The following is a 241,728-nucleotide window of genomic DNA, read 5'->3' as shown; positions in this document are numbered from 1 at the left end:
TGAAGAGGTACAGGTAGTTAGTTTGCTTTAATGGAACAAACCTCCAAACCACCCTAGCAGATACCCAACACAGGTGTTGTGGTTTATCGGGGGCTGGGAACAGGAACTGTTGTTATTGTAACACTACTGCCAGGTAGCTGGATCATGACTGACAGTGTACTCTGAATGATGTACTCTCACATCAAGATGTACTCTGGGTAGCATGAATGAGTCAAAGGTAGCATGCCAAAAGAAAGGAAGTTACTTCTTCCCAAATATCTACTACAGAGGTATCAGATATTGACAGTGAACTTCCTGATGTGTAATTCCTAGACTTAGATAATGTCTCCTACCGTGTTTATACATACTCCAGATGTTATTCATCCTGTTTGTATCCAATGCTGGTTCCGGTATGAATTCTCGAGGAGTAATGTGGACATTTAAGATTAATGTTCTAATGGCAAGGGACATCACTTAACTCTGTTTTGTTTTGAAGGCAACAATGCCTCAGGACCTCGTGACCTTCAAAAAGGGGGGATATGTAGCGGCGAGGCTTAATAATAAGAAAGAATTAAGTGTTCTGAGCCTTCCCAAAAGAGGCCCCATCTCACCCTCCATCTCTGTGGTGCAGCCACAGAGAAAGAATTCATGCAAGCTGATTTAAGATGTTTTCTTGTGATAAGAAACCAGCTCCCAAAGGGGGATGCACTTAGCTAAGCCTGGCTATCATGATCAATGGTCACCCATTGGCGCCTATCTGTCTAGGGAGTGCCAGTTGGACATCTGGACTGCATTACTAAGTGTCAGGACTAAGTGACTCATATCTCACCCTGATCAACCAATCAGGGACTGGTAGGGCCGAGTAACCCACGTGGGACTCTGATGCCCATGGAACTTTCAGCCAATCAATGAGCTGAAGTTCCTCCAGGTAAAAACAGGCAACACAGAGAGCCTGAGAGATTCAGAAAGGGAGATTCAGACAAGATTCAGAAGGAGAATCCCAAGGGCAGGACATTCTCGCAGCGCGCCTCCTGACCATCCTGAGACTCAGCCCGGACAACCACGGAACGGCCAGTGTGTCCGAGTGCCAGAACTTTCCTTTGTTCTAAGAGTCTAGAGTGGAGGTTGCCAGAGAGTAACCAGCAGCAGGCCTCGTGAACAGGTCGGAACTGTGGACAGCTGAATCACTATTCAGAACAATCTCTTCATCAGGAACGAACCGGTCCTCTTCCTGACTTGCTGGGACCCACAGTCATCTTTTCTCCTGTGCACAAACTTTGCTAGTTAAAGCCAACACTAACTAGCCGGTCAGTGAGCATCTGCAGCGCACCGTCGCAAGCCGCACAGCACAGCCTGGCACGGAGCCAGAGAGCGCGGATTGGACAGCAACAAGCCTGCAACTGTTTCTTTGTGCCCGCAGGAGATCTGAATCCCCAGAGATTGGATGAGTATTCAACTTCAATGCATTACAGCTCGAGAATTCAATTGTTATCCCAACCAGTTGATATCAATTTAATTCCTAAGAGTTATGTACTTGTTTGAGTATCTAATGTAGAAGTTGTAACCAAGTTCACTTTACGAAACGGTCTTAATGAATGATATACTGAACGTATGTCCTCTTGATGTGTAACTCTTTGTAACTGACCGAATATACCTTTTGTATTCTGATAACCCTCTCGATAAGATCTGTTAGGTTTATATGCATATTCTATGTATTAATAAATGTATCCTCGTGTATTAGTACCTGTGGGTGTGCGTTGTTTGAGTTATATCGCATGGTTGGATTCTAAAGCCACCAAAAGAATCAACTTTGTGATTTACTGCTACAATTAATAATTGTCTCAGTAAATGCCCAAACCCTACAGAACTGGTGCCTTCAGAGAGCCACTATGATTACATATTTGGCGTCCCTGAAACGGCTATGAATCACTACAAATGAAAGTGGCCTTACAGGCTACACCACGTTTGATGTTATTCTGTCAGCAGCATCAACAATAAAGGAAAGATTTTAAAGTTTGATTTAAATACGTAAATGTTGAACACAAGGAGAACTTGTTCCCTCCAACTTCAACCACTACATCAACAGATCATCATTACTTCAACAGCCTAGAAGACCTCTAATTGAGAAATGGTATTGTTGATAAGTGCAAGTATCCTACCCTTTTTCTGTTTACATTACAATTATACACCAGGGAGCAGATCATTTATTGCATTATTATTACTGTTATTTTAGTAGGGGTAGTGGTTTACTAAATGGGATATCTTAAAATATCACACATTTTCTGGAGCAAATACAGCACAACTTTATGTTTTCGACACTTTTAAACACTGCTCTCAACACTGATGAAGTAGCAGTTCAGACCCAGCAAATACTGGAATGGATTTGATGTGTTTTTTTTTTTATTTTGTATGGTTACAGCAGATACATATAACTGTAAATAAAATGTGTGTTATATGTTAGTTCTGGTTGGAACGTGTTGAAAAAGGGTGTCTCTGTGGACATTGGGGTCTGGATCACAAGAGTTCTGATTATCACACACTGAAACAGGGTCTTTGTTTAAAATGCTGAATTGTAAAGACAACGTGAATCTAAGAAAAGCGAGACTTGTTTGTTTCTAATTTTGTGAGATGTTCCAGTAATAACACAACGTGCTCTTTGCTGGCTTACAGGGAAGCAAAGAGATTGAATTGTTGATGGATATCCATTTGATGCTACAATGCCTTGCTGTTATATAAACATGGCATAAGAAGAGCTCACATTGAGGCAATGTCATCCTTTTTATTTCCATGGTAACCAGTTTTAATGGTTTTTTTAGCTTTCAGAAAAACATGCGCTTAAGTATGGAAGCCATTACCAAATTGAACACTAATACTCAACAGATTCAGCTGACTGGAAGACAAAATTGAGTCCGACTTACCTGTAATTACGCTGAATCTAGATGTCAATATCTCATGCCATTGAAGGCGGGCTTATCTGACAGTATCTATAGGAAATGAGAGGTTAGAACAGTCTGCACAGACTCAGTCCCTAGCATGGTTCTCCATTACATACTGTAGCAAGCTAGAATTTGACTGGCCTTAACCTCTACTAAAAAAGGGCACACTCTTTTCAAAAGACAACTGTAAATTCTAAGAAAATGTAGTTACAATATTAACAGCAGACTGTTGGTACTGAAATGATGAGAATGGAAATGTTACCTTTTCTCTGCAGTATGCTTAGAAATTAGTCAATTTTAGGACATGATCCATTTTGAAACTATAAAGATAACGGGCCTTTTTTTATTTTGTTTGGATAATGATTCTTCTGTCCTGTAACTTATCCAACTTGTGTTAGATTACATCCCCTGACTGGTAAGCAGAGACACCAAATGTGACATTTAGCAAAGCTGCTAGAGGGATTGATTGGTTTAAAATGATTTTTTTTACTGCAAAACGGCACGAATTCCTTGTCGCTGTGCAACTCGGTTTCAATATACTGCCCAAGCTAAACAGAAAGCCCAGTTTTTTTTTTCTTTTGTTCTGTGTGATCTGTTTATCTTTGCAGGTTAAACTTATGGTAGCCTATAAAAATGATTTTCCTGCAGCCCAGGTGCCCCTTTGGATATTCCGTCTGCGTGGGTGCATTGCTCTCCAGTAGCAGATTTTCATGAGTATGCTTTTGGCTTCGAGCCTCAGTTTTCTTCCAGTACTTTCAGAGAGAAACTCCCATTAATGTATCGCCTGTAAATGTTAGGATGTCTGAAGGTCAAAGCAAATTCAGGAAGAGAAACAGCCTGTCACTGCTTGGAGAAGGAAAAAAATAAGGATTGAGATTTTTGCAGAACCCGTCACAATAATGAAGTTTTGCTACTTGATAAAAAATACTATAAGGTGTTTCAGGTACTAGGGTGTCATATCATTGCAGTGTGTTCTGACTGTTTTGTACAGCAAGATCAAACTGGATTCATACTGCCCCTCTTTGCTTAGACAATGTACTGTAGCTGTTTCTTGTTAAAACTAATTATAATGTAAATATTGTAGCAAAGAATGCTCAATGGAGATGAACAGAAGCTTTTTTAGACAGGTGCTGTTTATCAGAGTAATCAACTATCCATGATGCTTTGATGATTATCCTGAGTTTGTTTGGACTTGATTTGCCACACTTAAAGTCCACTTGCTTTTCATTAGCTCATCACCCTGGAAATCAAGTAGAACACAGAACCAGCAGCCACTTTGCATGGAGAAGTGTCATCTGGCGTGCGCACAGGAAGTAAAAATTGTAAATAGATCTCTTCAGTGGATTTGTAGATGTAAATCTTAGCAGAACAAATTAGCATTTATTTCAAAGTATAGCATCAGATTTGAGAATGGTAATACATGCAGATGCTTCTCTGGCTTCAAAGTACATTAAGGCAAGGCACCAAAACGTATCTCATTTTACTTGCAGCGCTGTGCTTGTTTTGGTTTTACCCTTGAGACGTCTTAATGTTTGCAGAATGACGATGATGTGGAAAATCTTTCATAAACTTTTCAAATTAAAGCCAGCCTTAGAAAGGATGACAGAATATATTGAGATGCAGTGCACGGCTGTAACAAAGCACTCCAAACAATACTTATACTTGGATTTAGGACATTTTTACTTTTTCAGATAGTATTGGCTTCGATTTTGTTTTGTCAACCAAGATTACAAAAAGACTGGTGGTACTCAATCAATACCGATATACAGCTCTGGAACAGCTAGCTAGGTAAGAAACAATTTCAGTCTGGCCTTTGCCAGTATTAGTATAAGTATTAGTATTAGTCTTGCTGTCCTGCAGAATAGAAATTCTCAAACACGTGACAACTCTCTGTGGATTTATAGGTTGGTTCTTGTACACTGAACAGCAGTGGACTAGTTTAATACTTAATGCTCAGCTGATGTTCTTTTAATAATGAAAATTGTAGTGCTTAAAAAGTGAGGAGCTTCAGTATACAGCTGAAAATATGCAATCACAATCTTTTTGGCCCAACAGTACCATCCTACCTATTTTGATTTATCTTAAAAGGTTAGGCAATGCTTCTGACATTTTATTTATATGAAGAGGAAAATGTTGGTGGTCTTAATGCCGTAGTTTACACTGAATTCTCTGCTTAGTCTGTTTGTCTGCAATTAGAGGCAAAGTAGACACATATCTCATAGTAATATGACCAGAAGCTAAATGGTAAGACGTTGCATTCAAGAGTAAATACTCAGTATGACCAATAAAATGCTTTTCTTTCTTTCTTCTGTATGAAACCAGTTGTAAAAATTATGCAATTCTTTGATGCATCATTAATTAAAAATGATAAAGCTGACAGCTCATTGTAAATAAAAAAATATTACTTTTATAGTTCAGGAATCCCCAGGAATTCACCACGATATGGTGAAAACTAGATCTAATCTATTAAACCTTAAAACATCTTTTGGAATGCTTTTAAGTAGCAGTCAAAATGCAGCTGGAGCAGAGCAATAACGGGCTGTATTTTATGGACGTACATTTCAGCTCTTTATGTTGAATTGTGTCTGTTGGATGCATTCATTTGTGTACATGTGTATGGCAACAGCAAACTTGTTTTCCTCATTTTGAAGGAAGGAAATTGATTTTTTAAGAATGATTTATGCAAGGTCAGTAGTGCAAACACTATTTTTGCAGCAAACTTAATTACATGGAACATTTACTGAGATTTACCTCAGTATTAATGGCTACCTCCCGGTTTTGGGTGTATGTTGATCTCTGTGCTCACAAGTGTGAGGCCTGAGTCATGTCACTAGCCGACTGTGACCAGGATTCCCAGAGTGGAGATGCGCAGTTGGCTGAGCTCAGCCAGAGGTGGGGTGCAATCCGTCAAGGCTCTCAGGCAACGACTGAGTTCCAGGAAAAAATCTGGTTCCCAATGTGGGCTAGAGTTCTGTGGCTTGTTGTATCACAAGGTCTTTGGTTTCCTTCCAGCAGGTGGAAGAAATTGGGAACCACAGGGAAGTGTGTGGCAAGGTCTGACTCTTGCGACCACAGAGTGATATCATGTTAAATCATAATTCTCGAGTGGATGTCCTAGATTGTGATACAGTTTGACCGTCGCCCATATATTCAAGTAAAATCCATTTACTCTGACATGTGGGGAGGAGAATAGGATAGTTTGGTCAGAACAGATGTATCTACCTGTTGGCCAACACAGAGACACACAATGGCATGTACAGCAGCACCAGCATCAGGCTATAATGTAAGGTGTGATTAGGCTAGGCTGAAGTAATAGGTTTTCAGTCTGGATTTGAATACTGAAATTGACTCGGCATCCCGAATATGGGGTGGGAGACATAAGCTAGTGGCCTTTTAACTAAAGGCTTTACCGCCAACTGTTTTTGTATTAATGCAAGACCTGAATTCTGTGATCTAAGCGAGTGACTTGGATGTATACATTAATAAGTTCCACTAGATAGACAGGTCCCTGACCTCTGAGAGCCTTATAAGGCTTATACTTAGTAGAAGAATTTTGAAGTCCGCCCTGTACCTGACAGGAAGCCAATGAAGAGAGCTAAGTATAGGGGGTTATATGGTCGTACTTTCTGCTCCTAGTAACAATTCTAACTGCTGCATTCTGAATTCGCTGTAACGTGTTGAAAGAGTGATGGGTGCTCCCTGATAGTAGGGCATTGCAGTAGTCTAACCAGCTGTATACAACAGCATGTATTAATTTCTCTGTGTGGAGAGAAAGTGCCTTAGTGTTGCAATATTAACTGTAGGAAGCATGTTTTTGATACTGTTTTAACATGAGAGTTAAACGAGAGCCTTGTGTCTAATATGATGCCTAGTTTACATGCTTTGAGGCAAATTTTTAAGTCCTCTGAGTTAAGTGCTGAAGTTATAGTAGTCCTATCAGTATTGTTGCCTCCAAACAACAGAACCTCAGTTTTATCAGAGTTGAGTAACAAAAGGTTTTCACACATCCAGATCTTTACTTCATTAATGCAATTAACTAAAGTGATAATAGATGAGTTGTCGTTTGGTGTAAACAAAATGTATATTTGAGTGTCATCAGCATATGAATGGAAGTTAATATTATGTTTTCGTATTATCCTACCTAGTGGTAGCATGTACAGAGAGAACAGTATTGGTCCCAGCACTGATCCCTGTGGTACCCCAAATTGAACTGGTGACATTGATGAAGCAGTACAATTATTAGATATTTGAACATAACAAAAACGATTAGTTAGATATGAAGTAAACCACTTAAGTATGGTACCACATAAGCCAACCTCATTTAACTTCAGATGAGTGGCGATGCAATAAAAATAGTCAAGAAAAACAATTTAGTTATGCATGTGTTTGCAATTTTCTGTGGTTTATAATGAAGACATCATAAAAGAATACCCTGTGGAGACTTTCCTTGACATCACTCAGGTTTTTTTAAAAACAAATTATTGTTTATATGCTTTTCACAAATTGGAAGGGACTTTGCATTCCTAGTGCACCAGATAAAGTATTTGATGTGAACCTGTAAGATTGCTTTCCTTTCTTTTATGCCAATCTCTTAAAATACTTAAGCCTTCCATAAACATAAAAAATCCCTGTTGTTTTTCTCTGCATTTTCTCTGTCTTTTCTATTTAGAATGTGCTGGAACATAAAAGTTTATTAATGGTCTAAGGTGCTTTTTGTCATACTATGCTCAATGTTTTCAATTACAGTAAACACTTGGCTTAATGGGCTAATAGGAGTGTCCTTTATTGCCAAATATCCATCAAATCACAAATGACTTTTTTGGGCACATATTATTTATTATATGTGAAAAAAATATGTACTAGATTTCCATATAGATATATGTGTTTCAGGGATCTTTTGAAATATTTTTGTAACAATTACAATCAACACAGACGATGAAAATTGTTGCTGTGCGTTTTTATCATACAGATACAGTACAAGCTATTTGGTTAATGTGCCTTAAACGTACCATATACATTTTTCAAATGCATATGAAACCCAAAATACACCCATCATAAGCGGTCGATCTACCCCCACAGGGTGCCATTGATATTCCTGAATTTTAAACCTATGTATTATTTATTTTTACTTTGTTTTATTATTTGTGTATTTCCCTATTATTATGGGGAGATTTCAATATTTTTTCAATTCCCCTTTAGTAGATACTCTCTGTGAAATCCAAAGTCTGGTAAATTGAAGAATTTTACACTGAAGGTCATCTTCATAGCAACAGAGCAGCCACAAACTCTACAAGCTCACGGCATCACTTTTAAATCGAAGTTAGATAGTTTGCTATAAAGAAATGCTTTGTAGTAAATGTGAATAAAATGTATTTTCAGTCTAAAAGGACTGCACTAAGAATATAAAGATTCCAAGACTGTGACAAGACCGTTATTTCTACAAGAATAAAAAAAATAACAAAGCTGTCTCATTATAAGAAAATGTTGAATTCTCCTTTTCATTTTTATTATAATTATAAATATAATTATATTAATACATTGGTATACAGCTTTGCAGCGTTTAATCCTGAAAGATTGCAAAGCACATGGCAGGGAGGAGGGAACAGACTACACCTATGAGATGGAACAGTATAGTTATTTTACACTAGGTGTGCTCAATAGATGAGAGAGAAAAGTGAATAATCTTGCTGCCATCTCAAATAAGCGTTTATTTAGAAATTTCTAGACTCTGAGGTACTTTGTTAGTTGGATGTCCAACAAAATCAGAATGATGTTTTCCAGCAGCAACATGATTTTCCTTAGATGTCTCCCATCCTGACCAGTGTCCAGTGTTGCTTAGCTACTGAGATCTGACAAAATGAAGCTTCAAGCTGTTATTGTCACAATTAGTGCAGAGTTGTTAAACGGTTCTTTATTCTTTCACATTGTCATAATATTTCACATGAAGCAGTTTGTGAGAAGTGATAAGTAATGTCAATAGAACTAATTTTAAGGTGAATTGGACTTCTAAAATTACAGAGTTCCGAAAGCAAAAATCTGTGGTTGTGTGATGAGCACACACCATGTAGCACAGCAAGTAAAGGATACAGGTTGCTCCAAGATGAGTAGGCCTCTCTCCCATGAGTCCAGCTGGTAAGACAAGAACATATGAGGATTCAAGGTTACAAGACCATCTGTGTTTGCAGCCATATAAATGTACTGGTGTGATGGAATTATGGGGGGAATATGAGAGCTGTCTACCTTAGAACCACATCAGCATCACCACTATAAAGACAGGTCTCTTGCTCTCACAGCTTCTTACATTTTCCCTATATGTTGGGTAACATGATGTATTTGAATTTAATTCCTATGACGTTCATTTTGATGTTAATTTTGTATGTTAATTTAGGGGACCCCCCTGTCATTATGTCAAAGCACTTGTTTTATACATAGCTGGTGAAAGCAGATAAACTCTTATTGTTAAGGACTTTAAACTGTGTTTCTGTATTCTTATGCAGTGTATTAACATGTTGTCTAGCTTGGAATGCCTGTTATTAAAGTTGCCCACTGCACCTAAACCATTTATACAAGCAACCTCTTCAAATTTAGCTCTGGCAGCCAGAAGCTGTGATGTCCTTCAGCTTCACAGACCCTCTATCGGGTTTCTTTTCATACGAGTGGCTTTCATTTTAGTGAGAGCTGACCCCTCGCTGCACTAGGTGGGAGGGTGTGTGTGAGGTTTCAAGTTGCACATCGGAGTAACGTGATGCCCTGTATGCATGCTGACCTCATGCATTCTGATTTTCCTGACTTGTAATCATCTGAAAATGAAAGCTCTCCTGAATAGTAAATTAAACAACAAACAAAAGGTGCATGATACTTGATAGCTCTGCAGCTCTGAGCTTGTAGGGAAAAAAAAAGGCTGCTGTTTGTTAATCATCTCGATTGGCACAGGGAACAACAAAAATTTGTTTAAAAAATGGCTCACTGTGTGCTCTATGTAAATCTTTAAAGGCCTAAGGTTACAGGCATGTGGAACTCAGATGCTTTCTGCTAGAAATGCAGTATTGTTTTGTGAATCAAGCATACATCTTATATCACTATTAACCATGTTTTTTTTGTACAGCTACTTCTTTGCAGTTCATTTACCTTTGCAGTTCATTGATAGGTCTAACTCCCTCCACCTAACCACTCTTGTTCTAACCATTTCTAAGGTTCATCAAAGCCCAGCTTGAAGCCATATTGTTATCATTCAGATATAAAATCTGAGATGGTATGATCTATAAAAGGTATATTAAACGAAATGTGCACTGCCAGTTAAAAAGGATATTGTCAGATGCTGACGCAGTGTTTTTTTAATCAAGACACTGTGAAACAGTTCTTAGAACTGGGTCTTTGAAGGTGTGAGCGGTGTGCTAGACTCACGTATTCCAGATGCTGATGATTTTTATAGCTTCTCCAAAGCCTTTTCATTATGGGTTGGAACTTTGAATCGCTGTCAGCCGCTGTATGTTTTTTCTACCAGTGACTGTGCAAGTAGGAATACATTTTGAAAGTGTGTCTTTATTCGCTAGGTTCAAGGCCACATCGGAAGAAAAAAACCCTTCAACTTTGCCTTGCTTTTTTCAACAGTAAGAAACCCGACACCGTGCTTTTACCATTATGCTGAAGGTGTTAGTGTTCCTTTTTCTCTCTCCTGCCTGGATGTCGCTTGTAAACAACAAGTTACCGATATCGAATGTTTTACTCTTTTAAATCTGGTTGCCTTGGGAACTGCCAAAACATGTCCTTTATTTTTCAGTTACCTCTTGTAAGATAATAGTCCTTGATTAGAGTAGATTGTGTATTATGCTTCTCGGAACACTACATGTGAAGCACAGAGGCTGCCCTTGTCGTGAGAACCACAAGAGAGTGATGTTTGAATTTACATTTTTTTACAGTAATAGCCCACAATTTCAAAGCCGTGTAAAAGTTTCAGAGTCATGTGGAAAGAGGGCTCTAAATTACAGTGCAATTACATCTGTAGGAGCGGAGGGAAGAGCGCAAAGCACCGGATCAATTTGTCAAACTACCGCTGCACAAATCACTAGACAGGTTTCACGACGAGCCATGCAGACGTATGGTTGTACTGGAGCCGGACGGCAGGCTGGATTGAAGGTAGTGAACTCAAAAGGGGCCCAATGTTGCTGTTACGTGTGAACCTGTTTGACTGGAATCTAGCCGAGTTTGGGGGTGGAGGGAGCATAAATGCGACTTGCTGTGTTTGTAAATAGTTCTGTGTAAAAGGTCAGGTCAATAAAGTGACGTTAAGGACCTTCAGCTATCCGCACAGACAAAATTAATCAGTTCCTCCTTTCCCATGACTCTGTTCATTATTGTAGGGGTGTTAACCCTGGTGTCATGCTTAAATTCCACTATGAGCTTGTACAAGCCACCTTTCCAAAAGTTCCCCCTTAATTCAGCTGGAGAAGCAGCGTTTCCCCTCTCCACCTGATCTGCTGTGCAGTTGGGCTGCTGGGGCACAATGGCTGCTGTCAACGAGGTGGGGCTGCACTTCATTCGTAGATGAAGTGGATCCTTCTTATTTATAAAGTGCCTTGGTATCCTTACAGATGAAAAGTGGTATACATATTAAGGCAATGATTTCTTCCCTGACTTGAACAGAAGTATCTCATTCCAAAGAGAACACTGCCAGAGTTGTGTTTTATATATAATATATAAATATAATTAAAATAATATATACTATGTATGACAATTATTTTCTGTTTAATTATTAGTGATATTGTCCCTGGCTGTGCAGTGTTACTTTGAAGGTTCTAGGCCTAGTGGATCTATACTAACAAAAATATAGTAATTTAGTGCTTTAAGTTTTCAGCTTTCAATCAAATGTGCAGAATGACTTTCACACCAGGACATCATGCAGTTGTACTTGCAGTTTAGTTGTACTTAGTCAGCTACTTTAACTAATTGATACCATAAAACAGAGAGAAGAAAAATAATTGCTTTAGACTTGACAGTTTACAAGGTTAAGTTTGTAGACAGACCATAAATGTATCTGCAGTTGCACAAATTGCTCAAGAAATTGCTAATTATTCTGCTGTTTTGAAAAACAAAAATTATGCTTTCTATTTTATAAAGCATGTTGTACCCTAAGCTTTTTTTGTGGTGATATTAAAATATATTAATATATTTGAAATATTAACATACTGAAATGAATGACTGGCTAAAATGAACATTTTTTAACAGAGAAGACTACAGGGATACCCAATTCAAGTATTCAAATTTTTTTCACATTTGGTTGTTTTTTTTTAAGTTTGGAAAGTTAAACCAATGGACAGATTCAACAGTGATCACAGGATATCAGTAGAATCTATTGACTACATACACTACATATACAGTAAAACTGAGAAAAGGGCACTTTTAATACAAAGGTGAGAACAAATTTTTCAGCCATATTGTTAAAACCATTTCTTCTTCAAGAAATGGCGGGATGAGATCTTGAGACCAATTAGCTACTCAAGAAGACACATGAGCCAGCTGGGACAAATGAACCATTTTGGCTTGTAACTGTTTTTAATGCTCCAAAGGCTCTCATTGAAAAAAAAGCAACTCTACTGTATGTCCTACAGACGTCTAATTGCTTAGGCCCACTAAGTTGTATTTACTTGACTGAGGATATATGAAAAATTAAGAACTAATTGTGGTTTGATGGTAATCACTAACCTCATCCTAGGAATTATCAACCAGTGGTCAGTTAACCTACTAGATTAATACAGCAGGTATCGGTAAATGAGGAATCTGAAGCAGCATTCAAGAATTAAATGACCTTGTGATTTCAACATTCATATTTCCTCCTTTTTAACATATTCAGCTGGTTATACCCAAGAGTTACGGCCATGAAATAGTTAAGAAATGAAACTGAATGATGACAGTAATGGGGAATATCAACAGCAGGCGCAGTGGGAAACAGCATAGGGAAGCTGTACGGGTTACAGAAGCGGTAGATGCAGAAGTTCTGCCTCAACCTGTCACTTGGTCCCATTTGATTTCCCTCAGGACCTAACTACACAATCATTTATACTCTGCCATAGTTGCCTATACCCATTTCATTAAATCTAAAGCACTTTACGCCATTAATAAACTTTTTTTTTCCTTTTTCCCGGCCAAATCATACTGAATTGTTTACCCTTTGGCGTTTGAGTAGAGTCGGGTAGGAAAGGAAAGCTTTTCTCCTGGTATCGACTACTTACCAGTAACTCCCTTTCTTCTGGGATGCACACAGGCATTGCCGAGCTGCTTCTTCAGCCAGAACACGGTTAAGCAAAGTGGAAGCATTCTTAATACATGATGGGAAAATTTCCCCTCCTGTGAAGACACTTCATCATCCTTTAATATCAAGTATAACAGCTCCAGGATAAGGGGATGAGTAAGTGGAACAGGGATTTAATTGAAAATGAGAATTGTCTTCATACCCCTACTGATCTGAAATATGTCCCAGCCACATTTCGATACTGTTGGAGCTAAAACCTCCTTTATATTTTTCAAATGAGCTGCACTTCATAAGGAAACGGGCACAGCATCTAACAAAGTCAGGATACTTCCTTTTACTTTTGTGGTGTGGTCAAGCAGGCAGTCTTGCCCTGAGTAAAGACCGTTGAAATCAAGACAGTGCTTTGGTTTTTCCACAGTACAGTCGTAACGAACACAAGGATTAACAGCCAACAGTCCTTTTTCAGCTGCAGGTTTAGAAGCTTAATGTATGGCTCCAGTGAGCCACCACAAATAATATTTTCAGTAGGAATCGGGTTATCTGTGCACAACTGATTCCCCCACGATGAGTTTAGGTGATTTGATTGTAATGCTTTTTTGCTTTTCAATCTGACTAATGCAGGTAATGCGATTTGGGCCAGCACATGGCTTTTGATAGCGGAGCATGAAGCGAGACTTGTCTTTTTAGTGCTCCATTTGCCTGAGTAGCCTGTACATGCCAGAATGTAGAGCTGTACGTTAGAAAGTAACACCGACGTGACCCCCCCCCCGCACACACACACACCAGTGGATTTAGTTTTGAAGTGTAACATCACAATATCTCACTATAATGTCAAAAGGAGTTATGAAAGAGCTGAACATTAAATGTAGTGTGTGTGTGTGTGGGCCCTGTGACAAACTGCCATCCTAACCAGGGTGTTTGTCTTGCCTTGCAACCCCTGACAGTTGAGCGTCTTTCGGGTGATGTATGTACAAATGTTATTGAAATGTTTCAATCCAAACGGGTAGGCATTCTGTAATATTTTTTCCATTTGGGACCCCCTTTGTATTCCACGGATTGTCTGGACACTCATCTAGAAAAAAAACTAGCATGAGCACCCAATTGCTGTTAATTAAAAAAAATAATTAACATAGTTTTCACATTTTTTTTTCTTCTTAATATACTTACCACAGAATGTACAAAGAAAGGTATGGATAACTTTACCCAACAAGAACTACACCCTTTGGGCACCAAAGTTAACTTCCTCCCACAGTGTTCTCTTATGGCACAGTCAGGTGAAAGGGATGTGTGTGTGCTTCTAACTAAAGCTGAAATCCAGACCTGATCTCTGAAGGATTATTTTCCTTTCACATTGTACACCAAGGACACCTCCTCAGTTACCAGTGTAAAAAAAAACAAGACAATACTGCCCCTCAGACAGTAATTCAAAACAATATGATAATCTGCAATCAGAAGTGTCAAACATAATTGAACTTCATAGAAAGAAGTCACCATATGAGACTCCAGATTTCAAAGCACTTTTGTGAAGGCTTGTTTTGTCACTGCAAAAGAAAATTGCTTCGCTCTATCATACTAGAAAGTCATACTGTGTATCCTTGCTTCTGTTAAAGACAATTTTGTGAGAAAGGCTTTCAATAGGGTGTCGTGTATAATACAAGTAAACCGCATCTGGACTTTACAAAGCCTTCCTGCTAGCAAGCTTGAGACAGTCGAGACGAATCTGCCGTGTGTTCCTGCAACAATGTGTGTGGGGGGAAAGAAAAGGAGTGCTTGTCTGCTCACCCAGGATTTTAGAATGTTACATGTAAGCTCACATATAAAGCACTGCAAGGTCTAGCTCCACATTTTCTTAAGGGTTTATTGCACAAGTACAGCCCAACATTTAATCCGAGATCTGCCTATTCAGGTCTTTCTTGCTCAGTTGAAGGCAAGGCTCCTAACAATGAAGATAAAGCTTTCTCGTTGTGCAGCACCACCTCAGTGGAACTCACGGCCCAAATCCATCCGAGAGACAGCGACTGTCGACATTCGTAAAACTCACTTAAAGGCTTATCTTTTCACTAGAGCTTTTACTGTATAATTTAGTTCTACTCTCATTTTGATTGGATGAACGCCCTCTTTTTTTTCTTTTTCATACTACACACCCTGTCATACAGTTCTTTTTTAGTTTTTTTTTGGAAAAGCGCTTAAGAATTACAAAGCATTACTACATCACAGCTGTACCTTCTGAGGCCAAAAGAGACATCAAATTTTACATTCAACATGGGGGCAAAGCCTTCTCAAGACAAGAAGGGAAAAAACACACTCCACAAACAGTTCATTTTATCTCAGTTTATTGATGAATAAACTATAAAATCTCGAGTTACTAAAATGCTTTAAAAGGAACACTTTGTAAAACTTTGTAGTATCAATAAAAAAGTTCCACATGTGAGTTTTATACATGAGCCACATAACCCCACTTTAATGTTTCTTGTTGTGGGCTTTTTCTCAAGGTCTTTTTTGTGTTCATTATTTTTACACGATTAAATGTTTATACAAAGTAAAATATTCATAGCAGATATTCCCCTCAAATAGAATCATTTACAAAATCTCGACTTTTAAATTTCCAAAATAAGCTCTTTTTTTAATTGTTTAGTATTTTGTAACACTTTTTCATACAGGACCTTTCGGATGCTGAAGGAACAACAGAGCAAAGACGAAGGAGGACCAGCCTCCCGTCTGAACCCTTTAGAAAATTCTTCCTTTTTTTTTAACTCTTTTCATCTTACAAGCAGTTGTCTGCCCACTAGCAGCTACCTCTGAGGACCCAATCAGCAGTATTGCACATCAAAAATGGAGAAAGATTGTTCTGTTTGGGTGGGAGGAGGGGACGGGTACAAACAAAGAGGAAACAGCGTACAAAAAGAACAAAAATCCAATATCTTAATACAATAGACTTGAGAATGAACATACACACAGACATACATATGTATTAAACACAGATTCCGTGCTTTACATTATGTCACAGTTCAGACTCTCCCAAGGGCAGTAACTGCACTCGCACCTTGTGAAGGGAGCAGTTACGTGTGGAGAGTCTGAGGCCCACCAGCTGTTCACACTAACCCTGGAAATATTCATCAAGCACATCCCTGGTTCATTGCTTCAGATCAGCAATGCGTTTCAATGCGCACACCCAACACTGGCAAGCAGCACAACGGCCAAATGTGTTGAATCGGCACTGTGCCAGAATGGGACCGTACCCAGACTCTGGGTTTGGTAATGGGACATCAAATTCTTCAACGTGAAGTTTCTAATCTTAGGTTATAGCGGACCCCTCTCTTTCCCCACTTACGGGAGGATAGTGTAGCCTTCCATTTGGGGAAAACAACAAAACACATTCAAAAATGTATTTTGGCCAAGCGAAACTGGCGTAACCAGCAGAACAAGGCTACTGGCAGACAAATCCACTATATGATTGTCTTTGTTTCCTTCAGTTCTTTGAAAATCAAGAGCATTTTTCCAGCTGTCTCTTGCTGTGTATCCACCCAATACAGGCAGCAGCTCATGAAGGGGCCTCAAATTCTCCGGTTCTGCCCAGAGGTTTAATTTGGGTGATACCGAGTGTGACAGTTGAAATGTATTTGCACTGTCTGACCTGTTGCCCTGCCAGGCCAGAGGAAGTGACAGTGTGACTTACAGCGTAAAACAGGAAACCGATAAGCCGTACCACAGAGCAACTGTAGCCTGCATTTCCAGACAACTGAAAATGACCTACTGGAAAAGGAAAGAAAGGTTTTGGGACTGATCTAAGTGCTTGGTGGACGACTTTTAACTCAACGTTTTCAAACAACGCTTACCAGTTTAGACAACGACCACCTCTTCTGTAGCTTGGGGGGTGGGGTAAATAAAATAAAATAGTGAGCAATTCATAACCCACTTTGCTGTGCTGCACAAATGTATGATCAAATAATTATAAGTAATGAACTATTAGCCTTGCTTGCATTAGGTTCTTGTTTGACATCTTAGCTTTTCCAGTGAAAACTATCAAAGGCTGTTACACATCCAATCTACCTGTAGTTCTGTTTTAGCAAAGCATTTTTCTTGTATAGTCTGCAGCTATGCTTTTGTAGTGAACATTAGACTATGTTTTTCAGATCTGCAGCTAAAAACCCAAACCATAAAAGTGAAGAATGAATCAGATACAAGCATGAAAACTTTTCAGTGGTAGATGAAAAGTTACCGTTTAGGTCCTGTAAGGCTTTTAGTCACATCAAGAATCCAAATCCATATTTCATACCATAAATCGACATAATTTGGCACCTTTACAAGTTTCTTTGGGTCCATTTTAAAGACTCGGGAGTCAGCAACAAAGAGTGGCTATAACTGTTAGCTTCTGTGCATGATGCCAGAGGAGAAGCAGTCATTTTTTGGGGGCCATTTTGGCATGCCGTTTTATTTTGCTTTCATTAAATAACCGTTGTGATTTCCGCATGGTCCTCCTCATTTCTGCATTGTCATTTGCCAGTGTAACTAACAGTTTCAGTCCAATAAAAGTGTTTCCGGAAAGCCTGGTCGTGAGAAACGGCCGGAAATATCAGCATTCCACACCTTGTTGTGTAACACTTCACCGTTTTCATGGTTGGGTTTGGTACGACACTAATCTGCTTCCCTCATGCCTTTCCTGGACGTTTCAAGGGGTATTTCTGCATAAACAGTTGGGAAGCACAATACTTTTACATAGCCACAAAGAAGAATAACTCAGGGCGCATTACAGCAGAATACATAATGTGATTTAAACTGAATATGGGTAAATAAAGACATTTTATTATTAACCCCGTTATCTTACCTTGATTTAACCAGGGAATTCTCACTGAGATTATGATCTTTTTTAAAAGAAAGATCTGTAGGTGAAGCAGAACCCTAGTTAAGGGTTAAACCCTAATTAAGTTTTTCAGGTACAGTTCACTGTCCGTGCTGCTAAGACAAGGGCTTGGTAAAACAGAAGAAATGTTCACATGCGAGAATGTCTCCATTAGTGTTTCTACATCTGATTACCAGCCAGAAAAGACAAAGACCTAGGGGAATGAGCTTGTGGATACATGTTAGAGATGATTAAATGTCCAAACTGGGGAGCACCCCTACAATTTCATGGAGCTGAAAATACAACTTGGTCTTACAATCCTGGACTGTCTATTTCCTTAATTAAGATTAATTGCTTCAATTAACATGCATTTTACTGGGAATACACATGGCATCAAATTTAAGGACACTGGCAATCTGAACTTCACAAGATAACCACAAACAAGTGCAAGGAAAGGCTTGTCTTCAGAGGTAAACATTTGAAGCAGTGAACAACCTTGAGATTCAACACTATGTACGTTAATGACTCTTTACCAGAAAGCTGGAGTTCAAATAATAGAGCGAGGCAAAGTTGAATTCGGTATTAAGCGAGCTGGAAAATATTTTTCGAACAAACGTGACAGATGAGCACACATTTTAGAAAACACTTCTAAAAATCTGATGTGGTGACATTGTTTAACTTGATGCAAATGACATTTACTGAAACTGATAAAGGACACGCATGCCCTGACTTGCCTTGTCATTTCAATCACAACGTCCAGTGCTAAGAACTGCCTTTCTGGTCTGAATGCCTGATTAGTGCGACTGCAGTTATAATGATTTCTCCATTGCGCTGCATGGCGGTCCTTCACCTTTTGAAATCTCCAGCTTTTTTTTTTGTCATCACAGCCTTTCTATACATTAAAATTGCTTTAGAACCAAAAGAACAGAAACCTGTATTTGAAAGCAACTGCAACAAGTCACAATCAACACATTGCTGGGTGATTGAAGGTTGGACATACATAAAGCCAAGAAGACTGTTCAGTCACTTAAGGACAAATGTGTAGTGGGTTAGGCTTAAGAGTCAAGTAGATTTGATCGTCCTGGGTAGAGCAGCAATTACAGAAACTGGTTCCCACAGTAATACGAAATGACAAGACTTTCAGAGAACAACAGCGAAGCCTTTGCTTAAAATACAGTTAACAAGGATCAACTGGTGTGAATGAAGAAACTGGTCTTACAATCATCTTTGCTTGGAATACTGTGGTAAATTTGAGACATACCTTTTTTAAGTGCTATATATAATGCGCAATTAACAAAAAAAAATCAGCAAATAGGTGGGAATTCATCCCCATTTTATAACTGTTCCATTCCATTGACTTGTGTTTCCACCACTCATTGGCTCTTTTTACTCTAAAATTATTTATGAAAAGTGCTTCCGCAATAACACAAAAAGAAAAAGAAATGGCTGGGTGCCACTGTGAAACCTTTCAGTGGAAAAACACAAGTTGCGTTTACAAAACCCTCTTGTCACTTCTATACTGCTGTGGAATGAACCATACATGGCACAGTGGTGAAAGACCGGTAGAAAAGCACAAACAGATTGAATCCCATCACACAGAGCCCTGTATCTCGTGGATACAGGTAATGGAACAGCATAACATTTCTCCTGCTCGATTGTCTAAATCATTCTCTTCTACACAAGGCAATGGGCAGTGGATAAGTGCTCTCGGTTAACAGCATTTCCTCATCATCCACCATAGCAACTAAAATGCTGTTAGGATTTTAACACCCCCCCCCCCCCGTATTCTAAATCTTTAAAACTATTAATCATGCACATCGACTTGCTGCTTAAGTAAGATCCGGCAACAAGAATAAACAATAGAACCTTGACCTTAAGTTTCCTGACTTTTTAAACATTTTATTTCACAGTTTTATAAAGCTTTTTTCTTTTTTTTTAAAAAAAATGAATTTTACTTAAAGATATAGTACATGAACGTAAAAGAATCATTTCAGATATATATATTTATATGTATATGTAATGTACACAAAATATTGGGATCCCTTAAAACTCCAGTTCAACTTGAGTCATGCAAAGGGTGTTTTTTTTTGCTCTCTGTAGCATTTAAAAAAAAATGAAATACCACTGTTTTTGCCATTAGATGTGGTTCCTTCAGCCATGTCCATGTGAATATCGAAAAGCTCTTACTTTGCTGGGAAGAAGCAAACCAAATAAAATAAAGAACAGTCCAGCTTGTCGACCAATTGTCTGCACTGGAGCTTGTGGAAAACGTCCTGGTTTCACTCCTTTTATAGTGCTTGAAGAGCTTCTCCTCCACTGCCCCAAAATCTCAAATTAGTGTTTTGACAGGCAATGGTGATGGTATATTCCAGTGGCAGAAAGACAAGTGCTAGATATGACAAGGCCAAATCTGTCACTACTCTACAGAAACCATTCTGACTTAAAGCACCATGATAGATTTTTTTTAGAGGGTTGCAGGATGATGATGTCATCTTTCCTGGTGGGCTTGTTTTCTCCGTCTTAATGTGTATTGTCATCCTTAATTAGTTGCTTTAGAAGCATGGTACTAGGAACGCCTGAGGATTATTACAAGCAAACCTTATGGCCTCTGAGTTGCACCGTTTCCCTTATGAACGGTGTCATCTTTAATTGAACTTTTGCTGGTAGTGGTGTGTGCAGCGGGTGTGGGCATATTCGATGAAATAAAAGCAAGCAGTCGGCTGAACAGAGATCACTTTGCCTCACAGACGGTTTTCGACACTTTCTCCAGCGATGTCCCCCTTTTGCCCTCACGCCACAGTTAGAGCTCTGCAGACAGCGAATGTATGACCTTGATTCTGTTCTGCCTTCCCAGCTTTTGTACGCACATGTCATGTAAGCGCAAAACTCTCTTTTCCCAAAGGTCAGGTTTGCAGCTCTGGGATCTGGTTAAAAACTTTCTTTTGTGGTCTGTCATTATTCTTTGAAAAGTCAGGCAACAGGCCTCTCAGAAGGAGAGCTTCCATATTTTAATGTCATCATGCCTCTGTGGGCTCTTACTTCAAAATAGATATGCTTTGAGCTGCCATAGGCTTGATTTTTATTCAGAGTCACACCAATTCTACATCTCGAGTTGATTGTGTTATTTTGCACTGACGGCAAGCTCTTCTTGAGGCGTCAGATCATTCCCACCAGAGCCAACGGCCATGACTCACTTTCCTGTTGAAGGATGCATGCATTCATGGTTGCAATGCTGTCCGCCGGTTGTGTTTGACAAATCAGCTCGTTAAACCGGTAAGCCTTGAAGGTCACTGAAGTTCTCAAATAGGTTAACACTGCTCGTCTTCAAAGCTCTTTTCACCAAAGGAGATGCCAATGTATTTTTCTCTCCTGAAACCATGCATACATCTTTTAGATGTTGGACATGCTGGGGGCCAAGGGGCCCTAAGACTGACAGAAGACAGTTCAGCATATAACCGGAACGCCATCGGTGTTGAAGATCATGCCAGTTGTGGGCTCATAGGTCCCTGCCAAATAGTAAAGATCCTCACTGTCCTGGTACTTCTTGGTTTTAATCATCTGTTCGTATTGCTCTAGGCTGACCACCAGACACTTGTGAGAGACGGTTTGCACATCGTTCTCATCAATGTGGGAGGACTGGTACAGAGCACGCTGAACAGGGGAGAAAAGAAAAGACAGTTTGAACTTTTCCTGCACACAGTTATGCACCAATGCCACTGATTCATGACTGGACAGCCAATCTTACCGATCCATGGACCGGAGAGGAGAACAGATTTGTTTGCTGTGAAATGCATCGCTGACACTTAGTCAACTCTGCTTTCACAGCTAAAGGGAATGTGTTTGACTAAAACATGTGAAAAATAAATATCTGGCACATGCCGAGCTTTGAAATTAACAAGTTTTCGCTTTGGTTTTACATAATTAAAGAAGCTGCAGAAAACTTTATCCTTTGCTAATGATTCCAAGAAGTCCTTGACCCTGCTTGACAACTCGAATTAAGCAAGAAAACTTCCCAGATCTTAATAAGTTACGATATGCAGAGCTGCCATTGTAAAGGACTACAACGACTCTCACCTCCATGAAGTCCTTTCTCTTATTTGATGCCTGGAGGGCTGCTGGGAGACCCCTACCAGATTTCTGATCCCAGTTCTGGCAACGAGACGGAAATAGGATTATACAGGTCTCCATTTAAACCGAGGAGATAAAATTCATAGATTTATTCACAACTGCTAATGAGAAGTCATCAGCACAAGCCCAGCAGTGAAAAAAAGAGTATATTTATTCAAGATTAAATTAACTTTTTGTGTTTCTTTATCCAATAAATTTTTTTTATCCTTTCGATTTTTCCACATACATTCCAATTGAGAATTTCTATCTGCTGGAAACTTTCAAGCTAAATTTAGAAACCGAACTGACCTTCCCATCGTGCAGTTTCTTCCCTGGGTTGGTCTCCTCTGGGTGGTAAAACCACTTCACTCGGACCACCATGTTGTTCCCCCAGGACTCCCACATGCTCTGGATCCGTCCGATGTAGGGCAGATTGGGTCGGCCCGCAGACAGGAACACGGCGCAGTCCCCGATGCGGATCATCTCCTTGCCCCGCATGATCGCCTTGTAGAACAATTTCTTAGCCTTCCCCTTCATTCCTCGTCTCTGCAAAGCAGAAAGCATCAAACGTCACCAGCAGATCTTTTTTTTTTATAAGAAGACAGGAAATGACAAGAGGCTATTGTCCTCGTTGTGAGCTGTTAATCCCAATAAACGAGGAAAACACCGTTCTGGCAATGGACAGGAATCAATGCCTTAGGAGGGAATTTAATAAGCACGTTTGAGAGAAAGTTTTTTTATGGTTTTATACTACCTGGAGGCAAAGCAATAATAAAAACCTGTCAGTCGTTAAGAAGCCTACCTGTGTGGGTTTGCCGAACCACTTCCACAGCTGTCGGGCAGGCAGGAAGGCAGCAATTTTGGGCCTGTTTTCCACCGAAGGCAGTCTCTGACGCTTGGCCAGTTCCTTGGTGGTGGGCAGGTGGATACCCTCTCGTTTCTTTGGGCGGTTCTTGCCCTGCTGCTGTTTCTGCTGCTGCTGCTTCTGGCTCCTGGCACGGGACTGGGAGGGAGCCGGGATCTGGCCAGAGAGTTTGTCGTCCGCTTGAGGGTGGGCCTGCTGGGTGGTAGAGACCGACTGGGGCGAGGCTGAAGTCTCCTCATCTGAGCTGCAAGAGGAATCTTCATCTGTGGTGGATGAGGAAGAGGACGAGCTAGAGCTGGAAGAGGAGGATGAAGATGAGGAGCTACTGGTGGAGGAACTGGAGGAGTTGGAGGATGCGGGACTGGATGCCCTGGAGCTGGAGGAGCTTGTGTCTTCTTGTGCTCCCGCCTCCTGGCGTTGTTCATCCTCCTCCCCTTCAGACTCCGAGCTGCTGCTGCTGCTGCTACTGCTGCTGCTGCTGGTGGAGGTGGTGGTGGTGGTGGTGGTGGTACTGCTGCTGCTGTCCGTTTCCTCTTCTTCATTCACTTCTGGTTCTTTCACTTTGACCAGCCCATCCCCGCTGCTCCCCAGCTTCCCAATGCTGTAGGTGGAGACTGTGCTGGGCTTTGGACTTTGCTTCTCCCCAACCTTGGGCTTGGGAGACTTCTGTTTGGTGTCAGCTGGCAGGACTGGTGAGTAGGCCATGCCCATCACTGTTTTATTGTCCTTCTTGCCCGTGAGGCCCTGATCTTCCATCATCATCAGGGCTTTTGTCTTCTTGGTTTTCGGGGACATCACCCCCTCGTGATCAAGCTTGATCAGAATTTCCGACTCGGGCTGCTTTCGTTGGCCCTTGGTGGCCACCCCCACGTCCTGATGCTCATCAGTTTTCCGACCTTTCTTGGGCTTGATTTTCCCTGAGCTGCTGTTTTCGCTGGATATGAATGAACCCAAGGAACCCGACAGGTCACTGTAGGTATCCACCGAAAGGACTTTTCCATAGGCAGGGGATGTGTACGATGTCTGCAGCTGAGTGTTGACTTTGGATGGAGCCTTCACCTTTGCGGTTTTCTTCTGGGTCTCGTTCGAGAGAGGAGCTGAGGAGCTGGCGCTGTTGCTCTGCTGGCATTTCCTCCCTGGTCTGGGCCCGGGTCTCCCGGAGGAGAAAGACCTCTCTGGGGTGCCTATGGAAGCAGACACTTCTCCCTGTTCAAGATCACTTGGAACTGCCTCGGGCTCTTCAGCAACAAGGGAAGAAAAACCAACATGAAGGTTTTAATATTTCGTGCCTATTAACTGATTTTTAGATAGAGATATTTCATTTTCCCCAATAAATATCTCAAAACGCAGAGAACAAAAGCTTTTCGTAGTCTTAATTGTGGCTTTTCTCAAAAATATTAATTACTTTGCATGTCTCATTATATGTATTATAATAACTGGGCTATTAGAAAGACACTAATGAATTAGTGAGCTCAAAAGAACAATCCCTGTTTTTTCTCACTCCAGAGTTCTCACTGTACCGTCTTTAACTTTTTTTCTGCCAAATAAAACATTTCAAAGTCGGACACTGTTTCCTTTTGTTATCATGAATAAAAAATTCATTATACAACAGAGTCCCCGAACTCCAATTTTTTTACAAAGATGAGAGATTAGACAGTGTAGCCGAGTTTCCATCTGAAAAAAGATACCATTCATTATGTATTTTTTTATTAAGTCTGGCATCGGCTCTTAACTCTTCTTGGATTTGAGTTTTAACTACAGTTATTTTAAACAGTTATTTACTAGTCCCTTGTAAATTTACGTGAAGCAAAACGAAAAAAAGCTGAGCACGTCAGCAGTGTTGATGGTATTCATAAAGCGTGGCTGATTTTAGTCGTTTTGCTTCTTCTGTTCGGAAAGACAATTACCAGGTTTGGGCTTGGGCCTCCTCCCGCGGCCTCGACTCTTTGGAGCAGCCTCCCCTGACGGTGGAGGGTTGGGCTCTTTGTTTTCCCCGACATCCTTGCTGGACTTCCTGTTGCGCCTTTTAGTACTGGGTAACAGGAGCGCAGGAGAGGGCTCTGCACCTGTTTCACAACAGCCAGTTCAGACTCTTAGAAGGATATTTTAACAGTACACGCCAGAGCTTAGCCAGGTCTGCACTTAAACAGCTGTCGTCTTATCCACATAAAGTAGTACCCCCACACAGGAAATGGCTAACCACAGCGCATTGAAGCAGCAGCTCCACAATACTTTTTATCAACATCGAAACACACAACAGAGGACACAAATGGAAAACAAGGAAACCGCATTTAGAACTGGAAGCAAGACGTACTTCTTTACACAAAGGGCTGTTGGAGTTAGGAACAAGCTGCTGAACCGTACCACTGGAGCCCACTTTGTCACTTCTTTCACAACACAGTGGGATGAGATTCTCAGATCAATTAGATGGCAAAAATCGAATAAGCCCAAATGGCCCCCACTCGTTTGAAAAATGTATGTGCTTTACTTTACACCCAGTTAAAGTGAGGGATCTTATAAGTGTGAGTACAGAACAGAAAGTACAGACAATTCTAGATTTACATGGCAGACGTGTTCCTGGACAATTTAAATTAAAGTAACACTACAAATCATTCTTTCTTTACATAGGTTTTTAATTGATTATTAACTGTTGAGCTCTTTATTTAATAGTTTGATTTTAAAAATTTTAAGGCTGATTATTTTAAACCCTGGCTTCAAATTCTTTGCATTGAATTTCCTTAAGATTTCTTTCACACAGTAGCTCATAGTTTTAGGGTTTGATTGATTTTTAGATTTTAGACATTATAACCATAGGTTACAGACTAAGACAACAACAACATAATACATGTACTTAGTAAATTGTGAGAGAATGGGAGATGAACAGTGTCTGAAAGAATACAAAGGCAAAAACTGCCCATTCATCTTGGTGAATACACCTCCAAGTTGACAGTTTCTAGCTGCACCCAAGAATGTTAAAATGAGAATAGTCCTGATGCATGTTTGTTTTAATGTTCATATTAAAAGCAGGTAAATCGAGAACAGCCTGCATTTGTTTACCTTGTTGATTCAGCTATAATGTACTTGTCTTTGCATTTCCAATTTAATCGAAATTTGCATACTTCTTTAGGTGCCTCTGTATCCTTATACTTTAAGGCACAAGTGAGCCAAAGGAATAAATTAATATTCTACGTATCTTCTAAGTATTTTCTGTGAAGACTATCAGCAGAGAACTTCTCTCCAACTGTTTTAACTTTTGTCAGAGCATTCACCCTACAGATCTAACAAGCAAAGCCACAGCAACCAACATCACTTTAGTACCAGTTTTGGAAAACAAATTACATTTGCAGCATTCATCATGACAAATCAAAAGCCAAGTAAAACAGACTAAGCACCAGGAATAAATCCTGTTTCTTAGAAACTGCGCATTGATTACCAGAATTGGGTTATAAACATTTGTCTTCAACCAACTGACGGAACACCTACACTGGATCTTGTAGTCTGGAGGCAGCAGGCGGATGTGAGAGAGGGGTATCCTCCCAGTGTCTCCATCATCAAACTCCACCGTTATCAAATCATCATCCTCGTCCACATCTGGGCTTCCTAACACCACAGGAAAGGGGAAAAGCCTTTAGGAGGTGGCAAATATACAGCCCAGCCTGTAGCATTTCTTTAGGCTTTATAAGGTTTAAACTCCTAGAGTCACTAAATACTCAACAAATCACACTCTCTAGACTAGGAGTGTAAAGCATGCGACCCATTGGCACTTTCTTGGCACATGTAGAAGCTGCGGTCAGAGTCATGGAAAGCCCACATACTGTATGAAGCAGGCACCCTTGGTGATGTCACTGTAGGCTCCCTGTGGTTCTCAACCTCTATCCAACTACAGCGTCCCCGTTTGATGATGTCACAGACCTTCCTCCAAACTCTGATGTTTATGATCTCAAAAGGAGATTTCTGGACATGGCAATGGTAGAGTAAGTAAGGGCCACATATTTATGTTACTGGTTCACAAGAAGCAGATAAATTCATGCTGTTTTTTAGAAATAATAGAATAGCTGAGATACTTGATTTGAACAGGTATCTATTGCCAAAGAGAAAAGGCAATAATTGCAGTAATGATTTTTTTCTGTTTCTATATAACTAGTATCTAGCAAAGTGTTCTGCATTTTTGGTCACGCAACGCCTCTTTAATGTTTTGCAGATTCGGTTTCCCAGCTTAAAGCTCTGCTAAATACAAAACAAGGCAAACTGCTTCTCATTTATCATCACAGTCCCTCAAGCAGAGCTTACAGGAGATTCTCATCATTAATCCCAAAACCTGTAAAACTGGCATTTTGGGCCTGCAGTTTACCAGTTGATACATATATACTGATAACTTTTCCTCACTTCATGAAAGCAACTCATCGAAGCATCTCAAAAACTATATGTGAAATTTCATACAACAAAAATTACTATTACTTTGCATGTAGGAGCTTACAACTCATTCTTGAGATTGCCTGATATTACTCAGTGTGATCTTAAGAGTACCGAACTGTCAAATTTAGAATACTATTGCATGTTTATGATAATGAGTTCATTTAACTAGTGCAGTAGTTGACGAGACCGAATATGTAAAAAAAAAAAGAGAGCTGCTGAACATATACCCAGTGCAGCTACGATTTGCATTGCCTTGAAATCTTATCAACCACTCGCCTTTTTCAAACCTCTCCATCATTTCATGTGTTCCAACCAGGGGAATACTTCCCTTTTTTTCCCTGTAACACCTCAAGCACTGGCAACATGTTTAGCAGACTGGATGTTAAAAATAAGGAGGATGATTAGCTAGATCACCAGGGAAGCACATTCGTTGTAGCAAAAACGGCTTTGTTGTCTGCAAAAAACGGGTTTTAAGATGCTTGCAAAAGTCAGAAGAATCGAGTGTTCATATAGAAAGGGACAGATGTACAGTATTTCAGTATATAGTCGCTCATTTCTTTTTGCCAGTTAATGTATGACTGTCCCTACAATATTCTTTTGAACAGGACAGAGATCTACGCAGAGTTCTACGTAGTGTACATAATCCCAGATATTATATTTTAAATAATTATGTGGTGTGCACAACCTGCTTAAACTACATTTTTTGAATTACATTACAAACATTAATAAAACCTGGCTGCCACAGCAAATGATATTAAACCCATTACCTACATCCAGTCCCTATAGCCTGAATTTAGTTCCACCCAAGACAGCAAAAGTTCCCTTTGCTGTGGGAAAACCTTAAAACAAATCATCCTAAATCAGCACTTTCTGAAGATTGGGAATACCTTCACAATTGGGAGATTACTGATCAAATACAAAAAAAAACTCTGGTCCTAGAGAGCTAACGATTCATTTCAATTGATCTCTCACAAACCTTCAAAAATTGCTGATTTTGATTCCCATAATGGTGTGGTATTGTGACTCTCGAGGAGCAGGGTTCCCGAGTCATGCCCTAAAACTGCTGGGCTACACTGACGGACTGGAACTTCAGTCAGGAACTTCAGGTAGCAGATGCAAAATAAATTAATCACCATCCAATCTGCAGTCCCTCTGAGCTTTATGAGTATACAGCTTGAATTGAGATGTATTGAAACTTGGTACATGGATGAACCTCTACAAAAGCTCTTTCACCGTCTAAAGATCCCCCCATGGGGAAAATTAGGCAAAGCTGATTTAAAAAGTCGTTTTTGCCTTCCAGCATTCCCCCTTATCCCATGCAATACATGTTCAATCAGAACCGCAGTAACAGCTCGGTATTCCCATCTCGGCCTGACTATGATGAATGGATTCTCTTTGTGGGCCGCAATTCCAGTTTCTCTCTCCCAGAAGCATGAAAAGAACATTTTGCCGAGTACGAATGAGAAATACAGAGGCCGCTGTATGAAGGGAGGCACTACACAAGTTTTATTTTTCTCTCAGGCCCATCCACCACCTGAGCTCTAAAAAGGTTTTTTGACCATTTTCCAAAACCCTTCCACCCCAGGTAAAAGAATCCGAGCAGTCTCTGCAGAGCCAGGCCCACACTGTGCACACCACACAGTCCTTAACCCCATGTCACTGTGCCTCTGGCTGGCTGGGTGTTTAATGAGGTTGTTAGCATACCTTTTCTTTTTTGAAAAAATGGTGAAAGTTTCGGGAGTCCAGCTCGGTTGGGGGGGTGGGGGGGGGTGGAAATCTTTGGCAAGAAAAAACACTTAAAAATATGGAATGTCCGTCAAGCAACCATTTCCAAGAAGTATTTTATGAAGAGGATAACTTCCCAATAAGAAAACATAGAATGTATTAAAGACAAAGATCAGAATAAAACCCTTGTACTCACCTCAAGTGTAAGCCCATATTAAAAATATATCTACATATACTCTCAACACTTGTATACATCCCATAAAGACCTGTAAAGGGCACTGGAAGACACATACTGAAAACGGACAAATAATTATAAAAATAAGAGCATGCTTTTTTTTTACGTTCAGAAACTTGCCATTACCTCTAACGACTGTTCCTGGGTACAGGCAGCGGTACTGCTGGCTCCAGTAAGCAGCAATTCTGGTCCCTTCAGGAAGGTATCTCACAGAAGGAGGCTTCACATCAATAATCTGGGGAAGGTTGTCGGAATGCATTATTTTAAATTAGCAAAGGGTCACAGGCGCACAGCTTTTGTAAACTTAATAGGCTGCAGCTCCCGCATAAATGAACTTGAGATTTTGATGAAGCCCACAGAATTATTCAAAGGCTTACAGCACAGAATACGGAATCAGACCCTAGCGAGGCTGCGATTTGTCCTTTACGTGTTATTAGGGATGACTCACTTTGAAGTTTAATAATGCTCTGATCCGATCAACAAGCTCTGAGACAGGGCATTTCCTCATAAATATGGCTAAACAGAGAAGGGTAACATAAATAAACAAAAATCATAGATGACTGAAAGAACATCTCAACATCTTGGTTTCACTATCCAATAATGTCTGTATTAAATAAGCACCTTTTGTACCTCAATTTGGCAGGGACATTTTAAATTCCCATGTGATGTATGTACAAAAGCAGCAAACTAGAATTTCTTTTCATAATACTAATATAATTAAATAGACTATATATTTACTATACTGGCATTTCAATGAACAGCTGTTCAGTTTTAGGATGGCAGGTTACCCATAAATCTCCATGTTACTAATCTTTGTCACGAACACAATATTGGGTGCCCAACAAAAAAGGCCAGTGACATTGATGAGGTAAATTGTCTAAGAAATGTAGGTTACCGAGTTGAAATTTAATGTTTTTTTTTAATTCCATAGACTGTTAGGAATCTTTTTGTTTAGATCACACCCATACTAGAAAATCACCCCCCCCCCCGCCCCGTGATGGAAAGTAGCTAAGCAGGGTTCTGAAATGGACAAATCCACCTCTCCCGCCTATGTGCTCAGAAAAGGGGGTTACTTACTGCTTCTTGCAGCAGTTGCTCCAGGCAGTAGATGTGAGGCCTGTTTCCTCGCTCCCCCTCTACTACGACCCTATAACTGAAAAAACACAAATCCCAGATTCATTTCAGACGGCGCAACGCACCGACAACACCAACGTGCCTGGCTGGGATATGAAAAACCAGACATTAATGAGTTATGAGGTGAACAAACAAAAAATCACAGCTCACGCAAAGGCCAAGATGTTTTTGGTTATGATGGTCCTTCATACAGGACTGAGAACAGAGTGCTACACTTCCAACCACTGTACCAGAAAAGCCATTCATTCCCCCTCCGTTCTGTTTTAAATTAGGGATAGGAAGAGTTAAATTTTAAACAAGGGCAGAGCTAGAAGGTTCCAGCACAGGTTTAATGCTAAGCCAGAGCTCTATAAAGGAACAAACACTCCTTTGAGCTGAAACGTTAAGGCAGAATACCCCAGAGCAGTTCACTTGTGCTGGCAACTTGTTCACGTACAGCCGTTCCCCGAGAGGGCAAGATCTTACTGGGTATTAGGGGGAGACTCGGAGATTTACTGAAACACTGAGTTGCCTGATAAGTTCATCCCCAAGACTGATGGTTATTTCTTTGTTAACCACCTTCAGAAGATTACGGATTGGGTAGGAGAAGTAAAAAAAGAAACTTAAGACAACTGTTTTCTCTCAAAAACCCCTGACACTACTTTTTTTTTAACAAATGAAAAACTGAAGAGTCATCAGAAATATTTATAAATACACATAAATCACAGGGAAAAATGTGAGAGTTGTCATCATTTTGCAGGTGAGGTTATTTTTGGTTTTATTTCAAAACTTAGAGCATAAATTTACAGGCTGAATTATCCTTGCCTAACTCTTCCCTCAGGGACCTGTTATGTTTTGGTATCACTCACTGATATTACTGTTTTCACCCGATTCATTTTCCCCCCCAGAAACATCAGATTTCTTGTACGGTAAGACGAGATTTTGTTTTAAAGACATTTTAAACATTTTAGACTTTCCTTTTAAAAGAGATATTTGCTTCCACTGACAATGCTGTGAGGAGAATTACATCCAAAACAAACATTTTCTTTTACAGGAAATCAGGCCAAGGAATACATCTGTCTCGTGAGCAAAGCTGGGGGAATATTGACTGGGCTCTGAAAGCATAACTTTCCCTCGTCTGAAGCCAATCAGTTGTCAATTTGCATTATATCGCAAGATTTTCTGGGAGACAAAGAAAAAACCTTGCTGGAAGCTAAAGGGATGAAGAACTTCATCATAAAGTCTTATTTCTGGCAGGTTTCCTAATTCTCACAGAACAAGGTACATCAGAAGGACATGGCTAGGGAGCTTCTCTGATTTGTAGATGTCAAACACCAGTCTAAGGAGACATCTGTCAGTCAGTGACAGCTCCATTACTTTGATTTAGAGTTTTATGTTGATAGTGGCTTCCTTAAGCTTATACACCACAGGCATCAGTCCACATGGCCCATGACTGTTGGCTCTTTGGATTGCAGTTCTGAAAGCTGGAGGAATTGTTAGGTACTGAGTATCAGTTATGTCTTAGGGGTTTGGGTAATTTAAGATCTTACAGCTCTGGGAGATGAACGGCTTGCCACTATCATGTTCTTTTAAGGCACTGATGCAACTCAACAGGGAGCTCTGTTATTCCGCAGTGCAGATCAGATCAACAGCACATCTTGTGGTTTTTCATTAGCAGAACCCACTGCCGAGCATGTATTCCACATTCAGAAACCCCACTTTTTACATGACAAAAATTAGAAAAAAAAAATCGAACAAGAGCTAGCGCATATTCCAAATTGGATGACATGCATCTTTAAGCTCCTGCTTGTTTTCAATGTGTTTGAAAACCAACATTTATACTGGATTGCAGTCTCCTGTTTTATTTTTACCTCTTCTATAATCATTAAAATTATTAATGATAATATTTATATTATAAATATAATGATAGATACACAAACGTCTTCATTTTACAAGAGTAGTTGTCTTCTGTCTGGCTACAGTTCTTCACAACCCTTCGTTTCCCATGAAAATGAAATGGATTGGACGTCCGATGAAACAGTCGTCTTGTACCGTCACCAAGGGAACGCTGGGCCTACAGGTTTCCAGGAGCTCACTTTGTCAGAAGGGTTTTAACTTGGATCACTTTTCCCAAAGGAAAAATGAACCTTATCAAGAAGATTGAGGCCTTGCTTACCCAGCATCTGTCTGTGTGTGAGTTAGGATTTGAATGACTAGCAGCCCATCAGTTTGGTACTGAGCCTCATAATCCCAATTTTTTTTTCAATGGCTTGTCAGACACAATTACCAAACCTTCTGAAACGTCTCTATCCAGTGATAAAACAGTCAACATTCTTTATGTCTGTTCACTTTCATGCATGTCATAGTCCTGCAGCACGTTATCGAAAACACCTTAAATTAAAATCTCCCTTAGCTTTTCCCTCAAGTGCTTAAATTTAAGACTGTTGCGCAAATTAGCTCAATGTAAGTCAATCACAAGGTTGAGGAGGAAATTATCCCCATTTAATCCACAATGCAGCCAGGCCATCCATCTGTGGGTGGTCCCATAAAGAGAAATTCTATGCCCATTAAATCTGTGCCATGTATCTCACTCTAGTTGAGGGCTGCATGCGGTTGAATCCTGGATCCAAGCCACCGTTTTAGGAACGCTTTTGAATAAAAGTCAGACTGGCTGCACTAAGAGACTAATGCTCCTGACACAGGGAACTTGAAAATCATAGTACCGATGGGAGTGTCATCAGTCTAAGGGCTTCACAATGCACAATTAGTCTCTTTTGACTTTTCTATTCAACAGCACTAGTCGACTAGATCCATGCCATGGATCCACTGTTGCTTATGTGGACACATCCCAGATCCAAACCTGCACCTTAGGAGAAATGTCTCAACTTTTTAAACTGGTAAATCCAGAATACTGCTTTCCTGACACTGGGGATCTAACAGCTCTTGAGAATTCTAGAGTTGTCCATCATCCTGGGCCATTTCACTCTGTGAGCTCAGATACACAAACACAGTCTGCTGGTTGTGTGCTTCTGATCTATGCTTACTAGGGTCTTGCTTTAGACCATCAGACTCATTTAGTTAGTGATTAGTGACCTCTGTCTCCCTTCAGTTTAGAAAGTGACTGGGCCATGACACACAGCAGATCTTTGTAAGCCAACTAAGTGTGGACAGAAAGTGTATACCACCTGGAATTAAAAATGTTTTTTCATTTCTGTTTACAAATTTAGAAAATTAATAATAAAACTGAAATAGCATGGTTGGATAAGTGCCCTCCTTGTAATAGCAATCCTGAATTAGCTCAGGTGTAACAAATTGACTTCAAAACCACACACCACGTTAATTTGCCTCCTCCAGTGTTAGACTGTACTGAATCACATGATTTAAGGATAAATTCAACCGTTCTGGTAATTTCTCTTTTCTGGGTAGTGCACTTCAAAGCAAAGACTCAAGCTGTGAGCACCAAGGAAAAAAAAACAGAAAAAAGTTGTGGAAAAGCACAGATTAGGGAATGGGTATACAAAATTTCAAAGGCCTTGATATCCCTCGGAACATGAACAAGATGATTGTTTAGAAATGAAAGGTGTTAAACACCACAAAGACCCTGCCTAGATCAGACCACCCCTCCAAACTGGATAACCGAGCAAGCAGGACACTGATCAGAATGGCTACCAAGAGGAATATGGCAACTTTGGAAGAGCTACAGGTTTTTGTGGCCTAGACTGGTCAAAGCGCATATGACAACATCCCAAGCACTCCACAAATTTAAGGCAATAAGGAAGCCATTACTGATGAAAAACACTAACCAAGCATTAACAGTAAAACTGTAAACATATGACAAAATCTACTGTGGCCTGACAAAACTAAAATGGAACTATTTGGCTTAAATACAATGAATTATGTTTAGCACAAACCCAGCACACAACATCATCCAAAGAACACCATGCCCACTGCAATGTATAATGGTAGCACCATCGTGTCATGGGGATGTTATTCACGACAGGGACCCTTGTCAGGATACAAGGGGAAATAATGGCGCAAAGTACAGCAAAATGTGAAGTATGTTTAAGACAGTATAGATAGTATAATTTCTATAATCAATGTATATTCAGGTGGTTTTTGTCTTAAAGCACGTTTTCTAAAATAGGCACAATTCCAGAGTCTAAATACCTTACTGACATGATGAATGCATGTGGCAGGTCTATCACAAGAATCTGTTATCCAGAATATTGATCTGTGACATAAACAAATGAAGTACAATGATTAACAGGATGGGCAGGGTTATGTAATATTCCAATCACACCCAGAAGCAGCAGCACTGAGCTAGCCAGGAATCCTTGTTTTAGATGTGAGCCGTAACGATCATTGAAGCAAAAAGTTAAACGTAGCTTCAGGCAAAAAAAAAACTCTCAAGACTGATTCATCTTCAGAATTTAAAGCAGCAGTAACAAAGACGTTAGATAAAATAACAACACAGCAGGTCAGCACAAATGCTAGTAACTGCGATTATTAATAATGCATTCAAATTCTCCATTCCATGGAAAAGTAGGTCATCACGACCTTCATGCACATCATGGAGAAAAGCACCAAAATCGTCAAAACATTTCCATTCCAGAAAAGGGTTTGCAAAAATTCCCATCTGCAGTAAGATGCTCAGTAAGCTGAGCAAAACTGTGCCTCTGTGCATGGAATACTGAAAGAAACTTCAATAGGAATGGGGAGTTTTCCTTTGAGAATCATTACTGAAGCTACAGTCTGAACCAGGCCAGTACATGCAGAGCTAAAGCACCAGAAAATTACCCAGATTCTCATTTAATTAAGCAAGGACTATGCATGTCACTATTAATAATGAAATTATACTCTGTTATCAACAGTGGCTATAAGTTTATTATATGAAATATTATACATTAAATGTTGATTTTGTTTTAATACATCGATTGGAGGTGCAACACTCATGGGAGTTAAAAGCAAGCTGTTTGCTTTGCAAACTATATATGTGGGAAACAAATTGGGATTTCCAGATGGTATGATTTGGAAGCAGTTGCGCGAGGTGCTTCACAATGAGAGACTAATCCACAACGAATATAAATCTCCATACGGGATCCATCCTGCTAGGATAAGGACAACGCATGCTAACTTCGTCACTTCTGTGCTAGTTCTCGAAATACTGAACTTCAAACTTTACAGATATCAATGATACAGATATCACCCGTCCTTAGGATGAGACGTAAAACCGAGGTCCTGACTCTCTGTGGTCATTAAAAATCCCAGGGTGTTTCTTGAAAAGGGTGTAACCTGGCCAAATTTCCCATTGGCCCTTACCAATCATGGCCTCCTAATAATCCCCATCTATGAACTGGCCTCATCACTCTGCTCTCCTCCCCACTGATAGCTGATGTGTGGGGAGCGTTCTGGCGCACTATGGCTGCTATCGCATCATCCAGGTGGGGCTGCACACTGGTGGTGGTGGAGGGGAGTCCCCATTACCTGTAAAGCGCTTTGAGTGGAGTGTCCAGAAAAGCGCTATATAAGTGTAAGCAATAATAATAATAATAATAATAATAATAATAATAATAATAATAATAATAATAATAATTATTATTATTATTATTATTTCTGATGTGAAGGTAACTCCTATACAGTAAAACAACTTTCTATTCTTAAAATGAGATACAAACGGAAGTTCATGAAATGGGAAGAGAAACTGAAATTAGTTTACTACTACCCAGAATTAACGGTCATCAGCAAGCACCGGATATCAGACACACAATAAAGCCCCTGGCAATGGCTCCCCTTGTGAACTTTCAATTGGGCGCTTATGATAGGATAGGCTCAGGCAGAGATAAGGGAGGGCTTTTGTTCCACGGAGTTCTGAGTTTTAATTCAGTATTGATCTTTTTAATGCCAGCTCATTAAGGACTCCAAAAAGGGAACAACAGTTTGTAGATATTTCCTTTTTGATGCCTGCAGATTTATCGATCTTCTCCCTGAGACAGGGGTCTAATGCATTCATCTACTAAGCAAGAGACAAACTAATAAAGACACTACACACATATATAAAAACACGGATTCACATGGATGTCATCTCAACTAAAAATGTACCCACTTGGTCTTTCAATGCTTTAAATTACTTTTTAATCCTTCCCACACCTAGTGTTTTTATGAATAGCAGAATGTGATATATAAATGTGCAGCAGGATTGTAGCAGAACTGTAACATTCAATATTCTTTTGAGTACAGTCTGCCTCAGTCTTCCGTAGGGATATGTAATCTTTTCAGAACCGTTTTAGCAGTCACAGAAAACATGTGAGGTGGAAAATACAAATGACATACAAACGAACTCTTTGAGGCATAAGATATTGGGTGGATTGGATAACGTGAAGATTCACAGAGTCTGACTCAAAAACACAAAATGGATGATTACCAAACAGATAAGCCCAAGAAGTGGAGGATAAACTTATCAAATATAAGAATTATATTGTAAATAAAAGAAAGCAGTAAAATCAAATTTTGGCTGCAAACACAAGGTTTTAAAGGTACAAGGAAATGACGGGGTGGAAGTCTTAGTGAAAATGCAGTTGAATATCTTTCAAAATTTTCATCTTATATTCATGCTCCAATTGCCTCTTTCAGAGAAATTTCACACCTTGTTAAATTAAACCACAGGTCACTGTCCTCATTTGATAGCATATTAAGCTATCACAGTGTGTTGCCTCAAATCACCTATGACCTTGTCAAACCTCCTTTTTAAAGTAATCCTAGTCCCTTAGCCTTCGTAGATAAAGTTAAGACTAACTTGTTCAATGATTCTGGTGGAGCACTCAATCAATGGAATATGATTTTCGTGTTCTAATAAGGTGGAATCTAGCCTCCACCATCTTCATGAGATATATAATGAAAATCCAAATATCCATTAAATGAATATTGGGACTGGGAGAAACACCATTATTAAAACAAGCTCAAAATACAAATGTGGTACAATCCCGGTTCTACTTACTCTACAGCCTAGTGGAAAAGACTAATCTAAGGACTGCTCACATGCTCCTTTTTATAATGGCCAGATTCTAGCCAAGTCACAGCTCTTAAAATTTTCACAATTACATCTGCTACTTAAAGTGTGCCAAGAGAAGCACTGTATTCCAGGTGTGAAGCCTCTTTTATTAGGGGGCTGCCTAGAGGGCAAGGTAAACTCCTGCACAGTTCACAAGGAGAACCTGGTGTTTTATGGGGTGCGGGACAGGAGATTTGAGGTATGCAGGAACTTTGGAACAGGCTGACTGCTCAAAGAAAGGGATGGCAAATGCTTATTGTGCAGAGTTGGCGTGTCTGCAGGTTTTCTTTCGAGCTCCGCTTTTGAGGACTCCAATCAGCTCGTTACTGGCTTAATGGGACCAGTTTAACAGCTTCGCCCAGCTTTTCAGGTGCTGCTGCTTTGAAGATACCTACAAGACCTGTAGATACACCAGCCTCCCAGGACCAGCATTGCCCATCCCTGGTTTAAGAAATGAATTAAGAAACATCCCTTGTCCAGTGAGAGATCTGCATTATTGTATTAGTTCCACATTCTATGTTCCAGCACTTTTTAGAGGAGCAATCAAAGGCTGCTCATCCTCCTTCTCTCTGCTCATGCATTTTCAGGATATAATACACAAGCCTCAATTTCATGTCTTACAACAAGAACTATGAAGCGTCTTGAAAAGAACTGCCCATTATTAGACACAAAAGAAAAATTTCAGACATCCCTTCGGACCGGGCTACGCAATATCCCAAAAATGCGGCAGATCGGAGGCACAACTGTTCCGTTTGGATCCGGACGTGTGGAATTGGAAGCGGGTTTGTTACACAGCTCTCGACAAGTTTTCTGAACAGCTAATGAACTCTCCAGCTTGCACTGCCAACAATTAAAGCAGGTTCTGCCCTTTCCTGCTTACGCCTGTAAGCCATTTCGCTTCAGCGTTTCCCCTCATCCTAATTGCTCCCGGGTACAGAAGCAGGAAGAGCTCGCTTGCAGAAACGGGCAGCCAAACGCAGCCCAGATGCAGTCAACCTGATGGGGCATTGTGGGGGGGATCTCCTTCAGCTTACATGTCTGGCGAGTGAACGGTTTTGACGTGGCCGGCGTAGAGCAACTTGTCGTCCATGGGAATGAGAACCCTCAGGCCATCCTTCAGCTCGTCCTTGTCGATGACACAGTTGCGAGGGGCTGCAAGACAGGGGGGAAACTCAGGCTGAGAAGCGGACAAATGTCTTGCGAATGGTCTGACTGTACAAAGGGGATCTTGTTTCCCGAACTGACCTCTGGGCCTGCAGGGCCCGTCTGTCCCGAAGCACCAAGACCAACAAATTACAGCGCCACAGCCTGGATGTCCTGGTGTGTAAAGAAACCTTAAGCCCTCTAGGGGGCATCTCCAATCCACTTTCAAAAGGCTGCTCTCCCTGTTCCCCCAGGGCCTCTGTATTCTGAACTCTGCCCCTCTTGCTTTTTTATGAACTTGTAAAACGGACTTCCCTGGCAGGTCAGTTATTTCAGGCGCCTTAAAATTAAATCCAAATTTGACAGCCGTCTGCGATTAACATTCCAGTGGTACCGAATCTACGCCTGGACGCTCATGTTAGTATGGGGATTTGTTGGTTTATTAATGAGGGGTTCTTCATGAGCTTGTGTCAATGTATTTTTACCATACATGCACAAAATAAACACTGGTCCATTGATTTTGAATTGATATGAAACACAGGCATTCTCCCTAGCTGTAGCTAATGCACGAACAGTTTTCTAACACTCCTTGGAATGCAAGCAGTGTAAAATAATAGAACAAAAGGAGACAAGACAACTGCAGCACCACTCTATGTGAGGCTCGGAATGTCAATGATGTGTAATGGGGTTTCAGTGTGGCTGGCATTCAGAGGAGCAGCACAGGAGACTCAGGCTCACCAGGGGTGCTGGGCCGGTCTGTGAGAGCGCTTGGTGGGACGTTCTCATCCTCGGAGAAGCTGCTGTCCTGGCTGGGCTCAAAGTCCTCATCGGCTGCCATGCTCTCCATCAGTTTGCTCACTGCCCCTCCTTTCCCCCGGGCCTGCTGGACAGAAGATACACCAGAACACACTGGGTCCAGATCTGCCAAACACAAGGCGCTGGATATAGACGCATTTAATTCGGCCTGCCGCACATCAGGAACACTCAAGTTCAGGAAATCATTTTTAAAGGACCATTTTCTCCTGCGAAGTCAAAGGAAGGTTCTGTAGTTGGCATGTGGTAACAAGTCACTATGCATGTTCGTTTTTCTTCTTTTTTTAAGGGGGCGGATTTCTGGCATGCATCAGAAACTCATGAGAGGAAGGTACATGATATTTAAATAAACCCAAAAGTGCTAAAAATCTATATAAAGACCCCATTCCCTCATTTCTCTCCTCATTTTCCACAGTGCACGTCTTGTTAAAAATATTAATGGACAAAATACTTAACAGTGCCTTGCAAAAGTATTCAGACCGTTCCTAACTAAAACTTCCAAGGGTAAGATAAGGTATGGTAAATGTCAGCAACCACCAAAGGGAAAAAACTCAAATATGGTGAGACCCTTAGACACGATAATTGGCAGAAGCTGACCTTTGTCAGCAATTGCAGCCGCAAGTCTTTTCAGTATATTAACTTTGCACATTGGCAAAACTCTCTGAAATAACTGTGGATTCTTGATAGGGCTCATGTGAGACGACAGCTCTGTTTAGTGCTCATTCAAACACCCACTGCCCTAGCAAAGGATAGGTCAGGACGCATTATTTTTCAAGATCAGAAGAAGGTTTGGTGTCTACCATTCTGCGCTTTGACTGTGCTGTCGATTAGGTGTACCACATATTTATGGGCTTGCAGCTTTACATTTTATTTGGACATTACGTTTTGTGCAGGACTCCAGAAGGGGAATCTCGTCTTTGGATATCAGTTCAAACAAACCTCGATTTTAACATCAATGCTTTGTGTAATACAAAAGCAGCACGGGGGCTGTCTGTTGTCTGGGGTTGTGTGTGTTGCACGGCCCACCTCTTGCACTTTACCTCTTTTTTAACCTCTCTGGCCTTGGTCTTCCCCTTGCTCCTCCTCCCGGGGCTTGAAGGGGGGCAGGGCAAGCACGCCCGCCCTTCTGAGGGGGTGCTGGAGAGCTGGGGGGGTGACAAACACAGAGGACTCTCTTTACCTTTCTTCTTCTGAAAAATATAAAAGGAAAGCTAACGGCACAGGCTCAAGTGAGGATCCACAGGGAAGATTGTCACTCACTGCTTCCAGACAAACTGCGTGCAAATGTATTTTTATTAATAAGCCACAGGGATATAACGAAAGACAAAAACTGGTAACACTCTTTAAAATTCCTTTCCCCACTTGGTTTCAAATGCACAGATCTTGGTCATTTCATATCACTATATAGGTCTGGCTGGGGCAAACATATTTTCTTCATGTTGGCATGCTTGGTCTAATAGTAAACGGATTCAAAATAAAACCTTGTGGGCAAGGTGGCACAAACAACTTAAACCTAGTTCTGTAATGGTGTGAAGTCACTTCTACTGCGTCCCAGGTGAGATGGGGATGAGGAAAGAGAGTGAGAGGTAGGAGGCGGAACATAAAAAAAATTATCACTGGCAAATCTCAGCCTGGATCATTCCAAATTCCAATTTCTTTTTTGCTGCAAGCTATGCTCAGTTGGACGCCTGTTGTACTATGAAGCCTTGTAGGACACCTGCTGTGAAATATGCAATGTAAGCCCAGGCTCAGCAGTTGTTTTGGAGGCAGCGGGTGGTGGTATGTGAAGAGCAAAAACGCATTGTAAGAGTGAACGACACTCGGAGAGCAAGCTTACCTTAGGAGCATCTTTTCCCTCCTTTACTTTGCCGGCTTCTTTCTTGGGGCTGTGCGGCACAGTCCTGGGGAAGCGAGAAGGTTTGGGGGGCAGGGGGGCCGTAGGGCTCCTGCCTGATGGCGAGACAGGGGTGGCAACAGTAGCGTCATGGAGGAAGATCCTCTCGCTCCTCCGGCGTGTCCAGCGGTCCTCGTCACTGCCCTCAGCCCCGAAGTCGAAGCTGAACTCCCTGGGAGACTTCACCTTCTTTGGCTTCCTGCCCTTCTCGGCCATCTTGAGCTTGTTGGGGCCTGCCTCCTCTAGCACATCTCCCGTCGAGGGCAGTGACGGCTCTGGCCCGGCCTTCTTGCCATGCAGCAGAGAAGGGGACTTGATTTTGATGTCGCTCTCCGAGTCCGTGTATTCAAACTCCGTTCCTGCGGGAGGGAAGAAGTAAAGGTGTCACGAATAGGGTGCTTCCAATAGCACCCTGACTGAAAAAGGAAAAACAAAGGTGGCAAACTGTCTCAACATGTAGACAGCCCACCGCCAAAGAGTTTTCTTGATTTTTTTTTTACTTCAGAAATTAAAAAAGGCAAACAATCTGTTCATGTACAAAATGAGTGGCAACGATCTTTTCGTGCACATCTGCTACCGAGACAAAGGCAGACGCACAGCCGTTCCACCTGACGGCTTTTTCAAACGAAGCCCAGAAATCCCCTTTGCCTGTTGGTTGGGAATTGGGTTTCATTCATTAGCTAAAGACAAACAGATTAGCTATCACGACTGCTTTAAGAGTCCAAACCAGTTGGGGAGAGAAGTTCACGCAAATTGTTTTGCCACTTTTCACCTTTCCTTTTTCAATGAACAAAAACGTGCTGCTTGGAACTTTCTGGAATTTGCATTTTCCATATGTTCTTGGGGGCAATAAACAGAAAGGCAGATTCACTTTTGAGTCGGGTTTGTTCTCTTCTGAGGCTGTCTTGTGCGCCTTCTGGTGACTACAGCTCTGACTGTGTTAGATCGCTGTAAGCCAAATGAGCTCATATAAGACTGACCATCACCCTGTAGGCGTCCCTGCAAACTGTGAGTGTGTGCCAACTCAATGCTACTGCAAAGGGCGCAGTGCAAGCCAGCCATAGCTGTAACAATGGGCTCTGTGCACCACCATCAGAATTTGCTTTTTTATGTAGTGGAAGTGCCGCTTCAGCTAAAGAAAAGAGAATAAACGTGTTTTTTTTCCCTAGACATGAATGGTACAAGAAATGCGCACTGATTTTTTTTTTGTTATACACTGCCTCCTGCATGCTGAAGAACCAAGGCAAAAAGCGACAGCCCGCTTCAGAAAATAGCTGTTCTGCAATGAACACATAAGAACCTTGTTTTGGAGAGTGACTTCACTGATGGACCATCTGTTTGGAAAGGTCAGCGTATTGGCTCCCAGGCATTATTTGATCGGCACAAGCTGCACTGTTCAGGAACCATAGAGCTTTTAGATCCCTTACTGGCCCTTCAATAAACTGTGTACTTTCTCCCCCCTGTCAGAAGAAATTATTCAAGATTCATCAGCCAGATGTGCAATCTGGTACAGGTTTATTTCCTTAGCTCATTCATTTTACTTAGAATGAATGTGCTATCATTCTGGTATGGAGCTTGAGAGAAAAAAAACATCCACTCGGTTGCTAATGTGAGGCACGTCTGCATCAGACTTGATCAAATGTTTGGCACCATCACACGCTCATTACTCTCTCTCACCAAACTGCTGTCTTTGAGCTTCTCTCTCTATGAGGATGTGCCACACAGAAGTACAGAATTCTCTGAAATTTGTAGACCCCCCCTCGCCACCCCACTTTGCTTTCAACATTTGGTAAAACACAAAAATTGCCCACTCCAAATGGAAACAATAATGTGAAAAGACTGCAGGACGCAGATGAAAATGAAAGCCAGCGTTTTGAAATGCATGCCAAAGGCCACAGAAATCAAATGGCTTGGCTGTATGGAACGAGCAAAGGAAATCTGATCACCAAGGCAAAAAGAGAAGGGTTTACATGTCATGAAGAGCACATTCTCATTGGCATGCGAGTTGTTAATTACCCAGAAGGCTTTGTCTCTCTTCCTTCTTCTTAGCTTTCTGTTTGGCCTCTAACTGAACGACGGAGAGAGGAGTAGAGATGATTGGGGAGGGCATGGCACTGGCGGCAAACCGAGCGAGCAGCCCTAACCCACTCTCATCCAGAGAGGGAGAGCAGAGGCCATCACTTCTCTCTATCTCGTAGTCATACTCTTCGTCGTCATCCTCCTCTTTCTCAGAGGTGTAATCTGCCAACAGAGAAGAGAAAAAAAATTCACACAAGGCACTCTTGACAGAAGGGGGCTGGTCCATGCAAAACGTACACGAGTCGGCTTAAGACAGATTATATTTTAAACTTTGAGAGAGAAGCGTAAAAATGCCACAAAAGAGCTTTACAATTTGACACCTACGTGTAAAAAGGATCAGTGGGGATCGTTATATTTCCCCTGAATCACTATTCACAAAAATAAAACATTTGAGGAAAAAATTAACAGTAGTTAAGACTGGCATTTTGAAAGACTTCTTGACAGCTGAGATTTGCCTCAGAAAAAAATTCTGTTTTAAACCAACTCATGCAGCATGTAGCTCTATCCAATCTTAAACTGGTTTTGACTGATCAGATTACTATTTGCCATGAGTGTTATTGGATTTGCTTAAAGAGTATTCTTGGAAAAAAAGAAGCATGCAAACACATACAGTCATGCAGAACAGATGTACACTGAAACACAATGTCGCCTACAATAATGTAACACACATGCATTTTCTGTCATACTACCACAGACATTTTAAGGCTACTTGCTCACTGAATATGTCAACATGGTTCTCATCTGTCAAAGTAATCTGGTGCCGAAGAAGCTAAATTTAGCCCGGATAAAGTGTTCCTGTATTTATACAGGCGTTTATCTTGCCAATAAAAATGATTAAAGTACAAGAACTAAGCTTAGTTCAATGCTGAAACAGTGTGACAAGCAGGGTGGGCAGCATCTAGTAGATACAACAGAATTAAGGGGAATTAAAGCAGGATTTTATTGTGCATGCTATTCAGCATCTTTGTAAAGTAAAAGGCTTGTGATGCAAAGCTACAAATAAAGCAAGACCTGACAAGAAAGGCTGGTGCTACTCTTTGCTGATTTAGCTGAATGAACACAACAATGGGGTAAAAAAAAGAAAAACATATCTGCTGCAAGCAGAAATCCTTACTAAAGGAGACATAAATTATTAACAGTTAATTCTAAGAGAAGCTTGTCACAAGTGGGGAGGGGGAGAGAGCTGTCGAGCATTTTCAAGGACTGGATGCTACAAACAATAAGTAGCACTAACCCAAGATCCCACACATTTAGCTTCATTAGCTAATGAAAAACACATTAATAGACATAGACAAAAAAACATCTTAGAACACGACATTCAAGGTTATTGGCAGCCAGATGCTGGTAAGAGCATTTAATAAGCAGAAGGTGTACAGGTTAATGTGAGAAGTAAACAGAGGATTTAAAAGCAGGAGACGTTTGGAATAAAAAAAAAACCAATTAAGTTGAAGCACCATGATTTTGACAGAGCACATTCTTCTTAAACATAAAAACAATTAAAATATATATGGTTAAGGAAATTCAAGCAGGCCTACAGCAAACAAAGCAGGCTGTGTGCAGGCAGACCTTCACAGCTTCTGGGGTCTTTGTTAGTTATCATTCCTAGTGCCTTTCAAATGCAAACTAATGGAACAGTTGAAGAGTACTGTACATCTGAGAGTTGTTTTGGAGTTCTGGCCTTTTTAGCCATGGTTATTTCTTTAAAACAGTTGCCCCTGTAAAAATGTATCATGCTTCACAGTCTAATACTGTCATAGTGAGTGGGGGGAATTTGTGTTCGAGAAGGACAAAGGAATTCAGTCCAGAAAATAAGTTATACAGACTACGAGACTGATTTACATTGATATTTATGGCAGTGCATTATTTCAAGCATCATGAATAGATTAAAATATTATATCAACTCAAAACCAGTGCTATGGTCAATATGGAGGTTTAGTGTCCTTTGTACTGTTTAAACTTCAAATGGGGATGAACCTACAAGAATGACTAGCTTGTAGCCACTGATGGGCCTCTGCATCAACTGATACACTGGAAGTGTTAAAGAGCTGGAACTGGAGAAAGTATCCTTCTAGCTTCCAGAGAAGAAACATTGCATCACCTTAATCGTATCACACTCTAAAGTGGTTGTTTCCCCAATTTTCATGCTGATGGACTTTGCCTGCATTAGGATATTGAACCAAATAACTCCTTTCCAAAAAAGGTTGCGATATGCAGGTCTCTATCTGCTTTTGCACATAGCTGATCTCACAACACATGGAGGAACACACCCCCACATCTACTTTTGTAAATTACTGTTATAAAACAAAACGCTGAAACTCAATCATTTCAAGTCATATAATTATAAATGCTTCTAAACGTTTGAGGTCGTGCTGCTGGAAATCCACTGTGTTTTTACTTAAAATCTAAATATAAAAACATTTTTTTTCCCCAAGATGAATGCTCTTTTTCGGAGAATTGCAACCCCAACCAGCAGCGTTTCAAACGTCCATTTGAGAAGACAAAATCTGCGCAAACAGTAAAGCCTTCTTTAACCTCAGTCATGGAAACCACAACCCGTTTACAGGAGAAAACCACAGGCTCCCTTTATTTGACAGAGCATTCCCCATCTTTGTCCAGCACCCATGACTCCTAACCCAGTTCTTTAGGATCTTCATTGACAGCATCAAATTAAAATTGTATTGGTCTGCTGGCAGTAGGACGCAGGATGATGCATTTAGGAATTAGTGATGAAGTTTTTCACACTGTGTATGAAGATGCACAGAGCCATTATGGGGAAGATTATGATGTGAAATAAGGCAAATTGAGCATAACTTCACAGACCTTTTAGTTTAAAAACAGTTAAGGTATAAGCCATCTTCTCAATTAGAAATTCATATTTCACCTTCATTAAATAAATGACTAGCTAGCACTTTTAAGGCCGCAACCCAGAAAAACAATATACAAAAGAGATCCTAAATCCTCCCATTCACTTTGCCATTTCTTCAATATAGCATCTTCTTGAACAAGGAAATACCCCAGGGATTTCACCAAAACATTCGCTATTTTTAAGTGTTTATTCCTATTCATCTTTAAGGACGGCACTTTTTAGATTCTTTACAGAGGGAATAAAAAGCACGTTTCCTCATGCCGAGTGTTCAGTCTCTGCACCACGTTCCTGTCTGCTCTTTATAACTCACTTCAGGTCTCTATTTTAATTAGAAAGGGATTAGTAAAGGATAAGATCTCAAAGATGGGTGTAAACTTCGGGCTCTTGTGCCTGGCCATGGTAGAAAGACAATTTCCAATCCCTGCCTAAAACCGGATTTAAGGACTCATAGAAGCCCTCTCGAATACCAAAGAGATCAGTTTTGATGAATGCTTATTCAAAGAAATAACCATGGCATTTTGACAACTTTGGCAAGGTTAAATTTGAAAAATTAAACAAATTCAAGAGGATTTGTGCAAACATCTCATTCATAGGCTCCACGGAATATTAAAAGTCAGGTTTCAGCTTTTCTTCTGCGATGTAAAATGTGCGCACATTGGGGGAGGCGGGATTAGTAAAATGTTAAAATTCAAAAGCTTACATCAAGAAAAGGGTGATGCTCCTACCTACAGAGCAATGGTCATGGCTCAGGTGACATGGAAAGTGACCTCGTGCTGCGCAGCTGTCTGCCCTACTCCCAGCCAATCACTTTGCCTCTTTTTTGTTTGCAGAGGGATGAGCAAATGCATAGACCAATACAGACATTCAAAAGCATCATGGGTAGGAGGAGGGGGTCAGAGGTGGAGGGGTGGCCAAGCAGCTGCAGGGAGAAAGCAAGCAATCTAGAAAAGCTAGGTTATTCATTGTTTAGTAAACAGGGAAAGCCATTAGGTACCCTATTGTCCAAATATCCCTTCATGATGACCAAAGAGGAGCAGTCCGACAATCCAAGTAAAAAACTTTGCTGGAGTCATTCCAAGCTGCGACCAGTTGCTGTACCAAGCACCTCTACTGTAGGGGAGCTCACCACAGGATCACAAACACCCATTATGTCAACTATAAAACATGCTGATAGGCTTCATATTGCCCTCATTACTCTTGCACCCTTCTCTAAAAACAATTATCTTCATGATTTAAAATATGGTTACTTTGACCTTACTCTTACGATATTTTGCACTAGAAGATGATGGCCCCAAAGCAGCTGAGATAACTAGCACCATGCTACATGCTGATCTGCATAATCTGGGTTTTGTAACACGTGGGCAAAAGGGCAAAGTACTCATTAACGCGGCTTTTCCTCACATGTTCCTCCCCTTTTAAATGAAAAGAAGAATGTGCTACTACTGTAGTGAATTTAGTAAAAAAAAAAGTTGTTAAATGTATTAGTGTTCAGCAAGCAAGGGTGTCCAGAACATCAAGAAAATAATCAAATTTAACTCTTGCCTACTACCAGTGCTAGTTGTCTTATCACTGGTGTTCATTATTGTAAGAATTTGCTTTCAGTTTTAGTTTTTCTTTTTGACCATTTTTTTTTACAATACAACAGGTCATCTTCTGATTGGACACACAATATATCAATTTGCTTTGACCAATACTGAAACAGTGTTGCAGTTTCAGCTTGGAATTTTATAGGATTATCAAATGTCTAACAAAAAGGGATATTTGAATAACAGAGCAGTAAACTGCATTTGGGAATGAAGTGAAGCAACCTAATAACCTAACAGGAGACACAGCAAGAGAGACAAAGCACACTGTTTTCTTTTAGTTAAAAATGAAATCAACATGTTTAATAAAGCTTGATACCAAACCGCAGTACAAAGAACAAGCTATTCACACACCCACACAACATTTTCCAATTTACAATTCCACTGACGCCTCTGAACAAGGCCAAGCAAAAACAGGAACAAAAAAAAGAAAAATCAAATAAAAGAAATCATAAGGGGGACTCTAAAAAGAGCCAATATTATAAATCACAGTGATACAGGTAGAGAAAATGGCAGGCTATGCTGCCAACATTAAAGATGGCCGCCTTAGATTGAGGTCACCACCAATGATGGCCACAACCATTGTTGGGGGTGGAAGGAGTAAAATCGGGGCTACCATCTTTTTTTTTTCTTTACGTATCGAGGTTTTGGTCTAGTAACCTTGGTCAAACGAGTCTTCCGAAGAGTCACTGAAGGAAGACCGGGCCTCTGCCTCCTGAAGCAGCAAAGCAAAGTGCTTGTGTTTTTTCTTGCTGACCGCCTGTTTTGATTTGAGAGTTCCTGATGGCAAGCCTCTCTTGCACGATTGTCGGCTCTTCTTGGACACAGAACTGTACAAGCCAGGCCTTCGGGCCTTGCCTGCTGGGATACTCAGCATGGAGTGCAGTGGCCATCCCTCCTTCATCGATTCATCCTCCTCTTCCGAGTCGGTATCTGTTTTCAAAGACAGGCATCGTATCAAATGGACAGTACAGCAATTCTCCCCTAGTTATACATCATGACCCTTCTGCTTCTATCACTATTTGTGCAGTGATGCCGGATATCCCCTTAAGATAAAACACATCAACTATATACTAAAAATGCATCCTTTCTTTACAACAGTACAAGCAGAATGAACAAGAGCGACAAAGTAGCACATTTCACACATTAGAGCTAAAACAAATACACAAACTTCACCTTCCAATCCAGCTAGATATGTCAAAAAGACTGAACCAAGAGCTTTGCTCTATTACACATTTGGAAACCATGAATTTTTACAGTTTAACTCGTAGGCTATGAGTATAGGAATATGTAGCTTCCTCCTGGCTGCCCGCTTAGAGAGCTGTTTATGCTCTGCAGCGAAGTACAAGCAGGTTACCACCAATTGGATAACTGGAGCAAGCACTTTGACCAACTGAGACCAACATGGACACCTCTCTACTTTGTGGTTTAATTTGGGTTATCAGTACTACATTTATTTTGAGTATTTCATTAAATTAGTATGTACTCCAAAGTCTGAAAGTATGCTATACCACACCAAATTCAGTCATGTTCATCAATATTGTATCTAGATCATGGAAAAATAAGAACAATCAGAGATACTGAAGTAGAAGACAACTACATATGACTACATAGAATAAAATAAAATGTATTTATCTCAGAGTAAATGATTAAACAGTGCAGCAGCAGCAAAGATTTAAAAGTGCACTGCGATACCACTTGCACGGTGATAAAGGATAAAATCATACATCTTTCAAAAAATTTGTCAGAAGGCACATGACCAGAAATCGGGAATGTGCAGTCATGCATTAACCTCCATTTTCTTATAACTTCATTCTTTGAACCGAAGAAAATTGTGCGTTCTTATTCCTGTAACACATAAATCTTTAGGTCTTGTGCAAACGAACCAAAGGAAAACCTTCTATAGATTAAAAAAAGAAAACCTCTCAAAGAGCTTAAACTTACTGTATGAGTAACTGCTGACTTCGGATCGAGCAGGAGAATACGATGCTTTCAGCTGACCTTTAACCTTTATCTCAGGGTCCATGTTCTTTGTTTTGGCGGCCATTTTGTTTTTACCTCTGGATGGTTTCTGCAAGAGGCTAAGACCTTTGGAGAGGTTTTTCTTGCCTTCCTTGCCTTTCATCTCCATCTTGTGGAACATCATGTGCTTGTTGCAGCTCCCCGAGCTGCTTTTCAATTTTCCTGAGGAGCCATCTACAAACTTAAAAGGGGACTTGTTCAGTTTATTGAGTTTGGTCAGAGACAAGGCTTTGTCCAGTTTGGTTGCTAACTGCTCCTGTTCACTCACTCTCTTCTTTTTCTTACTTTTTAACTGCACCTGTTGGGGGAACGATTACATTACATTCATTAGATTGCAAAAAGAAAAAAACATTTGGATGACTGGAATGCGACAACAGCAAAACAAGCACATTGCAGCCTTGCTTTTCACACTTCTAGTAAACAGAAGTAGAAAAAAGTATTAATTGAAAACCACACTCCCTTCAAAAGTAATGAAACCACCAAGCATTCACAAACCCAGGCTAAAAGGCTAACCTCTTGAGAGCAGCTCGAGGACACCTCCTGGTCATTCCAGCTCTTGCTTCTCCTTTTGAATGTCCCAATTCTACTATCCACATCCTCGTCATCCTCAGCGTTTGTTCCACGAAATCGTTTCCTCCCTCCTTCACCCGTCTCCGAGTCTTCGGACAACAGAAGACTCCTCCCAAGCCTGCGAGGAAGAGTGAAACAGCCATTTCCAGCCATTCTCCAGCATTCGTTGCAAAACGAGCATTGAAAAAGTAGGATGGTCTTTTTGTTCTTCAAAAAGAATGATTCAAATAATAATAATTAATAATTGTTTACACTTATATAGCACTTTTCTGGACACTCCACTCAAAGCGCTTTACAGGTAATGGGGACTCCCCTCCACCACCACCACCAGTGTGCAGCATCCACCTGGATGATGCGACGGCAGCCATAGTGCGCCAGAACCACACATCAGCTATCAGTGGGAGGAGAGCAGAGTAATGAAGCCAATTCAGATATGGGGATTATTTGGAAGCCAAGATCGGTAAGGGCCAATGGGAAATTTGGCCAGGACGCCGGTGTTACACCCCTACTCTTTCCACGAAACGCCCTGGGATTTTTAATGACCACAGAGAGTCAGGACCTCGGTTTTACGTCTCATCCGAAGGACAGAGCCTGTTTACAGTATAGTGTCCCGTCACAATACTGGGAGCATTAGGACCCACATGGACCGCAGGGTGAAGACCCCCTGCTGGCCCCAGTAACACCTCTTCCAGCAGCGACCTCAGTTTTTCCCAGGAGTTCTCCCATCCAGGTACTGACCAGGCTCACACCTGCTTAGCTTCAGTGGGTTGCCAGTTGTGAGTTGCTGGGCGATATGGCTGCTGGTGATGTGTACATTTTTATAAATGTGGCATTCTATTTGGGGGTTCAAATACTTGGAATAATAAAGAAATGCACTACGTATGCTGAGCATAGTAGCTGCAAAAGGACTACAGCTCAAAGGAATTGGAACCAGCTGAGCTCATCTTATGGAACATTTAGTAAAAATAAAATACTTCCTTACGAATCCCTCAGATTGCTCCTGTCAATATTTACTTGGCAAGGTGAACTTAGTAAATCAGATTATCCCAGACGACTCTCTCTCCTTTCATGCCTTGCCACAAAACGGCTAACTTCACACCAACTTAAAAAGTAGCTGGTCTTTATTGGGTCAGCAATGAGTGAGCACATACTTTCCACACTTAGTGTCCAGTCTTCCAGCAGGCGGGGAAAGAGCACAGAGACCGTGTTTCCTCTTCCTGGGCCTTCCCGGGCCTCTCTTGGCCAGACTGCGGTTCTTCTCGTCATGCTTCTCCCTGCAGTGAGAACAAACCACAGGATTTACACCATGTTGGACAACTTCAATAAACCAAAGAGTGTTGCATCTTTTTACTTAGCAATGTGCCACTTCCTCACATTTGTTCTACTGACAAAGATCAGTGCAAATAAAATTCACTGTGTTGTTGGAGTATCTTCTACCATGTTCTGCCTAATGATACAAGATGAAGCCGTCTTGAAAGAAACGGGCACAAAATCAATGACACCACTAGATGAACTTTAATAAAAATCATACATAGTGCCTTTCATGTGATAATCCTTAACAATAAAGATTATTTTAATTCATACAACAGTTAACAAGCAGATGAATAACTCAAACTATTAATGTACCTAAGCGCTAACCTTTCATGTATTCTATCCAGAAGAATTAATAAAAACTGGTGAAATAAATATGAAAGAAGCAGCTCTTCAATAAACATGTTGATTCTGAAAGGGCAATAAAAGCTCATCTTCTACGTAAAAAAACAAACAACCCCAAAATTGCAAGCAGCCAGCGGGGGATACTCACTCTGAATCCCTGCGTTTCTGCAGCTTGACCAGCTCCCTCTGCTTGTCCTTGTATCTCTTCTGCAGCTCTGCTAGTCTCATCCGGTAATCCAGCTCCATGGCATCCATCCCTTCCATTGCTGATTTGATGGAGAACAGCTGTAGTCAAATGGGAATCGAGAAAGGAAAAATAAAACATTTACTTGACCCAAACTGCCACGTCCTCAATAACACGCCTCAATCTTTCAATGATGGGCAAGAGCAACTGACAGAGACAACGGGTCACTATTTATCCTGGTGTGCCCAACAATGAAATTCAGAACAAAGTGTACTTTGAAAAACTTTAAAAAGGGAAGCATACGTGCTTGGTATATATACATTTAAAAGGTATTTAGATCACTGTTAGATTTTCTTCCCAAAAAAAGCCTAATTTTCCAGTGGTACAAATGCAGGAACTGTTAACATGAAGCACTAACCTTTAGTAACCATCTAGTTTAATCCACTATGCCACATTTGTTGCGTATCACCCTTTAAACTTTAATTAAAATAACTAAAATCATTTTATCTGCAGTGTCAGAATTCAAAAGAGAAACATTAAAGTTTTAATGGACCACCTCTGCCACCCTGGAAAGCATGCAAATTAAATTGTTCTAATTACACGCTTAAAACACTCCACGGTTACAAAACGCATAAGACAGTCTGCTTGAAGAGACGTCTGCGCCAATCAGCCGTGCAGCTGAAGGCCCTTGACAAAAAAGATTTGGAAATGCATCTGCAAATCCTTCACAAGAAATCAACTTTGACAACCAGCAGCTTGCATCCATACATATATGCAAACGCTAAAAAAAAATCTTCTGAATAACATATGCTGCACCACAAAATCAAACTGCTTACAGGCTCATCCTTCTTCTGCATCCAGCTATACTTCTTGTTGGGGTTGAGCTCTCTAGGGAGACGAATGGTAACTGCAGGCTTACACTCCAATGCCTCCATTAACACCTGCCTGCCAGCAACCAGAAGGCTCTCCAAGCCACCTTGCATCATACCTGCAAATGTACAAAAAGCTTGATGAAAATGCACATTAGAAAATGCTACCCTTTCTCTTTGGATAATATCTAAAAGAGAAGCAACGGAGCATCACTTCCTAATTTGTCGAACAGTACACAAGGAGGAGGCACTGTGGTTCAAATTAGACGAGCAAGTTCAGAAAAGAAGTAAGGGTGTCTTCTGTCCTTACAATTCTCCATCTTATTAATGCCTTCCCACCAATTTATAGTCAGCTTCAACATTTCAACCAAGCCATTTTAACGTAATCCATCACGCCTAACAGTGAAGCACTAGGAACTGAAATGGCAAGGAAGGACCTATTGTGTTTCAGAAGATAAAAGACCACACACCCCCAGGATCACCTCTTTTTAAAACAGCAACAGAACTTACAGTGCATCTCGGTCTTGCGCCTCTCCAGTTCCAGCTCGGCTATCTCGCTCAACAGGGCGATCCCCTGGAGAGCAGTGGACTCCAGGCGGGTGAAGCCCGAGGTGCCCTCCAGGACAGCGGTCAGGGGGTCGCTCAGGGCTGGGAGAGAACTCGCCTGGGGCAGCTCGGTTGCTGCCACCAAGGCAATCATTCCTGCCATTGGATCTTCAGGCGTGATGTCCAGAGTAACCTCTGGAGTCAGGTATGGAGGTAAGGAATCCTTCTTGAACGGCGTATCCTCGAAAGGAGCTTCCATCGCATCCGGAGGCTCGGAAAAGCTCTCCTTCGCAACGGGTTCAAGATTCGCGTTGTCAGGCTGTAAAAAGCTCTGGCTTTGGTGTTCAAGCTCTTCTTTTGTCTCGTAGTACGACGTGGAGCTGTTGAAATCTGCGTTCAAGGAGCAGGCTGGCTTCTCCTCCAGCTCTGCTTTGGGCCCAGGCTCAGTTGTGGATTCTGGCACCTGGTACGAAGGCTGCTGCCTTTGGAGGGACTCTTCTTCTTGTTCCACCTCTGCGCTCTTCTCGGCCTCCTCCTCTCCCTCCTGTGCTGCCATGCCAGTGGAGTGGCCCTCCTGCTCAGCACACAAATCTAGGTCTTGGCTGGTGTTTTCGGGCAGGTCCACACTGCTGTGGAGCTCGCCGTGGCTTGGGTGGCTCAGGCCCTCTTTGCAGTCTTCCAGGCCTGGCTCTTCCCTGAGTGCTGTCCGGTCCTCCATTGGCTCTTCCTCCAAAGAGGCCTGCAGAGGCTCCACCACAGCTGGGGAGTGCAAATGCAGGGGCTTGACATCGGCTGAGGTAGCCAGGTGTTCCGAGGTCTCTGCAGGCAGAGGTACATCGGGAGCCAGCCTGTCAGCCTCGGAAGCAGCAGCTGGCTGAAGGAGGTAGGGGTAGTGGCTGCCAAATGGGGCAGTTATTGATTGGTACGGATAGCCTGGAGGGATTTCTATAAAAACATAGAAAGGAAGGAGCGTTCAAGACTTCAGGAGTTTATGCAGAAACCAGTGAGTTTCAATGGACTAAAGCTCCCTGTGACAGAGCGACAAAACGATTAATCACAGGCTTATACTTCAGCACTGAGGCTTTATGAAAGTTTCATGAGCCATATAGCCCTTCTCAAGAACAAATCCCCTCTGTGCTCCGGCATACATATACACAAGCACATTACTGCAAGCATAAAATTCTATTTATACTCTACATCTAACATATTAAAAATGTGTTTTTTTCTGAAATCTACTTTCTGTATTCAGAGCAAATGTCAGGAGACCCATACACAAAACATAATATAGATCTTTTGGTTCACAGTACATTGCTCTGGAGTGAAACTAGTGCTGTGTTCAAGTCCCTTTTGTAGTGATAACTTATGGGTTATTCATTTAGATTTTTGAGTAAGCAAAACAAAAGCAGCACTAGGCATGACTTCACATGTAACACAGGAAAAGCACTGAGTAACTTTCATGTCATTTCTACAACTACTATTTTCTTGACTGTTTCATTATTCTGTATGAAAACAGAACCAAATCTGAGTCTTTGGTCCACCAATCCATTTTCCCAAAAACATTACCTAGAACATTATTCCAAACTTTCAAAAAGGTAGAGAAGAACTTGAAAGGCAATGGGAAGACTCCTCAACCTTACCAGGAAACAGGGCCTGGAAAGGTGAGGAGGCCTCTTTCGGCAAGTCCAGCTTCTTCTTTTCTGCCTCTTCCATCGTCTCCTCCTTCGGTGGGCTGGGGGACGGCGGCGGAGGCGAGGCAGGAGCAGGGCTGGGAGGGTGAGGGGTCGGGGTGGAAGGGTGGGAATAGGACTGTTGGGGCAGGGCCTCCTCCGATTTCTGTCGGGCCTCCGACTTGAGGGCGGCGACGGGGGAGGGCAGCGGCGTCAGGGCTTTGCCATAGGACGTCGAGGGTGTGGGGGAGCGCGAATGTGGCTTTCTGGTATGCAGGGCTATAGCCGAGGTGGCCGAGAGACCCTGCTTGGCACCTTCGCTGCTTCTTTTTGCTGCCTTGTCCTCCTGCTCCGCTCTATGCTCATTTGCCTTTAACCTCTCCTGTTGAAATAAGAGAATGCCATTAGGGTGGTTTGTCAAGAAATTCTTACATGCCTTATTTCCATAGGCATTGCTAACCCCCCCCACTCCCTCCACAAACTACTTTTTTTTAAAACAGTAGGAAAATAATGAATGGCAAACAGTGAAAAACAGTATAACACAACATCCCAACTTGTACAACCAATTTTCAAACCTCTAAATTACCAACACAGGGACTGAAAGGCAACAATCGGATGGATATAAAAGAAGCAGTATACAGAACAGATCTGACCCTGTCACCCCATGTTCCCCCTGTTCACGAATCCAAGCACTAGGCAATGATACATAAAGGATATCAAGATAGGCCAGGATCCAATGATCTCAGGGGGTGGAATACGGCTGCTGCCGGAGCTGTGCTGAGCTGTGGCAATACCAGCTAACCAAATATATTCCTTTACAAGAGCAAGAGAGGACTGCAAGGAATTGTTGCAGTCTGGAGACTGTTGCTTGTTTGGAGAGAGAAGCAAAACTCTTTAAATCATGCTTATTTTCTTGGCAAGCTCTGTTTTAGTGACCGTATCATGAGGTTTATCCATTCTTTAAAACCCACCACTCATAAAATCTTTAAGAATACTAATAACGCTAAAGCAAAGTTGACAATGAAGTTGGTCTTCGTCAGTGCAACAGTCCTTAAAGCAGCTGCTTTCACTACACAAGGATTTAATGACTGGGCACCTTCTTTAATCATGGCAGAGCAGCTCAGGCCAAATACACCAGGGAAGAAAAACAGAACAAAATCTAACAGCACCTAGAAAAGAAAGGGGAATCATACCACTAGACTTACATATCACTCACTGAACCTTTAAGTTTCAGCTGTGAAGATGGTATCACATCTATTTCCAATCTGTAGTTCATCTGCTAATTCAAAGCCAAGATCCCCCAGGAAGAAAAGTCCTTTTTCTTCAATCAAACAGAGATGATCACTGACCTCATCAAACGTTATAAAACACTCGGATGCGATCCACGAAAAACCCTCCCAAGCAGCAAACAAGTATGACTTGAAGTCGGGGATTCAAGGCAGGAAACTCACCACGAGTTGAGCGCTTCTTTGAAGCTCCATGACCTGGGCGGCCTGTTGCTGTATCATGTAGAGCTCCTGTTGGCGCAGCAGCTGCTGCTGAGACAGTAGCTGCAGCTGGTGGGCATGCTGGAGGGAGCTGCCTGTTGGAGGGTACATTGCTGACCAGAGTGGGGGTGCTCTCTCCATTAATTCAGCTGAGAAATAGAAAACAGCCAACAGCATCAGCACCATAAAATCCTGCCTTAAATGGACTCTTATATGGAACTTTTGAGGCTGGTCCTCAGAATATCCTTCACCAGTTTGATACTAATGCTTCAGCACAGGGCTAAAAGCCAATAACCTAACAAACATGAGCAAAGCTTGCAGTATTCATTGCACAAAGAATGATGCCGCTTGAAATGAGGGAAACTGTTCTCAAATGTCTGGCATGTTTGAAAGTCACAGCACTACAGCACTCCGGTTATTCACTAAGATGACCATAGAGAAACCCTCTCAAGAGGGCATCACTTGGAGTCCATATAGGCTCTGAATTTACTTAAAACTTAACTACAGAATTTGCCCAGTGATTTAATATAGTATTTTTCTCTCAAAAACCACAGAAGTGAGAAACCAGTCAAAGAGGCCAAAGAGTATTGCAGCAAGCCTAACCAGAATGTTTTTTTACAATCAAACTATTAAACAAATTTAAGCTAGTCACGATATCCCACAACGCATAAAGAACAGTTTGCATTTACAAAATGAGACATGAAAAGGGCTGAAGACCCTCACAGATTGAAACATTCAGAGGACAAGCTGCATACCAAAATGCGGCAGATGTTCAGTTGGGATAACAAGAAGCTGGCCAGACTGGGGGTCCCGTGCAAACTGGTAGGTGGAGGGGATGGAGCCAGGCAGGGTGGGTGGGAACCCTGGGGGCAGTCCTTGGTGGAGTGACGGGTGACCCAGCCCTGTTCATATGCACAGGAGAAGAGGAAAAATTCAGACTTCAAACTTCATACATCATCCTTTGAACAAAGTGCACCAACTTCCATCATGGAACTTTCCTGGTGTGCTTGAAAATGTCTGCAGCACTGCAAAACGTTCAAATCTCATTTTCTCGTGTGTCGAGGAAGAGCTAAAAAGATCAGAATAGGAAAGAACAAACAGTTCTTCTGCTGGCTTTGGAAACCGAACTGTACAACAAAGATAAGACCAACAAGTGTTCTCTGTCTTTTGTCCGACAAGGCCGAGCAATTGAGCCAACCCAAGAAATACAAACAAGAAAACTGATCAACTCTAAAGTTACTAGTTTAGCCTCACACTGGATAAAATGTATCAACTCATCCATATTCCACAGAGTCTTGTGATAAACTACCTTTCAATTTTCGTTTTTCCAGACTCTGTGAAATAACCATGGGAAAAAAAAAAACAGCCCCGGATGGTTTCAGTGACCTAAATCCGTTTTAATAAAAAATAATGAGGCATCTAAAAGAGCTCGGCTAGTCCGTAAACCCATTTTAAAGTGATTTACAATTTTATTTACTAAAATGTTTATCCAAGAAGATAGTCTTAGGGCTTTTAATTAAACAAGATTAAATAAAAGCATGGTTTTAGGCTTCAGAGAGGGGAGTGTTTACTAATGCAATGAAATGTTAAAATCACTTTAAAAGAGTGTGCAGCCCAGAGATGAAATGCATTAATACACCCCCTCCACACACACAACACGAGCGCCCTGCGAACTTCAGAGGGCGAACAGATCCAACACAAACCTTCAATTACACATTACATTAAAGACTGTTCTAGCAGTCTTCCCTGAAACTCTAAAAGCCTCATAGCCCGCTGATCCTAACCGGGATGTGCGCTTTGATAGAAACCTAAACACGTTTCGGCGCTTTTTCACATTTTGCATACTTCCGTCAATGTGTTAAAATCAGTCACTGCTTTCTATAGCATTGTTTCCCCAAACCTACCGGAAAATCAGGTTCACTCTGCTGCATGTTGTTCTGGGACACGTGGGACCGGACAGAGGATCGTACTTGCTTACCATATGGGGGGCTGGGGAGCCACATGGAGGGGCTGCCAGTGCGGGGAATCCAGGGGTGGGACGGAAGGTGAGAGGTCGGGTCGGCAGGCCATCGCCCAGCTCCAGCCAGGCCTGGGCCTCCCGTCACCATCAGATTAGGATTTAACCCACTGGCAGAAACGACCGGAGGGTGGATCCGCGTAAACTCTGCCAGCTCTTTACTCTCCCTGGAAGTGAGAAGTTGAGGACCGAATGAGAATGGAGGAATACAAACTGGCCAGGCTTGGGCCATGTGGCAGTTATTTTCGTGGGAAGAACTGGCCGTGGCGACGAGATCAGGCTTCACATCTAGAGCACTACGCGGTGTGCACTCATCTCCCCCTGTAACACCAGCTTTGAGGCACCAACACGAAGAGCACAGGGACAGCGGTTTGATGAAAAGGTCGACATTACACACTCGAAAGTCAATTGCAGCCTTTGGAGCTATAGAAAAAGATCTATACGCTGGAGAGAGCAAACAAAGTATTACTCTAATTATCAAGAAAGCAGCAATAATAATTCACCTCACAAAGAATTCCACACGGTAGACAGTAACTGTAAACAGTAACAGTGAGAGAGAGAGAGCAAATAATTTCACTGGGCCGGCTATTTCCACAGTAGGGGAGTTGGGGATTTTTTTGTGCAATCTGGATGGGCCCCTGCTTTTGAAAAAGGTTTATAGCAGCTGAAAACCAATTATATAGCGATACACAGACCAAAGATGGAAAAAAGCCTAACAGTAAAATGTTTTAGTAGTAAGAAACAGAATATCTTTATAGATACAGTACTTCCAGTAAAAAGAAACGTTTCTTATTGCAGTAGTATTTTTTAGCCAATTTAAAGCTAATTTAGGGTTCTGCTCTTTACAAATGCTTTTTTTCTTCTCCAGTCTCTTTGTGGCAAGTCTTCTCTTTTGGTTTTTCACAATGGCCATTTGCTTCTAAACCAGGTCTCACTATGGGTGTTTGGAGGATTTATATAGGTTGCTAAGGACATTTTTCTTCATATGGCGCATGCCATAGTGGCCTGTATTCATTAGTTATGGGAAATTAATTCTTACAACAAGCAACCTTCAAAGGACAAACATCCTCGCTTTTTATCAACCCTTATCACTGTTTTCCACACAACAGCAGGAAAAATAAATCTCTTAACAGTGCAGTGGTTCCACACCTTTCTGAGAAAACTAGGGACAGACTTTCTGTTGTGGTTTCATTGTTCTTCCTACGGGTTTGAGCCTGACTACTACAACTCAAACAACTGGCTTCAGGGCCAAAGAGGACAACATCAAACCCTCCAGACTTCAATGTTTACACAATAAAACGGCTTTCATCTCAAGACAATGCAAAAATCCGCCATAAAAGAACAGCAACAGAAAAACAATTCCTCACATTCTCGTGTTCTAAACATTACTCATCTGGTTTAATTTCTATTTGCTTTCCCATCATTGATTATTGGCGATATTTTCAGGAAAAAATTCAAGTTAATTTACTGGATTGATATGCCAATCTAGAGCAAATAGTAGCTGACTGGCCAAAACGATACTGAACCATTTCAGGCCAACATGACATGGACTGCATTTCTTTACAAAATGCAAAATTTACATATCTAATTCAAATAGATACAAGCAGGAATCACGGATGCAGTATCCAGAAAACTAGTTAAAATTTTTTTAAAAACCTCCATGACACGGGTTGAGAACTGAAAAAAATACCAAGGTATTGGTATTTTATTCTTTACACAGATCTCTTGTGCCTAAGCTTTCTTGTTTTCACAGGCTACGTTTAAAAGCACATCATTATGAAATTGTCTCATCTCATTAACGATGGTGAAAACAGTAATTAATGCAAAGCCAAGGCTCCAGGTCCCCCACTTACCGGAGCAGCTTCTCTTGTTCCCGTTCCAAACGGCCCGTCAGGAGACGGTCGTCACGGTGACGGCTCCGGTCATCTCCACGATCCTCCTCTGAGCGTCCCGACCCTTGATGGGAGAGGGGAGAGCCGTTAACTCTTCAGCATTCAAAACGGCATTTCCATATTCGCCGACGAGGACGTTGACGGATGTAAACAAGCATTACAGAAAGGGCTGTTTGATTTAAAATTTAGGTCTGGAACAGCGCTGAGGTTGGCTAAACGGTCAATTCCACTTTGTAAGCAAAATATAAATGATTTAACACATGTTCTTCGCTGGCTGGCTGCAGTATAAGACAGTTGTCAGCAACAGCTGGAACTTCACAGTACTTTTTATTAGACAAGGTTCCAAAAGTTGTTTTTAAATTCGAAGTTTCCGTGTGTACTATAAATACTGTCACAAGGAATGGTAATATTTTTGTGCATGAAAGTCACTGGAGTTTTAAATTCCCAGTACCACGTGGCTAAAAAAATAAAATCAGAACAAACCCATTTTCAGTCCCATTGAAAATGCCAGGATTTGATCAACACACTTTGCCTTTTATTCCCCCAACAAATAAATTAGAGAACATCAACTGAGCCGGAGTATTCTCTGTGGGTAAATCGGGGGCTAAGCAACCCGAATCAAAAGACCAATACAACCACGACTCTGAAATAATCTTTCAATCACCACAACATAAGCAAGTAGACCCCTAACAGAAACATTTTCAATAACACTTACAAGAAAAGCATTCATTAAATACAGGGTTACTACAACGTATGCAGTTATGGGTATGGAAGTGAAGGGCACATACTATAAACTTTCACCAAAACATTCCTAAAGCTTCCATTCATGTGAAAAACCTTTGTGGGTTTCAATTCCTGTGTACAGCACAGGAGGTGAGAGATAGCTCTTCAGCCTGTTTGCAATTGTTATATTTCAAGGACACACACTGCCATTGTGTGGATGCCAAGTCTAGTATTATGTACAGTGGCAGGGTGCAGTTTATAAGATCACCGATGACAACTCCAGAAACATTCGCAAACACTAGCTGGAATGTTTTTTTTTTACGACACACATGGAAACGCTGCAGTGGGGATAAATTCTTGATTCTCAACTAGCAACGGCTGTTAATGTGTTTTAAAGAGGGCTCAAAGCTAGCACAAGCACCTAAGCTGTTTTCCTCAGCAAGCTGTCCTTAGGATGAGCTACGCATCTTGGAAATCGTGTGACTGAAGCAAGTATGGCAGCAATGCACCGTACTTATCTTGTTTTGTCATGACGGTAGAAAAAAACAATTCAATACATACTGCATATGTCAGTTACAAATAAGGAATATATACACTGCCATAACTTTAAACCTGGTTAACTACACAGATTTTAAAACTAGTAGTTACCAGTCATTTTTAGGCAAAGAAGGAATCTGTTTTTATCAATGTAGTCAACCTTTGAACATTCACAGGGACAATTGGACATGTGTGTTCTCAGCAAAAAGGAATTGTGCTTCTATACACCTCAAAAGAAGAGAAAGAACACAGATCTGAATCACGTATGCTTTAGAGGAAAGGCTCAGGCCTGTTTCCTAGGATACCAAGACCAAGTTCTAAATACCAGCATTTTACTCCACAAACACTGCAGATTAGTCACCTAAAGCCTGCTTTCTATTTTTTAAATACTCTGTAAATTCAAACATTCTCCTCTCAGCACAAGCAGGCTAATGTTATTACTACAATCTCCTGGCACAAGGGAGGAAATAAATTAATGCTTTTTCTCGCTCTCTCCCAAAGGCTGATTCTATTGCTTAGCAACAAACCTCAAGGCCTATTAGAATTCAGTCCTTGTTTGCAGTTTTTAGTTCTGCTCAGTAAATTACATTTAATGCAGGCAGGCAGTGTCTTAGTCAGTGAAAGGCTCAACAAACTGTTCCCCGATGCAGGTAGGGCCTACTGTGGGCCAGGGAGGCCCTAGCAACAGCTAACTTCACAGACAAAGGTTTGGGCTGTGCGTCCCACATGATGTCTCGGCTGATGAATGACTACACAGCTGCTTGGAGGGAAGAAAAGGAATGGAATGTATTCCCGTTTCTCCACTCCCATGGTGTTGTCAATCAAGTTTTTTTTTTGTAAACAGTGAAGGCATGTCTGGTGGGAAACAAGGGTGGTCACATGACTTGGCTACTGTAGTGCAAAGGTAAAACTGAAGAGCAGGACTGCACTTTTTATTAGTACAGAGGGCTGGATTCAGGCCTTTTGAGGAGGAACAGTGGATTACATTTCTAGCAGCCAAACAAAGTAAATAATAATTAAATCCAAATGGAAAGAGTGGGCCACCTTCTTAAATTTAACAATTACACCTTTTTTTTCCTAACACAAAAACATTTGGATCTCAAGGCGTTTACCATCAGATGATTGGAAAACAAGTCACATGGTCCAACCTTGTGATCAGAATCAATACTGGGGAGAAAGAACATCTTGAACTGCATTTTTTCTCTTTTATACAACTCATAGCTTAGTACGGAAGCAAACAGCGCTTTGAAGTCTCTTACCTTTAACGCTGCCCACAGGAACAGGCCGATCTCTGTCCACCAGGCTGGAGCTGGCCTTGTTAGTGCTGTCCTTCTGACGGGCTACAGCCACAGCAATCCCAACTGGCGGGTGCCTGACTTCCACCTCCCCCTGAGAGCCAATACTCTCTCTGCCAAAAGACTTGGCACTCTCTGGTCTTTCGGGATCCCTTTTCAATTGCTTCCCAGGCTGCTGTGGCGGGAGATGCTGGACTTTGGATGCTCCAGGTTGGTTAGATTCCAGCTTCATGTGCCCGAGGCCACCGAAGGGACTCTTCATGCCACTGCTGGGCCTGGCACCAGACTCCTTGGCAAAGTTACCGCTGTACTTAATCAAGCTCTGCATGGCGGACACTTCGCCATGTGAACCCGAGTGCAAGACCTCAGAGCCGCCTCTGGAGCTTCCACCCACTGCAGGTCTCTGAAGCCCTGATGGATCAAGGTAGATCTTCTTACTGTCCTCCTCCCCTCTGTTCCCATGCCCATGTTGGGCGACAAGTGCTGCCATCTGGCTGGTAGCATAGTTGCCCATTTCAAAAGGTTTCCACTTAGGCTCTGTGGGCACCGAACTCTTGAGCTGGTGCTGTTCCATGTGAATCCTAGAAGGATCTAAACCATTGTAAATTTTCCCAGTGTCTCTCATGGAGGCCCGCTGAATCCTCTCACGTTCTTGGTTGCGAGAATCGGCTTCCAGGCCCATTTTTACCAGTTCTTTGGATGTGGCGCTGTTTAAGTCCCTCACATCTGGGCTATGCCCCGATTTGCTCAGTAGGATTTCTGAGGATGCCGGCCTTTTCATCGCCATAGAATTTGACCTTATAACTGAGCCCTCCTCCCTTAACATTTCCATCCTCTTGAAGTCACCATGCAACGGAGACTCTTGTGCATGAGGTGGTCGTAGTGGGTCGGTCAGAGCCCTTTCGTTGTTAACCGGTAGTGTCCCTAATCTGTTACCATCTTTGTCCCTGTTTTTGTCATTTTTGTTGTCCCGAGCCTGTGAAGCAATTTGGATTGGCCCATTTCTTTCATCATAAACCTCGACAGAAGGCACAAAGGTGGGTGCAATCACTCTGTGTTCCCTTCCGGACTCCTTGGCTGTTGGGTAGAGGGTGCACAAGCTGGAGGAGGTGTGATGAGAAGGGGGGAATGTGCTAGAAGATACCATTCGAGGGGGGATCTGGGAGGAGTTACTATGGGGGGAAGGGCAGCTACAAGAAACATGCAGAGTACCAACAGAAGTCACAACCGTGTCACACTTTTTCAGCTTGTCCGTGTGGACATGCGTCCCAGGCCGCATGTTTTCATCGTGCTGACTTAGGTCCTTGGCACACTTGTCCTGCTCGGTGCCTGGATACCTCAGCAAGGTACCGCTGCCGCCATTGTTGCAGTTGCTCAGCGAGGAGGTCTGCAAAGGGTTCTTAGACTTTGGCTCTCCACCACTCAGACCCGGCGAGTGCTCATGAAAAAAAGGGGACGTGTGCTCCCCGCTTTTGAAAGTCCTGTCCAAACCGCTCAGCTTCCTCTCGCTGTCCAATTTCACGTCTTGTGTGAGGTCCACCACGCTCCTCGGCCTTGGATCCTCCTTAGGCCTCTCCCTCTCCTTCCTCAAAAGAGGCTGGCTGGGCTCAGCCTTGCTGGCCTTTTCCCTGCCCGACTCTCTGCTCAAGTCCTTCGCGCTCTTGTGATGAGAAACGGCATCCCGAGGCAGGGAGCTGGGGATGTGACTGGCTGCTGTCCTTGAGATGGGAGGCTGAGGATGCAGGGCTGACTGTCCCGCAGTGCCGGGCAAGTAAAAGCCTTCTGCAAGTGTAAGCAGAGAAAAGAAGAATCCATAAATGCAAGAATGCGTACACAGGCTAAGCAAAACGGTTCACTGCCCATGCACCTGGGGACCACCGCGCAGAGAATAATTCCATTTTGTGCTCATTCAGTTCATCCCATTTTGCATTCATCGCACCCCACCCCTGTGCAGACTCCTGCGTCGCTACAACTGGCCTCACTATCAAGATGACTAGACCGCTACAAACTTGAAACGCCGTCGTTCGAAAGTACTACGCTATGTACAGCTGTTCTTCGCGCTTGTGGCAAATGAAATAGAGCCGGCTCCAATAACCAGCAATACCATTTCATTTTGGTTAGTACTGAGCAGTGGTCATTGTCTGCATCCTAAGCAAAGTTATTGAACAACCACATTCCATAATGAAATCCTCCCTGACAGCCCCACAGAGAAAGAAACACACACGCGCACACGCACACACACTGTACTGTCAATACGCAGTGCCTGTCTACACACAGGGTAAAGGCCTAATAAAAGATAAAGTAATTAAACGGGCAGAGGGTGGAAAGAAAAATCAATACAATAATAATAATAAAAAAGATAGCAGTAGACCTCCATCTGTTCTATTGACCAGTGAAAACATATGTTTGAGCAACATCACACGCTCCAGTTATTTTCAATGAGAAAGCACTTTTCCTCAGCCACACTCCTCCCCAGTTCATTAGCTGAGCTGTAGGAGGTGTTGTGATTGTCCACAATGCAAGAGTATAACAGTCCTCACTCTGACAGGAGTGGGAGGGATCTACAGCAATCCTCCATCTGAAGTCGCTTTGATACCAGCTGCAGTCAATTAAGCAACTTAAGTAATTAAATAATTTTAAAGGGCATACGTAAAATAAATAACTGCCATCTGGCGAGTATAGAAAGAGTTCAACGCCGAGTATTAAACAATCAATAGAGAGGATTCTATAACAGGCAATAACAACACACTATTTCACTTTCCGTGTTGAACTTATCAATATGAAACTATCGTGTTTGTTCCAGAGGAGTGGAGGAAGTGTCCTGGAAAGAAGTGACAATTAAAGGAATATTCAAACCAAGAGTTCATACTCCTTCCTTTGCACTGTTGACATCGTGTCCCAGGAGACTGTGAAAAGACCACTTTTTTTTTTAAAAAGGTGCTATAGGTTAGCAATTTAAACCAATCTAAATGTTCCACACTGCCTGCATCAATCGGCAGTGTGCGCACACCCTGGAAAGCCAAGAGTTGTGAACTGTGGCAGCAGTGATTGATGCCAACCCCAGGGAAAAAGAAGGGAGGAGCAAGGGGGGGCCACTCACCTTTCTGGGATTCGAAGAGAGCGTGCTCCCTGAGCTGGGCAAGCAGGGGGCTCCCACTGCTGGGATGCTCCATGTGTCCCAGGGGAATGTAGTGGCTGGGATACAGGCCACTGGGCAGGTGGGAAAACCCTGTGGACACAAAGCAGACCGCATCAGCACATCAAACTCCCCATATCCTCACGCTGCCCGGCAGTTTCCAAATAATTCACCCTCCTGGACCACACGACGGCGAATCATTCTTGTGTTAGAAGTCAACATTCACTTTCATGCTCTTTTGGGGTATTTAGTTTGGGACCAAAAATGTACAATCCCGCAAAATCTTTTCGTGAAAGGGACATGTCTTTGCAAGGTACCAGTTAAGAGGAAATAGATATTTTATGACAAACCAACCAACAATTTGAATAGATTCCATTTTGTTATATTTGTACATTGAGACCTTCAAAAGGCAACAAATACTATTGATTCAAATAAATATTCATCTGTTGTGTTTGTAAAGCCTCCGAGTATACGTGGCTTTCCCCAAATATTTCGTTTTGCTTTTCAACACCTTTTTTATTTCTGGTATTTAAGAATATTCCATCACACATCATTCTTTTAGATTTAATGCCTTGTAATGCAATGAATCTATTTAACGTGAACAGAGGAACTCTCTCTAGTGGAATCATAAAAATATGAGTTATGATCTCACACAGAAGAAGGGTTTAAAAGGTTTTGTCTCAGCATTTTATGATTGAAACCCACCAAGAAATGTATACCCAACATGCCCGGCTCTTTTTCTTAAATTCAAAATGTGGAATTTCATCACGGGTTTCATAGGAAAAGAATGCCATTTATCACACCAAATAAGAAAGGGATTTATTAAAATGCTAAATCTACACGGCAAATCAGACAACCTGAACTCTGAAAAGAAAACATCAATTTTTATCCATTTGAAGTATAAAGAGAATACACAATAGGTCAGGTTGTACCAGTTGGATGAAAAGTCTAATCAGGTTGCTTTTATCATTATTGCGGCCCTGAGATAACCTCTTCTTTCAAATTACAAAGATGGATTCAGGACTTTTTGTCTTGCACTGCACTGACTAACTCTTCAAAGAGGGATGTAACAAAAAAAAAGCTTGTTACCAGCAAGAAAATCTGTATAGAACAGAGGTCACGAGGCTCCAATGGGAAAGATGGGACCCACTGAACTTCAGGAATAAAATGGCCAAATAAAATACACCCTACTAAACACCTCAGCCTCAGGTTAAGAGACCCAAAAGGATCTTGCCCTCATTACAGCAACAAAATTAACTAATGAAATATTCGTTTTCAAAGCAACCAATCTTCATGGCACTCAATGATTAATAACAGTGGCAGGAGATGTCAGTAGGCCTTGGCAGTTTCAAGAAGGTCATAGGGGTGTTGCATACTTAATAATACAGTTATAACAATAAACCCTGACTGCCTCTGAAAACCTAATCTATAAATAAGCCATCTCCATGACTACAGAAAACCTCTCAGCTAATCATAGACAACGTCTTTTGTTTTTGTTACAAAAGACTTATCCTGGCAATTCTTGACGTAGCAATTTGCTTGAAGCTTTCAGAGTTAATGGAGATTGTAACCTTAGACATGGTAGCAACTGAATGAGGCAGAACAACGGTCAACTGTTCAAAATACACCCCAAGGAGAACTTTTAGGACTTTCAGAAACATTTAACAGGGGGCGAGGACATTTTGACTTTTTGTGGTAGAAATGAAACTTAAGATTTGATTTCTAACTTAAGATGTAAACGCATACAACCAAAACAAGATTTGGAAGAATGATCTCAAATTATCACCTTTTCTGTGCTGAACTTGCCTATGCTTTAGCTCAGCTGTAAAGAAACATCCCCCTGCAGTGCTCTTTAACCAGAACTTCCGCAGGTAAAGGCAATCCTGGTTTCGCATTACATTATATAAAATGTTTTGTACTGCAAAAATATACCATTTAGCATTCACATTGGAACTATGATCTTCACCGAAACCAGGATATAGTTCACCAATACTCAAGATGAATTTTGAGAGACCAACAAAATAAGAGAGGGGGCTGTGTTAAGGAATCAATGGAACAAATATAGGTCAAACTGCACAGACGTCAAATGTTGCCGACATCCAGTCACTTTGCCCAAATACAAATTAGACCCCGTGTCAGGATCTGCCAATAAGGGACATCCAACCAATGTGATGGAAGATTACAGAGAAGAGGTCCTGGTAGTGCAGGGGTCAGGTCACTTTAATGAGTACTACCAGAGGTCAGGGAGGTTTATCAGCTGCAGCCCAGGAAACAAAGACAAACTGGGGCAAGGGGACAGCATGTGCTTGGGTTATTTGGAGTTGCTTTTCTACTAGACACCTGATGTGTTGCAGACACATAGGTCTTCCAGTTACTATAATATCTCTGGAGGCAAATTCTTCCAAAGGGCTTGTGCATATCATTCAAGTGAGGCCATGTGCTGCAGAAACACAGATGAAAACGGACATGTTGACCCTTCAAGTCCCACAAAGACTGTAGCTGTGGAATACTGACCTTTGCTTTGGTTTACTAACGAAAGTTCAAATCAAACTCTTCATTGTGACCTACCACTTACTGGAAACCAGACCCAAACACAACCAGATTAGAACAATTTAGCCATTACAAACATAACTTTGGGGAAAAAGAAGTTTAGCATAAGTCCACTTAGAGCCATTTAACCCGAGTGGCAATTATCCAATTTTGTTATTACTTGTAAAATAACCTCTTTAAAAAAAAAAACATACTCAGCTTTTAGAAAACAATGTACCACATCATTATGCCAGTGTGTTTTAATCCTTGTGCACAAAAACAACTTCAAAAGTCGATGTGAATTTTCTATATTGTGTCAGCTCGTATTCTAAGTCTTCCCATGCATTAATGCCTTAAATAGTACTCTCTAGAGCCAGGTCCCAAGTATGCAACTTATTAACTGTATTATTTTGCTACTTCTGCCATAATTCGCTGCCAATTTCAGTGGTTTACCATTTCCACATGGGAGGAGTAAGAGCAGGTATGATCCACAAACCTGTCGCAATGTGCAAGATAACAATTCTGCAAAATTATGTTCATTTCCAGAGAATGAAGGAGAGAAATATCCCTTTATGCAGACGGCAGTTGCTTTTTAAATTAGGAACACCACTAATCACCTCTAATCTCTGTTTTTCTTTTTCGATAAACTAAGCAAATGTCAGCTTCAGCAATTTCAGAAGGATAATTAGGTTTTATGCTGTGCATTAACCTCTTGAACGCCTCAGCCATTTTGCCACAAAGTGCTATACGGCCAGTGTGTGGTAAAATATTGAAGCTTGCCTTAAAACCAAATGAAGTGTTAGTCACGGTCCACAAACGATTAAGATTTTAACCCTAGAACTGCCAAGGTTGTTATTTTATACCACAAATTTGAAAGACGTGAGGTGGCATGATCTCAACTTCTCAAGAATCTGGGGTGTTCACAGCCGGTTATTTCTAACCTGGCAAGACACTGGTGCCAAACAGTTAATCACCGACAGGCCATGATCTGAGAGCCCACAAGCCACAACACCTTGATCTGAAGTCTCAGCTTGCAAGCCATGGAGCCGGGGAAATGAGACAACAGTCTGGACATCAGCCTGGTTCTGGAGAGCTTAAAGATCCTCTTTCAATCGCTGGCGAGATTCAAGTGTGATGATGAGGAGCATCTAGTCGCTACAAAACTTCACTTGTAGTGGCCGATGGCAACCTGACTACACAGACCTATACCTGTCAAATCTTGGGGCCTCACAAGCTTCCCATCCTGATCCATTCCAGCAGAACAATGCACATCTTCACAATGCTCACGTAACAACAACTTTCTTGCAAGATGAGAACGCAACAGTTTTCAGATGAATGCCATCATCTCCAGACCTAAGCCCAACTTAAAATATTTAGGCTGGGCATCTAGGACTTGGAGACAAATGAACAGGCACTTGTGTGAACAGACAATACATTTACATGAATAAAAAATAAATATTGTGCTGTAAGTTCTTAGCAGGGCATAATAGCTACTTTACATTTTTGCATCTGGGCCTTTTAATTTTTTCTCAGCCATTTTGTACCTAAATGGAGCTCCAACGTGGCGCTGTCAGTGTACGACAACTGCTCCACAAGGCACACAAATCTTTATTTAGCACACAAAGTGTGAAGAAAACAGCAGGTCGGCATCTGTGACACACTATTTGCCTGAACTTCAAGGAATCACATGAATTCTGAGAGGCGGGGGGGGGGGGATAATACCTATCCAAACATGACTCTTCTTTCTGTTTCTCCAAGGTTAAAAGAAAGCAGAAAAGTCAAATGTTTTACACCACGTAGAGTGAGATTCTCAGGTGCTTCTTTTCAGAAAGGTCAAGTAGGTTGTGTGTGTGTGTGTGGGGGGGGGGGGGCGTTAGCGGAGGGCTGGACCGTGCATGTCACAGATCTTTAACTGCAGCCTTCAGCTTACTTTTAAAAACAAACAGCGATAAAAATGATAAACTACCCGTGAATGACTTGAGCCAGGCAGTAAGGCATCTCTCATCTCTCTCAAAGTGTCATTCCCAATCCAAAACCCCCAGAGCTATAACCTCGCTGGCTGCTTATGTAACTAAAACCTTTTTCTCTTTGCTTCTGACATTTAACCGCTTTCCACTGAAGCTCTGAAGGCAACCCTGGAGGAACCCCTCTAATTTTTCGGAACATTCGAGCAGCGGGAGCCAAATTATGGAAGCTTTTCTTAAAATACAACCACTAGAGCCCCCCCCCCGAACTTGAAATAGCACCCTGGCCTTCCAACACATCAGCCAAACCCTTAAAATGTGAAGCTGCCGTTTTTCCTGTAGATTGAAAACACATGCGCAGCAAGCGTGGCTGGCTGACAAACTTGTAGAGGTGTGTGCGGAAATGTGAGAATCCACATCAATCCAAGGCAGAGAGATTGTGGGAGGAGCGTGCATACACAACTCATGGCCGGTCTGCCACAGTCAAAGCTCAGCATTTGAGCCCATTAACAGATTTATAGAATAGAAAGACATTCAACCAGTGAATGCTGGCTTTCCCTCGATTCAAATCAAGGACACGGTGGAGCTGGTATTGAATAAAATGTCAGCTGCATGAATTCCTGCAGACATGCCTACAAAAATAGAACTGTGAGTTCAACACAATAACAAGTCAAAAGCATTTGTTAAGTTATAAAATGTCCGAAAAATATTTCACCCCTGAATAATAAAAGAAAAGGTTGCCTTGATGAGCTCTAGGTTTGGTCATTGCAAAGAAAGTTAAAAGTGCAAGGACATGCGAAGAATCTCTGAAAACAGCAACAAATTGGGTTCAAACTTTTGTATTATGTTGCACTGGGCAAATTGTCCTTTACCAAAATGGGGGAAAAAGCATAATGACAAACAGATCTAACAACAAGAACAAATGCTTTCACCACTTGTATCTTTAACCTTAGCTTCTTATAATTACTTTAGGATGAAAGGCAAACCTTCTAGAGTGTTTCCATGTTAACATCACATTCTTAGCAGGACTGGAGGAATGAGTTAACAGAATAATCAAGAAAATCTACACTGAGGCCACCATTTTTAAACATGAAATCCAGGAGCTGTGACAGTTTTCCAGTCAAGAATAAAGACTTACTGTAGCAAACTGCTCCTGAATAGTCTGTCCTATAGATGGCAAGCAAGGATTCTACACTGCAGTAGGGGATCTTAGCCAAATGCCTCACCCCCTGCCCCCATCCAACACACCCCCCCCCCTTCAAGCATGTCCCAAAAGTCTCTTAAAGCCAGCTGTGAATGGCTGTCACTGTAGCTACCTACTTCTTAAATGGAATGATCACAGCAGCATCATCAAATGACCAGTAACCACCCATAACCTCAAGCCATTAATCACAACGATCTGCAGCAATCCCAACACTCAGTGCGCCAGCCTTCAGTTGCAATTTTGAAACTGAAAATGAATCTGGAAGCCAAACATAATGATTTCATTATCAAAGGGGGCAAATTGTTACAGCACACTCTCAAACAAACAAAGATAAAGTGCACAGGTTAAAAAAAAAGTGTTGCCCTTTAAGTACACAAAACCAGTATCTGCTGACCTTGAGCGATCTGCATAAAAATGTTTAAACTCCTGTATTTGCTTTTGAGAGGCAGGACAGAAACAGTTAAAACTGTGGTATGCTGCTCTACCACAAAGCTCCCCTCCCTGTCCTCTTTTCCCTTTATCAGAACCAGGTGCGTCCTTTATAACAAACATACATGTTCAAATATTTTCACAGGCACCAGAAACACAGTGCACTTCAGTGTCAGCCATTCATTACATTTCAATGCTGGCCAGGCAGGCAAACTCATCTTTGAAAATTCTGACAGCGAGATTTATAAAGTGCTCACCCCTGTGTTGCTCTATAGTGGCGGCCACAAAGACCTAATGTTTACCTGGCCCTCCCAAAAGCTATCACGATGAATAATACATAAATCACAAGAACTCCAAGTGGAGCTTTTTTTATCTGATGGCTTGCCAGAGTTCAAAGATGCCTTTTGGATTTTATACAAAAACACTTTCTTCTCCCCCCCCCAAGGGTTTTAATTAATGTAACAGAAATCTCTGAAAAAACTAATGGAGTGGTCGCTTTTGGCAATCTAAGTGTGCGCTTATGTATCCGGAATACCAAGGCGGATTAGAGCCCGTGCTGATCACACAGTCCAGGGGGCCCCACCCTCACTAAAAAGGGCCCCATGAGCTGTCTTCGCTCCCCTAGTTCATCTGTCAAACGGCCCTGGACTTTCACGAGAGCTGGCCATCATATCTGCCGCTATGTAATTACAGCATTGCTGAGTTCTGAAAGCATGGAAGTAAGAAGCAGCTCACAGTTGAAAGGCAAATAGTAATACTAATAATATAGTGGTCTGCCACCTCAGACCATTCACCGGTTTTGATGAGGAAAGATCTGCAGTGCCAGTCACAGATTCCACCTCATCAGGACTAATAAACACAGGATCACAGATGCCACGTTCTTTTTCCTTCTGCCTTGAGTTCAAGGCCACAGTGGATGGTGCTGACGGCATTGCTTTTTGAACCTGGGCTTGAACATCAGCGCCCAACTAAAAGAAGGCTAACAACTGTGAGGGAGAACTGTCTCAGAAACGCCCCTCCCCCCTTCCTGGCTTTTACCAATGGCGACAAAACGAGAATTAAAATCATTCCAATAAAGCCCAGCCTACTGCAGCCTTAGCGTACGAGACCTGCTGTCGCAGCTCAACTTCTCCGGAAGGTCTGGTGCCAAGGTCATCTGGCCGATTTCAGCATGCTGGAGGGGACGGGCCTGCATTTCAGTACTTGGACTTTTAAGAGAAGCTGCAAAGACCCTCTTGGAACAGAGCAAGAGCTTTTATGTGCTGCCCCTGGGATTGAGATCACAGGCGTCTATGGGCACTCGCATGTGCCCACATTCCCCAACAATCAAATCCAACATGCTTACAAATGAGATAAATGCTGCACACGACCCTACAACCCGCCATAAACCCAAAATCCAATATGTTGAAGCTGTTAACACTTTTTTTGTTTTCTTATTCTTTCCTATACAAAGCAGCTCTTTATTAGCTCAGTTTAAAACCCCCAGAAAGCACCCCCGCCCCCCCAACCCGTCCCGGGCCAACAACGGGGACTGCTTCTCATTATGCAGTTTCAATCAGAACAAGTCTCGCGTTTCCTGAGCCACTACATCCTTACTTCGTCTGGGTCGAATTCTCTGTTAAAATGACACCCGATTGTTAAATCGAATGCGTATCAAGGTGCCCGGTTTTGAATACCTCCAAGTGGGGTTTTAAATGGCGACACGCAGAGACGTGCATCATGGGTCTTCCCCACAGAAATGTAAGTGACAAAAACACTGGAGAAGCAAGACGTTACCTTCGTGAGGATGGGATGCCCACAGCTGCGCCATCTGTAGGTTGGAGGGGGTAGGAGCCCTGAAGGAGGGGTCTGGGGGCATGGGGGCGGGGGCGCCATGGGGTGTGGAGGAGCCAGCGAGCCCACCACCTACATAACCGCTGAGGAAAGGGCTGGAACCGCCCGGAAAGGCATCACCTAAAGAAATCAGAACAGAAATAAGCCACAATGAAGGAAACCTGCCAAATGTCACAGCCAGCACACAGAATTTTCCAACCATTCAATTCACTATCACATTTCTAGAGAAGTGTTAGTCAAGAGCAGCCTATGCAATGGACAACGTGCAAGAAGAAAACATCCTTAAACTTCAGCAATACAATATGCGAACTGCTACATTTTCTGGTTCAAAATGTTGCATGCCACTGCAGACTTTTAGAGCGACCAAGTCTGTTCAACACTGAAAGAAACACTGTTTCCAAATAAAGGCCACCTTGAATCCAGCTAAAATAAAAATATTTGCCTTTTTAAACATTTAACATGCAACAGTCCTTGAGATAAAAACACATCCTCAATTTTTCTTCAATTAAAACAATGTTCGATTTTGCATTCTTCGAAAAGAAAAAAAGTAGCAGAAATGAAACAGTGCAGATAGTTACAGCTCATAAAAAATACATGCTGCTTAGATTACAAGCAAATAGCCCCATGATTCATTCTTAACTCACCCTACAGGTTATTTTTATACAATATACTAAGAAGATGCTGCCAGATGTGCCCTGTACTTACAGCAGAGAACCCTGCAAATGCACCAATCCTCGACCTGGCTCTTCTCTTACATGAAATTTGACATCCAAGCAAGAACACACTTAGGCTTCCAAAGAGCCTTCACAGTACCATAGCTGTAGAACAATTCTGTGACTATAGAAGAAGGCTTCAGAGGAAAAAGGCAGAGGCTGAAACCCTAAAATTAACACTCCTGCTCTGCTCCCTCAAAAAGAGTTGCCTATCTTCATAAGAACAGGTACAAATGAGAAGTGCTTTGAGTGGAAAGTCCAGGAAAGCACATAAGTGTAAGGAATTATCATATTATTGTATTTTGCCCCTTATAGATCCCTGTTTTGGGTAGCTCATTGATCCAAGGTTCTCCTCCTTAAGGAACCAAAGTTAGCAACCCAACAACAACAGAGTAGCTTGATTCACACTACCACAACCCTTGGTGAAAAGTTCCTACTGTTGTTTGTTTGAATTATTGCATCCCATTGAGTCTGATGAACTCCTAACTTTCTTCACTTCTGAATTCTAAGACTGACTCTGTCAACGCTTCTGGAGGATTTAAGACGCATCAGGTCCCATCAGTCTTCTCTGTTCAAGACTACAAAGGTTTAATTCTTTGAGCCTGTCAGCAGCCTTTGAGCCCACAAACGATTCTGGTTGCTCTGTTCTGAACTGATTCAGAGACGTTTCACAGTCTCATCTTGTTACATCTTCAGAGATCCTTTGTCTTTGAGACAGGCCGTCTTGTTAGAACACTGGGCCGACAAGGGATTTCAAATTTCTTTAAAATAAACTGCTCCGCCAATCAAGATCCCATAATGCAACAACTGCGCTCTGGCCACATAAAGCTACATGCAACTACCTGCATGAATTAAACCCCAAAAAGCATGCGTTCTTTCCAGACTGCTATCCAGTAATACTTCGGGTCTTCATGGACGAAATGCACCTTTTCACATCTTCTTATAAAGAGGCCCAAACGTTAGCTCAGAAGTCCATCCCAGTCCAGCCCGACTGGACCATCCTTACATATTCAGAGAGCACACTACCACAAGAGGGGACCCAAGCCTCACTTCCAGCTTTTGCACCACCGTTTAACATAATTAACCAGGAAAGGGTGTGTGTCTGTTAGGGGACAGTGGGGAGGTGCAAATATTAGGATTATTAGAGGTCAATATTTTGGTATAGGGAACTGTGGATGAAAGCTAAACATTGCCTCAAGTACATAGATCATTTCAACAAACCATACACAAGAAAGTCTGAAAAATAATTTAAAAAAAACATCTCGATCAGTTGATGCAGAGATGCTTTGCTATGCAATTCTCATGGCTTGTTTAGCATACACTGAAGAATTACTTTCATCCCATGCTTCTAACAATGGACCTGATTAGCATTTTAAGACATTGTTATTGGGCCTCTAGAGTTTCCTAACCTCACTTGTACGTACACTTTGAAATAATGCTTTAAAAAAAAAGAACAAGCTCTGTGTTTATACAAATGGGATAACCAAGCTCAAGGTTATAGATAAAGGACCTATGCCTTTTCTTTCACCGGCCAGCAGGTCCTGCTGCCCTCAGGGTCACAGCAAGCATGGGAAATTGACAGCCTTACCCCCTTCCTGCTCTCAGCTCCCAATGAGCATGACAGGGACCACAGTCTTGTATTAACCCCTCCCCCTCCCGAGCAGCTGGGAAGAATGCATCTGTCAGCAGGAACATCCAGACCGCCTTCAGAGAGCCAAAACTGCACTTCATTTGAGTAAAACCTTAATTTGCTGGAGATCTGAGCCTTCGGTTCAACCTCAGTTACAGGCGTCTATTTTTTCAGGATGGGGTTCCAAGCCTTCACAACCAGGAAGACCCCCCCCCAACTCTTTGCTTTAATACAGGAACTGTTCGTCGATGAGTCGTGCCACAGCGCACGAGAAACGCGATGCTTTCATCCCAACAAAGGGATGGATCCCCAAGAAGGTCACGTCTGTCTGGCCAAATTCACTCATAGGCAGAAGATCAGTTTTGTCATGTAAAACACATCTGTAACAGACTGGAGCGCAAAGGGAAGTCTTGTGCTGGAAGATGCTAACTAGCTGAATCGTGAACGCATTAGCAGTGCACTTTTACTGGGTGAGCAAACAATTCTACAAGATTCAAGGACTGAGGTGTGTAATATTAACCCATTTCCTTCCTAATCACCCTGCCTTGCAATTAGAAAAACTATTACAAGTCAACTGCCAGGGCGGTCAAGATTTAAGGGTTGAAAAATATTTTAACTTGACCAACAGGGTCTCCTTTTCATTCAGTTCCTTTCTTTGAACCGACGCGAGAGGGGAAAAAAAATCAGTGGTCTAGCAGAAATCAGAACTTGGTTAAAAAGGGAAGTTGGCGAGAGGCTCCTTTCAAGTAAATAAAACAAAACCTCAAAGCAGACGTTGTGTCTGCTGGCAGTTCATCTTTGGCAGTTCCCAAACTGCACCATATCAAAATAACAAACAAATATAAAAAGTTAAGAAATTTGAACACACAGGAGATTGAGCTGTTCAAGCAAAGGCGTCAAAAGCTGATCTAGAAAACACATCTTGCAAGAAGGACTACTAAGACACACTCCTTTGAACTGCCCCTTAAATACAGACATTTAAAAAAAGACAGGAAGAGTCACACCACACTACATTTATATAATGATATATATTCAATAATTCCATCACTGGACAACAACCCCCCAAAAATTATTTTGGAAATGACCAGATGTTTTCACTCTGTAATATTACAGGCAATATAAAATCATCACTAATAAATCATATTTAACACCACCATCCATGCACAAGAACATAACGCAGCAAATCTCTCTGGAGGTATGTACCATATTTGCCACAGGGCACAACCGTTGGCTAACTACTGAAAAGAAGGAAAGAATTGTCTAATTCCTATGACCGCTCAGCTCCACAGCATATTAGCATACCCAGTACTGCTTTCGAAATAGCCCTGCCAAACACCCCCATAATTGAACACAGACCACTGCAATGCACACGTCAGAAAGAACAGTTGTATTTGGACAAAAATCAACTGGAATTCAAACCCTAAAGCTAAATTAAACATAAATGAGGCCATTAAAGTCCCCACAGTCTCCACTCCTTTAAAAAGTAGGATTACAGTTTGTACTACAAACGTCTAGTTACTAATAAGTGCAGTAAAGAAAAACACACAGGTGGTATACAAGAATCAATCCACAAAAATACATTAGAGGACCTACAACAGAAGGAGAATGCAAGATAGTTAGTTCTGTACACTTGCTCAGTGTTTTTTTCAACTCTGCTTTGCAAAACATTCACCTATCGCCACATGTATTCAAGGGACTAACAACCAAATCTACTTAACAATAAAAAAGACACAAGTCCCTCTGAATGTCAGACCTCTTTCCCAAGTGACTCCGGAGATAGCCAGATTAGTAACAAAGCCAAGTCTGAACTACCTATGCCACGGGCTTCAATTATGGATAATTGAGATTAATCACCAGAGTATATCTGATTGCTTTTCCATGTCACTCTGATCTGGTCAGACTGTACAATAGCTAGGAAACCTATCAATATGGAATTTGATCATAACTTATAAAACCACTACCAAATACAAAACTGTGCAGCAGTAAGCGTTCGCTGTGGTAAGCGATTTCTTCAGGTTTTTGTCAAAAACATTACTTTGAACAGCAGTGAAAGCATGTCCCTTCAATGTGGGACTTGCATAGCTTCACTGAGCAATAAACGTCTGCTCTGAAGTCCGGTCGGCTGTTTTAATGAATGCTGACCCACCACTCGCTTAAGAGGGGAAAGGGAAAAACAATTCAGCCCTTAGGCCATCCTCTGTTTGAAAACCACACAGTACATCGCCTTTTCAATAATATATGGCTTGCAAGTCAAATCAAGTAGAGATCCTCCATTTGGTTTAGCTTTGTTTTTAAAATGACCAGGACCTTAGTGTCCTGGATAAAGGGGACTCCTAAACAAATAAGAGTCTCTGGTATAATTTGGGTATTTTTTACCTCAGTTTTGTTATCCTCTCTCTCTCTTCTGGAGGGAGTGCTTTATTTTTGTATGTCTGCCTGTGAGGACTTAAATCCTTTCATAAATATATATAGAATACATTTTCCATGGTTGTGGCTCATTGTTATAGTTATCTGTAGAAGACGAGGCTTTACCAAAGGATGAACAGTCTTCTCACTGTCGGTTCCTACATTCCTCACCACAAAACAGTCACAGGAAATAGCTGTGGGTCAGAGACTTGTGCAAGAGGTGGTAAAAAATAAAAACTCAGCTCAAATACTTGCGGGATTTCACTTTGTCACAACACAGCAGAGATTTGTATATATTTGGTTTTGAAAAGAAGATCAATTGCAGGAGGGAAGAAGGATTTGACTTTACCTACGAAAGGATAAAAAAAATCCCTTGACGCGTACACACTCCTCAAAATGCAGTTAGACACAGATACATTTTTCTCACCAATTTCTTTGCTAAATAAAAACGATTAAAGCTGGTGCTCATTACAAATCAAGGGCTTTGGTTCAGTGTAGCAAGGCAGTCTAGTCTGAAGAGCACACAAACTCCAATATTTCGACACACATGCATAAACTTCACATGAAAATGTATTTTCAAATGCTTCTGCAGATATTTCTGCCCATATACCTAACCTTCACCAGTCTAGCCTTCACTTTCCTGTACTTAACTTTCCTTTTTCTGACAAGGCTGAAGATCTATGAAGCGGCTTTTGGAATTTTCCCTGCAGGCGTTAGGGGTCCCAACACAGTGCGTCTGTGGGAAGCACCGAGGCCGATTTATTTACATTATCAAGTAAGCACAAGCACATTTTTTTTATCATCTTCTAAAGCCCAAACTGCACTGACCAAAATCCCCAACCATTTCCATTTGGAAAGATTTGCTTCTCATCCAGCACGAGGGCATTCACGAACGTTGCTCGGAGATTTGGTTTCTTTTTAAAATCACCGAGCCCTTTTTTGTTCACCAGTTTCACTGTTTTTTTGTCTGAGGTTTCGTATTTTTAGCTCCAACCAGCTGCTAGATTGCAGTGTGGGGAAACAGGCTAGGGAGAGAAAAGCAGCACTTAAAAAGGTCAAATATATCTGCCGACATCAGCACAAACCTCTCCTCCAAACGTACAATGGCGTGGTGTACATTAAACAAGTAACATTTGTTACATGCCTTAGCTTTTCGAAATCCTAGCTGATATATTTATGTTAGGCTTTGGTTTTACGGGCCGTCGGGCACTGTTTAAATAATGCGAGTGACCCACGGATTGCGGAGGGGGCACCGTTGCAATTTTCCTTGCTGGATTGCAATTACGTGACCATGCCTAATGATGTGAAACACACAGGCCCTCATATGCACAACCATTCCCAGCACAAAGAGCACAGAGAAAAGGAACACAGGGGCTGGAGCTGAACAGATTTATATTGCACGGCAGTTACATTATTAATGAGTTAATTTCAAATACGTAGCCACCGCAGACAAACGTCTTTTGAGATCAGTGGGACAAAAAAACACAACAAAAAAAACACACTGCTGGACCCGGTCCCTTGCCAACTCGCACACATTCGCATCTTACCAAAAGCTCAACCTTTTTCTCCCTGCTTTAGTTAAAGGCGTATCTACCAGGTCTGGGGGATAAACGTAACTATGAACGTCTATCCACCGTCCTCAAAATTAAGTACAGGTTTTCAAGCCGTTTATTTGCATGCAAGAACAGCAGTATGCTTATAACTGCTACATCCAGTACTTAACGATGCATTTCCTGCAGGCTGCTATTAAGGAAAGCCAAAAAACCCTAAAAGCTATACCAGACTACTGTGAGTCCTGTTTAAAGTCTCTTTATAAAAATAAAAGCATTCCATAATATAAATGTATACTTAAAAAGGGGGTATTAACTATTACGTAATTGGAGGAAACTGGTATTTATGACTGAATCAAAGTGATTTCCCTTTAGCAAAATAATAAAACCGTCAAATCTTAGTACAGAAAGCATTTGTTTGCTCAATATTTAAACACACGCTTGTTTTTATTTTCTCACACTACTTTTCTAGTTAATCCACAAGCTCTGGCTGAGATAGGTAGAATACACTTGGTCTCAAAATGGTTGAAATGAACTACAGGCTACATGAGCGTTATGCACAGCTGGAGAACAACTTAGAATATGTATGCATGGACAGTACTTTCTATATCACAATTGACAGGCTTTAGTTTAGGGTTAACTACGGTGTAGAAATGACTGAAAAGAACATCACATTTTAAAGCTGGAGAAATAGTTTAAATGATTAAAAAATCATATGTTTTGGGATATTATGAACAGCTGAAGAAAGGCTATTGTCTGAAACATCTGGAACAAATAATTTTTTAATCATTTAAACCTTGTGGATACTATAAGTACTTCCTTCTATTGTTATATTTGAAGTCTTTATTTCATAGCCTTTTGAACCAGACAACTGTTAATGAATTTATTTTATGCTGTGGTGTATTTTGTTTTAAATGGAAAACAAAGTTACAGATCTTAATCACTCAGATAACTTGCAAAGCAACAAGACCATACAGAGAAATGAGAATCTTTTTTTTTTTCTTTTCCCAGTGTAAAAACACTGGCAGGGCCTTTTGGCACCAGGATGCTGAAATGCTGGCATTTACTAGCATCTAAACTATATTTAACTTTTTGCATGTTTCAGGAAGCACGTCCAAACTGTTAACTTAGTTTAAAAATTAAGTACAGCACGTGAAAAATATATTGCTCCTGGCTTTGCATGTCTGTGCAGTGGGTACTGAAATAACAGTTTATCAAACAGAAGTCCTGCTTATACATTTTCAGGGCCTTTTTTAAACAACTTCTCTCATCCAGCGCTACTTAAATCTATTCGTAGGTTTCGGATGCTTCCTGAATGTCAAAATCTGAAACTAGTAAAAAAAAGGATTCACACAACATAATGGCATGTCACAATGAATAGGTCATTTTTTGCTCTTTTTAAAAAGTTTTTTAAAGGAACTTTCCAGTTTTGAGTGTAAGGTGTTAACAGCAATGCAAAAAAAAATCAAACCCTGTTCATTTTCTTTAAAAAACTGCATTGTCACTGAAAGGATTAAAAAGAAATGTAAGTCATAAGACCCGGATCTCAATGTCTAATTAATGCCTTTTAAAGCTACACAGAGAACTCCGTTCTCCCCTACTAGAAAGTGATTAATACTCAAGGGAATTCTCCAGAGTACTTTTCTTTAAAAGAAAATCTTTTAAATTGCTTTCCTTGCAGTATAATTTGTAATAAAATGACTAATTACATCATCATCAAGGGATGTGGTAATTTAAAAATCATTGGTATGGCTAACAGGTAGTGATTGTGGGCACACATTAAAGACTACCCTATCCAGTTCACAGAAACGTTCAAACGTCGGCACACTTGTCGGAGGAATCTGCCTAAAGGTGTTGCATCCTGAGTAGACCAGAGTGCCAAAGCATTCATGAACTGAATTGAGATCATGTCATATCTTCTTGTGGGTTACATGGAGCTTTGAGAAAACAATGACAGAGTATGCATTGTTGGTCAGATGACCATACTGAACAACCCCAAAGCAAAGCATCAGTGTTTATACAGCACAAACAACAAAATCTAACTTCTGAGTAAATACAATCTAATCAGCAAAGAGTCTGAAAAAGGCTCAAACATTAGTAGTGCTGTGGGCAATCTTCAATGCATTTTTACAGCACACAGCCTAACATCATAAGGTAGGTCTAAACAAGACACAAAGTCTTACAAGTGCTTTAATGAATCCAAATTTGTGCATAAAGACAAAAACTCTGTTAAATTATTTGATATATGAAGCATTTATTTTTAATGAAGCTGGCAGTTTCTACAGAAAGCATAATTTTTCAAACAGAATTGCATGAAAAGTCAGTCTCTAAATATAGAGTGAGCCTACCAACATAATAAAAAGGCAACCTAATTTCTCAGGTTAGAGCTACAAATTGCCGAGTGGAAATTAAGCAGAATAGCAGTTTGGTACACATTTTCTAGGCCAGTGCCGCACAGCTCTGAAACTTGATCTCATCAGCTTTCAAATCACTTATCCCAAAATTACAATTTAATAAGCCTCTTCTACTGCTGTTTTTTGAGCAGATGTTAAATGTGGGATTTATCAAATCTAGGTGCTCTTTTTAATCCTTTCCCGTTCAATATGATTACCATCTATGGCTTTTTCCATTGTTTTTGCACCATTTCTGGGTTCTTCTCTTCTGTATACAAAAAACAGATAAGCTTATGTAAACATGTCAATTGCTTGTTGTGATGATACTTATTTATTAATCCGTTACCTGTGGCAAAAGGGCAATCCATGTAGATCATGGACATTTTTTCCCCCACTATGGGGCTGGCAGACGCACCTTTATAATCTTTGGTGCTTCAGTACATTACATGTTCACAAAAGGGTAAAAGCTAATGTGTTGTTTGTGCCATCTGGGAATTGTACAAGAGATTCAGCATCATCCTTATTACTGTTTAAAGGGTTAAAGATTCTCCTAAGTCAATAAACCATCAGTCAGCTTTGAAATAAAAACATGCATTTACACAAGAAAAACAGCAGGCTGCCGTCTTTATATTTAAAGCACAGCTCATAATTGCACATAGAACATAAGTTTGGGTATATTCTAAAAACATGCAAGACAATTTAAGGCTCCAATTCCTTCCCACGAGTCAGCCCAGTGAACAGAACAGCTCCTGTGCTGTTTAATTCACAGCTCGAGACACAGATACAGTGAAGGCTTTCCGAGACATCTACTCCTTTTGCATGCGTCTTTATCCCAGGATTCTCCTCCAATCACTGTGTTTCACAATAAAAAGACAGGTTTCACGCTCTGCATCATGTTAAAGCATATGCCGTCTGTGCTTATCACAGCCATGCCATAAACCAACCACAGCAGAGGATGTGCCTGCCGCCAAGAGGAACCTGTTAAAAGCAGGAATGCTGAAGAGACTCACCCACGTTTTCACGCCGCAAGCTCGAAACAGATAAAGGGTACCTTGGACATGGCCGTCACAAAAATCACATCAAAGAACGCGAGACGTGATGAATTGAAAAAACAAAATATCTGACAACCCCTACCTCATCGTCCTTCTCTCCACTCCCTAACAATCACAACACACTGGCACTAGCCTCCGCAGAAAAATCCTAAAAATAGGTCTTTTTCCCCTGATCAGATTTGAAAATCTGGAAAATGTATTCTACTCCACCCCTCCTGAGTGTTGTGGCCAAACTCAAGACCCTCAAGATTCTGAAAGTAATAACCATATAAGCTCAGAGAGCTGAAACGGTTTGTAAACACGACTCTCCGTACGTATACATTTCTTCTTCATTTACAAAGAACAGTATGCATATCTGGCAAGTGCCATCTAACACACCAGCATAATAAAACAAAACCCAACCAAATCACTATTGTTTAGATCTGCCCTTTAGTTCCACTCCTGCAGCTGAGCACATTAGCACTACACTGAAGAATATTTGCAGTTCAATACCATGTTAATATGCACAAAACTCTTATGGTTTCAGGAGTTACTGCAAGCCTGCACTGTTACTGAGGCAGCTTGAAAAGGTATTCTCCAAATTATCACCTGTGGGTATTACATTCAAAAGCGGATTTGGGAATTTTGCTGATCCCTTTGTCCCAATAACCAGGAATCCACATTACCCCACCGCCACCAATCTTGGATGCCCTGGAGCGAGCATGGAATCCCAGCTCTTTGAGCTGCAACCCTAGCCTATGGTGGGGAAACACCAGAAGAGCTAGCAGAGCTGGGGGCCGTGTTGGCCAGAGACCAGCACGTGTTTGCAGGCGGAAACGTCCTTTTCACCCTTCAACCGATCACCAGCAAGTGTGCTGTTTTACCATACAAACCAAGAAAAAAAAATGAAGGAAAGCCATGGTAATTTCAATTGGACAGATGCTTTTATCCCCCATACGTTTGCACTGCAGATCCTATTAAAGAAACATTCAGAGTGAAGTCCCTCGCTCAGGGGTACGATCGCGTCCCATCGTGGACTTAATCCCAGAACCTTGCAGGTAAAAAAACCTCAGAGCCCTGACCCTACCCCAAGCCCATGCAACGCTGACTACAAAACACAACCAAGAATTCAGATTAACCCAGAATTCATCTGGCATGATTTGTCTTTATTTTGTAAAGGTTTTACATCGACTGGCCTGGCCATCAGGACTGATTTAATGGCTTGAACACTTGATCCGTATGTGAAAAATTAAGAATTTGAACATTTATTATACTTTCTCCTTGGACAAAAGGTCCATCAAACTACTAATTGATACTGCAGTGGGAAAATATTTCCTCCACGACTGAGGTTTTAAGATAATGCTATAATGCACTGTTAAATATGAAAACTCAGAATTTTGGGGGATAATAACTTTAAAAATGCCTTATTAAAATAAGGGACCGTAGAGGTACGGAAACAGGCAGCTCTCCATCACGGTAAGCGGAGTGCTTTCCAGAAAGCTTGTTTTCTTGACCGACATATTCAAGATAAAAGACCGACCTATTGTGTAATTTGGAAGTGTAGCCATCGATGACTGCTTGTGTTTCACTGTGATTCAGTTTCACAAAGTTTTGAGATGCCAACACAAATACATAGTAACACCTCATTACCAGGAACTGGGGTTGGAGACACTTTCCTAAACATTTTCTGAAGTCGGTGCTGGGCAGCTGGTCATGTGAGAAAAACTCCTAATTATCAAAATGATAATTTTGTCAGTCCTGCTACTGACAACTGACAGAATTACAATGCAGCCCTGGGAATGAATGAAAGGTGCTGTATAGCCATTGTTTCAGCCCTTGCTCCCAAAGGTGCGAGTCAAGATGCTCTCCTACGCAGCTTTAAATGGTGTCTGTAAATCAATAGCATCTTTTAAAAAAAGATTAGAGGGGAGTCCCAGCAGATGTTCCCATCTCCAATTTAGAAACCAGGGTCCCTACGTTAAAAAAAAGCCAATAAACTACTGACAAGAAAAAGGGCTTCAGAGAAGCTGGTCACCAGAGAAGAAAACTGATCAATTCCCCCCAACCCTCCTGCAAGAGACTCTGTTTCACACAAATAAACCAAGCCTGGATTTCCATTTTCCAATAGCACTATATGTACTTATGTACTTGGCTAAAGAACAGGTCACCGAGGACTGTATTCCCTCGTGCATTCTCATAACGGATAGGATACTGCCCCAAAACAATTCCTGCAACACAACAGCACTGCATTTACCAAATCATTTCTTAGCGCACAGTTCCTTCCCAACACATTACAAAACCGCTTACAAACAAACATTTTACAAACCTATCCGACCCCAGGAGACAACCTCCCAAGTCTGAAAATAGTTTTGTTGGCTCCGAGGTGCTAGACAGGATTAGCGAATATTCTAACGAGCTGAGAGCAAAGCAATCTACTCGGACATTTCAAAATGAAGAAAAAAAAGCAAACCTTCGCACCAGCACAGTTTGCATAGTAACGATGTTGTTGCAGTTTATTTTTCTTAAGTATTGCGACCTGAACACACCTCATTTGACAGCCCATTTAGAAAGGCTGATTTACAGAACCTCCCAGAGGGCTACAGCCTTTGGTTTAACAATCGGCCCCCACCCTCCCCTCCTCCTCCTACCCCTCACAGGTACCTCAAGGAAGAAAGGAGCTCAGAGCTCAAGAAAGAAGAGGAGCCAACTGCAGCTCGTGTCACAATCCTGACCTGCCCATTTCAATCAAACGGAAAATCCGCCCACCCTACAAGTCCGGGCCAAGAAGAAAAATAAAAAGGAAAAGAGGGTTTTGAGAAAAGGCTGGGGCTCAGAAGAACCCTTCCCACTTATTCTTAAATTACCAGCTTCCCTGCTGTTGCAAATTAGAGCAAAAAGCATAACAAACTTAAACCAAATTAACACCAGATTTGTTTGCTTTATACTTATATTAAAGAGAAGCCCTACCTTTGAAATTAAAAAAAAAAAGCATCAGGGCTGCTTGGATACAGACAATTCTGGTTCCTATGTCCCCAATCGGAATTGTTCATGCATAACGCGAGTAGATTGGAGCACGGACACACCCACTCGCTTCAGTGTATTTTAATGCCGTATTCCAGCGCACTTTTTAGATTGGGCACTATGTGGCAATGCAAACATTAAGGCAAAAGCTAAATGCAGGACAGCTACTACACGGGCAGTGAATGCTTTGTGAAAACAGTGAGTGAGATCGGATTAATTCCGCTATCTACGGAGGTATCAAGGTACTCCACATTTGGAACGGGTGCGTTTTCTGCGGAACACAACTGCTGCCACTACAAAGTAGAGCACACACTAAAACCGCATTCATGTTTTTCACCATGTCTTCAGGAAAAAAGACTGCAAATCGATTTATTTCACACTTCGCCGTGCAGTTTTGCCTAGTGCATTGCTAAAAACATGTTTCTAAGCAATACCACCTGAGTAATTCTTCTTGGGGGAGGGAAGTCTCTCCCAATCGATACATTTTCTCCCCCCACTGTATCGCTTTTTAGAAACCGTTGTTCCCGTTCAAACAAAGCCAAGCTCAAGGGTACCAGCTCCTTTCCTTCTGACCACAAATTCCGGAGGGTGGGACATATTTCAGAGGAATTTTAATAAAAAACGTAATAGGCTTTTAATAGAAGTGGCCAAAAAAAAAAAGATACAGAACAAAACATTTTTGAAATGCTTATGCTGAAAAACAATCACAGCATAGCGCCAAGAAAAATAACTCAGTTGTCTGTAGTAAAAAAAACATACTGTACTAAAAAAATATTACTCCTGCTGTACAACAGGAAACCACGTGTACTCCATAAAATATATTAGTCTACAGGTTTCTGCTATGGTCCAGAAAATATTTAGTTTTAAATACCTGCCCTGTTAAGAGAGTTCCAATTCAGCATGTTTATTTTCTCTTTTAAAAGACATCATTACACTTCATAATGGCATGTTAAGTCTCCGTACCGATTTGGCTATAAACCATTCTAGGAATTGTAGTGAATGTCTCTCATCTTCAGCCTTTTCATAGCAAGACTATGTATTTAGAGGCAAAAAATAATCATTTACCAAAGCCATCATCTAAAAGCAATAACCATCTCCAACTAGAATTCCATTTGCAAGCATCAGCAGCGCATTAGCTATTTCTACAATGTTTTTTTAAAGCGAAATCTTTTTCCCCTCGGTTTTAAGATGCCACCGTCTCCTTCTATCATTCGGCATGTTCCAGAGACGTCTGAAGTTATCGCACTGAAAACAGGATCATTTCTTTGGAGACAGGGGTAAGGGGTTAAGCACAACACCCATTGTCATGATGTATTGCTTTCTGAATGGCCCTTTCTCCACGAACTTGTAAATATTCATTTTTAACCTTAACAGTTATTTGGTTTGTGGGTCAAACTGTTAACCAAACCTCTTTCTCTGCCGACCCCCTCTGTCTGCCATCGCATACACTTCCTACCCTATTTCATCAAATAAGCTGAAGGCTATCAAATAAAATCTCCACCCCCCCCACACACACACTCTCTCTCACACACACACACAACCCTATGTACCAATAAAGAATGAAAGGGAAAAGAAAAACTCTGCTGAACATTTTAAGCAGACCCTCATCCATTATTGATAGGGAGACTGCTGGTCACAGAAAGATGGGAAATTAGTGGGGCTTACAGAAATATGGCCAAGGGATTTGAGCACACTGCTCCCAGAGCTTAATAAAGCCATTGTCAATCTACACAATTTGGGATGCTGTTCGTTAAAAAACAGGTCTTCTGTCCCCTTAAGTCAGATTTCCTTTTCCAATACCACTGTCCAAGTCCAGAATACCCTTTTTTATCTTGCAGTTATTCAGGATTTAATACAGCCATTGCAACGTCGCAACAATTACCGGAATACAGAAAGAGAAATGAGATAGCAGAATTGAAATGTAGAGCGGACAAAATGCAGATGACAATCCAAATTTCTCTTCTGTTCTCCACACCGTGCTGGCTTAGGTAGAAATGTTTGCAAGGAAACATTAAAGAAAAATAGCATTTAGGACAGCGGTATTGGGTAAAAAGAGCAATTTATGTGAAATGTTACTGGATTTATTTTACAGACAACAAAAAAGTGGCTTCTAATGGAGCCTTCTGTGGAGAACAAATGCACGCCACACGCGTTAATGCCATAAAAATGCCTTTAACTTAATTCCTCTCTTAGAACATCACACATTTCTGAACCTAAATGAAAAAAAGGGTGCAAACCTCAAAAGAACTTTAAACTTTAGACTGGCTTGTAGCTATGAGAAGCCCACTAAGATGAACCACTGAAGCCATTTCGAGTGCAATTAAAGAACTTGGCAAACAAAATAATTCCTGTTTAGTGCTTTTGTTTTATGTTCACTGTGCACAATTTACATGTATTTTCCCTGTTTTTGTAGAAGATTCCATATGCCAGAATGTAGGAACACAAAGATTCATTTGAATAGATTTTAATTTTAAAGAGATGCAGAGCGAGATAAAAATCCCAAGCAAGATCATGTGTCATCATTACTAACCTAAAAACTTTATATATTTTTTGAAAATTAAAGTTTTCACTGTTAGCACCCTGTAGGTTTTTATACTTAATTAAAAGGGCCAACAAAAGTTAGCAAGTAATGTCCTATACTTCACTACACAGTTACTGTATAGTCACTACAGTATACAGTTTTTAAAAGAGAGCCCTACCCAGAATTACAAAGGCTTGACTCAGGCAATTCAAGTTATAAGTCACATTTGACAGCCTAAGCAGTCAGGTTTTCTCAGAAAATAATACATCTGTAGCTCACCTGAAGGGGAGTGTGGATTGCCAAAAACTAGCCCTCTTCCCTAACCTTTCCAAGAGCTAAATTCACAAAGCACATTTAAAATCTCTGAATCTTAAGTAGCTCTCAGAATAATACAGCAACGTATTTTGGTTTTGATTGGTTTTTACTTCTTAAGGGTATTGAACAGCAAGTCTTGAGGAAACATTTTTACAGACCCGAGGCACACAAAATATTCACCCCTCGTTTCACAACTTTCTAGTGTTTCAAAAAGATCTGCTTACACAAACATGTTAGGCAAAATAAATTAATCATAGAAAACTGTACTATTAGCATGCTTAAAGCTGTTGAGCTGCAGACTTTTCCTAAACCAGGACAGCTTTCCTATAATCAGGCAGTTTCCTTGCACTGTCTTCTGAAAGTACCAGGCACAGGACACTCCTGAAAATTCACTGCTCCACTACCACACTCTGCTAGGATTTCACACACTCCCATAGAGTTAATTATCCAAAGTAAGCTCCAATTTGTTTTTACCACATTGATGGTTTATCACTGTTAGCTCAGACGATGGAAGAGATAAGACTGACAGAAACTAATGTGTGGTTACAACGGAAAAAAAACTCCCTTAGAATTGTACACATTTCAGAACTGGGTAGGCTGACAAGTATAGACATCTTAAACAATTTTAATGTCGCTCTTTCTAAGGTCATTTTTTTTCTTTTAACTTTCCACGCAGATCTTTAACAGAGTCAGCTGTGACAACAGCAGAGATAAGTAGTAAAGACCAAATATTAGTTGTGTTTTTTTTTTAAGTATCCATTAGTACTAATCAGCAGTAGCATTTGGAAAGCCATGAGATTTCAGGCAGCTTTAAGGATATTAGGTCATTTTATAAATAAACATTGGAACTCATTGTTTTAAACAACAGCGAACTGTTTATGAGCCAGTGAGGTTCCCCTTCATACAGTGCTTCATAACATCAAACATACTATACCGAGAAGAGAAACATTCTACCGACAAGGATTCAGATATCTGCTTGATTTAATACATTCACCACAAGGAGAAAGCTCTGGAAAATGGCAACAACTAAAGACACCAACTCCAAAGCATAGCATTTCCTTTTATGCCAGTGGAGGGAAGATGGGCACAGCCATAGGACTGTCATTTATAGCAATAAAGGAAGATTGCAAACCCCCAGAGATTGCTCACATATAATTTCTATCAAAGCAAGCAACAAAGACTTGCATGTCGAATTACACAGGTAAGAAGCCAGACAAGATCCCACAGTTCACATCACGGAAAGTGTCAACACATTTTAAAAGAATTAAGATTTTGTTTCAAGGACAGATTTCCTTGTTTCTGCCTTTAACACAGATAACGAATGCAAAGGTAAAACACGTTAAGCATTTGTTTAGTTCTTTAGCAAACTAATGTGACAACAGCCTCAAAAATAAAAATAAAACTTACAACCTCACGCCTAGAATATAATATCTGCATTTCCACACGGATGTCTGGGGCACATTATTCTTAAAATCCGTAAGATATTTCTGGGATTTGTTTTAATTAGTGGTGGTATCTTTGTTTCAAAGTACGAGTCTGGAGAACAGCTGTCACTTTCATAGTTTCATAATAAAGATGCGGTCAAAACTAATAGCTTACACCATCTACTGGACTCCCCAACAAGGTTACTATGAGGTTAGATGGTTTCCTGTGATAATGAAGTGTGTCTGTGTGCTGTGTATTGCTGGTGGTGGTATGGGGGGGGGGGGGTATTTTGATTATAAAATCAACAGTGTAAGATGATATGAAGATCACAAGATCCTAACTTACACTCGATTAGAATTCCAACTGACAACACTGAATTTAAGGGAATCAATTTACCAAAATGATCTAAATTGAGAAAATCTGGTGTTATCCACTTGATGATGACCTCAGTTCTGAAGAACTCCCACACATAAGGCAATATTAGGTAAAATGTTGTAAGGATATTTATAAAACCATATCGTTTATGGTCTTTTATATACATACAATATATGAGTTCACTGCACAGCATTCAAACCATGCTTATGTGATAAAGGGATTTGACTTCGATTCAAATTAATTGATACTCCAAGGCGTTATAATAGGGTTTAAGAAAACAATTGTGATATGCAAATTACAGAAAGTGTCTGACAGGCTATGGACAATAACCATTTTGTCAACCCTTCTAAACAGAAAATAGTATATCTCAGAATTAATCCTACTTTTCGAAGATGCTTTTAAGCCATTTTCAAAAGGAAATGGTTAAGGTCCATATATTTATCATTCATAAATACATGGACAGCAAAAGACAGAAAGATAATTTGCGCTACAATTGGTTTAAAAATAAAGTTTAAAAAAACTCTAAACAGAATTTAGTTAACACTAAAAATGACATCTAAAAACACAAGCATTAGTAGATCAAATCAAACTGAAGACAATTTTCACTTCTGGTTGTCCTAGTCAGATTAAACAAGAAAAGGATCTTACAAAATTAATTTGTATAAAATATCAATAATTCAGAATTAAGTCAAAAGTGTGCGAGCAAAATTAAAACCTGCCTTAAATTGGACTGTCGACTACATAACAGATCTACTCTTAAATTAGTAACTTTTCGTACAATATTTTTCCTATGAGAAGCTTTGTAGAAATATGCGCAAAAACAGGAATTTACACCAGAGACAGCTTTGTTTTTCCCCGTTTTCTCTCTCCCCTGGGAAGAGAACCTTCCTTCGCTGTCAATCAACAAACAGGCTTTCTTCTACGCAAACACTTGGACCATTAAGAGGACCTTTCATCTCCTGGCTTTCTCTCCTATTATACATTCCTGATAGGACCAGATCGCGAAACAATAAGGAAAAGAAACCGGCCGGACGACATTGTGTTTCTCTCTTCTTTAAAAAAAAAAAGTTCTGGAGTCGATGTTGCTCTCGCTACGTACTTAAAGAGACATTCTTGTTGCGCAGGTGGTCTCAAAAAAGACGTTCAAAGATAGAAAATAAGCTTTACCTTTCTTCTCTTTTACCAACAAGGGTACTAGAAGAAACCGAATTGTGCACATTTCCACCCTTACAGTCCCTGCTAACCCAAGGTAGCCAGGTCTTTTGTGAAAGCCTGAACAAGGCAATTGTGATTTTGCTTTGGCCTTTTTTGTGCTTGGCTACATCAATGCCGAATTTTCAATAGTCCAAGAACCTAGTGTCCTATGGGCTCGGAGCCCTTTTTTTCCCCTGCCTCTACCCGGGAGGCCAACAGGGAAAACTGTAGTGCTCCTAATACAGACAAGAAATGAACGGTCTAGCTCCTGATTTACATTATAGTATCCACTTCTGTATTCATGTCACAAAATAATTTGCCTGAGTTGTTTTTTTTAAGTAGGCCTCTGAAGTTGCGGGGGGAAAAAAAAATAATAATGGATAGTTTGCGTCCCAGAAGGAAATAAATCATACCCCCGGCTCAAAAAAGAAAGATAAAATAACCCAGATACAGCTGCACGGCTTTTTTTAACACCTACTTCACGGCAAAGACAAAAAGGAAGAAGAGACAAAACTTGCACTCCAGTTTTGTACAGGAAAAAAAAAAGAATGATATTTGATCCGATTCATCCTCTGGCATGTTAAAAACCTTGGACCTCCTAAGCAAATGTAATTAGGATTTACACTGGAGGGTTCAAAATTATTTGCAGATGCATAACTGCACTAGACTTATTTTAATCCCAGGGTTGGGTTTTTTCTGTAGGCCCCTGGGTGGGTCTCTTCTCTTGGGGGTAAATTCAGCACAGACTCAGGTTCTAACCTGAACCACAGAAACTGAAATTACTACAAGGTACAATCACATTCTTAAAACACAAGCACATCAGGGTTAAAAAAAAAAGTATTCTACCTGTGAGGCAATCTCTTCACCACTTTTATAATAGAAATAGGGCTTTCCAGCCCTCTATCACACCAGACATTACATTTTACAAACTTTAGAGCAAAACCTCATGGGTAGCTCAAAACAACACCTCTCATTGTGTCCGCCAAAAATACTTTCGAACCAATATTACCAGAATACAGCAGGCATGTCTCACATTGGCAGAGCAGCTCATTCGCAGATTCTACTCCTAATGGACTATAAATAGAGTTTTGTGAATTCACACATTCCTGCAGTGCTATCTAAAATTCAAAGAGCCCCAAGATCACACACAAAAAGAGATCTGAAGGAACCTTAATGCAGCGTGCAGTCTTAGCTGTAGGAAAAAACAGCCTATTGGCACAGTCGCAACCAGGTTTCACTATGTCAGATATCCTATAGCTGAACAATCAAGCATTTTCATTAACCCTGTGTTTTTAGCAGGTTCAGGCAAAGAGCTTTTCAAAATGAATGAGTTTTAGAGTTTTTTTACTACAAGAATAACAATCAATTACAACTTCACCACTGGAAAACCAAAAGTCTGCTGAACCCAAAGAGGGAGCACCATCTTTTATTGCTGATGTCTAGTGAAATGAAGACCTGTCGCGACCCATACATTGACCGGCTCTGTCACAGAGAGTAACACAAGCACAGAGTCCTGGCTGGTACCCTTGGATGAAGACATACTTCGCTTTATGTTTTCAGATTAAGACTGTCTTAGAGGTTAAAGTGGGTGTTCTCCATGAAACAAATAGTTTCGATACATAACCTGCCAACGGACACAAATGTTCAAAAAACATTCAACGTTATGCAATATATCGCAGATATTTTAAGGATTTAAGATTTGTTATATGCTGAAATTAACAGTATTTTGAATTAATTTTGAAGCTTCCCTTTAAAAAAAAACAAACACTAGCAGTCTGTCTAAAGTCTAAAGCTGTTCTTTATGGGTACTGACTGCTATATTTCATCATATTGTTCTGTATAGTGGAACAAAACCAAAACATAAGCATTTCTTGCAAACCATGAGTGTTCCACAAATAAAAGTACCATCTGCATATAATTAGGGTACATTTTGCATGAAAAGGCTGTGTAATCACTGACGTGCCACAGTATTAAAAGCCAGACCATTTTTATTTTAAGGTAAAAATTAGTAATGGGGGGGGGGGGGGGGGGAGATCGTACTTATATGGTTATTCAAATGAAAGCACAAACCATAAATAAGGGCCACACTACGCGTGAGACATCAGCCTGTAAAAAACGGCAAGGTTAAAAACAAATTTGACCCTAGCATGGAATAAATATTGCTGTCCAAATTTATTACAATTGGTCGACTGCCTGCTGTAATCATACAATTCTGAAACAGCCATATTACAAACGTGCTTTCGGGTTATTTCAGACAGCGTACAAAACACCAGACACACTGAAAAATCAACTCAGCTGGTGACCGACAGTAACAAAGCCTTTTCTTGAGTCAACCTGGTAACTTCACCCTAAAGTGAACATTTTTTTTTTGCTGAAGACACCGTGCTGTTATCTGCTAGCTATGGAGTGGTACTCCATAATAAAACGTTCTCTCTCTTCTTGTAATGAAAAACTATTGAGATCTGCGCTTTTTTTTCCGTAGGATTATGTTCTTTGCCCTGTCTGCATATTTAATCTGCTTGTAAATGTCTTTTGCTGAACTGTAATTGATAGACAAGGGTGCAACGTTATACAATGGAAAAGAAAACCGACAGTTTCTTTTCCCAGCGCAGAATGAAACAAAATGCTACACAGATTGAGCTTTGAAACTGTAGTATCAGCTCTCTCCAAGTGCAGATGCTAGGAGAAATTTATTTGCAAGGTGAACCGAAAACAGGAAAGGAATATCGGCAATCATGAGATAAAGATCTACCATCAATTCGAATGGGTTGGAAAAATTACGATAGCATATTGCTTTTTGTATAAACTAATCAAAACAGAAACGGGCCTGCCGCTCATTCTCCCATGCAAGTCCATAAACGTAATGTAGCTCTAAGTTACAGATGTACAAAATACTTAAGAAACAAATTCTAAAATGATGGATTTTCTTAGTCCAATCGCCCCGGACGATTTAAAATACTGTGTAAATTAGAACGAGGCCCTGAAGTGTCTTGGAAACGCACCGCATTCTAATTTATACCTCAAAACAAACATTTACCTTTATACCTCCATAAAAAAACATCAGCATATGAAACGTCCACGATGAGCAAGATCGATCTGGCGTCCCATAAAGCGCTTGAACTCCTTACAAAAAGTGCCCTTGTTTGAGTTCACACCCAACCCCCCTACCCCCTCAAAAAAAAAGAAAACGTTAGACTAAGAATGATAAAATTGCAGGTATTTGCTCAAGAGAACAATAGAAAGGCTCCGCGGTCCACAAAAAAGGCAACGGAAACGACAGCTTTAGCAGGAGTTACAGATGCTGTTATACATAAGTACACAATGCGAATAACAAACAGTACAACAAATGCAACTATTCATGAAGGTTAACATTTTACTGCTGTGTGATATATGGTCCCTTTTCCCTTCTCCGGCAGAGATTCAATATTCTACGTTCCTCCAAGGTATGGCTGCATTCTGAATTGTTTAATTCTCTTTTACTGGACTTCATTTTATTTTCTGTATACCAGTATAAAAGGTCGGAAATGTGTATGTGTGTGTGTGGGGGGGTGTATCACAAAACGTTCCGCTCTGTTAATCACCGCAGAAAGTGCAATGCAAAACGCGTCTCATGTCCAATTTCCAGGTGTTATGTTTAACATACAACGGTATTCTAATTCTTCACACCAACATTGCGGACTTGTCCATGAGCCTGGAGTAACAAGACGATCGGCGTTATGGCGGGCAGGCGGCCATTTCGAATGGACAACTTGACCGGTGACAGAATGTTTAAAACGCGAAAGAGGTCACTGGGTCTTAGCAATTTACAAAGGTTGTCTGTCCTTCCAACAGAATTTGGGGTTACGGGGTTAAGGACTAAAACCCCCCAAAAATTCATAAGCCCTTTAAAACTCGGGCATTTAGGAAGGGGACTGGAACTGCTCGCCACACTTTATTACTACGTGGTACTTCAGCCGAAATGCTCACGTTTGAACAAAATAGGACGCGACTGCTTTCGTTCAGTACATCAGGTTTTTAAATGCTAAATTCTTTGTGTTTAAAAAAGTGACTGAGTCAAACAACAATCCATAACGCAGAGCAGGCAAAACTTGAACAGAGATAAACCTTGAACCTTAAGACAGACAAACTCAAATATTTGATATGGGTGGCCGTGGATTCTCCCCTCGGCTGATAAGCATAATGTCATCTGGATAGCGTTTGCTGTACAACCTATCGGACACCACAACGCGTTTGAACCGTTATTTTGGTATGCTATAAGATCTAAGGAGAAATAAAACGTCAAATTCGCAGAAGGTGGATAACTTGGCTCGATTAAAACGTTTTTATTTAAAAAGAGGCCTTCTGTGAACTGAAAGGATGTTAAAAGCGACCGATTTATAGACATTACAGCGGATCTACGATGGAGGGAGATAATTTAAGAGGATTTGTTGTCGAGCACTGGACTTGTATAACCTTATCTGCACGAGGTGAAGCGTGGATCATATTACCCAAAGAGCCCACCTCCTTTCACGGTCGCGAATCGCAAGCTTTTACAAATTTCAGTATCACACATTTTACTCAAGAATAAAATAATATGAAATAGTTAAGAGGGGAGACCACAGTGCCTTTTCACACACAAACTCTGAAGATCGGAGTTATGGGAGTGCAATACACGTCCCCACTCCTTTAAAGTATGAAAATGCGCTTTACATTCATTTAGACAATAACACCAAACACTACTAAGTAAACGGACCTGCTATCTTTCTGCTTTATCTACATTACAAAATACGTCTGCTATACAGGGCGCTGTGCCAAACACAAGGAAAGCACTAAAAACATGTAACGCAATTTCTAAAATAAACAAAAACAGGATTCAGGCAACGCCAATAAGCAGCCATATTTGATACTTTGTAATTCTTGTGCAATTAATATTGTTGAGCTGAAGAGTTTTTTTTCTGTTCAGCCCCGCTTTAAAATTATCCGTTTTCCCATAGCCTTTCACAAAAACGATTTTAATTTCGTCCAGGGTGTGTAAAGTAACAACTACCAGCATGTGCCCTCGAATTACGTAACACTTCAAACGTTTACATTTAGTCCAAGTAAAGAGAGATCGTTCTAAATTTATTAAATGAGGAACTTTTAGCCCACGTCGGAACTGAGCTGGTAGAAACCGCACTACACGAATTGCCTCTTTGGTTACTGTCTTATTGATATTAACACACTAAGGGAGCTTCATTTTAATGTCCACTGTTCTACATTTTTCAATAAAGTTTAAATTTACAGTAAGAAAAACTGATTACCGTTCTCACACCTGCCCTCTCCTAAAATATACATACGGTTTTCTTGTTTTTAAATAATCTCCACAGTACGCAACAAAGTGTTTTTTAAACACAGCATATGTAGTTGTATTTAACATACAAAACTCCAACAGAACTACCCACGAAAAATGAACAAAACTAAAACTTACATCCAACCGATTTAAACAAAATCCCCGTAAGCGTCAATATATTCATAGAACACTTCTTTTTTTTGTAAAATCCGGTTTCTATTCTCAGTGAAACCTATCCGAATTTTAAGAAAGCTTCAAAACGGGGATTTTAAAAACTCACCGTGATGAGAATGAAGATTCATGGCCGATGACATGTATTTTCCAGTATGGAGAGGCGCCGGGTGCCCCGAGCCCAAGTGACCGGGGGAAGGTGGAATTCGCCCGGCTGCGGTGGCCGCTCCGAGCCGGTGAGACTCCATAGCCAAACTCGGGAGCAACGGAGGAGGTACGTGGACAGATCTGGGGGGTCCGAAATCACGGCCATCCATCATCCAAAACAGGTAAACGTGATAAAAAGAAACGGTCCAGTCAGAAATTCCGAGAAACCCAGGCTGTTAAACAGTCCCTGTATTTCCAGGCAAATCGGTGTCCGTTTTAGGCATTTCGTCTTACCTAAAAATAAAGAAAATGCTTTTAAACACAAACTTTCAAACTCCCTTAAAGTAAAATACTACATTAAACGCCGACTTTAAATTTTCACCCCGAATAAACCGAACAGTACTTTTCCCGTAATGTTTTTTTTTTTATTTTCATAGGTCCCGCGTCTATTTTCTTGTTTTGAAGCAGTCGAAAGCTTTACTGCATTTTGTTGCAAACCACGAGCTTTTCTTCTAATTCAAACGCGGCATTCAAGACTCTTTACCCCGAAATTCCCACTTAAAAACATCTAAATTATACATTTATGATTTAGTGTGGTTTAAATCAAGGCAGTCTTGATTGCAAGATTCCCCTGAAGACAGTTTTTAACTTAAAGCAAAATCTCTAAAGCATTCATTTCACAGCTTAAGGAACGTATCGCCATTTTTTTTCCTCTAGTGAATGTCCCATAATATAAATAAACAATCGGTGCCGAATATATTGTCTTGCATCGATATAACGATACAAATATAAAACATGGGAATATTTTTGAAGGGAAACAAAATCCAAAGGTTTCTTGACACAGAAAGCTTTAAAACTTGTCTCTTTACTACAGCAAATTAATTGTAATATTCACATTACACGAAGATACTTCCGTAGATATAAACAAAAATATCAATATTCAAAGAGTTGTTTTGTTCCTATTATAACAAGTATAGGAATTGTGTAAAGGATTAAAACAGCTAGCAGTCAAGCCATTTCAAAATCCTATAGGACTGCTTCTCGCCTTACGCAGATAGATGTAGCCATTAAAATATGCTCAAAAAAGCCCGAAAAATATCTAAAATATGAATAGACTAGCCTACTAACTTTTCCCCTTGCGTTATCAATTTTCTGGATTTGTTGAACTCTTGTGAGCTTTTGTGGACTTAAGTTTGATACCAATGTATCGCTTTGAGACTTACATTTTATACGAAATAAGTTTTAACCTACTGGATATCAAAATTGTTCCGAACAGTAAAGCACGTATACAGAAATCGCCTAAAATGGCCAATTCGTGTTATAATTAAAAACAGCCTGCTCCGTGTAATCACGAGATTGCTTACATCGGCTTAATTTGCTTCTTTCCGATAATATTATATATTTGAATAAGAAAGTGTTGCATAAAATGTGATAGCGTAAAAATACACCACTCTCCAGGTTATAAAAAAAACCTCAAACTTAGTTAAGTTTACATCTTCTCTCAGAATATTATAGTTATACCTGGTTTTCAAACTTCTTACTTACAAAACTTCTTCAAAATAAACTTCTTTCTCCATCTTCTCTAACACACACAAAAAAATCACTTCTTATGGCTGCCGTTTTTAGTATTTCGAGAAACATCTTCTGGATCAAATCCCATGTTATAAACCGTTGCCCGCCTTTTAATTTAGGTTTTTTAAAGAAAGAAATTCAGGAGTCCACTCTTTATCCATATGGTCTGGTTTAAAAACATCTCCTCCTGGTAAAAAAAAACACCTCGGTGCTCTGTTGTGATCGAGTCCCACATAAAAATTCCAACGCTTCGGATAAATCCAGCCGTTTGCAGAAAGATTTCAAATACTCCATATACAGACTATCCGTAGATAAGCTATAGGCTAACATTGAAAAAAAACCCTCCAAGTCCCTCTCTGTAGATCTCGGAAAACTCTTTAGCAATGAAACAAGCATTGTTTTACAAGCCCCGCCTCCGCACGACAGAACAGCCAAATGTCGCAACGAATACTATGATTGGTCGCTTGAAGTGCCGATCACTTCAATGTAAACACTTTGGCTCGACGCCAGTCCTATAAAACCAATTATGGACCAAGGAGGTTGTGCGGTTTCAAGGCTCCCCTCGTCCCCCGACCGACTGATCAAAACAAGCAGTGAGAATTTTTAGGCAGGCAGTTTCAAGGCGGCTCCCCTTTTCAAGCTCTGCTGATCAAAATAGCAGAAGACGGACCTGGTAGTGGATTCAGTTCAATTCAATTGTGCTCGGTTCAGTTCATTTAGATCTCCGGAAAGCTTTTCAAGTTCAGTTTTTTTTTTTAAAGAAGGAGTGTGTAGGTCTTACCGAGCAGAACTATATTCTTCTGGAAACTAGCATGTTGATAAAAACAAGACAAAGGCCTGGGGTAGTTTAACTGCTTAGGCGAATACAACGTTGGTTTAACTCGATTTTTGGCGCAAGACGTGGCTAACTGAGAAGAAATGTTAAAAAATTAAACCTATTTGAGACTGGGCGGGCTCCTTTGTAAACTAGTTCAGCCTGGTAAGTGAATGAGTAATTTCAATATGCTCTCATAAAATACGTTCAAAATTAATGCAGCTATTTGTAAACTTCACTGATTGATTAATATCGCCATTGTTAGGAAGCCCGGTCCCTTTATCAGCGATATTGAGTGAGGAGATAAATCTTGTCGATACCGCTAGAGCAGCGTAGTCAAGGTCATAAGGGGTGCTTTTACCTTATTACGGAGCGTGAATAATGGTCCCCCCCAAATAATCAAGCAAAGCGGGTTCTGTTACAGTAACTCATTCGATAACAAGAACATAAATGTAGCCGGGGAGGAAAAGTGAGCACACTCTGCATCTCTCACGTTTACTGTTCTGAAAATAGTTAATAAAAGCTTGGGTTTCAACTTTTGAAGAGAGCCGTTTTCAAGTCCAAAACTCCACCCCAGCTGGCCCAGTTTAGCATTACTCGGCAGGCGTAATGATCAGTCGGTGGTTCAACAATTTTATGAACTGGGAGCCGAAGTGGTGGTGTCGGTACAATCGCCGAGGTGCTACCGAACTGGGGGTGTGTCCTTTTAAAAAAAAATCATTGTTCGATTTCTTCTTTAATGAAAAATAAGCTCTGCGACCGTGGGGTCATACGACACCCCGAGAGGCACGGAGACCACCCCCTTTACGTTTGTGGCTTTTATCTGAGATTTGGATGATCTGCGTTTCCAGGTTGCCACGTTTGTAACGACACAGATTTTAAATAGAACTTTTTTAAGCACTTTATAAGAGCACCGGTAACTTTTGTCTGTCAAAGATAATTTTCTGTCAACGTACTCCTGTGACACTGTAAGTGAGTATATGTGCGTGAATAAAGGTTTCCCCTAGTAATGAATAGATAAATTAAAAATAAAGTATCTACGGAATAGCTGTTTCTTTAATTAAAGTGAAATATTGAATTTAGCCCCTGCTTTGTGTATAGTATAAGAGGTTAAATAATTTGTAATATATGGTATTGTCTAAACCTGCCTGCGTTTTAAATTGTAAATTTATACAAAAATTGGAATACACATAGTTAAATGGCTTTCAGTAAAGTCTTTATATCCGACTTCTATTTGCATTGTAAATTATGAACAGTCACAAGAGTTAAATGTGGCCCGGGAAACTTTTCCTTAAAGAAGTTCGTTTTTACTCGTTGCCTCAAAAATAAAGTGTAACATTATGCTCACATGCAGACAGTTAAAAATAACACCGTACACGTATTTCTGATTTTATTCTCCTCAGATAAAGTCGTGGATCAAAAGTATATAATTAATACCTTTATTACACCGCATGGGTTCGCTTTTAAGTATTTCACATTTCAAGATAAAAATATTTGATTCAATTCCAATTCACGATTTTCTCCAAATTAAATTTCATTTCGGATCATTAGAAAGCAAGACTGTGAGGTTTAGTGGTCCAGCCGAAACCATGCTGGTAAAGGCGTCTCATCTATGGCAGAAGTATTTTCCAAACCTGCATGTCATTAGTTATATATTAAAGTTCATTTTTTACTACGTGGATACTTTTTCGTCATATTTTGAATTATGAACGCCACATTTCATCGTGATTTTTAAAAACCGGGGAAAATACTTCGCAAACGGTTTCAAACTGCCCTTTGCCGTGCCCCGTCGTGGCGGTTTCACGGCCACCCTCTTTGGGAAGCAGAAGGGGGGGACTGAAATAGTAATGAGTCCAGGGGAAAAGCGATGTCTGAACGTTATAGCAAAGGGAGATCTCATCTGAATATCACCCAGCCACCATCTCAACCCCCAATGAAAGGATAGCAACTTTTGCAGGACTCATCAAGACTGGATTGCTCCCAATGTGGCCACTGGATCAGCAGGAAGAAGGGGGGGGGCGGTGAGAGATGGGGGGAGGGGGTTGTTGTGGCGAAGGAAATTAATGCAAGAGCCGAGCTTATGGCAGTCTGAACAGAATGCAGAGATTCTAAATGATCAATGGAGCAACAATGAATGACAACCTCCCTCTAAGCTTTTTTTTTTCCTCTGTGCCTTGAGTGTTTTCTCCTCCGACCTTTATGCAAACACCGCAAATGAAATGAAAAATTGTTTTTTTGTTGTTGTTGTTGTTGCTGTTAATTTAGAAGAGGTGTGCTGTGGGCCGCGACTTTTTTTTTTCTTCCGCGACACTTCATTTCATACCAGCGGAGTCTTTCAACGTGGATTCGAAAGCTTCTGACTTTTTTTTAAGCACAAAAATTAAATAAGCCCAATAACTTGGCTACATCCTTTTTTAGTGGCTTTCTTGGGGTACGTCCCGTCGATGTTGTTTTTTTTTTTACCCGGATGGTAACGAAGTTGTTATTTTAAAGATGGGTATGTATACAATAAATGTTTCAGTTGCTAACAAAAACCGAGAGTATATGTCCTTTGTAATGCAGGTCATTCGCCGTGTGAATTTACTTTGCCTATGTGAGTCATGCAGTATTCTCAGTAGTGTTTCGTCATTTAAAGAGCCATAACGTTCAGACTAGCGCGTCCGATAATTGCAAAGCCGTGCAGAAAGTGAACAATTTGTCAGACAACAAATTTGAATTTTTAGTTAATATTTGGGGACAGAGAAGGGTCAGTTTACTTTAGCCTTCAACATCCGTGCTGTGAAAGAAAACAGCATTTACATATCGACCCCCCCTTCTCACCACCTCTAACCACACGAATCGCTGCAGAATGTAAATGCGTAAAAACGTTGCCATGTCTACAAAACTGGGGTCATCGGCGGTCCTGTGGGCTCTCCTGAAATGTATCGTGTGTATCTTTACAGTAAAATAGATATTTTAGAATGAAGTAATGGCTCAAATATAACCAGGGGCCATCTTACTGGGTGTGGCGAAGTCGGTTGCGGTCCTGAAACACCAGTTTTGGTGTCTTAAATGGAAATATTATCAGGACTCATCTAGTCCCTATACCTCACTGAGTAAGATGACTAAATTTGGCTGAATGTATACGCTTTTCATATTTTCTATGCTGTTTTGGGTACTTATATTACTTAGCATGTCGAGAACAGAATGGCTATAGTCATACAATATCCGTTTAATCTATTTAATGTGTAGTGTTTTTCAGAGTATAATTGCTTCGGGCATCGCATATTAACTATACGGTTAATGAGCTCTGTAAGATATAGAAACTGTTCTATTCTTATTGTTGTTTTTATCGCACAAATACATCCGATAAAAGGAATATGCTTAAGCGCTTTTATGCTTTGACAGTGTTTCCCATGTCGCCTGTAATGACAGGTTTAAGGTTGATCAATCTGTAATTTCTAATTACACATTTATATGTCGATGATAAACCCAGCATAGTATAAAGTACTATATAGTGCTCTTTATATATGAGCGATTTTAAGAGCACTTGTCCGGATACCATACAATGTGTTGATTGCTACTGTTACGATGTTAATAAAAACTAGAACGTTTTAAATTTACGGTACCCATTTCTCAGAACAAAGGCGCGCACTGTACTTTCCCACAATACATTACTTTTCAGTGTTGGGGTTTACTGTCGTAATAAAAAAAAGATTTAGCACTCTCACTAACGTGTTTAAGGCAAGTAATTTCATTTTCAATCCGACTGTACCGTTTATGGAGACAGCTAACTCATTCTCTCCACGTCCAGCATAATACTAAAATATACAGTAATCCCACACAGAAAATCTCATTTGAAGATCTTTCCTAAGTTTCGGATAATTACAGAGAGAGTGTGGAATTTGTAAAGTAAACCGAGTCCAGGTTTAACAGCAAATGAATGGCCATGAGCATTTCATAATGTTTCTCTTTTACGTCTGGGGAAATATGGACTGCGTGGCAGAATAGTCTCTGGAACAGAAAATGATTTGGCTTTGCCGTGGTTCATGTCGAAATATTATCAGGACTCATCTAGACCCATGTGATCAGTGAGCTATAGAAGCACAGTTGACATTTTATATTAGGATAAATACCTTTTTTTTGCTGAATGTAGCTCAACCAGATATGTCCATAGAACGTGACATCAAGGTTTTAGTGAACACTGGGTACTTTATTGCTCGATAATTCAAGCTTGAGTCTTAAATCTAAAGTACTGCCCATTAAATACATTCTGTAATTGTCACCTGTGTCCTTTAGACAAGGGAATTCAACATTCTTTTATTTTTATGTGGGTTATACGAGAGCTGTTGGAAGCCTTTCCCCGTAAATTCGGGGAGGACGATGTGCAGGTCGAAAGGGAACTTGGAGAAGAAAAACATTTTTGTTTAGAAAGTTGCATGGCAGTTCTTATTTGGCTGGACGTACTGTCCGTGAACATACTGTCCTTCATCAACGTGGGAATACCACTAATGCTACTTGCATTCGTCTTGTAGGTAAAATATAAAAGCGGTTCATTCTTGTTCAGCAAAGATACAGCGTCCAACTGTTCAAATCGGTGATCCGCAGGTAACAAGCAATATGACTCCACAAGTCTCACTCAGTCCGAAGTCAAAGCAATGTAACGAATTAGAATTACACTTTTGCATTCTACGATTTTACGTTTATCAATGACAAGGTTTATAAATAACAACATTGGAAGCATGCAGATCTTCTGCTTTTCTTAGGACTTCGCACCGTTGGTTTTGGGGGAAAAAATAGCGCTCTCAATGTTTGTGCGTTGACCACTTCATTAGATCGAATAAAATTCCTGATATTAAAAGCCTCAGCCGGACCGTTATTCGCCGAGAACACATCTTCTCTTCTGTGTACTGCCGTATATCTACGGAACAAGTTTGCATAAATTGATTTGTTCAAATGAAAAATACAGAACTGGAACCACATCTCCTAGTTATTCTTCAAGCATTCTTCCATACTGTGGAACCGGACCTTGATTTCTGAACAATGGGTAATCACTAAAGCCACTTATAAACTTATGTTCCTAAATGAAGGGGTTTAAGTACAGCGTAGACAAACAGCAAACATATTTTGTGAGAACCGTTTAATGTTTTCAAGATGTGGGAAACGAGCAATTTGTATCTAATGTTTTTTTTTAAAGAAACGTCAAAGTTGTTTAAAAAAATAGAGACGCAGAAAACAAAGTAAACAAAATAACAGATAAATAAATACCTCTTCATTGAGCTGTCGTTCTGTTAAGTTGTAGGGGGAAAGACGGCTGTTTTATAACCGAAATCAAAGGGACAGAAATAACTAATTGTCATGGTTGTATCCATTACAAGCGATTAAAATAAACAAGGCTCGCGTTTAAGCAACAGACATTTCAATGTTTCAACGTCTTACGAATGAGACCTTGATTATATTTTCAAATATGTATTGTGACATGTACCTTTAAATGTATGCAGTCAGACTGGGAAGCGTCAGGCCCCAAATGGATATCTGGGGTGACGAAGATTATTGTCGATGAATTAAAGCGGTTTTTTCCCACCATCAAGTGAACTACAGAAATCTAGGCATTTCGATCTGTGCAGTGGGAAATGGAAAATATTAAAACCTATATTACCTCTTTCAGTTTATTGTTTGGTCTAAGTAACTACTAAAAGTACAGTTTGCGAAACCGTACTGTTTTGTCCTTGTTCTCTATAAAAAACAACAGAACGCATAAACGTTTTTAAATATGTATTTACATAATATGTATATATCAATAGCATTATTATAACTGGAAATCAGATTACAGAAGATATAACTTGTTCAAAAGTAAAACAATGCATAAGCAGCTTGAAAACGCATAATGAATTCGGTTTTCAATTTTTTGGCATACACCATTGATGGTTCAACCGGGTTGATTGTGATTTTGGTTCAAGAGGAACTCGATCAGTGTAGACTCGCTGGTATATTCACTGCTATATGAGAAGAGTCAATAGTTAAAGGTTCTGGTCTCATGCACCAACGGTTTGGGGGGGTACCTTAACACATTCACGCTGATCATTTATCAGGCTCTTGCTGAATCGATTCGTTAATTTACCTTCCTTGTAAGTGATATTCCGCGACTACAATAGCGTGCTTGAGTAATAGTAGTTAAACCATACGTATATTTAGGCGTTACTTTGAGTGTCCCTTAGACGTTTTACCACATCTAGAGCGTCGAATATAGTTAAACCTAAATATACCTACCAATTGGATATATACACTTGTACGTATTTCAATATATAAGGTTGAAAAAGTTTAAATGTGTTTGGGCACAACCTGTTTAAACATGTGCAAGCGCTGTAGGGGACGTCGAAGATAACATACATTGTACAGAAGTTGTTGGAATGTGAAGAAGCAAGCAGGATTTAAAAAAAATATCGAAACGCTGAAGTCGAGTGAGTAATGTTAATAGTTTAAACATTTATTTGGCCGACGCCTTTGTGCAAGACGGTAAGAACGGGGGTACTGTGTGTGAAATTTCAGTGCGTACATCTTACAAAACGTGTCATAATCCCTTCTAAAATACGTAGCCTACAATAAAACAGCTATCTTGTTTACAGGCTTAAATAAAAAGTAAAATACACCGCTATGATAGTTTTAAATATTGTTTTGATGTAGAGACCTACATTTGTAGGCTATGCAAATTTTACTAGCACCGTTAAGCGAAAATCTAATGATTGGGCTTAATAAGAGCAGGTTGTACTCATAAAGTGAAAAGAAAATGAAGACTTGAAGTGTGATACCTACGTCGTATACGGATATTTTGGCATTGGGGAAATGAATCCAATACGAGCTAAAGGAAAGTCCGAAATGAACTTGACGGCGCGTCACAGCGATCCGATCAGCTGCGTTTGTAAAGGAATGCTGACATCATCGAAGAATATCCTCGGTTTGACCCGCACCGGTACCGAACCGGTTACAGAACACACCTTCCTTCATAACTGAAACATTGAACAACATAATATAAACATAATCCTTTTTTATTGGGAATATAGTAATTCAATACTCTCAGCGTGCGATACAATCCTGTGCTTCAGAGGAAAGGTCTTGGGGCAGTCATTCCTAAAATGGGGTTTTAATGAGATAAATTATTAGCTATTGATAGAGTGACCCTCACCTCAACCCTCTTTCATGGTTGTAATAAAGCTTCTAACGTTACAAAGATAAAACACAGACCACATATAATAAGAAGATAATTAAAAAAACGGAAATATTCCTTCCCGTTAACTTGAAATGACTCCTATTTCATAATTTGACGTTCATGAAATGTGTAAACAAAGTGGTTTCACACCCCCCATAAAAATCGTAGATTAAACATTAAACAGCCAAGGGGGTATACACAACATAATTAGTTTTACACTTTAGAACTCACAAAAACGCCATTCCGCTCCAGAATTTGGTTCGCAGATCGCAGTGTAAAAGCCGCTCAACAGCTCAATATTAAGAATACTGGACTTTTCATATGGGCACGTAATATAATCCATTGACACACTGTGATCAATGCAATATAGATCAGAATTATTTCTTTACACAAGAACAAGCAAAAAAAAAAATGCTTCTGAAGCCCGCGTTGTCTAAGTAAATTAATAACTAAAGTCGTTGTCTTGATGTTACACAGTAATCAAAGTCTGTACCGTCAGCTGTTAATGAATGGTTTTGTTGTCTGTGCACAGCACTGTAGTCCAGTCAATAATTGAAATATCCTGTAAATATTTTCTATGCCCAGCAAACTCAAGCAAGTCTCTGTACACGTCGGTTAATATTAGAGCTTAACTTTAGGCGATATTTCCAGAAAAAAAAACGTTTACGAAGACAGCTTGTAACTGATTGACTTATGTACTCAGCATGATTTACTGACTCATTTTAGTACCATTTTATTGAAAATCTCCCTTCTCGTTGCACTACGTCTACTCTATCAGTAATATACTGTACAATATCATCGTCGTCATTTTTAACTTTCAATACTGATATTGAGGTCATTCTTTTACGCATTACGCGGGTCTTTTAAAACCCATTTGCTGCTGAAAGCTTTTGACAACCAGTCTGCCATTCTTAGTTGGGCTATAGTCCCTAAAGAACTTTTATATTTTCCGTTCTCTTTTCTGTGCGAGTTTATGCCGATCTTTCCCTTTTTAAGGAACAAACCGCACCAACAGGCCAAGTTTTCTGCTGATGTATTACAAATGTAAAAACCAAGACGGTAAAATGAGTTCAAGTAGTTTGGACATTATTTCCTTTGGGAAAACAGTATCATTTCAAGAAAAGGGAAATGAATGGTTTGTAATAGCCGATGAAGCTTTAAATTGAACGAAGAAATACGTGTTTTTCAACATGTCACAAATTGCATTTTAGAGAAAGCGGAGGTTACCCAGCTCAATGAAAACGCGCTAATTTTAATTTTAAGCAAAGTAGATTCAATTCGAAAGTAACGGTGTAAGGTGGGGTCGCTGTCTTCTTACTGTCGTTGTTTTGAAGCACGTTTCTCCTGGATTCCTCTCCTTTTTGGTCGCACACGGGGTCCACTCATTCTCAAACACCTTTGAATAGCAAAGACGCAGCCCTCTTTCTTTTTAATTTCATCGTGGGAATGCTTCAATGCAAAATACTGCATCCAATGAACAATAACATATCTACCAGAGGAATGTATTGTGCCCGTGCCAGGCACAGACAGAAGGGCCACTTCTGTACTGTGATTTGTGGAAATGGCACCAAACAAGTCTTTAATATTACCAAGGCATGCACTCCCACGAGACAGAATCCAGCTTGCTGTTCACGAAAACTAAAAGCAAGAAAAAGAATATGCGCGGAAACACTTATTCTGGTTTGTTAATGTGACTAAACGAAATTTCGACATATACTGGAATTGTTGGCTATTGAAAAGCCCCAACTCCATAAACAACTTTCTCGCCTTTACCAGTTGGTTATGCTGATCACTCTCAAACTTACTTGATCACCTACCCGAGAAGTCCTATAAACTGAAAAACAGTATACAATTACAAGCAGGTCTGCACATGCTGTACAGAACTATTCAAACAATCAGAACTATCTAGAATATCGGGTACATTTTCGTAACCTCCACGTTCTCCCCTCAGGTCACCAGACAAAATGCATCCACAATTTCAATTCTTGAGTTCAATTTCAACAATATTGCTTACTACACGTATGAATTCTACTTTGTTTCATTAACATGCAACAGCTGATTAAATATCACATTTTATTTACGACGTTTCTCTAGTGTGTGATATCCCAAGAGACTTGGATTGTGTGTCTGCGATATTTACACACACACTCCACGGGTCCAATGATCACATTGTTTTTAGATGCATCGCAAAGGCTAACACAGCCTGTTGCGTTGAGTTTAAAAAAAAAACACGATATGGATTTGAGTACAAATGGGCATTTAAAGACAAATTTGCCTTTTAAAAATCATTTTCAGGACGGGTTTCATCCTCGTTCGAAAACAGCTTCTGAAATGCATTATTCTATTATCTGGTTATTCAAAGCAAGGTAAGTCAATCCATTTTACAGAACCAAGTAACAATGACCTCATATTCATTCTATGGTAAATGGACTCTGCTTTCAATTCACTATTAATAATAGTAATTTTTATTGTGTTCTGTAAATATTTCATATCAATGCTAATATCAGTTTCATTGCAACAGAAAGTACTGAGACAACACAGATAATCGTACATTATCAAGTGCAAATGCAATTACATTTTTAATCTGTCTTGTTTTTTTAAATATTTTGAATTTCATTCACTTATATCAGAAGAATGGCTGATGAGTCAAATACTAGTCACAATACCCTGGCACAGACAAGCTGAAAGCTTTTCAGTGGTGTGATTTGTTTTATTACATTCAATACAAACACTCACCAGTAAAATCAATTGTTACATTTTTAAATGGAAAATTTTGTGTTTTTAAATGTTTAATTAAAAATGCAGCACATTGTTATAACCTATTTTTAAACATTCACGGATCACCAACTCCTAGTCAATACAGACCTAATATATGAAAATCATTTCTTCATTAAGTTTCATAATGGATTGCATTATAAAACTTATTTAATTTCAAAACTAAATATAATTTTAATTGAGTCTCAAAAGAACTAATATTCTTTGTTTTTATTATACCACTCTGGAAATGTAGCATGTGAATACATGCAGCGATGTTAAAATGTATTTATATATAACACCTTTTAAATGCAGGTCTAAAATAAAAGGGCAGGTTTACAAAGTTAAAATCACAACTATTTAACCGACACAATTAAAACGAGAACAGTTCAGAGTGGTATGTGTCCTGACAAGTTATTTCGATTTCTGTTGAGGAACAACCCCCAACTACAGATACGATTGATTCGATGACTGGAGCCATGCTGTAGAACAGACAATGCTCCCTTTAAAAATAAAATAAAGGGCCTTATTCAGGTTTGGTGTGTAAAGCCACCATACATTTAAGAAACCTCTGGATCCAAGCTGAAAACTGAAATCTCATTCCACAGACTCCCTAAAACGTCACATGCTTCACTCAAAACTGCCACATCTGTATTTCACTGTTAAAGAAATGAAGTCTGCATTGTTCCACAGAAGTTATATCCAGTAGAGCTCTCCAGCCACATCGAAAAGAGTGTGTTCTGTGGAAATACAAGACATCAGCAAGTTGTTGCACTTTTATTTTGGTTTTCCAACAGGTAGTTCAAATGCCACAAATGCAGCCATTACAGACAAAACGCATTCTTGCGTTTCTGAAAAGATGATCCCAGCAGTGAAAAAAAAAAACACACACACACCATATCATCTGGAATTTTAAAGCTCTTTAGAGCTATAAAGGAGGATGTAATGTTTTGGACCTTATATAAAAACAGTAATTTTGTCACCATTCTAAAAATTGTGGGCACCCTTATTATTGCTTCTGTGTGGAAAAGCACACACAGCTTGGTCCTTATTAACACCCGCTCCTCATCGGCTCTTACTATTCATTTATGGTTTTGTCCTGCAGCAAAACAATAATCGCAAGCATGCAGGCTGTGTTGTCCAAGCTTGTCTTGATTCAAATGACATCAATGATTTCACAAACTTTTCTTACAGTTCCCTTAATGCCGCACATGAAAGCATTGGGAGATGAACCAGGGCAACATAATAAAAAGACTAAAAGGTGGGCACCATAATTACAGAAGATGCTTTGGAAATAAAAAGAAGAACATGTGTACCCCCTCCCTGTGTCACTGCAATGTTCCATCCCCAATTTAACAAGCCCCTCATGGGAAGCTGACACCAAGCCCTGACATCACCACACTTGAAAACCCATCTCCTCTGGCCATGAAGTGCCTTGTCAATTAACGGACAGCTTATTGTGGGAGGAAGGGAGGGGGCTGCAGTTATAGCTCTACTCCCTTCTCCTTCCCCTTGGGGGAGATTGAGTTTCCAATGATAGACCCAGACATGTGGTGTAAAATTCAGGCCGGAGGGGGGGGGAGAGATTTCTGATGGGAGAAAGCAATCGCCATCACTCAACCCACTGCTATTCCTGTTGAGGGAGCTTGTTTACCAAAAGCTATTATTGGCGCATTAGTGATAAATCAGTAAAGCACAAGGCTCGTTCCAGACCTGCCTGGCATGCTATTCGCTGAACTCAAGGTGTTGCCCAATTTGAGCATTTAAGGCAAGTGAGTTTACACAAGGGCCTGATGTTGCAAAACAGGGGATGGAGTGTGCTTTGGGTAGGGTGATTTCATTCATTGTTTGAACTGGGAGGAAAATGTTCCTTTACGGGCCTGCTATAAACCAAGTAATTGCACATCATGCTGAGTAATTTATGAATCGCTTAAAAATCCTCTGAAATATTTAAGCAAATACTAAAGCTAAACATATGCTGATACTGATATATTTCAGTTATAAACATCACGGCCAACCTCAGGTCTGAGTTCCATGTTCCAATGTGGTGTTTAGGGACAGCTGCTGCAAAAATAAAATGACATGTATATTTGCTGACATGAGATGCTGTAGTAGTGTAAATCCAGGTTCTTCTTCAATGCCATTTGATCAGTATAGATTTACAAACGTCAGATGCCTCACGATCCAAAATCTTCATTCTCCAATAACCTTATTTATATCTTAATCTTATTAACATTCCCCAAAGTTGTATATAGTCAAAAACAACGATCAAATCGAAATGCTATTTTGCTGCTTTCAAACCCTGTTCTTACTAAGCATAGATAACTGCTGCATCTTATCACTGTAGGAATTCCAGCAGTAAAGATAAAAGATAAAGGGAATACATTTGTAAATCATCTTTTATAGAGGCCGAGAGATGCAAACCAACTGTATGACTTCACCACAGCTTTTTTCAGATGAAAGATAAGGCAATAGAAATCAATAGAGGAAAAATTGTGTTTAAAAAAAAAAGCCAGACATTCTTTCTCATTCTGCACATCTTGTTTAAGAAGTAATTCAATGACTGTATTGTTAAAAATAAATACAGTATATGTATTTTTAATTATGGGACTTTATGTGGGCAGTGTCTCAGGGCAGTGCTATCTTGTGACTGATGAAAATTACAGTGCACTATTTGCTGATTCAGCTGTTCAGCTGAAGTTAAATCACTTGACCTCCTTATGCATCAGTTTCTATTGGTAGTAACAAGGGAAAGGCAACTACTCTGATTGTGAGAAGATTCATCAGCATCTCTTTGACTCTGCCTCTAGGGATGTGGAAAAAAAAAACAAATCTTTTCTTTTACATTATTTATTATTTCTGCACCTTGAAAAGCACAACGGTCCTGACCTTCACAAATAAAATGGTTGATTCTAAGAGTTAATTTATGGGCAATTATCATATGGTCCCTTCTGTTTCATTTTCATTCCATTGTCTGACATCTGTAGGGTTTCTTTTCCAAAATCATACAGATAAATCTCTTATGATTAAGTCTATAAAGGTATTTGTATACTGAAAGCCATTAAAACATCCATCAATAGATTTTCTAACTGCTTTGTCCAAGACAAGGTTATAGAGGAGCTGGAGCATATCCCAGCAAGCAACGGGCACAAGGCATGATGCACCCTGAATGGAGAATGTACAAACAGGCATGCACACACTCATACCAGGGCCGATTTTCCTAGAAGTCAATTAACCTACCAGTACGTCATTGGACTGTGGGTAGAAAATGAAACAGCCAGAAAGAAATCCACATGAACATGGAGAGAACATACAAACTCCATGCATACACCACCCCAGGAACTGAACCCAGAGCCCCAGTGCCAACGACTTGCAATGCCAAGCACTGCACTACTGTGCCTCCTCCATTAAAAACATAAAACAAAATATAGTTTTAAACAAAAAAAAAAACCCTTTCCACTGATTTCACAATCCTTGATTGGCACTACGTATTTTGGATGAGACGTAAAACTAAGGTCCTGACTCTCTGTGGTCATTAATAATCCCAGGGCGTTTCTCGAAAAGAGTAGGGGTGTAACCCCAGCGTCCGGGCCAAATTTTCCGTTGGCCCTTACCAATCATGGCCTCCTAATAATCCCCCTCTATGAATTGGCTTCATTACTCTGCTCTCCTCCCCACTGATAGCTGGTGTGTGGTGAGCGTTCTGGCGCACTATGGCTGCCGTCGCATCATGCAGGTGGATGCTGCACATTAGTGGTGGTGGAGGGGAGTCCCCATTACCTGTAAAGCGCTTTGAGTGGAGTGTCCAGAAAAAGCGCTATATAAGTGTAAGCAATTATTATTATTATTACTAAATTTTAATGTGTAAACATGTCTGGATCATGTGTTAATCTTTGTTGGTCAGGTTGGACAAGAGGTGGAATAAATTGGGCAAGGAAAGCTCAGTTTACATAATGGACAAAAGAGACACTTCTCATGTGCCGTTATGGGAAAAACAACAAGCTGTTCTCACTAAACTTTGCTGGGGTTAATGAGTGAGAGACCCTAAGGTGTGAATCCATGACATGCTTCTGCACTTTGTAGAAGATTAAGCCCAATCCAAACGGACATACTGCTCCATTCTCTCTAGTCTAGACTGTCATCCGAGACACAGAGTTTCAAGACGTACCTCACTTTTTAATATCTGCAGACTTAAAAATCACGGGGATTTGTTTTCTTTGCTGCTGCTGCATTTGATAATGATTCTCACCAGGTTCTATTTGTGGTTTTTACACTTCACTGCCAGAAATAAAAATGATATCAGGTGTGCTACGTGTGAAAGCTTCAGGACATGAATTGCTTTTTGTCATTCATTCACTAGTACTTAGGAAAAAAATCTTAAATCCCAAACAAGTAACTAGGTCTTCTTTAAAAAATGCTAAGCTTAAAAAGAAAGTGATATAACATCCAACGCCTATTATATATTTTTACAGAGGAAATGCTTTTCTGTATGGAAGCAGCAATGATCTTCCCCTATGTATTGGCAAAGACAAGCAAGTTCAACTGATTTCCATAACTGATGAATGCATCAATGCATTCTCATGGAAAGAACAGTGTGCTGGAGTGGATTTCTCATTAAACATTTCTGTCTCAAGTCGACTATGATATTCTCAGTGATCCCAAGGTAGGCTGAAATTTCCCCCCTCCAGCATTACATATTTACAGCGTAGTCGTATATCGCCAGAATAAGGCAGTAAACGGATAAGCATAACCAAGTTAGAATGAGTGGAGTTTCAAACTTCACTGTGATGTGATTGCTGAACTGCGTGACCCCATCTATCTCCCCAATATCTCTTATTAAAACAGTTGTAAAACTGAATGATATACATGTCACACACAAGGGGGTGTGTGTGGAAGGTAGTGCAGATGTTAAAAGTCTCAAAGGCCATGTGACTCATTCAAAACAAAGATAAGTAACTGAAGCCTATTGAAACTTCAGTGCTGGTCTTTCATTTCTCTCAGGGCACGAGCCCATACATGTGAGCAGAGTGGGACAACTGATAAACACGCAATGCGGACACAGAAGGAGTTACGGTGCTTTGAAACAGTGGTATGTGTATAAAAGATGTTTAGTGCTGAAAACCAGACGTTGGTTTTGACTAGAGTGTTGTTTTAACTGTAAAGGTTGGAAAGAAAGAAGCAATTTATCATGCATATGGTAAACGTGTAACTATATACACAGAGCACGGCCCATGCAATCCCTTTTCTAGAAAGCTTTCTAACCAATTGCAACACTAAAAGCTTTACCATCAAGTGCGTTGTGGACTATACAGGCTGCAGTTTATAGATAAGCAATCTATTCCCTTTTTCTGTGTACATCTGTGCCAAGGGAATATAAAGCACTTTGTGTATAGAGCTTTTTCTACTTAATAGAGAGGTGTATCACCTGTTATATATATATACACTCGCACTTAGAGGGTTTTCTCTTGCTAACCATGGCTAATAATATAGTTCAGTAAAAATGTTACAGTACACATAACAATGTTAACTAAAAAGAATCTGAATTCTCAGCAAATTTTTTAACAACCAGCCATATCAAACATTTATTGCAGAATTGTATTGCCTCTATCAAACTGGGAATTCTTACCGCTGTTAACTATTTTGTTTTGGTTCAAGGCAGGCATTGTAATTATTCCTTCAATTCTAATAGTAAGATCTCACAATTCATTTTTATTTACACAGACAACAAACACTCACACCTGTGGTGCTGCTGTGAGAAATGAAGACATAGGTATAGTATTACAGAAAAGTGTTGGCTGTTAGAATACATTTGATTATGGACAAACATGGTTTCTGAACACCCTTTATATAGGCACACCATTTTCAATGTTTAACAGACTTTTGGTTAGAAGCGAAGAAGGCAGAGACACGCATCTGACTTATTCATTAAGAGTGAATCTTATCCTCTGGACTAGTCTGTTAACTGGGTTTGTACTGTCAAACGTTCTGAACAAGAACTAGTCTAAAAAGCTTTAGAAACGCACAGAGAAATGTTTAGACATTGTGGTAAATTTTTTTTTAATGTTAACTAAGATACATGGATGTGAATATGAAAAATACATCCTCAATTATTAATCTGCAATGTGTCATAGATGACCAGCTGAGTGCCGTTTTAATAGGCTAATTATATTGACAGGTTTTCCCACTGCATCTCAGTATAATTTGTAGCTTTACTTAACAGTAAAAGAAGATATACAATCTTGTGTGAGAAAAAAAAAGATTTACATTTAAATACTGTATTGAATCGAGTAACGTCATTGCATTCTAAAATACATTTAAATGCATTTTTTAAATAAAGATACGATACAAAATCGTGAGCGCGGTTCTCTTTGTTAGCCTTTACATTTTTAACACTTATACACTCCTCTGGACAAGAACGGGTAACGGTTACTGCAGTTAATAATCACTAATCAGAGCTTTAGAAGCCAATATGACACATGACTAACGTCATCTGTTCCTGTCACTGGTGAACTATTAACCGTTTCGGAAAAAGTCCGTTCCAACCCAAGTTTCGTCGTGCATAAATTTCCCAGCAGATAGCAGAAGTTGGAATGCTGTCCAATATTTTCGGCTCTGCGTGCAAAATCACAGAAAGAGAACGCCGAATAAATCTGTACTCCACAAACCACCTCCGAGCCTGGAGTTAACAACTTCTCTTTTTCAAGAAAGGCCAGTGACACGCCAAACTGAGCAGAACAGACTAAAGACGCTCCAATGCGAGCAATAAGTTGCTTGAAAAGAAACACTAAAGCACTCAACAGTTATTAGTTTACGTTTGATTGGCTCTTCCAACAAAAATATCTGAATACAACCAGAAATAAATCAGATTAAAATGATACCTTGTCATCTTGTAAATGAAGACTTCGTGTTCAAATACTAATCTTTTGTTGATCATGTTTTAAAAACAGTATTATAAATCATACGCCCCCCCCAATACAACAATTTCTTATGACATATGCACTTCTGATCTAAAATGAATAAATAAAACACTTTACATTAATAAAGAGCAATACACCTTTGGGTTTATAACCTCATAATATATATACACAATATTCTTGAACGCGTCATTACTTTTTCGTTTAAAATTCTAGATTCATTTTACCGTTGCTAGGAGCAATGTGAAGGCTTACTACTAAATAGAAAAACACCCAAATTGAGTACAATAAACGGAAACAAGGTTGTTTTTATGTGCTGCTTCAAGCTCCAAATTACCATTCATTTAATTTTAGCTCCTACGCGGCACGAATACGCAGATAATAAAACACGAAACGCGGGCGGAATATGAAATTGAAAAATAGACTGTTTCAGAAACATCATAAAACAGGACATTTCCATTACCGTACGATATCTGCACTCGTGGCAAGTTACTTATAAAAAGGGGGACCGCTGCTCCACTCAATTCCCTGCCCTCTCCATAGATCCTAGTCTCGGCGTGTTGGAGCAGAACCCCGGGCGCTGCTCTGCTCGGCTCGGCTGTGGAGCCGGCGTACACTGCTCTCCCTGTTTCTTTTAATCACACTCATGCGCCAACACAATATTTTATATAATATTTAATTACAATTAGGCAATAATAACAACAACATTTTTAGGAAACAGACTCGTCAGTATTTGTAACACTTTATGAAACGTATTTATTTTAGGATTTGATCAAATACGCCTCAGCGAGCGGAGAACTAGATGAAAGAGTTTATTCCAGTCGTACAGTTTAGGTATTACATATAATGTTACTATGCTGCATAATCCTATTTCAACTCGAATTTTAAATACGCCACTCTTTCCTATTAAGGGAACCTGACCGGGAAACATTATGATACACCGCCTAGCTTCAGCGGTTGAATGCTGTTTTCGCGTCAGTAAATTATGAAAGGCTGCCGAGAACCACTAGCAAAAAGAAAATAGTCATCCCATAGATCATAACGAAATGTAATTGAATTTGTTATAATATTTATAAGGGCGAAAAGCACCACCTAGTGGGACTACCCTCTAAAACAAACAGAAGCGAGAACCCGTGAATTTAAAACTCTTTTAACACACTGGAAAAGCTGCCGCTGTGTTTTTGGACTTATGGAAATCACCCAACAACGAGCGATCTATCACTCCTGGACGCCCTAAGCGCCCAGCAAATTCAAAGAAAACAAATGTGCTTACATATATTATGAAACTGCCACTCTGCAGGTGTAGGACGCCGCAGAAATCATTTTTTTTAAATCCCTTTTTTTCAAAAACCGCTTTTTAACTGCGCAGCTTTGTACATTTTCAATATTTTTTTTTTCACGGGCTCAGTATAAAAAGCAAATACTCTGCACGAATCAGTACTAATGCATCCTACGCTACAGGCACAGAATCACCCTGATGTTTCAACCAAGAACCACGGCTGTAAATTCTAAAGAGCCATCTTGCGCGTTCTGGTCCATGACCTTGGTGAGGTGCTTACCAAATTCCCTACAGAAACCACTAGCTCATTCTGCATGATAGATCAGTATGACCGAATCAAAGGAGAGAGGAAAAATCGGGTTAATCCCATCAACAGGAAACGAAAATGCACGAATATAATGTAGTTTTCTTTGTCACAGCGCGGCCGACAACTCTTCTTGCAAAAATAACAGCTGTTTTCTTCAGGTCAAAGGCATTTCTGCCTATGAGCAAACATGCGCAGGACTGATTGAAATGCAACGCCGTTTCGGCTGTTCCGTCTGTAACGCAGTCCACCCCCCGCCCTGTCCTCTTTCCTGGATCTTCCGCAAACAAGTCGATCCTCCCTCTTCAAGCAGCTTCAAATTCTCTCTTGTTCGGGCCGTTTTACACTTAAAGGAGCAGAGCAACGCATTACACGTATACACGAAATCACCAGGCGATAGGCAATTTGACAGATCAGCGAGATACTTTTACAAACCAGCCGCGGAACATGGATGAGACACTAAGTAATATGAATTGACAATGGCGCCCAGTTTGCAATAAACATCTCCTAAGAGTAAATACTTGCAGTAGGGTGACTACAGTCCCTCCCAGTCGACAGAGCTATTTGAAATGGGGTGTTCATAAACCTCTTATTACAAAGACAGAAATATTTTCAGATTACTGGACTCAACCCACCTCTTGTTGAATGTCTTTACTGAGACTATGAAGGCATCAAGCTAACTGTGAGGTGAATTCAATAATTCCACATATAACTCTGAGGCTGAACTTACAGATACAGATAAGGAAAAAATGTCCCCGAGAAATATTGTGAACTTGTGAGGTATAAAGAAACCCTTTTTGAACTTCAGGGTGAATGAAGGACTTGAGGCTGTTAAGAATTATGATGGACAGTTCTCTCGGGTTTAGAAATTCCCAGAAAAGGATGTCATATATCCAACATTCGGCTCTTTGAAATTCCTTTTTGAAACTGTGTTTTGGATCGATGTTAGCAGTGGTATACTGACTGGAGTTGTTTTAGGCCTGTTTCTCTTCCTGGTCAGTATCAATGATTTAGCTGATGGCAAAAACTAGTTACATCTGCTAATGATATAAAACTAGAGGGAAGGGCAGACACAGAAACTGCAGCTGACGGACTTACAAAAATCCTAGACAAAATTACGGACTGGCCAGACAGATTACATATAATTTAAAATTGAACTGCAGATCTATGTGGAAATATAGACTATATCACAGCTGTCAATTAGCTTCCTGTAATTCAGACCCACCAGTGTGTTATACAAGCGTGTTATATACTATAACTATGACACTACTACAACACATTGATGCTCAGAATCACACGAAGCTACAGATGAAAGGGTGCACTGTTCTATGTCGTCAACAATATAAAGTGCAGAAGCAATTCAAAAATAATGTTTAAATAGAGAAGAGGTGTGGATTTTTTAAATAGAATTTCTACATACTGTGTATAATTTCAGTCACCACATTCGACAAAAGGTATTATAGTCATATAAAGAGGTCAAAGAGGAACCAAAAGAATCGTTCCTGGTCTCAGAGGACTGTCACGCACAACCGTTTTCAAGGAATGAATCTCTTCCTTCAAGAACAAAGGAGAATGAAGGAGATTTAATCCAATTATTGAAAATCCTAAGGGGTATAGAGAGGGCAGCCCAGTGGACTACTTCAGACTAAATAACAAAACAAGGACACAGGATCACAATAGGAAACTTGAAAGGAGTTAGGAAAGAGAAAATGGAAACAGTTCTTTACACAAAGCATTGTGGGTGTTTGGTACAGGTTTCCCAGCCAGGTGGCTAATAATAATAATAATTGCTTCCACTTATATAGCGCTTTTCTGGACACTCCACTCAAAGCGCTTTACAGGTAATGGGGATCCCCTCCACCACCACCAATATGCAGCATCCACCTGGATGATGCGACGGCAGCCATAGTGCACCAGTATTTACTCTGAGGTGCACATTTTCTGTGCATAACTGTACATGCAACCTTTCACAGGTTTGTTTGCAAGGCTGTGGTTAAATCAGATTGAAGACGAGAATGGTTATGGACAGAAGGAGTCCATCTGCTCCATCTTGCCAGTGCTCTTGTGGCTTTAGAAAAGAAAAACATCCTGTTTCCTGGATGATCCCATGTCATAATGTCAACAGGCGAATGGTCTTTGAGCAGGTAGGAATCACTTTGAAGACTGGGTGGACACTGACAAATAATCTGTGGGAAGGGTACAGTGCCACAGATTTAAAAGATTTGAATGCAAGTCAGTACAAAAAAAACAACAACTCCATACAAGTTACCCGACACATAACGGAAAATGCAAAATGAAATCAATTTTGTTTACGGCACCGGTGACTACACAGAAAATTTTAAACAGAATGAAGTCTTTTCAAACTATTCATTTTTTGTTATGAGGCGGAGTTATTTATTTCTGTATGAAATTCAGTGTAATTAATGTGTTATTTCAAACACTGTTTGTTTTTGTTGTAATAGCATGTATGTGTTGCTGTCAAGTCTAAAAAGCCACAATGGTTTGATGTGGGAGAACCCAAGCTCATATGACATTGGACGTTCTCTTTTTTCTCTTGTTTACAACTGAAGTTTCCCAGACACATGGAGACTGTGTTCAGTGGCTGAGATGACATCACACAATGGAAATTAATAGTTATCAACAGAAGAGCACAGGAGAGATGGGTGATAACTGAAAACATTTTTTTATTTTTTTTTAAATTTAATTTTAAAACAATTGCATTACAGGCAAAAGAGGCTTCAGTTTTAGGAAAGAATAGGATACGATGAAAACAGATTTTGTTCCATATGAGAGTAAAGCTGGCTGTGGATGACCTACCCTTATTTCTTATTTTGTGCTAGGCTTGGTATGATTCCCATGAATTAGTTATTAATGTCACTTTTAACTCCCTCCTACAGTACATTACACACCCTCCTCACAGAAAGCCTGAGCTTTGTCAATTCTAAAACCTGTCATTTAAAACAAGTAATTACAATAAATAGGTAAAAAGTCATGTATTGAGCTGTATGTAATCTGTGTTTCAACTAGATCCCCTTTTTGCTTTTGTTAAAAAAGCAATAACCCCTAGATTATTATTCGGGGGTTTACTACATCTCAGACTGTAGGGTTGAAATACTAATTTTACCGGTTAGTCTTATATACGTATGTCTTCTGTGTGATTTTCTATGAGTATAATAATGGTGAATATTATATGTTGGTGCTCTGTTGTATCATCTCTGTAGCATCTGAAGATCAATTAGCACGAACAGAGAGAGCAAATGTTTTGGCTATTTAAAGTTATGTTAAGAAATAGCATCTGAACTGCATATGAATGTACTGTGTTGGGATGTACAGATAAAATGCATAAAGAGAACACTATCTTTTAAAATATATGTTGTGTTTTGAATGTCATTTTAATTTACCATTCATTTCAAATGAACTATAGATCTAGGTCTAGATTTAGGTCTGTAGGTTTTTTATAAAAGGGGCATACTGTAAATAAAGTATAACAATTTACATTAAACAGCTTGTTTTGGAAATTGTGAAATGCCAGATGATTTTGATCTGAGCTTTTAGACCGGTGATTATGTGACTGAGACAAGATCCTGTGAAAGGACCTATAAAATCGATTTTTAATCTTCATTGCACAATGTGTGTTATATCTCCTAAATGTTTCAGGACCAGGTATGTCTTGTAACTAACTGTTGGAGCTGATTAACAGGAGGTAGTGTCTCATGTTATCCACAGACTACGTGGCAGTTCACTTCGTTCTCCATGTAGCTTTTATGAACAGATGCTTGTGAGCCAGATGACTGTTTCCCAATGTTTTGCATGCATTATTTTTTAAAAGGCTTAACAAACTGAAAATATTAAGTACAAACTGAATGATTTCTTTTTAGTAGACCTGCAACCAAAGAATTACCATTACCTACAGTTTATAAACAAGAATCTCAGTTATAATTTCAGATCCTCTAACTTACCCCCATCATACAGCAATGTGCCAGTTACTATATAGGACTGAAGCTGCTTTTTAAAAAAAGCATGTTTACAAATTGGACTCTCGTGTAACATTTTTGGAGATCGTTTTGTTTAAATTACACTGCCCGAAAGGCATGAAAAGCCCATTCTTGGAGGTTCATTTGTCATATTTCGGTCTTTAGTTTCTTACGTATGAGTTATGAAGGATCTTTCCATTTTGCTATCTGCTCTAAAGAAGAAAACGGCTGGCGTGGAGATGTAACATTGACCAATGAGGTGCTTTATGGGTAAATAGTGACACAACAGCAAAATCCAGCCATCAATTTCAGCAACAGTCAATACCCCATGCTACAGATCTTCATAAGAGAGATGAATTGAAGAACTTAATGTTATTAATCCTTTTTTTTAATAGACTACAAAGACAAGAAAAATGTGTCCCGACTAGACAGAACCAATCAAAATCTGGAATGAGGTCTAATGAAAAAATGTCAGCCTCAACCTGTTTTTTCTGGTCATACCTCAGCTTTTTTATTGTAGGGAGAAATGAACAGGACTGGACTGATATCCGTTCAATAACCTTGCTGCCATTACCGAGCTCCTATGACTTATGTGAGGATCACATACAAGCGATAGGTTTGATAGGAATTTATTCTGGTGGAAAGCCATTTGCCGTGCAACTGTATTGGAGAATTACTGTTTAATCTCACACACATGCTTAGAATTGTAAACATATTGGGATGCTATGACAGCAATATAACATTTTACCTCTTTGAAGTTGTCTATTTGCACACATAAACACACATAAAACTGAATTTCGGCAAGCGTGACACAAAACCAAAAAGATTCCCGCGAATTCTGTGAAGTTGCCCTGGGATTTTACCTGTTGAAAATTTTGCATATTTTTTGCCAGCACAGATACTGCCAATTTCGCACAAACCATCAAGGCATTCAAAGCTGCTGTTTGCAGAAGAATTTAGAAAATAACCAGTTTATTTACCAGGATAGCACACTAAACAGACCTCATCTTTCCAGCGATGATGAAGACAGCTCTCTGTTTGTCAATTTCACTCCTTTGTGCCCCTTGAGAGCAGGGGATGAAGCCTTATGAAAGTTGCTTCAGAGGCAGGATTTGTTGTAATAAAAGTATTAACCCAGGACAGACTGCCTGAAATGCCATATCATGACCTGAGTGAAGTGACCTGAGGTTTTCTGGAAAAAAATAAAATAAAATACTGGTGTTATTCACTTTTTTTTTGTTAATTGGGTAATCTTGATAACAGCATCTTACAAGTGCTCCAGTTTCTGAGGAATGTCAGATCGGGAGATTATGTCAAAATTTAAAGTACTATTTCAAAAATGGACACACTACAGGGACGATTAAGCCGATTTACTGAGATAATTAATCATGGAACAGCAATGACAGCTATCATCCCATTTTGAAGGTTCGTTTTCCTTTCCAAATATTCCTCCCTTTCTCAAAAGCAGAAAACAACATGGTTTTTGCTGGTGCATTCACTGGACCGATCACTCATCAAAGCCTGACCAAAGTTGTGAATTATGTCAATTCCCCTATAAACAGGTGTATAACTGATTTCATACAAAACACAGTCCTGTCATATCCGAACCACAAGTTCTTTTATTCTAAATGGCCATTTGAGATACTGCAGTCAGTTTTAAATGATGCCCTCTCTACTAGTTTTCTGAATTCTAAAGGATTGTTAAAGCTACCACAAAGTAAAACAATGCAAGACACCTAATACTAGGTGGCAGTGTCACCAAGATTGCAACATGAAACACCAGGCCATGCAAAACATTCCAGCCCTAATGGTTTTGGCTGGACTGAGTTTCAGTTTCTGAGAAAGTGATGATGGTTCTGTATCCCGGCAGATAGAGGTTCACTGGAAAAGATGAAGTGATTATTGCGCTTCCAAAACATCTGGCAGTGGAAAAATGGCTTTTTGTACATCTGCTACTGATAAGCCTTCAGATCCCACTGGAAATAAATTACGCTGCGATAGTAACATTATCTGAGCTGACTTTTCTTTTTTAACTTACGGGTAAAGCTGTAAAGACACAAGACAGAAAGTGCATCTGGGTGTTTTGACCTTTGTTTGAACGACTCATTTCCTGAAATACTGGGCCATACTCACTTTGTTCCCAAAATTTGAAAAGCAAAAGCCAGTTATGGGTGCCTGATTTGAATCTTTGACATTTGCATTCTGGAATTGTGCATAAAAAGCAGGCAGTCAATACGAGGCTTTTCTTTAAGAAAACACAATACAATTCTCAATCAGAAGCAGTGCTACAAGTGCATATATTCTGTCATCAAGAAAGAACAGTGACAAGGTCACAGCCAATCATGTTAGAACTATCCAAGTTCATAAGCCAGCAACCATATCACCCTACAACTCACTGGAGCTCAGCAGGTGTGAGCCTGGTCAGTACCTGGTTGGGAGACCTCCTGGGAAAAACTAAGGTTGCTGCTGGAAGAGTTGTTAGTGGGGCCAGCAGGAGGCGCTCACCCTGCGTTCCATGTGGGTCCTAATGCCCCAGTATAGGGAGGGGGACACTAAAATGTAAACAGGTACCATCCTTCAGATGATGTGGTCATTAAAAATCCCAGGGTGTTTCTTGAAAAGATTAGGGGTGTCCTGGCCCTCCTAATAATCCCCATCTCTGAACTGGCTTCATAACTCTGCTCTCCTCCCCATTGATAGCTGATGTGTGGTGAGCATACTGGCGCACTATGGCTGCCGTCGCATCATCCAGGTGGGGGCTGCACATTGATGGTGGTGGAGGGGAGTCCCCATTACCTGTAAAGCACTTTGAGTGGAGTGTCCAGAAAAGTGCTATATAAGTGTAAGCAATTATTAATTATTATTATTATCCCAATTCATGAGCATGCCATGCAGCATGGAGAGCTGCTCTTCTGGGTCTGGAAGTCTTAAGCATTACAATAAAGACTTATCTGCAGCAAACATAAGAGCCCAGTGAGCAAGAGCAGCTCCAGATGTTCTTCTTTCGTGAAAAACAAGAGCCTTTAAAGAGACAAAAAACGCGGCACAGGGATTACAAGGAGAAGAGACACTAAAGGATGTGGGGCGATATAGGAAAAGCTACAAAAAAACCACAGGGGAAAAAAACGTGCTGTGCCTAAATCTTTTGTTGCAGCCACTGTTCTGCAATGCAGCAAGCCTTAGTAATTGGGTTCTCCACAGATTCCAATGGAACGGCTGTCATACTTCGAATTCTTTTATATGGGGTCTTGAGCTATTAGGCGTAGAGGAGCTAGGAGAAAAAGCAGGCTCCCCGCTGTGATAGTTCGTCATCCCTGACTATTAAAATTATATATGTGGCTCAAGGCTAGCTGCAGAGCATGACCCACCAGGCCACAGTGACAGACAGTGGTTTACACCTAATGACTATCACAAGAAAGGTCTAAGCCCCCAATTTCAAGACCAAATAGCGAATTCCAACTCCATGTTAAACGAACTGGCAGCACGGATGAGTAAGATAAGAGGCCAATGCAAGTCTTTGGTGGGAGAGCAGGCTCGCTAATGGGAGACCTGTCTATTAATACTCACCAGACATGCAGAAAAAAAAAAAAACAACACTAAGTCCTAGAGTGATTGATCTCTAATGAGATGAGAGATGGAAACAATGGCTTTAAAACATCACATCAAGGCAGCACAGGAAATACATGGCATATATGACAATTTCAGAAAGCCAGATCTGAGCCTTGGGCAAATTATGAACAGAAGAAAGGATGATTAATAATTATAATGCCTTCTTTCATCCCAAAGAATCAGTTTACATATAGGAGGGGACCCACTTCATCCACCACTGACGTGCAGCCCCAAGCATTTAAAGTCCAGTCCTGGCTGATGCCTGGCTGTCATTATATACCAGCAGTCCCACAACACAGCCGATCTAGTAGAAAAGTGAGAAATTATTTCGCCATTTGAATTAAGAGAGAATGTAGAGCTGGGCCAGATAGTACAAGCCAAGAGAGGCTTTTTATTTGTGCAAAATTAACATCCCTATGACCAGCGTCATGAGATCTTCCATGGCCAAGCAGTCAGGACCTCCACTTAACAGCCACCTTCCAAAGAACAACACCTGTTCCAGAACAGTGTTCCCTGTCTCCATAGTAGTCTCCATTCTGGTCTAAAGGGAACAGAGCCACTTACTGGTTTACCAACACCACACAGGATCAACTTGATTGGGTGTTTCCCATCTCAGTACAGACTAGGCCCAGCCTTGCTTGACTTCAGTCCTGAGCTTAGGCTCCAGGGTGCAAACTGTGCTCCCCGAAGAAGACCTTTTTAAACTGAAGCTACACTCAGAAAATAATGAATATTCTGATAGGAAGCAACCACAGCCCCAAAGATAAACGTTTCCCATCACACTGATGTCTGCAAAAAACAAAAGTTAGGAAAAAGACAAAATGTTCTTTTTCCAAGAGAATGTCTTCGTTTGTGAGACTTGGTTTTGATGTTGAGAAATACAACCTAAGGAAAATAAACCTGAACAGCGAGCCAAACCGATTCTTCTGTAGTGGAACCGTACTATAGAGTCCCATACATACCTGACAATGAAAAACTATGTTAAAAGCGAAAACATCTCTATAATAAAATCAGATTTTTCTCAAATACACTACTAATTTGTTCTAGAAGAGAGTCATCTGACAAGCAATATTCATCCAAATTTTAAATTGGAATTTCTGAATTCAGGATACTAGCAAAACTTATTCTGTTGTATCGTAAATAAATGGCCCATATTTATACACATATGCTAGCAGAGTTTGCAAGCAAAGATCTGCATTGATCATATTGATGCGTAACACATCAGAACTAACTAGATATTGATTTGGGCCCTACAACTGCTCCAAGCTCTGCTAGGCACGGACGTCAGGTCTGCAGATATGTGGTATTGGCAGCGCAGATGAACCACAGCTATGAAATAGGATCATGTTAAAGACAACAGAAATACATTTTTGGATTAGTGAAAAAAAGTTTAATTTTCTTGGTTTCGCTTTACTGTTATGGGAGACGTATCCTCATACTGAATAGCGTAACCTAAGGTCAGGGATGACATCTAAAAATGGATGGACAGGTTATTAGGAATTGCAGTGTGTAGAAAATGATCTGTCAACCCCCTTACTGCTAGTCTTTTCAGTGCTGAACTGTGACCTTGGCGTCCCTGATAGTGTATTGTAAGGGCATCCTGTGCATACTTCCACATTGTAGTGACAGCCTGCAAGTCGGTAAAAAGCTAAAAGCAAATGAACGGGTCAATTTAGAAAATTCTCAAGATCTAATCCACATGGATATGGGGTAATAATTCACCAATGACAAGCAATGTACTGAAACTCATGAGACAAGCAAGAGTAATGAATAAAGATCACTCCCCCCCACACACAAAGTAAATATCTCATAAAAATGACAGGCGTGCTGTTGTCACAGCCAAGCCCTTAATCAACAAAGAAACTCAATAAGATCCAAGCTTTTTATTACATAATTCCTTTGCAAAAGAGAAAAAAAGTCAGAATTTCTGTACAAGAACAATGCTGTTTAATGTACTCCTTTATCCACTGATAAGACATAGTTGATCTTGTCTCATCATTTCACTGATACCCAGTAAATACAATAATGACTTTGTAAGACAAAGTTTTCCCACTTCATCAGAATTACCTAGTCATGCTGCAGTATTGCTGTGTTGGACAAGAATGGATTGTTAGATTGTAACCATTTTTCAATTATTTCCAGGAAAGAAAACATGAAAGTTACAAAACAGCAGACACAAGGTCAACACTAGTGTTTGATTTTTGTTGTTGTAGTTTGTCCCTGTACAATCTGTGCCAAAAAATCAAATGGTAACCGACATGGACTGTTCTAAAACAGCAGTTTACCTATACTTTACATATTAACCAACGTGTAAATTACTTACGGTATCAGAACAACTGGCACTAGATTTATAAAAAAGGGTTATAATCTGCATTTCTTTTCCATACCAGATTTTGATGAATAAACTTGCCCATTTACTACAAAAGTAAAACATCAAAATTCTGCTGCAAAATATCGTCAAGAACAATACAGTAATGGGTGTAAAAAGCATGACCAATCATCCAAAAAAACAATGTCTCCTTTCTTTTATTTTAACCAGATGTTTATCTTGACAGAGAGGCTCTTTTCTTGAAACCTCATTCCCCTCACTGCTCTGCTTACTTTGGCTCATTAGCACAAACGGAAAAAAAAAGGAGAAATAATTTGTCAACTTTTTTTGGGGTGCGTGCTGTTTATCTTTTGCGCCGTGTAACCAGATTAAAGCCTGTTTATTTGACACCATGATGGAAGACAGCACTCAGACCTTACTGCATCGCTAACATATACACGAGCGTCGCTCATTTTGCATTTTTTAAATCAAATATTCTTACTCACGATGTCTGTTTTTTTGCTGGCTAGACAGTAAAACAATAAAAAAGGACCTTCTCAGCAAAAAAAGGCAGCCTAGAATGCTGGTGTAATGTATATATCTCCAATACTAATAATCCTTTATTTGAAGTGATCTCTCCCAAGGCCTTGCTCTGCCACTTATTTAAATACAATGAGCTAGCAGATATCTGGTATGCTAAGTAAACTTCAAAGGTCCTGTACAAAATCTCTGAGTAATTGGCCCCAAAGCACATGCTTTGAAAGCAGACAATATCTTAGATGCAATTCCTATTCAACAGAAAAATACATAAAAAAGCTTTTATTTATTCCTTTGACCAGCATCATCTGGGCAAAACTCATTACAAAAAGTTTGCTCCTCTCTGAAAGCAGGGATCATGTATGATTCAATATGATGCACTTTTAAATTTAATGGCAACATTTGATTTAAAAGCCTCTCTCCTTTTCCTGTTATTTCAATTACAGAAATGGTTTAAACCGATCCCCTGAGCCAGATATAATCTGCTTTACAGCTCCTCCTGTGGTTTATGGAGATACAATGGTGATTTTTGTAGAAAACTTTAGTACATCTGAGGCCGAATTACATTTTTAAGAGCTCTTTTGAAGCGGCAGCCAATTCTCTTTCTCTTTTAGAAAATTAGGGACAGATCATCTTGGCTTCCAAATGCTATATACCTTTTTATGTGAAGCACTTAAGTGAAGTAGCAGTGGTAGAATACAAAATTTATTGAACTTTTCTTTACTCTCCTGTCACCAAAAGGTCCTTGGTTGAAATCCCACAAGAACATGACACTGTGCCCTCCTTGCTGTCCATCTTATCAAGCGTGACAGTTTCTCTCTTGACAACTGACTGAGATGAGCAGCAATGTGCTTGAACATCTCTCCGGAGAGGAAGGAGGCCTGCAGAGAGTTTAATCATGGAGGTCCCGTTTTCATGACAGCTTTTAATTCTCTTTTAGGTGCAATTCATCACGAAGTGTCTGGCGTGGGGTTTAATCCAATAAACTCAGGATATTCACATCTGATCCAAATTAAAGCAAGTAACTTAATTTGGCGATGTGTATTTGCCAGTTTCCAATCTTTTTTTCTTAACTGTGGCAACCAGCAACAAGCACAAGGAAAATTCCTCAACAGACTCTTGCATTAACCTGACTTGATGAGGAGGCCGTGAGGTTTGTCCATTAGGAAGGTGGAGATGGCATTAGAGACATTTTCTCTGAGATAAACACGTCCCACACTCCCATATCTGAACCCTAAAATTAGCACAGACAAATTCTCGGCAACTTCATGACAAAGCCGTGCCACTGAGCCCATGGTGAAATACATAAATTTTGAAAAACAATGTAATGGTTAAGTGTGGGACAATCACACTAGAGGAAATCTACGACATTTGGATGCTGTTGACACCAGTGAATGTCAGCTATTACAACACTTACAAAGCAGTTGAATCTATTTTATTATATCCCGAAGGCGTTTTGTTTTTTTGAGTGTAACAGATGTTACTGGGTAATTCTACCAATACGGGATGGCAGAAAGGGAAAAGAAAAAATGTAAAACTGTAGGTCTGTCCTATGGAACCCCAATCCAGCAGGTTTTATAGGTCACCATTAAATCCCCAGTTCCTGAAGATGTGGAACAATTCCATTGTGGTCAATTACGCACTGACAATTAAACATGCAATTACACAAACCACAGTTGATTTGTTAACTTAAGTAATTTAGAGATCAATTAGAACTAAAAGTGTCTTCAGCCCCTGAGTTCTCTTAATTGAACAGATTACTTTTTCGATTCATCAGTAGTGTTGCCAAGTCTTTAGAAACAGGTAATCTACAAGGCTAACTGTACTAGGGCTCTTCAGGACCATAACTGGAGATCCCTGATGTATGTGAACATAAGAGAATACAACACAGGAGGTAAACATCCATTTAGCTTAACCCAGTGCTCCCAGTGTAACCCAGTGTTCAAGGTCTAACTGAACCCTAGATGGGATACCAGTGAAATAGATGTCATACACACATATGCAGGGGGCAATTTAAAGATGCCAGCTACTCTGGACAAACTGTGGGAGTAAGCCAGAGCATCCATAGAAAACCCACACAAACACCATACACTCTCCACACAGAAGGCACCAGAGACTCAAACTGAACAGACAGCTGTGTAGCACTAATCCGAAAAATATTGTGTTGTGCTTCTCTTTGGGTGCGTTGGGTGCCCTTAGGGACTGTTGCAAATGAGTTAGGACTGCAATGTCTAGAGCTTTCAAAGTATCTCTTCAGGACTCTCAGCAGCTCAATTTTCCTTCTATTTGTGGCTTATTAAGTTCAGTGTTAGTTTCTTCTTTCAGAGCCAGTTTCATTTCACTGCAGCATGATAAATAGAACAAGCTTCTGAGTTTTGTAAAGACAAAGTGTTTATAACATCTCATACCTCATGCATGTATAAAATATACTAGAAAAGGTGTCTATAGTCACAGTTCCCGTAAGCTTGCTTTGGTCTTGTATAATTGCTCAACAATTAATAGTCATCATTTAGCTTCATTACTGGCTATGGGCATCCCCTAATTTTAGGAACTAACCATTTCTTAAAATATTTTTTTAAATTTATTTTGTTTTTCATTTTCTTTGTCGCAAATCAGTGCAGTGCAATAATGGTCCTTTCTCCAGAAAGCTTTAACCCTTTTCAACCTCGGCTGACAGGAAAAAAGGGCATCCTGTTGCTTTCAGATTTCAAATGGGCCCTGCTGCCGAGAGGATACAATGGTTGGCATGGGCAGAGGGTAAGCTTTCAGGAAATTAAAACTCATTTTGGCGAAAAACGAAACGCATCTCAAATGAGGAGGATATTAAACGAGCGCTGCAGAGGGCCGGAGATGTTCGACGTTTTTAATTAACAGAGGCTTTTGCAGAATCGCAAATTAGCTGCGAAAAGGCAGGGTAAGCCGGCGATAGTGTGAGCGAGCCCCTGAAAAAGTCTAGCTTACATCTGCTTCAGTGCGGCATTTTGGCTTTTTAATCTGATGGGATTCTTTTACAGTGTTACAACCCCCTGAAAGGGCTACGGTTAGTCAACAGCTTAATTTGGAGCTTCCTGAAGCAAACAATAGCACTCCTCTGCCGGCCAGCACCCTCTACATCACATTTTCTCTTCCAGGAAACCAGGCGATAGGAATAGGCGACTGGGTTCTTATGAAACCTGAGTGAATGGGAGAGGGAGAGCTTTCCACGAAGAAGAGTAGGTTTAATTTCAATGCTTCCTTCCCGAAGACCAGCATATTAATAGGACAGCAAATTGGCTGTCAAACTTTCTTCTACTTATTTTTATTTTCATTAGTTTCCCAAATTGGTTCATTTGATGCTTGAGGTCGGGAAGGGTTAAAGAAGAAGGTTTTACGGATAGACTAGGTATAAAAAAGGATAGTTTTGGTATTCTCTTTTTAGGTTGTAGCTGGAGGGCTGTGCTTCAAAGAGTGACATAAAATGAGTTCTCTTATGGATATTAGTCAACATTACCTAGTACTCACAAAATATTTCCAGTTGTGGCTAGGGGAAGACTGGAAATGCAATGACAAAGGGCATTCAGATAAAGGCAAGACTGACCTTCAAAAACACTGGGGGGGCACGTTGTCATGGTAACTGACCACAGTGGTACTGTATTTCAGTTTTGTCCTTACGAAGGTGTGCTGAAAAGGCACAGTTTACTCTCAATACCTAACCTTTGCTTCGAGGTTTTGATGTTGTTGGCTGTTAAAGAGAGATGTGCATTCCCTTATGAAAATTCATCTCGGTTAACAGTGCATGTCTTTAACGTGCTTTTGGAACTGAGGCAATGCCATTATACAAAATGTAATACATTCTGAATATAACAAATCTGAATTCTAAAATGCTATTATGTATCCTATAGAAAACTATTTCTATGATTTAGTGTAGTAAATCACAATGACGTTAAAGCGAACTGTTCGATTGCACTACCACGCTATGGTAAAATATATCTAAAGTAAAATAATAAAATAGTTTTCTGTGAAATAATATGGTAGATGTATCGAGGTGAACTTTTAGAATGGTTCTGAACCTCCACCTGATGCAGTGTTGTCACAATGTAACATGATCGCCTCAGATCACGCAAGCTAAGCAGGGCCTGGCCAGCACTTGGATGGGAGACCTGGCTAAAGGAAAACCAGGTCGCTGCTGCAGGTGGTGGGGACCAGTAGGTGGGACTCTTCCCCCAGCAGTACCAAATCAACACCCCAGCATAGCAATATGGGGCACTCTTTTGTAGGAGGTACTGCTCATCAGAAGACATGGCCATTAAAGATCCCAGTTCACAGCAATGTAAGCCCTGGTCAGCCCTGGCTTCAAGGCCTCAATAGCCACTACCCACCAGTATTTACCTCTCTGCTGGATCGGCTGTGCAGTGGAACCTGCTGGTGCATTATGCTTGTACCATCCAGACAGAAGACACTATATAAATGTAAGACATTATTGTAAGCATTTAAACAAGAAATAATTACAAAAATTATACATCACACGATGCTTTACAATAGAAAGCATTTTTATTTTAAAATAGGGCCACTGCCCTTAGCTCTTGACCTGCAACTGCAACCAATAATCTGAAAGGCAACACAAAATTCGGTGTTACCTAAATCTAATGTGTTCCTGCTCTGTATTTACTCTCTCCTCCTCTTCACCTTCCATCTGCTTTTCAACTCCAAAAGCAAGAGGGCTGCACTGCTCTGCCTCCCTGCCCAGGCTAGGAATTGCGCTGAAGAAAGCAGAAAAGCTTTGGATCAGCTACTTTCAGGACAGCTGAATAACATTCTGTAAAATATGCACAGCCTTCACACGTTGATTGACAATTTATTGTTAACATTCTTCTGAATGACCGAGGTAACAAATTGTGCCCAGTTGCGACCTCTGGGGGGCTTTATTGAACACAGGTTCATAGACTGTAAGGGGATTTACAAAGGAGAGGGGGACTTATTTAGTCTCTTTTTTACTTAGTACTGTAGTTAATTGATCTCATCCAGCCATTTCTTGAAATGAACCAGGTTATTGCCTTCAACACTATAGATGGATAGCTTGCTCCACACTCCCACAAAGCAGTTAATTAGAAACTGTTTAGACCTCGTCAGAACACACCAAAGTGCCATGAAATTGAAAGTGATTTTTACCCGTTTTTGCCATCAGACAGAAATGTGCACGTAAACCTCCTCCTTCTGCCTGCTCAAGGTGAATGCCATGGGTCTGTCTCTATATCTTGCGTAGAAAGCCTGATCCCCATCTGGTAATGAGAAAAAAAAAACTAAATATGAATGCTAAGACTGCAGTTTAAAAAAATTCCCTGCCAACTAGATAACTGAGGGACAAAAGAGTAAACTACTCTTCAGTTCTAAAAGTCTACATATTCTTGTGTACATGATACTGAAATTATAGTCTTATTGGCCAATATCCAAAAATGCATCTATTTCTTTCCAACAGTAATGATTTGTTTTCCATTTCTCTAAAAGGCATCCCCTGTCTCACTTGCAGCAGAACGGGCCCCGGAATAATTATATGCTGTGACTACTGAAAGGCTCTGGGCTTTCTCCCTGCGAGCTGCACTTAATCTATTTTTGTCTTGTTTTCTGAAGCTGTATTTTCCTTGGATTACAACCTCTTTCCTCCCGTGACTTTCAGAAGCACTTTGAGAAGACAATGCGTCAGGAACAACGTCTTTCTAAACTTTGTGTAAACCTTGAATCCCCACAAATGCCCCCCTTCAAACCAACACTAACCCTCAATCCCAAATCGCCCCTCTCACCTTCCTGGATCACACCTCAGAAAAGCAAAGGAAAAAAGACAAAAAAAAACCTATCAAACAACAATCCCAGTAGAAGAGTGCATTAAATATCTAATTATGAAAATGGGAAATACCTTGATGGTTTTAAAGGAAGAAATGAACCAATACTTCTGCTTCCCCAAAGCAGGGTGTTCATATAAATTATTGTATCCCAAAAGTATGGAGGAGTAAATAAGTAAGGAGTCACACAGATAAATATTCATGATATTAACAAATATATTGTCAGAGAACTGAAGCTCAGTTTAGAAAAGACAAAGCTAAGAAGTCTTGCTCAGAGTCATAGTGGAAGATTAGAGACAGAAGGCAGAAAAAGTAGAGGAATAATTGACTAACACAGAGAAATGGGGACTGAAGTGGCCCTTATCTACACTTGGCATCAAAGAGTGTAAATTAAACTTTTGATGATCAGTATCCATTCATCTGAGGGTCTTTTGTTTTTGTGCTTATATATGTACTTGGTGGCCTTTTTTAAGGCACGTTTTGAGTGAAGGAATTCTTCTGTCATGTAAACAGGGTCAACCTCATCCAATACGTTATCTTATAACGCCTGAAAAGACTGGCTTAATGAGATTCATCTCTCTAAATGACATTTGTACATGCAGACTGCTAAGCAGAAAAATATTTCAAAAGGTAAATGTCACAGAGGTTTCTAAAGAAAAGTTGCTCCTCTGGGAAAAGTTAATTATCCACTCTGTTTAGCCCTGAAAAAAAGCAATTCAAAATTCCTAGGCTTATTCTAACCTCACATTTTTAATGCATTAGTAAATACAGAACTTTTTTTTTTGAGAAGATAAATCAAATACTGCCAGATACGATCTATGAAAAGCCAAAGAAAACCTTAAAAAATTATTAACTACCTTTTCCATGCTTTCAAGCTACTCAGTCTAAATATTGTTAAATGAATGCACGTCATCAGATGAGAGAAACAAGTTTCTGTTTATCCCATTGTGGAATTTAGGACTAGCTGCTACAATGCCAACGACTAAACCGCTTTAATTAAAGAAACCAATGAAAACCCAGACCTAACAGGATCAGAAAAGATTAGTATTGTGGTAAGAAAGGGTAAACATAGATATGACAAGTTGCCAAAATTATGGGAATGAATATAAGTGCAAAGAAAGTACTGTATAAAGAGTTTAGGGTGTACTGGAGAGTGCGAGTTGCTGACAAAGGGAGAGATGTTCAGTGTAGATGGAACGGAGAGAGGTTAATTAATTAACACAGAAAGGAAAGTGGTAGCAAGTAACATTGATCTGCAAGGAACATTTGCAACACCAGGACCACATTTAAGTTCAATTCCAATACTCCAGAAGCAGACTCACATGGAACTAGCAACACAGTGCAGGTAGTGCTCTATGATCCAGGCATTTTAGGTCTGAGCCTATTTCACAGGCTCTGGATGCACAGGAAATTGCCCTGTTGAAGGTAGGATTTAAATAGTGAGTCAGGGCTCTCTCAGCTCTCAGCACAACAGTGCCCCCTGTGGCCTCCTGGCTGCCTGCAGGCATGAGCTGCCGTCGGTAAGGGATGGACCTCCGTTCCAATTGGAGTCGCACTCTGGTACATGGCCTGTGTTGCAAGTGGGCAAACCTGCCTACACTTTCTCATTCTCCTCCATGTGCAGCCATGGGTAAAATGGGTAAAAGGTGAAAAATAAATGACTGGCCACTCCCATTTGGGTGGGTCTAAAACAAAACGTATTGATGAAGCTATTTCTTTTAAAGAAACGTACAACTAGCCACAGCAGCCATATCACCCTGCAACTCACCACTGGAAGCCCACTGGAGCTCAGCAGGTGTGAGCCTGGTCAGTACCTGGTTGGGAGACCTCCTGGGAAAAACTAAGGTTGCTGCTGGAAGAGGTGTTAGTGGGGCCAGCAGGGGGTGCTCACCCTGCGGTCCATGTGGGTTCTAATGCCCCAGTGTAGTGATGGGGACACTATACTGTAAACAGGTGCTGTCCTTTGGATGAGATGTAAAACCGAGGTCCTGACTCATTACAAATTCCAGGGTGTTTCTCCCTGGTAACCCTGGCATCCTGGCCCTCCTAATAATCCTCATCTCTGAACTGGCTTTATTACTCTGCTCTCCTCCCCACTGATAGCTGATGTGTGGGGAGCATTCTGGCGCACTATGGCTGCCGTCGCATCATCCAGGTGGGGCTACACACTGGTGATGGTGGAGGGGAGTCCCCATTACCCGTAAAGCACTTTGATTGAAGTGTCCAGAAAAGTGCTATAGAAGTGTAAGCAATTATTATTATTATTAACTGTCAATTCCAAATTGAACAAGTGTATAGTAAAAAATAAATTAAAAAAGGTGCATCAGGAAATAAGGAATCTGTTAAGGGTTAACTTGTACATTTTAAAAGTTTTTCCACATGAGTACAGTCCATCACTTTTTTGCGAATAAGGTCACAAAGTTTTCCTGAGACAAGCTATTTTAGAAACTGGCGCTTCAGGGTTATTTCTGAAACACCGTGAAAGCAAGTTCAAGGAAGGCAGTCAGCATGCCATGGATTGGCCCTGCGCTTTAGACTCCAAAGGTCCATCTTGTGATGAACGTTGGCATGGCTGCTGCCCTCGAGGGACCAGGGCAAAGGGACTCGGGTCCTGCTGCGCCACAAAGTAAAAATATAACCAAATAAAGGCAGACTCAGAATCACAGTACATTAAAGAACAAACACGAGCAGTTGAAGCCACAGCAACATGGAAGAGTTTAAAGGGCATTTTGCCTTCCATGTGAACTCTGCAGAACAGAATATATCCTCATCAGCATTCCCTTCAATCGTCTGAACAAGTTCGGTCCAATCTCGGCCCACTATGCACCCCTGCTGGTCACGGTCAGCTAGTTACATGGCTCGAGTTTGAACCTATGGTCATAGAGCTACATCTCCACTCAGGGTGAATGTCATTACGGGCCCCTCTGATGAGTAGGAATACACCAGATGTGAACTTGTGTGAAGTCCCCTTGTTACCAGAAAAAGCTGTTAGTTTCATGTCTGATGTCACAGAGGAAAACAGACTTTGATTAATTTCCTAAAAAAAAAGGGAAAGCACAGAATGTACAGTAGTTCATGAAAGAAGCAGAAGATAACCAACCCTGTGTATATAGGGTATTCCCTTATATTCTAAATTCACTCTCTTTCTTGATACTGAAATTCAGATACAAATGTAAACAAAGAAAAGGCAGGTTCTAACTAATATTTGGAGGCCAAGGTCACGGAATGACACAAAACCCAGGTAGCAGTTTAAGGATCTTATTTTTCATTGTTGCAATCAAGATCGACAATCTTCCCTCAAGATAGCTGTCCCTCAATCAAACGAATGGTGTGTTTTTAATGACAAACTAGAAAAAGTCTCAGGAGCTGTCCAGGAGACAGGCAAGATCTTGATCTACCACAGTATTGTGAGAAAATGGAGACTCCCAAATGTGGCATGAATATTTATTTGAGTTGTCCAAATGTCACGATCACAAAGACACACTTAATCAGAGAAACATATAAAAGCAAGTATGAAAGTTTATATAAGCTTGAACATAATGTTAAGTATTACTTTGAAAAACATGGTCTTACATACTCATAATTTTGTCTATATTTGTCTATAATTTTAGCTATTGATATTTTGGATTTTGCAGGGAAATGTGCTAAAAATACTGTGCATTTTACCTTCCAGCAATTATTTTCAAAATTCATTTACTCTCCATTCATCCTATAATTAATATAGTGACTGTTATCGAAAAAAGAACAACTGTTTTGTGTCTCTTTGAATGGTTAACTTTGTGCTAAGAGGTCTTAAAGTTTTATAAGCTCTGTTGAGTGTGAAACCACAGGTTGGAAGAATAATTTAGCAGGACTTTTAAAAGGAAGCAATACCTCTACAACAAGACCATTGTTCTGCTTCTAGCAAATGACTGTAGTATGATAGTCATGTGGAAGGGATGATATTGCCTTTTTTATGGTGGTGCTCGAGAGCCATCTAGTCACGGACGGCACCGTTTTGTCATACTTGAGAAAAGAACAGGAGGGGAAAGTATGGTACAAAGTCTGTAATAACAATCCTGTCTTTGTGAAAGTAGTTTCAAGACATCGTGAATAACCAAATGACTGTCAGCCCTGGCACCTGTGAATTTAAGAGCTGACATTTACCAAGCACAGCTTTCCTTTGATTTTGTACACAACTGTTCTCAGTGTAAGATACAGTGACATTTCAGGATGTTGTTGCCATTTTCATTAAGTATCCAGAACAACAGCTAACTATTGCTGGTATCCTTTTTGTTATTTAAGCCAGCCATCATTGTCCATGCTAGCCTGTACTCATCCAGAACTTCTGCAACACATTCAGATAAATCAGATCTTGTTATATGACGCTCTAGGCTCTGCATGCCAATCGATTCTTGTGTCATCTCAAAACTGGCATTAAGGCCCCTTCAGAAAAAGCTAAGCTGTATCGGATTCATCCGTACTCTTGTCAGGAGTGACTGAAAAGACACAAAACTCTTTCGGTCTACTACACAAATGTCCTGAAATGACACGTGACATGTCTTCAATATGTTTGAAGCCACCATTCTTGAAAGGCAGACACCTGAAAACAGGCCTTTCTTCGACAGACATTTTTAGAAGCTAGGGCTAGACCACAAATTTTCCGTACCCAACGGGCATATTTTGGTATTCGTTGTCTTTGTCTTTTCATTGCAAAGCCTGTATCCTAGAAACATGAAGAGGTGTGTTTCGATTTATGTCGTCTTCTAACTTTGTACTCCTTCAGTGCAGCAAACAATTCTTTGCTTATCAGGCAAACCGGTCTCTCTTTAACTTCAGGGGAAAAGAAGGCATCACTTTTCTTGAAATGGTTTCTTATCTGTAGTCCACTTTCATTTCCTCAACCTGCTATCTGTGTTGAATCCACTCTCTCACACAACTGTGCTCACACTCGGAGAAACTCTTGGCCACAGCTTTGCAAGCAGACAGGCACTTTTTGAAGTATTAAAATACTCCAAAAACAATGTTGACTGCTGTTTGAACAATTGTGTTTTTTATCAACTGCTCTCAAGACCAAGGGAAAAATATACCATTTAAAAAAAACAAAACTTCCAAGTTCCGAGAAATCATTTTTGCGGTTCACCTCAATCACTTCACACTAAGTGCACTTGTGGGCCAGATTTCAAGTTTTGGTTTGGAAATTAGTGTCCTAATTTCCAAAACTAAATGATGCTTTTAAAACAATCCAGTGGATAATCGCTGTGATGTGATAAAGAACTGAACTGGAGATGTGGAAATTTTAAATCAAAGGTTCCTACACCAGTCTGAGGTAAGAGAATGCTTACTGTAACTCACCTGTGTGGTAAGCCAGTGGAAATGAAATGCTAGAGGTAAATCAGGGTTTTGGACCCTTTTATCAAATATCCTGGTACAGAGAGGACTGTAGATGTTACAAAGCCGTTTCCCAGATATTTTACTGCGTAGTACTATACCAGCAAGGGGATTATTGTCATTTATCTACATTTTTTAAAAACCCCATCAATGCCTTTCACAAGCCCAAGCTACTGTAAAAGCAACACTGAAAATGCAGTGTTCAGAATAGACCAAATAAGTTTTAATAAAACTTTTCTTGTACAAATAACTGCTTTAAGTTCACAACTGGAATTGATGTAAAATACAATTCATCCAATTGTACATTTTGCATTTCCAAAGCTACACTAAATTCTTTGACTGCGGTACCAGCAAAATGCCCACTTTCTATCGCTATATTAAAGTGTCAAACATACACATATTCACTTCTAAAATTGTCATGCACATTACAATAAGCCGTGAGTCAAGTAAGTTTTTATGTTGTGAGGGCGCAGTGAATTGTAGCAATTTAATAATTTCAGTAATTCTGTAATTTCAGTTGATGAAATTTCAGCAGATGAAATTTAGAAAAAAGTAATTGTGGACATTGTAGTTAAATTAAGTCTAATTTGTACCAAGGACATTGATTTCATCTGCCATGCTAGAACAAAAATCAATTTTGTTTCTCTTCTTAGGCTGCATTGATTTACTTATTTGATAGTTTTGTGCCATATTGTGCTTGGCAATATCAGTTTTGTATTCAAATGACTATACATTTTTTATTAGTTAGTGCACAGATAAAAACTTTCCTGTAAAGAATGAACTTGCCCAGAAAAAACTGTTGAACATGCTTTAGAGCTTATGTGCTTCTAATTTGTCAGTTTAACTGTGCTTAACCGATATAAAATAGGGCAAAAAGAAAACTTAAAACTTGTCTCAACAGGAGTCTTGATTTTTTTTTTGCTTCAAGAGTGTAATAATCTTAAAAGTGAATATGTGAGATTGCATCTTTTTGCTCAGAAATCCAAAAAAATAATGAACTGGCAGAAGTTTATTACTGATCACTATCAAGGTTACAGTTCTGACACATCAAACCACAGCCCTGTTAAACAACACAGAATGTCTTCAGGCCTTAAGCTGATAACTCTACAGGCATCATATTATTTTGGCCAGAGGCTCAGATTTGCTCAGATAACTTTACATTTGAAAGGCGTAAATTAGGTTTTCAGTACTTGATGTATCATCAAACACTTTCAGAACTGAATGACACCAGTATTCATTAAGAATACAGGAATCCTAAATTGGATTTTTAAATACACGAATACTTCTATTATGCTCAAATCATTATATGCTCATTAAGGAATTAGCTCTTTCTCTTGTTTTGTTTTTTTTCAAATTAAAGAACACTTTGAACAAAAACATATTTGCAAAAAAGTGCAAAATAACCTTTTAACTTTAACTACATTTCTGTGTCCTGACATTAGAGGGCTTTTGCTTCAGAGGGACACGAGGTAAACAGGTGTGTTATAACAGACGGATTTAATGAAAATAAACAAGAGACAGATACATGCTAACCAGAAACTCAGAGTATACAAGTAAATGAGGGAAAAGACTGGAAACTTCTTACTCAGTTTCTTAATGAAATCAGATATACTGTGAGGAAGGTAATTATTTGGGCAAACATCATAAAGCTCTAGTTACTGTATTGCAGACCTAATGTTGTTTATCCAGCATCCATTTTCCAAACCTCTTTACCCAGAACAGATTTACAGGGGAAGCAAGAGTTTAGCAAGCAACAGGTGTAAGGTGGGATATAACCAGCCCAACAGTCCATTGCAGGGCATACACAGACACAAACGCGTTCCTACTCACACCAGGGCAGTTCTCCCTGAAGCCAATTATCCTATCTCTGGAGGAAACTGGAAACCCACGCAAAGAGGGGGAGAACATACAAACTCCACACAGACAGCAAACCAGGAACTGAACCCTGGGCCCCAGTGCTGTGAGGCAGCAATGCAAATCGCTGTACCATCCAGCTACTGCTTTTTAACTACCAGTAAAATAATTTATGGGTATTTTGTTTTCTGATTCATGTTGTTCTTCATTTTCCAGTTTAATTTAGAGATTTGTAGCTCCTATCGAGAAGATGTAATGTAAAACCACATTGGAAAATTAAGCCTCAACAGGTGTTGAGTTGTAAAAGTATACTGTTTAGAAGTATGACTATGCAGAATAACACCAAGCCTGAATAAAAATAAATGAATTTCAAGCCCTGGGAAATCATGAAAGTAAGAATGGATTGATGTACAGTAGGGTGTAGCAGAAAGCCAGCAGTTTTTGAACTTGTTGTTGCTGATAAAAGAGTACAGTCTCAATATTACCAGTGATACAGAAACAGAATCAGATACAGAAACACTAAACAAGCCTGCAAAATCATTGCACATTTTCAAAAACAAATATGGATTAGGAGGAATCAGTGTGTTATAGCTACCCTTCTTATGAGATTACCTACAGAAAGGCCAGCTTCTTTTCTATGAAGCTTTAATTTTCTGACCTTTTATATGAATTTAGAAAGCCTTCATATCCTCCTGATCTGGAATAGCCAGTTGTGTGTTTTTTACATCTTTGCCTGCTGCAGTACCTCACCCACGAGCGACTGAGAAAGTGTCTGCTGTCATCTCTGACATGCCCACTTTCAAGCCACTCCCCATTCAACACGTCGTGATTTTGCAAAGACCCAAGGATGCCCTCATTGCCTAATCCCATCCTACCTTCTCTAAGACCATTGTGTGCCACCATCAGTTGACTAGTGACATGACTCTGACTCAAAACCATGATCACAGAGCTCAACCTGCACTGAGCTGGGCACCTCTACTGGTTAGATCTCCACGCTGTCTTTATACAAAATATGTACCACTCTTCTCACCTTTCCATCTCATGGGCAAACTGTGATGACATTGTGAAAAAAAATGGCATAGCAGAAAAGAGTGAGAATTCAGGGAAGAAATTCTGTGAAGTGGGAGAATAGTGAGAATGTTTTCAGCCTGTCATAAGTCAAACAACATGTTCTTCACAAAAGTTTTTTTTCCCCAAAGTTTGCAAGGACAGCATGTGTAATTTCATAGTTCATGTAAATGAATAATCACTATAATCACTAACTGATATTGCACTCTGAGGTATTTTGAGATGCTTCTCAGCTTATTCTGCTCAGGGCAGTGTCTAACAGAACTTCCAGGTTGAAAGGAGAACGTAAAGGATTAAAAAAAGATTATTCTGTCACATCTATTTAATAGCCAAGCAAGATACCATTACCATAAAAAAATAAAAATCATCCACATGTTTTTCTTGAACGAAAACAGATGTCTGCCCTGTGTTGAGCACTGTCCCAGAACCTAGAGCTCAACAGCACTGCTGCCTTGAAATTTTATGTCAGAAGAGGAAGTGGCAAATAACTCCAGATTGAATGGTTTACCAACAGACCAGTATCTTCTCAAAAGCTCCAGAACGGTTACACTCCACTGTAGACTGTGTGGACAAACAAAACTGGTAATAAATCTGTCTCACCAGCGTTAGAGAAGATTTGCGGGAAAGATCTGCATGAAGACAAACACACACCAAAAAAATCCTTGGAAAGGAAATATATTTTAGCAGCCTGACGCTGAATTAGTTTTGCTTAATCCTACAAAGAGCCAGCAAACATAGTGTTTAAAAACTGTCAATATTTGACACAGCTGTTAAAAACAGCTTGAATGACGTTATAACTGGAATGATACAGTGGATTACCATTCGTTCAAGTAATACAGCTTACGCACACAGTGGGTTTAGATTTCAAAATGCTAGCAAGGGTAACAGATCAGATTTATCAGATTAGATAGGTATACATTAGGAGAATGGAGACATGGAGCAAGGACACAAGGACAAGTACGAAAATACAAAAACGAAGGAGACTTCCTATAAAATGGACCAAGGAAATAAATAAGTCCACACTGCAGAACAACCTGGATTAGAAAAACCAATGACAGAAGTTCATGGAAGAATCTTTAGATTCCTTTATCAAGCAGTGGATAATTTGAGGCTGAATTTGATGATATATACTGATGGGAAAAAAACAACATTTTCTGGAATGAGAATACTATAGTTATATCTTATGTACTTTCACAAAAAGTTGTGAATTTGTTTTAAGCCCTCTGACCAGCAAAACAGCTTGTGCAGTGAGGCATTGCAACTTGCCAATCACATGAAAGCTCGTTAGGTGCACTTTTACCCAATGAGGTCCAGGTGGAACAATGCCTGGTCAGGTCACCTTTAAAAAGGCCTTAGTTCAAAGCTTAGGTCACTGCAAGGAAAAGGCCACACTTAGATAGTTTTCTGTGCATTCCATAATGCCTAGAAATGTCACCAGGAGCAAGGGAGAGGGCCATTGCCATGCTGCAGGCTGGTATGTCATGTGCCAGCCTTGCCAGACACTATGGAATTAGCCGCTCCACTGTGTCCCGACTGCAGAGAAGGTTTCAGCAGATCGGCAGGACAGATGACCGTCCAAGATCCGGTCGCCCTTGAGTGACCACATCAGAGCAGGACCGAGACATCAGACTGGTCCATCTGAGAGATCGTTTCAGATCTGCCACCCGTACTGCTGCTGAAACTGCCAGCAGACACAATGCCCGCATCAGTGACAGGACAGTGAGGCTCCATGCTGCTGGCCTTAGAGCAGGGAGACCTGTCAGAGGCCCCCTGCTCACACCTCCTAGACGTCACACCCGACTGGCTTGGGCCAGACAGAGGCTGCGATGGACTTGTCAGCTGTGGCATCAGGTCCTCTTCACGGATGAGCAAGTATTTAGCCTGTTCCACGCAGATGGGAGGAACAGTGAGGAGGAGGAGGAGGTGTTGCGTTTCTTTTTACCATCATTATATATAACAGGATAGCAATGAAACCTCCTCCCCCAAATCATAGTCAACTAAATCACAGCAGAATCCAAATGACACTACCTCATCCACTGGGACATAAAAAACACCATCCAAGTTGGAATTCTCTTGGGTCCTAACCAGACAACACACTCTGGCCAGGAATCAGATTAGAGTGAGTGACAATAAGCATAGACAGGCCCACACATAGTACATGCTCAATGTACTGTAGTTTTCCTAAAACTAGGACAAAAAAGTTCCTTTTGTTCGCAAACACTCTTATGGTTTTCATATCTTTGATACACCTATCAGGTATTAAACACTGAAGGGACTAATAAAAGGTAATAATCTTTTCATAGATTTATGTTGACTTCTGTGTACAATGATGTAGTAGATGTGTGGAGGATGATGGTTAACATTGGTTGTGCTATAAGAATTCACTCCCATTGCAAATATGAGCTTGTAAATATATACTTCAGTGGCTTGTGCCTTGTGTGTTTGCAGACTGTTTCATCATTTTTGTCTTGGATGCTAGCGAGCTGTTGATTTCTTCACCACAAAACTGCTCATGGAAAAGTAAAGAAGCCACATGACCTTGTCTGGTATTTCCTAACCAGTGGGGTGTGTACCAGCTTAAAGTTCATAGACAGCTTGTACTCTGCTGCTACAAAACAGCTCCCAACGAACATTGAGTTCATAGGTCTGAATAGTTATGCAATCAACATTTTTCAGTTTTCTTCTCTTCTTTGATTTTTGCTGACATTTACTGCAACTCAATTTACCCTTGGAAGTCTTCAGACTGAACATTCAGGTTTTGAGTAAAGGTTCATTTTGTAAATGTACACAACGGGACTGTCACGCGAGCCGTTTTGCAGACGTTAGTGATCTCACCACCAGCCTGTCTCCTTCCGCCGGCTGTCGCAAAAAACCCATCACTGGAGTCAGTCTATGACCACACCCGTTCAAGGTGCTCCTCTGAATAAACACCCGGACCTGATCGAGCTCGGCACTCTGTCATGGAGCTGGATTAGCCTTGCTTGTACTCCCCGCTTTGTCCCGGACCATCTTCCCAGATCACCTCCTTGGCTCCGTTAAACATGTATCTCCCTGGCTTTGAATTTGGACTGAAACTTGATCGTGACTGCCGGATCTGCCCCTGCCCTTTGTAACCACGTCTCCCCCCGGCTACGAACCTTTCCTTGTCTTGGACTGCGGATCTGGGCTGTGCCTGCCTGCATCATGCACCAGCTCCCTGGCTAGCCACAGCACCACATCTGCCTGCCTGCATGCATGAGTACTCAGCTCCCCAGTCTGCAAGCAGCCTGCTCCCCAGCTCCGGAGTGTGCATCCCCCACCCCCTCTCCCTCTGGTCTGGGTAATGCATAAGCTCTGGGCAATTCCCTGTGTGCTGTTTGTGGGCTCCCCAACTCAGCTGCCTCTTGCCTGCCACTTGGGCTCTTTAGCACTCCTGGATATTACAGGGTCTCCACAGGAAGGGTCTGAAGACTTCTGCAAGGCACTGAATATAAGAATATAATATATGTGTGAATATACTATGTGTACAGTATACAGTATGTGTAATCAGAAAATCAGCAGCTGAAATTTGATACATCGGTCAAATTCTGATAATGCTACCATTCCTACAGTAGGTACACAACAAAGCTCTGGAGGTTGTTCACACTCATGGCACAATTTACAAATGTAGAGGAAACTCCTGCTGGCCACAAATGTGGTCACTCCAGTGCAGCCACCTTCTGATACACACAGACCTTGGCTGATGACCCCTATGGAAGATATGGACAGAGAAGGAGGATAAAGGAACTGGAGACTTGATGTGCCTATGTTATGCAAAGAACTGCATTGTATTTATAGAGATAATGACTTCACACTTAGTGGCGAATCATTCATGCAATTCAGGATCGGTTTTGCAAGAAGACATGATGCACTCTGCATGCACTCTGTACCACAGCCAGAGGAGGCAGGAGGTGACCACTGGTGCACAGAACTGGGCCAACCCCATCAAGCTACTTTCGGAAAGCCTCAACACTGGCGAATTAAAGACAGGCATATAAATGAATAATGAAACCATGTTACCAAAAAAGGAAACATAACCGGCTTGGCAATGAATAGAATAAAGCCTGAAATGATACACATTTCATGCCAGTACTTTCTGCATCCATGCTGAATTGAGAAACAGACCAACATGTACACAATTCTTTCAAGATAAAGAGAAAATGCGCCCTAACAGACTTTAACTGTATTTTCAGGAGAGTTAGTGTTTTTCTCTCCTTTGAGCGCTTTATGATTTGAACTTGTTTTGTCAGGATACACTTTAACCATTTTCAGATCACATTTTTGGGTCTTTCTAGCAGCCTGATCACAAGAATCTTTAATACTGCCGCTAAATTAGACTTTTATGAGCCAGCAAAGGATTCTGAAATTACACCACATTCCAGCACTAATGCAGACACACTCCGACACACTGTGTTTATCAGACTCCTAGGTTATTGTTCAGGTTCAGACTTCTTTGATGCCAGAGACGTTGGTTTCCCACATTCAATATTGACGTCTGTCCAGGCACAACAAAAGAAGGCAACTGTTGTGCAGGTTTCTAACAGCTGGCACATGGATATTTTGTAAAGCCCTGATTTCCCCAGCTCAACTGCCATTAAGTTCAAAAAGCAACCTTGTGAGAAGTGTTCTGGCAGAGCATCTGAAAAGGTCACTGTCACGTAGTGTTGCAAAGAAAAGTGTTTTAACACAAAATGATTCCCGAAAAGGTCTCTGCTGCGGAACGGCAGGTAGTTGAGTACCCTGTAAGCCGATAAAATTACACCTTGCAAGAAGGAGCTGCTATTTCCGTGCACCTGTTTTTTTCTGTGCCCAGGCTATGGAAATGTTAATGTTCTCGGTGGCTGTGCACAGCAGGTTCAGACACTGTTGGGGCCGTGAAAAGTGATGTATGTCAGCCATAATAATTTAGCACCCACTGCCAGCTTGAATACCTCATTTCTACAACCCCACCTTTCTACCCCAAAAGGAAACGTAGCCGGCGTCCGAATGTAATTCACCTAAAATAATACTTTGTTTTAAGCTGTGTTCCTCTGTGACTTCCATTCATCTCCATACATGGTTCAAACGTCACATTGGCAAAAAAAAAAAAAACATTCCTATGAAAGGAAACACGGACTTCGACGATGTCGTCAGCTTTCCCATAGGAGCTAATGTTCCCGTATTCGTGTCCGGAGAATGTTTCATTGCTGCCCACAAAGTATATATATATAGAAGATTAACCCTAATAACCCTCTGTTGCCTTACAGCAAGTGTTCCTCAATCATGTGTGTGAATGGATAAAGGGATAAGTCTTTAAAACTGAAGGCATGGCTGGATGTATTTGCAACAACTTGGGGAATTACTGCAATTCTTTACCTACGCACGTGTACATGATAAAGTACTATACCTTGTTACAGTAGTGTGGTGTCAGCAATGGTATTTCTCTTAAATCAATACTCGTGGAAAGTACTGCTGACCTCAGGCATGTGTACTGACTGTCCGATGTACTCCTTCTGTATCTGTAAGAGCAAAAGGAGAATGTCTCCTTTCTGTTCTACTGCCAGGAAAAATCTTAATTCTGCTCAGGTCTGCTCCTTGACAGCTCCTGAATGTTTTCGGTTCATTAAATTCAGATGTTCCTTTCTGCACCACTACCTCTGACAAGCCCATAAAAAAGTGAAATAAGAAAAACCCAAAAAGGCCAAAGTTTATTTAATCATTATGGCCTTGACTGCCGAATTTTAACATTCTCTTTCACTTTTCTTACTGGAGCAAAGTTTTCTAGGTCAAGGCATATCTTGAAAATTTACCAGTGACTGTTCACATAAACAAGCCGTTATTCAGATGTCGTACACGTGAAGGAACCCTGGTTCCCCCCCACACTCCCTTTCCCTGTGAAGCAGGACAGCAATAAAAATGACTTTCACTTGGGTTGTCCAGGAGGGTTGTGTAGGCAGGCCCAACATTGCACTGGGAGCTGTGAAGTGATGTGCAGCTACTGTGGACTATTACCATACATGCATCTACACCTCAAAGGTCACCTGATTCTTTGTGCTTTAAATAATGGGGTTTTGCTTTAAATAAATTGATAAGTATTCACTGCAAGGCTAAGAGGAGATCTGCTATAACAAGGAGTATAGAGTACTGCTACTGTAAAGGAAAGCTACCACTTACATAACTTTATCTATTTACACCACAGTTTCAAAATGACTGAGACACAAACTGATAGCAAGACTACAATGACATAGATATCTGTATTAAACTCTGACTTTTAAGCATTAACATGCTTATTGGAGTATGAATATTAATTGGCTAATCATTCAACAATATTAGAAAACAGAGCCCTCAAAACAGACTTAAAAACAGTATATAAATAGTCAAACTTAGCAGACGCAGACAGCTGTTTCTCCCTCAGTTAGCGCTCATCAGCATGGCACGGTTAACCTTGACTACTGAAAAGGTAAACGCTTGCTCTTTAAACGCTGTCCTGACAGGTGTTAATGGATAGATATGCACAGAAGGCAATTCAACAAAACCTTTGAAAAAACAGTTCCTAGTACGATTATCCCCCCCAATTAAAACAACACAAAATATATTTCAAATGATACCAAGGCACCGTTTGAAAGTCCTCTGATCCAACATTTTGATTCATTAGGGATGATTCTCTCGCCTATTTTATCTGTGACCTTACAGGAGGCAGGTGCTTTCCCTTCCTTTACAGAGCCCATCTGATGAAAGGCAAAGTCAGCTGAAGGATACGAAGACGTGGGGAAAGTAACCTCCAGCCGCAGAACTTGAGGGGTGTTCAGAATGTGTGGGGCTCAGGCTTTAAAGCTCTGAGCGGCTCCGACGAACGTTCAGAGGGCTTCTGTATCATCAGCCATTCAGCTGGATCGTGACTTCAGACAGTGGAAAAGAAAGAGGCAGTGCCTCATCTACGGCTGAATGAGGCTGCGATCAACCCGTCAGGTACTGCCTGTAATTCTTGCATGACTTTCCTGTTAACATTGCGCTGCTTTCCTCTCTGTCTCAAAGGTGATTCAGGAGACCGGAGATCAGTGAATCACAAGAGAAAAGGCATATTGCCTAGCTCACCTGAGACTAGCGTCTCACATGCTCTCATCCTTATTAAGGTAGGGGTGCCTGCTTTAGCCCAGAACGGAGAACTGGATCATCTGGGCATAGTACAGCAATAGTTTTTTTTTAAAAAAGCCCAATGCAGCATATGTAAAACATAATTTTGAAAGCAATCATTTTTCAAAGGCAAAAGGCTTATGAGTTTAGCCAAACGTTTCCCATGGTTAACGTGATTATTTTAAAATATACCAAACGTTTTCTATTTTTCACTTGTGTGTTTGCCTAAACATGACCAAAACACTTAAACTGAAAAAGAATCTTGTTTGCCTCTCTTTTTTTATATAAAAAAAGCCTCTGCCCATATAACAAATGCAGGATAAGCTGTTGCATTTTTAAATGATTGAAAAGTGTCAGATTCACTGTTGGGATACTGTCTGAAACAAAACTGCTGTTTTTTTCCAGTTCTAAAGAATCTTAAAGGATGGATTAATCTCTTTCATCCGATTATTTTTTAACTCGTTAGACTGCCGTACATTCTGTAGACATCCAACATTTTCTGTGGGACTGTGGGAGGAAACTGAAGCCGAGACAAAACCCACACAGTGAACACAGGGAGAACATGCAAACTCCACACCGACAGCCCCCAGGTCCAGAATTGAACCCAGGGCCTCAGTGCTGAAAGGCAGCAATCATAACCATTGCCCACTATGCCACCCACTCTTTAGGCCCATACTAATTAGTTATTATCAGCTAGCTCAATAAAGTTCTGATAATTAGCATTCACTTCACAACATGAGATGCTACAAAAACCCCGTAGGTTTTAACTCCTCTTCTATTTTTAATGCAACTAACACATTATCTAATTGCAGGGCTCATATCTTCAGGGATTAGCTGTCGTGCATAATACAACTGTAACTAAGTGGCGCTTGTCAACTCCTTACGCTGCTTGTAATCAGGCTGCCGAATGCCATGGGCACAGCCACAGCGGGCAGCAGGACGTCCTCATGACCTTCGTGTTGGTCACCACTCCTTTGCCATACACAAGACACGCATGTTCTGAGGATGGCTCCTGTGAGGAGGGCTTTCTGGGGAGACTGTGTGGAAACAAGACAAAACTGATTCATTTTTACATTACAGGCAGCAATACACTGTCGAAAAGAGCTTACTAATTAGATGTGTCAGTGTGGTCCAAAGAGCAGACTGGCTCCTAGTACGGACATGCGTTGTGTTAGCTCATGTTGGGACAAACAAAACCATGCCATAAACAGCTCACTTTCCATAAGAGACAAATTCAAAGACCTTGAAGAAACAGAGGGTCAAAACTGTTTTTTGCTCAAGCCACTGCCTGCACCACACAAAGATGATGAGCTGCAAATGTTAATCCATAAACACATCTGAGCACATGCTGAGCTGAGGAAAGCTTCAGTTTCCTTGGCCACTGGAAAGCTATCCATGGCCCAGATTATCTGCACAGATACTGAGCAGGATGAGGAAGGTGGGCAGTAGGCAAGGCTTGGTTCAAGGCTTTGCAGAGAAATTCCAAACAAATTCAACTAGCATGGGGAAAAAAACAAGAAAAAGACAAAGGGAGTGGAGTCGGAGAGAAAAAAACACGTGTCATAGAAGCAGGAAATTAAAGTCCATATACCTTTCATCACATCAACTAGCAGTTGAGATGATGTAATCAGAATCACAGAATAATTACCAGAAGAGAGCCATGGTGAAGAAAGCACTTTTAGCATATACAGCGGAGTGGGGATGTAAATATAACTCTAGACTACACAGAAGACCTTTAAGGTTCTCACAATCTATATGGGGCTGACTTTCAAAAACACATTCAGAAGGCACATTGTTAGGAGCATGCTACAGACCACCAGCAGGAGATATCACCTACACAGCCAGCTTATATAATGAATTCAGGAATGTATATGTAAAAGAAGAAGTGGTTCTAATGGGCGATTTTAATTTTCCGAATACAGTTTGGGAAAAACCATAAGAGTTTTCAAACTTTCTTACGCAGTTTTTCAGAACACCCACAAGAGGGAAATCTTGTATCTTTTCAGATAATCAACGTAAAGTGAGGAAAACAACCGAGAGAAACACTGGGGACCTGTGATCATAATTGTACCACACTCGACCAAAGGTGTAGAGTCCAAAGAAAAAAGAATTATGATTTCAGACTGTGAAGGAATGAGAAATCGCTTCGGAGAAGGGGTTGAATAGATAAGGAATCAACAGAGGAAGGTTGGTAAAAGTTTAAGGTTATCAAGCCTGAAGTACAGAACAGAGTCATCCCTAGAGGAAGTAAATTAAACACAAGAAAGTAGTGGCCCCAATGATTCTGTAAATCCCTTCAACCATTTTTTAACCAGCTAACGTCACCCAATTCAGAGCCACGGGGGAGCTGGAGCCTATCCCAGCAAGCAACGGGTGCAAGGCAGGATACACTCTGGATGGGACGCCAGTTCATTGCAAAGGCACACATTCACACCAGGGCCGGTTTTCCCAGAAGCCAAGTAACTTACCAGCATGTCTGTGCACCACAGCACCCAGATTAAAGCCACATGAACACAGGGAGAACATACAATCTCCATGGAGACAGCACCCCAGGTCTGAAACTGACACCAGGGCTCCGGCACTGCAGGGCAGAAATGCTAACCACTGCATCACCTTGCCAAATATTAGAATCTAAAATAATTAATGAATGAACGTTTTTTATGCACCACAAAACCAGAAGAACAGAAAAGAATTAAGTGTTTCTATTTTAAATTGTATTAGTGTAACAGGAAGAGGTGTTACAAATATTAGAAGCACTTAACAAATCTCCAAGGCCCCATGATATTCTGCTGATTGTACTAAAGGAAACACGAGTTGTCATTCATAGACCATTAACACAAGAGTTGTCATTCATAGGCCATTAACAGAACGTTTCCAAGTCACTCAAGACAATGGTAACATCCACCGACTAGAAAATTGCTAATGCATAGCCCACCCATAAAATGGTATTACAAAACCAAAGAAACCAATTACTCACCAACAAGTTTTGTTTCTTTTACACAATAAGTAAAAGAAGCAATAATTAAACCTAAACTTGATGATCATCTGCATTGCAATAAGATTCTAGACAATAGTCAGTGTGAATTGAGAAAAGGTAGGTGTTGTTTAATATGTTATAGTTCTGCGAATAAGCAATAATGTACAGTAGTAACACAGATCATATAATAGGATGTATTTTTTAGATTTTCATTTTTTGCTTCTGATAAAAATCCTCATTAAAGAGTATTTCTTCAATGGAAGGAGGTAGAAATTAAAGGCAATACTAGCTCTTGGACTAAGAACTGTTTAAAGAAGAAAAGAGTGTACAGATTTAACAGGTGAAAGATTCAATTAGTCAGACATCCCTAGTAGTAAACTGCAGGTTTCTCAGAATCAACAGTGAACATCAACCATAGGACACAAGTAGAACGTTTGGGGGAGTACAGTATATGTTAAATGATGCACAGAATGGACATTTCATGGGAGTCATGGGATATCCTTTCTTCTTTCAAGAAACAGCTGAATGAGATTTGTGGATCACCTTACTTCATGCAACTAAACACACGTGATGGACTGAACATTTTGATTGCCAGCTCTCTCCTTCATTCCAAGGCATGAAAAGCACAGAAACTTAAATGTCATCAGTTTATTGAAGATATGTCTAATAAAATTTTTAAATTAAAAAATATGTAGTTTTAGTTTAATTTGCTTGTTTAGAAGTTAAGAAAGTGTTGGAGGCTGTAACTACGTGGCATCTAATTTTCTCTCCCCAGCCTGAAAGGCAGAAATGTCCCCAATTCTCCTGTATCTGGCTCTGTTATTTTTCATGGAGATAAAGTCTGAAATTTGGGTCATTCTCCTTTCCCCCAGGTTTCATAAAACAGGCCAGTGAGCAACGGGGAAGGTAGGGAGAGAGGGGGTGGTATTTTTAGACAATTTTCATGCTCTGGGTAAAAGGACGAAAAAAATCTATGAGGAATTAATTTTTCACAGTGTATTAAAATAAACTGACCCATTATTTCACATACCTCCCTACGGGAAGTTAAAATTGAGGGAATTGAAACTGATGAGTTAAACAACTAAATATAATGCAGATGACCCAAAACTGTTGTTACAACATTTAGTGTTGTTGTTCCCAAGGTTCTGAACTCCTCTTAGCAAGCAAGCAACACATTTTTTTTTTTTGTAGTCACAAGAACATGACTTCTTTTCTTGACCTGGGCCTCTGTTGCCCTGTGTACAGCATTGTATCCCAACTGAATGTTATCTGGCAGGAGTGTTTAAAAACAAATTTGACCGTGAAACAATAAAAAGTACAAAAAGAACATGTGACACTTTCATGTGTGGTGTGGAAGCTAATTTAGAAACCCTTTCCACCCTCACCCTGGAAGTCAAAGCTCTGCTGGCCACAGAATACACAGGCTTGGTCTGATTTAGACTAACAGGAATCTTCATTGAGACAAGCTGAAAAAGGATTGAAGGTCAAACACAAAGAAATGTATCCTTTATCTTGGTTGCACTGTGTTAATAGTAATAATTCTTTTAGGAGTGTTTGGTAAGTTTATTTCAGCCACATAACACCATCCCAATGCACAACAAAATAATTGCTTTACATAGTCTTTATGTATGAAACGGGTTTTGTTAGAATTAAATATTACATGGTATTTGAATCTTCTATCATATTATCAACATCAGATGAATTGGGTAAAAATCCCTCCTAGCATTTGAACCAGCTTTGAAATGACTCCCTTCCTTGAAGTTTGAAAATACAGGACTAAGTGTTTGGGTGGAAAACTCCGGTTTGATCCTTTTGGGAATCAATTAACATTAACATTCACAGCAGGGTTCCCCAGTTCTTGTTGTTAAAGCTGGTGTGTGCAGCTTTTCCAGATCTCTTTAAAACAGCATCACCTGAAGAGCTGGGAGAAGCAGTTAAACTGGTCCAATTAAACGAATGATGATCTGATTCAGGCTGGTAAGAACCCTGTTGAACTGAAAACCCACAGACACAGGTGACCTCCAGCACTAAGCTTAGGGATACCTTGTTTATTGCCACAGTGTAAGACAGGTTCCTTGGAGATACACAAAAGAAGAACATGACGTTAATACAAATATGTTAACTGAAAGGAGAAACCAACCTCAAAGGGTCAGTTTGTGATTCAGTCTTACAGTGCAGGGGCGGGGTTTAATGGGGTACTTCTTTCACTAATGGACATTGCGCAAGGGAATACATACACAAAAAAGGAAAGTAAATGAAAATAAAAGGGAACTAGTCGGCATTGTTGCAGTACACATTTGTGCCCCCTTCCATACTTGTTGACATCTACCCTGAGAAGACTATGCAGTTTTTCTTTTCCTGTGAGTACAGTGTCTGAACACAGAAGCAAGAATAACAAACCAATGTGAATGACGGTGTAGCAAAATGCACATTGAGTAAACTGTTCTTTTAGTACTAATGTGATCATCATTTAGGTTCCAGGAAGGACAAGGATCAAACTACAACATATGTGGCCACTGCTTGTATGTGACAGATGGCTTATTGATAGGGGAACGTCCAGCATTTTTGAGTGAGCAAGACACTTTTATTAGCTAAATAAAACCCATGGAGTGGCATGGTAGCACCACTGAGGCCCTGGGTTGAACTCCTGGGGTGCGGTCTGCGTGGAGTTCGTATGTTCCCCACACGTTTGCGTGGGTTTCCTCCCGGAAAGCTGATTGGCTTCTTTAAAAACAGGCCCTGTTGCGAGTGTGTGAGCGTGTCTGTGTGTGTCCTGCGTACCCATCCAGGGTGTATGCTGCCTTGTGCCCAAGGCAGGATAGGCTCTGGTTTCCCCTGTGACCCTGTACCGGATAAAGCAGCTAAAAAAATAGATGAATGAATAAAATCCACATTAGTCCTTCTGTGGAGCCTGACCTGCAAGGAATTCAGCGCTACTTTGATTCATAAAAGTCTTTCAGTGAAAGCTGACTTACCAGAAGTGACGTCAGCAGGTTTATGGTTCCAATAAAACAGGCCCGTCTTTCTCCCATCTCCATGCTTAACCCTCTTGCAGTAGTTTACGCTCGAGTCAGAAGACAGCGTTGTCATGAGAGGTTTCTTAGAAAAAAAAAACCCCAGGAAGTAAAAGAAATCTGGGCTGAGAGAGTGACTGTGGGGGATCAGGCTGCATCGCTCTGGAATGGAAACCCTGCCTTTTGAAAACATAATTAAGTATGTTTATAATTCTGTGGTTAAAAGGCCGGCACAATTTTGAGTAAATCCATTAAAAGTAAAGGCCCATAAAAGCTTCTTATAGTGTCCAAACTGTGACAAAATTTTTTAAAAAATAACAAGGGGACTTATTTATAAAGTCAGGAAAAAAACATTTTAATGGAAAAGCTTTACTTTTTAATGAGGGGAAACTGTATCCATTACAAAGCAACATCCTGTGACAGGCTTTTTACTAGGCACTTTTGTCTCTGCTCTTCAACCAGTCGGATTCAATTTTTCACTATTAGCAAAACTGTTGTTGTTTTCTCGTTTTGAAACATACATTCCCTCAGAGATGTGTTGTACAGTGTAGGAAGCAAAGAGTTGAACACAGAGTGGTACTCTGCCTGTTCTACTGCATTCAGCATCAATCAGAACCAAACACACAAATGTACTGATCCGTCTATCACCATTAAATCTTCCAAGGTGCTTTTCCAAAAAAAAACCTCAGCTGAACCAACATCTACAAACCGAGGTCCAGCAAAGTTCAAGGTCTACAAGAATTTTTCAACAGGGCAAGAAACTTTTTCCGATATAGAACCCTGCACAGCAGCGTCATCACTGAAAAATGTTAACCACGCTGTCGGCAGTTTCAATGACAGTGGGGTTCAGTGCATCAGGGGCTGCCATTCATCAACTGCAATGAAGTGCTATACTTTTGTCCCCATTCCAGTTTGATCTAATTTGAAGAAAATGAGACCCAATGTGTAACAATAACCACTTCTATTAAAATTAAATTCTATATGTAAAGCCCTTAAACATTCCATTATAAAACAGAGGTCACCTTGACCCCCTTGGCCTCTTACCATCCACCATAATCTAAATCCTTACCCTGAAACAGAAGCCTTCCGCTGAAGTTATAAAATGATTCAAGGATTATTTTGTATATTTTAAATATAACAACAGAAAAGTCCTGCCTGACTGAAAGTCAGCATTCTTTCAAAAGCATTTTTAAGGAAAAAAAAAACACGTCTTATCATAATCTAGGAGAGAAGGAAATGACTCTTAATCCTTTAATTTAAGAGTGATTTGCAAAGCTTCCTGCATTTTCTGAAAAAGAAAACAATATATATTTCATTTTTATGTACGCTAAAAAAGGTGCAGCATAATAGGACCATCAGTTTTATGCTCTTGTCTAATTAGAGAAAACAGTTTAATTCCCTTTGTCACAGTCCCACAAGCCCTTCCCAGCAGTCATTCAGTCAGACTCCAGGCGTATTGTTATCGAACAAGCTGTTACTCTTTTCCACCCATTCTCCCGGGATGCTGCAAAGGCTAGTTTTCAATCAGGATGAGCCCCTGCTCAAAAAACAAAAGGGTACGAAAATACCCCAAACGCCCCAAAGCAAGCTCGCTTACCATTAGGCTAAGTGAGCATACTTGCGATTTGTTTCCACTCAAGGTACCTCTTCAATAGGTATGTTCCCTGCCAGCCCAACACTCTAATTAAGTCTATGAAATTAAAATATGCACTCTAGGAAGTTCTTAACTGAGGTTTGAGAGGGATACTGACCGATAAAGCCAATGTCAACCCGTTGTTCTAATTCAAAAGCAATACTGTTGCATGCACCCCATCTCTACCTCTGCAGTTGCCCCTCCTCACTCTTCATGGGGGTCCTAGTCCCCCATACTGTGTCCTGGGAGCTGTCCCTTAACCATACGGGTTGAGCCAGTACTAAATCTACTCAACCATGCATAAAGCATTTGGTTCTTGGATGTCATTTTTCCTTGTGGAATAAATATGAATATGCACCAGACCCTTCCCTGCTTTATTAGTCCGTGTCTCACTCTTTCTCTTTATGCACAGTACAGATGTTTACCTGGCTGTCAAGCTATGAGTCAGTCCACTCAATATTCCTATAAATATGATTATGATTCAAAACCAGTATCTATTGCTCTAAAGGATTTTATATACAGCAGCTGGCACAGATATACACACAGCATGATACATGTGACAAAGTAAAAATTAAAAAAATTCCTCTGCAGAAGGGGTTATTATTCCATTGACTCTATTTTTATTCATTTTTCTACACTCTACTAAAAAGACATTAAAGAATATAGATCCAAAACAAATACATTTCTGGAAAGTTCAGATTTAGAAGATGCCATTTGGTTTATAAAAAGTCTGGACATTCCCACGCCATCTGTTTGAGATTCGTTACTATATTTGTAGGGGCACTTTCTCAGGTTTTGTCCCCACATTGCGAAAAATATGTGCCCACACACACGCAAACATTACCAAGTGAACGTGGATACGAAGTACAGTATACCGCTAACGAAGGGCCCCACCTTGTGGCCTCTTCGTGTAAAAAATACCACGCTTAAAAATGGTGTAATGCAAAAAAGAACAGAAATCACCGTCTTCTGCCAAGAGTATATTTGTCCAAGAATGCTCAATTCCTCATATCAATAAAACATGCGCTGTTCTAAGATTTTAAAATATCAGGATTCATTTTAGAACCCTGGCTAACGTTAATCTTCTTCGTGTAAGAGCTTCTTCTCTCCTGTCCGTATGCAGTTACTGATACAGTAAATATATATTTATTTTTACCTGATTTGAGCACTCCACTGAGACAAAATATCCTTTTGTGGTGATGCTAGCATAAGGTGTAATTGCATGATTCTTCCTTTATCTGGAGTAAAAAAATCACCAGGCGGTTTATAACTTCTCCAAATGAACAAAAAAAAAAAACCCACCAGCATTCAAAAGCATTTAGTGTCTTCTATTAGAATCGCAGGCATTATTCTATGCTGTATATTTTTGGGGTCAACAACTTCCCTCTCGGAGAGCTGAAAAGCAATATCAGGAGGGCTAGAAATTGATGGACCCCCATCAGAGTGTTTGTTTGCTCATAATGGAGAATAGCAGTTTAACCCTTTGACTGCCACACAGAAAAAAGAGTCTGAGAACAAAAGTGGCAAGAACAAAAGACATTTTTCCCTTTTGCATTAATACGCAATACCTTGTTGATCTATCACATAAAAGGGTCATCTATCCATCGGAGACAGTGGAGGAAGGATGAAGTAGGAACTCATGGCCAAACTTACATTTAGGTAAATTTGAAACTAATATGATTCTACATTATTTTAATAGCTTAAAAGTTAAATTCCCTTACAGTTTAATTGCAACTGTCACCTGCCAGGAAGAATGAGAGTTCAATAAACTCAAATGTGACTTTGTTGGATTTCAATTCTTAAATTCTGCAGCAATACATGCTCATATGTACATTTTTAGACACATTCTAACGTACTCGAGCATTTTCAAAAGACTCTGGATGAAAACTGCTGATAGGCTTATACAAAAGTGCCCTGTTGGCAACATACGAGCTAAGTTTTCATGCTTTTGTACAGATAAAAGCACTTTTGACTGTTACTCCATTAATAGTACATCATAAAGTCTGTCACTGTACTGTCCTTCACATTTGGCAAAATTTAAAATGCTGGAAAATGTAAGATACAGTTTTTTTTAATGACTTGAATTATCCACCAGCACCATACATACCTTTGAACTCCACTCAGTGGCTAGCTGTTTGGGGTCTCCCTTCTTTATTACATTAAAAAAAACACACTGACATTAAAGTTTTCATTTTTAGCTCACTCTTTAGCTGTTAAATCCTTCCACCAGCTCTGTCTGCCCTTTGCCTGTTACAGTGCATGTGCTGTTTGTCTGGAATGAGAGAGGATTTAAGGCATCAGCTGGCTTTTGAACCAAATCAAAAATAAAAATGTTATTTTAGTCTGTGCAGCCGTAACAAGGGCATGACAGAGGGGACAGAGTCAAGGCAGTGGTGATGGGATTGCGATTTCAAAATGGCTAAATATAACTTTAAAACACAGAAAAGACTAGACATGGTTGAGCCATAATGCATGTGTTCTAACACCAGACAGAAAGTGAAGCCAAGAATTGTACCCTTTTCTGTATTGTTCCCTCTCCTCAGAGAAATGATAGGTTGTCTTTGCACGTTTTCCTCCATGAAAAGAAATGTAGTCATCACTGACGGAGAATCAACTGGTCAGTGATATCATACTGACACATTTGATCAAATTAGCTCCAAAGGCACATCATCCCAAAAGGTCTGCCCTTTCTCCAAGTTGGGATGGCACGAGCTCTTCTGTGCCGTTGCTGCGTAAGGACAGGTAGTTCAGCTGATCGGTCTGCAAAAATATTGATGATTGCATTGCTTTTCAGGGAACCAAGGAAGACAGATAGCCTATCGTTCCTTTTCAATACAATCACCAGCACATGACCAGCAGCATTGATTATAGTCACTTGGGAGGTGGCTACTCTTAGGAGTGCTTTCAAAAGAAAGGTCTGAGGTGTATGGCACATTCAGGCTGTAAAAGTTGGGAAACATGGATGGAGAGAACCACACGACTGTCCACTAAGCAGATGCAGATGTCCACTAAGGGAGGACCTTAGAATAGGACCCAGGAGGTGGTCAGAGGGGTTCTGGAGGACAGAGATGCAATTGAGTGTCATATAGACACGTTATCTGTGACCCAGTATGCCAGGTGCCGTTTTAGAGAGCTCATATTCTGATGTTTTACTTCCAAGGTGACGACTAAGGAGTAGTAGGAACGAAACGGAGCCGTGTCTCAGATGTAATCCACAGCACAGACAAGGCAGAGCAGATGCAGGAGCAGGGCTAGATCCATGACCGCCTGTTCTAGTTGAAAGGCTGGGGGGACAACTGGCTGTAACAGTGATGGAGATTTTGGTATGAAGGCTGGGTTGGGCCTCCGTGTAATCAAAGCTGTGAACCACACAGTCGTGGTGTGCAGGGGCACAAAGGGGTGTTCTGTTACGGTCTGTAGAACTGAGAAGATCAACAGTATGATGTTTCACGGCAATACATTTTTGAGTTCTGAAGGTTCCAGTTGCTACCTTGAAAAATATTCCCCGACCCAAGAAGTGTTTGAGCTTCTCTCTTTAGAGTTAAAAGGCAGACCACGTAGTAGAGTTCCTACAGATTTAAAGACAATATCCTTCCAAGACATTGAAAAAAATCACCCATTTGTGCAACACTGCCATCGTCCGGGAGAGTGGCTTTGGCCTGTGACGTGGAGCTGGCCCCTGTAAGTTGCATTGTGGGCCCGAAGTTGCCCTGTGGAACTCAGGGGCAGGAGAGGGAGCCCTGTGCCTGGCTGAAGAGCAGAGGGAGGCTGCCATGAAGCCGTCTGCAGTCAAAGCAGCTTGCGTCTGACCCACTGCCTGGCCATAGTGGCACATGAACTGTAGCCAGTGTGTGAATACAGTCTGAATCTCTCGTCCCTCTGAGGGAGAGGTGGCCCGTTTGCTGTGCAGGGGAAAGACTCTGACATGAAGCATTCTTAGGGCACACAGGGGTCATACTGATAGCTGAGATGATGGATCCCTGGAGCCAGGCTTGAAGTCAAATCAGCTTAGGTCTTTGAATTGAGGCAGGGGTTCCCCAGGCAAAAGACACCCCAAAAGAACTACCCCGGGGGTTCTGAAAGCAGACTTTCTGATACTTCCTGTTTGGCCTAAACAGGCAAACAAACGCTCCTGGACTTCACTCCTCTCTGCCTTTCTGGGTTTTTGTTCATGCTGACCCTTGGGACTGCGCTGGCAAGGGTACGATCTGTCACAATAGGTGTCCTCAACGTTGCTGTCCCTTGCTTGCCCCCCAGCAAAGTTGACATTGGTGTCCTCTACATCAAGGGTAAAATGCTCAAGCTTGACCTTGAAAGCTTCAACCCAGTCCTTGCAGTAGAGGTAGATGATGTCAACACTGTAGAGTGCTCTGCTTCCTAAACACTAAGGGAAAAATACTCAATCTTGGGCTGAGGCACTTGAGGGTAGTTTACAGATCTCTGGCGTCTAAGTGGTGGTTTATGAAGATCATTTGGAGAGAATAACACCCTTGAGAAAACTGAGAGTGAGGCATTCAGGACAGACAGAGAGAAGAGAAATCTAAATTGTACAAAGTTAAAAGTAAAATTGCAGCGATGCACATATGAAGGCAAAATAAGGAAGCAAGATCCAAGGTGTAGCTTCCTCATGTTTGAGCTGGTTATCTTGGATCTTTAATGTTGGAATCTTCCTAAAGAAAAAGGAGACTTGGTCGTTTTCTCAAAAAGGGCTCTTGTTTCTAAATAGAATTTTTGGCCTAAAATGTGTCACACACTGGCAAGCTAAAATACATTTACCTTTTAAATTTCAAATAGATTAGACTGAGAGGGGATCCGATATGGATATCAGAGATCCTGGAAAGTATTGACTGAGTTCATCTAAAGCTATTGGATTGGGCTTCAGGATTGACAACAAAATAAGCACCTGGGGACAAAAATTAAGACCTTGCATTTCAGACTGAGAAGAAGCAGCACTTCTTTACTCAAAGGGTGGTGGGTGTTGAGCATAATTTGTCCAGCCAGGTTTTTGATGCTGATTCCACTGGATAGACCAAGACCAGATCAGATCAAATAGTTAATAAACTGACCTAAAACCTATTTCTTTAATGTTTCTCTAAATATACAAACACTGCTTTTGAGTGCTTAGTGCCTTTAGTATTAATGCAGCTTAGTAGGCACTTAAAAACATGTGGCTACATCTCTGCTTGCTCTTTTTCCTAAAGCCCAACATCCAAGAATCAATATGCATCTTGACTGAAAAAGCTTTTGACATGTGTTAAAGCACATTACTATAATTCAATCCTGACACTTGCCACAGAGTTCAATAGAAAAGCATGTCATGCTGAAGTAAAAGGCAAACAGGATCAGACAGATCTTGAACAGAGATGTACAGTATCAAAACTGTAAAATGATCAGGCTTTTTAGATATTCAGTCAGAATTGCTCTGGGGTTGCTCCATTGCTCATTAGGTTGAGAAAAATATTCAAACGTATCAAGTGTATTGTTCAGAACAATTTCTGAACTTAATTTCAGAAATTTTCTTCTAAAATTAAGATTCTCCATCAGATGAAACATGGAACTCTGCTGAAATTCAAACCGTCATTGAATTCAAATTTAAAATGTTTTATCTCACAGGAAACATTTTAACTGGGAAAACGTGTTCTATTTTTTTTAAAAGGGTCAGTTTCAGTTAGGTAGAGTTGAAACTTTGATTGAAAAATCTGACTGAAGAACCATATCAAACTGGTGGCCCTACAGCTCTTGATCCACACAAACAATAAGAACTGTCTTCTGCAGTTTTCTGAACAGCTGTGAAATCGGATCTCAAAAGAAATCAGAACTATGCTTTTAAAAAGGCTAAACACTATCGTTGCACTTTTTAAAGAGCAAAAAAGTGACCACACGTGTTTTTTTTCTTGGATGCCAGAATTTTTATTTTAAAAGTGCTGTGACATTGTGTTGCGTATGTTCCACATAAAGGGAACTTCTGATTCTGAATGGGTCTTCTGATTGTATATTTTATGCTTTTTCACTTACATGAAGCGAGTACATTATAGCACTCCTGTATTCAGAAAAATCAAGGCTGGTAATGTTTAGTTACTTCAACATGCAACCCATCTGAATTTATGTTAAGAGAGGGTAAGAGATCAAAACCTTCATACACATTTGAATAAACCATCCTTTATGGTCAGCCTACAATAGCAGGCTGACATTATGCTCTTTTCAACTAAGGGGCTTCTATTGACTTACATCATGTGGCCTGCCATTGCAGTGCCAGTGTAGGTACACCTCATCCATCATTGTTATGGCTTCTACCTTAATGCACCAACACCTTGAACAAATGACAATGCATTAACTCATAAATAACAGTCCCACTGTCCCTGACAGACCACTTTCACAGCCCCCTGATTAGTTTGAGACCTGTCCCTCCTTCCAAGTCAAAATGACATCCAGCTGTCTGGTTGTGAAAAGCTGGGCCTACTTTTCAGGGCCACTCAAAAAAAAAGAAAAAAAATTGCTCCAGCTTTCTTTACGTGCAGTTGAGGAAGAGGACAATACACTTCAAAACAATAAAACACAGTATGAAGAGCCTCATAAATATTTACCATGGTGTGAGGCATAACAGGTACAAAACACACAGTAAAGAAATCCAGCAACGAACAGTGCCTGCTCCAGAATGAATAGTTAAGGCCATTTTCACAAGATGAAAGAAAATAATGCTCCGCAATTAGCTTTCACTCTATGCAAAAACATAACATAACTCCTGGCTTTATTCCTCTGGTAGAATAGCATTCGCCCCTTTGTTTCTTGTTATAAGCCACAGCATCAATTGTTTTTGTGCTTTGCAAAAGCAATTTCTACTGACGTGAAACAGGCTTCACCTCCTCTGACATGGACTGTGAGAAAAGTGGTACGAAAGTATAACGGAGAGTATTTTTATAAAGCAAGCCTACAGTGCAGGTCGTAAAACAGAATTGCCAATTATTTGTCTTATACCCACCCGGTATACAATCTCCAGCTGTTTTTTTTTCCGCGTCTCACCATGCCGCTCCCTCACGCGTGGAAGAATGAAGAAATGCGATCAAACTTCTCTGACCCGCCCACCTGCCTCTACTTTTAACAACTCCCTGCCGGAGGTGCAACACCGATTGGAGGAGACGGACGACCCTGTCCTACAGCAATGCAATCCTGCCAGCGGGAAGACTGCAGGGGTCGCTGTCCTACCGCCTGCTACCGCCTCTCGTTTGGATGTGCTCAGCTAATTGTGCTCAATGTCTTGGGGCGTTGCGGTCACAGACAGCAGGTGACATGTCGCAGTCTCAAACCCGAGTTCACAGGCGAGCGCCAGCGTGTCTACGGTATGAGCCCATCGTTAACCACCAACCAGGAAGACATTTAAATACGGGCTTCACTTTTTTTTACAATGTACTAAGTACTTTTTTACGACGTAAGTACTGTAGCTCACAAAATCTAATGTATGTCAGATTATGATCTGGTAACACAGATGTGGTGACATTTTTGAGCATAGTTTGGATAGCTTGAAAAGAAAGGAAAAATCTAGTGTCTTAAGAGTAAGACCCACCCACTGTACTCTCGACTTCCATAACCACACCACACACTTCATATTCGGATTGCTTTAGCCTCAGTCCTGATACTGGAAGCACAGTATTCAGTCCACATTCTTGAAGCGAAGCGAGATGTGACATCAAGAGACCATGTACAAGAAAGCTCTGTCACTGCTCCTGAATGCACTGGAAGATTAATATCCCAATCCTCGGACTCCAGGGATGTGCTTCATGTGCTACGAGGGTTGATTAGTGGATTTGCCACACCTACTCGTTTGCTAAGCCTTTGGAGGCGAGAAAATAAGTGTGACGAGAATATGAAAGCCATCCTGAGTAGGTCATTGCATGTTGTCGAAGTCACAGACATCCATTTATTTTCTAACCTCTTCTTCCAATTCAGCGTTGTGGGGGAGCAGGAGTCTATCCCAGCAAGCACTGGCACAAGTAATGGTACACCTTAGATGAGACATCAGTCCATCACAGGGCACACACACACTCCTACCAGAGCCAACTGTCTCAGAAGCCCATTGACCTATCAGTATGATTTTGGGATTGGGACAAAGGGGATTGGGGTCAGTGCGCTAGTCGGTCCCACCCTGCCCTCCCAGGGGAGCTCCTCTTGGCTCCATTGTTTCCTGGGGAGCAATGGTTAGCTATAGGATAGGCAGCAAAAACAGAAACCAACTCACACACACAGAGGTAAACTGTAGGAGTCCCATGGCTAGCATATAGCTCTACGTGGTGTGGGACATTAAGATATGCTATTAATACATAATGGAGAAAAATTGTTAGAAGGGGGAGTGCACCTTTCCTTTCTCTGAAGGCTCATTCATTGCATGGGAATCAAGAGAGAAGAAGCTTAACTTGGGGAAAAAAACAAATCTTTCAGGACCTTCTAAGAAGGAGCCCCTGAAACACGTAGACATGCTAAGCAAAGCTGTAATTGCTGGGATTAAAAAAGCTGATAACAGAAAGGAAAAAAAAATGGAATGATTTTGGACTATGGGAGGAAACCCAAGTAAACACAGAGAGAACAATACCATCCCAGGTGTGGAACTGAACCTAGGCTCCCAGCACTGCACTGTAGCAATGCTAACCACTTCACCACTATGTCACTCAACTGCTGAGAACACCTCTTCAATGACATCCCTAGCTACTGCAGTGCTCTCCAACTAGGCGCTGTGCTACGGCTATCACTGCTCATCCCTAGCAACTGGAAATCCAAAACATATTCACTAGCAAAAACAAGCCACAGAACATTCTTCTTTCATTTGTTTTTTCTTACTTTTTCAAGGGCCAGAATGGCAAGATCACTTCTTGTGCTGTTTCCTTAAGGTTAGGTCCAGAATTAGGATCTTTTGCACAAAAAACAACCAGAAAGGTTAGTCAATGGCAATTTATTGTAGCTTGTATTTGGCAAATACTGCTAAGTACCCTACCATTATTTGTCACGATGGCAACAAAAATTGAAATGCTTAAAATAAATTTTACTTGACACGACAATGAGATCATAAAGTAGGCAGCATGTTTCATTATATGAAATCTTCACTTTGAAGATGATCATCCTGTAGCACTATGCAAGGATAACTGGGGTACAGAAAAATATTATGATCGAAACCCATGCCAATTTAGAGATATGTAAAGCAAAACATGTTTTTTTTTTGCCAAACATAGCAGAATGATTATTCAAGGAAAACATTATTATTACCCCAGAGAATCCTGGATACTGGGGGACAACACATCTTTAAGAATGATTTGCTACCATTGAATTTTGCAACTGAGAGTGTGCCTAAATCAACATCAGTCAAGGAAAGAAGAAAATGAGGAGAGCAGACTCAGTCTTGGCATTATGTTCACAAGAGAACAAGGAGAACTAACAGTCTCAAAAAAGCCATTTCACAGAAGTTCTTATTTTTTCCTCTGGCCTTTCTCATCAGTTCTTGATCTTGAGAAAGACTCCAAAAGAGACGGTGTGAAAGTGCTCTTTAACAGAGCAGCATGAAAAATTATCACAAGTATTACACAATGAGACACAGGAGACCTTTCTAAGCAAAGGTGTTTATTACCGGTAGCCGTAATAGCAAACTCCACCATATTTTTAAGTCTCACACTATTTTAGTTATCACTAATTAGCCCACCTTTGCAACTTTAGCAGACTCGAAAAATGGCACCCACACAACTTCCTACGCACACACTTACTTGCAAACTTTTAATCATTCTTCTGCAACACATCAATATAATCCGTCCCCAGAAAGCACAAGGCTGTTTGAAGCTGATTTTCTTTCCTCCCAAATTGTTTCATTAATATTTTGGGTTTTTCGGTAGTGCACACTTGGTAAATAAACCATTTTGTCAGTATTTTCATGCTGTTTTCTGACATAGATACCACATACAGCTCACGTTTTGTTTAGTTACTTCTAACTTCCAAACAATAATACATGAGTAAGATGTCTAGAATCATTTTTAACCTACATAATGCACTGTGAAATTGAAAGACACACTGAATCAACACTAGTCTCAGGGACTCAGACACTAGTCTCAGTGAGAAATGTCTGACTCCTGGCCCAGTTGTACTACACAAACAGGAAGGTTTACACTTGATTGTATCTTCAGATGTCTTCAGATTGGCATACTTTTACGGTTTTGTGTTTTCAAAACTTAATGAATAACTTTCTTTACAGTGCCACACAAAAGTATTCAGATCCTTCCTATGGTGCCACATTTTGTGAAATTACAAAATGATGCTTACACATTTTTTAAACTTAATATTTTATCCAAATATGAACAGCCAAACAGTATATAAAGTACAGTGAAAGTCAGCAGAAACTAAAGAGAAAACAATGAGACATGTTAATTGACAGAGGCTCCTCTGTGTGGCTCATTAAGGTAATCTGGAGCTCCTAAATTAATTTAGTTTTAAATTAAAGAGTTTGCAATAGTGACTTTTCCATTTTATTTCATATTAACCATCCTTTGACTTATAATGTTACGATCTTGGCTTTGAATGAGTGGAGGAGGTTGTGTCTGTAACAAATATTTATTGCTACTTTGTGTCTCAAAGTGTTGTGACTCCAGGCTTTAAAGCAACAAAATGGGAAAACTGTGCCAACGTCTGAATACTTTCAAAGGCAGTTTTTAAATGTTTATGCAGATTTTGGATTTAACCTATTACACTGGTCATTTTACCCATATAGAAATCTATGTTGTCCACAAGATGATAAGAGACATTCCAAAGCCAACGGTAAATGACACTGGTAACAGAACAATTGTCTCAATTTTTCATAGCCAAATGATTTTACCTATGTTATATAACTAGCGTCCCAAGTCATTAAAAAATCTATCTCATAACTAATGAAGACTGTCCACGTTTGACAATATAATCTAATTTGGAATTACAAAGATTTGCATTATAAAAACCTATTATAATAATGCTGAGTACGTGAAAAATGCAGCGCTCAAAGACATAAAAGCAATTAAAATTCGAGAGAGACATCAGAGTCTTTATTGGAGACAGCTTTTTGTTAACCAATTAATGGAAAGAACTGAACACAGCAAGATGTCACTGCCAAATAAATCCCCATAGCAGCAAAGCCAGCCTGAAATATTGTCAACGACACAGACTGAAGAGCTGTCATGATAAGAGAATTCACCCATCCCCCAGAAACAAAATGAAGACAAAGTAAAGCAAGACACGTGCTTGAATATGATTCATTTTATTTTATATTTCTTCTAAATGCATTGGGCAAGGAGTGGATAAAATCAGGCCTTGCAATGCCTGGCTACACTGTTAAGCCAAGTGGACAGCTGTGCTCCTGGCATGGCCAGGAATCAGAGGAAGCATAGTAATCTGAATTGTGTCCCATGTTAAATTCGTTTCAAAGCTAAATTTCAATATCAAACAGGACTGGATGAAAGACAGAGTATGAAAGTATAAATGAGATGCAGAAAAGCCTCCTATACTGTTTTAAAACCCCCCCACACAATTGGCAGAGATGAAAGTCACAAAATCACAGAAGTCAATTTTTTAGAACTGCATGCTACAAAAAATGAGCGAGGTTTGCGTTGAGATCTAGCCATCTATCAAAGGCTGAAGAACAAAAGAAAGTTTTTGCGCTGTGTGCAGGGTTTAAATGCTTAGAAAATGATTTGTTTCAGGATGTTTTGCACAGAAACAACACCCTGAAATGAATTAGTTTTAAGACTAGTGTGCAACACAAAAGTTTTATATCCTTTTTCATGTTCTTTGTGCACTTCAATTCAACCACCTCTGAAACCTTCTGTTGGTCGGAATGGTTTTCTAAAAAAACATGTGTACTGTACGATCACAGATGAAAAAATGGATTGTGCTGGCATTTTAAAAACCCACAGTTCTTGCAGCTATTTACTAAGCTTTGCTTTTGGCCAGTTCGAGTTTGTATTTCCACCTGTACATGAGTACAAAGTGCTGCCTTGATAAAGCTCTTTCTCCTCAGTAAATAACATCTAATATATTTATATCAGGCATCTAATGGCGTCCAGAATGAATATGACATTTTCAGAGATGCTCTTTTAAAATGTGGAGAAGCTTACAGAATTATATCTGATAGTGTTCAGTTCACCGCTTTTCATAGAAATAGACATTATTGTAATAAAGTCTAGAATCAAACAATAAAGTTATATAGCCTTTATTTTTTTCTTTGTAAAAACTAAATTAGATATATATTTAAAATGTTATGCACAAAAATAAGATGTCATATAAGGAATAATTGTCATAGGTAATAATTAGGAAAGGAATTTGCTGTTGGATTCGATTCTTGCGGTCCCAAGGGTTGTCTTTATAAAAAATGACTTTAGAGGATATCTAATAATTATTCATGCACTGATTTACAATGACTTGTAGCTATTTGCTTTCATACTTTTAAAATTCAATTTTAATTCAATTTAATCTGGTCTATAGTTAAAAAACAAGTATATGTCAGGCCGATAGCATATAAATCCATGGATTGCTCCTAGCAAACAATCAAATCTGTTGTCTTTACTGCTGTCAACAGAATCTATCACAAGAAAACAGTGGACTGTATAGAAAATATCACATAGAATTAAATTTTTGTATCATACAAGCTGTTCACCTACAAAATGATACAGCGTGTGCATGCAGTAACGAAACTTGAATTAGTTGTTCTTTTAACTGAATTAATTTCTTGTTCTTCAAAACTAAAAAAACCTCAGAAAGAAAATCTAATTTTTGGGCAGCTGAAAGGTCCTGTAAAAAACTTGAGAACTACTGTCTGTAATAATGCAAAAATATTGTGTGTGTGTATCCTCATGCTAACAGACTACAATATGATTCAAGCTCCAAGGACCTGACAGCCCAACAACAAGCATCAACACACTTCATTACTTGAAAATTTAGAACAAGGCAAGAAGATGGCGCCGACAGGGAAGGCTGCCGTCCTGTGAGCGATTAAAACAGACTACGGAACAGCTTCTACCTCCAGGCAATAAGACTGCTAAATAGCCAACCTGCAGCTCCTTTAGCAAATCACCTGTAATGGCTACATGGAATAACAGTTTGCATTGTATTCATCATACTGCACTACTTGTATATATTGCATACACCATGGACACACAGTTCTCACTGTATTCAGCATACTGCACTACTTGTATATATTGCATACACCACGGACACATAACAGCTCTACTCATATTGAGTTTTATTCAATTTCTATTACATCTATTATTATGTAACCTTATTTTTATAACCTCAATTTTGTGATTTTTGTGAGCTCACGGAAAAGACATTTCATTGCCAGCAACTACTGCTGCACGCAGTATTGTTGTGCATTTGATAAATAAACTTTGATTTGATTTCGATTTGAACAAGAGAACAAAGTAGTGGTAATAAAAAAGATCTGCCACAAGAGAAATAATTAGGAATGGGCAAGGAAAGGGTTCGACAATGAACCACGAGGCTTTGGAATATCAAAATCATTCTCACATGCCTTCCTGGCAGTGTGACTCTGCTATGCTGACATAGCGTACAAACTGTTAAAATGAGATTAAATTAATTCCTGTTTCACAGAATGTTATCTTTGCACCGTCTCCCACACGCAGCGGAAGTTTTCTTTTCTTCATTGTTCTGTGGTTGAAACTTGTATTATAAAGCTTGGCAAACTGCAGACTTAACACTTCCATTGTGACTTTGAAAACGGTTTTATACTCGCAATGTAGAGTATGTTTCATCGGGTTATACCGATCTCTCATGTCCATTCACCTACCTGCTATAATTTGTTAGCATCTGGGGGAGTCTTGTTTTCTATTGTTAAAGCACATCCCACTGACTGAAAATAACATAACAAAGTGACCCATAGATATGTTATCTGTATGGGTTTTATTGTAGTGATATTGTCCCTATAGAAATCAGTACAGATACAGTAGCTGTCTCTTCCTGAGTGTAGACATACTATATGAAAGACTCAAGTCAGATGCCAGACTTTAATTAACTATCTAAACCACATAGCAACACTGGAAAGCAAATGGGATTTATTTCACTGGAAGATCTTTTTATTGTATATTCATCAACACAGGATTTAATGCCCTTGAATGCGGATGATTAAAATGAGTGGTATTTCATACAAAGAGTATTAATTAAGAGAAACAACAACCTGATCTTCTGCCTCACAGGACTGCAATGTCTGTATGTTTTTAACAGTACACAAAACCAGCTAAAGCACAGTCTGATCACAGTGAGTAAGCTAGATTTTTAGGTCTGGAATCTTATACTCAATGGCCAAGCTATTTTTCATAAAGCAGTTAGCTGAAAGCTGAAATCATGCCCAAAGGTAAAATTAAACTCTCTTAACTATGAATATAGTGGTCATTACTATTCATGAGTCCAATTTAGAAAGCCACAAAGAAGAAGGTCAAGGAGTCTGGGTCATGATAAGACCTTACATAACTGCATTCTGTAGCAGAATTAATGGCATTTTTTAATCAATGTGGAAATAATGCAGATTATAAAGCAGAACTGAGGTGGACTGTATAGCACATGATTCTCTTGACATTTTCTTATTTTGGTAATTTCCACAGAATTACAATTCACCTACATCGCTTTCAATTGCCAGACGAGTTTCTTTTGCAAATGCTTCTGTTCACCCAGATATATACATACAGTATATGCATGTGGAGAAATGAATGTGCTTCCATAATAATATAAGGCAGAAAGATGTTCCTCAGTTTTTGTTTAGTTCTGCTCTCAAGGGAAAATGAATATGACCTAATTAACTATTGCAGTTGCTTTCTTTAGAATACCAATTGTTCAAATATCATTAGATCAATTGTATTCCTTTCAATAATGTCAGCATTGCTTAATACATGCTTTCATTTAGGGGAATAATGGTAGAGGTAAATGCTTGTGCTGAGGCACCTTCTCAGAAAACTCCAGATTCACACTAGCATGGACTGCATGCTGATAAAACCGTACTAATAAAAACACTGACCACAGCAGCTCTAAAGTAGTCTAGCAGTGCATTTACAGACTATACCACTCCACCTTCTGGACACATTTAACACTACAGCTTCCAAAAGGATTACAAAATTGATGAAAATGTGAAAATTATAATAATTGCTTACACTTATATAGCTCTTTTCTGGACAAGCGCTTTACAGGTAATGGGGACTCCCCTCCACCACCACCACCAGTGTGCAGCCCCACCTGGATGATGAGATGGCAGCCATAGTACGCCAGAACGCTCCCCACACATCAGCTCTCAGTGGGGAGGAGAGCAGGGTAATGTAGCCAATTCATAGAGGGGGATTATTAGGAGGCCATGACTGGTAAGGGCCAATGGGAAATTTGGCCAGGACACCGGGGTTACACCCCTACTGTAACAATCAGTTCTTTCCGGACCCTATGCGGATGACACAACCTGAAGAAGGGGGGAAACACTGGGGAAAAGTCATGCAGGAATACGGGGATGAAAACGGGGGGGTGTCCAAACTGCGCTGGTTCACGGGGGGGGTGTGGCCAAGGCAAACAATCCAAAAGTAATCCATATACAAATACAAAAACGCAAGAATAAGCCCATAGCCAGGTGATCCATCCAAACAAGGAATTAAAACCATGAACCGGGTCGGAACCGGCGGACAGGGAACGGGACCAAGCGCTTCCAGGTCCCGGACTCGCACGGTGCGGAAACTAGATGCAGAGCCAGGATGAGCGTCAGCGCCTGGCTTTTAAGGTGGACTAGGAACAGGGGTCAGGTGCACAGAATTAAATCCAAAGTGAAAGAGCCGGAGCGCCCTTAAGGAGGAGGGACTTCAATCGTGACACCTACTCTTTTCGGGAAACGCCCTGAGATTTTTAATGACCACAGAGAGTCAGGACCTCATTTTTATGTCTCATCCGAAGGACGGACGTCTCATGATACCATTGACACCCAGAAGAAAAGCCGAGTTGTCCATTTTTCTAAATACAAGGCCCTATTTTGCTGTTCGCTCCAGTTGCAATTCATTTTTAATCAATTGTAGTTTTCATCGCTTCAGTGTGAATATTTTTGCTATTTTCCCATGGTGCTATGGAGAGGTAAAACAGAAGCCAAAAGTGACCCTTCTGATGATGAATTTGCAGCAGAAAAATCACCGCAATCAGTTTCAGTTTTTAAGATAATGAGATTGGTTTGCTGACCAAGGCCTTGATCTCTATGAAATCGGGAGCCTTACTTAACACTGGCTTTGGAAGCATGTCCCAAACTGACACGTGACACGTGTCCCATAGGAAGGGTTTTTCTGTTGTCATCACACCCTAGCCCTTGGCCAAGCACTAAAGAGGAGAACAGCCTTCAGTTGCTTCCCACGAGGCATTCAAAAAAAGAGAGAGACCTTATTTGTTAGGGAAGCAAAAATAAATAACTAAGTAATCAATAAACAAGTATTCATCAAGGTTGAACCTGACTTCAGGATGCCCACCTTGTGGCCTGATTTAATCAGATCTCAGAAGCTAAGCAAGACTAGGATGGGAGATCTCAGAGCACAATCATTTTGGTGCTGAGAATGGTGTGGTAGACCAGTAGGCGGTGGTCTTTCCTCTGGATCAGGATCTTCAATGCCACTGTGCCCCAGTTTGGTCACCAGGTACACTGTGGTGTAGAAGGTGCTGTCCTACACGTTTAACTGAGGTGCTCAGTAATTGGTCTTTAAATATCCAATAGCACCTGAGTAAGTAGCACCTGGTCCTAGAATCATGATTAAATTCCACGCTTGGCTTTCACAACCTGATCTCCAAAGTTCTCCATTAATTCAATTGGTGAGGTGATTCTTCACTGCTCTGTCTGAATTACAGTGTAGTGGGACACCTAATGCGTACACATCAGCCAAGTGGGAGGAGGGCTGCATTTCAGTGGTGGACGAACTGGGTCCCCTAAAAGTAAACCACCTTGGAGTTCTTCGTGAGCCTTTGTGGCTGCAGGTGGGTTCCCAGCATAGTTCGGCGGGCTGACCGATCATGTGCAGACAACAGAGGATCAGGTCTGCATTCTCACGGTGCTCAGTCTTCATCAGTAGTAGGAACAGTATCAGTAGGAACCTCCATCCTAAGTGGTTTTAACAGGGGTGTGTTGGCACCTGTGCTCGGTGAGGTCCATCATGTGGGGCAGTGCAAGTGCAATCTACAGTACCATGACTCCTGCTGCTGCTGTAGAAGCTGTTCAGGTGCTGTGTATGGTCTCCTTGGTGGCTGGGTTTCCCAAGGTCTTGTCCTGCAGAAATGCACTCAGATCTCCTTTTCTTTGAGTATCCGTTAAGCTCTCCATTCACATGTATTCTAAAACACACACCGTCCTTAGATGAGAGCTTGCTGCTGTTGCTCTTGATCCTAATGTGGAAGTACAAGAAGCACTTCTTCCCAAAAACTGTCTTGAAGATTTTTCCACGAGGAAGAAAACGGTAGTATTGCTGGTGAGTTAGCAGGGTTTAAAGTTCAGGCCTCAGAACATGATGCAAAGCAAAAAGGCCTCAGTAGGCACTTTTATTCGTTTTCCTAAACGAAAGAAAAGCAATTAGTGTGAATGTTAAGTTAAGCCAATTTAGATATATGAGTATAAACATGTGTATGTCACTTTTGCTCTGGAGTGAATATTTAGCCTCTCCAAAAGACCTGATATCCAAATACAGGACCATAGGACAGTCTTTCCAGATATTGTTTTCATAATTATAATAATTAGTACATTAATGTTCACATGGATCCTCACAGCTTAAAGACACAATTCTAACTACAGTATATTAGTCATCTTGGTGATGGGAGTTTTTCCTGCTTAGCTGATTGTTTTCCAACTGAAAATGAGACTCCTAATCTCAAAGGGGATTCCTGGTTACGCTGAAATAAATAATTGATCGTGAATTTGTTCGTGGAGGTGGCAGCAGAACTGAGATTGAATGTATCAAGGAATGGAGCGGCAGCCTATTACTTCAATTATTTATTAGTTCTTTTTGAGCAGGAAAGGCAAGTGCTCTGTCCCCGTGTGTCCATTTTCCATTTCTAAGGCACCAGCAGGTATTTTACCCTGGCACATTAGTCATTATTAAAAAAACAATTAAACAGCTAATGACATGTTGGATTATTAAAATATCATTACAGCATTTAGCCGTAACTAGTAGTCTCTCAGCAAATACTGGTTTCTCTTATTCTAATTGTGAAATCATTTCTGAAACAGCTATTAAAGAAAATTAAAATTCTCATCTGAACATACCATCAGATCGACATGCATTATTCAAATATCTCATTATGCAGCAATTTAAGTACAGTGCATCCAATATTCCAGAACATTATTACAAACCATAAACTAAAATACCCCCTTCTCTTGCACATAAGGTTTTCTCTCAACTTGTTCTTTCTTTTATGTCTCTCTACTGGAGACTGTGATAGGCACTGTGGGGCTCGCTGCTGAAAAAAAAAAAGCTATTTGTTATGCAGTTCCATCTCTGAGGCAGCTACTGCTAAGCACATTTTCCAAAAGTAAAAAAGTTTTTAACGAACTTAGGAAAAAAATGGTTTCTTGTATTTTAAGGAAAAAGATCAATATAATTACCAGCAGCCATATCACCCTGCAACTCACAACTGGCAGCTCATCAGGTGTGAGCCTGGTCAGTAGCTGGATGGGAGACCTGGGAAAAACTAAGGTTGCTGCTGGATGAGGTGTTAGTTTGGCCAGCAGGGGGGGCTCACCCTGTGGCCTATGTGGGTCCTAATGCCCCAGTATAGTGACAAGGACACTATACTGTAAAGAAGGTGCCGTCCTTCAGATGAGATGTAAAACCAAGGTCCTGACTCTCTTTGGTCATTAAAAATCCCAGGGTTTCTCGAAAAGAGTAGGGTTTTACTGCCCAAATTTCCCATTGGCCCTTACCAATCATGGCCTCCTAATAATCCCCATCTCTGAACTGGCTTCATCACTCTGTTCTCCTCCCCACTGATAGCTGGTGTGTGGTGAGCGTTCTAGTGTACTATAGCTGCCGTTGCATCATCCAGGTGGGGGCTGCACACTGGTGGTAGTGGAGGGGATTCCCCATTACCTGTAAAGAGCTTTGAGTGGAGTGTCCAGAAAAGCGCTATATAAGTGTAAGTAATTATTATATTATTAATTGCCCCTTTGTAAGCAGTTCTGTCTAAGACATAAATGAGGTTCATTGGAAAACTGCTTAGTAATTTTCATTTGCCATCACTTTTCTGGGCTGTTCTTGTGCCTTATCATTTGAGATTCACTGAATGCAGCTCCTGTATGTACACTAATAACCTTGCGATTTTATCTATTACAAAAAGGAGCAAGCAGATACTTTGATGAAGGTTTTCCTGAATTATCAGTCTTTGTTATTCAGGGTTTCTTCCTAAAACCAAATAATGTGAGAAAGCTCAATTCTAGGAGATGTTCTTTCCAGAAATGGTGTACTAATAAGCTATTTGTACTTCGACGGATCTATAGATTGTGAGTCAGACTGGAGTTTTTATATATATTAGTTTTGTTAGTTACATGGTATTTGCTGTACACCTGCGTTCTACTGTATGTATATTTGATAATTATTGTTTATGATATATGAAACAGGTCATATTAAATCTTTTTTTATTGAGAGTATCCTAATCCAGAAAGTTTAAAGTGACCTGTTTCTGCATGGACCAAACATTAAAACTACTTAAAGGCAGTCCCTTTTCCCCAGTCTCTTAATAACACTTTACCATGCTGGACTATACCTTGTAGCATAGGGTATTATTCGAGGTGGTGTGGTGGCTCTGTGGCTAAGGATCTATACCTGTGGCTGGAAGGTTGCCGGTTTGTATCCTGCGGCCGGCAGAGGAATCCTACTCTGTTGGGCCCCTGAGCAAGGCCCTTAACCCCAACTACTCCATGGGTGCTGTATAAATGGCTGACCCTGTGCTCTGACCCCAAGCTTCTCTCTCTCCCTGTCTGTGTGTCTCATGGAGAGCAAGTTGGGGTATGTGAAAAGACAAATTCCTGATACAAGAAATTGTATATGGCCAACAAAATGATTTTATCTTAATGTGCTGTCTTAGAATGATCAACCGCACAAGAGACACAGAATATTGCTTTAAACTGAGGAAGAATATCGTTGTGTTTTAATTGAAAACATCTATTTAGGAAGCAGGAACCAGCTTTTACTTGGTATATACAGTATGTAGTATGTCACTATATTCTGTACAAGAGTGCCACCTGCTGTAACTAATAGTTATAGACAATGTTATCATACAGCTACATTTGTACAGGTTATGCTTGGGAGTTATATGCATCTCCATTTCATGTCCTTCAGATACCCTTATAAACAGTAATAAATATTAATTTGGCTTTCTCCAGACAAATATCTTTCAGAATTCAATCAGGAAAAAGGTATTGAGGAAAGGAGTAAGCCAATGGCTGTCAACTAACCTCTGCAGTTTGCCACAGATGGATATCCTCTGTAGTTCCATAGAGTGCCATTAAAAGGAGGAATAAAAGAAACTGTGCTGATACAGTTTGTGTCACCAGAGTCCTCTCTATGGCATGTCAGGCAGTATGTTAAGAATGCAAAATGATGCCATGCCTCACTGCACTATAAATAAATGAACACCTAATGTATTTTGCAGATTATTTTTGTAGATTTGTTTTTACTGTTGTGCACCATTGCGAGTACAAGGGTGGTTCTCCGATTTGATTCTTTCTTTTGTCACCGTTTATGAAGTTATTCATTTGGCATAGCATGAACACTTTTTGACTGTGCCCCAAGAGCTCCCTGCAGTTTAATTTTCAGTACAATAAAGCCAAGTGGGTCCCATGGCCCTCCAAACAATCCTGCAGTCTGATGAGAGTAAAGGCTCAGGTACTGTGTTATAAAAGGTCTGCAACACTGGTAGCTGGTTAAAAACTATTGCTTCACTTCATGCATGGCTCTAGCATAACCAAGCTGCATATACTGGGGGCGGAGTGGTGGCTCTGTGCCTGTGGCTGGAAGGTTGCCAGTTCAAATCCCGCAGCCGGCAGAGGAATCCTACTCCGTTGGGCCCCTGAGCAAGGCCCTTAACCCCAGCTGCTCCAGGGGCGCTGTACAATGGCTGACCCTGTGCTCTGACCCCCAGCTTCTCTCCCTGTCTGTGTGTCTCATGGAGAGCAAGCTGGGGTATGTGAAAAGACAAATTCCTAATGCAAGAAATTGTAAAGGGTTAATAAAGTGATATTATTATTATTTTTATACAAAACCTGACCTCCTCTTTACTTTCATAATTCTGCTTTTTCAGATTTCCTATCATGGTTGCATCAAAGGTAACTTATTTATATTACGTAGTGTGCATTTGGAAAAAAATGTAGTGTTAAAAAAAAAGTTTGGTCATGGAGTTTCTGTGAAAATATTTTTTTCTTCTGGTTTAGTGAGAAAATGAGAAAAGAACTGCCTAGTTACCAACATAACAGCAGGCTAATAGGCACGAAAATTAACTGAACATGCCAAACAGGCAGAGACGTGCACTATTGTTGCCTAAAATGTTTTTTTATGTTTAACACGCCTCGAAAATACATACCATTTCTTAATTTAGGACAATTCCTCACTTTAACAGACGAGTTTGGATGGCAACAGGTAACTTGAAAGCATGTTCGAGATGATGTATGCAGTTTTTACACAGGTGCACTCTGGATTGAATAGCGTCTCTTGGGTGTCACACCAGCAGCTGAGCGAATATTTACAGAGACTGGAAAAATCTGCCACAATTTAATCAGCTGTATCACAAAGCAAAGACAATAGTATATTAGATTTGCTTTGTAAAAAGACAAACTTTTAACTAACCTGTCATTTTACATAATAATCCATTATACAGTATATCCATATATATTATTCATATTAATGTGGGATTTCATGATTTTGTTATAAACAGTATGTAGACAGAAGTTATTTCATAAACATGAATTTACCTTAAGACATGCTGTGCCTTATCCAACAGCATTAAGGTTAGTAAGGTTAGTAAATTGAAGTTAAATTAATAAAAAAAGGTTAGGTCTGAGGATCCCAACACAAACCACTAACTGTTCTCCCCCCTGCGCTCTGGCAACCGGTACCACACTATTAATAATAATAATAATTATTATTAATATAATAATAACACTATTAAAGCGCAGACCACTAGACTCAAGAACAGCTTCTATCCCGCTGCAGTACACATCCTCAACAGCTGACTGCAGTGCCTTAATACACATCTGCACTACACACTTTTTGCAGTCTTACCATGTTTTTATTTCTCACTACTACATGTTAATTATTCCTGTTGTTATTATTTCTTATGTTTGTAATGTACTGTCTACAATGTGTGGTGTTGTCTGTTGGACTGTGTATGTCCCAAGAGATCGGTTTGATTAAGAATTCCAATGTACGTGTACATATGGCAATAAACTACTCTACTCTCTACTCTAGTAAAAAAAAAGGTTGTGAAATAAGGTAGTATTAGGGCTGTATTTATGAGGTTGCAGGATCTTCTATTCCAGCTTTAAAGTTATGAAGCTATGCTGTAAAATGGATGGCTACATCAACACAAGTCATCGAATAATGATCGTGGGATTGTGGAGGTCCAGTTGTGTAGAAATTTAAATGAGGCATTAGTGTAAATGGCACAGCCCTTAAGATAATATCGAAATGAATACCTACCTTTTTTTACGTCTACCATACTTGGGCCCGGATGCAATTAAGTACAAAAGCCCCCCTCTTCCTTCTCCCTCTGCCAGTGCACACAGAGCAAGAGAGCATAATTCAAACGGGCTAACATATTGAACTTGATACTTAGTAACTAGTTATTTAGAAGTTTACGACTTGACTCGTCACAGCAAACCTAGCGATGATATCACTGAAATCCACCTGCCTTGCGGTTCTGTTCCCTATAGACAGCAAAGCCAGAGCTCACAGTCTTTCCTGCAACATGGTGGGCCTTAGATAAGTTTTGATCAATTTCAGTTTGCTAAACGAGCATTCAGCCCTGGTGACAGCACCTGGAATTGTTAAAAACACTTGACATGCTATCACTGTGCCTGGCAACGCAGATTTCATCTTTGTTGACCAAATACTGCAGCGCTTCAACAAAGAGAAACTGAGACAGAAACTTTAATTCAGTTGCCAAATCTTCGCCATGAATGTCTCCTAAATACAAGGCAAGTTCGTTGCAGGCTTCAGTTTAATTATCTCCGGTATTTTTTTGTCAAACAAAATGCCCAAAAGACGGCTGAATTCGCTCAAGAAAGAAAAAAGGTTCTTCTGTCTGACTGACGAGGGTCCAGTAAGCAATTGAATTTTTTTCCTCCGAAATTGTCTTTTGTGTTCTTTGCGTTTCTCGCTACCCGACTTATGTTTCTGGATCGCTTTCAGGTTGCACACTAACGAACATAGTTTAGCCAAATGTAAGCTCGTCTGTTGCTCAGTCTTACAGGAGAGCTGGATAACGCGACCTGTTCCACATGTTTTGGGATGAACGCGCCAATGACCAATTGCAAAGCATCCGCACAGCGGTGTTTTCCAACAGATCAGTGTTTTATTTTAAAATATGCCAGACTAATATCGCTGTTGGATAATACACTGCAATCCCTGCCCCTGACATACAAACTCTCATTTTACAGATGGTCTTTTCTAAAAAAAAAGGCTGTCATTTTAATGATGTTAGCAATGTCTCCCCCGCCCCCGTTAGATCTGGGCCCGGATGCAGATACACTCATTGCACCCCCTGTAGCGCCGACCCTGGGTATCATCTCATTAGTTCAGGAATACTTTACAATTTGAGAGTACCCCAAATCTCAGATTTTACAGTCACTTTTTAACGTGCAGAGAAACTATCATTATCCTGACTCACGTATAGATATTCCAAACACCGTCGCCCTCCGGTGATTTAGAAAATTAAACGAGACATACTGTATGTAGAAAAGTATGTGTTTATTACTCATGAACACCGACATTCGGTCTGTACTGGTAAAGGGATACGATGATTCCTGGCCGTAGCCTGTCATGTTGATGAGTCCTCTCGGCCATCACTGGTGAGAAACATCGGTAGTTGAGGATGCAAATACGAATCAGCCCAGAATGCACATCGGCAGCACAGCAGTTTACAGCTGTTTCAGGCCCCTGACGAAATAAAATCTTTGATCTGCCCCACCCCTTGCGCATTGCAAACAAACAGACTGATTTCCACTAGATATAGAAGCAAGAAGAATCTAAAAACACAAAAGACCAGCCATCAAGCACTGGATTTGCAAATTTTGCCTCTGGCAGGTGGGATTAATTTAATCCACTGTCTTTGGCTCAGTGGAATACTCACAAAATCATTTTAAAAAAACAGGTTGGGGAGACATGTTCTGAAGAATCTCTAGAACTTAACAGCCAAAAGAGCAAAGCATTGTGGGAACACAATGAAGGTGGTCAGGTCACATGACACCACACACAGCACAGACAGTGACCTCTCGAACAGGCGTCATGAAAAAACAATGGCATCGTCACCAAATACAGCCCATGGCAACAGAGTGAAACACTGGCAGCACAGCAAAGCAGAAATAGGACGGGCGCTCCCTTCTTTTACCCCTGGGTGGTACACTTTGGCTCAACAATAAAAGAGTTCAGATTAGCTCCCAATAAGCCAGCGGTGGGGATGAGTGGTGTTTCTGGAGTTTCCTGGATTGCCCCCTCACGCCAGAAATGGATGAACAGCAAGGGACTTTTTTGTTTTCCGTTGGTTTGGTATTGACCGGCGTTTCCTGACTAGCTCGGAGCAGCTGCCAGTTCAGTAACCGGAGGTGAAGGAGTTGTTGGCACTGTCCGAGTTAAAGCAGGAGCTGTGTGAGGTGAGGTTGTAGGCGAAATAGGCCACCGCAGAGCCCAGCATCAGCCCCGTCATGTAGGAGACTGTCATCGTGTTTCCTGACGAGAAACCAGAAGGGGCTCAGTGATCCATGAACCCTGAGACTCCTATTCATGCCAATTAAGGCGGACAAGCTAAAGAATGCAGACTGCACTTTGCCTATTACAAAAACAAAAACCCAAATGTGTGGTAAAATAGTTTTTTTGGAGTGGGTGTTATGAAGGACCACTGTGCAACGACATGAAATAGGTATTATTCAACATATTTCAACAACCATAATGTAAAGCTGTTTCTATGAAAACATGTGTGCCATGTGCATGAGTATGTGTTTGAATGACAGGATAGATTTCTTCACAGCCTAGACAGATCTGTGGAAAGATCTTCACGAACGCTGACACTTGATGTCCTACATCCACGATAAAAAGTCATAGAAAAAACAGCTCACAACGCAGATTAATCAGGAAAATATTCAGCATAAAACAAGTGTGGGAATTTCCTTCCTTAAGACTGATAATCCTGCTTAAATGATGTGACCTGGATCCAGCCTAAAGTTTAAAATGCATTTATCTTCATGATAATGTGGACAGTGGAAAAAATGCGTCCCGAGACCCACCTGCCAGTTCTCTCTGCTCCGGAATGACTTTCCCTGCTGCCTGGATCATGGGCACACTGCCAAAGTAGCCATTGCTGATGCCCATGAGAAGGGAGAACACACAGGGCCAGGCAGGATGAGTGAAAGCGGGCTTGCTGGTGGGGTAGACGCACATGACGAAGAGGGGGATGAAGACCACTCGAATACAGGAGAACAGAAGCAGGCGACTACCATTCCAGTCATAGGGCAACGCTGCCAGGATCTGCAGGAAACACACATACCAGGACTGAGAATCAAGGTCTACTTCTGTAGCACTGAAAACAACCAATCCTCTGTTGCTCGTAACACCCAGGTCCAAAACATTCAGACTATATTGCACCTTCTATCTGCCTTTACTAATCCTTGTCATTTTAAACTACAAACAAGCAGCTCCCTCTCTCTGACTTTTCCACACTCTATTACCTTTTACCTATTACCTTGCACTGCAGAAACCTGTGTTTTTCCAGATCAGCGTTAAATCATCCCGACTTTGGATGCTATTTTTTTTTGTAATCTGGTGCAAAATATTTACCTTTTTGTAGCCATGTCAGCTTGATGTAAATGTCTGAACATTAATCTATGTGTGGACCCCCTTTTCCATTTTTTTGTCAATGTTATTTATTCATCAGTTATAAACTGAATTGAAATGTGTTTGTAACTTGATTCTGTCAACCTTAAACTATTACTTTTCTGGATGCTTACCATACCCCACAGATCAGATCAAAATTTAGTTGCCCTCTTTATGTCATTTCATTTTATGCTATTTTTTTCAAATGTGGAAAATGACAGGTCTGAAAAGCAGGTTGATTGAGATCTCCTGTTCCAAATGTTTGAAAGAAAACCTATATTTTCTGTTTGTCCAGCTGTCTCCCCTATGGCAGGGGAAATAGTGAAATACAAACCAAAGGACACAGGTAGAAACTATATGGAAGACCATCCAAATCCAAGAACAGTAGAACTTCTTTACCTAAAGAGTTTTAAGACTACGCTCATCCAACAGTTGTTGAGGCCAGTAACTTGGCTTTGCTTAAAACACTACTGGACAAGATCGTCAGACTGATTAGCTACTAACTACCAAACGGACTAGATGGGCTCTCTCTCATTTTTCTTGCATTCAAATGAAACTTACTTTGCCAACAAAGTCAGACATGTTGAAGATAGCCATAATCAGGATTGGAAGCCACTCGCCGAGGGTGTGATTGCGAATCTCGGACTCCAGGCCAGGGAACAGGCAGAGGGTGATGAAGTAAGTCACCCCGATGGACAACATGTAGGTCCAGATCACCCGGGAAACAATATAGCGATGCAGGATCATGTCTGCAGGACAGGCAGGAGTTGATGGAACTGTTTTTACACACAGGTGTTCATAATAATCAATCCCTTACACTTCTATAGCACTTTTCTGGACACTCCCCTCAAAAATCTTTACAGGTAATGGGGACTCCCCTCCACCATCACCAACCTGGAAGCTGCGATGGCAGCCATAGTGTCACACCCGCTGCTAATCGGAATCCTCCACACAAGTGGTCTCACCCCAATCAAGCACCAGCCGGAGGCAATCCCCGCAAACGCCGCCGATCTATCCCTTCATCCAATCGGAGCGCTTCACTTGTTAACACACCCTCCACTTCCAAACATACTTAAGCCTCCTCAGTTTCACTGAACGTTGTTCAGTGTTGTTAGCGTCCTCGGAACTGCTTGCCTCACATTTATAACTACTGTACTTGTTCTTGGTTTTTGGATACTCGAACCCGGAACTCACCTTTGACCTCCATCTCGCCTAGCGTTTTGGATTTGTCTGCCTTCTCCTCCTGGATTATCTTTGGTATCAAACCCAGAACTCGTCCTTGACTACGCCTCCGCCTCACGTTTTGGATTTACCTTTAATCTCTCCTGACTCGCCTCCACAACTCTGCACAGGGTCCATCATTCAATCTACACCATGCAGCGTTACACATAGTGCTCCAGTCGCTCACCACACACCAGCTATCAGTGGGGAGGAGAACAGAGTGAGGAAGCCAGTTCGGAGATGGGGATTATTAGGAGGCCATGATTGGTAAGGGCCAATGGGAAATTTGGCCAGGATGTCAGGGTAACACCCCTACTCTTTTGGAGAAACACCACGGGATTTTTAATGGTTTTACATCTCATCTGCAGGATGGTGCCTTTTTACATTATTGTGTCCCCTGTCACTATACTGGAACATTAGAGCCCACACAGACTGCAGAGTGAGCGCCCCCTACAGGCCCCACTAATACCTCTTCCGGCAGCAACCTTAGTTTTTCCAAGGACGTCTCCCATCCAGGTACTGGCTAGGCTCACATCTGCTGAGCTTTATTAGGCTGCCAGTTGTGAGTTGCAGAATATGTGACATGGCTGCTGGTGTTCAAGTATGAAGAAAGATATGCCCTTCAACCCAGCTCTATTCTTTCACTCTCATTTGCCATTTTTCTAGGCCAAATATCATATTTCAGTACATTTCAGTAAACACTTTGAAGCAAAAGCTTTTCCTACTAGAGATTGTTCATTTTATGCACAACAGTACAATAGTTTTGATACGTCTTTCTGTTGGGTGTGGCATTTGTTCTAGAATTGTCATTTGTATTGTTTTATTATTATTGTATTTTACACATCCGAAGAAGACTCCACAGCCATTGTTTTTCCTTTCTTCTCTTTCCAGCATGGAATAAACCTTTGCAGCCTATGCGTGCTGATGCAGCTACCTACTTGTAGTATTTTATTATTACTGGTTTCAGGTGACATCACTAAGACATGTTGCTGTCCTCTGTTCATGAACCTGGAAGAGCATCCAGTGAATTCTCTGCAAATCTCCAAACCAGCTGGACACATTTTTTAAATCTGTGGCCTTTGTTCAAACCAGTCTTAGACAGAAGTCAATTTAGTACCATTTCTATCCTTTCAGAAAGCCAGAAAGGAAAGGAGAGGTCAGTCCAGTTGTTAAGTGTGGTCCTTCCAAGACAAGAAGGACCTTGAAAATAATCTAATGTAATCTAAGACCTCAAAGGAATGCCATTTCATTGTTTTTTTTTCCCATTTGGATAAAATAAACACAAGTTAATTAAAAAGTTAGTTTTAGGTAGAGGAGAAGTCCCCTACAGTCTCCAGTGTGTATCAAAACATCCTCACTCCCCACCTCACCACAACCCCCGAATTCAACTTCCTTACCTCTTATGCTAGGCCAGCTCCTCTTTATTTTCGGCTTGGGCACATCAAATCGCACATACGTTCCACTGCCTGCAAATTCTGCTTCTGTTCCAGCTTCAGTCGGAGAGACGCCTATCAGTCCATTGTCCTTAGGTGCAGAAGATGACACAGAACATGCCAGACTCTAATGATCAACCCTCTGAAATGTCTGTATCACCCAATGCCCATCCTATATCTACTGGTTAGATATCCACATGCATGAAGTGGCCACAATTTCATCTTTATCATAGGTTCTTATGAATAAGAACCTAACTGGCCTTGAAATGGTTTGGTTTTCAAAATAGCCATGGCTTGAGGGGAGCTGACACCAGCAGTGGCTGAACCCTATGATCTCAAGCTCTTCCACAGTACGGCTTTATAGCATCTGTTCCCCTTTTAAAATCTCATTTTAAACTCTCTCATGGAAAGCAAAGGCTTTGTTTTCTTCTTTGCTGAACTGTGTTGGCTGTCTGTTTGAAACAAGTAGAGGGGATCTTTGCTGGAAAATTGTTTGTGGGAAAACACCCTTGGGCATTCATCTTTATGCATAAAGGATAGAGACACCCATCTTGGTGACTGAATGCCAGCTGTATCTTTGCAATAATTAGTTTTGGTTTATCAGCATTTTCCAGTTATTAAATATCAATGTATTAGGATGGAAAATGCATCTAACTACTGCAAGAATAAATATTTTTAATATATCAGCTCATACAAGATAACATCATGTTTGAATTTCATTCTATTTCTATAAATAGTAAGCAAATTGATAGCAAAGTATCAACAATACCATGCTATAAAGGAGATAAGCGAGTTTCTGGTTTCTCAGACAACACCTGTTTAACATGCTGCCTGTCAAGGACCCCCCCTCAGTCAAAACCCATTACTTTGCTCCAAGGAGTTTTCATTTATTATTTAAAATGTACTGTGTCTGCCTGGCACATTGGGTTCTAAGCCATGTTTACATTTATAACCTTCTACAACTCAGATAAAATACATTTATGAGGTCCAGTCAAGCAATCTTGCTGTAAAACACAATAACTCACATACACAGAAGCACTACAAGGTAAACACAAATATGGTCCGTACAAAAGTGCTCTCGTGAATTGTTTCGCAATACAAATCATTTGAAGGTGTATTTTAAATATCACAAAGCAGGAGAGTTCGAATGGCTTTCTCAAAAATAGTAAACATGCCCTGCGGTTAGAACATTATCTAAAACGACAGGATACTAAATGCATTTAATGATTTCTGAGTTTTGTTTTCTTCTGTTCTCACCCCAAGGGGTAAACAATTTCCAGTGAAAAATGACATTAATTGGTTCCAGTAATCTATACTCCATTACCTATGGATCAGATTAACAAAAGTGCTCAGTTTGAGAGAGTTAATGATTTATCAACATTTATTGCATCAGAGGTTTAAGTCCTAGTCAGGGAGAGGATATTAAATTCTTAACTTTAATCATGCATTCTCACAGAGTCTTTTAGGAGTCTTTCTGACTGCAGAAATTAAGCTCCAGCATTTTAACTGTCACTTTTGGCAAGAGCTGGCTCCCACGCTGAATTGTAACCAACCTCTCAACTGTTTGGCAACATTTAAAAGATTGTCTGCTTGAAGCACAGAACAAATCAATCTACAGCAAAATAAATGTTAGAAAAGCACGGGCCCAAATGGTTTAATAAATCAATTCAGAACAAAGGATCATCATTTTTTTTCTACTACTAAAACTATAAATATAAAATGAGTCGGGAGGCACAGTGATTGGCATTGAAGCCTCACAGCAGGGGGCCCTGGATTCAATACTGGAACTGGATCTGAGTTTGTATTTTCTCCCTGTGTTCAAGTGGGTTTCCTTTGGGTGCTCCAATCTCCTCTCACAGTCCATAGACATACTGGTAGAGGAATTGGCTTCCAGGAAAACTGGCCCTGCTGTGAGTGTGTGCTTGTCCATCTCTGTCTGTGCCCGGTGATGTTGACTGGTGTCCTGACCCGAGTGTATCCTGCCCTGCACCTGTCGCTTGCTGGGATAGACTGACTCCTCAGCGAAACTGTGTTGAATGAAGCAGTTATGAAAAGGAAGGATAGATAAAATGAGTGAAAAAAGAACAGCACTCAGCTGAAGAAATGCAGTGGTGTAAAATGCAGAAACAGGTAAAAAGGGGTAGTACAGACCCCAGTAAGTAAAATTGCATTGCAATAAAATAATATTGCAATGGAGGATAAAACACAGTAAACTCTCGCTTTATTGGCCTAATAGCAGTAAAACGGTGTCCGTTATTTACGAATGACTGCTGAATCACAAATTACTTTTTCCCAGCCCCAAAACACACTATTACAGTATATGAGAAATATATACAGTAAGTATACTATATATGCTTTCTGGATCTTTTTACTTATTTTTTAAAAGGTTCAATCAATGCAGGCAATGAAAAATTGTTCCTTTGCCTTTTTTTTTAAATCAGAAATATACAAGCTTTTTATTTTGTGTGTCGTAAATAAACTGCATAAAATTTGTTAAAGCATAAGAAACACAAGCACCCACCGCAAGCAACTGACCTACTCTTATAGGAAATCATTAATATTCCTGAAGTTTTACCTATGTAGTATTCGTTTTTTAACTAGTTTTATTGTTTGTGGATTTCCCTGTTATTGTGGGGAAAGTCCAGTATTTTTCTGATTTTTACAAACAAAATTTCTCTCTAGCAGTCTGCAAATCTGAAGTCCATTAAAGTGAAGTTAAATCGAGGGATTACTGCAAACCTAAGTACAGTATTATTAACAGGAAAAAAAGGAGCAGTTTCTCTGTCATAAAAATGCAAAGCATCAGACAGTGAAAGAGAAATAATAGATGAAATTATTTGCAGGGACAATGTCAACCCATTGCACATTGCCATCACTGAGAGTGAAACACAAACCAGAGGACACGTGTGTAAAAAACAGCAAAGCGTGTTTATAACTAAGACCAGAAGACACAAGGAGTTGTGGGAGTCTGAAACAAACTAACAGGTCATGTTGTCACAGCCAACATCTGGGCATATCGCTAAAATATTAGCAATCTACAGCAGATCCTCAGAATGGCTTCCTCTCATATGTAACCCTTAGGTTTTATCGTCTCACCTTTTATTTTGTAAAGAAAATCTAAAACCCATTTTAAAATGTATTTTTGAAACAACAACTGATTTTGCCATCATATCAAGTGCCAGAAACGAAGAAATGTAGCTAAACTGTTGTTGTAAATTGCCGCACACTACCCAGCTGAAATATTCAAAGCATAATCATTCTTGGAAGTGGAATGCAAACTTAACTCCATTTTTAAGAAGAAATCTTTCATGCCTGTGTGTTGGGAGCCCATCTCTGAAATATGACAGGCTGTTCCACAGTGACTGTAAATAACCAGGCTTTTGCTGAGGCAGCTTTACACCAATACAGCCCTAATATATTGTAGATAAAGGATGAAAATTGATGTGTTTTCCTTCAGAGATGAATGATAAGGGAGGGAGGGAGCGAACAACTTGCAGATGACCTTTAAGCTAATCGCACAGTCACAAACCCTGCGTCATTATGTCATTACTGTGATGCAGGAGTCTGGAGAAGTAACCACTTAGCTGGTGTTCCTGTGGTAGATACACTTTCCTGTGTGTCTAATTTCACGATAAATAATGCCTGAAGGGTCTTCAGGTTTACAATGGGCTCCTTTGTTGTGCCTTCTGAGAAGCAAGATCAAGCCTACATTTGCTTGTTTTCTTTTCTACTTGTGATGTTCTGTTGTGCCTGCCCTCTAGCAATCAGTGTGAAGGATCTTTAAAGAAGACATTGCAACAGAACTTCCCACTATCTGGTTTGTAACCCTCCTCCCTCCAATCTGCACATGAAAGATAGAGAGGAAAGTGCTGAGGCTACAAGTATGTCTGAACAGGCCAAACAATTGATCTGAGTTATTGATCTCTTGAAGGCTGAGTTTAACCCAACCACTATAATTTGTTATCGCAAACTTTTTCAAACTAACTTTAAGGATGCTATATTGGATTGACAAATTTCAAATCTTTATATCCACCAACATTTTTCCTGTACATTGTAGCACCCCTGGTGCTGAGCTCCCCACAGACGCAGGGCTATAATTTCCCTGTACTCTACAGAAAAAAAAAAAACTTACAAATCTTACTTCCTCTGTGATGACGTCGTGGTGCACACGGTACCCTGTGCCGGGATCAGTGTGACCCTTGACCTCCGCGAGCCCCCGCTTGGCTCGGCTAGTGAAGTAGTGCACGAAGCGGGTCCTCCTCACCAGCAGGTGGAGTATGAAGCACATCAGCTCGATGCTGATGGAGATGAAGAAGAAAATGATGGTATTTTTCTTCTCGTCTGAGATCAGAAGCTTGGTGAAGATTCGGCTCAGTGAAATGATCACTCCAGCTGTGCCTGAAGGCAGAGAACACAACAAGATCAAACAACACTGTGTCCACCTCACAGACACACTCAAAATTAATTCTCAACCTGGCAACACGCTCTGTAGACACTTTGCTCAATAAAATAATGCTAAACTGCTTTAAATACACTATTATAATGCAGAGCACTTTATGTCATCCATCAATGCTTACCTTTATTTTTAAATGCATTTTTATTATTATAATAACTTTAAAGGCAAAAAGTGAGCTAAGAATAACATTTTCACGATGAGAATGAAATGAGAAGTCAAAACCTGTTCTCTGAGAAACCCTGTGCTCTGCCTGAGAAAACCGGGGCTAAATCTTAGAAAACTGGGACTTGAGATAATTGGGGCACTGTCAGCTCTGTCTATACTTTGCACTCTGGAGTTAAATTCTTCTGCAGTTCAATGGCTCAATGAAATAGTCAAGTCAGTTCATTGTGAGGTATCATTCTCTTTCCTAATGTGTTCTGAAATTGGTCCAGTCAGCAGCATGGCTTCCTCGGCAACCAGGTAACAACTGCAGGACCTATTAATAAAAGTCCATGTTGTTGGAAGCCGTTCATTTCCAAAAGCCAGTCCAAGAGAATATTATTTCTCTGAACATGCTGTGAAGCCGTTTTTGAAAACTAATTCAACTAATTTGAATGCATCACAGCTATTAGATCTGACAGGCAGCCCAGCACAGATATTTGACAATCATTTCATTCCGTTTTCTCCCGCGTCCAGATCTGCTAATAAACTTGCTAAACTGGCCTCATTTGCCATGACAGCAATTCACATGACTCCAATATCTTGATTGAACTTAAATGACCAATTTCAGAAAAACTGCAATTGTATTCTTTTCTATTCATGTCATAAAATCATTCTAAAATTGTACCCTGTGTCTGCTTTCCCTTTAGTTTTTGGCACTTAAGAGCTATTAAGGGAGGAACAAGTAGGTCACATTCATTCTGTTATTAACATTTAAGCAGTTGTTGTGACTTGAAAAGATCTGAAAGGCATTTACTTACTCTCACCAGTCATCACCCCTTGTGTGTATCGCTTGGGAAGCATCCCAGTGTAACCATAGAAACTGGACTGTTGAACTGAAAATGAGACATTTAGGAGAAACTTTTAAGGCTATGTCAGCAGAAATACAATTTCTAATTACTAATTAATATAATTAAGTTTTACATAGTGGCAACAAAACCATCTTCTAAGGTACATGGACATTCACTTGTTGTTTTTAGGTTTCTGAATTTAATGTATCCCTAAGTAGGCTAGATCCTTCTTGAAAGTAATTTAGACTTAGACATCTAATTAGTTTTTAAATATATACCACCACGCAAAAAGATTTTGCCCTGTTCAGCTGATTTAACCGACTTTGCATTCTTAATGAGGAAACAATTCCATAGCAAACATCTACTGAAATTTCAGCCATTTTGTTTTAATCTATTAAATCCTACTAAATCTGCATTTTGTGGTACAAAAAGCAGTTCTTCAGCTTTATGGATGTGTATAGAGCAACAATTGCTGCTAATGATGAACACCTGACATTCAGTCAATTAGATTTCACTGGTAAATGTGATGGATTAGTGTAGACAAGCTTAGCTGCTTTTCTCCCAAGCTTAGCTGTATTAGCGACAGTCAAAGCTCTTATTATAAGACAAAAACAGTGCATCTGAGTAAATTTTGATGCTCATAAAATACGAGCGTCATTCAGTCAAACCCCAATTAAGGCAGAGAGGAGACGTGATTTAAATAGTGAGCTTTACTGGGGTAACTCATCAGGCTGAGGAAAATGGCAACTGGTTTGTTAAGATGGGGCTGTCGGAATTCCTCTTTAATGAGGGATGAGGCAGAAAGTTTCTGCAAAGGGCGAGGATGGACTGGAGGGAGGGCTAAAAAAACAAAATGTATAAGAAACATGATATTGACTGCACAGGTTTTGATCTGCTTCCACATTTTGCATTTAAAACTTCATAGTCCCCCTAAAGGCGTTTAAAAATATTCAGGATGGCGTAAAAGGAGTTTAATCAGAAGAACTAATGTGATTACATGTTTATCAAGCCTTTCATCTTCCTGAACAAGCCTTTGAAGCTTAATTTACCTGAACAGCAGTATTCCCTGGGCAGGGGAAGAGCACACTGTACATACTGCCTCCCTGTGCTTGTCGTTGATTAACTAATGAGTGCTAATTATGCAGCTGGAGGAGTAACGGAAGGGACAGGAACGTGTTTTATTGTTCTGTAGTCGTGTATCTCAGAAAAAAAATCAGTTTTTTCCTACCTGGCCCCTTGCTTTGCTTCATAAACGGAAACGGGAAGTTCCCATCTAAACCTTATCTTACAGCGTCACATCATGCTAAGTACAAATATAGCATCCGGTTTCAATTCTGTTCAAGGATTTTTATTCCCCTGGGGGGAGAGCTGTTTTACAGAAGAGTCCAACACATATAACATAAACCAACATGACCGACAAAGAGTCCCGGACAACAGCGTTTTAGATTATATAAGTTATTTTATGTTGTGAATGAGATGACAGAGGTGATCTCTATTACCATTACATCTAGGGACACAGAGATGTCTCCTTTCACAGTTGAGAGAGTGTGTCACACACTCTATAAAGCCGTTAGCTTTCTTAAGAATCCTGTATTTGTAGACAGCATTTGGGCTGAACTGATTTGCCCCAACAATTTTTCCTGCTTATTTTCACCTCATTTTCAGAGGACACTCAGTCTTCTGCTTTTGGAGTGCCTGAATACTGCAAATGCTGGCACTGCTTCTTCTAAACCTGAACAAACGTCTTGGGAAGGACAGTCACCATAGCCTCCCGTCTATAGAAAAACACAGCCCTGACAAGCTAAGTTTTATATCCTCTATAATTCCACTGTGAATTGTGTTCTAAAAACTCTGTTTGCAGCAGCTCTCCATCACTTGTGCGTGGGAGAAACCCAGTCACAGCTGACACCTCTGCAAGACACTTCTGTTTTGCTCTTATAGGGATTTCTACTAGCCTCTCAGATTATCCACATCTACAGCTGTACCTGTGCACCCAAAGGCAACCACTCCCACAGCCACCAGGTTGATGGCGTAGGCCTGCTTCTTCGTGAACTGCTCCAGCCAGACGTCACAGATGCTCACAAACAGGAGAGGCCCAAGAGCGAACAGGTAGCCTGAAAGGGAAAAATCCAATGCCAGCTGAATATGGAAGGATCCTTCAGCGCATCCCCTAGTCTGTTTTCCTGTTTCTGCAACACGAATAATATCTGAATAAGACCAGCCTGGCAGCAACATCGAACTGGATGCACAGCACTCTACCTCTAACAAAAGTGCCTGCATATCACCATTGAACACCTGTTGTTTGCCGAGTTATACTTTGAGGTTTAATACCTTAATGTTGATTCAAAACCTAATGCAAATGGGAGCACCTGCACTTTTGTTGGGTTTTTTTTCTGAGAACTCCCTCTACCCTTAGAAAAAGCTAAGGGTAGCAGAATCTATGATGGATTACTAAGAGCTCTGTTCCCCTTTTAACTCAAGTCATAGTACCACTGTAGCATGAACCATCTGGCCTGCAATTTGACCCACTGTTTCAGACAGAACTCTTAGCAAAGTAGCCACACAGTTAGTACCAATGCCAAGCCTGCTCTACCAAATGACTGGCCCTCTGACTGGAGATTCAGACAATTTTGAGAGCCCAGGGGAGAGATGTCTACTTAATAGGCTCATCATACGCTTTGAATCCTGTTGCACTTATTACTTTTGTAATGGTCCATTTTTTTTTTTTGGCATGGACGTAATTTAAAGCTCCCTGCTCTCATAAGAAAATTAATATCACTTCTGTATTTATCAAGTGTGCTCAGCACAGCTGGTCTCTGTCTGCCATTGTGATTTTGTGCCAATGAGCCTTAATTAGACTGAGCAGACACTGGAAATGGAACTGCTGTTGCAAATTTACTTTGGGGAAAAGGGGAGCTTTAATACTGCTGCTGTTTGAAAGGGCTTTTCAATGATAAACTGCTTCACCAAAGATGAAAACTGATCCATGAGAGGATGTATGACACCGAGTCCCCTATCTTAGCCGCTGACAACCTGTCACACTGCAGACAGTGAGATTTATAAATATTCAGTTCATGAAAGACCTTATATAAGTGGCTTGATCTGTTTCAAGCAATACTCTTCCACTCAGATTAGGGTCAATTTAATTGTAGCTTGTTTCTTCTTCTTTGGTTTGATTAATTATATCTCCATTAATTAAAAAAACCAAGGCTGCAGAAATGAAAGGAAAGCAAACTATCAGGAGGGTGTTCTGAATGTTAAAAGTTAAGAATGACTAAACAGGAACAGTACTTCAGGTTCACAAAGTAATGTGATAAGTCGATCATTCCACTCAAAAACCCACATTTCTCACTTACCCACGGTGATTCGGGTGTGCAAGCTGAGCATCTCAACCAAAGCGTTGTTTAATATGACAGCAACAAGAGCCACCAAAATATATGTAAGGCTCATATCAAAGACAATCGATGTGCCTGTGGAGCAAGAAAGATATAAGCTCTAGGTATTATTTAATACAGTGAACAGGGAACCTTATCAGGTCTTTTTTCCTAACGCTCAATCAGTTTTATTATCTTATAAAAGGTTAAGTAGCATCTGAATTTGGTTTCTCATGTAAAAGCAATTTTTTTTTTCAAAGCAAAAAAGATAACTTTCTGCAGCACGATGCTGAGCTAGTTTATTGCGTTTTGCAAAGAAAAAAGGGTAAAAAGTTATAAATGGTTTCTATCTGGATTAAGACGGCCAGGGAGAGTGCATCTCATGCTAAGCATTTGATTTGTTGATATGCTTGCTGATATACTGTACATGCCCAATGCTGAAAGAGGTTGATTTCAAGAAATCGAAAAGAATAACAAAGCACAGTTAACATAATAATATGCAATTCCCAGTGTCAACTGAACATGAATAAATACACAAAACATAACTTGGGCTTTTAAAAAAAAAGTTTCAGTGGTGAGGTTAGCACCCTCTGCATTTAACAGAAAAACAAGGCAGTAAGCAGAATACAGTACCTTTGAATTTATGATGCAAGTAGTCCACATCTGTAATGAAGCTGTTGTAAGGAAGCAAGAACCCAACTCCAGCCAGCAGCATGGCAAAATAAATTCCATGATAATGATCCTGTGGTTCAGGCACCTCAAAAGCTTGACATAAAGAGCAAGGAAAATCAGTAAACCCAAAATACTGTGCCATTCCTTCCAGTTTATGAGCAGTAATATGTTGAAGGACACGTCTACACATTAACAGGATTTCTTAAAGGTCAGTGAAAGGAAATGAAGTTATCAGGTTCTGTTTGTCATCTCGCAGACCTTTTTATAGGAACCGGCATTTCAACAAGACTTTGAGGGTTTAAATATTTGTTAAGTTGTGCTGTATTAAATAGACCGTTTTCCTCTTCCGCATTTGCGCATATTCATGAGTGACAGTGAGCTTGTCGGACCTTTTTGTGTCTACGTGTTGTGTAAAGTGTGACCGTTTCACCACCTGAATAAACAGTGGGCAAGCTCCACTCCCCAACAGCATAAAGCATGCAGAGTACCACGATGCAAACATTCTCATTTGGAAGAAAATATCAAACAAGGCCTTTTGAGACTGCATCCATCTTTCACCCTGAAGACCGTCAGCCTGAATCCAAGACTGCGAAATTCCATCTAGGCAAGAAAAATCCCAGGAACCCAAGGTAAGTATTTCTGTTCTTCCTCTAGAGTTCTTTTACTGTGATGCGCTATTCCATTAGGAACCTCAAAGACATTAAAATGGTAAACCTGATAGCCTGATAGATTTGGGTTCTTCAAAGCAAGAAAACTGTAGTGTGGTGTAAAAACTCCAAGTTAATATTTTATGGATGGGAGCTTATCTTTTTTAGCCACTGCTCTTTCCTGTTCTATTCAGCTACATGATGGAGAGATGGCATGCACTATGCACAGGATAAAAGGGTTTTCTGTTGAGTATTTTAAACTCTGCCTACCACGTAAATTATGCATTTATCTGTCTGTTAAGATAAAGTGTGCAATCTCACTCCCCGATTTGCTGAATTGGCTAAAGCAAGGATTTGATCCTTAGGCAATCCAGGAATTATTAACATTCACCCTGAATCACCCATGTCTAAGTGAAATAAATAAATTCTTACACTTCTATAGCGCCTTTTTAGACACTCCAATCAAAGCGCTTTACAGGTAATGGGGACTCCCCCCCACCATCAAGAATGTGTAGACCCAATCTCGATGATGCAAGGGCAGCCATAATGCACCAGTATGCTCACCAAACATCAGCTATCAGTGGGCTGGGGAGCAGAGTGATGAAGCCAGTTCATAGTTGGGGATTTTTAAAAGGCCATGATTGGTAAAAGCCAGGGGGAAACATAGACGTTATTGATTAATTAAGCCAGATTTATTCAATTAAGAGAGAACCAGACCTTGTATGGCTAAAGAACATTCAGATTTCGTTTCCAAAAGATCACTATATGAAATTACCTGCTTAACTGATCACAATGAAATATCTCCAAATCTACAGAAAGAGATTAATTAAATTATGACTTAAAAAGCTTTTTGGACTGGGGGAGGTACAGAGCCCCAGTGGATGCCACTTCTACCTGGCTCGGTGAAGGTCAGAACCCCCTTATCTGGGACGTCCTTGGTCTGGCTGTCCTCCTCCTCCAGCTGGTAGCTCTCGAAGCTGAAGCTCATCACCACATTGCCTTCTGGGGTCAGCGCAGGTGTGGCCTCTTTGCGGCCCCCAGCGCCCACAGAGCCCATTCTGGCGCCTCTCTGATCCCAGTCCACTCGTTTGGGGCAGGAGGGCGTCTCGCGGTGCATCCAAAAGCACCTGCATGAAAATATCAATCACTTCAACACACGTCGGCTTTGCAGATCAAGCCCACTGTACTCTATCTTAATGACAACTGCGCCACTGCACAGCAGCCTGCAGGTTGCTGTTGATTCTCATCTGTCTTATTTCATCTTTTGAAACTGATTCAGAACCAATATTGGCACTTTTTGGTAATCTGACATTCTGTTCTTTAACAGTAAAACGTGTAAAGTTGTCAAGATATCTGCGGTAGCTTTCTGAAAATACCACTACAAAATTATTTTAGAAAAAAGAGCCTCTTCTGCCCACCACAAAATAAAGCAATTGCCAGTGTTCCTAATAGACATCACCACATGCCTTAAGACACACATTATAGAGCAGAGATAACTGTTTCACTGCAAATCTGTAGAGTTGATCCCAATGAGACAGAGACCAAAACTCTGACTCTGCCCAGTCCAGAAGCTGACTAACACCAGCTCTACACCCGCAAGTGCCAGGTAAGCAGTTGAGCAGGTGTAACTGAGCCAGTCGTGCACTGTCACAGTCAGCTCCAGTCACAGTCAGTTAGTGACCACATGGACTGGACTCAAACTCACAACGTTTAGATTACAGAGCCAGAGCAGCAATGGTATTGGGAACTAAGGAAAGGGAATGGGTACATTTAAATCAGCCTGTTATATTGACAGTTTTAAACATTTAAAAAAAACATATCATACTGTGCTAGAGGTCCCTTTCTGTCTGTCAGGTTTGCACAACTAAATCTGCAGCCTGTCAGGAGGAGAGCGGATGTAAATGAGTGGGGATGTTCCTGATGTCAGAAACACTTCTGGTAATTGATCGCCATTCTGAAAGCCTATCATTTGCCTCCAGCTGGGTTCTGCTTTGTTTGTCATGTCACTCTCCATTGCCTTCTCCAGCTTGCCTTCAAGCAGTTGTGCCTTTGAAAGGGCACTGACCATCTTATAATTCCCTGGTTTTTTTTTTAGAAATTGACCATTATTTTTGTCGTAAACTGACTTCTGAAAAGGTAATGAAGTGTTTATATGATACGATCCCAGGGAAGAACGAGGAATGAAATGAGGACGAAATAAGGAAATGCCGGTAGGGCCCTTAAACACGCCCACCTTTGGGCCACTTGACTTTTTAAACGTCACAGGGAACACAGCCTCTCGCAGGAGGTTAAGCTCTGATTTGAGGAGGGGCATATCCCTCAGCCACAACACCCCATGCTTGCAAGCGCCCACTACCTGTAGGCTTCAGGCATCAATGTTTCACTGAGAGACTGCTGCCTAACTAAGCCCTACCCTCACAGACACTTAGCCAATTGTGACCGCATGGTCCCAGTCACAGTTAGCTAGTGACAGACTCAAAAACACTAAGTGTGACCGTCGCGGTTCCGCGCGGTCTTGTGCCCTCCGCCACCCCGTTCCGTTCCACAGCACCTGGGGCGCGAACCCGGGTCTCTGGCGTAACGCAACAGGGAACCAGCCGCATGAGCTAAAGGAGACCTCCCTCAGCCCAGGCAGCTGAGGTCCCTGCTATGTGTCACGCCCTCTGCAGCCAGAGGGCGCTCCTTCTCTGTCCTTTCCCTAGTTTCCGGTCTGCTGTCCTTCCTGTCCCTCTCTTTCCCTTGGGCTATATATTTCCGGGTCTTGCACTCTGTCAGCGCTCAGCATTGAAGTTCGGATGTCCTGAGACCCGCCTAGCACCAGGGCGCCCCACGTCCGCTCCCTGAGGGCATAGGTTTCTATACGGCATTCCTGAACTCTTTGCACTAATGAGCCCGGGCCTTTTTCCCGTCTCGCCGCTACGCATATGGGTCTTTTTCCGCTCTCCTGCTCCCCACGGTTAGTCCCTTTGGACGTCCGTGACACTATGCGCAGTGAGGGCGATGACGTCACCATATCCGAACTAGCTCCGCTACACCCTCCCCTGCTGACTTTGCCTCGGCAAAGGACACTCCCGTCTGGGTCACAGCACCAATGTGACCATTGGGGTTCCGCGCGGTCTTGTGCCCTCCGCCACCCTGTTCCGTCCTGCAGCACCTGGGGCGCAAACCTGGGTCTCCGGCGTAACGCAACAGGGAACCAGCCGCATGAGCTTAAGGAGACCTCCCCCAGCCCAGGCAGCTGAGGACCCTGCTACGCGCAGTGAGGGCGCCGACGTCACCGTATCCGAACGAGCTCCGCTACATAAGAACATCCTGCACTAGGGCCAGCAACTTTACTGGTTGAGGCCCAAGAGTTTTTTTTCCAAAGGGCCACAAAAAGCATAACACATAATTCATGTTTTGTTTTTCGAGCTTCCTCTTTTCTCACATTTCTCTTTCAGTAACAAATCAGCCTTGCAAACTGACAGCAGAGTGAGAAATATTCTTCAGAAGTGCCAGCAGATCTAAAAATCAAGGACGTTATATAGCAAATTATAAATTAGGTTAAACCTAATTAAGCATATTAGGTTTGTTGAAAAGTGTGTGACTGTGGTAAGGTATTTGTTCATCCCTCAGGAGGGGGATCAGAATACCTCCTGGGTATCCCTGGCTGTCGTAAGAGGCGACTAAAAGGGTTGTGTCAGGAAGGGCATCCGACGTAAAACCATCTTGCCAAAACCATGGTTGCATAGAGCAACCAAAGCAGCTGACCCCAGGACAGTCTGGGACTAAGGCTGTGAAAAAGAGGAGGAGGAGGTAAGGTATTTGTTCATATACGAGACAAAAGCCAAAAGGTTTTGCTTAATGATCATCACTTTTCTGGTTAAGTACACTGAGCATCAAAAGAAACCTAAAAAAAAAATCACAATTATCAGAAAAAGTACAATTTTTAGCTGGTGCCCTTATATTTTATAGAACAGAAATTAGATTAGTATTTGTCAACAGGATTGATCAACAGGGGATCTACAGTAAAAGTCACAAGGTAGCTCTGTATGTTGCCACCAATGGAAGCATTACAAGCTATAGATCTGCAATGCATGCTTTATACCAGGTTACAGATGCTATCTTCTGGAATACTGTCCCCTTTCTCTTATATATTTTAGATGAGCAAGTTTCCCATATACCTGTTCACTGGTCTCTGAACCCTATATGTCACATGTCACTGCAGCTCCTACAAATGTTCAATGGAGTTAAAGTCTGACAAGAAGGGCATCAGAAAGAAAGCTGTTGTTATCTGAGCTGTTATCATTAGGATGTGTGTTATCATTGGAATGTGGTTACATCAGAATGAGACCAAACGGTCACAAGCAAGACCAGGACTTGATCAACACGGAGCTGTGCAATCAGGCTGCAATCAATCACGACAGGCAGAGCTCTGTAGTGGCATCACACTCCTGCCAAGACCATCACCGTCTGACTGCCCCATCAATCTTGGCAGATTGTTGTGTTGTGACTCACGATCCCAGACCATGGCCTATCGTTGAGAGATTGAATGACTGTAACATCTTGACATTTGAGAAATTGCTGGCTGTGAAGCCCCAGCCAGTGAGTGACAGTGTGCTGACTTAGTCCTGCATCTAAAATACCAATGGCACAAAGACTGTGTGTTTGAATAAACAGGGCATATTGGTTCCTATCTGTGTTTTTCTATCAGGTTTTTCCAGACCTATCACTTCTATTGAACCAGCTCGTTCATTAATGAGATGATTAAAGCCATTGCAATTGTCAAAATTCCTCAAACTTATTGGTATCGATTAATCAAATAGACAGTTAAATAATATCCAAATGCACGTTTTACAGTTTTCAAAAAAGATAGATGAATAGAAATTTATCATGATATTAAATAATATTATACATGAATTAGAATTCAGTATTTTAACATACATTCCATTATACATATACATTCACCCTTTCAATGCTAAAAGAAATAAATTGCATATAAATTATTCATTTAAAGCCTTTTAAACTATTTTCTGCTACAACAAGATATAGTAACTTCTAAAATTATATAAAAAGATATGACAGAACTGGCTCCTCATCCAAAGAGATACAATTAACTTTATCCAAAGAATGAACATTCAGTAAATAAGACTTAGAAATATTAATATTAATTACATTTAAAAACTACACTGAAGAAGCAATACTTATTTAATTTTTATTCAATATTGTTAAAAAAGGAGTCTTCATTGCCTTACAAATACTTCCAAGACTGTGCAGCTAATTAATATATTTCAATAATCTAATACATAGAAATGACATTTCTGAAGAGAAAAACTGAGTGGTGTTAGTTAAGGCTCATTTTTCATTACACACCATTTCAATGGACTGGAGATGAAAATCATTCCACTACTGCCATGGGCAACCATTATTATGTTAAACCGCAGTACTGAATGGCACTGAGTAAAAATCCATTGTAAAAGCACTGGAGACCCTGTGTTATAGAGAGTTATGAGAATGATATGATACACTGTGTGCAGCATACCTAATTTCAGAGTTCTTTTTCCACATATTATCCCTCTGCATAAAGGCTTTTCAGAACATTCAAGCTTGCTTCAGACAGCTCACTATTAAGATCCTGTCAGTACGCATTCATATATTCCACTTTTGAAGAAATGCCACATTTATCTCATGATCACCATTTGATGCACCATACATGACATGAGTGTTTGACGTTACTTAAAAGGAAAGAAAGAATGTGTCTCAAATGCTGCCAAACCTGCCCTAATTTTCTCTATTTGCTGTCTTTTAGATTCTAGTTCTACTCCTGGATAGGACAGCAAGAGCAAATAAGTACATCCATCTACAGACCTCTGAAGGCATTAGGGCAGCTCTTCAACTGTGTGTCCCTGTGGCTCCAGCAGATGACATTACAAATGGAACAGCTACCTGATCAGCTTAGGCAACTTCCTCTGTAGATGCCAAAATCAGCAGTCAGTCATGGCCTTTGCAAAACCATAATATACAGCACTGCTGACAGATGGCTCCCACCTTCCCTGTGGCCTAGGAAAAGAGACTGCACTTCACAGCAACAAATGCAGTATTTTATACTTTTAATTTCCACTCCTTCTTAAGATTGCCATTTGTAAAAAGGACACAGAGAGGAAAAAGGCAGAAAAATCATTTTAATAGATCAGCAGTCCTTGGATCTTGAATCTTGAACTATTAAAGGGTCTCTGCCTCCCCTATTTCTGCTTGCTTTCCATTTTCTGCTAACCTTTCCAGTGTGCTTAGAATATCCGTTTCCTGTCAAGTCTTGTTACTCTTGCCCATGCTACCATGCATCGTGTTGGACACCTTGGAACAGTCTATACTAATCAGCCAAGTCACCATCACTGTTTTCTCACATCAACCTTAATGCTGAATGTTGTTACAAAGGACCTTGCTTTAGAGTCAAGCAGTACTGGGCTGTAACCTCAGATGGTGTTCTTACTGTACATGACATAAAGACTTTATAATATTGCTTCCAAACGAGAGAAGGTAATTTCACTCATCTAGCTTGTTTGGTGGTTAGTAGTTAATTGAGCCAAGAATTGCATCCAGACATTTCTTGAAAGAAATTACAGTATCATCTTCACCAACATGGCTGGGTAGCTTGCTCCACCCTCCCACTACACGTTGTGTAATGAAGTGCCTCCTGTTCTCAATTTTAAACGTGTCTTCTGATTCGTCTTTTATTTTTGCTTCGTAGCATTTTGAATACTTGAATCAGATCCGTTTGTAGTCCTCTCTGATCCAGGTTCAGTTCCTTTAGCCTGCCAGTGCTGTCACAATCACAATCTGTTGTCTACATTTATGTGATTTAAGAAGGAGGATACAGTAATAAATCACATACAGTACCTGCACACTTCCATCACGTTTGTGGAATTGGGAATAGCTAAACCGTATGTCCTGGAACCAGTTTGTCCTACAGGATTGTCTTCTTTTTTAAAATGCTGAGACTGCCTGACGAGGTGATAATTAAAACATACACCTCTGGACTCACACCTGATTACAAAAGCCCAAAAGATGAGACTTAATCAGGAGCTGTCAGTTCTGCCAAGGTTTGACATATCAAGAATCAGTGAGAAAATAAAAACAAAACAAAACAGCCAAAGATTTCACCAGCACCACACATATCCGAGGCTCTGTAATTTGATCGGGTCCGCATCTGTTTAGGTCTTGGGTTTTTGTACTGATTCAGACAGATTCCTTGTAGTTCTGACAGGCTGGTTAGTGCAGGGAGCACTTCTCAATGTCAGTAGGAAGCTCAATGACAGAGCGTCTAGCTGCAGGCAGGACAGGGTTTAAGTAACCTGGAACTGATGATATTATGATCCATTAAGCGGGGACATGTGGAATGGACAGTAGGCCCGATCGAGTTCCTCACAACACCAGGAGGTGGGCCATGTGTAAACATGGCTGGTTGCCAAGGAGACTTAGGACTGCGAGCCCGGGCTCGACTGAGTATAAGAACATTAAGTTTTTTTAGGTGACATTTTGGTTCTGGGGGTCATGTAAATCTAATCAGCCTCACAACAGCTTTGATCAGCAGATAAACATTTAATTGATCCTTACTCCTGAAACCATGAACCAGTGTAAGGTGGCCAGCTGAAACTGACCTGATAGCATGGATCCAACATTTACAAACACTATAAATAAGCAGTGCCATTCGACTATGAATTGTCCAAAATCAGCAGGTCAGAGCTGATAAAGCTGAAAGCTAATGTGCTTTCACAAAACATAGGTGAAACGCTGGTTGTCAAGCATTAATTCCTGTTCTCCTGCGGGACTCCATTAATCAGTCAAACTAGCTGGTGGGCCAAACATAGCAATTTAATAGCACCTAGAACTGGGATTCCAATTTTCATCCGGTGCAAATTTTGATGCCACTGTGATTATAATAAACATGCTTGACAAACTGCTAGACAGCATTTTTAAATAATTTAATACAATGTTATACGCCACACAGTAAATAGAGACAATTTTCTTTCCTCCCACACACCTTCACAATGGCAGTGATTTGTTTGTGTTGTACGTTGTAAGTGCATTTGAAAATTAAGATTGTCTCGCTGTGGGAAACCGAACATTTTCCGGTGTCACTTCTGGGGCGGTACCCAGTATGTGCTGCTTATTTCTGGAGGTTCTTGAAAACCTAAGTTTCTTGATCAACATATTCAAACAAGTCAAAGGGGGAATTGCATCGATCAGGAAAATGAGTGTGAGGCAACTATCTGGGAACATCTGTTGTTGGCACACCCCATTACTCCTCTAGTTTCCAAATATTTTTGTATGTAGTGTTCTTGTCTAACCATTGCAGATAAAAGGGTAATGCTTTTCAATACGTTGCAGTTCATAATTTATTCATGAGGAATGTGCGAATTTGTAAGAGTGGCTTGTGACTACAGTATGATTCATAGCAGTGGTTCCTACAGTAATTATGGTCCAGGGAGACTCCTATGTCTTCTGATCTTTGTTTCGGTCCACTTCCTAATTGAATGCTAATCAATTTCAATAGTCTAGGTGAGGTATGATTGTTTTCAGCTCTTGAACAGTTGAATGGGATTTGTAATTGGTATCGCCCATGTATCACTTCCTGAGTAGAGCCTAGCTTTTTCAGGTATGCTGCCTGAAAAATGTAACCAGCTGGATCTCTACAGAAAGGAAAGATGGCCACTTTGGGTGTGTCTGATACGTGTCATTTCCTGTACATCAGGAACTGACCACCTCTGTTTCTTATCTGTTTGATTTAATACTGGTTTTTATTATTGGCTGACTTCTAAAGATTTAGATCTGAGAGTACAGGGTATGGTGATTGGGATCTGGGACTATAGTTATATCTTTATATGGTTAGAATTCTACTATGGTTTTACATTTTTACTTTACTCCATTTCTGGTGCGCAATTAAACAAGAAAAATGCTCAAAATAAACAGATCACATTAAGAGCTCGTTAGAGTAGAAATAAGGGAGCAAACACCAAAATCTAGAGAGACTACATAAAGTTTTTTTACACTACTGTAGTTGGAAAAATACACTTGAAGAAGTTTACTTTTAAAAGCAAGGACAAAGTGCAGAAACAGGTAAATAAGAAACTAGGTCAATTAAAGGCAATAATTAGCACCAGTGATCCCCCAGCTCAGCTTGGAATTAACACTTGCAGAAAATGCAGTCTCGCAAGACCAGGAGCAGGAACCACAGACCTAAAGTGTTTCATTGCAATTAAATGAAAAATATGGACATACTGTAAAATGTTAATGATCAGTCTATCAATGATTTACAGAGTAATTTATTTCATTGGGTTTATTTACCAAAAGAGCCAATAAAATGTGCCCAGTATATCTTCAAACGTCTGACACCTAACAAAAGGCAGCTGCTCTTATCGAAATGGATTCAAATTAATAGATGAGATTTCGGCAGTCATACAAATTTATTTTGCAAATGCATGAATTAATAATTGTTTGTATTTATATAGTAATTTTCACTTAAAAGGATCTCATAGCAGAAAGCAGAAGCACTTCATCTACCAGTGAAGTGCAGCACCCAGTGTGATGTTTGGCAGCCCTTCATGACACAGCAGACCAGCAGTAGAAGTGATAATGACTTCACTAAGGCAGAAAAATTAGGGAGGCATATTTTGCAAGCGGACTTCAACCAGGTCAACGGGGTTCACACTTGTACAGTGACATAGGGTCTTTTTTGACCCAGTACTCAAGACGTGGTCAATAAAGTGTCACGATCGGCGTCCCTCCTCTTTAGTTGATTACGTGCACCTGCCCCCTTTTTTGCCAGTTATTATTTAAGCCTGGTGCTCCCGCTATTCCTGGCTCAGCACTGGGAGATGGACGCCCAGAAGCCTGCCTGCCAACGGGTCCAGGAGAGACCTGACGGCACAGGCTTCATCACGGCGTCCTGACCGTCTGAGACCGGGGCTTGGAGCGCCTGACCTTGTCATCCTGGTTTTATTCCCTGTCCCTGTTCCAGATCCCGTTCGGGTTTTTAACTGTTTGTTTCGTTTTGGTTGGATCCTCCGGTTTTGGCTTTTGGACTACCTGAACTTGTTTGCCATCGCCACGCCCCCCCGAGCACCGGATCACCGTAGACATGCCCCCCTGTCCGTCAACCCGTCCTGATCCTCTTCCTCTCCTCCCCTGATGTCCTCTTCCACTCACGTCCGGATTGTACCATCTGCATAGGGTCCTAAACTACGCTTCACGGGAGTCAGTTCCCAATCAAGGTCAAATCAAGATTCCTCAAATCATAGGTAACATCTACAAAACAGAATCCCGAATCACCATATTTTGAGCTCTTAAGAACAGAAACTGGTGGTAGATACTGATTCAGTGACACCATTTTGGGCATCAACCTGGTTTTCCAGATGTAGAGCAGTGTTCGCAATTCTGGATCACAGCGGCATGTCTTGGTTTTCATTCCATTCAAGTTTATGGAACATCTCCTTGGGCTCTCCATTTTGTACCCATTCAGCTATTAAATAGTTGGACCAGGTTGGAAATAAGCTTGAATCCATGTACTAGCTAATTTTGGAACTTCTGACATTAATGATTGTTTTCTAAAAGACTAGGTGGAATTTAACCAATGAGTCTGTACTACACGAGATCTTATTATAGGTTGGTTTTAGACACAGTGTCATCCCCACCTCTTTTTGTACATCACTGATAACCATTGAGAGTTTTATAGAAAACAATGGTGGCACACCGATTCAAAACCAAGTTGAAATAGAAATCAGTGTGCTATTCTTGGAAATAATCATAAAAGAGGGATAATGTCTGAAATTGAGGCTGTGGTGGGGTGCCATCCCTCAGCCTACAGTATTTGTCGTGGGCCTAGAAAAACAAGTACCCTTTGGAAGATTCATATTGTCCACCACTGCAGTAGGTCAGCATGGGAAAAAAAGAGAAATCAAAGAACTGGCACTTGTAAATAGTTGTTTGGTTGCTTGTAGGTTGCAGGTAGTCTTACTCACCAGCATTCAGAGGGGAAAAAAATCATACTCAAACTCAGGGCAAAAGATAAACTCTGGGAAACTAACCAGATGGCCACTGGCCTGATTCCGCAGCGCCATCTAGTGATGGGGAGGGGTGCTGCACTCTCCGTCCATAAACACTGATGTTTAATCATTTACCCATAAATTGCAATATTTGCATATAACTGTTTTTAAGAAAAAAACTACAAAACACAAATGTGGGGGCTTTTGTGTGGAGAAGGGCTGTTTTTGTGTTTTCTAGACATATGCACAGCACGGAGCAGCAGGCCATTAAGAGGCTTATGGGAGGTAACAGGGGGCGTGGTTTCCGAAATACCACAACAGAAAAAAGAGGCTTCGCTCTGCTGGGGAGTTTTCTCTTAAGACTTGGATGAGGAAGTATTCTTCCTGTCAGTTGAATTTATTGTGTTCCCCCTGGCTGAACTATAAATAAACAGACATCCTTTAATTATCCTCTTTTTTGTATACTGGTTGAGCCTGATTTCTGCTGTGCGTTAGGCCTCAGGTGACCATTCAGAAGGGGGGCTGTGATAAAGACCTTGGTGCAACCTTGAGAAAAAGTTCAAATCAAGCAATTCGTTGAAAAACCAGTTCAAGAATTTTAGCTAATCAAAATCTCCATAAACAAAGACCATTAAATACAGGGATACTCCCGAACCAGAACTGGGAAACTGCGACAATCCCAGTACTGATCATAGCCAGCCTTACTTAGTTCCTGATATCTAGGAAGATCAGGCTCCAAAGCAGCTATTAAATAAGTACAAATAATTAATTCTGCACTGAAAAGTAGAAAAAAAAACACTCTAAAGAATTAACCTTTACTGTCCAAAGCACAATGATGCAGCTCCCTGCTCAAACCGATCAAATAAGGCGTCACATTAATAATATGTAGGGAACAATATGTTTCCCCAGGAAGTTCATTATGCGAGGGACATACGGCGAGAGAACTCTGCCATCTTCGTGAAATAAGCTTAAAGACTTGCAGGCAGAACTGTTAATAAACTGTCAAGCGCTATATTCACTAACGTTGACACAGAATATTTAACAACACCTGCTTTACTAATAGCATCTGACAGGAAAAAAATATCGACTGACTACCACGCAGACAGCCAATGATACTGGACTGACAAAGAAGCAGCAAGCACTTTAGAAGACGCACAGGCCTGTGTGACACTTTTTAAACAGCTTTTCTCAGGTATGACTCAACCCGGCACAGAACCTTAAAAGAGAACTTACGAATGAGACAGCTACACCTGGTTGAAGAAAATGCAGCGCTTAACATTTTACAATGGCAAACTGAGTTGATTTACCCAGAAACATAATCGAAAATATTTGCAAAACAGAAGTTGTTATATAATTTTGATTAGGTACAGTATAATTAATATATCCCCTTTTCGGTGATTTTCAAAATTAGGCCTACTATATACCATTATTATGCATAGGACAGATGTATCATGTATAAAATAATAAGTAACCTAACGGATATTTGAATACGACTACTGCTACAACTAATATTGCTTTGTCTATCGTGGTTTTGGAGACTTGCATTTTTTTCTTCATTGATTCCCTTATCAAGTTCATTGAAAGCACACTCGACACGACTAGTGTAGGTTGGTCACTGGTTTTTAATTGCATTTTGGCATCCAGATACAAGCATGTTAAAGCCAAATTTCAGCTGGGATATTAAACCATTAGGGGCAGCAGGTTTGTCCTGCGAAAGCCACAAATAAAAGCTTACTTGCTGAAAAATACAAAAAGGAATGTAAATTTAATTACTTATACTTTATTTTTTTAAATAAAGTGATTTAAAAAGTACCCCCCAATGAAAACGACGTTCATGCCGCGATTAATTTCTCCGTTAAGTAATGAAAGATTTTTGGTTAAGCCAAGATCGGGGCGAAAAATTGGATTTCATTTCGCTTTGTTCTCGACAGAGGGTGGCGCTCGCCTTGTCTTTCACAAACAAGGACAAGAATATTTGATGCAAAAATAAAATATACAGCTGTTTAGAAAAGAAAACTAATTGTAAAATAGGAAGTTTGCGCTGTTGTAAGCAAGTGTATGTATTCTTGCCTATTGAAAATGTATTTAAGGGCAAAAGTATATTAAACCCTTTTCATCATATTAAAATTTAAAATGGTGTTTTTTAGTTTAAGTTTAAAGAAAAATTAAACGTTCAAAAAAACGCACTAAAACACATCACATAAGCTTTAACAGACAATACTACGTAATTAATTTTTTTAAAGATGTAAACATAATATATCATAAACAAAGAATATACGGTCGGGATCACTAAGGTGCATTTACAATGTCACATTTAATAAAAAAAAGAACATTATCTGTTATGTTTGTAAATATTTCACGTTCTTCATCCATTTTAATTATCTAGTACTAGTCCTAACATGAAATAGTGAACTGTGTTGTCAGCTTTTACTATGAACCCTGCTCGTAATGTATTCTTGCTTTATTCTGCACTGAAACCTTTTCATTATCTCCAGGCAAGCTGTTATCTCGGAAAACACACAACAGGTTACCTCTTACCTTTTGCAGATTTGGAAAACGCTGGAACTTGTTAAGATTTCATCCCTTTAAATGAAAAGCGGTGAATCTATCGCTTTTTCCATCTCGGATTCACAGGCTGAGTTCAATCCATCTGAAGGGTCTCTGGTCTACTACGTTCCCTTTTCACGTAAGGTGCAACACCGAGAGTCGCTCACGCTGCCTTCCTCCCTCCCACTGAACAAAACCGATTCCCACACTCTGAGATCCCAACTCGTAGCATCCTACGAACAGTCGCTAAACACTGGCGTCTCGGTGAAATTTAAAGGGGACCTCTGCATTATTCCGACCACATACTAGATTTAACAACACTTTGCTTACTGTAGAGTCGGACTTTTTATCCAATACTCGGTGTGGGTTTTCCGGCAATTGAAAAGTGCCAATAAAGAAATTATCCGGGGATAAATTCACATTGAATGTAGCCATTTTGAAGGAAAATGCTGAGTAAATTTCAAAGGGTCAATGAACAACCCACCTGTTGAAAAACATATGACGTTATTAGGCATCTAGAGACTTATTATTTTTTTGTTATTCCCACACTTAAAATCTGTCCTGTTATCAGGTTTATGACTTTAAGTTGCTTTTAATTAACACCTCGGCAGACGAAGTGCAATTATTTTAAGTATCTGTAATAGAAATAAGCAACTAGAAACCCAGAGGCCTCTCACAACTGGAGTACATCCAATATATTTTAATTACTCCTGCTGCAATTTTTTCCATGACAGATGAATTATTTATCACCCGATACGGAATGAATACAGATTGTTTTATGCTAAAGAGATAACATAGACACTTTGCAAGCAGCTTTACGATTTTAAAATGAACTGAGAGTGCCGGGACCTGCGGCAAGAGAGATCGGTGATGAAGTTCTTCTTTAACTTAACTTTGTATGAGGCTTACGTCGTACATTCCTATTCAACCTTAAAACCAGAATCCTTGCACTGTGCAGGTTCAAGAGTAAACGAGATGAATGTGTTGTGTTCAGATATGAAACACATCTGCTGTGAATCCTCCTTCCTGACTAAAACAGCCTGTTGCTATTCCAATAAGATGGGAACTTATAGTAATAGTTAAAATGAAGAAATGAGAACAGAGAAAAAAATAAGACATTTAAAAAACAAGACAATGTATTTAATACATCTTAAATATGATAACAGATATTTGTTTTTTTTTAACTATTTGAAGAGTAACTGGAAATGGAAATTAAAGGAGAACCTGAGTTTGTAATAAACCATCTTTGTTCTCTAGCCTGCATGTATACCAGTCCTCTGCAGTAGAGGATATTTATGCACTGGCTGCCATGATGAGATGTCTTGTGTTCTGCAGAGTCCCCTGGAAGGACACCACCATAGTTTCCAGTCTGCCTCTGAGTCATTTCTTAGACAAGGTCCAGCAGTCGGTGCTCATAATGCAGATGTGTTTTTAGACCTTAACCTTAACACTCAGACCTGGCTGATCCTCCTCTCTTCTCTTCATTCTCTGTGGCTCCCAGGCAGGCAAACATATAAACAGGCACTCTGGCTGGCCACAATATCAGGAGCCCTAACCACTTCTCCATGTCAAACACAATAGATTCTCCTTGAACAGTATCTGCAGACAATGCCCAGTTTCACATGATTAAAACAACACCTTGAATGTCTGAAGCATTTTCCCCCAAGCTCTCTACCTACAGTACACCTGTTTTATCTACCACTGAAGTGTGCCACCATACTGGGGCATCAGTGTAGAGAAGCTGGTCCAGGGGGGCAGAATGTCACCCACTTGTTCACCAGTTCGCTGGTTTCCCACAGAGGTCTCCCAGTAAGGTCTGAGAACTGACAGGATCAAACTGCAAGGTGGTAACATTGATGAGTCTCACGAATGTGTCACGGGAGCCGGTCCTGACTCCCATGTAGTGCGTATTTAGGACCCTATGCAGACAGTATAATCCGGAAGAGACTGGAGAAGGACAATAGGGAAAACATGGAGAGGAATGGATAGGAGGACAGACAGGGGGCGGTGCCGACCGGGATCCAGGTGCGAGGGGGAGCACAGGCGAGCAAGTCCAGTGGGAGTCCAAAAGGGAAAAAGAGGGAGCAATCCAAACTCCAGATAGCCAGGAGATCAATCCAAGACGAAGACGGGGAAAAGGGATCCAGGAACATGGGGAAAAGGCCTTGCACCTTGGGCTTCTCCTGAGCCTAGTGGATAGGTGGGCCATCAGACGTCCATCTTCCAAGACTGAGCCCAGAGCTTAGGAGGCACTTAACTTATATAGTGCCTTGTTAAACAGGAGACAGGTGCATGTAATAATGAAACTAATAATAAAAGGTCGGAGCGCCCTCTAGAGGAGGGATGACAACCATGACAGAATGAGCCAGGTGATTAGTGGTGTGGACACATACCGGGGAACACAGCAAACGGGAAGGCAGAGACAAGAACTAGAGCTGACATCAAAAGACACATCACTGTGGACAGGGGTGGAGGGTGGACGCTAACAGGGATATTGGTTGCAAAAATCAGTGGAGCTGCTGGGAAAGGAGAGAAGCTCTGTCCCTTGGCTCTGTGCAGATTGGCGTCAGACACAGGCAGGGAAGCGTATGGCTGGAAGGGAATACAAATGAACCCAAATAAATGTTGGGTTCACAGTGGAGAAGAATAGGCATGTCGCAATTCAGAAGTATCAGTAGGGATCCTGTTCTGTCCATATTGCTGAAAACTTTGCACAGGGAACATCATTAAGTAATGCACCTTATAACTTTGCATGTCAATGTAAAATAATACATTTTATATATATATATTATAGTCTTGGCCTATTTTGTGTGACTTACCTGGGACTTTCTCTGGGGCTCTGTATGTAGGTTAAATATTTGTCTCAGAATCTCCTGACATTTAAGGTTTTACAATCATTTATGTCTCCAGAAATACTTAAAACATAACATTCTGAAAAATTAACCTTCATGCAGTAATTAATAAACCAAGTCTATGTGTCTGGTTATTGAAGAAAATCATAAAGCATTTGCTTGTAAAGGACTCCTGTACCATAACAAGAATGTTTTTATCTAACCTTAACCCTAGGATCTGCGTCTGTAGCTGGAAGGTTGTGGGTTCAAATCCTGTGGCTGGCAGAGAAATCCTACTCTGTTGGGCCCCTGAGCAAGGCCCTTAACCCCAGCTGGTCCAGGGGCACCGTATAAATGGCTGACCCTGCACTCTGACCCCAAGCCTCTCTCTCCCTGCCTGTGTGTCTCATGGAGAACCAGCTGGGGTATGTGAAAAGACAAATTGCTAATGGAAGAAATTGTATATGACTAATAAAGTGATCTTATCTTCATTAGGCTGCATTCCATACCTACTGTAGTTTTAGGATCCTATGAGTCATGTTTTCAAAATACCTTATCACAGAAATTAAGCTTTGGAGAAAATTTAATTTCATATACTCTACACTCCCTGACGAACTAGTCACAGAAATACACATTTTGGAGAAGTGTGGGGTTCCTTTGAGGAAAGATTTTGTATCATTGTGATGGGGGAGAAGGTAGAAAATACGTTTCCAAAATAAAATAATGCAGTTAAATTGCCAAATAAAGAAACACTGCCTAAAAATATAGGTCATCACAACAATTGCAGTAATCGTTAATAATGACAATGTTTTATTGTCTGCTCTTACCTTATGAGATTCAAAAGTACAGAAGCTGAGAAGAAGTCTCTCTCATTAACAATAACCTTCATGAGAGCCATTCTTGATACATTATCTAAAGGCAATTTTCAATAGCATCTAGGAACAGAGGGTTAGGGTATAGTGTCCAAATGCGTAGAGTCAGTAGCACTCGCTAGATTGTTGTTAACCATAGCTAGAGCAGTTTCTGCAATTTTTAGATCTGAGGCCAGACCGATAAAGCCTACTGTATACAGCTTCTCTGCACATTGCAGACAAGTGACACAGCCTGTTCTAGAAGCTTTTCCAAAAACTGAGAAGTTCAATATTACCGAGTAGAGCAGGAATCTGATTTCTGCGTTTTTAACAGTAAAGAGATTAAGTGAACAATTACAGCGGGGGGAACAATTCCAGACCCCAGTGAGAGTGACATGTACTGTAATTGAGGCTTCTCTAGTTTCTTCCAGAGCCAAGCCTTCTAAAATGCCACCAAGGGTGGAATTGTAATGCGTAAATGGAGTCTAGTTGGCTGAGGGCCACTGCCAGAAATCTTACAAAGGACTGGAGAAACAAATCTGGATTAATAGATCTGATTTTGCTAAACATATTAGATTAAGTTTGTGAGTAAAACGTTTAAATCAAAACAAATGGCGGGTAATCTCAAATGCCCAGTTAAAAGGATGTGCATGTCACTCACAGGAGAACCCTATTGTCAGGAATGGGCATATTTAGTGTATATACAGAATAAAAATAAACACAGAATTCTGTTAGAGAGAAGTATTGTGGAGAGTCAAAAATGAACGTTAAAATCTACTAAAATTAGAATCTTTGTGAAATAATACAACAGACGTGACAAAGTGCTCAAAACTCCCAGTGTTACAGAGATGTTTAAAAAAGCTTTATGCTGAAACAATTTAAAAAATGATGGGAAACCACAGGTAGGGGTTTCAGAGCAGTCTTAAGTTTCTATACAATTACCACTACATTTGTGGAGAAATAGAATAATTATTTCTGTTAAAACTTTAATTGTTATTAAACTTTAACTGGATAACTGGCTGCATTCATCATGCATTACACAGTTTGGCTAATCACCTGTGGGGGGAGGGTTTCGCATACAATTAAGAATGAACTAAATCATCACTGAAATCACATCAACATGTTCTTATTTCTCTGCCATATTTAATGAAGTTCAAGTTAAAAAAAAAACCTTCTCCATGGTATTCCTTGCTTACGTTATCCTCCAACAACCCCACCACCAAGAACAACACAGAAACCCCTAGTTTGCTTTATATAATAATAAATATTCCATTGCCAAGTAAAAATTTTAACTCTTACTCTACTCAGTAATACATCATGATTTTATTCCTAATATTAACCAGTACACAATTTTCTTTATTAATTGGTCTGTTGCTCACAAGACATGGAACAGATTTGATTAAAAAAGGCAGATTACTTTCAATTGAAAGGTTAATAAACACTGGCTCCTCGCCCACTCTTGCATTCGATGTTTTGAGTGTTACTGGTTGCAATGCACCTGCAACATCTCCACACAGTGTTACTCACAACAGCCTCCTGCCAGTCACTGTAGATGAGACTAGCTTAAGGGCAGTTAAATAATCAATCTGTGAGCTGGTACACAGAACGTAAGCAGCCTGTAATTAAACACACCAGTACAAAAGCAAAACATCTGTATTGATTGGAGAATGTCATTACGTATACTCACCCCAGGTAGTTTGGAATGATACTGTTGCTATTCTTGAACTGTAAAGAAATCAATATGTGTCTACATCAGCTGACTTTTCTAATCATTCTGATCATTTAAATAACTTTACCCAGGCATGGACCAAATGCACTCAACCACGCAAACTGGAAGATATATGTTCTATTTTTGTTCAGCAACGGCCAGACAGTCAAATAAGACAAATAAGACCACACCTTCCTGTCATCAATAGCCTTACTGTCACACCCTCATCTCACCAGATTCTCACTCGGAAGCGCACTCGCACTAATCACACTCCAGTCCCGAGCACTTCTACCAAACGACAGCACTCCTGCCAATCAGCCAACCATGACACTCCATCAATCAGCGGACCTTCTTCCTAGCACAATACTTAAACCCTCCAAAACCCTTTGCTCTTTGCTTGGTATTGGTCGTTCTTTGAAGCTTCTACCTGGCCTTTGTTTTCTAAGCTGTCTCTCTGCTTTTCACATAACGAACCACAGAACTTGCCTTTGACCACTTCTCTCGCCTAGCCCTCATTGGCTCTGAAAGCTATCTGCTTCTCTCCTGACCGCCTAAGGTACAGCACAGGATCCATCCTCCTGTTTGCTCAGCGGGTCATTCATGACACTTACCAGGTTCCTAAATTCCAGGATTTACCAGTTCCACAGTACCAATATCAGGACATCTCAACTTAGCATTACTGGAAGATGAGATGAAACTGTAGGCCATTAACACAACACTTCCAGCTGTAATTTGAAGACAGAGGCTGCTAATGTAGGTACATCCATAAAAACAGATTCAATAGGCATTCAGGCTAATGTGCACATTTAGATTGAGAATGGGTTAATATATTGTAAACCAAGAGTACTGACAGGAGGTGAATATTCAGATGGGGGTATTGTAATTAGTGAAGTACCACTGGGACCTCTTTGAGAACCCATGCACTTCCTAGTTAATATCAGTCATCTTGAATCTGGTACGGTTAGTAAACTGGTCACGTTTGCAGATGATCCCTATCTAAGAGGATTAGTAAACACTAATCAAACATAAGCACTGAGCAAAACACTAAGCAAATGAAATTCAAAAAGATTTAGATCAAATTCCAAATTAGCCAAAATGCCTGGCAGATGATGTTTACGGTAGGTCAAAGTGCAAGGTTTGGCACGCATGTAATAAAAACAATACAGTAAATCCAAATTAGCAAACAATAAGCTAGGAGAGGTTAATTACAAACAAAACACTTGGGTGTTGTATATCGTTTACATTTTCCATATAATCATGGGGAGGCAATAAAAAGGCAAACCAAAGTGTGGAATTAAAAAAGGAATGCTATGGTGAAATTGTATAACGCAATATTTAGAATATGGTGTACCGTTTTGGTTACCACGTTACAAAACAAATACTGCTGCTCTGGAGTCAGTCCAGAGAAGAATAGCTAGATTTTTTCTGGGACTTAAAGGATGTCCTACACTGACAATCTGAAAGAACAGAATAATTTTAGTCTCAAACAGAGAAGAATAGGAGGGGATACAGTCATCAAAGGTACTGGAAAAGTAAACCCAGCAGATTTTTCGTGAACAATGAAACATGAACCTGAAGACACAAGTGAAATTTACATGAAAGCGCATTTAAAACCCACAACAGGAAGCCATTCTTTACCGAAAAGGTTGTGGGGATGTGCAACTAACTACCCAGCCACGTAGTTGCCTGGGTAACAGCTGAGTAATGTACTCTGGGCAAAATAAGCCAAATGACCTTGTGTGGTTTGTAACCATTCTTATGTTCTTATGTGTCAGAGGTCACTAGAATGCTTCCCAGCGATTCGAAAAGATTTTATTATTAGTCTGAAGTGTAGAGATGGTTTCCTTTTCTGGAGTTTTTTTTTTATTTTGAGTTGAAGTCGTTGTCCATACCTGAATTTGGAAGAGCGAAAAGACATTTTCCAAGTCTCGTTTCTAAGCTACGAACCCCACAGCTGCACACAGGGGAGAATGAGGAAATGGAGGCAGACTCCTCCAACACGATCGCCTCATCTTTTAATGCATCACAGTCACCACTGAGGAGATCCTTGGCCAAGTAGCCCCAACCCTACCCTTGGCAGTGCTCAAGTCATTAGTGTGCTCATAGTCAGCTAATGAAATGAACCAGGCTTGAACCCATGATCATAAAGCTCGGCGTTCTAACATGTATGTGTTGAGACCTATGTGTACCTCATGGTGATCCATTCTTGGGCCACCACTATTTTGGAATACTTTTGACAGTATTTATGTGTCAGGACAGTGAGACAAATGTGCCCAACAGGAAATCATTTAGATGGCTTAATGGAAATAATGACATTGCCTGACATGATATAACTGTCATAGATGCCGACCAGTAACACAGGGACGGCTTTCAAAAGTATAGCTTTTGTAGCCGACTATGCCACCTGGCAATTTTAAGGGTGCTAGGACCCTTTGTAATCTGCAACAGGTTTTTTATGTCTCCCAGTACCACCAATGCAATCCTCCAAACCCACAGACCAGACAAGATGGTGGGGTGGAAGTGCCCATTAATGCCTTGGGTGTGGGCAGAGCTAACTGCCCAGGCCTTGTTGATGAACTGGGCTGAATGCAGACGGCCAGTTGTAATGATCCATTGTGTATTCACACCCTGTTGTAGAGACCCCCTCTCAGTCAATGTGTCTATCAATCCCACATGCTAGCTCTGAACTAATAATAATAATTCCTTACACTTATCTAGCACTTTTCTGGACACTCCACTCAAAGCGCTTTAGAGGTAATGGGGACTCCCCTCCACCACCACCAGTGTGCAGTCCCACCTGGATGATGTGAATGCAGCCATAGTGCACCAGTACACTCCCCACACACCAGCTATGAGTGGGAGTGAGAACAGAGTGATGAAGCCAATTCATAGACAGGGATTAATAGGAGGCCATGACTGGTAAAGACCAGGGGGAAATTTGGCCAGGACACCAGGGTAACACCCGTACTCTTTTCGAGAAATGCCCTGGGATTTTTAATGACCACAGAGAGTCAGGACCTTGGTATTACGTCTCATCCAAAGGATAGCGCCTTTTTACAGTACAGTGTCCTCTACATTATACTGAGGTATAAGTACCCACACAGACTGCAGGGCTTAACACCCCCTGCTGGCCTCACTAACACCTCTTCCAGCAGCAACCTTAGTTTTTCCCAGGAGGTCTCCCATCCAGGGACTGACCAGGCTCCCACCTGCTGAGCTCCAGTGGGCTGCCAGTTGCGAGTTGCAGGGTGACATGGCTGCTGGCACACAGCTGAAACTGTGTGGTAATAAATGAGTGTCTATGCATTTGATCACTGGGAGGGAGCTGAAAGAACGAGAGAAACACATTTTCATTTTCACTCCTTAGGGAGACACTGGTCATTCACAGCTCAAAGTCACCATAGTCCCCAACCCTTATTGTCCCATACCCAAATTTTGTCACTCTGTGACATCACTAGCGATGTGCTCCATCAGGCACTGATGCTTGTTCATGTCTGTATTTATTGCATGTATTAAATGTAATCTATAAATTAAAAAATTACATATAAATTTAATTGAAGGTTCTTTAAAGGGTGTGAAACTTTCTAACCTAGTTTTGTTACATTCTAGTGTTCTTTGTATATTTCACTTTTTTGCATAACCTGTACCTAGTTCTGTTTAAGAACTATGTTTAAACTATTAACTAGATTTTAGGAAATGTTTTTTTTTTCTTTTATTATTTGCCTGTTATTGAAATGACAAAAAAACGCTTCGTCTTCCATCTCTCACGCTGTACAAAAAAAAGACAGAAAGTCTTAATTAGTTCCGAAATCCAGCAGTGGAGATTTCAAAAGAACACATTTAAAAGTCAGTCTTTCACAATGTCTTATGTAAAAGGTCAGTCTATAGCACAGTGTGAATGCATGCAAACCTTCAACCAATAAATTCATTTTTGCAGCCCTTATTATTGCTTCCTACAAAAACATGGTTTTACCTTTTGAGGAAATAATAATAGTTATTAAGTGAAATGTTAAAGGTATTATTCTTTCAGAACATGCTGAAAATTAAGATATTGCCTTTTTCTCACAGGAGATTTGGTTAAAAAGCATAATGACTTTGGTGATAAACTCTCTCACTTAACCTCTCCTAAATTGCTGTGTCACTGGGTTACACTTTGCTGGAAAAGGGTAAAAATATTCTTGAAGCAAAATGGAAAATTACATTCAGAATAAATACACTTCTGTGTAAGACCAAGACATTTCACAGTGTACTACTCTTTTTGTTCAATATTTTCACTTCTTTATGCAGCCAACACAATTTTACAGAGACTCTTGTAATGAAATTTTAAAATAATTTAAATTTTAACCATGTTGTTTTATACTAATAGTTAATTTGATATGACTGTGTATTGTACCACAAATACTACTTTTACCTACTTTATTTGTAGAAAAAAATGTATGTGACAAAAACACTAGTTTTTACTGTTATTACAATTATAAAACTGTGATCATGTTTTTGAAGTTTTTAATTAATGTCAATTAAAGATTCCAAACGTAGATTCATTCCAGAAAAAACATAACAGAAAAAAACACCAGTGGAGGCTCTGAGTTAATTGTTTATGCTCATAACATATATATATAGGGACTCCTAATTAGGTTGAAGATTTTAACAAAGCACCATAATGTGTAGCTCTTTTCATTTTATGAGTGTATGAAAAGGTCATGGGATTTTCTTTAGTGCTCACCCTTTTGAAACAAAATTAAATTGTTCTTGCTTGGCTGCTTTCTGTGAGATTGCACAACATGGGGAGCAACACAAAACTGATCTACATATCCTGATCTTTCATATCAGACTGCATTAATATGCTATGTTGTTATTTAATTAAAAAAGAGTTTGTATTGAATGGGATCTCTGTGCAACAACACAACATCTTCAAAAGAATTTTTCCAAACATTTTAACAATAGAATTTATTCATCTTAAATGATCTGTTTCATCATTGGTCAGTCCAATTTAATATGTACTGTCCAACATTTCATAATTAACCAGTTAAGGACTGTACAGGTAGCCCCTCAAAGTTTTTGTAAAGGTCAAAAAGAGCATAAGTCTTCATCTTAATATTTTCTATAGGGGATGAATTATTTACTATTCTATTTACTTTACTATGAATTTTATATAATTCTTTACTATAGGAAAAGCCACAGAAAGCATTGTCTGTAACTGAAGTGAATGATTGCATAATGTACAGGATAAACCCTATGTACAAGGGTTTTAAAACCAAAACATAAAAGCCATTCCCACTGCTCTGTGGCAAAAACCATTATTTGAATCTGTTCACTTGAAAATGTTCTTCTATTGTATCACTACATGATACTGCTCTGAAACTTGCAAGGGATTAAGACAGACACATTGCCTAGGCCTTGGATACTGTTACAAGCTAGGGGGTGTCATTTGCCCTTTTTGAACGTTCATATTTCAGAAAACTCAGTGCAGTTGGTGTTTTATTGCAGTACTCAAGGCCTCATTCAGAAAGTGTTTAACAGCAGGGATGGCTGGAGGTGCTCGTCTAGCTGCAGGTAGGCTGAGACAGGTAAACACAGACGATTAAAGGGGTTTCTGGTGGTTTACCCTAGGTAATTTAAATTTCATGGTAAAACACTAGAGGCTTCCACAGACAAAACACAGCATAAAAAACAAAGGCTGAAAGGAGGACAGGAGGACAGGGAGGAAACAGACACAAGACAGACAAAGAAAGCAGGCACAGAGAGTAGAAGAAATTCCATCACCCTTCCTCTGGTCCTGTGCCATGTGGGAGGACCTTACTCTGATCAGATTTGGAGACCAGTAATCTAAGCCTTCTAATAGAGATCTGGCTGTTCAGGAAATTCAGATTTCTTGTATTTTAGGATCCTCAGACTTAAATACTCCTAGTCTGGGGGTGCATCTGTAGAAAAGGAAGATTAATTCCCAGTATTATTTTATTAGGACACATCATTCTTCCTCTTTTTGACCTGGTGTGGTGTTGTTCTGGGTTTCTGGGTCTGTAGAATGCAGGCGTCTGAGGTGTGTTGTTTTGTATATACTGTTGTAACTGGTGTATGTTCTTTAATGTTCTGTGTTGTGTAGTAGTGCTTTTGTCTTATTAATAAATATTTGTAAGTCTATTATAAATAGACATGATATATATACCGTATATAGTTTTGACAGTGATTTATTTCTCTCTCACCAGAGCTGTCCAGAGAACCTTATTGACTTTAATTGTTACTTAATACAGGGGTACATTTTCTTTAAACAGTTCTGCACCACTCAACCCCCCCCCCTCCCAACCCAACACACACACAGAGTTTTGTAACAATACTAAAGTGGGTGATTAGTTGATCTGTCTCTTAAAACAAAGGCAGAAGATCCGTTGTACGGGTTGTGTTAAGAGTGTATACGATGAGAACACTTCTGTGCCAGCTAGGATTCAAACACTCAAGAGCACTTTCAGTACTTCTCCCTGAACAGTGAAGAGCTTGGACATGCCAAAAGGCCAGACCTACTTGCATTGAGAAATCAATGCCACCTACTGTAGTTTCTAAGGGGACCTTCCATAAATCATTCAGTACCAAATAAGACCTGTTACACATACAGCTCATATAAAATACCAATCAAAAAGATGTGTTTGTGTTCTGAAATTTCTGAAAACTTTGGTGATTAAGCGCTTTGGATGTATCATGGGAATATGTTCCGGACAAGACTGCGAAGCTCAGTACTAAACAGTTAATGCTGCAAATGGGCACTTGTAGAGGCGCCTGTAAGCAAAAATAATTATAAAAATAATCTGAGTCATTTTCCTTATCTTAATTACTTGATTCCTATAATGATCTGGCTAAAACAATCATCACCTGCTTTTTCTATGTCCTGCATTTTAAAAAAGTGCATGTTTAATCTGTAGGACTCCAGTCCATGAGAACATGATTCCCTGGCTTAAAGAGAACTGAAAACATCTTTCTTCATGTTTTTGTTACATGGTATCATGACTGCTCTAGATTGTTACTTAACTAATGAATCAGTCAGTGTGAATTACATTAGCTTTATTTATTTTCTCTTGCCCCTGAATCAGCAAAATCGAAAGATAGCCCAACCCAAGCACTCATCTCACAGCCCATTGGTGAGGCAGGTGAAGGCAATGCATAAAATTCACACTAAAACATTGCTGTGTTCTTTCCCATCTCTTTCATTGAGTTATTGTTTCTTTGGAAGATGATTCACAAGGCTTCCCATTTAAATTGAGCTAAAAATATTGGAAATGCAGTTTTGGAGAGCGAGGAAAATACAGTTTTCTGTCCTACAGCTTTAACTCATGTTTCATCTCAGAGTTCAAACTGTGAATCATTCATTTCTAAATCATTTCAGATGCACAGGCCTGACAGACCAGATAGCAGTGTTTTATGTTACTGCTTTACAGCTGATGAACCCATTTTGAAGTGTCTGCTTATGACATTGCTTTCCTGGCTGCTTCTCAGTAAAATAAATGCATTAACATGCACCGAATTACAAGGAACAGATCTAAAGAAATAATTTATGTAAATCGCCATAAAAGCAATCCTAATATAATTTATGACTTCAGGTCTGCAAGAGATGCAGATTGCAACATAAGGAAGGAAAATATTTGAAAAATAACTGTCTTAGAAATTAATATTATTCATAAGGCTTTGCCAGCACAATCAGAACCCTTAGCAAAGGTTTTTTTAGATGGACGTTTTAATGATGGAGAGTTAAACAGGAATAGTTTCTCAGGTTCGTGGTTTATTTTCCATTGAACGGTTCTATAACAGTCATTTGGTGGACTGGAATCCCAGTGTGCACTACTTTTTGTTTGCAGATTTTCAATTAAAATCAGCTCTGTAGATCCGTTTTCATATTATTTAATTGATCGAACAAAGTCACCCATATGCCACTATGACAAATTGGTCCAATTAGGTGAGCAATACATTTATGAGCCAGTGAGCACTATGATAAAATCAGCAATGAAATTCAGACATGAACATTAATAATGCTGGTGCAATTTCTTTTCATGCTGTTTCTAAACACTACACAGAGTATCACGTATGTTCCCAAGCACCACAACACTCAGCATCAATCATCAACAATTCCTAGAAATTATTCTCTTCATAACCTACAGTTCCAGCACCCTTACAATGTGAAAGTTGATTGCAAACAGTACATAATTCATACTTCATACTCCCATGGGAACTGGTAAAAGGAGCCACACTATATCTAAGAATATTTTTTGCTTGCACTTTCTGCTGTGCAATTCTTATTGATCCACATATTCCCACAACCAAACGAATGAGACCCTTTGGTATTTTACATTTACATAATCCATGGCCCTTTCTAGCCATGCTGATAGACTCCATTCCAAGAGAGCAGACAAGTAATACAACACAGGTGGATAATAGGATTAACTGACCTATTCAGGCCCTTCCTCAAATAACTGTTCACTGTTAAACCAAGAGAGCCCAAGAACAGGCTCCTGCGTCATTCATCTATACATTTTCCCACACTTTAAAGGATGGAGAATATTATGTATCTGCGTTTGTTCAAATCATCTGTCCTCCTGATGCAGTTCTGTTGCTTGCACACTTAATATTAAAAAAAACTGTTACGTCATGCATTCGCATTCGATGTTCATTCATTAATTTGTGTGTTTAGGAGCTGGCTTCAATGCTGACAGAGAACAGTTGTAAAGTTTACTTCTTTTAAGTGATGAATTGTGAGGAAGCTGGAAGAGACTCCATTTATTCAATAATAATAATAATTGCTTACACTTATATAGCGCTTTTCTGGACACTCCACTCAAAGCACTTTACAGGTAATGGGGACTCCCCTCCAGAAAAGCGCTATATAAGTGTATTATATTATTATCAATCAAGGCAGAAATACTAACCACTGTGCCACATACTAACCATGGTGGCACCACTGTGCCACCATGCTAGCTACAAATCTCCTAATGCATTAAATAATTCTGTAGAGGTGAATCTTTTCAGGAAGGACAGCGAATGCATTTATATTTTGCATTTTCCTCCTCTTGTTCCTATTGCATTGTTGTCATTATAATAATAATAATAATTGCTTACACTTATATAGCGCTTTTCTGGACACTCCACTCAAAGCGCTTTACAGGTAATGGGGATCCCCTCCACCACCACCAGTGTGCAGCCCCACCTGGATGATACAACGGCAGCCATAGTGCACCAGAACGCTCACCACACATCAGCTATCAGTGGGGAGGAGAGCAGAGTTATGAAGTCAATTCAGAGATGGGGATTATTAGGAGGTAAGGGCCAATGGGAAATTTGACCAGGACGCCGGGGTTACACCCCTACTCTTTTCGAGAAACGCCCTGGGATTTTTTAATGACCACAGAGAGTCAGGACAACGGTTTTATGTCTCATCCGAAGGACGGCGCCTGTTTACAGTATAGTGTCCCCGTCACTATACTGGGGTATTAGGACCCACATGGACTGCAGGGTGAGCGCCCCCTGCTGGCCTCACTAACACCTCTTCCAGCAGCAACCTTAGTTTTTCCCAGGAGGTCTCCCATCCAGGTACTGACCAGGCTCACACCTGCTGAGCTTCAGTTGGTTGCCAGTTGTGAGTTGCAGGGTGATATGGCTGCTTTAGAGTTATTTTTATATCTGACTATGATACAGAACGCCGTAAATAGAAATGCCCAAAAGAGCACGGAAAGCTATGTAATTGCACTAAGATTAGAATAACAAGAAGAGGCAGAAAAATAACAAATAGGACTAAGACTAGGAAAACACAATCTGGGACAGATGTGAGACAAGAGGTAATGTTTGTTGCCGAACCAGGAAAACAGCGATTCAATATGTCAAGAGGGAATTCTGATGTTTTCAGGAACAGCTAGATGCAGTCAGAGAGGTTTTTGAAGAATCTCTGGAAGCAATCAACAAGCAGGGGTATCGATGATGTCCAGTACAGACCTTCAGTACATGTATTAACATAGTATCCAGTGACGCATTGTTTTGTATTGGATTTTTTTTTCAAATGTTTTAGAGAAGACTCACATAAAATACTGAGAAGTATTACATATTCCTTAGCTCCTGTAATTACTCTGAATAAAAGAGCCTTACCAGAATACATTATCAGTGTTTGTAATTGCATCAGAAAATATTCTAATAATCCAGGCAGATTGCTGCAGTAATTCAGTGAAATTCATTTTACACATTACTGACACTGTGAACATTAGGTTTCGCTGTCCTGTAAAACCCTCCAACTAGAATAAGGTCTTATATGCAAAATATGCAAAACTGCAATCTACTGTATATTTACACTCAGGGTTCTGGCATCAGAGTGTGACTATGCATGCTGATTGTTGGCTTCTTCTGTTGCTCAACAATGAGTTATAACGTCATCAATATAGTCTCTTGCCAAGCTTAAGCCCATACTAAAATTGATCAATAGCCAGACAATACTATGACATCCCTTGTTTACTTATGGATGCTATATAAAACAAAGATTAATCTTTTTGTTATTATTTTGAACATATAAATCATAATTGCTTAATTTCTTCCCCGGGCCTCAGAGGACAAATCCATTTTATGTCACATGTGGAAAAACTACCTTAAATTGTCATATTCATAGTAGTAAGCAGGAAAAGTTGTTTGTAAATAAAGTGTTTTTAAATCAAGCTGAAGGTTTCTATCTCTAGATCACTAAAGATCTGAAGAATCATTTTGACACATTTGTTACTTCATTCTTTTATTGTTTAAAAACAAAAATTAAGATGCTCAAGGAATGTCAACAAAGTCCTGGTGTGGCATGTGTTATCCATGTTAAACATGGAGTTAAAAAGCAGCACAAAGAGGGCAAGTATCTTAGGATTTTTTAAGAAATCGTGTGTTCATACACTTTTAATGAAGATAACAAGAGCAATATCTTTCTCCTGGGCAACCCCAATCCTCACAGAGAAAAAAATAAAACATCTTATTTTTTTATAAAAGCTTTTAAAAGCAATATAGTTTTATTGTTGTTCACTCAAGAATACACTATTTTGTTATGTGTTTTTTTTTGCTTATATTCTTTCCCTGAGGCTCTGGAGCTACAGCATATTCAAGCACCCATGAGATTGAAAGAGTGCGTTAGCTATCCTTTGTCTCAGGCATTGCACAGACTCTCCCCAGTGCTACAGCTTGACTATTCAATTACAATGTTTATAATTCTGTTCAAAGGGGTGTGGTCTTAATAAACCCTTTTCTTCGACAGAGGCTTTCGTGCAGTAAGAACCCCAGACATTAATCACATTTCTTGTTTTGAAAGGAACAGAAATCACACAAGCTCTGGCACTAGAGATATTTTGATTCGATAGTTTTTATGTGCATTTCTTTGTGCAGAGACAACTTGACATTCAGGTGACATTTAGAAGACGTAGATCCAGTTCTAACAGAAAACATGGATGTATTCAATAGGTAGAAAACAAGAGAAAGGAAGTAAAAGAATGAAAAATCTTTTTTTAGATGCAGTACAACAGAAAGGAAACATGAATTAGAACTCTGTTTATTACAGAAATCTGTTAAATATCTTACGGTAATGAATTCACTAGAACACCTTAGCTACCTATCACTAACTAGGAGGATGTGTGCGCTATAAACCTAGATAAAACAGTCAGATAAATACACTTGAACAACTAGTACTTACTACATTGAAAGAACAAGTGAACATGATTGGTGATAGAGGCTGCTGGAACTCTATCTACAACTGTATGTCACAAGAGCATATTGGATAATTGTTGTTATTCAGATTTACAAAGAAGCATGTAGACAATTTTTTCCAGTTTGCTTTCTAAAGAGAGCAGGATCAAATATAGCTTATTCTGGAAGACTTTCTATTAGTTTTCTGTTCCATTGTGTTGGGTATGTTTGACTGTCAACTCTGTCATCATTATGTGCTGTGTTATACAGCACAGCAACAATGCTCATTAATTTCATTTGGAACATTAATAATTTTCCTAGTACATCAGGGGTTCTCAAAACACCGCCGGTTTTCATTTCAGCGCAACTGTTAATGATCTAATTGAGCTAATTATGGGCTTAATTGGCACCGTTGAACAGATTTTGCCAGCTCTTCAGGTGCTGCTGATTTACAGAGACCTGTGAAACCTCTGTGAAGACAGCCCTCTAAGACTGAGTTTGGGAAATTATGTATTACAGCTGTCGCTAACATATGTACTGGAGCTACTGTATGTATTAAGATGACATACACCCTGTAGTGCATCTGACATGCAGCTGATGTCATATAGCTATACAGTAAACTGAAACTGTTAATTGTCATAGTAGATATATTTAATTTTAAAATACTAGTATATCACTCTGCCCAGCTTGTGTAAGGTCACAATTCACACAACTGTGCGCTAAAGTGTTTCTGAAAGGTGTTCTCAGTGTGTGCCCTGGTGTTTTACGCAGTTGTATTCGAGTTATCATCTATTTTTAACAAGCTGAAGTTGCTACTTTGCTTCCATTCAGTGCTGTCATGATACATTGCACAGTCACTTTTGTTTATTTTCCACGTAGCAGGCTCATCCAAAGTCATCCATATCTCCTCCACATCTCAGTAGCTCTAACAGAAGAGACAGCCCTGGGCTAAGCTTAATGTAGTCATGGTTTTCAGCAGATTTGCTACTGAGTGGGTTTATTCTGGGAAGAGAATTGTTTGTCGGAAGGTTGTTTTTTTTCCTCCATTTTTTATGATTCACATAACAGACTCTAGAGCATTTGGAATGTAGCAGCAGTTGTCCAACTTCCAGGCAGGGCAAGTCAGTGAACCTTGATCCCAGCAGTCTCACTATTATTATGGCTACTGCTGTTACATGGAAACAGAATTATAATGGTGTTCTGAGATGGACGAAATGCAGGCCCCTGTACTTTTCTTTGCTCGATTCCAGTAGCAATGGGTAACAGTGGCACATTTTCATCCTTCACCAAACAAGACATGTGACTCTGCAGACAGGAATGTGAGGATGAAAGATAAAACCAGTGTCCTTTTCATTAATTGAGCACGGATATTGACACGTTGAACGTGACCTTAACAGAATCAACACAATTTGGGATGAGTTTGCTGCTCTTGGCCTCTTCATTTTCTCATCCACATCTTTTGTTATCCCTGTCGGCATAACAACCAGAAGACAGAAAATATGTCGCCTAGCAACACCATTTTATAGAGATATGTGAGCTTCTGTGACTGTGAAAAGAGCTGTATTTAATGTATCTGGTTTTTTATGGTGGGTTTAAAGGATACTTACAATGTTTAGCTTGCAACTCACAGTTCATAATGCCTTGTTTATGCCACAGCATGCCATGAATACCTGATTACTGAATTTGGTCAAAGCATTCATTTAAGCTCCAAACACTGGTACTGTCTTGGAATAACAAATACCATTGCAACCATACCAGACAATCATAGAGATTAATCTTCCCCTTTGTGGTATTTAAAGAAGAAGAATCTGCAGTATAAAATTTTGGACAGCTATTAGGAAGTATCAAGCACACCACCTGTGCAGTCATTGTTTTTGTTTTTAATTTGCCATCATCTGAGTTTTAGATACTTGCTACAATTTATTTTCCTAACAGCTTTACAGCTTTACGTCCATATTGTGCGCGGAAACACCAACAAACAATGCATATAATTAGATTCCTTAACTTTTGCTTTTATTTTTGCTTTATCTCAGCCGGCTTTAAAGAAAGACAGTAAAATCTTTCCTACAGCAATCCACAGAGGTTAGCTGAGAGCAATTGCCAAGAGATTACCTTCCAGTCTTGAGGAGGTTTGGAAATTAAGATAATGAAATATTTTAGGCCACAGGTCAGTGTCTGAGTTAAGTCTAATTCTTCAAATATGGAGAAGGTAAATTGAGGTTAAGAGGCTGCATTTGATCACAAAAACGTGCACTGAGCAACAGGGCTTGTGTTCTGATACTTCAAGGTACCTCTCGAATGTTGATTGATAGTTAAGTATCTGTTGCACTGAATGACTACAGCAGAGAGGTGGTGGCTGGCACCCACCTGGATCACTGGGAAGGAGAACAGTCATGAAGCCAGTTCATAGATGGGGGTTATTAGGAGGCCATGATTGGTAAAGGCCAATGGGAAATTTGGCCAGGACACTAGGGTAACACCCCTACTCTTTTCAAGAAATGACCTGGGATTTTTAATGACCACAGAGAGTCAAGACCTCTGTTTTATGTCTCATCCCAAGGACGGCGTCTTTTTTATAGTATAGTGTCCCCGTCAGTATACTAGTGCATTAGGACCCACACAGACTGCAAGGTGAGCGCCCCCTGCTGGCCCCACTAACACCTCTTCCAGCAACAACCTTAGTTTTTCCCAGGAGGTCTCCCATCCAGGTGCTGACCAGGCTCACACCTGCTGAGCTCCAGTGGGCTGCCAGTTGCGAGCTGCAGGGTGATTCTCTCCACATTCCTGTGGGTTTTCAGTCCACAGAGTGCTCCGATTTCCTCCCACCTTCTGAAAGCATGCAAATTAGGCTTGACTGGCTAGTTTAGTGTGCTTCGAGAGTAATTAAGCTCCCCCTCCAGCTCCCGTTTCATCAGAGTCAGGGAACAGTCAGGCAGCCCCTCCCACTCTTCTCTCTAAACAGGGAACACTTCAACATAGGCTGGCTTCACAGCATATCCCCTAATTTCTAAACGGCTAGGTCCCCTCTCGGAGAAGACGGCATGGTCTTCTCCTCCTGTTGGTCTTCCCTTTCTCTGTGTTTCTCTGTGTTTTCCTCCAACACGTATCTCCAACAACACTGACACCTCGGTGGGCTCTGCGGTCGTCAGCACCTGCCGCTCCACGAGTCTTCTCTGCCTGCCCTCGCTGGCCCAGCGCCTGCAGCCGTCAGCACCTCTCCGTCGCTCCAGCACGACACTGCTCTGGCGCCCGCAGCTGCCAGCCTCTCGGCTGCTCATTAGGGCCGCTCTCCGCGTAGTGCCTATCCTCTCACTGCTCCCTTCATTAACACCTCCGCAGCACCTGCAGCTGCTCCATAAGGCAGCTCGGCGGGCTCTCTCACCTTCACCCGCGGAGAGCTTGCGTGAAATTGGGCGGCTCGTAGCCCCCATCCATTAAGGTAACAACAGGCAGCAGCTGCGGCCTCCCAGGCAAACTAGAGCTGGCAGGTCTGTCACAATGCTTATTTTATCTAAGTAACATTCATTGTCTACATTACAGCCCCCGGGGGATGAAATTGGAAGAGCTAGGATCCTGCAGGGCAGATCCTACGAGAGAGGGGGCCAGCAGGGCCATTTGGCCTGGGTCTCACCTCACAGTGGGGGCCTCACCTCAGCCGAGAGTGGATGGTCCTCCACTTGAACCCTTTGGCTGCGTTTCCTCGATTTGAGTCGAATTTGGAACTTTTACCATATACTGTGATTCTCGACTTAAGTCCACGGCTGTGAAAAAACGCCCCCCTTTCGGTGCTGAGTCTGCCATTCTTTAGGAGTTTCAAAATGCCCACCTTAATAGCAGCCAGCAGCCATATCTCTCTGCAACTCACCACTGGCAGCCCACTGAAGCTGGTGTGAGCCTGGTCAGTCCCTGAATGAGAGACCTCCTGGGAAAAACTAAGGTTGCTGCTGGAAGAGGTGTTAGTGGGGCCAGCAGGGGGGGCTCACCCTGCGGTCCATGTAGGTCCTAATGCCCCAGTATAGCGATGGGGACACTGTGCTGTAAACAGGCGCCGTCCTTCCGATGAGACATAAGACCGAGGTCCTGACTCTCTGCGGTCATTAAAAATCCCAGGGCGTTTCTCGAAAAGATTGGCCCTTACCAATCATGGCCTCCTAATAATCCCCATCTATGAATTGGCTACATTACTCTGCTCCCCTCCCCACTGATAGCTGTTGTGTGGTGAGCGTTCTGGTGCACTATAGCTGCCATCGCATCATCCAGGTGGGGCTGCACATTGGTGGTGGTGGAGGGAAGTCCCCATTACCTGTAAAGCACTTTAAGTGGAGTTTCCATTATTATTATTAATATTTTTTACCCCTCTTCCCAAACAATGAGGGGGGCCTCACAATGTGAAGTGGCCTGGACCTCATCTGAGCTCTCTGAGGGCCTTCTGGAGGGGGTCTGACAGAGCAGGACTGACCATCTAGAAATATGAGGATACGCAGGGGATGGTTGCTGGCATTTTACAGTCCAGTACCAGCACTGCTTGCTCATCTCCCTTCATGTAACTTCAGCTCTGCTGACAGAAAGTGTTTAGATGACCTCTTGTTTCAACAGAAAGTAAACACAGGCAGTATAAACAGAGACCCAGAGATATGAGCAGGCTACCTGGGGATGAAATAGATCAGGGCTAATCAGGGAGGCTTGATTTAATTATCCAGCCCTTTGATCACTGTCTACACAACAACAACAAAAAGCAAACAGAACAGGCTTCACTCCCCAAACTTAATTACTTTATCTCAGCTTGGGGAGGGGAGGTTGGTGGCATGATGTTGATCTTTTTTTCCTACGAGAGAATGAATGTTTAAAACCTCCAGATGACTGCTATCCGTTCCAAAAACATGTGTAAATCACATAAATTAAACAGACCCTATGCAGCACAGCGGATGCACTTCATGGGCAAGACCCAAACTATAGTCTGAACTCAAATTAAAATACAAGGTTTTAATAACAAACCCATGGGAAATAACACTAATAACACTGTCTATAAGACAGTCTAAGGTCAAGGATATCAGGCGAACAGGATATCAGGATTTACAAGTCCAATTTTAGGCCTGAGACAAAACACTGAGTCCCTCCAAAACCAGACTTCTGCGATCACGATGTAATCCAAATACGGAGTCCCCGAATCCCAAGACCAGCACTGCCCCATGTGAAGGTATCCGTCACCAGGAATCAGATACAAGGCAATTCCCACAGGGTGAACCAGGATCCGGAAAACCAGGATCATCACAACCCAGGAACACAGAATAGGATTCACAAAGAAGTCCTGAACCAGGAAAATCCAGGAGTCTATGCCGAAGATCCTCAACCAGGAAACCAAAAGCTTAAGTGCTGGAGCAAGTCCGACTGTACAAGCTGACACCAGAGATGTTAAATGTCTGACAATGCTGAGCCCCGAATGCAGGTATTAATCAACCTTATACACAAGGAAGCGATCAATGAACACATTCTGATTGGCCACTACATAATCAGCAACACTCAAAGAGCGTTCTGAGAATTAGTGCTTCCTAACAGTCGCATGGCATGAGCTAACAGATATTTTGAAACAAGTGGCCACAAAACCATGATGAATTCTGACAGAATTTGTCAGAAACATCATCTGAATATCTAAGGCACATACTGTATTCTGGTATTTGAAAGCATTCCACTAAATACTGATGCTGATCAGATGATGATCATTAACACCTATGAAGTGTCACTGATTCATCTTTTCTACCATGCTCTGAGATACGAATGAGGACATTTATTTTAAAGAGTAGGTAAGGGTGGAACGGATTTATATTTACATATTTTAAGGTTTCTTCTTTTGCAAAATTCCACTTTCATTTCAATTTTCATTTAATCAACAAAGATGCTACTGAAATAGTACTATTGATTCAATTATATGGTAACACTGCTGGCTTTGCCTGTAGGTATTTGTTCTTTTCAAGTGTGGAGAAAACAAAATGGAAAATGTGCATATCTGCTAAATTCATACCGATGCTTTTCTGATGTGAATCTGTTCAAAACTACAAGAGATGCTGTCTGAGATTGGAATGATGCTGATCTGTATTCAGTCATTTCACAAAAATAAACCCACTAGACCTTCATTAGACTGGTTGCTTGAATGTATACCCATATGTGTTTTTCACCTCTTTTTAGACCTTATAATAGTTTCCTTTCATTTTTGAGATTATATTTTACTTGCCCTAAAGGACATACAACTGAGACAACTAAAAAACACCAACCCTTTCTCTGGAGCAATTAAAATGCTAGGCTGTGGGCAAAAAAATACCAACTGGCCAAATGACTATCAAATAATTGTTGTAAATTTTACCGAGAAAATTGCACCAGATGTTTTTTGGGCAGTAAACTGTTGTAATTAATTAAGGGAGTAAGCCCCAAACACCTTTCACTGCAGCTGTCTGTACTGAATGGTTATGTTTATTTTGCCTATTTCTGCACACTGCAGGCAGGTTTCTGTTCCAGAGCCTGCCAGGAAACATACAGGTTCAATCTTTCAGACTTTGGTCTGAAGATGAAGAGTGGCTGTATTGATCCAGTATTCATTGAAGGATCTCTTCATCCCCTCATGCATATTAATTGAAAATGAGAACAGAAAGGACCGTGCTTCTGTGGATAACCTTATATTTAAACATGGATTCAAAAAAGTTAAAATTTCTACTGTAACATAAACATAAGCATAATTATTACATTTTAACTTGCTGTTTTTTTTTACCTGAAGAATTTGAAATCCAGCAGAATGTCCCTTAAAAATACAGTATATTCTACTGGAACACAACAGGAATCTAATTAAAATGTGTTGAGTTATTTGTTTAAACTTTATAAATTGCAGCTAGATTGGTATAAGCTGAATAACTCAAAAGTGGTCAAAGTGATCCAAACTGTGTCATATTTTTGAGATTTAGTATTTGGTTCTTTGAGACAAGCGGTGACAATTTAAAATGTTTTAACCCATCCGCCATTCATTGCTGTAGCTAATAACTGACATATTCAATGTAATTCTGTAAGACATGTTTGGGACTAAATCTCCAACAGGATTTTGAAATTTAATATTCTCCTAACCTGTTGATAGGGACGCTGTGAGTTTAATCTCCAAACATTTGCCTAAGAGCCATAAAAGCTTAAGGACTCATTAAAAATAATTAGCTATGTCAAACATATTGTCTTACATTTATGCCCATTGTTCTTAACAGGCTCCTTGTAAATAAAAGGGGAAAAAACTAAAAAAAGAGCAATGACAAAAATAGTTGTTTTTTTTCCCTCAAAACTAAAATGATGATCTCAGAGAGCTCATCAGTAAGAGTGAGCCATCTCAGAGGTAGGATTTATATAAGCAGAGAGATGGAGAGAGCTGTGAAAGAGAGCTGGCGTATTTGAAGGTCAAATCTGAGAGCTCTCCCTGCAAAGGCACACACTGTGTATGTGATGGAGGTACAAAGGAGCCCTGTTCTATCACCTCCCTCCCCACCCCTCCCCTGCCTCCCTCCTCCACTGTTTTCATTGGCTTTCATGTCCTGTGTCACTATGGCAACACATCAAGGCATCAAGGTCCCGTGAACAGAGCCTGCCTCTTGAGGTGATTTGAAACCAAGGCCACCTACCTATTTAGTTCCTCTCAGCCTGTAACCAAATGTGGAATGGGCTCATCTAGGCTTGGAATGAAATCAAATGAAAATGCACTGGCACTGAAAAGTGCACAAATAATTGCTGTTATTTACAACGCTTCATTATATAGCAGTAGGCACATAAAAAAACTTCAAAGCATTGTCACCGTTATTGACTAAAGCCTACCTTCTGTGTATATTTAAACATGGCTATAAATTTCTGCTGGAGGAGGTTTAAAAGTAAGTAAGATGAAAGAGGGTAGCATGCCTTGCATGTGGAATCTAAACACAAGCTGGCTGGTTTAAGGTTGCCTGTTTAAGAGGAAGAACTAATATTCAATCCCATTCTTTCAAGAATGACAGAATCATTTCAAGAACGAAATAACTCTTTCATCTCTCTTTATTCAAGCGAGTTAATTGTCAGTTACCTCAGCTACCTAAAATCGGTGTAATCTTTGTACTCTTCTGAAAACAAATTCGCACCATTTTACAGAATTGCAAGGGAGAAAGTGATTTTCCAGCCTGTCTGAGCATTAATGTTAATATTCAGAGCCTGGTCTAGAAACAGATTCTGTCAGCATCTGCATAATGTCACTCTCATGCTCTTTATTAACACTTAACTTGAGGATAATTACATTTTCCAGCACACTCATTTATTAGATTCTAATTAGCTTTTGTTGATTGGTTCTGCAAATTAGTTCCATGCCTTTTTCTTAATGGACAGAAAGTGATAGTTTCCCTAATCATCCTGCTTTCTTTGCTTTGAGAGTGATTCTCAGGTAAGTAAGTTCAGATAGCGCGGAGAACAGTTTGAGGGCAGATTTCTGGGAAAGGGGACTAGAGCTTCCTGTTTTATCCTCTCTAGGCGTGTATTTCCTGTCAGTCACTCACACACCTCAAAAAGCAAAAAAGACGACATTTGACGACAGCTGGGAGATGAAAGTCTTGGGAACCGCGTTCAAACCCTTCTTCTCCGGCTGCTGTCTGACAAGTGGAACTCTTAACAGTACGAGGCAAAAAAAAAAGCCTGTCTGCTTAAAAACACTATACCGATTTACTTTGAAGCCTTAAGTCTGACATGTTACAAAAAAAGGAACATCTTCAAATCTGCATTACAAACCATACAAAGAGATGAGATATTTTAAGCCTCAAATTAATTCAAAACATGAGAACACAGGAGCGTTTGGATTCCCAACACCTATTTCTAGTTATTGATTGCATGATTGTGAGAATCTATCTGCCCACAGAATTCTCTCGTGATGAATAGAGGCTGTTGTCTAAAAAATCCACAAGAGATAGTTTCGAATGCGTGGTTCTGGGATCTGAATGTAAGTATCAACTTGCATCAATGTGGGTGGCTTTTTTTTAAATATTAGTATCCTTAAAGGGGATCTTTTAAAGGGGAATTTCTCAAACGGGTTATTAAATCTCGGTAACAAAATTAATTGATTGACGGTATCGCAAAGCTTGACAAATTCCGAATTAAGTGCAAAATCACGAACTTAGTGAGAATTGTGATGTGCAGCGGCCCTTCCTGCTCACTAGTCACTGTAATGACTAATGCAATGTGATGTACGAGTGAGTAAGTACAGGTTGCGCAGCAGACATTTCACCACAGAAATGTTACAACGTGATCTGCATGCGGAGTTGACAAGTAAGTAGTATTTGTTGGAAAACCGTCTCAAAGTTGAGAGCAATGCTGGATTAAAAGAGATGTATCCACAAGCCTGCTTGCTTAAAATGTAACAGGGCCGCTTCACCTCACTGGACATTTTCTTTGCCTTGTTCTGAATTGCCGACAATGACAGCAATATGGGACTGCACACACCTGGAAATTTCATCTATTTTGTGATGTTGATTGGAGGTTGTATACATTACTGAGTACATTTTACTTTCATTGTGGTTTGAAATGTACTCATCAATGCCAATTCTTTCTAACCCTGAAAAATAAAAATAGCATTGCAGTTCCCTTTTAGGTTCTCTGTCTGTGCTCGGATATCTATTATATCTTAAGTCATCTAGTGACTTAAAAACCCCATATGTGCGCATATACATATATGATAAGATTGACAATATGAACACAGTTCTGGAGCTGTTGTGTTGTAGTTGTTGATCACATTTTGAGCCATTTAACTGCTTGTTTTCTACACTAAACCACATTCCATATGAGAAACATGAATGTGAGCCTTGGCTGTCATACTGCAGGTTAAGAGAAGTCCGAACTCTCCTCCATCAACTATAACTTGTCAAAATAATTTTCATAGCACACTTGTCATGTCAAATTGGACTACTTTTGATTATAAAATGCCTGTTCGATAGGGACTCAGAGGGTGTGCTAAATATCAAAGGAAATGCAAATGCGTGTTAAATTAATGTTGGCGTGATTCCTGTGAACTCATTTTGATGTGGGAATGTGTAATACAATGACCTTATGATTTATATTTGAAGCTTAGGTTATCATGCTTATCAAGTTTTGCTAGAAGCATCAGCTTTAAATGCAAATGGAGGTCACATGGTCAGGAATGTTAATTCAAACATAGAAAATATAAATGATGTAATGATAGGGAAAGAAACACAATCACTTTTTGGTTCATCAGGGCAGATAATTCTTAGAAAGATGGCCATGCAATTTATCCTGGGCGCAGCTTTGGACATTATTGGCCAAATGTCTTAAGTGCTTTTCCTATGAGCACCCTGAATTTTAATAGCTTTTTAAAAAGTCGAGTTCTACCAATCTTGATCAGAGTAGCTGCAATCACGGGTCACAGCAAACTGTTTTAACTCCCTGGCGGGGGGGAGATTTCTTTCTTTATGAAGTAATTGCTTCATCTTAATTGCCATCTCCACTCCTAAACGGTGTCCTTGCTTTTTACTGTGAAGCAAAATAATGAATTGCTGTTAAGTCTTTGACCCGCCGTCTCTAGCATTTCGCCCGCAAAGCCGGCCAGTATTTGACTTTCATGCATTCTAATGAGATCCATTAATTCACCCAGCCAGTTTCTGCCCCTCCTCCGACGCATGAATGACGTTTAATACTAAAGACCCTGACAGGCCAGGGTTTGAAGCCTTATGAGATACAACAGTAAATATTACCTTGCAATTAGAGGAAAGACAGACAAAGTGGGAATCTGAAAAGATCACTGCCCAGATAATTCCAGAGCACTGTCCAGATCGCTTAGTTAATAAATGCATCATCCTTAGTGAGGTGGCTAGACTGGGTTGGCCTCTTAACTGAGAGGAGAAGGAACAGGCAGTAGCCCAGCAAATGTTTGATTGGATTAAAATGGCTGGCTCCCTAATTAGAACTGGAAGCAGTAAATGCAAATACACTACTTCTAGCCAGCTGGTAGAGAAAAATGTCAGGCGAGTAATTGCTAAAATATTTAAAAAGTCAAGGTAATTGATCGCACAGGATAATGCAGTGACATAAAACGTATTAGAACCATGTGGCATCATGGAGGGAGAATATATTTATCACCATGGCAAAGACATTAAATAAAAGCAAACAGAAAAAGGGCAGTCAAGAAGAGAGAGATGTGAGAGTCATGCTGGTGCGATCTGTTATGATGCCTGGCTAGAGTTCACCCTGGTCTTTACCAATCTCGACCTCCTAATAATCCCCATGTATGAATGGGCTTTATCACTCTGTTCTCCTGCCCACTCATAGCTGGTGTGTGGGGAGCATTCTGGGGCACTGTGGCTGCCGTCGCATCATCCAGGTGGGGCTGCACACTGGCAAAGATTGAGGGATTCCCCATTCCCTGTAAATCCCAGTGTACTGTCCGGAACAGCACTATATTAGTGTAAGGAGTGTTATTATTATTGTTGTTGTTGTTGGTTAAGGTCAGTTGTATTATGTAGTACACTGAAGGCTATTCATTATGTCAAATCCACAACTGAAGAAAATTATTTAAGAGAAATGTGCACAATCAAATTATCTTGTATTCCACTGAAATCTGTGCCACTCACCCACAGCATGATTATTAGTAAAAACCGTCAGTTTTAAAAACCATGTTTTTTTTGTCCAACTGTCAATGTTCTGTATCTTCTGACAGTCGGCATGTCTAGTATTAATTCTCTAATTGGATCAAGAAAGAATGTTAACGAAGGAAAGGGTACCATAATCTATATCTGTGCTTTCTGCAATGTCACTGAGAAAAGGACAAAGCAAGGTTTTGCTGTAACAAATAGTTATGCATTGACTTAGATAAGATAAGACCACTTTATTGGCCATATACAATTTCTTGTATTAGGAATTTGTCTTTTCACATACCCCAACTCGCTGTCCATGAGACACACAGACAGGGAGAGAAGCTGGGGGTCAGAGCACTGGGTCAGCCATTTATACGGCACCCCTGGAGCAGTTGGGGTGAAGGGCCTTGCTCAGGGGCATAACAGAGTAGGATTCCTCTGCCGGCTGCAGGATACGAACCAGCATCTCTCCAGCCACAGGTGCAGATCCTTAGCCACAGAGCCACCGCACCACTTCCTAATGAATCGATAAGAATGTAACAACATCCTAAAGGTTAGAAATAGGTGTTTCCAGTTTTTTGTCTTAGATTTGGTTGTAAAGGCAATTTCATGCTTCTGCCTAGAGCGATTTGAAAACATTCCCATAGAAGTTTAGTTTTGTTCCGTTGCCAATAAACAAAGAGGAATCAAGTCTGTGGTGAGATCCATCACCAGTCAGCTTTGTGTCTGGATATATTTTTGTCCGTCTACAATATTTGAACCCACTGATAATCTGCATTTTTGTATTGAAGTGAGATGCAGTGTCAGAATTTTGATAGAAGATATACCGGTTGAGAGTTTCCCAATGCTCCAGCTTTTGGTGATGGAAAATGAATATAGTTACCTATATATTGGACTTATGCCTCATCTCGGATTCCCCCTTGGACTCACTTCTGGACTGTTTGCCTCGGCCACACCTCCCCCGAACACCAGCGCATCATGGACACGCCCCTGTTTTCATTCCCGACTCCCACATGCTTTTTCCCCGTGTTTTCCTCACTCTACCCTGGATTGTGTTGTCTTCATAGGGTCCTGAAAGAACACTTTCATTACAGTAATTGACTACAATCTATAAATCTGGCTGAGCTATTCAATACATTTCCATCAATAACTATGCAAGGAAGTTATCATCAAATATTATAATTTCCCTGGAGCAGGTTTATGTATTTCTTTCAAAAATAGAAAATAATTAATGTATATGTCAGGTGCAATTTCACAGACATCCTTGAAATAATCACAGTAAATTAATTATTTTATGATTTATACTGTATGTGTCTCTATAAACTAATGAAAACATCTTAGTTACCTTAAACGTAAGAAAGGTTTTAAATAAAATGGGGCCCATCCTGCCCATGTGTTAGTTAGTACTTAAGCCATCCAAGGATCTTGTCCACCAATTCCTTGAAAGACTCCAGGATATTGGATTTCACAACATGGCTGAGTAGCTGCTTCCATATTTCCACAACCATTTGGGTAAAGAAATGGCCTTTGTTCTCAGTTTTAAATTGACTTCCACAAAGTTTTCACATGTGTCCTTAGGTTCGTATTTCATTGTTTATGCTGAAAAAGCCTAATGTGTAATAAGTCTAAAGTCTCATGGTGTTGATAGGTGGTTGTGTGTAACGTAGCAGTTTGAGAAAGATGTTTAGGTGATGTTCTGTTGTGAAACCTGCAAAATCTCTGTGATAAAGTCAGGTCCCCAAAGGCACCTTAGTGAAGAGTATGGTCTGTCACACTTCATGCCACTTGTAATTCAACATAATAGGACATCACAGAAAGGGGGTGAATACTCT

At 40.4% G+C, this 241,728-nt stretch overlaps 2 protein-coding genes and 2 long non-coding RNA genes across 13 annotated transcripts; 1 reads left to right on the top strand and 3 right to left on the bottom strand.

Moving 5' to 3' along the window:
- Positions 1 to 15,480: 15,480 nt before the first annotated feature.
- tnrc18 (trinucleotide repeat containing 18) lies at positions 15,481 to 98,824 on the bottom strand. Of its 5 annotated transcripts, none has more exons than XM_088612938.1 (29): positions 98,614 to 98,824; positions 74,395 to 74,571; positions 66,457 to 66,585; positions 63,321 to 65,138; positions 60,763 to 60,865; positions 58,871 to 59,076; positions 57,648 to 57,794; positions 56,857 to 57,041; positions 55,376 to 55,787; positions 53,703 to 54,683; positions 53,160 to 53,311; positions 52,288 to 52,424; positions 51,635 to 51,757; positions 50,427 to 50,601; positions 49,836 to 50,211; positions 48,552 to 48,824; positions 43,380 to 43,604; positions 41,307 to 41,722; positions 40,510 to 40,659; positions 39,395 to 39,539; positions 38,548 to 38,665; positions 30,430 to 30,505; positions 29,479 to 29,587; positions 26,460 to 26,576; positions 24,884 to 25,042; positions 22,914 to 24,214; positions 22,421 to 22,657; positions 22,079 to 22,153; positions 15,481 to 21,655 (listed from the first exon to the last, which is right to left on the bottom strand). In XM_088612938.1, the coding sequence occupies exons 1-29, from the start codon at positions 98,822 to 98,824 to the stop codon at positions 21,449 to 21,451; spliced, it is 8,940 nt and encodes a 2,979-aa protein (XP_088469064.1). In that variant the 3' UTR covers positions 15,481 to 21,448. The 5 variants fall into 5 exon arrangements, with proteins under 5 accessions (XP_088469064.1, XP_088469065.1, XP_088469067.1 ...); XM_088612939.1 differs by having other exon boundaries at positions 39,395 to 39,536; XM_088612941.1 differs by having other exon boundaries at positions 40,510 to 40,614.
- On the top strand, positions 96,280 to 98,945 carry LOC148645045 (uncharacterized). The gene is made up of 2 exons (XR_015928521.1): positions 96,280 to 96,468; positions 98,659 to 98,945. It is a non-coding gene; the product is annotated as an uncharacterized LOC148645045 (long non-coding RNA).
- An 11,797-nt stretch (positions 98,946 to 110,742) lies between these two features.
- Positions 110,743 to 165,879, bottom strand: LOC148645044 (uncharacterized). 5 transcript variants are annotated; one of them, XR_015928303.1, is made up of 5 exons: positions 165,745 to 165,879; positions 157,094 to 157,217; positions 153,610 to 153,772; positions 152,026 to 152,178; positions 110,743 to 111,717 (listed from the first exon to the last, which is right to left on the bottom strand). It is a non-coding gene; the product is annotated as an uncharacterized LOC148645044 (long non-coding RNA). The 5 variants fall into 5 exon arrangements; XR_015928299.1 differs by lacking the exon at positions 110,743 to 111,717 and having other exon boundaries at positions 148,061 to 152,178; XR_015928302.1 differs by lacking the exons at positions 110,743 to 111,717; positions 165,745 to 165,879 and adding an exon at positions 164,994 to 165,256 and having other exon boundaries at positions 148,061 to 152,178.
- Positions 165,880 to 182,707: 16,828 nt separating this feature from the next.
- On the bottom strand, positions 182,708 to 211,487 carry slc29a4a (solute carrier family 29 member 4a). 2 transcript variants are annotated; one of them, XM_088612502.1, is made up of 11 exons: positions 211,201 to 211,487; positions 198,536 to 198,768; positions 196,956 to 197,087; positions 196,305 to 196,418; positions 194,934 to 195,062; positions 192,919 to 192,993; positions 191,633 to 191,898; positions 187,465 to 187,591; positions 185,408 to 185,595; positions 184,261 to 184,501; positions 182,708 to 183,706 (listed from the first exon to the last, which is right to left on the bottom strand). In XM_088612502.1, the coding sequence occupies exons 2-11, from the start codon at positions 198,756 to 198,758 to the stop codon at positions 183,570 to 183,572; spliced, it is 1,632 nt and encodes a 543-aa protein (XP_088468628.1). In that variant the 5' UTR covers positions 198,759 to 198,768; positions 211,201 to 211,487; the 3' UTR covers positions 182,708 to 183,569. The 2 variants fall into 2 exon arrangements, with proteins under 2 accessions (XP_088468628.1, XP_088468629.1); XM_088612503.1 differs by having other exon boundaries at positions 191,642 to 191,898; positions 211,201 to 211,483.
- Between the last annotated feature and the right edge of the window lie 30,241 nt (positions 211,488 to 241,728).

The sequence above is a fragment of the Lepisosteus platostomus genome, chromosome 19 (genome assembly GCF_059453375.1).
Source record: "Lepisosteus platostomus isolate fLepPlt1 chromosome 19, fLepPlt1.hap1, whole genome shotgun sequence".
Classification (NCBI taxonomy): domain Eukaryota; kingdom Metazoa; phylum Chordata; class Actinopteri; order Semionotiformes; family Lepisosteidae; genus Lepisosteus; species Lepisosteus platostomus.
The sequence above is the reverse complement of the archived record's forward strand: the minus strand, read 5'-3'. Positions and strand labels throughout refer to the sequence as shown.

Excerpts from the sequence above, each read along its gene's own strand:
- tnrc18 (XM_088612938.1), bottom strand. The coding sequence starts at position 98,824 with ATGATGGATGGCCGTGATTTCGGACCCCCCAGATCTGTCCACGTACCT. Across the intron at positions 51,758-52,287 it reads CAGAAACGCAGGGATTCAGA|GGAGAAGCATGACGAGAAGA; the intron begins GTGAGTATCCCC and ends TTCTCACTGCAG. Across the intron at positions 22,154-22,420 it reads AGAAACTGCACGATGGGAAG|AACTGGGATCAGAAATCTGG; the intron begins GTCAGTTCGGTT and ends TCTCGTTGCCAG.
- slc29a4a (XM_088612502.1), bottom strand. The coding sequence starts at position 198,758 with ATGCACCGCGAGACGCCCTCCTGCCCCAAACGAGTGGACTGGGATCAG. Across the intron at positions 195,063-196,304 it reads GCACACCCGAATCACCGTGG|GCTACCTGTTCGCTCTTGGG; the intron begins GTAAGTGAGAAA and ends TTTCCCTTTCAG. Across the intron at positions 183,707-184,260 it reads GGAGCAGAGAGAACTGGCAG|GAAACACGATGACAGTCTCC; the intron begins GTGGGTCTCGGG and ends GTTTCTCGTCAG.